The following is a 288,358-nucleotide window of genomic DNA, read 5'->3' as shown; positions in this document are numbered from 1 at the left end:
AATAGTTTCATTTCCATTTGTAATTATAATAATATAATTTATGAGTTGAAGAATAATTTCAATCTTTGACTTCAATGAAGAACAAAAATGTAAGTAGGTTTAAAAAATGGGAAAAACCGGGACACTTTTGCCAAAAATTCGGGACTGTCCAGGTAAATACGGTGACACATGGTCACCTTACTCAATATATGATGTTCTTTCTCTCATTTTAGGCGATATGTAATACAAATATCTCGGCTATATAGTATTGCACTTAAAAAACAGGAAATTTAATTGTTGGGCGTCGGCAGAAACGGGGCAACAACTTTAAATTTGGAAGTTTAAAAACAGGGGCGAGAGGGCATATAAAATTTTAATTATGTATCTAAGAAAACAGACCCTGGTTTAAAAAAAATTATGTATCTAAATTAAGCAAGTTGTTTGATATTTTATCTAATTAAAAGCATGTATTTCAGAAGGCAAGGGAGGAGTCAAAAGCTAAAGAGTTTTATTATGTTTCAATATTTTTCATGATACACAAAATGATAAATTCAGTCTCAAGACGAAAATTTATCTGTATGTTCATCATAAAATTCATTCTGCAATATCCTGCGAGATAACCGAATTTTAAACCAGAAATCCCTAAACGAAATTTCAATCAAGTGCGATTTCATCCCATATTGAGCGGAAATTACTCCGATTAAATCATTTAATCCCCCAATAGCTAGGAAAGTGAAATTATTTGAAATTAAATCGAGATTAGATATTGAGGATATGAATTCAAAAATTAAAAACGTAAATTATAGAAAAGATTCGTGTTATGCATTGCCCACGGCTGTAAAATTGAAATCTGACGTTTCATTTGCAGCCGATTGATGATATCCTGAACTGGACAAAGCTGTCGTTACGGCAGAAATCTCGATTGGAATATCGATTACGTGTGCTCCTGAAACAGCCATCGAAACAAACCAAGAGTTTGTTTACACGAGGATTAATTGGTCGGATATCTTGAACGCGGGATGTCCGTAAACATGAATAGTATTCTGTATTACGAAACGCAAATATAGAATCAGATCAAGGATGATTGCTGGAAAGGGGGGGGGGTATCAATGATATTCTGCATTTCAAGCAAATATATAAATTACTTTGCTTTGGACAGGATTGCGTGCATGATATGTAGTATAAGATTTGAAGAATTTGGGAATTGTTGCGCCATATTTTAGTCTGCCTACGCAATCGTTTATTCTTTCTTATATGCAATAGTGTACGGGGCTCTCAACAAATTCATAGCTTTGCATATCTGCATGCAAATTTAAGGAGAGTGAATCCTGCCATTCACGAATTCATATTTTCATGGTCTTAATTTCTTCGTCGGAGAAAGTGCTGGAATGCTACATTAGGCAGTTCGTATGCAGTCCTGTAATGAGATACCTTTGTTTGCTATTTTTTTGCACTTCCATGCCTATACACGTGATATTTATTTATTGTACTTTTAATCCTATTTTTATAATTACGCACTGTATACTGTCCTTTTCGTTATCACGCATTTACTATCACGTATCCTCGAGGGAAAAATATAATTGTCATTACTTTTGCCCAAACTCTGTTATACCCTCTTTTATATAAGCCCTGTTTTTACATTCCTATATATACTGGCCACACCGATGCTTTCTTTTGAACTGTTTACAGTGGCGTAGCTATATCGATGAATGAACTACATTTAAATATTGTTGTATAGACCAAATATTTTAATAGCAATTATTTATTCGAAAATAACATATTTTTATGACTTAGAACAATTAAGATTAATCGATGTCTCAATTAATAATCGAAAGCAGCTACGGAAAATCTTTATATATTCGCCATCATCACCAAAGTTTGTTGCGGATTTCTGAGCTTTACTTATTATTAGATGGAAATATATTTTCCCGATTGTTTCTAGATTTCTTCGTCGATATAAACTGAGATTAATCTTCTGAATCACTAATAATTATGATTAATGACGCATTACCATCCAATTATATCCTTTATCTTCCTGGATAACACTTTATTTACTTACCCAGTGATATACTTTCAATTTATCCTCTGTCTACATTTTAGAATTTTTGTGTAAAAATAGAGTAGAAAAATCTTCAAATCACACTTTTGTTCACGAAATTCAAATCACAAAGAGAGAGTGCGTGCCCTTGAGATACATTTTTAGGTTACTAAAAGCGTACTTTTACGTAGGCGCGTGAAAAAGACTATCCCTTTGTGCTGCACTGTTCGGGTCTATTTGACCCGAAACGAAGTTTGCCTTGTTCATCCGGTAACTGTTAGTTGAGAAACTTTTATGATTTCTCATGACTATCAGTTACTACCTCAGCTTTATGAGGCTGATGCGTTATTTTATTTTTTCTTCCCTAATTTTCGTTTTTCACCTTTTTTACGTTCGGTCAATATAACCCAAAGAAGAAAATTCTTTTCAAAAGCATCAAAAGTTATTTTTATATATCATTTTGAGGGTGAAAATATTTTCATTGACACTAGTGCGTCGCTGAAATTCCTGTTAACATCATTGAAGCACGGGGTTCCCAACCGGTGATCCACGGAAAACTAGCGGGTCAATATGACTTCAGTACAGCTTCAACGAGGTAACGAAAAAGTACTGGCCAGCCAGGGAAAATAGCTATAGATATCACTCTAGATCAGCGGTTCTCAACCGGTGCTCCACGGAGCCCTTAGGGCTCCTTGTGCACTCTCCAGGGGCTCCGCGGCCGCTCGAGGAAGTTAAAGAAAAACCAGTAAAATTTAAAAAATAATTATAAATATTTTTAAATACTAAAAATAAATCAGGAACTTTAATAAATAATTAAAAAATGGGCCTACGGGGCTCCGCCATAGAATTTTTTTACTAAAAAGGGCTCCGCGAGGCAAACAAGGTTGAGAACCGCTGCTCTAGATCATGTTCTATTATCATAGGGATTCCCTCATACATTTTCCTGTATTTTTGGCATTCCCTAGGTCACGAATTTTAGAAATTCCGCCTAAACGGAAATGTTGAAAACACTTCCAAGTTCCCTAATAAAATGTGAAAGGAAGCAATGGAGGCGTGAACACAAACTTTGTGTTCACTCTGATTTGCTGTAAAAACCTCTGGTTACCATTTCTACATAATTTCAGGGAAAACCGTCCTACTAGTGAACATTGCTTATTGCTATAATAGTGAATTCAATTGAGTATATTTAGTGCAGGTGACTTTTTGTGGTTGATTTTTCTTTCACTTATTCATTTGCGCATGGTTTTCGAACTTAAATATGGATGTCATATATTTATAAAAAAACATATAGCACCCCAATTAAAAATGCAATTAACAAAAATTATAATCAATATATACACATGATAAAATACTATACAATGTCCATAAAGAATACTTATGGTCGTCTTATACTAAGTATGGATAGATTCTCGATTTGGCCCAACATGTTTATCGTATTTCTACGGTAAAAATAATGGTATTTATATCAATTCACTAAGTATTTATTTCTCCATGCAAATCGGAGCCCTCACTGATGCGAAAATAAAATATAAAACGAAAATTTTTGAATTAATCACATAGCAAAGGACCTATGTGTGAACTTGAAAATCATACAAGGAGTGAGTCAGAAATAATGTTTCTGACACTGATTTGCACAGTAATGATAAAGGAATTAAGTTACAAGTAAGAATTACAATACTTGCTTGATTATATCTACTTCACGGGGAAAAAATGATGTTTAAAAATCAAAACAAAAAATACAATGACATAAAAGCTGCAGGTTTTTGCAAAATGTCTTTGCATGATCTCAATAGTGGATGTCTTGATAAAAATGCCATGAAATAGGGCAGCACATATAGATACTGCTTGAACTGCAAATCAAAATATTTGATGGTGAAGTTGAGTGAAGAACTTTCCCCAGAAGTAATATCCCTTGTAAAATTCGTACAATGGGCTATGAATTAGTTAGATCAAAAAGTTGCCTTCAAAGTTGCAAAATAGACCTAGGTTATTAAACGTAAACAATTTTCGTAATCCAAATATCCTTGAGCCGGGACCTTGCATAGAGCAAATTTATTTATTTAATTAAAATACAAAGCTACAGGTTAATCCAATTACAGCTTGGAGTAAAAATAAACATTTTTTTTTGCACAGTATAGAAAATACGACTGCATGATAGAGTACACAAAAGACAAATAAAAAGTAACAAAAATTACGTAAAATACAAAAAGTCTACACACACACACATATATATATATATATACAACGCAATCACAGCAAAAATCTTCTAATGTCGATAGCAGTACGTCTAATGCAATGTTTCCCAAAGTGAGCGATGGAATTGTCCAAGGAGGCGATAGAACTTACTGATTTAACATAGAATCCTATGGGTTTACTTGAGTTGGGGGGCGATGAGAGGAAAAAATTTCTGATGAAGGGGACGATGGAATAAAAAGTTTGGGAGACTATGGTCTAATGTAACTAATACCGGAAAAAGAACAGATCAAAACCGGGATCAAACTCAAACATTTAAACATAATATTAAAAAAGAAATCTGCCGAAAATCTAGGTTTTATATATATATAATTAACCTCCGATCGTTTTGAGCGGTATCTGTCCTACCAGGTAAAACGAAATGGTCCCCCTAAAGTGAAAAAAAAATGTTCGTTTAAATACAGCCTCGAATATTTTAATATAAATTTTCACTTCTCGAACTAAAAAAAAGTTGTTCTTACAGTCCTGAGATTTACTAAAAATAAATAACAAAATGATTTTCCTGTACGGTACATACCAGTACAGGCAAAAACCCATGAAATTTCAGCCATAAATCTCTCCCTGCATTTTTTTTTCAACGTAAGAATTTAGATAGATGTTACCACTATCTTACGCTCAACTTAGAATGTGTAAGTTGGATTGTTATTCTGTAACACTTTCTCGAAGGATCGCAGTTTGAATTGGTTATGCTCTATTTCGCTTTAATATTCTTGAACGGGGGGTGAATCCGGATGTCCAAGGGAGTGCTACTATTTCTGGTGAGAACACTCATCCACTTTCTGCTTTTAAGCGGCCTACCGATCCATCAAAATGATATATAACCGAGAAAAGGAGGGGAAAACAAACAATGAAAAAATAACGAGGGCTATACATTTTTTTGCTTCTCTCTTCCCACACACTAACATCAACTCTTCGGCAACCATTTGAAAGATGAGGTGTTATTTATGTGTACAGAATGTGATGGGAAGGGGCGAAGCTGTTGTCTTGAGAGTACGTTTTCATGAGAAGATGTTGAATGAGAATTCGTGAGGAAAGATTGGAAAAGTGTTTGTAAGAGAAAGAGTGTGTGAGTGTGTGTGAGAGTGTTGTGCGTTCTGAAACAGTGTAGGAAGTGCCCAAGTTGTGTAAGATTGCGATAAATCACCCAAATTGCTTGTTTTGAAGACTTAAGAGATGGAAAAATGTCTTTCATGTGTTAAACTAGATTATTTTCGGCAACTTTGAATGGATGACCTGGAAAGTCACAGAAGACACAAGATGTACATCTTTAACAGGAGATTGATCGGACGTATTTTCATATAACTTAGAAGAATCATCTTTCGATGACGATGAATTAAGGTTTTTCTATACATAGTCATGAGAGAAACAAACATCATAAACAATTGGTAATAGAGTGATTGCTGAGATGTTCAGTATTCTCTCATTATTTTCCCCTCATCAAATGGTTTTGTCCGGTAAAGGAAGTTCAGTTAATTTAACTGAAGATAAATTCAATTATGATGAATTCAACTAAATTCAACATTACACTATGAAATGTCACTATGTAGCAATATGGAATAAATAAGCTTCTATTTGTTTTTGTTTCCTCCATTTGCCTCACATAAGCGCACTGCGCAAAATATCCATCAAGTCTCATATCCATATGCAAAATCCAAATCTGTCAGTGGGGAAAAGAGGGTTGTTGGTTTTTGAATCACTTATCCTTTCAAGTCTTCATATGGACATTAAGGAATGGGAAATGGTCGGTAAAATATCAACCTTGGAGGAAGAGTATAATATTAAGAAGTAACATTAAAACATTTTCTAGATACTTGTACAATAGAGAAGAAACTAACCATAAAGACTGATCAAAACCTAAATGCACAAGCCACGAAAAAAGAAAGGTTAATGTTATGTTGGTAAAAATGATAACAAACCATTACCACTGATCGCATCACCATGGCTAAGGTATATTTAGTGATGGAATTTTAAATTAGAATAGCTCATCAGTAATACGATTTCACCAAACAATCATTCAGAAAGAACAGATGTGTTTTTCCGGCCTACAGTACAACAAAGTTCAACTGCCGCGGCACTAACAAAAAAATCTATTTGATGTTTTATAGTCCAGAAAAATTGCATACATCCTCTACTGTTGCCATCTGGGGCGTATTTGCTGAAATTTAGGGAGGTTGTAATGAGTCCACTCAGCGTATCATTATGCGTATCAAATCTACTATGCGTGTTCATGAGGGAAAATCATTTGGGTCTCTAACGTATTGGATAGTTCGTTTGACGGGATCAAGAAAAGACCAGGGTTCGATTTCCAGTGGAGACAAAAGTAATTTCCATTTTCAAGTTCATGTTGGTTCTAATATCTTAGAAAATTTTTCTGTTTAAATCAATCAAAAAGTTGCGTTTTGACCGCAGCGTCTGGCTTGTTCGGACGTACTTTCCACTGAGCTTCAGGGAAACCCAAGTGACCTCGATAGATGTAGATAATTAAAGTTCCTCTGTTCTAAACTGTCAACAACGTTAACTAGGAATATATAAATGTGAAAGTATTGTATATATATGTATGTTCGTTTTTTGCAAATCTACAATTTTAGACCGATCGTCGCCTAATTTTGCACATATACCGAAAAGGACCAGGATTGAACCGTAGGCTACTTTAAAATTTCGTCGGAGCAAGGAAAATGCCCGAAATAGCAGAAAACCGTCAGGCAACAATGGTTCCTGGGGCCCCAACAGTCACTTTCGGAATGTTTACTTCGGTTGTCGTGGTGCGTTTAAGGATGCTGCCAGTATTATAGTTCATTCCTTTATAATGGTTTGTGACTTTTTCAATCCTCCCAGCAATTGAAGAACACCCGGGTATTTTTGCTAGTGAATCATAAAATTGGAAAACTTTAGGAATCCTTTAATGAAGAGATGGGGAAAATTTTCGAAGACAAACCTTTTTTCCCTCCTACTTTCTGTTGAGACATCGCAAAAAAAGTCCCATCAACTTAGGACGTTCTTGTAAACTAAACGTCATAATTTTTAGTGAGGAAATGAGAATCGAAATTGTTCTGCGCTGGGGATGTTCAGATACTTTGTCATGAAGCTTCAGCAGTTTAATGACGTGTAAGAAAAAAAAACCAAAAATAAAAAAAAACAGCATGTGCAAGTACTTAAATTAGCACAGATGAAACACACTCCAGAGGTGAATGTCAAAACCGATTCAATTTTCTTTCCAATCCCTATTGCATCCCTTCCATAGTTTTGTAGCTTTCTGATGGACATTTACGGCTGTAGAGCATAAGCGGAGATAGACTTGAAAGTCTGGGGGGCGATGATGATGATGTCAATTAATATACACACATTTATATCAGATCAGTTGACTCCACCTTTGACCTTGGGGAGGCATGCCCCCCCCACCCCCGTATCTCCCCCCATGCTGTGGAGAGCTCAAAACAGATAAATTTTACTTATGCGAACTCTGTATATGTAGTATATCTTCCGAAGACAACTCATTTCGAAGGTTGGAAAACACATCTCTGGTATTTGTTTTAATTTGTTATACGCCTTTATCATTGATTTATCATTTATTTCGTAAATATAGCGTCGTTTCAATAGCATGCATGCAAATTCCTCACACTTGTTGATCACAACACGGAGAAGCTATTTATGCATCCTTATAAAACATTTTTAATCGCGTCTGTGAGCAAAGCCTAAGGTCTCCGTCCCACCGAAATCAGGAATACTGCACTAGCTTCTTTCCACTGACAGCCTTATCGGTTTATGTTGTGCGGACAGGGTTAATCTCTTCAAGCGGCACAAGTTGTTTCCCCTCAATATTCACTTTAAATCTGTTAGGAGAAGAGCCGAAGCTAATACCGAAAGTTTCAAGCTGATTGAAGAACAGAAGGGAACAGGAGGGTGTGGAGTTCCTAAAATATCTCATTATGTGGCTCACGGCTTACCGAGACTCTGTCATTAATAGTGGAAGGGACATAAATTTCGATTTGGTGTTTAACCTTTCGGTTTAAGAGGTGGAATACCAGCGCTGCACGCAAAGCGTACTTTGATTAGAAGCAATAATTATAAATTAAATTAATATGCCTTTCCACGACCGATTAATCACAGTGCCAAAGTCGTTTGGAGATTACAAGCGGCTGCAAATTACCACCATAGAGACAATGGACGTTCCTTCCAGTATTTGGGGAAGCTTATTTTCGTGTGCGATTAGCGATAAGCCAACGTTCGCGGAACGATTCAGAAAGAGTCCCTGGCCACATCGATGCTCTCCGAGTTTTTATTTATTTTTTTATTGTCACTGTATTATGTAATAAATCAGGGGTGGTCAACTTCTCTTTGTTTAAGGGCCAACATATTGGTAAAACGCAGTGCGGTTAGGTAGTGAATATAGGTTTTCCGCACCAGCGACAAAACTCCGGTATATAGCCGTACCCAGTATGATTGCTTGCTATGTCATCGCGGGCCGCAGACATTTTCACAAGATTCATCACTAATTAAGTAAACTCTTCATTTAATAAAATGCTAATTATAAATAATTACTCATGAAATATTAACTGAAGACTTCTGAGAGTGTCCTCCCATAGACAGTGAAATCGGCGCAGAAGAAAACTGTGTAAAATAGCTGCACCGTGGACTTTTACTTTTTATTAGATATAACTCTATATTTATTTACTGCGTTGTTAAGCATATTCATATTTCTCTTCTTTTAGAAAATTATGAATGTTAATGCTCCGTAATAAAACGAGAGTGGAGAATGTTGCTTCATAAAATGTTTAAAGTTTATCAAACAAAAAAAAAAACAATTTGACATTTTGTAATTTCTTATTCTGAGTTTTGTGCACACACATCTGCTTTTCTAGTTTGCCGTGTTTTCCTGCTAATAGTTTTATTGAATATTTTCACCAATAGAAAGCAGCACATTTAATTTTTATGGAAAAACTTAAAAAGAAAATTTTTGAGGAAAAACCTTGCTTGTCCTGATTCTCATCACTAACCTCCGATGACTGCGCAAGAAAATCTGCTACTGCTACTTCGATAACTCATACAGTAGTTTTTGATAAAATCTTCAATCATTACACTTCATTCATGGTTAGAAAAGTTGATGGCAGATAGCAGCAATACACATAACAAGCATTGCACAGAAACAAACTTAGGTTGGGTTCACAACATGGACACGCACATTCCAACATGTACCAATTCGTTAGAAGTTCAGCAGAGAAATGTGTGACGAGGTGCATGTCTGGTTTAGTAGTAGTATTTTTTTGACATCAATCACGTGACCCTGTGATTTCAGAAAGGTTTTTGTGTTGAAAATACAAATTGCTTTTATCAAATCTGATTTTTTTTGCTACAATTTCATCCATCGAAACTCCCTAATATCAGAAATATAACAGTTTTTCATCTTTTCAGGTCAGCTGTTGGTGTCACTCCTGTCCCAGACACATACAAGGTTTTTTTATAATTACATATCGGTCACGTTTTCGAGTATACATATACCATATCGAAGATCCCAACTCCGTCCCCAGAATGAATATCGATTTCAATTCGTTAATCACTTTGACAACTATAGGAAGTCTCACAAACAGCATCAGAATTGAATTTTGACTTTGCACGTAATATATAATTTAGAATTTAATTTCATCTATTAGTCGAGAAATTTTGGGTATGCATTTAAAAAAAAAAGACATTAGTTATTATAGCGTCTAAGGCCAGTGTAATTACGTTTATCAAGATAAACATATAGCGTTTGCCGGTTTGTATGCCAAAAATAATTTTCTCTTTTCGAGAAAAAGCTTGAACTATGATGATGGGGCTTCACCTACAACAGTGGTTCTTAAACGAAGGGTGGCCACACACCAAGCTTTCATGGGAGTGCGAGATGGAAAGAAAATAGTCTGTGGACTGATTATTCAGGAAAATTGAGATGATCAAAAATTTTAATTTTCAAATACTTTAGAAAATATCAGGCATACCGACATTTTGACGCCGGAATTTTTAGCTCTCGCTTGTAGAAATATCTCGTGTGAAATTCGTGTTGCAAAAATCTCTTTTTCAGTTAGAAGCGATGGTACTTGCTTTCCATTCCAAACGAGTAAAAATAACATTGATACCAAAAGTATTTCGTACCTCCTATTACCGTCATACTTGATAGAACAATTAATGAAGTCTAAGCAATTAAAGAAACATATATTTATTGTTGTTCTGGCTGGAATCACAATAACTTGAGGACAATGAATCTTTCCCATTAAAGTTACGAGAAATGTTAAAATTTATATCTTTAGTTTGCTAATGAGTTAATTTTTAAAGAAAAAGAGAAACAAAAAAGAACTATTAACGATGACAAAAAGGAAAATAAATAATATGTAAAAAAATTGGTAAAAAATAATCAATGAACGATTAATGTAATTAATTGCGAATAACTCAATTTTATAACAAATTCAAAATAGTACATTGATTGTCCAAGAGGAGTGCAGAAAGATAAATCATATTGCACTGAGGGTAGGGATGAAAAATAAAATATTAAGAACCTTTTTTTCTGAACTGACCTAAAACGACACGCAAAAAAATCACATATTTTATTATGTACATTCAGATTCCTAACTGGAGTAACACTTTAGAACAGCTATGATCCCACCTGGGATTTTTCTTTTATACAGTAATACTTCGAAGTCAAGAGATATGTGGGGACCGTCGACAAATGTGTAAGTCAAATTCGTGCAAGTCGGAGAACGTTTTTTCCCATACAAACATATGAATATTAGTTAATTGTGACCAAATGTTTGGAAGAACACCTATATTTTTCAAGGAAACATCTTTTCTGGATATTATGCCGAGGTTAACTCGGAAAGAAAAGTCATTTGTTTTCAACCGGGATCTGTCTTTTTGTTATTGCTATGCTGCTCTTCTATAGCTTCATAATCTAATCTTCGATATGACTGCTATCTAGTCCAGTTAATAAGGTTCTTTCCCCTCTTAAAGTTTGGGAAATTAAAGTCACGTGTAAAAGAAATACAATGCTTCAAAAACACCTTGATCCATAGAACTGAACTGTTGGAAGCAAGAAAGCAACTTCCAGCCATGAATTGAAAGAAGTTTCGGGTGCATTGTCATCAAACAACATCACATTAAAGAATTTATTTTGAAAACTGGCGATGGACTTCAAAACATGAAACTGCGATATTGTTTGTTAGAATGGCAGCTACGAAACAAGCCTTTAGATACCATTTCTTAAATTCTTTAAAAGATTTAATCTTCATCTAGTGTAGTATATGAAAAACCAGCGTAGCGTCATCACAAATCACGTTCTAATCGAATGAAACAATTCTTTACTTGATTATTATTTATCACTGTTATTATAATTTCGGAAATGTGGTTTTTTTTTTACAGAAAATCCCGAAACACGAGGCAAAGTAAGTCATGGCACTACTGCAGTTAGATTTGGTTTATGCCATACAATTTGTAAATTCACTTCTGGAATAGGCACCGATAAAAGTTGCTTCCACTGACCAGACGTCTTCTCTCTATACGTTTAGACTTTCATTACGGGTATATAATATTACGTTACATAATATTTTATCATGTATATATACTACTTCAAGTTTTTGTAATTGGTTTTTTTGTTAATTACGATTGCTGCAATTTTGAAGTATATGACACCCATTTTTGTTATGGACAACTTTCTCTCAGCGACTTCGTTGGGCATTTTGCCTGTTGTGGTGTTGTATTTGTATTTGTTATCCTAACGCACTGAAAGGAGGAACTCGTACACACCTCGGAAGAGAACATGCAGATCAGCACAATCACTCCAATCAAATGTCAGTTTCAAGCTGACGTGGTCAATGGAGAGATTATATGAGAACTTCGGAAATCACTGATCAGAATTTCATCATAGGTAGATACCGCTTTAAGTCAATTCTATCAAGAGCGAATTCTAGGTGAGAGAAATGAACGACGTTATATTTTAGCGGGCTTTAAAACTTTTAAAGCTTTCTTATAATACGGTGATATACACTGTGTATGTAAGGACCAAAACAATGTGAAATGTCAAAACTTGAACGAATCAACGTTTTAATGTTTGCCATAAAAAATAAAAATATATAGTATTTACGTAAGATTATGTTTGTAAAAAAAACCACGATGATTGATCTATGAAAGCTTGAAAAAATTAAAATATATTTTAAAGAACAGAAATGGAGGAAAATGTTTTTCGATTTTTTTAGCAGTAAATGTGGATGTAAAGAGAAAACATGAATTCATGAACAAAAAAAAAAAATTGTTTTATTGAAAAAATTCCCGTTTATATCTAAATAGTATATATAATATATATAATATATATATATATATATATATATATATTTTGAAATAATTTTTCTTTCCCCTTTCATTTTCTTCAACATGATACTGGGGATTTGTGCGATTCGATTACGTTCCGATTACGTATCGAACCTTTGGAACAAATAAATGAAAAACAAACAAGTAATAAGTTCGAAGGTATGTTTCCAAATTATAATTTCTACCAAAAATATTCCCGTTTGAATAACACAGTTTCATTATCCGACAGAGCTTATCCCAAAGATTCATAAACCTTTAAAATGTGCATTTCGGAAAAAAAGAGTGGAAATGTTCCCTTTTGAAAATAAGCTCCACAACTAATTTCTATAGATAGCAAAGAAGGTTTCCTAATTTTCCCATTTGTCTTTTGTATGTAAATTCGTATAGCCGGAATATCAATCTATTTCTCGAATTCAAATATTTGGATGACTGCCATTTCCCAGACCGTTTTATAAATTCGAAGTTTAATTGGTTCGAACATCATAATTATTTGTACCACAGAGAACAGTCAAACTCTTAATTCCATTTTAAGCCTTAAAATGCCTGCGTAGCTATAAAAAGATTAATGACCGGAATGTTGTTCCATGAGAAACAAATATTAGTGACTTATTTGCTTTTACGCAATCGAAATTTCCCAATTTCGTAACAAATCAGATTCGAATCGAGGAAACATTTCGATTAAATTAATGGACGAGTATTTATATCTAAAACTCCAATCAAATATTGTTTACGAATCCTATGGCGTACATGTTGCCGGAATACGGTAATTAATCGCTATCTATCTACAACTGGGTGGGAATGCGTTCACTGTAACTTCTCTGAAAACCCGAGAGCTAAGAACAAATGCGCCGTAACAAAATCTTGACATTTCCCCCACTGTGATCGAAGTTAGCTGCGAATTTCTGAGCTTAATTATTAGATGAAATCCATTTTCCAATAGTTTCCAAAACTCTTCATCAAGATAAATTCAGATCGATATTTTGCATCACGTCATCATTATGATTAATGATACATTACCTCCCGATCACATCCTCTACCGTTCATTTTAATATCTGCGACGAGACGTTTTGTACCACGACATCGGCATCAATATCAAAAGCATCCGAGCGTCCTGTAGCTGTGTTGCGAGGCCGTGACAGCTCTATCTTGCTAGAGAATATATCTTGAATGTAGATGTACTGGTATCCATACATTTAGAGAAAATATACAAAATGTGAACTTTATAGGACCTGTTATTTGACTAAAAGTGGTTGGAAAGAGCGTGTGATATTGAGAAACACTTTTTCATGACGCTTAGAATAGTAGTACTGAATTTCCAGATTTTCTGTAATACCTCGGTTATACAGAGTGCGTAGTTAACACCTCGAACATCAAATTACTGGCAAACCGTTGATTTTAGAGAGGCATGCTTCCGATTAAAACATTTCCCCCATAACATCTAGAACTGATATATGTCATTCATGTTGCGAAATGTTGCATAGTTATTAAAATAAAAAATGATGAAAAATTTATACGGTCTCCCTGTTCTCAAAAATCCAATTAGAAAGTTGTTGTGCTGTATATATTAACAAACACACATTTTAGGAAAATAAGTTACATAGAGTAACATCGGTAGACTAAACATTCGAACGTCATTTCTCACATATTTTTTTTCCAAGGACGTTGTACATTCGTACATCTAGCGTCGGGCCGGGGGGGGGGGTGTTTGATTTGCACGTGGTCCCTATGATTTGCCGGTGCCCGTATTACATACCCAAGTTTACTCCTGCATGATTTCGCACGGATACTTTGCTATCAATCACCACTGTCTATCTGCAAATATTGTTATGCAAATGTCTTTGTGTCAACTGGGGACCTACCTATGCCTAATACCAGGACCCTATTGTACAGCTTTTCTTGCATTTTCGTCATTTGCTTCTCACCGTATTTTTTCAAACAATGTCATACATGTGCCTCACATAGGTGTTTCAGTTGTTTTTGTTTCCACATATATATTTTTTGAATATGTTTTAGGCCGGTATTACACTATAAAAGTTTGGTAAAAGTCCTTTTATAAAACTTGAAAAATGCAGCCAATAAGGTCACCGGTTGCATTTTCTAGAATGTAGCCAATAACCTTATTGGTTAGATTGTTCAAGTTTTATAAAAGGGATTTTATCAAACTTTTATAGTGTAATACCGGCCTTAGTGCATTTCGCTTAAGCAATTGAACTTGAGTGCAAATATCAGTTTGAATTGAACATGTTACAGTAAGTGTGAAATTAAACAAAGAAAAACTAGAAAAGATAATAAATGCCTTAATAAATGATGAATTTTAACACAATCTCCAACAAATAAAATTCAATTAATACGCTCATAAATTTTCATGATGAAATTGAATCCCGTGGATATAGCTGTTCTAAAGTACTTGGTACTTTGTCTTGTACGTGGAAGAAAAGAAAGATCTTTCCTCCTTCTCAATCACGGATATTAGAGTTATCAATAAAACTTGGAGTAAAGTTATTAAACCCAGAATTGATACTCGTTTTTATGGGTCATACTTTCATTGATGAGGCAATATAAATTATTTATACAACAGTACCTGAAAGACAAATATCCCTGCCATTATTGGAGTCTCTTCGAATGGGTGAAATATTTTTTCTGCTTATCGTCGCCATGAAAATTTATCGCCGTTTTAGAGAGCTGTTTATTGCGAGAAGAATAATGGATCTTAATGGCTTTACAAGCCACCTGTATAAATTTATGAATCTATATATAAGTAAAATGCTCAACTATTTGTCAAAGAGATGAATGGAATATTTCAGTTCCATAAAACATCTATTTAGTGCGAAAAATTGAGTCTTTAACCCTCCAGAATCTAAAAATATAATTTTTGCAAAACTGAAGTTCTACCACAACAAGAACAGCCAACGTCTATCGCAGAATATCAATTAATTATTTCAGAAAATAGGAGTTGTGTGCTAGAAACTTTATTTCACAGAAAAATTAGAATTTTTTTTTTTATGTCATTTATTTTTCTCAGAGGGATTCAATAATCTAGATGGTCACAGTGAATAAACCTTGATAATGCTGATCGAACTAGACAGTATTTGTCCCATTTCCTTTAGGGGGTGGGGTCTCCTACCTATATTAGTATGGTGAAAAACTATGCTTTAGTAGACATATCATTAAAATGTCATTTTATCATTTATTGTATTGCAAGTGGGAATGTTATTATAACATTCCCACATGCTTTATTTTGCTTCTCATGTATTTGATTGTGCATAGTTCCACATATAACTTTTATAACCCAAGTCTTTATGAATGGATCCCGAATCTTTCTCGCCATTTTATGATCTGCACCGTTTCCTTTATTTTGAATTATTATATTTTCAACTACATTGATGACATGATATTTTATAATGTGCACGAGGTGTTAACAATCCCTTTTTTTTTTGAAAATAAATTGAGTGTTGGAGATACGTAAAACTGTGTACAGAGAAAAGGACAACATATACAATCGATAATATGTGTAACAAATATTCCCGTTTGAATAACCCCGGTTGCGTAATCTGACAGATCTTATCCCAAAGATTCATGAACCATTTAAATGTGCATTTCGGGAAAGTTGAATTGTACACTTTTGAAATGTAAATGTACATGTACACTTTTGTAAAATGCACACTTTAAAAATAAGCTCTTCAGTATACATTGTTTTCGTGTTTAAGTTCACGAACCTCCCTGGAATCTTTCAAAGGGTCCAGCTTCCTTGCTTAAGCAGAAACATTAAGCACCCCGTCCCTGAGGTCATACGCTGGAAGGACCTTTGCTTACGAACCAAACTTCAAGATTGATGCCAAACAGCATTCTTTTGCAAATGCAAAAACACATGCTTCTTTCTGCAGCATTTTACACTCTTTCTATCGTTAAAATCGTTAAAATTCTTCATGTCTTCATATATATATATATATATATATATATATAATGAAGAATTTTAACGATTTTAACGATAGAAAGAGTGTATATGCTATATAAGTCTATTTGCTTCCTCGAGTCGCATAGAAAAAATGCTGGGTATTGAATCGACATTGTTTTGAAAGTAATCTCAAATACAAATACAACGCCACAACAGGCAAACTGCCCAACGAGGTGGCTGACCTAAGAATACTCAGAAGAATACTGACCTAATATACTAAGAATATTTCAGCTGTACTGTTTCATACTTTTGGCAATACTAAGTTAGCCCTCTGGAAACGTATAATTCATTATTCATTTTGTTAATGTATGCGAAAAAATATTCCAGCCCCATGTTCATAACGGTGTTAGAATACTGGTAATTATGCAAAGAATACGATACATTGAAGGTGTCATAAATTCGTATTTAGTTTGAATTGAAGGAATTGGTATATTTAAAATTTTTTAGGTAAAGAAAGCGAAGTTAGTTAATTTTTTTTATTGGTTTAGGGCACTCACTCCATTCCAGCAGGAGTGATTGGCGGCAGATGGCGTCATTGCACATAACATAGAAACGAGCTGCAAATCAGATTCACAAAACGTACACGCTCATTCCAACATGACATGTGCAAATTCGTTCCACAGGGGAATGTAGGGAACGTAGATGAGATGTATGTGTGATTTAGTGGTAAGAGGAGTGACCGAACATAAACCTTTCTTCAGTGTCTTCTGTATCCGAAACGTCTGTAAAGCTTCAGCTGGTGATTCTAATCTAATGCGGAACAAATTCACCAATAGTACTTCATCCACATAAAAATAAGAAACTTATGTGAGTCTTAGCAACAGAAAAATTCAGAAATGAGCTGTTGATCGGACACCCTGCATTTTATAGGACTCAGATATGCCGGATGTACGATTAACAGCGCATCTCTGAATTTTGCATTTGCTGGAGTTAAGGGATTTAAGGTTTTTATTGTGCTATTGACATTGGTGCATAGAGCACTATTGGTGAATTTGTTTTACCTTTGCCACGAATATGTGTTTGCATATTCCTTTATTTGCTTTCATGTAGTGTCTTCTATCGACAAAAATTGGAACTAATTTTTAAACTAATGTACCAAAAAACAAAAATTACATTCGTGAATATAACATTTTTTTTCGAAAACAACATTTAAATATACTAGCTCCTTCAACTTTAATGAATTTTTAAATTATTTACGAGTATTTGGGGAACTCATACAATTCCACCCACTTCTATGGAGTTTTTCGTATCACTTCACGTCTTCCTGATTTTATTTAGACTGAAATCCTTTCTGCATGAATCGATTCAGGTGTTGTGTGGACACATGCTCAAGACCAGCTCATCGACATACCCAGTTCCTGCACTGAAAAAAAAAAATCTATTTCGAGGCATGTATTCTGCCATGTCCTCATTTACACGCTCCAGCCATTTTGTTACTCACCACTGTCATCTCGATGAAATCATCATGACGACGGAATTGCTGACATAGCCATGGTGGATGAACATCGTATCATAGATAGAGACATGTAAAAATAAATATTGACGACATCAGCGTATAACAGGGCCCACAGAACGAGTGTTGCCACACCATAAGCATATCCTCTATACCATGGGGGGGGGGGTGCGGATGCGCAACCTCCGGCCCCGTATAATAACAATATACACACAGCCCGATAAAAATACAGAATATCTTGATCCATACTGGGTCAGTTATCGTAAAAAAGTTGCCAATTACAGCCAAATAAAAAGTCAAAGTTGTTAATTCATAAACCATGAAATAATCTTAATTCTTGGTTTCAAAAATCCAAATATCTCACTGAAAATAAGGAGAAAAAAAACGGGACACATTTGATGAAAAAATTGGAACGGCCAAAAGTTACTGGAATGTCCGAAATGTCTGGAAGACACGGCACCCACATTTCCACCCTAATCTATGTGTGTACAAGAGTCCCTACTTTATATACCGCACAGAGACTACAGTCATATATCGTTATATGGCAATTTCCAACAAGCGAATGAATGAACGCCAGGGACTCTGCCTCCGGACTTAGCCCATTACCGAGATCTCTTCCAGCCCAGTTTCGTCGCAGAGTCTGGGACAAAGTCAGTGCACCTAACAGCCCGAGTGTATAGCTAGTGTTGTGTTTTTGATATTGCAGTCCTGCCATCTATACTTCAATTTGTGAGTGAAGTGTAATGATTTAATATTTGTAACGTTGTAGGAGTGTTACTCTGTGTCGAGAATTTTTAACGGGGAGATCGGCTCGCATTCGCGCCTTGAAGTTGGAAACCACAGAAAACCAACTTCAGCCGACCACCACTGTGGCGCCGGTGGGGTTCGAACGCAAATCCTCGCGATGCGAGTCCGTCACTATGACCACTCGACCATCACAGCGGCTTTCCAACAAGTACAGTTGGGTGCGAAAGAAGGTGCCATCTATCGGTGGTCACCCAGGTTCGAAAGTTAAATAACTTTTTCTGATGTTCCTTTGGTTGGATTCGAACCCACGGACTTTGACTGTAACCATCATAGTGGAAGACAAACATGTTACCACTGCGTCACTCAGGAATGTACAAGTTTCTTGCGCGGGACAACAGAATCATCACACATCTAGCCCGCGGATTAAAAATGTGCACACTTGCTCTCTCTCTCTCTCTCTCTCTCTATCTATATATATATATATATATATATATATATATGTTACTGCCAAAGCTCAAAGTGCTGCCAATTCGTGAAGGGATTGGCCACTTTGCGAATTGGCGAAGAGTTTTGGCCAAAGTCCGAATTGCAGAAATGATTCAGAATTTGGCCGGGGATCCCTGGGCAAAGCTCGATGTGGTGATGTAAGACTGCCCGGTAGGAGCCAACAGTGCCGTCTTTAGGCATGGGCCCACCCGGGCACGGCCCGGGGGCTTCAAGCGAAGAAGGGGCCTCACAAAAAATGGTTGTAGTTTTCAAGAATTTGCCTCGTAGGACCTCAGAAAAATCACTTGGCCCGGGCGCCCATGATGCTCTTAAGACGGCCCTGGGAGCCAAATCCATTTCTTTTTGATCGCCTACGTTTCGTACATGTCTATATATAGCAACTGTATTGGATTAGCTGCATGTGACGCGAGAGAAAAAAAAGTGAAATTTGAGAAAAAAACTATAAAAATAATTATACAAAAATATATAGTTTTTTCTGCCAAATTTGTATGAAAAAAATGATTACCTCATCGGGAGTGCGGTTTGATGGGCTGCCGTAACTAACGTGGACAATTATCACGAAAAATATACGCCAACTTGACGAATATCCCCAAATCATGCCTTTTGTTATCGGACTTTGGCCAGGGATCACCGGCCAACATCCTGAATTCGGTCATACCGGGGTCAAGATTTAATGAAATTGGTCAATTCGCGAAATGGCAGACCCCGTCTCGAATTGATCCATTTTGGACTTAGACATTACAATTCCATCGATATTAATAAAATGTTTTTGTGTTTTTCATGTTATTTAGTGTTTCGCAGCTTCTCAAAACAACATAAATTACAAGATGCTCAGCTGAGAAATCAATGATTCTAAAAACAAACATAATCATTTGGATTGTCTTTTCTACAGTACATCAAGGATTGAGTGTACACTTCTGGAAGAGAAAATAACTATACTCATGGAGAAGGAAAATATTTATGAAACAAACACCGAATCTTTTGTTGAAGAAGACTTTCAACATTTTTCAACAAGAGCCGACAGTGTCAGCGGCGCGATACGTTTACATCACTTCATAATTGACCTTATAACCTTGTATATAAGAAGACTTTCGACGAGAAACTTGCGGAGTTTAAACTAATCTTCTTCTTCTTCTTCTGCGTCAAAGTTTTGAAAGTGGCTACTTATGCCAAGAGAGATTTCAGATTTCTTTTTTTCCCCTCCTCCTACGTCCTGAAGGAGCATCAAAGGAGTCTTTCCTCTATTTTTACTTTATTTTTCTTGGTTTATAACGTTTTTTCCTTCGGAAAACATCTTAAGGAACATTCACCAAAACTTTGGAGTGTGCTTAATTCTTCGTGTATAAGCTTGGAGTAAAATGTCTATGAAGCCTATATTTCGAGGAAAAACAAAATCTTCCGGGAGAGAAAATATTTCCGGAAAAGCGAGTCACATTTAATATGGCCCAAACTTTTTGAATTCAGGCTTTATATGCAGCGCTTGGTACTGCCGCTGTGCGGTCGTGTGGGTATCGTGCTTGACTGTCGTCGTGAGGATCCAGGTTCGAACCTCGTTGACGGCACTGTGGTGGGCGGCTGAAGTTTATTTTCTACAGTTTTTCAGCTTCGCGGTGCGAATGTGAGTCTCCCACTTGAAAAAAAATTCTCTCCTCAGAGAGCAGGCAGGCCTACAACACGATACTGACAAAGCATTAAGATTCAAGCATTTCCATCTTTACTTCCGAAAATGGAAGCCAGATGGCAGCATGAGCACTTAACAGGCGCAACTTGACAACATAAATATGTTAGGGCCAAACGTACACTCAGAACACACATTCTTCGGCATGTGCCAATTCGTTAGAAATTGCATAGAGGAATGTGTGTACGAGGTGCATGTCGGTTAAGAGAGAGTAGCAGAGTAGTTTGATACAAGCTACTACTACTGAATCGTACGTGTGTGTACCTCAAAAACATTCCTATGCGTAACTTCTAACGTATTGGTACATCCCGGAATGTGTGTTTTGAGTGTACGTGTGGCCCTTAACATATTTATATTGTGATTTTGTTTCATGTTCTTGCGTGTGCTGCTGTCTTCCATATTTTTTAGAGTAAAGATGGTAAATGCTTTAATTTTCATGTTGTGTCAGTACCGTGAACAAATGGAAAGTAGGTCTGTAGTTGTAATGTTGTAGGTCTGCCTGCTCTCGACCGATAAAAATTATTTTAAATGGGAAACCGTTTCGCATTCCCGTCTAGAAGTTGAAGAGAAGCCGAAAACCCAAGTTCAGGCGACCACCACTGCTTCCACGGGGTTCGAACCTAGATCCCTCTCTCTCTCCCTGACGTTTGATACAAACTCTACAAACACCTGTTGTTGTAAAAATTATATTGTCAATTACGTGAAAGAATATAATTCCTGTGGGTTATACACTGTTTGTGATCTATTGATATGTTTTAGGTTGTTTAAACCTTTCTTTTTCATGTTGTGAATTTATCAGTTTTGCAAGTTAAAATCAAGTTTTATAACAACACATTCATGTGCTATATTCCAAATCTATTGGAATATGAATAGTAATGGGAAAAATGAGAGAGCATATTGCAGATGTACATTTGAATAATGATATTCAAATATAAAGTATCGGTCGTTTTGTATGGTTTAAAAAGTTAGGACACAAATGCACAAAGTCATCTCTTCAAAAAAGTTACAAAGTACCATTGCAGCGGCAACAGCGCCTATCTCTATAACTATAACTACTACTACTACTTAACCGTACATGCACATCGTAAACATTCTTTTGCTGAATTTCTAGCAAGTGGATACGTATAAAAAAGGAAAAAAATATGTTTGTTTATGTAGGTTGGCAACGTATATAAACAAACAAATTTAGCAATACATATTCTTTAAAACATTTTTGTGAATTTTATAAATTCAGAACAAATTTATTAATGCGTGTCCTGTGTTCATGTGCCTTTAACGTATTTGTATTTATGTTGTCAGAGACGCGATTACGGCGTTAGTCTGGTGCTGCCATCTGATTTCCATATTATCAAGTGCAAATGAAATTGTTCAAATATTCATGTTGTATAATTACTATGCTAAAAGTCTGCCTGCTTTCCGTAGAGTACCTTTTGCAGCAAACCTACCACTGCAGATCACATTCATTAATTCTATGATTACGTGACTAAGGCTTTGGGTAAGAGCAAAAATGTCGACGTTGTTTACCTTGATTTCCAGAAGGCATTCGATCGGGTCCAACATGGCAAACTCTTGAAGCGTTTACACGAGATTGGAATAGGGGGCAACTTGCTGAATTGGATAGAATCGTGGTTAAGAGATAGGTCGCAACGAGTTATGATGAACGGGGAATTCTCTGGTTGGACAGACGTCACAAGTGGAGTTCCTCAGGGAAGTATCCTTGGCCCCATACTTTTTTCACTTTTTATCGATAAACTCGATCAGGGTATCGATGGAATTACTAGCAAATTCGCAGATGATGTGAAGCTAATGGGGGTAATCGGGAATGAAAGCGATAGGGAGTTGCTCCAGACCAACTTAAACAAGATTGCAGCATGGGCAAATGAATGGAGCATGACGTTTAGCGTAGATAAGTGCATGGTCGCTCATTTTGGTTCGAACAACCCACGGTTCTCTTACGAGTTGAATGGTGTCACTATCCCGGATGCAACTAGAGTCACCGATTTGGGAATTCTCATTGACGAGCGACTTAAGTTTTCTGAACATTGTTCAGCGGTTGTCAAAAAATCGAATAGAATGCTTGGTCTCATTTTCAAAAAGGTCTCTTCGCGTTCTCCTAAAGTCATTCTTCCTCTTTTTCGAGGCTTAGTTCGTCCTGGACTGGAGTATGCTGTAAGGTTTTGGAGACCATACCTACAGAGGGACATAGACTTGGTTGAAGGGGTGCAGAGAAGAGCTACGCGTGTCCTTATTGGCACACAGGGCTTGAGTTATGAAGAAAGACTTCATTTTTTGAATATGTTTACATTGGATGAACGCAGGTGTCGAGGAGATATGATCGAAGTGTTCAAAATTTTCAATGGGATGGATAGGATGGACCATGAACTTTTAGTACACCGCCAATCGACTGCTTTTACAAGGGGACACCAGTATCGATTGGTGAGGGACAATGCAAGGTTATGGTGTCGCAGGGAATTTTTCTCCAATAGGGTTGTTAATAAATGGAATAGCTTACCCCCGGAGGTAGTAAATTGTAACACAATTGACACGTTTAAAAAGAAATACGATAAACATGTTGGGGTAAATCGAGAAGCTATCCATTCTTAGAATAAGACAACCATAAGTAATCTTTATGGGCATCGTATAATATTTTATCATGTGCATATATTGTTTGTAATTTGTGTTAATTGCATTTTTAATTGGGTTGCTGTATTTTTGAAACATATGACAACCATATTTTTATGGGCATCTTTTTATCAGCCACCTCGTTGGGCATTTTGCCTGTTGTGGTGTTGTATTTGTATTTGTATTTGTATTAATGACTCATTAGCCCATTATATGTATAAACTATTATTAAACTTCATCACTAAAGAAAGATTAAAAAAATCATTTTGTGATAACGTGAGTGAAATACGAAAGGAAAACTGGTGAAAAATTTTATTAAATTAAAAACACTAATAATATTAAGTAATTTGCATCAATTATTATTTTTTTTTTCATATTAGCCTAATATTTAATTTATAACTTTTATAGCAGTCAGTTTAAAATTTCGGTGCAACCATCAAATCTAGCGTCCCAAAAAAGTAGAATGGTAAATAATGTGCTGAAAAAATTGTACGACAGTGCTGCCAAATCGTTTTACAGCTATTGACTGGTGTACCAAGAAAACAATTGTGCAAATAACTTTGATAACGTGTATTAAAATTTTTTATATTCTTGTCTGGTCTGGTTTGCAAATGTTCCAGAAAATTATGTATGCTGATATATAAAATTCGAAAAAATAAATAAGGATTGAATGTTGTGTTTTAAGTTCTTGGAAGCAAGTGGCGTGAAAAAAGTTTACTAGTGAGGTCTACTTTTTTTCCCAGGCCATTTGTTTGCGTTTGTCTACTCAACGGAAACTAATACAGTTATTAATAACGAATATGACATGCATATCGATAACTTATGTCAGATATGTTGCTCGTTATGAGATAACTTCTTGAAAATATCACTTAATATCACCTTTCAATTCTCTTTTGCATTAGTAAAACATTGAAAATCAAGTACAATGAATACGCAAATAATTAATGCATAGTTCAAGGAAGAACATTTAAAATTAATATATATAGATAGAGAGTATATATATATATATTATTTTAATATACACAATCCAATATCCCATTAACGTATTAACGTTAAGCATTATGTGAAAATGAATTTGGAAACTCATATAAACTATATTTCCTAAAACAAAATATTCAAATAATGAATGATCGAAAACTGATGCTTAGTCAAATTATTGTTAACCACATTTTATATAAGAATTCAATTCTGGCAATTTTATATATATATACACTTATATAACTACCAAGCTTCATCAACGTTTTCTTAGTAGATTTGAGAAAACAATGGCCTTTAGACGCTCAGAATCGCTCGTGTGAAAGTGAATTCTAGTAAAAAGAAAATATAATGTCACATATTGAACAATTCAAAGCCATTTGGCAATTTATTTTTTCTATTATGTGGACATACACCCGTACACATTATGCTGATCGAACGAAACACTATAGATGAGGGTAATTCTGAGACATAAATAAGTCTTCCAGCAGTTAATCCCTGTTAAAGAGAGACGAAAGTTGGTGCCTGAAAAAGAAAAGAAACGAGGATGGGTTTCTAGCTCTGACTTGTTAAGTGGCTTTGTTTCGAAGTCGTGACAAATAGCAAGAGATACTTTAACGAGTACGAGAACAAATTCTCGGAGATTAGTTCTCTGATTGAGTTTAGTAATTTCTACTGGAGTATATGTTGGGTGCCTCCTGCGGGAAAATGTAAGACTTAACTTTCAGCGCTGATTAATAACTCACCGACCGACGTTCAAAACAAATTCGCCACCCATGGGAAATTCGAGTGCGACGTCAATGACACTGAAAACAGCAAAAATCAAACGTTTAAATTATTGAAACAGTGGAAAGTGAGTGAGAGAGAGAGAGAAAGTGAATGGTATAAAACTCCGTAACTCTTGCGGGGGGAAAGGTTTTGAACCATTAATTTCCAATGGCCGGGAACTGTACACACGAGGCTATCGTTCCACTCCGTTTAGTAGAAGAATCCCGGGGAAAAGGGTCTCCTGATTAGCAAACCATAAAACATAGAAGGGATTTTACTCGTCCTCAGTTAACAGACTGTGAAAATTGAGCTCATCTGATACGTCTTCTGGGTAAAATCTGGAAAAGGAGGCTAATTTAGGAATATATTGCGGTATGGAGTGTCACGTTGATGATCCACTCGGATTAACGATCAAGTGAGTGGTAATTAAACTTAATAAGATACGGAATATTTAAATGATGAAAACACCGTAGATGGTTGTTTGCTGGGGAAACCTGTCTCTGGAAAACTCGTGTTTGATTTAAACCTACGAGCACTGAATTTCCAGAGGACGTTTGCGAAACGACTGTTTTCAGCACTTACCCAGACTAGCCTTTAATTGAATGTTTCGATCTGTAATGTTTAGATATTTCGAACCATTAATTCAAAGATTACATTAAATGGAGAAATTATAACTAAGATAGACTTAAATGGAAATTTTAGATGAGACGAAGAGAAACATTTGAGAAACGTAAAATTCAAGCATCGTTATTTAATGAAACCGGGTGCTCCAGAAGCCCCATAATGTTTGAAAAATTATTAAGATATCCGAATGCATTCGAGAGCACTTTTCTATAAAGTGGTACTGGAGTGAACTTTAATAGCATTTTTTGAGAGGAAAGTGTCTCGAAATGATGAAAACAGTAACAAATTTTGGTCTACCTATGCCATTTTCTATGAAAAAGTTATTTTTATGTCAAATTTAAGGCAAAATTCACGTAATATTCGAAACACGATTGAAACCATATTTGTTAATGAAATGTTTTGTGATTTTCACAGTATATTCAGCTAGTGCAGGTTATACACCAAAATTTAAATGATTATGTGATATGCTCATAAATTACACTCACATATGCTAATGTATGTTTGAATTTTTTGAAATTTCATCCTACATTTCTTCTATAAAACACTGTAATTCACAAAATATATGTGATAAACCTTGGATATTAGTAAATAACTTCGGCAATATACGGCAAAATATCATATTACAATTTCTTAATGACACAATAAATACATTTTTGAAATCATGTCACAAACTCAAGTAAAATGTCGAAAATATCATTCTTCTAAAGCACGTTTAAAGTGCTTATTCACGGATTACTTGTATGTACCAACGAAACACTAAAGTAGACGTAACTTTGGGTTTGAGCATCATATAAACAAAACAAGGCCTGGTTTGGAATCACAAAAAATAAGGCTTTCATAAAAAGAATAAAAAAATCGATATTTCTTCCAAAATGACGTTTTCAACGTAGTCGGATACCTTAATTTCTGAACTGAATTCGAAGCCGTAATTTTCACAGATATGCGGGGTAGTATTTCGAGAATAAAAAAAGAACGTTTTCCAGAACAGTTGAATTTTCACGTTAGGGAATGTGGATTTTCAAAAGTCTCTTTCTCTCTCTAGTATGGGGGCAGTTGTACAATTTACAGCCCTACTTTATAAAGTGTCAAGTTCGGTTTTTCAATTGATATGGGTCAAGCGAATCTCAAATGTGAAATTTTTACTTATTTTCAAATTTACATATCGTTTTTTTAATGTGCAGGGTGAGATCAAATGTATGCGAAGCACACGTAGTAAGGCAACAAGGAAATTTTTCATCATCATTATATAGAATATAGTCATCATCATTATATAGTCATCATTATATAGAATAGTGATCATGTATTGCTTTAAATACAAAAAATGCCTTAATACCTAATCAAAGCTTTTTGAAACAAATTATGAACATATATGTTTTAAGTTCATACATGTTACTTTCAAGGAGCTATGTTTTCAGAAACCTTCATTTTACTAGTAAAAATCATTTCCGATGCTGTTTCAGATATGTCAATAGTACAATGTCACGTATAAAATGAAAAACCATGATATTTATTATTTAATATTATTAGAATATTGTATGTACATCACAGTATATGTCCATCATTATTAATTCTCTGTATTTATTTTCCATTTATTTCAAACGATGGAACAGAATCTGAAGATATATATATATATATATATATATAATATATATATATATATATTATAATATATATATATATATATATATATATATATATATAGACGGCTTTTTCTCCGCTCAATATATCAAAGAAACAGGTATTTTCTAGATTTTATGTCGTATTCGATGCATCAAATCCGAAGATGTCATGGATGTCGAAAATGGCTCATCTATGAATCCGGACACATTAATAATTCAATTACATATCAAACTGGACAACTTAAAGATTATTTGATTATTCATTCAGATGTGTTGCGCTACTTATGTATAGGCGGTGCAACGAAACACGGCCAACCACTTCAATGGATGTGCCACCTGATGGAAAATATTTCAGTTGTTTGAAAGATAATTTTTTGCATTTAATCAAAACAAAGGTGCATTTAGGGGAACTGACAAAAATTACATAAGGAAAAAAGTTGTTGGATAAACCCTGTATGATAAAAAAAACTGCAGGTGATTTGTAATTTTCACAAAATATTGTGCTTACTTTGTGCGCACTTCCTATATCTTCATGGTGAGAATAACACATACACATTCATGAAGATATAAATTTATTCAAAATTTGAATTTTAAAAAGAATTCAAAATTTAATAACACGTTTTTCACGCATAATATTCGAATTTTTCAACGAATTTCTGTGAAATTTACAGAAAAATTGGCACTACACGAGACAACCTGTGTAGAAATTCAGAATGTGACACTTTATTATTAAATAAGATAAGGACATTTTTAGCGACTGGTTTTTTATCCCGGATGCACGGAAAATATCGATTTTATTTTTTCATAGTTTGGCTGCCAACTTACATAAAAATTTCAGGTGAACGTGTCGTGAAAATTCAGAATGACATACGCGATATTGTGAGCTGAGACTACCTGGATGATAAGGGATTTTCATCGAATTGGTATTTCGTTTATTTTGTTATTTGATTATTAAAAAAAACCCACAGCTTTAATGTGAATGACCGAACACATGTGTCTGCTGCTATATGAGAGAAATGATTGATCTTCTCACGAAATGTATTCTATATACCAGTCATGGGATATCTCTTATCATCCAGGTAGTCTCAGCTCACGATTTCGCGTATATATCTCTGATATTTCGTGACACATTCACCTGGAATTTTTGTGTAAGTTGCATTATATATTTGTAAACTAAATTATGCAAAAATCAAATCGATATTTCCCACGCATGCCTGATAAAAAATAATTTAATAAAAATATTCACATCTCATTTAAATTATAAACTGCACATTCTGATTTTCTACACAGGTTGTCTCATGTGAAGTGCATAATTTTTCTGTAAATTTCATAGAAATTCGTTCAAAACTCTGCATCATGTAAGCGAAAAACACACGTGATGGAAATTTTAATTTTTATAGAAAACTCATATTCTCATTAGTGCACGTGCTATTCTCACGGAAATGCACACAAGTAAAGCACCAACATAGAATCTCAACATTACAATATTTTTTTAAAGTTCCAAACATATGCAGTTTGTTTATCATAAATATTTCATCTAAAACGTATTATCTTATTTTTTTTTTTTGTCGGTCCACTAAATGCACTCGTGGCTTAATTTTTACTGGGAATTGTGATTACACAAGTATAAAGTTCACATGACAGAAATTTCTGAATGATTTGCCCAGTATTTTCAAAGAAATTCAAGAAAAAATGTTCAAACTTCAAATAGGACACAGACTTATCCAAACATTGTTGAGGAAGAATAACCAATTACATAAATTTCCTATATAAAATTGACACAGTGACTAACTAAAGTTGGCGTGCAGTGAGTTCACGGCCTGAAATAACCTTAACAATGCTTTGAAACTAGGATAAGATAGAAATTGAAAGGAAAAAAAAAACGATTTAGGGCCCTTTCACACGGACGCGGATCCGGAAGAAGTTTTAACATTTGGTATATATGGAGCCTTTCAGACGATGCGAAATTCACCCGCAACTTCGAAGGGTTCATGTGGGTCCGGATGTCGTCCGCATGTGGCCAAACCTACTGAATAGCGGTAACCTACCTCCTCCTCCTATCCAGATTATGGCCCGTCGCTCTGTTTCAATGAAGAGATTTTACCAGGTGACGGAAAATCCGGGCCATGCTGGAAGCTGTGAATGTATGTGTTGTGAACCTAACGTCAAGTCTGCTTCTGTGTAATGCTGGTTTATGTGTGGTGCTGATAACCTGCGTCAATTTTTCTAACTGTGAGTGAAGTGTAATGATTGAATAACAAAACTATCTGTTAGTAGTGTTGAATCAATTTGGTTGTGGGTTTCCTCCTCACGTGTAGTATGAAATGAATAATAATATAGTATGATACCCTAATTTTTTATTCCCATGCTGCAAACCAATAAATTCCATGTGGCTTTAATACTGGTTATTATGCTTTTATTGCTTGCCTTAGAGAATTTTAGCAATAATGAATTAATTTATTTATACAATATCGATTGCTCGAGACCTACACAAGGGAATGCAGAGGTGAAGTTAGACAGAGACGATTGATGTTGCAAAGAAAATCGGATACTGTTGTACAGTCAATAATGTTTGGTGGGAGGTAGTAGTAATTCCTTTTTGGGAGTGATTATATAGTTTCATGTGACATTTCTCAAATTTGCCAGCCCATGGGCCGCTTTTGGACCATATTTTCTTCTCGTGGCCTCTCACTCTTATCCATCCTTCTTACCCTCATCTGATTCCTTTTCTACTTACTGAATTGAATTCAGGCAGAACTGATTTTTTTATTAATCCATTGACGAGAGTTGACAAGAAAATGTGTGCCATTCGACATTTTATTTTTTTTCTTTGCCAATAAATTAATTTCATATAGTTATAATTTCTTCAGTAGTAAAAGTATCTGAGAAAAAAAAAATTGCGATAGGAACCCTGCTGTCACCTATATAAATAAATTGGTAAATAAACTATTTGTAAAATATTTCACAAGTCTGTTTATTAAGAAGTTATTACAGTTCCATGTTTTCTGATGGACTTTCTTTCAAAACGAGCAGGTCTATCACCATCTATGTCGATTTACTACCTAGCGAGTTGTGCCGGAAGTGTCTGTGGCGAGACTGTTTAAAAAGGAGATAGGCTCGCATTCGCGCTTCGAAGTTGGGAACAACAGGAAACCAACGTCTGCCGACCGCCACTGTGGCGATGGTGGGGTTAGAACCCCGGACCTCACCACGCTGCTCCGTCACCATGACCACTCGACACCACACAGCGGCTTTCTGATAAACTGTCAAGGCTATGAAAGTAGCTTAGACCTTTTAATCGTAGACACCCTGTGACCGTATAAAAAAATGTTCATTTGGTAGAAAAAAATTCGAATTTCAGTAAAACTTTTTTCGTTTTTTTTATGTGTATCTAACAACACCATTTATTTTTCTTTCTGGTGTGAAAACAAATTTACAGTATTTCAATCATCAACATCAATCCCTGCGGTGAAGAAAATAAAAATCATCAAAAATTTGCTTTCAAATAACATTATCCAAGCTGTTGCATTTCACACACGAGAATTACCTGTCAAAATTTTCTTCAACAATCCCCTAAAAGTAACCTTTAGGAGCTTAAAAAAAATCGCTTATTACGTCTTATAAGATACCACTATATGCATTTCTAGACAAATACCGAAAAATAACTCAAATGAAATAAAACAGAAAAAAAATTAAAAAAACCCTACGAAATGCCCGGGGGCGAAAAATACTTACTGGCCAGAAAAAGTAATCAAGGACATCATTAAGACCAATGAAAAACAATGTCTTATACCCAGAAAGATCTGCCCAACATTCCCCCTCCCTCTCTCTCTTCGTCGTACAAAGTACCTTAACGAACAATTTTCTGTTCCATGGGGGGAAAAGAAAATAATAAAGACAAGAGAAAATATATATATATAAGAGACTATACAGAGTTCCCTTCCATACACATACATACATACATACATACAGTACCTTCATGCTTCCTTTAGGCCACTGGGCCTTCATCTTCACGACATCTGTCGCTTCCATTGGAAAGTTCTAACGACATTTCTCGCTGCTTTCTTATATACCTCCATGGTCTTCTCTTCTTCTTCTTCTTCATCTTTTGCTAATGATGACGTCATGAAGTTGAAGATAAGTACCTTGATGTCGTTAGATTAAAAGAGAGAGAGAGAACATCGTCTCTCTAGATTCTTCACCACCATCTCTTGTGTGTGCTTATCTCTATCTCTCTCTGTCCTTTCTTACTTCGAACGAAAACCTGGGAGAATTTTTTTTTCATTTATTTCATTCTTAGAGTTCAATTATTTTCTCGGTACTTCAGAAAATGAATTTTAACTCTCCTTTTGAGTTTCGTAGCGTAGTTATTGAAAAGAGATTTTCGATTTCGATTTAACTCCGAAGCTTTCGTTCACGCTATAACTCCATTTTTTTTTTATTCTTATTTTACTTTTCTGTTCCTTATTTCTCACACGCGCCTCAAAAGTTTTCAATTTAAGCTCGTAGTTTCATTCAAACACCTCCGGGGACTTTTCCATTCCTTAGTTTTCTCCTGTGTTTCCATTCATTGTACCTTTTTCTTAATCCGTTTGGAGAATTTATTTTTCGCACGACTTTCTACCTACGCGTAAAATGTTATATTTATTTAGTTTTTTTTTTTTTTTTTCTCTCCTCCCTCTCGCGAAATGTCATTTGGAATGATCGTTGAGTAAATGATTGCTAAAGGAATTTCAGGGGAAAAAATAATTATTTATACTTCGATTTCATTTGCATTGCTATTTTACTTCTAAATTATGTATTCATTAGTTTTTGTGTTCTTATCATGTCGTATATTTGATAGAGCGTGTTATTGATCAATATCTAGAAAACTTGAATAAAAGTTATATCGATTGCTATAATAAAGTTCACCTTGGTTCGTTTTACGCGGGGTGTTTCGCAAAGGTCGTCCAAAAGAATATTTCAATGATACATGAGTGAAAAAGTGTAAAATATGAACGTAAAAGGGTTAATCACGCCCGATGGGTCTCTAATTTTTTACTGCACAGAAAATGCCAGTTTTTTTTACAGAGCACCCATAATTAAAAGATCCTATTTTAAAAAGTAACCTACAGGTGAAACCATTCGTCAGAAAAGTGTGCAATTTTGTGGAGGACTTCATGAAGTGATGGGAATTTGTTCCAGAGGGAAAAAATTAGTTGGACATGTCACCACGAGAGGGCGTTTCACTTTGAATACCTATAGTAAACATGAAAATTTATGTGATGTTACGCAACAGCTGTTATAAAACCTAGAACCATTCGCGGAGATGTCTATGACAAGGAATAAGAGACACTTACAGAAAAAAAATCATATATATTTTTTAAATTTATAAATCCTGAAACTTTGATTCACTTAGTACCTTTTTTTGAAATTGAAAATATTATTTATCTTTCGAATTTATTTACATAAATTTTTACTTTTAAATTAGGGCACGGTTGCCCGGGTCGATAAGATACTCGCCTAAAGTACAAAAGGATGGTTAGAGATGTCGCGAGTTCGATACCCAGTTCGTCTTTGTCAGAAAACTTCCCTGACGCAGGGGTACATTAGAAACGGCGACATGACCACATGAAAAGATTGCTACCGCAGGGAGTCCCACATAATGGGATTAGCGCATCAACCTCGAGATGAGTATAAAAACAATCCTACCGTTCGGAATCGGCAATAAATTGTAGGTCCCTGTCTAATTAGCCCTCGTGTGCAGAAAATGACCGTAGTGCGACAAAAATGATCAAATGAACTTTTGAATTATTTATTAGCTTTTGTTACCTTACAATGCCATATATACTGTGCCAATAGATAGTGTATTGATTAATACCAGCAGAGCTTGAATATAAATTATTATTGATAATTATGATAAATATCATTTGGTTCTCTATACGGGGAGTTTCATAAAGTGTGCAAAAGCAATTTGATTTGTCAGGTTGATACTATAATAGCATATAAGTGAGAAAGTGATAAATTAGTCGTTATAATGGCATCTTCATTAAAAAATGTTCATGGGGGGTGTGTAGAAATTAAATTTGTCGTATGATCCACTGACCCGCAACCAAAAAGAATAATCAATTACAGAAATTTCGCTCCTCTATTCAATGCACAAAAATAAATTCCAAAATATCGAGAAAAAAAAAACCGTCGAAAAATTAGGATATTTCAGTACTGATGAATGGTTTTTTCACAAATTGTCAGACATCTTTTATAAATTAATTCACCGCAAAAAAAGAAAGAAGAAAAATGGTGATTAAAAGAATACCGTAGAAATGGAAATACTTCTCAGATACAAAACTACTATGTATCAAAATTAACTCAATTTAATAGTTGATAATTTTCTTAGGATAAGTAATTAACAACTTTTGGATATGGTGATGAATTCAGAATTAATTGTTAACATATAGGCTAGGGGTTTTCACACTTTTGCACCCGTGACGCTCCTTTCCTTTGATCAATGCTCACTAGCGTCTCCCAGAGCGGTTTAACAAACGATCTTTTCGAGAAACCTTTGCCCGGGCCGGCACTTCGCGGCTCACAGTTTGAGAATCTCTGGCATGGGCGAATACAGCCGCGTGGAAAGAAGGAAGCAGGTGAAAATTCATCCCCCCCACTCCCCGTTCACTATACACACCTTCGATGATTTGCACCCGTCGATTTCGGAGCATCTGCACCCGCTCATGAATTAGGGGCGAGGTACTTTCACATAGTCTAAATAGGTAGATACAGTCTGGGCTGTATTATTTAATGGACTGACCATATTTCCCCAAGCAAAATGCGGGAAATTTCTGGATCGAGAATCATTGTCACCGAAAATGATGCCAGAAGTAAGCAAAATCGTCAACTATTTCTTAAATCTACCAAAAAACTGCCAAGGGCGGGAATTGATGCATTTATTTATATAATAATTAAATAAATGTATATATAATGATTTTATATACAGGGTGGGCAAAAGTCCGTAGAAACTTTAGAAATTCATAGAAACCAGAAAAATAACAGGAATAAAAAACGGTTTGTAGAGTTATCATCGCTAGCTCACGGAAACTTTTTTGAAACAGGAAAAAACATCTGATAGGTGACGCTAGCACGAGCGACTTCAGTGGAAATATGCAAAGGAGACTGTTATAAGAACTGGCGCTCCTAATCCGCAAGCAGTTCAAGACACTCCATGGTCCCTCCCAACGTTGTAAACCGTATGTGGACCTGCTGCACTCTGCCGTCGCTGGATTTGTGATTCTCCTGCAATGTGTTATCCACGCCGCTGTGGTGGTCAAACCCCACCGTCGGCGCAGTGGTGTCAACCAACTTCTTCGGCTGAAGTTGGTTTTCTGCGGTTCCCAACATCGAGGTGCGAATGCGAGGCGATCTCCCCGTTAAAAAGTCTCGCTGTGCAGAGAGCAACAGGCTTATAACATAATAATTATTCATTCATTATACTTCACTTACTATGAGTTGAGAAAATAGTCATAGTTAAAAAAAAATGATTGCGGATATGGCACAGCATAACAAGCACACAGAAACAAAACGGAAGGTTCACTATACGTACACACACGTTCCAACATGCACCAACTCGTTAGACGGTCTGCAGAGGAATAAGGACGAGTTGCATGTCTGGTTTAGTAGTAGTGATGTCTTATCCTCTGTAGTGGTGGTCATGTGGAACACATACTGCTGTAATAAACGATTTAGAGGCATTCTGTTCCTTATTTGCGTATCTTTTCTTTGAATGGTGGTTGAAAAGTTCACGTGACCAAGTGATGCTAACCCTGCGCAAACCATTTTTTATTTCAGGTATTTTTCTGATTTTTATGAATTTGTAAAACTTTTACAGACTTTTTGCAGTTATTCCAGTGGTGCTCGTTGACAATACGGGTAAAAACGGTCCACTTTAGGGAGAAACTTGGAACGGCAAAAATTCCGGAGAAGACATCAATGAATGGGAATTGTTCCAGCGTTGACTGAATTTTAAACTACATGCTGTCATAAACCAAAAATATGTATACAGATATTAAAAACTTATTAAAGCTCGGAAGATTTTCGATATTACCCACATGCTGCGTTTGAATTCGAGATTTCGAATTCCCTCGATCAAATTGCAAAATCTTCATTGCAAATATGACGAACTCCTCAAAACTCTCGAGCACTCAATGAACATTTCTATCCCGTAATTTCAATATCCCGGGTCTTTTCTTATTAACGTCCATAACTTTGACAATGTTCCGTAGCAGCAGCAGCGTGGAGATTCAGAAGCAAGTTTCCGGGTAATTGCTGGAGCCACATTGTTATATGACCACATCCCCACGCCATCTCTCTCTCTCTCTCTTGCAAATCTACGATCCGAGAATAATAGGACATCCGATGTCGCCCACGGCTTATCATTGTGTCAGTTTGCTCACATCGTCCGGAGGTCACGTCATATTATTACTGGACATGCTCGAGCCCTGAAGCGTGTATGGAGTAGAGTAAGTAGTGCAGTGTTAGCGTAGTGAATTCCTTCGTCAGGACCGACATCATCAACATTTCTCTGTCTCGTAATTCTGATGAACGTTTTCACAGAACTCATCGCTAACTTTTAATGCAAACAGCTTTCGTTAGAAATTGTGAGTGGAGCGCATACGCCCTTGATGTAGATGCGTTATTATCCTGATTTCCGGGGAAGTTGTCATTATTTGAATGGAATCTATGATAAGGTGATTTTGAATCACAAGTCATTGAAATATTTGAGGATTTATCAGCCTGTTTCAATACAAATGTAAATTTTTCATGCAGATAACAAAAAAAAAAAAAATCATTTCTAAAAATAGTCACTGATATTTTCTTACATTCTTGGGTTTTTGAGGAACGAATGCAAGCCGGTTCCCCATTTGCAAAAATGTCTGTCTGCACAGAGTCATTAGACGCGATACTTACATAACAGGAAAATTCAAGCGTTTACCATCCTGACTTCAAAATATGGAAGGCCGATCGCAGCACCAGCAAGAACCAGAACAAGCACAACTCCGGTAACATGAATACGTGAGGGCAAAGGCCTTTAACCCACTGTGTGCGGGCCAAATGTTAGCTTTTTGCTGTGGCCCACCGAACACTTTTTTTTTAGAAAATATCTACTTTACATAGAAAGACGATTAAATTCCACAAGAAAAGAAAATGTTAGAGAGAGTTCTGGGCCACAGAAATACTGTTGTGTTTGGAATTTGCAGATACGGTGAAAGTTAACGAGCGGTTCGGTTAACGAGCAAATATTTTGAACAAATGTTGACTCGGTTAACGAGCGATGATTCGTATGATGAGCAACATTTTCGCGCTTTATTTATTTTTACGTTATCGAAACTGAGATGACAGTTTTTTGCTTTCGCCCACACACGTGCTATGGAATTGTGTATAATAATATTCTCCCGGAAAGTCTCCGGTAAGCATGCCTCATTGGAAAAATTAACACACGTGCGAGGTGAATACTTTTATGATACAAAACTAAATGTAGCATTGTAGACATGCGTATGTGCGCTTGAAGTTATTTTTCAAATTCTGATTGGAGAAAACTGTGGGCTGATTGCATTATTGAACGCGGGAATCCTTTTCCTTAGCCACCTCGTAGGACATTTTTGCATGTTTTAGCCTTGTATTTGTAACTTTGAGGGTCTAGCTCATCAAAACGAGCCACTACTTGTCGAAGAAATCGTGTGCTTGGGGGAAGACCATGGAATGGAGGTTCACGAGGATGACATTCAAGAACTAATGATGAAGTAATGGATCTTTTTTGCACACACCAGCAAAAGTTTATGGACGGTATCTCACCTGAGGAAAGGAGAAGCCCCTCACATAAAATGAAATTAGAAAGATGTGCAGAATGTGGGAATCTCTGTGAAAAACTCTGTAGGAAAAACCACCCAAATAAAGCTGTAGCGGTGTGCGAGCAATGAACCAGTTCAACGAACACTGTAATTTACCATTTCCCAAAAATCCAAAAAAATTAGGCAAAAGCAAGCTGGATTTGATGAGGTTATTTTTGAGCCACGCAAAAACAGTATAAGTTCGCGAACAAAAGTGAGTCTCTCTCTAAATCGTCCTAACGATCCTCCTCTCTCTCGTCGTTTAGAGTCAGTACATTTGTAAACATTAGAATTTTGCGTTACATATATTGTTGTGTTTACTTATCGATTGAATGCCGTTTTTTTTATTAGTCATTTTTATATGACTTGTGGAATGAATTATCCAAGTTTTCTTCATTCCCTATGGGGAAGTTTGATTCGAATAACGAGAAATTCGTATAACGAGCAAGTTGGTGGAACGAATTAAGCTCGTTAACCGAAGTTTCACTGCACTTTCCAGATTCAATAGTGATGTTGTGCACTTGAAAGATTAGGAGGGCCTTCTTAGCAAATTCGGAGAACACTGAGCGAAAACAGTTTTTGAGGCTTATGATTTCATAAACTACATATGTCGGATGGCATATTCAGCATCGAAAAGTATACATTATTACAGAATATATAAAATGTTACTAAATTAAAAAACGCACACACACACACTTTAATGAAAGAAATAGTTCTTGACGTATTGTGACAAAAAATAACTTAAAAGTTATTGAATAAAATGTATATACTTTAATTTAAGTGTTATTGAAAAAAATAATTTCATAATTGATAATACAAAAACAACGCCCCAACATGCAAAATACCCAACGAAGTGGCTGAGGAGAAAGATGCCCATAACAAATATGGATGTCGGATACAGATACAACTGTATCAAAAATACAGCAAACCGAATAAACGCAGTTAAATAACCAATAATTATGATATAATATAAATATACTGCCCTTAAAAAAATATAGTCATTGTTAGTATCGATAGATTTTTGATTTATCCCAATATGTTTATCGTTTTTTTTTTTAAACGTGTCAATCGTGTTAGAATTCACGAGCCTAGGAGGTAAGCTATTTAATTTATTAGTAGTAGCGATAATTTCAGAATTATATTGAGAATAATTTCAGAACCGTTAAAAGTAGTAATTCATGAAAAAATTATATGCTTTTGCTGAGAGAAATGGTTTCAAAGTTGATGAAAACGTAATTTCAGAACTATTGGGACACATTTCAGATTTAACAAAATAAATCATTCATTAAAGCGAATTAATTAATTAAGGAAGTTTCTTGAAAATCAATAAGAATTAAGCTTTAATGAAAGAAAGAAATTCAGTGTGATTGAAGATCGTGAATTGCGCGTTATGACTTGGCGGCCAGTGGGCTTCGTAAAAAGTTTAATTTGATCCGCAGTGTCTAGACGGTTTAAGACCCGTACCTTAATGCCACACAAATAGGGTGTACCATGAATTCCTAAATAGTTAAAAAATTCATACAAATTGAAGGAATTTGTATATTCGAATGCGGTTTGAGAAAAAGTTATTTTGCAAAGGTGTATTATCTTTTTTTCCCAGTTTTTGTACATTTTTGCTTTTGAAAAAAAAGTTCGAATTTCGCTCAATAGTTGTCAATGCACGATAGAAAATTACTGGCAATATACAAATCCAAGTCCTATAAAATGTAGGGTGTACGATTAACACAGCTCATCTCTGAATTTCCCTGTTACAGGCGTTCATATAAGGTTTTCATTTTAATGTTGACATTGACGGATACAACACTTATACCATAACAAATGTCACAACAGGCAAAATACCAAGAGATGGCTGAGAAAATTTTGCCTATAAAAAATGTGGATGTGAAATGTAACCGAAATACAGCAACGAAAAATAAGTGCAATTATCATGAGATAATAAATACACGCAAAAACGTAACTGATACAATGAAATGATTATGATAAAATACACCGCCCAGAAAAAATATTTTTACCTTATCTTATAAGGATATCTTCGCGATTCTCTCCATTATAAACATCGTTTTGGTTTAAACATGACAATCGTGGTAGAATTCACGGCAACCGGGGATAAAATATGAATTGGCCGCTGTGGTGGTCGAGTGGTTATAGTGCCGGACTCGTGATGCGAGGATCCGGGTTCGAACCCCACAATGGTGGTCGGCTGAAGTTGGTTTTCTGTGGTTCCCAACTTCAAGGCGCAAATGCGAGCCGATCTCCCCGTTAAAAAGTCTCGCCACAGAGAGCAACAGTCCTACAACGGTAAATCATTCACTCATAGTTAGTAAAAACTGGGGGCAGATGACAGCACTACACATAACAAGCATTACACCATTACACAGAAAGACACTTTACGTCAGGTTGCACTACACGTACACGCACATTCCCGCATGTACCGATTCGTTGGGGAGGGTTCCGCGGGGGGGGGGGGCTGCATGTGTGGTGTAGCAGTAGTAGGTAGGGGATCCATGATGTTCTTAAGTCAGCCACCTCGTTGGGCAATTTGCCTGTTGTGGCGTTGTATTTGTATAAAGCTATTATCACAACCTGGAGTTGTCCCTTACTAATCGGTACTGCTGTCCCTTGGTCAAAACACTCGATTGTATTAATAACTCATGGATCATACTATCCATCCCGTTGTAAATATTTTAATATATTTTATGTATTTTTTTTACCTCGGTGAGGCATCACGAATGATGTTTAAAGAAAGTTTCGGACACAAATGAAAAGGTTCAGGTTTGGAATTATATGGTTTGCTTTCGCCCTCTACCGATGAAAAATTAAACTTTGAACAAAACTGAACTTTGAAATTGAACAAATCTCCCACCCCGTGAGAACTTTTTCGCATTACCTTAGTCATCAATGTCTTCAATTTTTATGGATTTTTAAAGTATTTACGAATTTATTGGACACTTTTCTGCATGTATTGATTCGTTAGAAATTCCGCTTGGGAATTTATACGAGGTGCATAAACCGCCAAGAAGCAATAGTAATTTTTAACATTTTAAACCTATTCCGTCATCCATTTGAGCTGAATATTCTTCCCCATAATAAATAAAATCCCCACGAAAGTTTTTAATGTCCAATGTTGGACAGCCGGTTCCCATACTCTATGAGCTTATTAATTCTTTTAATAGTTCAATATTCCAAAGGAAAGTACACAAGTTTCGATCCGTTCTAACCGGTCGATACTTCACTAACACCTCCGTAAGTGATAACCCTTCGCCCAGGAAACAGTAATTTTTCTGGCTTATCACTTTTAATAAAATACTATCGAATTTCCAATCATCGTTTAGCTTAGGATCGATGGTGAAAGCAAAAATTCTCACTTGATACCGGAGCTGAAAAGTGGATTCTTTCTTGAAACTTTTCATGATACATCAGAGACGGGAATCGTCGATAAATGGGCAAAAGAGCAGCCGTGAATCAAAACTAAAAAGCCATATAACTTTCATATGATGACTGAGGTTTCCAGGCGATTCATCACCGCAAAAGTTCATTGATTCGTGTGAAATAAAATCTATTGATAATGACCATTTGTGCAAGATTTTAGTTCGTGATGGGTGATTGTATTGTTTGTGGAATTATTTGTTACAGCTTTTGAAAGAATTAAAATTACGTTATTGTGTTTAATGTATAGTGGTCATAACTTAACTCTCTCTCTCTCTCTCTCTCTCTCTGTGTGTGTGTGTGTGTGTGTGTGAGAGAGAGAGAGAGGGAGAGACATATACACACTCACACTAGGATCTCTCTTTAAATTTCTGTTTCTCTATATCATTTACAACGAAAATGAACAAAATAAGTCACAAATGAAACAAAATCATAACTTTGAATTTCTTCGTCAAGTGGTAGGTTATTCGAACCGTGGTCAATGGCGGGGTACAAATGTCCCACTTGTGGCAAACTATTTACCACACACACACAGACACGTTGGTATTTTGAAAAATTTTATTTTATGTAAAATATTGAAGTCGTATGGTATAGGGTGAATCATTCCTTACTTAAGCCAACATTTTACAGTTCATATTTGCTCTCTTTTCTTTGTTCATTTGTGTACACCGTTCACAGCAGTGTCGTGACTTGTTAATTAGGTGGGAAGTTATCCCCAACATTCAAAAGATTTTTAGAAATCATTGATGGACGACCGAGCCAGGGCTTTCTCCGGATATTTGTAGTGTATTTCTTATTGAGCCAAACGTCGTTACTGTATTTTGAATATAAGACCAAGATTGGTGGACAGAGACATCCACAGCAGGAATCTTGGAAAAACAATGACTTTGGCCTTGAAAGTAGTGGTTTTGAGCGAGTTAGCTGCGTAACGATGTGAGGAACAAACGATAAAACATGAGAGCAACGGGTCTTCTTCTACAGTAGGATAAGTTACAATTAGTTTTAGAACAATTTTTGTCCCAGTAGTAATTTTTGAAATCTTAGATGAACATAGATATGCTCCGCTACCAGCCAAAGGGTTAAAATAACTTTACCGATATACGGGTCGCTAGTCGTCGCTAAAATCAACGAATGTGAACGAAATTCGAGTTATAGGTATTTCAAAGTATGCGCTTGGTAATGAAAATACAAATACAAAACCATAGTTCTCGCAATTTAGGGTCACACCAGCTAAATTTTGAAAAATGCAAATGACAATACTCACTTTCATACGTTTCTAAGTGATCGGCACAGCGAAAAACCATAAGTGGTGTTGGGATAGTATCCGCGGCGCAGTTTTAATTAACCAAGTGTGCGTATCGATATGGCGGGTGGGTGCACATTTGTGGGCCAATTTAGGCATTAAAGTGGGACTGTTTGGAGTGGGAATTGTTTGGAGCCGTGTATGAAAATGTTTTGAGAGCAAAAGGGTTTTAGTTTTTCGTTAAAGGTTCCGTAGAAGAAAGTTCAAAGTTACAAGAAGTAATAATAACGTTGTGTGCAAGTATTGTGTGAGCCGGCTGATGTTAGTTTTTTTACTGTTTTCTAGCGTCGAGGTGCAAATGAGAACCCCGGTCTCCCGTTTAGAAAATAAAAATCTCTCGACAGAGAACAGACATTCAACATGATACTTACAAAGCATGAAAATTCAAGCATTTATCATCTTTACGTCACAATATGATATACAGATGGCTGCACCAGCAAGAACACTAAACAAACACAATTCTGACACCATAAATATATTAGGGGAAAAATTGAAGTTTTTACCTTTTTAGAGCTCTTATTACTTAACTTATTGTGCTAAAATACGCTGGTACAATTTGGTTTCCCTAGTAATTTTTAATTTAGACTAATCAGAAGAGCAACTACTACATTAGTTCGCTTTTCTTCACAACAGAGCTACTGCAAATCAATTTTACATACACATGAAATTTATAATCTTAGTGTTTTAACTCTTTATCAGTAGTTTATGAAACGACTGCAAGGTAATCTGGAACACAGGGTCCACTTTGAGGGACGTGTGGATGGCCCGGGGTAGGGAAAAACACATTAGAAGGCGTCTACTTTGGAAAAAATGTCTGGTTTTTCAACAAATACAATTTGTTCAAATTAGTGAAGCCCATGCAAAAATAAGGTCTAGCTCGAACAGTCCCTAATGTTTAAAGAACTTTAGTCGGCAATTGAACTTCCACAGAGTAACTTTCATTATTTGAACTGTTTGGTGACTTTCAAGCATATAGCGATGTTGTTAACAACGATATTCACTGAGATAAATTAATTCAATAATCGGAGGAAAGTTGGGAAAGAACAGCATAAACTAACGAACGCTGTGCTCCGATATTTGGATTCACATATCTCAGTAAATATTGCACTTGGAAACTTGGAACTTTTTTTTTTTGTTTGGTTCAGAAGAGACAGGACAACAACTTTCTAACCAAAAGTTAGAAGACGGGGGAATAGTATAAAAATTAGACTTTTTATTTTGTGATACACTATATCGGGTTGGCCAACAGCTGGCCAGCGACACGTGAAGTGATTTTGTGCGGCCCGCGACAAGGTAAAAGTACCATGGAAATATTAAATTTGTGATCATTATTTTTGAATTATCGATTCCAACAGCAGAGTTCTTTATTAACAGACTGCTTACAAACTTCTTATTTCTAGTGAGGAAATTAATTTAATAACTAACTAATAAATGCAACTAATAACGGAGCGGCTTATGCACCGAAGTTGCACGACTGATGCGGCCCGCGACGCTATTATGTTGGCCCGCGAAGAGAAAGAAGTTGGCCACCCCTGCACTATATTTTCACTCGCATAAAACTGATAAAAGTTGATTTCTGAACATTTCGATGATTTTTTTTAAATTGAAACCATACGTAGACAATGCCCAATTTATGAGATAAAGGCTGCATTAGGAATTACGGGACACCCTGTATAATGCCGTTTGACATGAAAACAATTTATTGACATTTCCATACATTCTTTTTACTTGTGAATTAAAATCATACTGTGATAATTTGAAAGAAATAGTACATTTATTTATCATCTGATATTAGTTCTAAATCTAATAATCATTCGATTATTAATTTCATTAACTATTCATACCGATCATCCCCAACAAATAAACTAAGGGTCTCCCGTTTTTTACACTAAGCGACATTGCAGAAAAAAAAACACTTCTAAAAATCTCTCTTTATATGTTACGAAATATTGAACTAAATTGAATCGAATGTATAAGGGGAATTATTTATGCATCGAAGATGCCTTAAGCCGATACATCAGAAAATGAAATGGCGATAATAGAAAGAAATTTCCTAAAAGACGGCATATATAAAAAAAGTTTTAGCTGTAAGGGGATAAAATCTATGAAACTCTATAAATACACTTGAAAAAAAATACGTGAAAGCTTTCTAGGTATGAGCATTTTCAAAATTTTGAACATAAAAGACGATAAAACAGGTCCGTGGAGAAGAAAATCGGATAAAGAGCGTCTCTTCTCGGAACGCGTAGTTTCGAAGAACGTAATACAGAACGACTCGAAGGATTTAGGAAAGAAGCATCATTGCTTCTCTTTTTTTTTCACTCTTTTTTACACAGGGCGCATAGCAAACAGTGGCGTATGACATTTTACTGGCGAACCGTTTATCCTAGGCACATACTTCCAGTGAGAAAAAGTATCCTGGGGGTCTATTACGCTCACGTCGTTATACAACGAGGTCGTTAGTGACGTCACGCCCTTAACGCAAATTCTCAACGAGCCTGATAACGCAAATCTCAGCGACCATTGTCAAAAACTTGATTTTTCTCAGCAACCCGGGGTATGTCGTTATCTATTTTACGAAAAACTCCCTGGTGCGAGAGTTGCGTTAGCTCCGAAAGGGATGGACCAATCGGATAATTTTTTCCGCTGCTGATAATCATCATCACTATCAACGAGTGTTATCAGCACGTGCGTTATTATTATTTTATTTACTCGTGCGCGTTGGTTGTCCCTAATTTTCTAAGCTACATTTTTTTTTAATTCATCCGGATTCTTTTTATTTTCATCAAATATTTGAGAAAAAGGTAGGCTATGAACGCACATGATACGGGCGCGGGGAAATTTTCTAAATTATTACTTTTAAAAAATGATTTTCTATTGAAGTTCAATGATATGAATTTGCAAAACGACTATCAAAAATATCATCATCATACATTACCATGTTTTTAACACATTTAATCTACCGTCTTGATATTAAGTCGAAATCAAGAACAAGTAACCTTTTATTTACATCATCAATTAGACAATTGGTTTCCTTATTTCACACATAAGAATGAAGTGCCACTAAATTTACACTGTTGTTGACATCTTTTTTATACTCCGATCAGAAAATGCACTCAAGGATTAGAAAAAATTTATTTGTTGATTAATAAAATTTACTTTGATTTTTTATATTGTACTTAGTGCGCAGAGTATAGTGTGTGTGTAATGGTGTTTACTGCATTACGCTTCTGTGTACTGCACAGAAAGTAGCAATACTTAATTGATATCACAAAATATCAATGTTATTAAACGAATTAAGAAGGGGAAAATCTGGAGACGTTTAAATATATATTAACGTCGATTTTGAACGAGATGTAAAAAAAATATTATAGTGAATTTCAAAATGTCTTGAAAACATCGCGGTAGAGAGATTTACCAGTTAAATAATATTCTTATATTGAGATGAGTTTAAGATTAGAATAAAGGCATTTACATGCAAGATTTAAAAAAAAAACCGTTTTGTAGAGTGATTTATGTTTGTACCGAGTATAATAATTTATAACGATTTACCACTATGAATAATTTTTTCCAATCAGTATGTGTACAGATAACATTTTAAACGATAATGCTGTCTCTGAATCATGTTTATAAATTAAGGAACGTAATTCAGAGAATTATTATTCATTATAATGAAAAACTTGATAAATTAATAATGAATGAGTAATTTCCAATTCTAACTAATTTGTCTCCGTTGCTCTCACCTTCATCGAAAAATGTACGCGCGAGCGGCCATGTTTATTTCCGTAACGCGAACATAACGAGTGGTCTCCGGTTCTCGTTAGTTAACGTTTTACGTAGCGATGTCGATAACGAAAATCGCTAGTAACGATGTGAGAAAAATCAACCTTTAGCGATGGTGACGTAAATCTATCCCACAATGCATCGCAAACCCCAAACACGTTTGAAACGCGGGCATAACGACATGAGCGTAATAGACCCCCTGTACTACTCATAAATGTCATTCGTGTTGCAAGTGGTTGCATATTTTTCGAAATAAAAAATTAACTTTTTATACCGTCCCCGTGTGCCCCGAAAACCCAATTAAAAAGTTGTTGCCCTATCGCTCCTGACACCAAAAATAAAAATATCCACGTTTCTAAGTGTGATATTTGCAGAAATATTTGAATTCGTAAATTGGGGGAAAAGTTGAGAAATAATGGCATACATAGCCATTATATAAGCAAAATAAAGAAGTGATAGCAGGACGACGCATGTGATATCTTCACCTTGTTTTGAAGTATATCGAATGTCCGCTGCGGTGGTCGAGTGGTGATAGTGACGGACTCGCGTCGCGAGGTCCCGGGTTCCAACCCCACCGTCGTTACAGTGGTGGTCGGTTGGACTTGGTTTTCTGTGGTTCCCAACTTCAAGGAGCGAATGCGAGCCGATCTTCCATTTAAAAAATCTCGCCACTGAGAGCAACAGACCTACAAACAGTACAAATGCAATTCAATCATAACACATGACTCACTTCACTTCTGAAATATAGACGGCAGCACTGAAAATCCAAACACAACACTACATACGCACTCAGACTGTTAGGTACACACACAGTTACACTTCTTCAGTGACGTAACAAGCTTCGGGCCACCGCTCTTTGTCAATGAAGAGATATAAATCGGTGGTCTCGAAGAAGACCTTCCAATATTCATGCTGAAAGTTATGCATGTTGTGAACCTAGCGTGAAGTTTGTTCCTGTGTAATGTTTTGTTACAGTGCTACAATCTATCATATATACTCCGTATTATAACTGAAATGTAAGGACAATATTTTTACCGTCGTAGTGTAAAGGTTATTTTTACCGTCCTGTAGCTCTCTGTGGCGAGACATTTTAACGGAGAGATCGACTCGCATTCGCGCCTCGAAAGGTTTGAAACCACAGAGAATCAACGCCAGCTAACTACCACTGTGCCTGACGGGATTCGAACCCGAGTCCAAGCGATGAGAGTCTCCGTCACTATAACCACCCCGGTGGCTGACAAAGCTCGGGCACCGATTAAAAAAAGCCATCAATATTAAAAAAATATCAAAAAATCAATATTATTATTATTATTATTATTAATATTTTGTATTTCTAACTTTAATATTACGATTTTCTTTGATATTGACGATTCAATTCGTTTCTTTACCTCTAAAATATATTTTTACGGAAGTTGAGAAAAGTGCTTTCGTAATAGTCAGTTTTACCTCAGGTGTGAAGAGAATAAACTTTCCGGGATGTACCAACTCCTGAGAAAGTAAAAATTGCTGTTTAGTAGTGGTAGTTAGACGTCAATTACAGATTTATAGTCATCACGCGATGAGAAAACCGTCTATAGAATTTCTGCAATAACTATGATGTTGTCTTGATTCCATCAATGATAGAATGATTTTTCTTATTCAAACAGTGCCATCGATAATATTGAAGATTTGGACTCACACTTATAGTTTTCAAACTATTCGATAGGGAGTATTATTAGAGCTTGAAGTTATAGTTTCCTGAAAATGAATGCCATTCCGAATGAAAAAAGATCTCGCATGATTTGATTATTTGTTATGTAAAACTTCAGCAATTCTGGAACTTCAGGTAAATAGAACATTATCTTGAGATGCTCTCTTTATCGCAATTTCAATATTTTAGACAGAATATAACACTCACATTCAAAAGAATTCTTCGGCATGTTTCGATTACAGGGGAAGCATTACATTGATCGCATCTGTTACGGCAATCAAAAGAAAAGAATCGTATCCAATCGAACATTTTGAATGGTTTCCTCTAATTGAAATACAGTGGCGTGAATTTTTCATCGCAGATAACAATATTCTAGTTCGCGAAATATCGTGAAAGAATGTGAACATTGTATCCTGATATCGACTTTTTCTCGCACAAAAGGCAGAATCTCGTTTGACTGTTCGGAAAGCGTATTCTTTCTATCACTTCAGTAGCAACTTTGCCTTGCTGGGTGAATGAAATTCGTGTTTAGAATACGTATTGCCACTTTTTTCCAGGTCATGATCTGTGAACAGGGAAACAAGCATAAATTATGCATTAGGTTGCTGTTTGTTTGAACATGTATACAAATAAAATAAATAAAGTAAAATATATAAAAGAGGTCTTCCCTCGCGTGTGTGGTACGATGCAATAGCGAACGAAACGGGGAAAAAAATTCGCATCTGTTTCAAACACGTTATTTTATTCAGGCTATCACACAAACACGCGCCATCAGTACAGTAGTTTTTTATATTAAGGATTCAAATGTGTAGGAAATCGCCATATATTTCTTAGAATTCGTATCTGGGCTTCAGAGGTGGAATGCTTGTTTTGTGGATTTATCAAGTGATACATTAATTTGGTGGTCGGTACATTGCGACTTCATGACTGATCCCTTTATTTTAGATCCTGTTTGATTAGGAATTCTTCTGATAGCAGTAAAAGTCTGTTATAAAGAATAGGACTTATAACGAGAATCTCGCTGTTACGAGTTATTCGCAGAGCTGATGTTGAAGGTATAGAATAGATAGATAGATAGAACCGCTCACAACACCGTACTAATGCAAAGCACCTTACTTCCGTTATCTCAAAAGAAGCAGAGTTGTGTCGGAAAAGTTAACAAAGATTTATAGTGGTGGCTCCCCTTTCCCCGTGCTCGCAAGTTTCGAATCGCACGCGTGCTTCTCCCCATGAAGACAGCCAACTCGATGCAACGTACGAGACATTTGACTGAAATGGACAGCTGAACCAATTGACTAGGGAGAAAACTTGCACGTGCGGCCAGGGGCACATAAGGGCCGAAGACCGCAGCCAGGGATTTCGAAAGAAGTGCGGAAAAGATTTGTGGGCAAGAAAGAAGAAGCTGGCTTGTTGAAGTGCGAGAGATTTGAGAATGGTATAAATACACAATGTATACAACAAATATATATATACAGCGCCTCGCGACTGTGACGGGAAACAAAGCCTCCGTCCACAGTGCTGGGCAGTTTTGTTTCCCTTTCCTTTCACAGTATATGCAATATATACACACAGTCAAAACACACAGAGCCTGCACTGCGACGGGAATAATCAAACAGAGCATCCGTTGACAGTGCTGAACATTCACATTTGAATTACATGCATGCATTATTTACATTACAAAAATTCCCCTTTTTTATACTATTGGGAATGCACATAAACATTACTATGAAGGTAATATTGGGTACAAATATCACCATGAGCTCATACAAATATTCAAGGTTACAAAACCACCATCATACTATGAAAGTGTATACAACTTGTATACAAAAACATTAATTAATTATACAGGGTGTATTACTTAAAGGTGCAGAATAAAATGGAACCAGAAAAAAATGTGTAATTTCTTAAATCTCCACTGCCTATTCAAAGATGTTTAAAACGAGGCATGTCAGTACCTCACCACATCGATAATAGGACCATAATTATAGTGACACGGGGTTCTAATGGATGGTAACAACCCATCTCAAACATCTTTCATCATAATTCCGTCGATCCCTATAGCCGTAGTGCACTTTGCTTTCGTTTAATAATTCTCAGTAAGGTAGGTGAATTTTTACATATTATTTAATGATGTTTTATATAATAATGTACTTTAATTTTGCGATCAACGATGAAAATCTAATTCTTGCTGCTCCGAAATGCATCACTAGATGACGCGCAAATATTTCGCGATACATTAGTTTCATAGTTCAAGTAGCACACAGTGTAAAAACTAAAATGACTGGTGTCTTCACGATGAACATGTTAAATTGGATCACATTTTTAACTGCCACCTCAAATATTAAAATATGATGTTCAACAGTGCCATCTATGTATCGTATCTAATAAGAATGACGTGTGTGCGTGTGCGCTTTCTCTCTCTCTCTCTCTAAAAATCATATGTATAGCAACGGAACAACTAGATTTAGATTAAATAATAGAGAAGAGAAGCATTGGGACACACTATGGCTGAATGACTTCTCAGCAGCTTATAAAATACAGAATCGGAACCAAGGAGGACAAATGCGGCTCGCTAACAGGTTCCATCCGTCAAGTGAAATGTGTTCGGGTCGAAAATTATCAATTATGCTCATCATAAATTTCACTATCAGTAAGAAATCAGTACTTATTTGACAGAATCATATTATAGACTTTTTCATGCTCAATTTGACACGCTTATTTTACATCTTTGTCATATTATGGGATTACTGCAAAAATATTTTTTGGACTGAATAGAGTAAATAATGTATACTAAATCTTATTTTTACTGAATTACATCATTTTTAGCTAATTTTGAAGCCCATTTTATATTCATAAACAAATATAATTTTCCATTATGAATACGCAATTAAGCAACTATGATTAAGAGTAGGGAGAAACCCAGAAACCAAAAATAAATATGCTGTTTTCGCTATGAAACACTGTTTTTTCAAAGTTCGGGTCAATTTGACCCAGTCCGCGGTTCCAGGTATGCATAAAGTGCCGCGGTTCTAGTGTTATATGAAAATGGCCGGCATTGTCCGGTGATGATGAAAATTCTGTGGTGTTTGGTCAGAACATGATATCTCCAAAAAATAGGTTTTTTGATCTAAAAGTAAGTATTGCTAATTATAAATAATTAAAAGTGAGATAAATGCACAAATACCTACGTACGTACGGCTAAACAACATGCCGATGTATGATATTTTCATTTGTATTTGTGTGTATGCTTTATTTCTGATTTCTTAATGAAAAATGGAAATGCTTATATCTCAAAAATTTTGGATTTATCATGTTCTGGCCAAACACCACAGAATTACTGGAATGCCCCGTAAAACTACAGGTCTTTTTTGCTAACGTATTTTATCATTCAATGTTCCAATCGCACATACTTTATGGTCTGCCACTCTGGAGTAGTGATTATTTTACCACTATTGCTTCCTTAAAATTCCCTTACAAAAAAATCTATTATAATTTTGATAGGAAATTACATCACTTTTAAAGGAAGTTTTTCCTCAGGTGTTTCAGTCTACACCTAAATATAGAAGAGTTGATCCACTTTGCCCAAGAATATTTAGAAGACACCAACGAATAAGGCAAATACACAAAAAATAAGGTGTCTTCTAAATACACCTAAATACCCTACCCTTCACGCATTTATATTTTTCAGATCCATATCTTATCTATTAGTATCCATATACTAGACATAATTTCATATACTCTCTTCCTCTTTACTTCATAAAAATATTCTCTAAAAACATTTTAGCTTCCTCATTCCTAAAATTACATAATTGCCTTTTTCAGATGATCGCAATTTTAGATTTTCAAAAACTTCTTAAACAATACTTATTTCAAATAGTCAATATTGAAAACTACTTTTGATTTCGTCCTCAAATTCACACACACTCCCTCCTTTGCTATTGATTAAATAACAGTTAATATCTCATTTAAAATTCCCTTGTTCTCAACTCCTGCTGTACTATTTCAAATCATATTATATAAACTCATGTTGATTTATAGATTTTTTTTTATTAAGTAATAAAGCACTCCCTGCCGGTTGCATCATTATATTGTATTTTATATATAACTTATGTATTATATGTGTGTATATTATGATTTTTCCCCCCCCTCCAAAATTACTAATACAAATACAAATACAAATACAACGCCACAACAGGCAAAATGCCCAACGAGGTGGCTGATAAAAAGATGCCCATAAAAATATGGATGTCATATGTTTGAAAAATACAGCAACCCAATTAAAAATGCAATTAACACAAATTACAAACAATATATACACATGATAAAATATTATACAATGCCCATAAAGAATACTTATGGTTGTCTTATTCTAAGAATGGATAGCTTCTCGATTTACCCCAACTTGTTTATCGTATTTCTTTTTAAACGTGTCAATTGTGTTACAATTTACTACCTCCGGGGGTAAGCTATTCCATTTATTAACAACCCTATTGGAGAAAAATTCCCTGCGACACCATAACCTTGCATTGTCCCTCACCAATCGATACTGGTGTCCCCTTGTAAAAGCAGTCGATTGGCGGTGTACTAAAAGTTCATGGTCCATCCTATCCATCCCATTGAAAATTTTGAACACTTCGATCATATCTCCTCGACACCTGCGTTCATCCAATGTAAACATATTCAAAAAATGAAGTCTTTCTTCATAACTCAAGCCCTGTGTGCCAATAAGGACACGCGTAGCTCTTCTCTGCACCCCTTCAACCAAGTCTATGTCCCTCTGTAGGTATGGTCTCCAAAACCTTACAGCATACTCCAGTCCAGGGCGAACTAAGCCTCGAAAAACCGGAAGAATGACTTTAGGAGAACGCGAAGAGACCTTTTTGAAAATGAGACCAAGCATTCTATTCGCTTTTTTGACAACCGCTGAACAATGTTCAGAAAACTTAAGTCGCTCGTCAATGAGAATTCCCAAATCGGTGACTCTAGTTGCATCCGGGATAGTGACACCATTCAACTCGTAAGAGAACCGTGGGTTGTTCGAACCAAAATGAGCGACCATGCACTTATCTACACTAAACGTCATGCTCCATTCATTTGCCCATGCTGCAATCTTGTTTAAGTTGGTCTGGAGCAACTCCCTATCGCTTTCATTTCCGATTACCCCCATTAGCTTCACATCATCTGCGAATTTGCTAGTAATTCCATCGATACCCTGATCGAGTTTGTCGATAAAAAGTGAAAAAAGTATGGGGCCAAGGACACTTCCCTGAGGAACTCCACTTGTGACGTCTGTCCAACCAGAGAATTCCCCGTTCACCATAACTCGTTGCGACCTATCTCTTAACCACGATTCTATCCAATTCAGCAAGTTGCCCCCCTATTCCAATCTCGTGTAAACGCTTCAAGAGTTTGCCATGTTGGACCCGATCGAATGCCTTCTGGAAATCAAGGTAAACAACGTCGACATTTTTGCTCTTACCCAAAGCCTTAGTCACGTAATCATAGAAGCAAAGGAGGTTAGTTACACATGACTTCCCCTTCCTGAACCCATGCTGATTATCCGACAATACATTATTCTCGTCTATCCACTTCACAAACTGCCTTTTGATGATAATTTCCAAAATTTTCGAGAGGGAGCTCGTCAAACTCACTGGACGATAATTAGACACCACTTCTCTACTACCCTTCTTAAATATCGGAACAACGTTAGCCAGTTTCCAATCTCTCGGGACGATACCCTCAGCAACACTACTCCTGTATATCTGTGCGACTGGCCCCAACAATTCATTAGCACCTTCCCTGAGAATCCTGGGATAGATATCATCTGGTCCTGGTGCTTTGCTTGCACATACATTTCTTAGAAGATTTAGGACCTCCACGTCTTCCACTTGAATATCGTTGAGCGTTTTATTACCCCATGCAACACCCGTATATCGAATATCATTATCTCCATTAAAAACCGACGCGAAAAAGTCATTGAAAGCACTACACATGCCTACATTGCTCTCTACTTTTGAGCCTCCTATCGAGAGGGGGCCAACTGTCCCCTTACATCCATTATTGACGTATCGAAAAAATGATTTTGGGTCAGAGCCAATGTTATCTGCCAACCTAGATTCAACTTGCTTTTTACTATCCCTTATCGCTTTCTTCAACAGTCTTCTTTTATCAGTAAACAATGATAGGTCACCTCGTCCACTTTTATACTCTCTGAATGCTCTTTTTTTTCAAGATAAAGGTTCCGCACGCTATCCGTGAACCATAGAGGGTGTGATGTACAAACACGCTTTTTTCGAACAAAGGGTATGACGTCGTGCAAAACAGAGGACAGCTTCGTACTAAATTCTTCCCATTGACTTACCACCCCTACTGATTCCAACCGGTCTTTGAAAACTTCCGCTAACCTTCTTCGCAAAACATCAAAGTTAGTTCTCCGAAAACAAGGAACCAGTCTTTTGTTATCAACCTTACCCGAGGAAAAGTTACAGTGAAATCTGACGATACGATGATCACTGGAAGAAAACTCTTCCCCCACCAAAACATGTTCAACTAGATCCTCAGAACTAGTAAGAACTAAATCCAAAATAGCAGTACCCCTAGTGGCTTCTGATACATGCTGATACAAAAAATTTTCGAGCACCAACTTAAGAAAGTCTCTTTCATACTGATTTCCAGATGAAAGGTTCTCCCAATCAATACCCGGGTAATTGAAATCCCCTAGTATGAGAACCCTCTTTCGCTTACACATGTAGGAAATTTCATCATGCATTTGGGCAATGTAGTTTTGATCCCTATTCGGTGGATTGTAACAAACCCCAACAATAAGCTTATGACGTCTTTTGCTCTCAAGTTCAACCCATATGGTTTCAATATCACTTCTCTGCACGTTACACTCTCTAGCCTTCAAACATGATTTCACGTATATCAACACTCCACCCCCTTTCCTATCAGATCTATTTCTCAAAAAAGTATCGTATCCGGAGATGTGTAAGAAAGATTCATCCCCATCGTTTGCCCAAGATTCTGTAATGGCTATAAGATCCAAGCCCTCCACAACTATCATAGTTTCTAAAAAATCTTTCTTATTACCCAAGCTCCTGGCATTTATTAACACACATTTTAATTTGCCCGGTGGTTTGTTGTCAATCGAGAAGCCATCCAAGTCAGAGGTGGGTAATTCCCCGTCAATACTGTTGTGATTATCATTAACTAACCCGCATTCCCGACTACGTGGTCTGGGAGTAAAAAACCTGACCTAAGACTATCGTAAACCTCCCAGACCCCTCTCTTATTTAGATGGATCCCATCCGAACGAAGCCACCTATCGGTAAATGCGGGAAGCTCCAAGAACGTGACCCCAAGTGAGGAGCAAATGTCCTTCAGGCCTATATTGAATTGGTGGATCCTACTCCTATATCCCCTACTACCCCTTGGCAGCACTGGAATCACTGCCACATCTGAACCCCCCTCCCTAGCGGATAATAGTAAATCCCGGTATTCTGACAGAGACTCACTAATATTCGCTCCTACCTGATTTGTTCCCACCCACAGAATCACCCGCAAGGGCAACTTTCGGCGATGAAAAACGTCTCGAACGTTGCCAATCTTCCCCCCAGGAAGACAACAGTGCTCGAAACCCCGAAAATCCCTACACACTCGGTTCCCAAGTTCCCTAACCATAGAATCGCCGATGATTAAACCCCTATCACTATCCCCCTCTACCTCATCCACGACAACCCATTCGCCCTCTAAAATGTCGTTGTTCGTGGAGATTGCTTCTTCATCAACAGGTGGCTCGACGACCAGAGGGTCCGTTATAACCGGGCCCTCTAGCACCCTAACTCTTTCCCGTAAAGCTTCGACCTCGAGTTCCAGCCTTTTTCTATCCAAGCACCCTTTACAATTGAAACTATCAGCTACTATACCCCTAGACCAGGGAAACCTCCCGTCGCAAGCTCTACACAACATTAGTCGAGGTCGAGGCATACTAACACTATTGCTAAAGCTAGATAATAATAATAATACTTAACAATAGGAAAATGAGAAACGTTAACTGGAAATTAAAATAATGTAAAATACATTAAAATACATGTAAAATACATGTAAAATACATTACTATGCAAAATATACGTAAGAGACTATACGAAAAAGTTACGTAAAGTAGAATGCTCAGCACTAAATCACGAAGAATAAAATAAATATGTATATAAAGAATACAACACCCTCTAAAAAAAGTATTAAGCTACGAAGTACAATTTATACTTATTAGAATTAGCTAACTATCTCAAAACACTAACACTACAACAATAGTCCCAAATGGAAGGAAAACAAAGTTATTGAGAGTACCCGGGAAAAAGTATACACTGTTTGCTAACACTAACGTCCAAAAACCTACGAACTTATATCAAAGAAGCGAGCGAACCTGGCGAAAAAACAACGAAAATGAAATGCGAACGAGAAAAATAAATATTAGTCGATCGAAAATACACAACGAAAATTTAAAAAAAAATGAGAGCAATATAATAAAAAAAACCACTTATCTCACAATCCAACGTGCGCTAAAAAAAAAAGAAAATCACCGCAGAATATGACCCAAAAATAAACAACACGCTAAGTAAAACTCACGAGAACGAAGAAAAACACAAAGAAAGACACAAAATGGCGCACTGGCGTGACGGATAATTCTTCGGTAATCCCCCGGCAACGGTTTCGGATAAAACTTCTTCTATTGGTCGGTGAGCGGAGCGCGATAATAGCACGTCCGTTCCCAACGACGGCGAAGACGAAGACTTAGAGTACTAAGCACTGTAATTTTATTTTATATTGCCAATTGTATAGTGTTTACAAATTAACTTCATTTTATTCATTCTGGGGAGGTGCGATATCCAGTATAACCCCGTTTTACGACTTTCACATTTATACGACGTCTGGCTTCGGTCGCAATCGGTTCCAATGTATATGTTATTGTGTGTAAAACTGATACACCGGTGGTTATGCATAATCATCAATCGTCCCGATATAAGGATATTTTGATTAAATTTCACTGAATTCATCACTTCTATCGGCGATTATACATAATAACCAAACAGTGTGATAAATATGGAACAACATTTTTATAACCTCTTTCTCTCCATTAAACCCATTAATTATTTTTTCCCGTACATTATACCCATTACGAGTTTCGGATTATACATAATCAGCGTTGAGTATAATGAATTCTCCTTGGAAAAAAATTAGTTTGTCTAATTTTACTGTCCGCTAACGGGAAGTGAAATACATTAAAGCCCTATTCCACGGAACCATGGATCTGAAAAGTGTCCGTCAACGGGAGGTTCTACTGTATAAATAGCACTGATACTTTTAGACTTGAAAAGCCTAAAATGTCCAGAAGTAATATTCCGGGTTTTTGACATATGGCATATACTTGTATTGTGAAAATGGATGCACTGCATATGTCATTGTGATTACCGTATATACTCGTATATAAGCCGATCCCCCCGCCCCACTTTAGGACCATCAAAACCGCAATAAGTTGAAAACCCGTGTATAGCCGACCTCAAAAAATTCGTGCATTTCAGAAAAAAAAAATCTTATATTTTAATGCAAATAGGTTACGGAAATTTAGAATAGAAATGACTCAAACGTTTTAATCCGTTTCTTCTAAGTCTCGAAGCTTATGGTAATCCATCAGATCATCATCGGGGTGCGGCATCTTCGTTTTTATCTTCGTCTGGGCTGTCATCGGCATTGTCACTTTCAAAGAGGATATCATCTTCTATTCCATCCATCGCATTGCTGATGCAACACTTTTTTGAAGGATCGGATGATAATTTCGATGGAAACAGAATTTCGCGCCTCATGTACCCATTGGCCAATGTCAGATTTCTTCAAGGCACCACTTTTTGTAGTGTATTATTCGAACTCATCCATTCGATTCACAAATTCCTCAGTCTTTGAGATGCTTGTTGATGCTCACATCTAAAGGCTGTACAATCAACGTTAGCCACCACCAATCAATTATGTTTTTGATTTCTTTGCCTCGTGTTTGACATTATCGGTTCTGTGGGGTTTGAACATATGTCATACCAATAATGCCGGTTCCTCGAACACTCTACAGAAATGACTACTGATTACGGGGGTGGATATTCTCTCATCAAGAACTGACCCAAGTATAAGCCGACATTCCCCCCCCCTCTTGGGGAACAAATTTTTCCACTAAAAAACTCGGTTTATACGGTACTCTCTCTCTCTTCATATGTGACCTACACACATACTATATATACATATGTACTATATATCACCTATTCATTTACCTCAAGTTAAATATTATTTATCCTCTTATATTTGTATACTTTCATTATATTTTTCATACAGCATTAATCGTATCTCTATTAACATGTGTTCAGTCTCTTACTCATCATATAGAGAAGAGTGGAGTTATTATCATTTATTCATATTACTATACAAATGCGGCCACATCGCTCTATTAAACTTAATGTTATTTACAACTTGGAAATTGAAGTGCCACCTATTGGTGGTCGCCTCAAGCTCATTACGGAAAATATCTTATCGATATTTTCTGCCCCGGTTGAAACCTGGGACGTGACGGTAAATTTCACGCTGGTAGACGAACATGTTACTACCATGCTACTCAGGTCAATTTATTCATACTAACTTGCCGCGTACCATTCCTCGGTCATGCATCGTCATACGGCAATGGAGATGGGTGGGAAATTAAGGCGCTATAGATCGGTGGTCGAACTTCTTTCTAATGACCTATACTCGGATTCGAACTCGTGGACCTTGTCTGCAATCCTAATAGTGAAAGACGAGCATCTTACCACTGCGCCACTCGGGTGCTATTCCGTCTGCTATTCAGGCTGCATCATATTATCATATAATCAGTTAGCATCAATTATCACCAATATATATTATTAATTAGTTTCTTATAAAAATTGCTAATAACCCCCTGGGTAAAAATGTACTCTCAGCTACATTGTATGAGATTACTCTCAAATTGCTATCATCCTATTCTCGCATACCAATGGCTTCAATGTATTACTGCAATTAATTGGCAGAGTGATGATCAGGGCTTATGAGCTGACTGTCTCATCTACGCCACCCCGATAGACGAGTGAAGGTAAAAGGAAGTATGCAATTTCAATTTCTGACAGGTATAAAAAAATGACAGCTCCATTATCAAATTAAATCTTATCCACCATATATACATTGAAGAAATATATCCACACTCGAAGGGCGAAATATTTTAATACATTTCGAGAATTTTCACTCACACACACACACAAAATGTCACTTCAGTTAATTCAACTACCATTTGTGAATCTTGTTTAATGCATATCTCGCTGCATTTTCATATCAAATCCTATCTCACTGCTGTCCATCGTGGATGATTTATGGTGTTTGCTATCACAGTAAATAATTATTTAAACGGATGATGTATTCATAACTAGAATGTCGAGTCATCTCTCACTGTGCCTCTCTCTTCCTGTGAACAACGGAGATTTCCAAGACAGGTACTTGATGGACGCGAAAGGCAAATTGGATTTCGTAATTCCTCCGGATCATTATTCAAAACCTTAATATATCTTGTCACAATCAACTCACAGGTTTATGCAACAAACTCTTACGCTTAAGATCATGTGCAGTTGACGTATCTACCTGTTATCACGGAACAAACAACGTTATGACCTCAACGTGAATCCTGTCCTTGTGGAAACGGAAGTATTTGATGTGAATTTCGAGACTCAGAGTATTTGACAAGACAAATCGGTATAATCAACTTCACCGAAGTTTATCAAAGATTTAAAAATACATATCGCGCTGTAGTTATGTGGATTCAGTGGCTCCTCAAATGTGTTCCGAAGAATCGAAGTATTAAAATATTACTTCTGGGTGTCAAATGAACCGAAATATTTACCTTATGAAACTGGATAAATAAATGACGTGAAAATGGTAATACTCTGTGTAAATCTTTAGTCAGATTCAGAGGAAAATGGAGAGATTAATTTAATCTAAAAGTTTAGAAGATTTATATAGAGGTGGAAAATTAAGTCCGTTTCACCTCAAATAACTGGTAAACAATCGACTACAGAAACATACTTTCAATTAAAAAAAGTATTTAAATTAACGTGCTAATTTCCCATGTTAGAGATGTGTCGCTTCATTTTACCAAGGTCCGTATATGTACCGAGAGGCACAATTTCATTTTTTAAATGGCATCTTCACTCTATAACTTCCAATTAGAAATTTATTGTCCTGTCTCTCCTGAACCCACACCCCCCCCCCCAAAAAAAATATGCATTTAAGTGCAATATTTGCTGAGATATTTGAATTCAAAAACCGCTGAAAATTAGGAAAATAATGGCAAACGAAGAATAAAATGAAGAATTTAATAAAAAGAAATAAACTTTTTCGACAGTTTTCTTCCCCAATTTAATTTCAGCGATTTTTGAATTTGGATATCTCAGAGTATCTTCCTAGACAATTAGAAACATGGGATATTTTTGTTGGCTTCGATAGGACAACAACTTGCAATTGGGTTTTCGAGGGCAGGGTGATCATTGAATACCAAGATAAAGAATTATATTGTGTCTCGGTACATATATCGACCCTCACTAAAAAAAAAAAATCCGGTGAAATTATTATAGATCACTCAAAATTTTAAATATTAATATTTTGAACGCCAACAGAGTCCAAGAATGAATTTCAAAATGACACAATCCCAGAGTGTTAGAGTGGCGTTATTCGAGCAATGAATGATCAAGTCAACACGTAACTGCAGTAGACCACTATAGCTGGTGTCGATCAAATACAGCACAGACAAAGGAAGACGAGGAAAAAACCGGAATAACTGGGTTTTTTCCTTCAAAAACAGAAGAAACTGGAGAAAAGAAAGTGGAAAGAAGTTTCCATGCTTCTATCACCAAGAAGAGCAAGAGGCGATGAGTAGCCGACTATTATAATTTTTAATAAATTTTTGCGGCTTTAATAACTGCTTACTGCCGCTATTTTTGTTTTGTTTTCATATGTTTCTGGTTAAGATTAATACAAATACAACGCCACAACAGGCAAATTGCCCAACGAGGTGGCTGACTTAAGAACATCATGGATCCCCGAGCCCCTACCTGCTACTGCTACACCACACATGCACCCCCCCCCCGCGGAACCCCCCAACGAATCGGTACATGCGGGAATGTGCGTGTAGTGCAACCTGACGTAAAGTTTGTTTCTGTGTAATGCTTGTTATGTGTAGTGCTGTCATCTGTCCCCAGTTTTACTAACTATGAGTGAAGTGTTATGGTTGAATGATTTACCGTTGTAGGACTGTTGCTCTCTGTGGCGAGACTTTTTAACGGGGAGATCGGCTCGCATTTGCGCCTTGAAGTTGGGAACCACAGAAAACCAACTTCAGCCGACCACCACTGTGGGGTTCGAACCCGGATCCTCGCATCACGAGTCCGGCACTATAACCACTCGACCACCACAGCGGCTGGACCGCGTGATTTTTCCATATTTTTTTGAAGATTCACCTTGGGACCATTTTATTTCCTTGTCAGTAAAGTAAATGGCATATCTAAGGTTATATATTTATTTAAATAATTTTCCTAAATAAACGGCTTAAAGTTTAAAGTTAAATTAAAGTTTTATTAAAGTTTTCACCCGATGTGTAACGCATACTGCTTTAAACTAGTTTAAATAAAATACAAGACTTTCAGAAATGATGGAATTTAAGAGTTTTTAGACGCTATGCACAGTGATAAAATGTTATTGACAGTACCGACGATCCTTTATTTGCTGGGATAGCAAGTAATGAAAGCATTAAACTAGTATTTAGCTCTTGAACGGCTCCCCATTGTTCTTAGATGAATGCTTTCTTAATCATCGCCCAATGATTTCAATTGATTACTTGAGATAGGATTTAAGAAAACAAAACAAAAAATATAAATGGCATACGAACATCTATTTCCGTTTGTTTTCTATCTCCATTCACTATTTCCGTATCCCCTATATCTATATACTCTGGCATCATTTTCGCTTGTACTGCATCTTCGACCCATTCGATTTGTTGAATGTATGCAATGTCTGAATTTCAGTGGCATCTGTCTTTCGCAATACAAGACTTTAAAAAAAGCAGGAGAGACATCTCTGACTATTTGTACTGGTAAAGGATTATAATATTAATATTATACAATTGTAAATTTGTTCTGATAATAGGTTAGATGGTTTTATTAAGAGAAGCTCATGTTTTCATGTATCATCATCTTTAGCTATTTTCGATCTACTGCTCTAATTACCTCTATTTTTTTTTTTTCAATTTTACTCTGTCTGATGCTTTCGCCTTACCACTGACTCCATCCACTTTCGCATCTCGTCAATCTATCTTGCGTGGGAATGCCTTACCGGATTTTCAACACCAAGTGATTTCCAATTCAGAATGCTTGAGGTTCATCTCTTGTTCTGTCTTCTTGCAATATGTCCAGCCCATTTCCATTTTAAACGGGGGCTTGAACATGCATTTCCACATATACTTAGCACTTTTTTCAGTCATTCAAAAAAAACCCCCCAATGTCTCTAGCTGCTCGAAAGAACGAATAAGAAGTAATTGTAACTGAATTCAAATTCTATTTCATCATGCGTGGTTTCTTCCAGAACATTCTGCGTAAACACCGAAGATTTTGTCTTCAGCTCCACCTAATGTTAAAATTCAAAAACTTAATTTTTGAAACGTAAAATTTCTTATTTCCGTTTACTTCAATTTGAGCTTAATGGGGAAAAATAAAAAAAAAATATGTAGACTAACGATATTCCGAATAATTTCTACGTCGCGGCAGGAAATTCATATTCATAGGAAAACCACATGAAACCAAACTCGAAACACGAGGAAATTAGAAATCATTCGGAACATAAAATACAAATATTTCAATACTATATTAATCTTAGTGGTCGACGTATATTTTTTCTTAACATCTTATCAGAAGAAATATACGTGCATGATATTTCAAGAGCTATAATTTGTTTTCTCTATGGCTTTTAATGAATGTGAATATTCTTCCGAGCTAATAAAGAACCATCGCAGCTCACATACATTAATCATGTTAATAGGAACAGTTTAGGATCCACGTCGATTACATCCTGAATTACAGCATGATACATTAATCTGGTTATCGGTCATCAAGTCATCGAAATATTAGATGATTTCTGACTTCCTCAACGACAATATTTGTACGGGAATAACATCATTTTTGTCCATCAATAAAATGAATGTTCAATGTTTATGACATTAAAAATAGAACATGGAGAAAAAAAATAAGTACTTTTTTGATGAAAATGGAAAAAACAGTTTTACGACCAAGAGTAAATTAGAGCTGCAGAGAGCAAAAAATAAATAAATAAAATTGGTGAAAGAAGAAGAGACGGTGTTTTCTCTCTCTCTGAAGCTCTCGGCGGTGAAATTTCTGCTTCACGTAGATCTGTAGTAAGCGGTCATTATATTATCGTTATTTATGAGATCCAAACCCTCTGCCGATGGGGCTGCAGCGTTCGCTAAAAGATCTCCACGAATTTTATGACGTCGTAAACGATCTGGAGATGGGCTTATTCAAGACGAATTCGACTTCTAAAACGAGGGCAAAACTCTTTCCGTACAGTACTTTAATAACGGAATTGATTGGAAGAGTTCAAGACCGAGCTCGATCTTTCTGATTCTGGGAGAAATACGGGTGCATTCTTCTTTTCTTTCTTTTTTCTGACATCAACGAGAATTGTTCTGCTATATGCGAATTCGTTCGCATGAACTGTAACGAAAAAGTTCTGTCATTAATGATATTGATTTCGAATAGTGGGTTGGACTCGTAGATGGATGCCTACAATTTATATGAGAATAAGGTAATCACCAGTAAATAAGCCACTGGAATGTAACCCATATAATAAGCCTCTAAAATGTAGTTTATCCCAGATTGTTTGCACAGCAGATATCACTGCGATTATTAACTCTAGAAACATAATTTTAATTACGAGAAAAATTTAAATGACGTGCAGCTACTTAAAATCTTAAAGTTTGGAAAAAATAATTGAAATGTAGATTTAAATTTTTAAGTTGAGAAATTTAACATTGAAGTGGATATCCCTCTCTGAAAAAGCATTTGCAAACAAAAAATCATATCCCTAAATGGGGTATTTACGAGATATTAGATATATAAAATCCATCATGTCTTGACAACTTATCACTGTGTTGACAAGTATTCTTTGACTGAAAAGTTGTCATTTTTAGGTACTGAACACATATAGAAGGAACTAAACCAAGTTTATTCTTTTATTCACAATTAATGAAGGTTACTTTTTTGACAATTATTTCGAAAATTTTAGAATTTTATCAACTTCGAGTTTTATTTACGTTTGACATTTGTGAATCCAACCCTTAATCAATGAGGATAAATGCTGAAAACTTCAAAATCAAATATCTCCGTTTATTGCATTCGGAGATATAAAAATGTTAGTGATTGATTTACCAGAGACGAATTTAAATGTCACTAACGAGGAAGTTTTAGCCAACAGGGTCTGCACAAAAATTCATATTTTTCTATTTTTCGAGTATACGAACGACCCTTTGGGAAATTTAAGACGTTTTGAGTAAACACGACATTTGAAAACTTTTTTTTTTTTGATTGAAAGTATGTTTCTCTCTCAAGTCAACGATTACAGAGATATTTGCCGTGCAAACAATTTAAGCCAGCCTGTACTATAAGATAGAATTAAAAAAATAAAACGAGAGGAAAAAAGTTATGTAATTTTGTGAGTACACAAAAGTAATATGATCGTTGAAGCTTCTAAATTGTTTTTTATCCCAACTTCTCTTTTTACATACTGCATTTATATGAATTTGTTCATCTAAGAGAGAAGTATCTTCTGTTCACGAATATTCAAGACTAATCTTATTTGGAGTTTGCGTACCCACCCGAACAAGACCATCCTTCGCTTTCTAGGTAGGGCCGTCACTAGCTTTTCTAGTGACAGCCGCTGTTGAAACAAATGCATGAAAAATAAGCAGCTGCAAAAAATAATTGATTGTAATCACAGTCAGAATCATTTCCTAACCAGCTTGAAGCAGCATAAAAAGCCGCTAAAAAAAACAAAACCTAGAGTGGCCATATAATCCGAATATTAAAGTTTTTTTGAAAATATCACGTTTTTCCACGTTTTCCAATGAACATTACTAGAATTTTCATTTTTTAAGATAATTTGCATAACTTATGAAATATATTATGATGTAATTGTATTATTATGTCTTTTCAGTGAAATACATTTTAATTCACCGCAATTCGAAGAAATCCTTTATTATCGCTCATTGACAATTTTTGTGCAATTGACTTCATAATTAGCCACTTTATCCACATCTGGTAATGTTTGGCTAGAATTGGTGACGTTCAGTGTTTTCCCGTCTTTTGGATCTCTTGTGCATTTTACAAAATAAAATATGGTCAGTCTAGCAAAACCACAACATTTATTTCCAGACAGCTTCTATTTTGCAACAGTCAGGATATTCACACAGAGGAAAAAATGTTTATTGTTCTTCTACAGAACTAACTACATTCATTAAAAATAAATAAATAAATAAATTGGATTTGTAAACATTTTTTTCTGCAATTTCCCTTGATATTAAAATCAAGTAACAATCATGTTAGTTAATGTTTATAACCTCATAGGAATTACACCCTTGGAATTTTCGTTCTTTAAATTACTTTTGGCTCCATGAGACATCCAATGAATCTCTCATTCATTATTTCAACGTATTTGGAGATTAGGGGCAAAAATAAATTTAAAACAAGACCAATAACATTAAAGAAAAATAAATTTAGCAATTGAGTATCAATGAACTTCATAGATTTAACTCGTAATACCTATCATGATTATATGCGACCATCATTATCGATGCATTAAGTAAATGTAAATATGCGAAATCACATCAACATACAACAAACATCATTATCCTAGAATATTTCGAAAGTTACTTTTAATAGCGTATCTCAATCCCAACTTGAGTCATTTGAACGGATTAAACTGAAATAACTAGAAAATATTTTGCAACGAGTTTCTTCATTTCAACATACTTATATGCTGTTTATGTGTAACTCGGGGACTTCTTATGTTATAAATTGGAGTGAAAATATAAAAAAAGAAAAGAATAATACTCTGGTTTATTTTAGATATTGAAGAATTTCAAGGAAAAACATTCTTTCAAACGAAATATTTTTGAAAGCATCTTAATTAGAAATAGAATAATCAAATAATATGTTTGTTTGAATAACAAAGTTAGTTTTTCCTGAGGTTCCATATTTATTATTTTTTATGTTTCTGTCAAAACCTAGGGATGTTGTATTTATTTATATTATTTTTAGTGTTATCATTGAATAACTAAATATTATAATTAAAACGAAAAGTTCAACATACCATCCGCATTTTCATGTGATGATTATGATACATTTTTTTTTTAAAGCATTCTTTTTCCAGTTTTTATAGATTCTATCCCTAAGCACTTTTCGAAGACAAGCTCTGTGCGATGTATTTCATTGAATATTCAACAGGATTAGTATTTTAAAATCATTTGCATTTTCTTGACTTATAAATTATTTTTTTTTAACTTTTTTGAAAAAATGTTGAAGAAACGTAAAAAAAAATATAGTAAATTCGAATAAAAGCCTTGAACTCCTGACCTTTCTCTTCTTCTTACTCGTATTTCCAATTGCATATCCGTATTTCTTTATTTATGGGATACATAAAGAAGAATATTCCATGAATTGAATCACGTTTCTGTCACAGTATTTCATTCCGGTTTACAAAATTTCCAGAGTTAATATGATTCCGAATTCTTTTGGGGGGTAACATTGCCTTTTTTTTTAAAAAAAAGCAAAAAAAAGGTGTACTTTAATCATAGTATGGCTTCTTTTTTTACATTAGTTCACTTTTATTTAGGATTATTTCCATGAGATGAGAGGAAAGTTTTAAATAAAATAAAAATATGTTCCTTTAAGTATTACTGTTAGTATTTATAAGTTTCGAATTCTATCCGTATGATAAGTTGATAGAAATAAAGTTAAATTTGAAATATTGAAGTTCTGATTTTGTATGGGTTTGTATGGTTGTGAGTTAAATGGATTTTTCAATCAAAAATAGGAAATGCAATCTTTCAAAAGTGAAATCCGTGCTTTAATGATTGTGTCTTGTGTAATATTTGCCGCAAAATCTTGAAATGCTTTATTTTATTTTATTTTTTCATCAAAAAAATCGGAATCAGTTTAATGTCCCAAATGTCAGTTTGGCAATCTTTTAAAATATTTCGAGCACAGTTCTTTTTACTTTTGAAGAACGAAGGAAGAGAGATGAGGTTTGATTTTTTAAGGAGTTTTAATTTATTTTTTAAGGATCTATGAACATAGAATAAAATGCACTGTTGAAAATGTCTGAATATTTGTCATCTAATGCATTCTAGACATAATTTTAGTTCGTGACACACGATTCAATTTTTAATTAATTATTAATTATTTTTATTACACACATTTTGCGCATGATTTATTTATATTCTGGTGTGATGTGGGTGTGTGATTCAGGGCTGGACAAATCTATTGCCCGACATACCATGGACATGTAAAAATCCCACTCGGGCATGTATTTTGTCCGACCAAATGGCCGATATGGGTGTGTAAAAAATCAAAAAATAGGGAGAACATATTTAGCGTACATAGGGAATTTTGAGAATTCAAACAAATGAAAAATGCCAAAAAAAAAAAAAATACTGTGAAAGTCCAGTATAGCGAGTATGGCTTATAACAAGGATATCGATACAACGAGTGGTATTTGTAGGTGATTGCCAAATATTCAATGTTACAAAAAACATTCGCTTACAACGAGTAGTCCGTTATAACGACAATATTTCTCGTGATTATGAGCTGCCGTTATAACGGACTTCTACCATATGCAGGGTGATTCAGAAACATGATAAAAACTTCAAGAGTTGGTTGTAAAAAAAAGTAATAATAATAATATTGCTATTTTTATTGCTATTGTAATAATTCGTTTTTATATTAAATTTTTTTTTGTGTGTACTACCACCTGTGGATGTGGGTGTTTTCTTCCAGAAACCTGATATGAAATCTACTTTTATGACAATATGTAATTGAGCCAGTATTAAACCGCATTTATTTTTCCGGGTTTTTGTAAAGTTTTTCCCATCTTTTTTCAACCACCCTGTATAGAGAGTGTTTCATTTTTTGAAGTACCCATAGACATACATCACGGAATAAAATCAAACATTGAAACTAACCGAAAATATATTTATTCTCAATTGATTTAATCTGAATATATTTTTCATTTTATGATGCGATTAAATTTAAAATATTTACTTTCATTTCTCACTCAAATTCTACAGTGATATAGTATTATATGCAGAACATTATCCGTGCGTTTTCGTTATTTGTTTATTTTACCTTTGATTATGTTTTCTATTACCTTACAGGTTTTCCATCATATGCAAACACTTTTTATCCATAGTCCAAGAAGCGTGGCTCTCCAAGTGCAGGGTTGACAAGGCTCATCCCTTCATTGGTCCAGGACGATTCTTATCATTTCTTTTTGTTTTAGTTTTCGCTATAAATCCACTGTAAAGGGGGCCCCGGCTTTTGATGGAGGGTACTAGACCAGACAGATATTCTAGACCAGACCTGCAACTAGTTGTTAAACAAGGACAATTATATTAATATATAACGTTATATATTCCAAAATACTATGGCTGGCAGAAGCAATAAATGAAAGATCGTCGGTCAAATGATTTTTGACTTATCACCCTCTTTAGGGCAAACACTTCTACACAGGTTGTTTCAGCGGGCAGTTCAAATCAGATGCCAAGTGAAAATTATGATCATTCGAGACTTAAAAAAACGCAATCATGTTCAACGTGCCCTTACGCTGCACTAGCTTCCCGGAAACAAAATGTGGTTTAATACCGGCTCAAGTATATTGTCATAAAAGTAGATTTTGTATCGGGTTTCTGAACATTTATTCGACATCCATGTTCTTATTAATTTTTCTTTTCCTTTCAGTCACGTCGTTGGGCAATTGGCCAGTTGTGGTATTTGTATTTGGTTGCATGGACCTCCAACTAGTATTACTACTCTTAACCATTCACATGCAGCTCTTAAACACTACTCGTGGAATGCTTGAAAATCATATTTCTAAAGAAATCACATATATGCCGGGATGGGTATTTGCAGTGTGTTTGCGACTTAGCGTATTTATGATATAATAGTAATGCTTTATGACGTCCTGCTGACCCTGCCATCTATTTTTCATATTTTGAAGTGAAAACGACCAATGCATGATTTTCTTTTTTTTTTGTGGTATGTAAGTATCGCGTTGAATTAATTGCTGCTCTCGTACCTACACTGAAAAATGATTGAAGAATTCCGATTCCGTTATTTGTAAGTAAACTACTTAGTATTAGAGATAGTGAATATCCATGTTTAGATGAGTCATATTATAAAAAAGGCAATTATTGATAAGGCTTTTTACCATTGTTTACACCACAGATGTGTCTCACCGATATAATTTCCGTCCAAGAGACATGTTTCCAACAACTGAAGTGTTGAGAAGAGCCATCACAATGTTAAAATCTCAATGTAAAACTATCGCTTTTTTTTTATACATATTACACAAAAGAAAGCAATAAATGCACTGATTTCTTTCTTTCTGGGGCTCTTTTCTTCAGATATTGTCAATTTTTTTAAAGAATTTTTTCTTCACATTTTTTTCCCCCCATACTGAAATAATACACCACGGTATTATGTACAAAACTCGGGGAATAACGACGAGATTCAAAAGAGGAAATAGATATCTTGATGCCTCATGATTCTGAATAAGAAATACTTCTTCTTCTTTCTTCCCTTGGGTATGTAAGAAGATACTCCAAATGGTAATTTCAATGGAGACGATTAATCAATTGGAAACTTGAAGGGAAAAAAAATATATATATGGCTCATTTCTTTAAGAAACTTCACTTTATATTTTTTTGTCTCTTAGTTCGGCTAGATTCACTTAATGGCATTATCCTTTGCTGAATAATACTTACGATCACATTCACGTTTTTATTTCTACTATGACTTTTTTTTTTCCTATACTGAATTTTTGAAAGAGAGATACTTTGGATTCTTTGAATTATACTAGAAAATCCAATTCTTTGCGTGAAAGGGAAGACAAAATAATAGAGAAAGAAAAGACACAGAAAGAGAACTGTTGGTGTGTAGAATATTTTAAAATGTTTATATGGATTTTTGTGGACGAGCTTTCACCTCTGTACATTCATCATAATAATCCTTTAAAGAAAGAGGAAAAAAAAAACAGGTAACTATTTTTTCATTCTATTTTTTCTGCTATTATCTCGGTTGTGATGTTCAGCGAGAGGAAAAAGAAGCACAGAAATAAGAATAAAAGAATATTTATCTAAAGTAAGGAAGATGAATGGTGAGAATCAGAAATGTGTAGAAAAAAAAATGTTTTTTATATTATATGAATAAGGAATTTTATCTTATTTTGTTTTTTGTCTCGTTGAATTTTTTCTCTCCGTCTATAAATATTACTTTCGTTTTCTTTCGAGTCCAAGAAAAATATTACGAGTGCATTTTCACACTTTCTAAGTTTCCATTTAAAATTATACAGCGAAGAAGAAAAATGGAGTAAAGTAATCAGAAAATACTTCGGAAAATGATGCCGGTAGCTGACGTTTCCTTTTTGTTTCATTTCCGAATGTAAAGACATTAATAATGGATTGTGACAGTATCTGGACCAATGGATGAGTGCATTGTCTCTGATACACTTTGAGAAAAATTTTTGTGACCATACTCACTGAGAGATATTTTCGACAAGCACTTTAATGTGGAATTTAGAAAATAAAAAGCCGAAAAGACATTTTAAAATATCAGAATAGTAGTGGATCTCTCATATTCGCGTCTCTGATATACCTGTGATTTTTGGTAAATGAATATAGGAAGAAAATTGCTACATTCTTATATTGTTATGAGGTGGAAAAAACTTTTCTCTGACTAATTACTTTAGTCTCTTTACTAATTTCATGATTTTATTGAATTAAACCGACGAACCTGTTCAAAGAGTCAATAACTCAGAAAATTACACTTTTCAGTCATTCACGACGAAAGAACGATGGGAAATTCCTCAACATATTGCAAAACAGCAACCACTCCCAAGTCTTCTTATACTCTCCCTGCTGTAATTAAATCTGAGTTGATTCCCATTCAGTTCCCATGCAAAGTGAACCATTGAAAAATGCAGATATCTTTAAACTTATAGAATTTTAAGTTGACTTTTTGAATTGGGCCGTCGAAATGATCGCATTGTGTAAGAAACAACAACTCAGGAATAATTAAAAACAATTGGAAGTAAATTGTCCATAAATGCTATAAATGAAACATAACTTTAAATAACCTATAACTCTGAAAAAACAAATGAAATTACCACTTTACCGTTTTATATAATACTGAAATCGTACATATTATAGCATGCAAGTTTTGCAATATACAAGCTTATATGCAATGTTTACAATATACAAGTTTGTATACAATGTTTACAATATACAAGCCTATATATATATATAGGCTATATAATTGCTATTCTAACAACACAATAAAGTCATATTAATTTTATAACTTGAGAGAAAAAATGGTGAAATATTAGTTTCTCCTCAATCTCTCTTGAGAGTTCCTTTATTCGAAGATAAGGATTAATACGAACTTTGATCTTTCAGAAAATTATAGATTTTAAAGAACAATAAATAAAAAAGGGTTCTTATTAAATAGATCCACGATCTTGAAATGTTTTGCATAAGAAGCAAGAATTTGTTATATATACAAGCATTGTTTATTAAAATCTATACACAGACGTATATGTAAGTGGTTGTGCAGGTTTAATATCCTAAAATGAATGATAGTTATAATAATAAAAATATTTGTTTCCAATTATTTTTGATGCATTATAATATTAAATTTAAAAAAGAATACTATCTGCTTTAATCATGAAGTCCTCTCTTTCATTGAAGTGCCTAATGGTATTACAGTATGAATATTATACAGGCGTTCTGCATTTATGACTGTTTATAATCCAACTGAATTACACGAAGATAATAGTTACTATGAAGACATTTGAAGAAGCAATGAAAATTTACTTTTCTGCATAAAATTTAGCACCATAAAATGTATGCACAGACATTTATACGTGTAATGCATTTCAGTGTGACACTTGTTTTGTGTTAAACAAATTAAGATTACAAATACATGTTCACAACAAATATAAAGCATAAAATCTATGGCATGTATACAATTTTTAAAATATCAAATCGATGATTCAGAAGGAATTCACTGCTGTTAGTAAATTTTAACATTCATAATAAATTATTTATTACTCCAATGCAATTTATCTACTTGATCCTTACTGGGGAAACCGCGAGACACCCAGGCTCTGTCGCAAGAAGCAACGTAAGCTCCTCTGCCCCCCCCCCGAAAGGGGAGGTCCAGGGCATCTTATTTATTGATACGTCCAACCATTATTTATTGATACATCAAATATTACATATAGTGAAAGGAAATTAAGAATTATGTAAGAAGAAAAATCAAATTAATCAAGTTAAAGTCAAGGTGCAACGGGCACAGATAATGAATAATCATGGAAAGTTGTATAAAATCATATCGCAAAGGCGCAATCAGAAATTTGATTAAATAAAATAAATAAATAAATTGAAATTAAATAAGTAAATAAATAAATTGAAATTAAATAAGTAAATAAATAAATTGAAGTTAAATAAGTAAATAAATAAATTGAAATTAAATAAGTAAATAAATAAATTGAAATTAAATAAGTAAATAAATAAATTGAAATTAAATAAGTAAATAAATAAATTGAAATTAAATAAGTAAATAAATAAATAAATTATCCTTAATGATTCTTACTGATAGATAAGTTAGTTATTGGACATTACAGCTGTCTGCAAATGCACGATGAAATGCACTGTTTAATCTTCGAGACAAGCATATGACTACTTATAGGGTCATCCACCAGACATCTAATATGATCTGTCCACGGATGAAGTCACGAAACAGTATTCTTTCTTAATTTTTTCTATTTGCCAAACAACTCCTCAAACTTTTCAGCAAACATATACTACTGATTAATTCAATAGTTTTTTCTTTACTCCTGTCAGATGAATATGCACAGTGAAACTAAACTGATTGATCAGAACTGTAAAAGTTGATAGAACTAGCCAAAACAAACATTTTCACTGTACAATGTGCGGACAGAAAGTAGCCAACGATCCGCGAGAGGACGCCTGCGTGGTGAAAATGTAGAATACGGTAAAGACGAATAATAAGATACAAGAAATATTTATCATCGAAAAATTTAAACAAATGCGGAAATGAGTGACCACCAGCTGCATGTGAAGCAGCCCCGACCGAAAACAGGACAGTTGCTGAAAACTGCTCTACAGTGTGCCCTGCTGCAGGAATCAGCGTACAAACGGTACACGTTGTGGGAAATCCGTTTCATTTTAGGCCTTGACCGGTTCGAGATGGTTGGATGTAACGTAACCTTTCTTTACGCAACACACGCCATACCATCATATCGTGGAGGTGGAGAGGTACCTTGGTCACGAGCTATTGCTCGCATGTTTCGTTCAAACTGATCGTCCACTGTATCAAGGATTGCCTCTATTTTGCTTCTCTTGATTATTTACCGTTCTCACGCTCCTTGCTCGACTTGTGCCATGACTTTGAAAGAACGAGCCCGTCTCCAAAAGTTGCCTGTGCAAGCGTTCAAAAGTACCACGACTGTGTACTGCCCTGTTTGGAAATCACTCCCGATAAAGGCTTGCCGTTTCTACGGCATTGTTGTTTGAAGCCCCCGTAAATAAAGTGCATATCAGCTTTTTCCGCATCCAAATATTTCTGCAGCTCTTTCGACAAATAACCGCTGAATGGCGGGTTCTGCGAAAGGAGACGTTGCATCCAATCCAGACAAAGCGCCCTCTCGCGGCTCATCGCTTGTTTTCTGACCGCCATTGCATCCTGAAAGTTGCTTGTTTTGGGGAGTTCTTTCACCCCTTACAATTCTGATCATCAATCCAACCAAAGAACTCTTATCAGGCTTCTCCAACAAAACCTATATAACTGGCATAATAAACATCTCACACATCCATCTAGAAACGATGACTCGATATCTTCCTTAGAAATAGACGTAGCCAACTCCCCGTCAATAACTCAGTAAGCGGCTGTTCGATATTGTAGAGACTGGATATCAAAGATTGTATTGTATTAATCTCCAAAACTCCCTCAGAATATTTTTGATGTTTTCACATTCTTAATCTGTTCGTCACTCGTTATTCACTTTCTGTAGTTTCGAGGCTCATACGCGTATATGTCTTTTATTATCTTGTATAACTTTATCTGCTACCATTATAGTCACATTCCAATTATATCTCTATAATTACCAACGTACTAGAAAGTGCGTAATGCTTCCCTTAGCTGTTTGAGTATTATTTGTTCCAAGTTTGTAACTAGATGGTTTATTCATCTAGTATTATGTGATATTGTGTATCGTAAAAACGAGCTATCATGTGTACACTTCTCCTAGCCACTATCTTTGTATTTTATATTTGCTGGTACGCAATTACATATTTTTATTATGTTTTTTATGTCACCCACTAGCTAGGCATTATTTAGTGTCTTGTATTGGAGTTCAGTCTGGTTCTCCAACTGTCGACCGAACATGTACCAAATTTTTCTGCAGCTCTTGTTTAAGCGTGTACATGTATTTATCGACACTTTGGTCCTATCACGTCATTTTGGCACTTTCTGCTCCCATCCTACTGTTTTCGTTTCGATTTGCTCCGGTGGTGACCTATAGGTTAGGAATTCCTCGGACTGGGTCGTCGTGTGTTTCGGTTAGTAAGTAAGTTCTGACTATCAGTTTCGTTATGCACTTTATACTATGATAAAAACCGAACAGAAACACTCAGGGGATCATTTCAGTTTCATCGAACTAATTGGGATATTTTATGATTATCTATTTCATCAAATAAGCAATTCATTCAACTTACACGGGTAGTTATTTCAAGGTAGTTAAAATAAATTATTTATGTCTTTTACTAATGATGAACGACAAAAATAATTCGTGTTCTCAAATAACGGCTGTTATATCATTAAAAATCTTCCAGGACCATATTTCATGGAAATTCAAGCCCACAATAATATTAACAAGACTAAAATAGTCATTCTCTTGTAAATAATATTGGTGTATTAAGTCAAAATGTAAAAAAAAAAGTGGTAGATTTTTATTTTTTCCTATTGCTACTAATTAAAATGGCCAGTGTAAGATATATAGGGTAATTTTCGGTTTGTCTGAATTTCGGTTGAATAAATATCATTGGTAATCTTCTTTAAGGTTAAGCACGTCAAGAAAATTGTAGGTACAGATGCAAAAATATGTAAGAAAAATCAGGCATCAGGCGAACAAAGTGCCACCAGAAGTAATATATAAACGGGTGTAGAAAAGAAAACTAAAATCGGTAAACCGAAGATAATTGTAGGTTTTCGAATAAAAAATATCTCAGATGTTAAATTCCAAAATATCTTCATGAATCTTTATAATTGAAATATTCCATAATATATTCTTAGGTTTGGTGGAAACGAAGGAGAAAAATAATAGGTGCTCATATAAACTAAAATTATAACTGCACAAGGGCGATAAATTTTAGGAGTCGCGCCAAAGTTCTACAATTAGAGAAGTGAGGATGTGCGTGCGTGCATGTATGGTTGTGTGTCGATACATAAATCTCCTGATGAGTGACTTTTAAAGCATTGCCATCCAACAGTTGTGTCAAATACTTTTCGAGTGAAAAAAAAAAATCGATATAATATACATAACGGCCTATATGCAAATTGCAGTAACCCATTCTGTTTGTTGTTATATCATTTCATCAATATTTGTCATGATATTTATTTTTTTTTCCTTTTGATGACAGCGATGATTTTTTTCTTGTGGTCAAAGCCGTTTAGATATACCTCAGTTTTTGTTCTTCTTCGACGCATTTCTCCTTCACGCTCGATATATTTCGTATTAATTTTCTTTTTTATAGTATAAATAGTTGTAATTTGTAAATAAAAACATTTAAATAATTAATATTATCAAATTTTACTGATAGATTACACCTTTTTTAAAAATTTTAATAACAACGTGATTATTACGTATTTCCTACATATCTTTAAGATCTGTCCAGGGAATTTGTTAGTGTGTTAGTAGACATCCATGCCCGAACCGGGTTTCGAACCCAGACCTGCACAGTCAGAAGCTAGCTCCGTAATCACTGGACTTACAATGTATCATAGACACCCCGCATTATTTCGACTTCCTTTCTCAATACGATCTTGAGATAAAATTGATTAAATAACTAACCAATATAACTGTAAATAAGACGTGAAAAAATGCGGAGAAGAGAAGTTTAATTCAAAATTTTCTACCATATTTCTCTGGAACAAAATGTCGAAATTAAAATTCCAGTCGTGAATTTCTTTTGAACCTACAGGCAAATAACTAATTCATCATGCAATCACATTTGCATAAAAAGAAATAAAATTAATGCGTGAAACGTTGAGAAAAAAATGAAATCATAGAAACAAAGACGTTTTTCGCGATGCATGAGAAACTGAATAAGATTTCTATTATCTAGAATCGATTTTATATCAGTAGATACCAGAATATGAACTTTGATTTACATTCTTTATTCTTAAGAATTAAGTCAATAGCGCTTGCGTCAGTTTATTTTTATTTCAATTTATTTAATCGAGAGAGAGAGAAATTCATTATTCTGTCTTCAAATTCAATAGCGGAACTGTTTTTCTACACACATTTTTGAAGCAGATATCAAAGAAGTTTAAAAAGCAGATATGGTCTGTTTCAAAATAAATCCTAAAATCACTCACTTTTATACTTAGTTCTTTTGTATAATTCTGGGATTTTTATATATATATATATACACAAGTGCGTAAGTAATAGCTTGTACGACAAATTATTGGTGAACCGTTGATTCTAGAAGCATACTTTCAAATAGATAAAGTAGCCCAATAACGTGTGGATCTCAGATATGGCCTTCATATTGGCAGTTATTAAATATATATATATATATATTGCACATAGTGAAAGAATGCATTTTCTGTTTTGGGAGGCATCAGGAGAGACAATGCAACCACTTTCTAATTGGGTTTTCTGAGACAGGGTGTTCGTATAAAAAGTTAAGTTTTATACTTTAACAACGATGTGACCCTTTGAAACATCAATGACGTATCTGAGTTCTACACGTTATCTGGATCTTTTCCCTAATTGGAAGTAGCATGCCTCTAGTATCAATGATTCTCCAGTAAATTGCGGTACAAACTGTTATCTATGCAACCTGTTATATAAATTCAATGGTTTTTAGAATGATATATTTTTCTCACAACTCCTTTTGATGTAATGGGAGTCACGATCTAGTTTGCGTTATATCTGATTCACTAAATAAAATTTGAAATAATTACTTCATAGTTATCAAATTAGCGATGACCGAAAACGAGGTTTCCCTTTTGTTAGCTGAGACGTCATTCAAAAATATTTATATCAGATTTAATTCCATATTAGTTTTGCCTAATATATTTAGTTAGTTCACCACAACAATTTCTCTCTTGAATGCGGTTCTATTCCCATGTATATTTCTACCTCCACAGCTCAACTTTCATTTTCTAATATTCAATTATGTAATAACTAATGAACTCATACGCGAAATATTTTTTATTCCTCATAGCCATCTATATACCTAGTACGTAATAACTAACAATCTCCCTATTGCGTTATTAAAATTACAATGCCTCAACACAATAACAATTGCTCATTATATTTATTTTAATTTATTTATTAGATTATTTAACATAAATATTTAATATAAATCCACTATAATACTCTTATTGTATTTCTAGAATTCTTCATAAATCTGATCCTATTCAACTGCCAAAAAAAGTGTCATTAACTTTGTCGAAATATCATTATACTAAGAATAACTGCTGGCATAATGCATACAGACCATCTTTTGCTGGAATGTTTTAATTACTTCAATTTCAGAAAATGAATTCAGATGAACAACTGAAGTAATTATTAAGGAAAAATGACCCGTAAAAAAATACAATCGTGGTACTTTAAAAAAATAATATGGTAACTTTATTTTCACTCTCGTGGATAAAATTAATGATCAAATTTTGCCTTTTATTCCTTGATAAAAAAAATTACTTCTTTTAACTCAGCTCTAAAAAAATAATAACAATATTAAGGAGGAAAAGGGGAAAAAAAAGACAATGGAATTCAGCGTAATGAATCAAACGTCTTTTTGTTTTTCTTAACCTCACGGAAACCCGAAAAGTTATTTCTCAGACCATTAAATACGCTGGTTTCATTTTATCTAAAAGTGGATATAAATTAGATCAAAGGATACCGTGTATGCTAATTCTCAATGGTTAAAAAAAATATATTATGTGTAATCGTTGTTTCTTGGAAAAAACCACTTGTTTTGAGATATAGAGACAATCATAGCAGCTCATGAAATATTTCTTGTTTTTTTTTTCTCCGTACAACATTTATTTAAAAGCTAAGTATCGTTTCTTTGTTGAAATATTTTTCTTTACAAATAGTTTTTCTAGGTTTTATATTGTTCTTTATTTTTTTCGAAATGTCTATGCTTGAAACCTGTGTTACAAAACCCGTTTTATGTTAAGCAGAGCTCAACCTTTCCTACTTTTCCTACTTTTTGGTAAGATGTCCTACTTTCTAAGTTTCGTCCTACCTTTCGTGCTTTTTTTTTAAAAAAAATCCAGTCAATAAACTTTATGTAATTGTTTTTAAATCACGAAGAAATCATATCGATGTATCGCCATAAGATGCATAGTAGGTTGCTATTTCAATGTATCCACCAAAGCAGAAATTGTGTCTTTTTTTTTTCATGCCATTTGGGATGGGCGGGGGGGGGGGTGTAAGAGGATCATTTGGTTTATTAACTTTTCTTTTAAGGGTTCAAAAAATCATTTTGTGTCAAAATGTTGTACGTAGTAGTTATTAAAAGTTTTTGTGTGAATGGGAAAAATAATTTCGCATTTACAACTTCGTGGTCCTAGACACGGTCATTGTACAGTAACTAACATTCATTAATGAAAATTATGGTGCAAATTTTGTGTATAGGTGATACAACAGTTTGCAGAACAAAAAATTTAGATACATAGACCTATTTTAAGTTTTGTGATTGTGATGTTATCAAATAGCATTTGATTGTCTGCTGTATTTTTGGGACATGCAGAAGCATGGGCAATGTTTGCAAAGCTCTGCATAGAGCTAGAAATGAAAGTGCTTGATTTGTCAAAAACGATGACGCTGAACAGTAAAATGTAAACAAATCCCTGTAAAAAAAGGAGAGAAGCTCAAAGTAAAACCATCCGGTTTTGATCTTGACTTATTTACGTCGGACCTTGTAATTTACACATTTTGAACTGTGCTTTTGGAGGTGGTCTCAAAGGAGCGTGATTCTTAAAAAGCTTACATGTCTACATAATTTCTGTGAAACAGGGAAAAGAGTTCAGAGACTGCACAATATTATCTGTCGTTGCTAATGTCTGCCATTTTGCTTTGGCTCGAGTCAATCTTATAGGATACTGAAATAGCGCTACGAAAAAAAATATTGCTTTAAAATTAAAAAAATAAGTTTTTTGAATGATTATTTCATTGTGCTATGAATATGTTTTCTGGAGTGGCATCCCCCGTTCTAATTTTTGTAATTATTTGAGTGTGGGCCCTTTGTTACGGGTAAAAACAGTTTTGCTTTTAATTTTTTCAGTTGGATTTCAGTTATTTTCAGTTATGATAATGAAAGATGTGTGCATGTCTGACTTATACGAGATTACTCTATGCGCATCTAATATCGGGTAAAAATTTTCATGAATATTCAAGAAGTGATGACATATTTGTTTAAGCTCTTTCCCAAACTTTGACAAATTTGTAATAGCACTGATACTTTTAGACATGAAAAGTCTAAAAATTCCCTTGAGACTCCCAGACCTAACGTTCCAGGACTTTGAAATGTCCTTGTACATGTATCTTACGGTAAATAGTACCCACACAAGCATCGTTGTTAAATTTAATAAGTACTAAATAAATTACCACTTTTACCGGTGATTATGCATAACACAAAAGTATCGCGCCGTTGGTAAACATGATAAATCGTACTATATGATACAATATACATGACAATTCATTCATGTACAAGCATTGTTATCACAATATCGGAGTCCGACTATATTCATCACGCGTACTAGAATAATTTGGAATTTATTTTTTAATATTTATCAAACTCACCAATTACGCTTGGGTGTTATGCATAATCACTGATAAAGGCGATGGAATTCGAGTTAAATTTCAAATTCAAACGACACTTGGTTATTATGCTTAATTACAGGTAAAAGTGATACATTTATCAAACTTACCAAGACGATTAATAAGTATGCATAATAACGGCTTATTATGTATAATACCGAATTTATCACATTCACGCCGTGACATATATAACTTATTTTCTTCATTGCGGTTTTCCAGAAAATTGGAATTTTATTTTACCATTGTAAATGCTTCATCATTACACATATTACATTATTTATACTCACTATAAACCTAGAGTATCATATTACTTATCATATTATTCAGAATTATGACCTCTTCACACCTGAGCCAAAAATTTACTTGTTTGTCCAAATGCCCTTTAAAAAGGATGATAATAATTAATTACTTAATTAATTAACCAATTCATTTGCGTCTATATCTTTACTAGGATCATTTGAATCAAGCACTCATATATTCACCACAAGTATTAACTCGAAAAAAGAATCATTCAAAACAATCAAAAATAAAAGTGGAGTTTGTTGGCATCCCTTCATTATCATCCATCACATAGCTTGAAAATAGTAAGAGTCAAATGATCACATGTGCACTAAAACGTAAAACAATTTAAAAGCTCTACCCAACAGTTAATAAATGTCATACGATAACAATGCAGATGAAAATCATAAATTTGTGTGATTTCTGCACAAGGTTTCACAAAACACGCATGTATACAGAGTGCACTGTAAGCCCAAATTACACCTTTATCTCATCGACCGTTGGTCGTAGAAGTATGCTTATAATTTAAAAATTCTCAAATTAATTTATTGTTCAGGAGTTACTCTCTACTAGTTTCGGGAGAGTAAATACCGCATATTCTAAAACAAAGAGAAACGAACTTTTTATACGGACACCCTGTCCTCAAAAACAAAATAAGAAAGTTAGTTGCAGGCCCCCATCTCTCCTGAGGCAAACAAAGAAATTCATGTTTTAATATTATTTAATTGCAATATTTGCTGAGATGTTCGAATTCAAAAAGCGGAGAAAAGTTGGGAAAAGAGCAGTGTAGGCGAGGGAAAGAAGCGTTGTCATTAGTTTATGCTGTCCTTTCCCATTTTTCTTCAATTTTTTATGTTCAAATTCTCAGCAAAAATTGCACTTCAGAACATCAAATGATAATGTGTTTGTCTCAGAAGAGACAGGGCAAAAACAGCAACAATGGAACGTCAGAGAACAGGGGTATGGTATATGAATTAGGATTTGATTTTTTTATACTTTTATTTTAGGACACACGGTATTTTTCACTCTCAAAACTGTTACAGAATAATTTCTGAACATACTATGAGCTCTTTTTTAAGCGGAAACATACCTCTACCACGAATGATTGATGAGATAAAAGTTTAACTAAGATTTACAGGACACCCTGTATGACAATAACGTAAAAAATGTTAGAACAATAAAAATCAATAAAGATAATATTCAATCGAACGAATAAAGATTAAAGTATTGCATAAAAATAAAATCAAATAAACAAATGATGAAAAGGAAATGGAAATACATATGATATGTAAGAGAACACTAAATAAGAAAGTAATAGGAATGGAACCAACTTATTTGTCATCAAAGATATATTATTTCAGAATAAGAAAGGATCGTTTCATCGCAGTGATAGGTGATTTATTGAATTATAACCCTGAATCATATGGACTATTCCAATTATAGTATAGTATCCAAACTACCATTATATTACCATTATTATTATGGAATCAAAGTTCATAAGAACCATGCACAAAAGGAGACCATTTTCATTGTTAAATGTGTAATTAACTGAGAAAATTCCTTTGTTAGATCTTATTTCGCATTCTAAAGTACACTCATGTCCATAAATTAAGGACAATGCCAGCTCCGGCAAATAAAGGTTCAGGAACAAAACAAACGTTACTTATTCATAAAGCCCATTTATTAAACAAAAGATAACGAACAAATACGATGGTGTATGCATGATACCATTCATAAAAACTACGATTTTTGCTCCCTGGAGCAAGTGTAAAAAATATCTCCTTTACAAAAACTTACTATTACATATTTGGTATGATGGTTAATACATTGTATGTCTCCCATGCGGTGAAATACAGTCCGTACAACGCCTAGGCATGCTGAGTATCAAATTATCGATCTGATCTTGGGGAAGATCACTCCACTCAGCAAGCAATGCTCTCCGAAGTTCCAGTACACGTGTAGGAGGTGGTTCACGGGCTGCAACTCGGTGGCCAAGCATGTCCCACACATGCTCTATCGGATTCAAGTCAGGTGAGAATGCTGGCTATTCCATACGGGTTATATCCTCAGATTCAAGGCATTCGTTTACGATGTTTGCTCGGTGAGGACGGGCGTTGTCATCCATAAACACAAATACTGCGCCCATGGCACTCCTAAACAAACGTACATGTTGTTCCAGAATGATGTCCCGATAAATTTGGGCTTTCATGGTTCCGGTTTGAACAAGCAGATCTGTTCTGGAACCCAGTATAATTCCACCCCAAACGAGCAATGCTGCGCCACCGTAACGGTGTCGTTCAATGATGTTGTCTTGGTGGTAACGGGTACCTGGCGTTCTCCATATGAAAGTCCGACGTGAATCAGACTGCAAGCTAAACCTGGACTCGTCGGAAAACATCACACAAGCTCATTGTGACGATGTCCACATTGCATGTTCTCTACTTCAGGCTAATCGCTGCCGACAGTGAGTTGCCGTGAGTGGAACACATCTGACAGGCCTGCGAGCATATAGACCAATATCTCCCAAACGTCTGTACACGGTTTGCCTTGAAACTGTGGTACCCGAGGCTGCAGATAGCTGACGAGACAGGTCGGATGCTGTGCTCCGTCTGCTTCTTTTGGCAGTTACTGCCAAATACCGGTCTTCATTCGGCGTTGTAACTCGGGGGCGACCTGTACTGTAACGTCTACTGACATTTCCGTTATCTTGGAATCGTTGCCAAAGCCTAGAGATGACACTTTGGGCAATTCCAGGTTCCTCGGATACTTCCATCTGAGTACGCCCACATTCCAGGCGGCCGATAATTCTACCACGTAAAAACTCATCCACATGCGTCCTCTGTGTCATAAATATTCGCTTATGGCATTGAGCGCCTTACAGAACTCTTGTGAACAATTTTACTTCTTTGCCACCATTCCTTATATACCCCCCTCTTACACTCTCGCCATTGTGACGTACTATCGGCATCATCTGGTGGCTTCCCGAAATTTGCATATCATTCTTGCAGATGTGTGTGATAATTCTACAGGTGAAATTCTTACTTTAGATTTCGATTTCCGTGTGATTCTGAATTATCCTTAATTTATGGACATGAGTGTATTTCCAGACTTGACTGACTTACTAATATAATACATTCGTATTCTATTTTTTGTTAATTTTATTTTTATGACTTTAAAAAGAAGGAAAAACATTTTTTATGTTTGTACTCTACATCCCAGTCAAATTTCATAAATAATTACAATCCAAATTACAGTTAAATTCGGTTCAAAAGATATCGAGAAGATTCTACGAAACTTTGTATTCTTTATCGAAGTGATGGTTCTGAAACCTTTTTTGGCGAAAAATATAGTCAGAGGCTATCAAATACTCCGCGTTAAATTTTCATTTCCTTATGGTTAGGGTGGTGTTTCTCGAAGTGTGCGTCGCGTCTTCTTGGGGTCGTCACTAGTATTTCTTAAGGGTGTCGCGAGGAACTATCGACGGTAATGTGCACCTGTTCGCTGCTTTAAAGAGGCCTCTTTCAAAGATCGTTTTGGGGGAGCCGAGGATTGGAAAAGTTTTTGAACCACTGAATTAGGGTGACCAGTTTGATACAGAAAAATACAGGAAATGGGTATAAAATTAATACGGAATATCATCGATTCTCGCCAAACGTGCTACAAAATATCAATCAAATTGCAAAATATTGCTGATAGATAACTCTTTCAAGAAATACAGAGTTGCAGGAAGTACACTAAAACGTATTTCGCACAAAAAAAAATTGAAATTTGGAAAATGTGTGAAAAACCTTTGACATGGATATTTATAGTCATAATTCATTATAACACAATTCACAAATGATGCGAATTTCTTTCATTCATATTGAAACGATTCGTTGAAAAAAAAAATTAAATTGGCCATTAACAGGCGAAACATTTCCTGAATGTAATCAGCTGTTATCTCAGAAATTTCTTAAGAAAACATCATTGAAACGGAAAAAAAAGTGACGATAAATTTGTCGTTATATACGAAGTGGTTGGTTTTCATCGAAGTTTTATGAAAGGTTGATTCACATTATTCTCAACGGGAATCACTCAGGACTGCGAATTATTGACGTTACAGACGAGGTCGTTATAACCGAGTTTGACTGTATAATGTAAGCTAATTCACAGAAATTAATTACATCATGTAAACCTAAATAGTGGTAGGAGATGCAATTAATTCTTTAAAAAAATCGCTAATTATACGGATAGCGATTATCTAACTTCAGAGAGTAGTTTCAGTTCCGAAATGAATTACCGATTATAAAAATCGTTTTAATGATTGTAAAATCCCGCACAGAAACTGCGTGATGTACATGGCAAATTATAATAATTCAAACAGTATGAATGTCTATACTTTCTTTGTAAATATTTTATTCGCCAGGTCATTCGAGCTCCTGTGACAACCTATCTCTTTTCCTGAATGTCTGGCCTTCATAATCGAAGATTGCATCCATCTGAAAATATTACGTGTTTATTGGAAGGAAATGAATGAAAAAAAAATATTATAGCTCTACTTTAGACGAGCAAAATGCTTCTTTTCTATGTTTGCGAGGTAACTCTGTACGAGTTACTGCTCTACCGAACAAGTAATGTCACACGTCCACATCGCTATACATCAATCATAACCAACTGAACAAAGAGGGAGATACCTCGTTCTATGCTCTTTCTTTCTTGTGTGTGTGTGTGTGGCATGCCCCTCTTTTATGTCCACTGATCATGAGATCCATTAATTTTACTGACCGCATTTTATTCACCGCAGCGAGATAACTGGTATCATATTTCATGCGGTTCTTAGATAACTATTGCCGGATACACAGTAGAAAAGAGAGACGCGTGACCATTTAAATTGTAGTACGGTATATTCATGGAAAAAATAAATAAATAATATGATTAAATAGGAAAGTGACTGTCACTTGTTATATATGAATGAAGTCATTTTCTGAAGATGCACTTAACGTTTATACAGATGGCTAAATCTGGAAACCATTTTTGGAGTATAAAGTAAATTTTATACAAATACAAACGCAAAACCACAACAGACAAATTGCACAACGATGTGTTTGAAAAGAAGATGCCCATGAAAAGTATGGATGTCAGGTATAACCAAAACACAGTAATCCAATGTAAAAGCATATATTACGAAAGAAAAAAAATATCTGTACATGGTGATTCATAACCTAACGAAAAGGGAGGTGGAAAACACAAAAACAAAACAAAATTACATAAGAAATGTATGTCCCGAAACCCCAACCTGATCAGCTGGAGGATAAACGAAGATGCAGAAAAGACAAGCCAATAATGGGGTGGAAAAGCTCCAACCCATTTATTTAGCGATACTTTACACGATTACAGTACGCGTAGACATTTAGAGAGAGACGTTAGTAGAAGTTTCACAATAAGGGCTCAAAGTTCTTACCATCTTCAGTTATGCACGCTTCGCATTGGTGACGCATTGATTGTCGAATCCTTTCAAAAATACCAGTCATTTCGTGGACAGCAGCTGCGATGGAGATTATCGTGACGAGGTAGGCCCGCCCTCAAGCGTGCATAACTGTGGATGGTAAGAACTTTGAGCACTTGTTGCTAAACTTAATGTGTACACGTACTGTGCTCCTGCAAAGTATCGCTAAGTAAAGAGTTTTTCCACCCATTATCGGCTTGTCATTCCTGCACATTCGTATATAACTTAACTTATCAGGTTGGCGTTTCCCGTCATACATCCCTACGTGATTCTGTTTTGTTTTTCTGTTTTTTACCTCTCCTAAAAGTTTGTACGTTTAGTTTTGAATCACCCTGTGTATATATAATAACATGTTCTGACTGACTGTTTCATCATCACCGAGTCGAAATCGCTGAAGCTATAAATATGAAATTTGATCAGTGGTTTGATTTTATGATTATGATGTAACTAAGAAGGGTTTTTTCAAAATTCTAATCCTAAGTGGGATTGGGTGATAAGGAATGTCAAAGATGATTTAGAGTAATTATATGGAGCCGAAACATCTGAAACTATAGGTATCAAATTTTATGGGTAGTTCTTTTCATGATGTGAAGACTCATTAAGAAGGTTTTTTGTTTCAAAAAATTCATCCCCTTAATCCATACACAACACTAGATACGCTCTCAGATTATTAGGTGCATATACATATACATACACTTCTGGCACAATTCCTTCGATAATAAATTGTCCATGGTTATAGACCGTGGATGTGATCACTTTAAACGAAAGTTTAAATATTTTGAGTACAAGTACAACCACAGCCAACATCCCATTTCAATCTTAGTTGTATTTCTTCAACTTTGTTTAAGAACACGCCATATGTGGATGTGGAACTTGTTCGAGTATAATTTGAATGGTGATATTTAGTGAATGCATATAGATGAGGTGTTTCAAAGTTAATGTAAGTAACAGAGCATCTTAACCGTTCTAGCATGAACCTAAAAAGTCAATTTTAGTTCTTGAATGGTTAATGTGAAACTTCAGGATCGAAGACAATGATTTAACACATATTTTCTCCCAGGAGTTATTGAGGAGTTGAGTGAGATGGCATGACAGAAAGAAGTCGAGATAACACCATCTATAAATCGCATGAGATAAGACATATGATGGATCCAGTAGTCTCTATTCCATTGGAGCAGAAATGCAGTTCCTTAGTACATTAATATTCCACTTGAAGTGGGTGACTTTCCGTGTTGAAACCACGAAACCCATGTACGCCGTGGGTTCATGGTACATCATCCAGCTAAATATTATAAGAAAAATATGTTACTACAGTCCGTTTCAGGTTAACTTTGCAGTGCAGAGAAAGGTAGAGAGTGTATTCCTTCGCCGCAAAATATAGTTCCCATATATGAGAGGCTTACGATGATCATTTATGCAGAATATTTCAAGTTTTTGAATGACTGAAAAAAAATACTGGAAAAATATTGTTCTGAATCGATTTTTATTCGTTTAAGAATTTTAAATTAGAAAACATATTTGGTTACCATTATACGTAAAAAAAAGATTTTTCTCAGTGATATTGGCTAGAATCAGCCATGTCTTATTGCGACCGCGCATCGACACATTAATTGAAAGGCTTTCGTTGTCATAGCAACGTGTGATGAGGTTCCCTCGTACCTTCTCCTTCACTGCAAAGTTAACCTGAAACGAGCTATACTTTCCTATAGACTGCCGATACCCACTATCCGGAGATCCCCCGACGTACTTCGTGTTCAAACTCGACAACGCATTCCATGAAATATGTCAATCCTGGTGTGATCGGAAAGCACCTGAAAATTCCCCTTGATACCATTTTCTATAGAAACTTCAAGATTAATAGCAAATTTCGCTGATTCAGGCAACGAAACGGTGGACTAATTATAGGAAGTACAATGACTAGATACCAAGCGAAGATAATTGGGATAAAAAAGAAAAATCACCTACCCCTCCCTTTTCGGACGCGTGCTTTATCATTAAGCTACAGAGGAGAGATATTTTCGAACCTTCGAACAATATGCTGCTCCTAAGGGCTGAACGGGACTGCGAAATAAGTTGGTGGTTCGATTCACCACACAGAGGAACGCGACTTTTCTTTCCGAATTTTCTTCCCTTGGTATCTAGTCAATCTACATCGTAGAACGTCATGTGTGTTGATTGCGTTGACATACTTATTTGAACGATAAATATAGTACGAAAATGCATATTTCATTACTATGATAACATTTCAAATATAGTGACCAGAGTACCCACCGAATAATTACTTTATTCAGTCAAAAAAAAATACTACTACTACTACCATAGGCGTACGCAGAATTTTCTCGAGTGGGGTTTCAGATTTTTTTCCCTTCTGGGGATGGGGGTTTAGAACCCCACCCTCCCACCCTCTTTGCGTGCGCAAATGACTACTACTACTAAACCAGACATGCACCTCGTCCATATTCCTCTGCGGAAATACTAACGAATTGGTACATGATGGAATATGTGTGTACGTATAGTGAGAGCCTTCCGTGTAGTTTGTTTCTGTGTAGACCTTGTTGTATATATATATAGTGCTGCCATCTCCAATCATTTTTTTTAAAACTACTAGTTTTTCTCAACTCATAGTCAGTGAAGTGGGATGAATCAATAATTATACCGCCGCAGAGAACAAAAAAAAAAAAAAAATACTGATGATTGTTGAACTCGTAGAGCATGAAGCCTTTGTAGATTCCATGAACTACAACGAGAAATATCCACTTATAATTCAAAACGCTATTCTGTGCAGTAACACAATTCGAAAAAACTAGATCATTCTGGGAAAACATCTTGCCCGAAGACAAAAAGAAACAATGAGGAAGAAAACTCGCCAAAAACAAAAAAACTGCAAAAAAACAAAAAACTGAAAATAACCCCCTCTAAGATATAGTTTTCGGTCAAAGTTAACCACCACTTCGATTTCCGATAACTGCGCTGGAAGCAAATTGCGTTGCTCGAAGAGACCTTCGGTATAATTATCACTTCAGAATCTCAAACGAGCCCATTAGGTTAATTAACGTTTGTTTTCATTAAATCCTCCTTTCTAAAGGTAAAGTAACTAACTATGTTTAGGAAAAAAGGAGCTTTAAAAAAAAAAGAAAATCACAGGAAACTCATTTATATTGAAAGAAAATTGGATTTTTAGAAGAATGTTCATTTTTATGCTACAGGTTACGAAGGAAGGGAAAAAAAAAATTATAGAATTTTTCGGCTTTTGAATCATGAGACTAGAGTTTTGTATAATTTATGACTTTCCGAGTTTTTCGACGGTTAGAAATAATCAGTTACGGATGTGTACTCATATATATAAGATGCAGAATATTCAAAAGTTCGTGGCCCGAGTCATTATGTATAATCTTCGTAACCTTATCTACGTAAAACTCTACGTTTTCGTAACCTTAAACTGATTATAATATTGTAATTTTGATAAAGTGCATTCTTTTTTGAACTTTTTTCATACTTAACACTAGAAACACAGGTCTAGGCACCATGATGGGAGCGGTCTTTGTTATCCCATAATTTCTTTCAGAAATTTTTATTTTTCCAAAACATTTTATAATACAGGGTGCCCATAAATTCGTAAGTAGTTTAAAAATTAATAAAAATTCAAGAATTGGCGTGTTTGAATGATATTTGCGTTATTCTGACAGACGGGTTGTTGTGTGTTCGTGGTTTTTTTTACACACACAGAACAAAAAAATTATTTCGGATCTTTGTCGGTAGAGGGTGTTGCATGAAAACAAATCACTAGAAATAAGTAAATTAGAGTCAAATGAAATGTACGGTGTATGATTAACAGCTTGTTTCTGAATTCTCCTGTTACATGAGCTTACCTAATGTTTTGATTGCTTCATTGCGATGTGTGCATTGGTGGATAGAGTTGTTTTACGTCAGGTATGAATCACCGGCTCAAGGTCTATAAAAGTTTCGGACACAGAAGAGATTCAAGGAAAGAGAGTGATATAGACGATTTTTTTTTTCTCAACCCAATTATATAAGGAAAAAAGATATTTTCGGGATATTATGCTGAGGTGAACTCAGCAACATAAGTCATCTGGTCTTCACCGAGACTCGAGCCCAGCCCTCTTGCAAGCCGAGTAAGCATGCTACACGGCTTGCATACTCTTATCTACACCCCTGGAGACACGACCCTGAGTTCCTTATTCCACGCACTGTGGCGTGAGGCGCTGAATTAAAGACTAGTACATTTCAACTTCAACAAATGGCCTGCAGGTGGAACGGTACAGACAGGGCTTGTTTTCTCTCCCAAATAACAGCCTCAAGAGAAAAAATATATGTTCGGTTGATATATTAGTATGAAGAAGACATTCGTTTTATCTCTATTTTTCTTTACTGTCCCACCTGGGCGCTATTTGTAGAAGTTCATCTCGACATAATATACATATATGTATCTGTTTACCATTTTTTATTTTACCAAAAGAAATCCCTCTTCGGGAGAATAACTATTTCGCAACCCTCCCCCCCCCCCAGATTTAAATTTTTCCGATTCACTCAACTTTTATAAATTTTCAAACTATTTTCGAATTTTTGGGCCACACAGTATATTTTCAGACTGCACAGAGTAATCACACAAAACTTAACAAAACTTGAGAGATTGATTATTTATTTCCATTATTATTTCACTGATTATCATTAATCTTTCTTTCTTTTTTTTTTAAAAGACCTGTTTTGATGTGCGTTAGAGTGCATGAAACTCGGAACTGGAAATTTTTTATTTTCTCTTCCAATAGGATTCCAATATTACGTCGGCCAGAGATTTTGAATAGAATTATTCTGTTCGCAAGTATGGAGCCCTTACAAAATCAAGGGCATAAAGCTCCTCGAAAAGCCACAGAGGTCGCTTACTAAACGAATACCAGGCACATGAGCGGTCTATCTTATTGTCAGAGACTTCCATTTCTGGGTTTACACTTGCTAGAATAGCGTAGAATCGCTGCAGATCTGAAGATGTGCTACAAACTAGTCCACCAAATTGTTTATCTACCATCGAGAGAGCCTTTCTTTTTGATCATAGACAGGCGAGTTAACCTACGTAGGCATCGCTTCCAAATAAGAATACCAATGGCTAGAAGGGATTGTTTTTTCCAAGGATATAGATGCCGTGTGGCAAGAATATGGAACAGTCTTCCATCAGAACTTGTATGTGCCTCCTACGCAAGATTTGCTTCCAATATTGGGGATTTCGACCTGACTCCGTATGCGAAGTGCTTCCCGTACTGACTATTATTATTATTTTTTTTATTCCAGTATAAGTGCATTTCATGCCTTCTGGGGTTATTGTAAATAAATAAAAATTAATCAGCGCAATCTTTTGGTACTGAGAGCGCACAAGCGCTTGCAAATAATCGGATCGTTTAAGTGTTCTGGAACTATGTCGCGGGTTACTTAAGTGATCTGTAAATGTGCCGCTTAGTTCATTTTTACGAAATTGGGTTTGAGGGGGCAAGTCACGTCACTTAATCTTCAGGGCCACATTATGGTCCCCGGGTCAGGGGTTTGCCATATAAATCGCTCAAAGGGTGGGTCGCAATGAATTTCTTAAACAGACATTTTGCATTCATAGCCTTCAAATAGCATTGGAATTAACAGAAACCGATTAGAATTACATAAAAAGGTATTTTCTTTCGAAAATTTACTTTTTTTATGTTTTTACATTAAAAAAAAAATTTTTTTCGTCTGGGGGCGGGGCACGATCCCCCCATGGCCCCCTCCCGCGTACGTTTCTGATCCCACCAATATGTGTTAGGAGGTAAGGGTCAGTGCTGACGAAATTTTGCTGATAAGTGGGGGGGAGGTCGAAAATTGCTAAAAATTTGCTTACGTCATACTTGAACGGCCCCTTACCACCCCATGAATTTCCATACAAATAATACAAAATAAGCCATAGTAATAGTGTGGCTGAAAATGGCGGAAAAACTGAGAATGTATATACACAGTGGTATGTGTAGTGAATATGGACATTGAAATTATCTTTCTAAGTGAACTTGTCAGCCTCTACAAAATACATACTCGCGAAATGTTAATCGGAATGGCTGGCATAAATATCTGTATACACATGTATGTCATGCACATAAATGTTTTAATTCAATGCAAGAATGTTAAAAAGTGAGCATAAACCCTAGGGGCACTAAATTGCTCCTGCTCGCAAGTTGTTAATGGTGCTCCCCTAGGGTAGAATCTAAAGTAGATTTTTTTTTCTTTTTTTGCTGGAGAAAATAAATACTCCTTCCGTGGAACCCGCATAGCGAATTATATATGTCCGGCCAGGGATTAGTATCTCTTATAATTATCTCACGCATAAAACATGAAAGTGCATGGATATAACATTATCAAAATATTTTGACACCTCCGCTATAACTGGTATATATGACATCAAAAGAAGGTAAGATAAATCATAGCACCTCCGAATAAGCACCAAATAACTCACGGAAGGTATTTAGAAAGTTACTTTAAAGTCCATATACACCACCCAATTCATCATCACTAACAAATAATGGAATTTATATATGGAAAAAAATAAAAAAATATAAGTTTTTCCCTATAATATTTTTTGAGTTAGCTAGAACAAGAAAAAGTTACGATAAATCCATTTCAAGTATTCTTTCTCCTTCATTTTTTTCCCTTTGGTTTTACGGAACGAGGAAAGCTTTTTCAGACAAATGTGGTGTTGACCTAATTCTTTCCTAACTTTTTCTTTCCTTCAGGTTTAAAGAAAGAAGTCCTACGAGATCTTGCCAAGAAATAATAATAAAATTCCAGAAGAAAAAAGAAAATAAGTAAACTTTCGAAACCCCCACACATTTCCTCTCCCAAGGAAGATATTTAATATAAAAAGCCACAAAAATATTTCTCAAACAATGCTTTTATTTCGAAAATGTTATGGACCAATATAGTTTTGACTTCACATGACAATAAAAGAAGAAGCTACAATATAAAAGAAGCAAAACAAAATAAAATATTTCCAAATATTAAAAAGCTTGATAAAGAAAGACTGAAAATTTTCTAACTATATAAAGACATACTAAAAAAAACATAGTTTGAGTGAAAGTGTTCTAGGATTTCTAGACAAGGAAAAGGATATATATATATATATATATATATATATATATATATATATATATATATATATATATATATATATATATATATATATATATATATATATAATAGGAAAAAAAGGAAAGAGGAGTGAAAAGGAAATTGGATAAAATCTACAGCATCCTTTTGTTTAGATACGTAAAAAAGATCCGAGAGGTGGAGGGAAATTCTTAGATTTATAACAAAAAAAATGCATAGAAAAAAACGGAGAAAAATAAACGAAAAAAATATACGCAAAAACAAATCTTTTATTTTAAAATTCTTTTCACTTTGTATTGTTCCGAAATAGAGGGGAAAAAATGAGAATCTTGTCGCTATATTTAGTTGGAAAATCTTGACTTCAATGTAAACGGATGCAAGATTCTCTGAAAACATTCACGAAATACATACACAAAACAATATTTGTTTCATTGTTATGTTCGAATTGGGAATTTTAGAAGTATATTTGTGTGTGATTATTATATCTTACCACAGGGGTTGTTAAATTATGGGGCTCATCTCCCGTGATCGAAGCGAGAATGCCCGCATTTACATGCATGGTCAGTGATAAGGATAACTTTTTCCAAGCACTAACTTTATAGAAATTGAACATGAGAGTCCAATTCTCCATAGTAGACCTATGGAGAAATTTTACATGCAAAGTTACCTCTGGTTAAAACAGTTTACCCTTCATTTAAACTGACAATAAAACCTCACACTATTGCTTAATTTAATCACGTAGAACCCAATTTGGTAACATAGATGTATTTTGTCATAATGTTTTTTCACCCCTCTGTGTAGTCGTGATTTTTTCCAATCTATATGTACCATATATAAGACATCATCGACAATTTATTATGAGAAAAAAATAGTAACTAAATTACTTTTGGGTATGGAGTGATTTCACCCAAACCGAGCATAAATAATGGCTATTACGATTTTTCTTACATAAAACTGCCACATTTCGAAATAAGTAGCCTTTCTAGCTTGTGCCACATCTTATATAATGATATAACGGTAGTCAATTTCAACCAATGCATCTGCTAACTTCGATTGTGGAGAGCGTCTCGATGACGTTTCTGATTCTTGTATTGAGTTCGTTGGTGTTGGTTATATATATATATTACACGTGCCGTATATACTTTGTCTTTGGCATACCCCTACAAGAAGGAATTAGTGACGGGGAGTAAAATGTTACACCAATGTGTCCTGAACAAATGTTCATTTACAATTTATGGGACAACTTAAATTTTTAATTAAAATTTTTAAAATTAAAAAAAAAATTTTAATTGTTGAAAAACTCATGAAAATTGAAGGAATCGGGATATTTGTGTGTCCATTTAAAATTTACAGGACACCTTAAATTTTTAATTTGTTTTAAATTAAAAAAAAATTGAATTGTTGAAAAAACTTATAAAAATTGTGAAGGAATCGGAATATTTGAGTCGCCTTTACAAGGTTTTCCTCACACCGGGGTTTTTTTTTTTGATGCAGAAAAATGGTTCAAATTTTTATTGATAGAGGTCACTGTGTGAAAGCAAAGTTTTGGCGATTGGGTCTGAATTTTTCTTCAGTCTCTCCTGTGTCTGAAACATTCGTCAAGCTTCAACCGGCGATTCGTGGCTGAAGTGAAACTTCACCAATGGTGATTAATCCACCAATATCAACATCACTTTACCTAAACGCCAGCAACATTAAAAGTCTGAAATGAGCCGTTAGTCGTACACCTTGCATTTTATAGGACTTTGATTTGTGTATTTGCAATTCTTCGCTTTCGTGCCATGCCCTCTATTGCGAATATTCAAACTATTTTTTTTTCTATATCAATCAAAAAAAAACTTAAATCTTCTCTCTCTCTCTCTCTCTCTGGAAATTTTTTTTTTCACAAACCTAAATCAAATTTTGCAATTCCTTCATTTTTTTTTATGACTCTAAGCGATTTACAAATTTACTGAACATCTTGTGCATCATTTTAGTGATTGAAATCGTTTACTTGATATGGATACAGCGCAAGAATTTTCATTAAATTAAGAAAATATATTTGTATCCAAAGTTTTCACGTTATCCATTCCTTACGTCTTGCAGTCCTTACGTCCTTGTTACGTCTTCCTTACGTCTTGAAACCTGGAACAATTTTCCTCTTATTTATTTCAAATAACAATACAATGCGATATTCAATTGCATTAAGCAATTGAGTATCATTGTACGTGTAAATTTCAGAAACTTTCATTCCGTATAATGCGATTAAAATATCTTACATAGAAGCATTAAAATTCCGGAGAAAATACTGTTTTTGGATTATATAATGCATTTTTTGTAGTCTGAAGTTACTAAGTCATGTTTCTTCTAACTAAAACAGATATCGTAATACTGAATATAGAACTCTTTAATTAATTGAAATTTATATATTCAAATTCTTAACATCGTAATTTCATTATGCATATATAAGAAGTATTTCGTATTTGGAACAATCGATAGTTCAGTTAAATCGTCGGAAATTAGAAACTAAAAGATTTTTCTTCCGATAAATTTTCATCAGTTAATGAAAATTAATAATTAATTCCGTTCCCCGTTGTATATTTTGTTAACATTATTCATTGAAAATAGTATGCAATTCATTTTAATTATAATTTTAAAATCCGGACTTCGAACACAATTTTTCATCAGTTAAATGGTTAGATATTTATAAGAGGCGAAATAAATATTTTTATGTAACTTTCATGTTAGATTGCATTGAAATCAAATTTTAATGGATGTGTAATGCACATGTTTCTGAGGGCACATTCAACACACGGTGGAACTGCCTGTAATGGACACTTTCCTGATGCCCGGTCCCGTATAGCGTTAATGCATCTCACTCCCCGTTAACGGAAACTCTCAATAGAGGACAGTAAAACCAGAGAAGAGTTACATATTTTGTTTCCCCAAACTCTAATTTATTGATTTTTGGTCACAAACCGAATATTGATCATATCCAACTAAGATTGCGTTTAATCCCAAGTTCTTATTTGTAAATATAGTAAACCGCCAATTGATTACTTAATTAACTGAATAACTGTGATCTAGGATGGGGTGAATTCGAATGGCTTTATGTTGGGGTTGACAAAATATGTGTAGTGCGCATAGGCTATCATGTTCGGGCAAGAACAATTAAATGATTTTTAATGATGAGAAGAAAAATATTATATAAATTTTTCCATAAATATAAATATATATATAGATATATAGATAAACTGTCAAGAAACGTGGATCTTTTCATAGGTTTCAATGATTGAAATTCATCGAGCCTTTGCATGAACTGAGAATAACGGATATTCTTGAAAGGATCTACTTGCGTGTCGCGTAAGGTGAACGGCACCACTACTTTACCGCACACGACTCTGGTCATATATCGCCATATGGTAATTTCCAACCAGTGGAGTTGGGTGGGAAATGAAGGTTCCATCCATCTGTTGTTGCTACAGGATCGGTAGGTAAAGAACTTGCTTCTGAACAACACCAGGACCTGTAGTGAGCTACTACTACTTAACCGTTCATGCACCTCTTACACATTCTTCTGCGGAATTTCTAACGAATCGGCAAATGCCAATATTTGTGGTCTCAGTGTATGTTTTGGCCCCTAAAGTATTTATGTTGTCCAGTTGCGCTTGTTTAGAGTTGTCCATGCTGCTATCCGTCTCCCATTTTCTGAAGTAAATATGGAAATGTTTGTATTTTCATGTTATTTCAGTATCGTGTTATAGGTCTGCCTGCTCTCTGCGGAGAGACTTTTTCAAATGGGAGACCGGCTTGCATTCGCACCTCCAAGCTCGAAAAACGCAGAAAACCAATTTCAGCCAACCACCACTGTACCGTCGACGGGGTTCGAACCTGTATCCTCAAGACGAGAGTCCAGCACGATGCCCACACAACCGCACCGAGGCACCGCTCATGAACTGCAAGGCCAGGGCGCGTATTTCGGTTTTGTACTAAATTTGTAATGCTGAAAATGTATGGGGTTGACTACCTTCAGAGTCGGTCCTGAGACGGTAACAGAGGTTTACAGGTCGGTAACAGAGACTACAGCCCTGTTAGCATTTTCGTAGTAGAAGCCTAGAAACGCAGTACTATAGACGAATTAATCAGAAGTCATTGGCCTAAAACAGCATTAATTGGCCTTCGTGTGCAAATAAAAAAAGTAATGATATGGTTCTTCAGTTGCGTGTCCTTAATATCGTGTTTACCGTGATGAGAAACTCGGAAGTTCTCAGAAATAACCACTTCTGAAGTTAAATGTAGCCCACTGGAAGCATTGCGTTTAATACAAGCAACTACAAGGCTGCATTTGTATGTGCTTCGGATGTCTAAAAAGGTTACTACGAAGTGTTCTCTGATGGGACATTCATTAAGGGGTCTGCGTGGTTATACAGCGATATATGTGTGTGTTGTTTTGAAAATGTTCAGAGGTCGTGTCTGTGCTCTCTTCGCAGAACATTTTGATGGCGCTCTGTGTGCAGCTAGCTCTCGCCTTTATGACTAGAGCCACGGGTTTTATCGATTCCCCGGCAACGGCAGTGGTGGTGGTAGGGCGCGCAATGGTTTAATTAGCATTCCTTCAGCTAATGGGCAACGTGATGTTTAGCAAAATTTCTCCGTGTGTTGTTCGATATCGTATTAGTCTCGCAGAGATTGCCATTCTAGCAAAGAGAACGATACAAATGAATGAGGAGGTGGGTATGTAATGATTATGTAAATTGGTCTGTTCAGCTATTGAAAACACAGCCGTCGGATATCGGTCTGCTTGTCATTCAATTTTGTGCTTTTAATAAACGAATGATAATCGCTACATTTGTTGCTATGATTGCGGATGCCCGAGATCCACACAATCGGAACTATTCCTCCCCATTTCAGCGATACGTGCTACGCAGACAAATCGAGGCCTGCTAATTTTATTTCTCTCGCACTCTTTGTTCTGTTCATACGATATATTTCATTAGCTTGCATTTTCGTTTATCTCATTGAAATGCGAAAAACTGAATTGGAATCTTTGGGGAAATTCTGGCCGTTTTACAGCTAAAATAAACATTATTTTCGAAATTTTATTCCATAAATATTCTTCGCATAAAGCTAAATTTTTACGAGGAAAATAATTATATTTAAAAACGCTCGATGATTTTCAACTGAGTTTGCATATTTAAGCATAAAATTTAGGAATTTTTATAATTTTTTTAAATGGAATATGAGGTTGATTGGACGTTTATTGTTGAAAAAAAATCAATGGTTCTCAATCTGGGGTCATATGCCCCCCCCCCCCTTGTGGCATTGCGATATATTAAAGGGGCCCACAGACAGCTCTGTGAAGAAATAAAAATTCAAAGTGAAATATATGGTGACATGTGACTGCTTTCAGAGACTCCAACAAGCCTGCCCATAGAGCCAAAGCCACCATAACACTTAGGCCAATGTGGGCATGCCGTGGCGCCTCACATTCGTAGGGACCCTTCATGTTGAGATCGGGTGCTATAATTTTCGAGTGTAAGTACATTAATATACAGGTTAAGGCAGAGAAACTTGCTAAACTGAAAGGACAATTCAGGTTTATACGATAACAATCCAAAATCACATACGAATATAAGTCTGCAAATGCCACCCGCAGCCGTTACACACACACACACACACACACACAGGGAATTGTTACGTCACACTTTAAAAGCAATCCCGAACTCACCATAAAGTCCCAATTCTTACAGCATAAATGCGTCAGGGGCCACACATAACTCAGAACACATACCGATTCGTTAGAAATTCCGTATGGACTGCATGCATGCTACTACTTATCCGAAATCTATACACTTTGTACACAATCTTCGACGGAATTTTTAACGAATCGGCACGTGTCAGAATGTGTGTTCCAAGTGTATTTTCTGAATTTCACCCCTCATGCTTGCTAAGTTCGGGATTGTTGTGAGTGAGATACAATGACTTCCTGTAGCGGCTTTGAATGGCATTTGAGCACATGTTCTTATGTGATTTTGGATTTTCATCGTATGGCTGAAATGTCCTTTCAGTTTCTCAATGTTTTTTCTGAACTCTGCATAAGCTGTTAGTTGTATAGCAAAGTGTGTGTGTGGGGGGGGGGGGTGTTCTCAGAACATCACTTTGCCCGAGGATCCATGATGTTAATACAGTAATGCATGAAAACCCCCACGATAAGGAAGCTCACTGAACACTAGCCCAGCTTAGGTGTGTATCCAAGGCGATAGGTGATGCGTTGGGAGAATCAATTTATTGTTTAGATCCTTTGGATTGTCCCGTTTTTACACAAACCTAGTTTTTACACAAACCTAGTTTTGATAGTACAGTGCGGCTGTAAACTAAGCATAATTCGGAGGTATGATTGCCAACTTCTGGATCCAGGCCCAGGATTCCAGAGTTTCATCTGATTTATGAAATATTGTTGATTATGAATTTAGTTCTGATTTAATTCAATATGTAGGTAGGGTCTCGCTCTTAAATGAGCATGAGAGGGATAAAAAATGGGCTACGAGAAGAAAATATGGTTTGGGGGCCACATGCAGAAAAAGTTTGAGGGAGCACTGCCCTAATCCCTTCGTTTTGAAAGTCGTTCGTCATTTTGAGTCAGCTTTACTTTGAACTATATCAAATGATAGATTGAGAGTAAATAAGATAATGTTGCTTATTATGTTGTGATTTATATGGTCAAAAATTTGGATGTTCTCAATATTTAATGTTTATTTGACAGTAGTTCTCAGCACATATACCCGACCAGATCATAATTCCCACTCTGACACACACCTACGATGTAATTTAAGCGGTTGACGGAACCATGCTGGAGGAACCTTTCGGCATCCAAGCCAGGAACGCCGCCACGAGAGGGACAGGTCAACACATGGCACTAGGGCACCCATCCTAACTCCATCAACAGCAGCCAACGCTGTTGCCAACCTAAAGCAGCCGCCAGGCCAGAAAGGCTGCCCACGGGGAGCAATGTCGTTTTCTCAATCCAATATCTACTACTACTACTACTGAACCATAGATACACCTCGTCCGAATTCCTCTGCGGTATTTCTAACGAATCGGCACATATTGGAATGTGCGTGTACGTGTTGTGAACCTGACATGAAGTTCGTTTCTGTGTAATGCCTGTAATGTGATGCCACCATCTGTTTTTTCCATCAACTTCCCGTGTATTTTTCTAACTATGGTTGAAGTGTAAACGTTGAATAATATTACCTTTGTGGGCCTGTTGCTCTCTTTGTCAGTCCAATGACTACCGCCGTTAATCAGTGGGAAAAAAAATCCAAAGTGGGTTCAAACGCCACCCCATGCAGCCAAGCAAAAACCATAATTGCACTTTTGTTCCTGTTTATACAGGAAATAATTTAAGGCTCCCGCAAGCATCGTTTGGAAACAGGATTAGTCCTGGTATAATCTCCAATGGATCTAAGAGACACCCAATCCCTTTCACGGTATCGGGAACGATGGGAGAATTCAGTGACCTGAAATGAAAAGTGCATACAAATACAGTAGAGTCCCAAAAATCCGAGCCTCGAAAGTTCGAGTTTCCGGATAACCCGAGGCAGTGACACACAATTTTTGAATTTCGTTCTTGAGACACTATTTCCCTCTTGTTTCCTCCAACAAGAAATCCCCGCTTTGATACAATGGGATACTATGAAGTACGCACGTGAAATAACTTCAGTTTGAAGGTACTAATGGGTAACTGGCGCAATAAAATATCAGACTTCCTTGAATGGAAGTAGATCATTTAAACTTTCAAGGGGGTCACTGTGAAAGAAAAGCAAGTTTGACCGTTTTCTTCGTAATGGTGGATAATGGCGTTGTCTCTTAGTTGCTTGCGTAAAATCATTGGGAGGTTAGTTGAATGAAAGCTATCAGTGTCTCAGCGTCGTTCACTATCAATCCCGACCCCAACTCTTCTCAATCATTACTTCTCTATCTTCACGCCCTATTCGCATTCAGTATTTTTTGAAACACATACTATGACATCTATGTCTTATTGAAGAAAAAATGCAGTAAGTAATACAGCTAGTACTGCTTTTAATTGTCTTTTTTCTAAAGTAAAACCAACATCTAAAGCATTTTTTTTAATTGCATTTCGAATTGTTTTTCATTAATCCGAGATCGCCTCGGTCCCATTCACCTCGATATTATATGAAGCATAAAATTTACACCGGTGTGCATCATGAAAGTAATTAAGAAAAGTATCTGACATCACACCATATACCACTGAATTTTATGATGCTCAACGATTTAAAACAACTCAAAATCCAGTTTTACTTGAAGAACTGTAGCAAATAGTTTCGTTTTTATTTGATAGATGGCAGCAAATGTGAAACCTTCGTCATATTAATTTGTTTTTGCCTGTCCGGAAATTATCTCTCGTATTTCAACCAGTTCGCGAAATCCCTCACTTTATTTCACCCGTCGTCAAGTAGAAAAAGGTTGAAAGTTTGATGAACACAAATCTCTAGAGAGATAGTTCCAAGTGGGGAAGCACGGCCTATTCCATCTGCCAGCCAGACATACGCAAATTTAATAGAAAATGTGTACGAGGTGCATATGCGGTTAAGTAGCCAGATATAAAGGACGGCTAAACAACCACCACTCACTGGTGTACTTACTCATCGTGTGTGTTGTGCACATCGATTCTTTTTTACTGGGACAACTTTCGCGATCCTTCGAGAACCCATTCACAGGCCGCGTTTGGAGCACGGGCGGGAGATTTTTCACTCCTGGTTTCCAGAATCATCTGAAAATTTGAGTGAAATGTGTTTATGATACTTGATAATTAGGCATACGCAACGTGCTTTCTATACAATGGAAACGACGAATCTTCAAATACCCCTGAGAGTATCTTTAATTAGTTCGATGTGGATATTGACACTGTATTAATTTCCAATATATTAGCGCTTCTCTTAGGCTCGCGTTTGATCATGGTGAAGAAATTATTCGTACTCCTCTATCAGCGAAATTCTCAAAATGGAGGGGAGCCATAAATTTACGTGGAAGTATTTATTGCAAAGCAAAATATTGATAAATGCAGATATATAATGGATGAAATAGGATTATTAAACAAGGCGTCCAATAAATTCGCAAATAGTTCAGAAATTCATAAAAATAGAACGCGGTTTTGTGAAACTTTATTTTCGCGACAGGGGATTTTTATCTTTTGGTAGAAAAAAATAAGTTTAGTTCAAATTTTTGTCGAAAGGGGGGGGGGCAGGGCAGGAAAACCATTCCGGAAGCAGTTATTCAACCTGAGTTTTCTTCAATCTTACAATTGAAAAATTACTTTATATCCACCTGTTTCAACATCACAATGAAGACTGTATGTAAGCTAAAGTAACCGAAAAACTATCGCCCAGTAATGGTATGATGCTCGTCATCGACGATGGAGGTTACGGTCAGGGTCCACGGGTTCATTCCGGGGGAAAGAACATCGAAAAACAAATTATTTACCTACCTACCCTAGAGCGATCATCGATAGATGGCGATCCATCTAACTCCATCGGTTGGAAGTTGCCGTATGGCAATACGACCGAAGTTGGTGTGTGGTAAAGTGACAGAAAATCTAAGAAATGAGCCTTTAAAATCGTACAACGTGCATTTTATAAGACTTATTTTCGCATTTCCAATGGTTTTCTTTCGTGCACACTCTATGTAGACAAAAATGAGTACTAAATATTTTTTCTGCACCAAAAAATATCGCTGTTTTGTGTGAGAATGACTTTTTCGCCAACCGTAGTCAAATGTGCTAGTTCCTTCAATTTTATAATTTTTTAAACTGTTTACCGTATTCCCGGCATGAGGGGAAAAAGTGAGTTAGACTAGAATGCCGGGAATGCCCATATTTTCGACGCATGCCAGGATATTTGAGTTCCCGACTCTGTGGTGGTCGAGTGGTCATAGTGATGGATTCGCGCCGCGAGGTCCCGTTACCACAGTGGTGGTTGACTGAAGTTGGTTTTCTGTGGTTCCCAACTCTGAAAATCTACACGCACATTCCCGCATGTACTAATTCGTTAGAGGTTCCGCAGAGGAATATGGACGAGATACATGTGTGGTTTAGTAGTAGTAGCACTGAAAAATCAAACACAAAACTGCATACGCACTCTTGACTGTCAGGTACACACACACAGTTACACTTCCGGCACAGCTCACTAGGTAGTAAATCGCCCACATAGATGGTAATAGACCTTAGTTGTGATTGATTTAAAAGAAAAAAGAAAGTTGCCGACTATCTCCGGAAAATTATAAATACTTTCTGAAATGTCTCTCACTAGACATTTATAAAAGTCAGACTGGAGGAGCATTCGGAATTACACAATAGCATAAATACGCTTTATTCCAACATTAGTACAATAGCTACGGAGAAACACAACCGACCGCCATGGCCGCTAGAACTCGAATCCCCGGCAATCGAACGGCACGCGCTTATTGAAGCTCGCGCTCTGCGCTGTTGCCAAGTCATAAATATAAATATAACACATATATAACACCTTCCCTTCTAAAAGAAACTCTGCACTACAATGCACGAGTTCAGTTACGCAACTCACTACACACCTAGTCTTTCAGGTGGTCGCCTGCGACGTTGTGATCGCCTCAGATGAGGAGGTGATGAATCAACAGCTTGAGGATTCTTTGCCTTCGTTGGTTCATTTCTGATGGACTCGGTATTCTCCGTCTGATCGGGCCCCTCTGATTTATTGGGCTGCTGGGATACCTCGGAACCAGCTGAACGCGAAGGTGACACCGAACGCCGTTGACGCAATTGGTCCCGATGCCGAACCACGTGACCCGAAGGAGTACTCACTTCCGACATGACCCTACCCCTTGAAGTGGAGACCGTTCCTGGGATCCACCTTGGGCCACTTGCGTAGTTTCTGCACCATACCTTATCCTCAGGTGCAAACTTGGGTTTGAGATCGGGATCCGTCGCCAGATGTTGACCCGGTTTCAACAGGTCCAACCTGCTTCTCATGACTCTGTTGAACATCGCCGTTCCAGGAGCTTGACCAGTTGAGGAGACAGGTGTCCTTCGATAGTGAAACAGAAATCTGTCAAGCCTTTCCTGGAAGGAGCCGCCCTTAATTTTCCTCAACGCATTCTTCATGGAGCGCATCGCTCTTTCAGCCAACCCATTTGACTGCGGGTGATACGGCGCAGCTCGGACATGGATGACTCCATTCCTGCGAAGGAAATCCGAGAACTCCTGACTAGTGAACGATGTTGCGTTATCACTGACGATTGTCCTGGGCAGTCCGAATCTCGCAAAGAGGGATCGTAATGCAGCGACCGTAGCAGCTGACGATGTCGAAGACACCGGAATTGCTTCCAACCACTTAGTGGCAGCATCCACTACTAACAAAACGATGTGGTTATCAAACGGGCCTGCATGGTCGATATGAATTCTGCTCAAAGGCTCCGTTGTGGAAGGCCATGGTGCCAAGTTTGATGAAGCAACGGAAGCTTCGACTTGACAATCGATGCACGAACGTACCAAGTCCTCAATGTCCTTATCAATATTCGGCCACCACACAGACTGTCTAGCCAAGGCTTTGAGAGCACCCATACCTTGGTGACCCCCATGAAGCTCCGACAGCACGTACTTCCTGTACTTTGGTGGCACATATATTCTATTCGCACGAATAATAATACCGTTTTCTACTGACAAGTCAGTTCGGCAGAGCCAGAAAGGACGAATTTCAGCCGTTACACGCCTGGGCCAGCCTTGTGCTATGTATCTCTTCACTTTCAACAGAACAGGATCAACATCTAATTCCTTCTGGAAATGAAATCTGGTCACCGCGCCATCATCCATAGATTCCAGCAATAATATTACATCAGCAGGCGTTGGAGAATCAGCCACAGTTGTCGGCACAGGTAGCCTACTGAAAGCATCAGCATTAGCATGAGAAGATCCTTTCCGATACACAATGTTGTACGAGTACCCTGATAGTACAAGCGCCCATCGCTGAATGCGAGAAGCAGCCATTGGAGCCACTGGTTTAGTCTCAGAAAACAGGCTCACTAGGGGCTGATGATCGGTAACCAAAGTGAATGTTCTTCCCAGAAGATATTTCCGATACCGTGTAACCCCGAAGACCAACGACAAGGCTTCTCTTTCGATCTGGCTGTAGTTCCTTTCCGCTTTCGTCAGGGATCTAGACGCAAAAGCAATAGGACGATCGCCCACAGCTGAGGGATGAGACAACACAGCTCCTACTCCGTACGGACTAGCGTCACACTCGAGACGCACTTCCTTACTTTCATCGAAGTGGACCAGCAACGAAGACGTAGACAATCTTCTCTTTGCTTCTTGGAAGGACTTCCTCTCCTGCTCAGTCCATTTCCAACATGAGTTCTTATTCAACAACTTATACAATGGTGCTAGCATAGAGGACATATTTGGAAGGAATTTTGCATAATAAGTCAGCAAACCTATGAAAGACCTCAGTTCATCCGCATTCTTTGGCTCAGGAGCTTTCTCAATGGCTTCCAACTTCGTTTGCACTGGATGTAGGCCTTCTGCATCGATTCTATGCCCCAGATATTCTACTGACGTCTGCATGAACGAGCACTTCGAGGGATGTAGCTTGATACCAGCTTCCTGCAAAGTACACAACACTTTGCTCAGATTCCTTAAATGATCCGAAACAGAGCTGCCTGTTATCAGCAAGTCGTCTAGGTAGCACAACGCATTTTCATGCCCTTGCAAGAGCTTGTCCATTTCTCTCTGAAAAATTGATGGAGCTGACGCTACCCCAAAAGGCAGTCTCGTGTACCTGAACAACCCTTTATGAGTGTTAATTACCAATAAGTCCCTGGAAGCTTCATCCAGTTCCAATTGACAGTACGCATCCGATAAGTCGATCTTTGAAAAAGTCACTCCCCCTGAAAGACGAGCGAACAAATCCTCGACTTTGGGTAACGGATACCTCTCGAGATCTGTAGCAACGTTGACGGTGAGCTTAAAGTCACCACACAGTCGGATCCTACCGTTCGCCTTTAGGACTGGTACTACAGGTGTCGCCCATTCCGATGACGACACTCGTTCCAAAACGCCTAAATCCAAAAGTCTACTTATTTCTTCTTCTACCTTCTTCTTATAAGCGTAAGGCACGGGACGAGCCTTGAAGAATTTCGGTGAAGCACAGTCTTTTCTTTTCAGACGAACCTTCACATTTTTCAGCTTCCCGAGGCCCCCCGAAAACAGTTCTTGATGTTCATCCAAGACGGCCTGCAAGTACCGTGACGAAGATTTCACGTCAACCTGGATCGCGTTTGTAGAGATAGCCGGATCAATAGTGCACAATACCCCTAGTTCGCGGATCCAGTTTCGTCCCATCAAGATCACGGAACACTGATCCACCACCAGGATCGGAAGCATTTCACATTTGGATTCGTACTTCACAGAAACATCCATTGTGCCCACTATCTTCAGACTATGCCTTGTAAAAGATCTGAGCTTGATACGAGTCTCTTTCAAAGGTGGAAATCGACATCGGTGCTTCTTGAACATGGAATAAGGCATCACCGAAAATGGTGCTCCCGTGTCCACCTGCATTACCATAGGTAGCCCTTCAATCACGACTTGCACGGTACAAGGTGGTGGGAAATCAGACATCGAGTTCAACGTCAACACATCGAACGCCGGAGACGAGTTATCCAGCTGGTCGACTTGATTCACTCTGTTCGCACAACGTCCTTGGCCTTTGACTCCAACACTCCATCTGTTCTTCACTGACTTGCATACTCTGGCTAAGTGTCCCGTCTTCCCGCATGAATGGCACGTACTCTTGGCAAACTTGCAAGTTGAGGACTTGTGTCCACTTGCACCACAAGCATAGCAGGAAAACATAACCTTGGCTTGTGACGGGTGATGACCTCTGGAACTTTTCCGTTGCTGCTTCGCTTGCGTCTGCTTTACAAACAGCACTTCCGCTGGAGACGCGTTGTCACCACGCAGGTTACAGGCGTTTTTCGAGGCCGCTTCCATCGACATCGCGATCTCTGACGCCCGATCGAAAGACAGATCTCTTTCCGCCAACAGCCTTCTCTGAATAGCGTCATCATTTATCCCACATACGAGCCGATCTCGTAGCATTTCCGCTAAAGTACGCCCATAACTGCAAAACCTGGCGAGAGTTCGAAGTTCGGCTATGAAGGTTGGCACAGACTCTCCCGGCTTCCTACAGCGACAGTTAAATTTGAACCGCTCTACGATCTCCGACGGAGCCGGTTCGAAATGATTCCTGAGAACGTCTATCAATTCTGCTAGCGTTCGTTCCGTGGGTAAGGCTGGGGACACCAGACTTCTTATCAAGCCATACGTCGGCGCACCCACCAGCGATAGGAATATCGCACGTCTGCGGACATCATCCGTAACTTCATTCGCAACAAAATATTGATACAATCGCTCGGCATACTCCGAAAACGGTTCTTTCGCGCGGTCGAATTCGCCGATTATACCGAAACCTGCCATCCGGAACGTATGAGGAAATCGCTTGAAGAAAACTAGGCCTACCTCGCTAGCGCTTGCTTCTATCTTGTTCCCGTCCTGCCGAGACGTTGATTTTCAACTCCTGCAGAATGACGATAGATCCCGTACTCGTCGCCACTGAAATGTCTCTCACTAGACATTTATAAAAGTCAGACTGGAGGAGCATTCGGAATTACACAATAGCATAAATACGCTTTATTCCAACATTAGTACAATAGCTACGGAGAAACACAACCGACCGCCATGGCCGCTAGAACTCGAATCCCCGGCAATCGAACGGCACGCGCTTATTGAAGCTCGCGCTCTGCGCTGTTGCCAAGTCATAAATATAAATATAACACATATATAACACTTTCATTAAATAAAAATCCAAGGAATTGGCTAAACACATACTGTGTGATCTTTATTAAACCTTCTCTTCCTGACATGCTGGGAATAAACCAGAGCCAAGACATTCAAAAAGGTGTTGTGGCTCGAGTTTTACGGCATGCCGGCTAATGCGGAGGAATACGGAACGAATTTATGGGACACCCTGTGCAGAACAAGAACGGTAATCTCAAACTCAAAGCCGCGTTATCGTAAAAGGGTGAAAATTATGATTCAAGATATTATTTCCGAATAAAATGTTTTATTTTGAGAAGTGAAATATATATTCCATACACGTTATTGGAATCTCTTAAACAATCTAAATAAAAGACTCTGATATTAAGACAACTTGGATTTCTTTATTTGAATGCACTTGGAAAATGTGCGTAGTTCTGCGACTGAAAATTGATTCGGATCAATCATTGATTGCACTCGAAATTGTTGAAGAAACTCGCATCTGAAAGCTATTAAACCTGATGCTAGGAGTCTGGAGACTGATACGAATCTCCAGAGGAGAAGGGGACGAAGAAGTCTCCTCACATCCGAAATGGGACGTTCTTTTATGGCTCGATCGTAAAGTGCAATCCGCGTTCTGGAATTGTTACAACTTTTGTAGGAGGTTCCGCGGAGGAGTCGTTTTACCTCAAACAACCGCCCGCCAGGGTCTTAGCCGGCGGCATTTACACGGCTTCCAGCTGGACGGTATGTTGAAGTGGTAATGAGGTGTGTAATGGCAGCTCTAAGCAAACTGTCCACCCACCGTCGGTCGACCTCGTAGTCTCAATTACACGGTGTCTGCCGTAGCCGAGAGAGACCATTCGTGTAAACGAATTTACAATAAACGTATTTACGATGCATTTCTCGTTGCACATCCTCTCCTAATCTTTGTGGACTTCAGGCTGCTACTTTCCATAAATAGCGGCAGTTCGCGTAGGAATTTAAGTCTAGTGTCTACTCGATTGCAACTCGTGCTCTGCGTGTAAGTGGCGATATTTTCGGTTTATGCTCATGAGTGCACCGCTGGTAATAATACACACGGGGAATTTCGTCTCAAGGACCTATTTGCTCACTAAGAATCGCATATCGAAAGACGCTGAAATAAATTAATTGGAAATACAATCAAATTCATTTCAATAACGACTAATCTTTTTGGTAAAATAGAAATTGTCAAATGCAATAAATCCTCTCGTATTAGAAATTTATTAGGTTAATACTAATTAAGCAGTAATTAATGTTATAATACAATTGTAAATAATAATTTTATATACAATAAACCAAAATCCACAATTTTAGTCATGTAATTTGTTGACATACCTTTTCTCTTCAAACCTATAATAACAGATTTTCTTCATTTATCTACCTTATCTTCATAACTACCATTACTCGATTGCAATTCGTGCGCCGCGGTCCCCTTTTCAGAGGACTCCCCAGGCTTGTGGGGCGGTTGCACAAGGAGTTTCTCACTTCAAGGAAAAGGAAGGAAAGGTATATTTCTTCAAAATTTTAGTTGCTTTAAGAAAATATTTACCGAAATTTTACTTTATTTAATCGTCTTCGAGAGTGCTGCTTGTCCCCTATGCCTTCCTTGCGTACGCCTCTGTCTGCATGTAAGTAGTGATATTCTCGATTTACGCTTTTGAGTGTTCCGCTAGTGATAATACGTACGGGAAATTAATTCTCAAGGATCCGTTTACTCACTGAAAATTGGATATCGAAGGTCACTGAAACAAATTACTTAGAGAAATAATCCAATTAATTTTCATATTGACTAATCTTTTTGGTAATATAGAAATTTCCAAACGCAATAAATTCTCTCATATCAGAAATTTTTTTTAGATTTCTTTATATTAAAAAAGTAATAATGAACTCCATAATACATTTGTGCACTAATGAACTGAAATTCCAAATTTAAGTAATGCCACTTGTAGAAATATCTTTCCACTTCAAATCTATAATCTTTGGATTCTCTTAATTTAATAATTACCAAGTCGGTTTCAAAATGCAGAACTTTAATGCATTTTCAATGTAAGATAATTCGAGAGATAAAGAAAAGAGAAAAACTAATTTTTAGTGCAATCATTTCGCCATAAAAGTATCCATTAAAAAGCTTTTAAATTGAACAAAAATATCCGTGAGCAAATAAAAGTGACTGGCGTAATCATATTAGCATTCAGCTTATATTTTTTTTAATGTATAAAATGGTGATCAGTAGCTAGTGTGGTGATCGGATTTTGTCAGGATCAGTGAGTCTTATATTTATGCATAATACTCTTAAGTGTTATAATGCAATTGTTCTACAAAAACAACTTCCTTTGATGAGAGATAATGAAATGAATTGTTTTTTTTCAATAACTGTTGATAAAAAATTGTTATTTGCATATATTATCAGTTGCTTGAAAGAGTTGTTTTCATTTTAATTATTCTTCAATAAATTCGGTTTCTGGCTATCATTTTACATCACTCTATTGTTTAGAAAAATTCAGTTCAACAGGTCTGGATTGGAATATTCAGACTAATAATTTGTAGCATTCTGCTGGAAAAAATTCAAGGATCGTAAGTATATGAATGCAGAGTAAATAACCAATAATAAATAAATAGAAATTTAGATGAAACTAACACTTCAGGAAATTTTTCAATTATTTATACTTTCCTGCTAGACCCCATGTGGAAGATCTCTGGGCAAATTACTATTATTTGCCGTCTTATCCCTTGAACATGTGAAGGAGTCAGAAGTTTTCACAGTTCATGTAGTTTTCACTTAAATATCACTTGGGCTCGGATTTTATGCCTCTAAAGATGAAACGTCGTTGTTGATCGGTAAATTCAGGTTTTTTAACCTATCAGCAACGACGTTTCATCTTTAGGCCATAAAAATCCGAAAAATAAATACGACGATGGCATTTTCGTCCCGAGTAGGACACATGATCTAACTCACACAAAAAAGCTGCCTTCTTCCAAATTAATTATCTGACCAAATTATATTTACAGGCAGTGTCATATCGTCACATTCGTGCTATAGCACGAATAACTAAAAAACTTGAAAAAAACTAAAAAATCAGCTGGTGCATACCTTATTTTGCTCTATCGAAGGTTTCTCTGAAACGCGAATGTGAATGTGTATCCCTATTGAAACAAATGATACGAATCAGTTTAGGAAAATAACTTTCAATAAAGTAATATGGGTAGGGTGAACATTCAAGCGCCATTTTCCACGTTCTTTTTTTATTTCAAGAGCATTACACATTCCTGCTTCTAGCATGAGGGGGACGATGTTTGATTAGTTGGGTGTCAGTGAACTGATTTTTTTCAGCCTGAAATCAAAACAACCATGTAGGAAATTTGAAATTTGTTTGATACAGAACCCCATTTATCCCTGGATAATTGCTAGTAAACAGCAAATAATTGAGTGTCGGAATATACGTACACCAACCGCAACAATTAAAAAGTTGTTAATTATCATTCAAAATGAAGTACGACATGGACCCTTGATGTTACTTCTACATATTCATTTGAATTGATTTTTATGTATGAAAAACTGGTGAACTGTGAAAATTCTTCTTCGTTTTTTGTAATACTTCTCGACACAGTCACAATTTTAGTAATTCCAGTCAATACGAATTGATGGAACTAATATAAAATCGATACCAAGAAACCAATAAAAGTGACCCATAAACAATATATATCATAAGAAATTGCAGTAAACTTTTCTTCATATGACATGGGAAATAACTTTTCAGAGTCATTTAAAAGACTCCCTTCTACGGAACAGAAAATTCTCCAGCAATAATTTCGTAAAACACACGGGCAAATTATAATATTATTCACATCATTATAATTTATACATTACTTTTTTTCTTTGATGAATATTTGATACGGCATTATCATTAATTAATTCTTCAAGCATTGATGTAATGATTGGGTTGGGTGATAACTTTTCCTTCAATTATACATGTATAAAAACTATCATTTTTTATGCAGAGAAATTTCAAATTTGTCATTTCCATCAATCAATAATCAATCAAGAAAGGGAAAATTACAAATTTATAACTGACGAATGCAAATTATATTTTTTCACAAAAGTATTCTCAACTAATAAATCAAATGCCAATTTCTTGCAATCGGTATTTTAACTAGAAATTTAGAGAAAAAAGTTCATTTTATTTGGAAAAAAAACTTTTTTTTTAATTTTCTATACTGAGAGATTAAAACTAAAAACATATAAGTGGGACATCATCTCGTCTTATAGACCAGGTCTTTTAATACACGTTCATTTCAATTTCATTCGCAATCAAATTCAATCAGTTACGAATTGTTGACATTACAAGATTCCAAAGTGTCATTCCAACTCAATCATACATATTGATATATTATACTGTTCATATATACCAGCTGTGACTAAATGGCTTAATGGAAAGTGATTTCCGAAAGAAAACGTCTCAATGATCCGAATATGAAAATATGATCCGAAAATTTTCCAACATCCTTTAATTAACAATCATTTTGATAATGTTTAAAATTCAATTTGTCACTTTAAAACAAAAATAGACATAAACTCAGATTTCTCTTTCAATAAAAAGAGGAAAAAAAAAATGAAGAGAGAGAGAGACCGGATCATGCTCCTGATCACCCCTCCGCATACAGTGGAAGATCCAGAAAGCGCGCTCTGGTCGATTCTGCGCTTAACATGGTCTGGATATTCGTCCATCCACCGCTAGGAGGACTGCGGCTCTTCAAATGATACCATCATTGGATCACTCTCTAGTCCTTTTTTTTTCTTTCCTATTCCTCAAATAAATACATATATATATATAAAAGATAAAATAAATTCCTGTTAAAATTTTTTTTAAACAGACAAAAAAAAATTGAAAAAAAAAATCCAACTAATGGAATTTTTATCGTGTACTGACATTATGGAATCAGACTTTATTCGTGTCTGTGCGCGTGACGGATATTACCGAAAGAAATAACACTATTATTAGTGATCTCAAGTTTATCTCTTTTTTTTTTATTCTTTACCTTTTATTTTAATTTTATTTATGTTCGTCGCTTGTTGTTATCGGAACTGATCTGATTGCACGTAATTGGTTTTTTTTTTCCTGAAACATTCCGGTTTTCCTGGATGTGCCGGTTTTTCCTATCTGGGACAGGACACCCAATCAAAAAAGCATTCTAGATGATGCGAAGGGCCTCCGTTGGACTTCTGTCCAACAACTGGATAGCATCAACTTTTACGTACTGGATGTACTTTACGAATCTAACTTCTGGAACAGGTAGGTTCTGTGGATTATTTCCGTACGATTTAACAAGTAAATTATTTATGTTTATAGCATTGTTATTATTTTTTTAATGCAAGTTTAGAGATGGTGTTTGGATTGTTTTTTCTGCTGTAAGTGTTAATTTATCGATTCATTTCTACGACAATGGTAACGACTTATAGAAATGGAAAATTACATAGTCGTTTGACCTTTGCACCGAAACGATTTAGAAGGCATTACTGGATAATGTCAAAACGATATTTTTGCAACGAAGATTTGTGTAGCTATAATTAATGAGTAAAGAGGACTTGCATTTATTGCGTGTAGCCATAATAATATTGTTCAAGCTAATTTTGTCTTGGGGAAAGTTTATGAATTTAGGTCATCGGTTTAAGTAAAATTAAATCAAATGTGTGAATTAGTTTTGTTACGAAGAATTTCTATTTAGGATCATAGCACAATTTTCTAGTTCATTTTAGCTTGAGGAAAATTTATAGATTCAGTTAATAAAACAAAATGCGTTGACATCAGAATTTAAAATTATTAATTGTATTTCACAGCTGTGTGTAACGAAATCACGGCCAAGTGTATCAGGTTCTCCATTAAAGAGAGATACATCACTGATCGGAAGTATAATAAAAATGTCTTTTCAAATCAGAGGTTCTTTTGGGATTCAGTCGGACCCACATGTAACGAAATCGGAAAAAAACAGTTAAAATATTCGTTGTACGCGGACTTTGTTACATCCATACTGGCTTAATAAGCACAGATAAACAATATGAAATTCACGCGAAATAATTACGCATAATGACTGTTGAATTTCTGGAACTTTTAAAATTGAATCAATAAATAATTCAATCAAAATTAATTTGCTCAGTAATTGGACGATGAAACTGATGATTGAAAGTTCGAAAATATTATCGTGATGTAATATTTATCCAGTTACGTGAATAAGGATGCAATTTTCAATTCTGATATATCACATCATCTAATTTATGAAATTTGAATTAAAGACAATGAATTTTAGAAAAAAACTCAAAAACCCGCAACCAAATGGAGAATTAATCGATATGTTATTACTGAGTGAATTTTAGACGATATATACCGTCACATCTTATTTTACAGCAATAACAGTATTTATAAAAATATGACTTCTAATTAGCATTTTAATTTTAAAAAAATCATCATATTTTCTTAGTATAATCTAAACTATTATACTCTAATTATACAGTGTGATTATTCAAAACTCAACGTATAAACTTTTAGGGGAGGTGGAAAACACAAAAATAAAACAGAATCACATGGGGATGTATGATCGGAAACCCAAAATTGATCATCTGGAGGATAAACGAAGATGCAGAAATGACAAGTCAATAATGAGAGAGAAAAAAATAGCGATATTTCACACGAGGACAGTACGTGTACACGTTATGTTTCGCAGCAAGTGCTCAAAGTTCTTACCATCCACAGTTATGCATACACACAAAAAAGTTGTCATTATGTTCTTTTCGTGTTTTCTACCTCCCCTAAAAGTTTGTCCATTGAATTTTGAATCACCCTGTATTTATATTATATAGAAGGTGCACAGGAAACGGAATATGACATTTTACTGGCGAACCGTGGGTTATATGTTGAATTAGAAAAATTTTCCAAATAGCGTGTAGTACTCAGATATGTCATTCATGTTTCAAAGGGTTGTATGGAAAAAAACAGATTATTTATTATAATGATTTATTATAAAAAAAAAAACTAAATTTCTATACAGTCCCCTTGGGCCAAAAAACCGAATTAGAAAGTTCTTTCCCTGTCTCTTTCGATGCCAACAAAGAATCACGCGTTTCTAAGTGCAATGTTCACTGAGATATTCGAATTCGAAAAACGGAGTAAAGCTGGAGAAAAAATGTATTAAATGCGGAAAAAACCCGTTTTTTACCCATTTCCCCCCCCCCCAACTTTACTCTTTTTCAAATTGGCATATCTCAGCCAATATTGCACTTGGAAACATAGAACGTGTTTTGTTGGCATCAGGAGAAACAGGGCAATAGCATTCTATCTGGGTTTTAGGGCACACGGAGAATATGTAATGATGCCACAAATTGTTATTTTTTTACTTTACCAACTATGCAACCCCTTACAACATGATTGACATTTCAGTAATAACTACAGGTTAGTTGGAAACTTTTTCTAATTGGAAGATTCTTTTAGGATGAACGGTTTTCCAGTAAAATGTACCGCCCGTATGCTATGCACCCCACCATATATATATATATATATATATATGTTTTCGTAAAGCGTGATGTAAGGAAAACATGATATTACACAGTCGAATCCCGTGTTAACGAATACCGTTATAGCGAAAATCTCGTTTTAACGAACATTTTTCTAATCCCCCAAATAAGTTTACATAGGAGCAATGCCAGGTAACCTGGAATGCTTTTATAACAAAATTTCATTTTAACGAAGTGATTCCTCCGGTTTCTTGGCGTTCGACATAACGGGATTCGACTGCACCAGCAGATATCACACATTATTTTATTAATGCGGAGTGATATGGTGTCAATTTATCTTTCAAATATAGGTGTAGTAATTTTCAAGCCAATACTGTTTAAGCTTTAAAAACTGTCATGGCGAATTGCGAAAAATGAAAATTAAAAAAAAAAAATACATGAAGAATATCCACCTTTGTTTCTTCCCTCTGATAACGGCCTACCCCTTAAGCATAAATTCTTAATATAAATTTGCGATTGGTAATCGTTTAAACTCAAATCATCATAACAAACCATCAACATATGTGGATGAAATCCAATCTCTATCGTATGATACGACTTTTATTTGTGGATGTTTGCAATTATAATGACATCAATAACATTCTCGAGAATCGATCTACTCCAATGAAAAATTTCGTCTGATACATCCTCATAGATTATAAATATCTGACTCAAGTGCCTTATATGAAGTGTCTCCGAAAAGTGCATCGGAACGGGTAAGCATAATTAGATTTAACTCAGAACGCCGAATGGAGGAATGCCTTTTTTTATACATATATAGGACTGGATACGATACGTGACGTTTAAAATTACGATATCGCCGCTAGCAGTGATCGATTTGCTGGGAATTTATTTATCAGTGTAAGTATATATAAGAAAGAGAGAGAGAGAGACGGGGATAGTTTCCGATAATGATGCATGACGGTCATGTTTGGATAACGCGGAGATATAACCTCGAGCGCATGACGCATTTTGTGAACTGATGTCTGAATGTTATCCGCTGCTTCATTTAACTAGTGGCTTCAAGTACATTCCGTAGGATCGATACTATCACCGCGGAATCATTACTCGGCATTTTCGTTTTCTCTGCTGATACCATCTAAACGTAATTTTTAAAGTAAAAATGTGTAAAGTGTTTGTGTTTATATATCGCAGAAAAAGCCGATTATTATATGTTCTCTGAAAATAGAATTCAATGAAACCTCTCGATAAAACGGTACTCTGCTGGCAAATAAAAGATATCGCTGTAGAGGAATTATCTTTATATCAACAAGCAGCAGTTAATATTAGAGTATACACATTTCTGAACGAGACTTCAAAAAATACCGTAGAAATATAGAGTAATTTATCGGTATATCGAGTATCACTGCATCGAGGTTTCTCTGTCAACTTGCTTGTTTTATTCAGCAATCTAGCAAGTTCTATTCAGCAATCTATCAAGTTCTATTCAGCAATCTAACAAGTTCTATTCAGCAATCTAACAAGTTATATTCATCAATTTAAAATGTTCTATTCATCAATTTAAAATGTTCTATTCATCAATTTAAAATGTTCTATTCATCAATTTAAAATGTTCTATTCAGCAATCTAGCAAGTTCTATTCAGCAATCTAGCAAGTTCTATTCGGCAATCTAGCAAGTTCTATTCAGCAATCTAGCAAGTTCTATTCATCAACTTAAAATGTTCTATTCAGCAATCTAGCAAATTCTATTGAGAAAATTAGCAAGTTCTATTGAGAAAATTAGCAAGTTCTATTGAGAAAATTAGCAAGTTCTATTGAGAAAATTAGCAAGTTCTATTGAGAAAATTAGCAAGTTCTATTGAGAAAATTAGCAAGTTCTATTGAGAAAATTAGCAAGTTCTATTGAGAAAATTAGCAAGTTCTATTGAGAAAATTAGCAAGTTCTATTGAGAAAATTAGCAAGTTCTATTGAGAAAATTAGCAAGTTCTATTCAGCAATCTAGCATGTTCTATTCAGCAATCTAGCATGTTCTATTCATCAACTTAAAATGTTCTATTCGGCAATCTAGCAAGTTCTATTCATCAACTTAAAATGTTCTATTCATCAACTTAAAAAGTTCTATTCATCAACTTAAAATGTTCTATTCATCAACTTAAAAAGTTCTATTCATCAACTTAAAAAGTTCTATTCATCAACTTAAAAAGTTCTATTCATCAACTTAAAAAGTTCTATTCATCAACTTAAAAAGTTCTATTCATCAACTTAAAAAGTTCTATTCATCAACTTAAAAAGTTCTATTCATCAACTTAAAAACGTTTATTCGTCAAATTAGCAAGTTCTATTCGTCAAATTAGCAAGTTCTATTCATCAAATTAGCAAGTTCTATCGTAAATTAGCAAGTTCTATCGTAAATTAGCAAGTTCTATTCAGCAATCTGACAACTTTTATTCAGCAATCCAGCAACGTTTCTTTAGCAATCCAGCGACGTTTCTTCAGCTATCCAGCAATTTTTCTTCAGCTATCCAGCAACTTTTCTTCAGTAATCCAGCAACAATGTTCAGCTATCTAGCAAGTTTTATTCAGCAAATTACCATATTGTCGCCGTTAGAGCGAAATGCCATACGTCAAAAAATTATTTTATTTTTTAAAAGCTTTTTCACACGTGTTTTCCAGTTCTGTGAAAATGTCATATTCGCCTTTCTATTGGTCGGTAACATATTTTTTTTTTCTTTTTCTCAAACCGAGCACAACTCAGGTCTATCGCCAGAGGCAATTTACTACCTAGTGAGTTGTGCCGGAAGTTAAGTGTGTGTACCTAACAGTTTGAGTGCGTGTCTAGTGTTGTGTATGATTTTTCAGTGCTGCCATCTATATCTCAGAAGTGAAGTGAGTGATGTGTAGTGACTGAATATTTGTACTGTTTGTAGGACTGTTGCTCTCTGTGGCGAGACTTTTTAACGGGGAGATCGGCTCGCATTTGCGCCTCGAAGTTGGGAACCACATAAAACCAACTTCAGCCGACCACTGTCGGTAACATATGCATTTTTTTCAGAACGAGGAAAAATACGAGCCGCTTTTAGTAGCGTAAAAATTAAAAAAAAATTTAAAAAATTGAGAATTTCGGCATATGGCGTTCTGCATGAATGGCAAAGAATTTGGAATTTAATTAGCAAAATAATGTTATAAAAGTATTGCATTTTTTTTCCTATATTTTTTTGGGATTTCCCCATAACTTTTTATAGGGTTCCAACGGGTGGTTGAAACTCCAGTATCCACTGATTTTTATATTTTAGGTTTTCAGGTTTCCCATATTCTTTAAATCTTGAATGGTGGAACGAGGTTACTCGCTGAGTGTAGGATCAGCTGGTAGCCTCTTTATCATAACTATGCCGATTTGAAAGTATTAGTGCGCTAAGCAAATTACTTTAACAAGGTATAATACAAAATACTTTAAATTTTCTGGCGTAATTTTTTAGCTAGAAAAATGCAATGGATCCAGAAAAATCAAGTTAGACTGCGAGGGAGGGCCATGCGACCTACCAGGTATAATATTACATTAGGTTATACAAAGTGCGAAAATATTTTATGATGATCAAGGTGAATAATATTGAAAATATTGTGAAAATGAAAAAGAGGTATCAATTAAAAAATAAATAAACTTAAAATATAAGGGTTTCACTTATGATATTGCAATAATTATTTTCTTCTAATTTTCAAAAATTGTGATTAATATACAGGGTGGGCGAAAAGTCTTCGACATATTTTAAAATCATTAACAAATCAACCAGTTGAAATTAGAAAAGATGCGGTTTCTACTGAAATACTTGTCAAAGCCTAGAGTTTATTTTATTTTTTTCCTGATAAATCAAGAAAAGTTCAAATTTCAGTCGCAGGTGACGCTGTCGAACAAACAACTAGACCTAATTCAGTTTGCGTCACAGGAAAGCTGTCATATGAGGCTTAATTCTGATATCCAACAGGTCTACTGCGTCAAACATATTCTGAAAGAGGAACGAATTAGATGGGTTGAATTGGGTTTGGGATCCTGATCACTGGAGAAATACTTGCATAAAACGATAGATGTTTCTAGAACGGATTCCTATTTTCCCGGAACTGTGAAAAGATTTTTATGCGTGATATTTTTTCGCGGAAACCAATTTTTGTGAATCATAGCTTATAATGTTTTTTTTGAATCTGAAATTTTACCAGAGTGCTCACACATTTTTGTTCTTTACACAACATCGAAATCTAGTTCCACAGTGTATCTTGTAAGTGCTAATGCGGTCTTTATACTGTATCATCAACCGTTTGTCGTAAAGGTTTCAATTTAAAAAACGATCACAATGTGTTTAAAAATTTACCCTGTACAAGTTTTCAGATTGAAAATACAGTGTGACACAAAATATAAAAAAAATCTATATTTTTTGCGGCCGCTATGTCATTTAACTTCCAATTAGAAAGATGTTGCCCTGTTCTTTCTGAGTCCAACTAAAGACACCCTGTGTTTTCAACTGCAATATTGTGACTGAAATATCCGAATTTAAAAATGGAAGTTGGGAAAGAAAAATATAATGAGAGAGAGAGAGAGAGAGAGAGAGAGAGAGAGCACCTGTGTCCCAGTTAGTTTTCGATGTTATTTCCCAAATTTTCTTGAATCAGAATATCTCAGTGAATATTGCAGCGACATGAATTTTTTGAACATGAATATTAAACATGATTATTTTTGTTGTGCTCAGAAAAAACAGAGCAACAACTTTGTAATTGGAAATTAGAGGGCAAGGGAAGCATAAAAATTTATTTATTTTTATTTTGTGTCACACTCTATTTGAATACTGGTACAGTGTATTTTTGAACGCCTTTTGGCCATTTTTAAATCGGAATCATACCTGTACGACGGATGGTTGATGAGACAAGGCCACATTTGTACTTATTGAACACCATGTACATGAAAAAAATTTTCAAAGTAACAAAATGACTTGTATAAAAACGTAAATGTAATTTCTTCATCACTAATGAGATACACGTGCATAGTCAGATAAAATAATGAATACAAAATTGACATTCAATAAAGTATAAAAACCAGTTCGTGTTATTGGATTCTTTTGATCCGAAATATGCATTATATTTTGTCATTGTCTCTTACGGAACATATTTACATGTGCGAGATTCTGGATGTATTGCAATAACGAAATGATGTGCCACTAATTAATTTTATATTGAAAAAAATCTGCAGAAGCGAGTGGAAAATGAACGAAATGAAATCCAAAGAAAAAATAGACGAAAAACCATCATATCACTTGGAAACCTTTCTCGGGATTTCCATCAATATTTCTCACAAGCACCTGCCAATAGTAACGACAATAATATGGAAATATTTTTCATAAGCATTGAGAGGAACATAGTGTTAGGCTACATATAACGACATATATTTGAATATGAATGTGTTGCCATATTTGGGGAAAAAAGTACGATCATAATTTTAGATTTGATTTAAAGTGAATAAAATGTGATATTCCGCTTTTTATTAATTTTGGCCATCAAATTTTTTTTATGTATAAAATGCCCCATTTTTCGCCTATTTTCCACAAGTCTTAGCTGGATTTTCAAAATCAAGAATTGAGAATTTTCATGGCTTATGAATTATATTGTGATTAATATGGCTTTAATTATCATAATTAATTATGCTCATCTAAATAGTTATCTCACATATTAGTCAGACATGAACGTATTTTGGGCGAATAATATTGGGCGCGGTAGCTAGGTCGATAAGATACTCGTCTGAAGTACCAAAGGTTGCTTAGAGTTGTCGCGAGTTCGATATCCGGGGTTCGTCCTTATCAGATACATTCCTGACTTAGGCGTACAATAGAAACGCCTGTGGCATGACCACAGAAAAAAAAATACCGCAGTGACCCCACATCGAGGGGTTAGCGCACTAACCCCTCGGTGAGTATAAAGAGGCTGCCGTCCGGAATCGGCAATAAACTGTAGTTCCCGGTCTAATTATATCTCGTGTGCAGAAAATCACCGTGGTGCGACAGAAATGAGCGAATAATACTTGACTTCCGTGCCATGGCAATTGACTTCCATGACTTCCGTGCCTATTGACGTAGAAATTGTATACTCTGAAATCGAACACAACTCCAGTCCATCGCCATGGGTGATTTATTACCGATTAAATTGTGCCGAAAGTGAATGTGTGTGCCTATCAATCGCTAGTGTTCGGTTTGAATTTTATTTTCAGTGCTAACATATATATTTAAAATTGTGAGTGATATGTAATGATTGAATATCTGCACCGTTGTTGGCCCGTTGCTCACTATGACTATCAACTTCTGTCGGCCACCACCACTGTAGTGCCGGTATCTTTCGAACTCTTGTCCTCCCGATACGAGTCCGTCACTATGACCACTCGGCCACCACAGCGAGAGAAATTGTATAAAATATTATGATTCATTCTGTATTTAGCGATAATTTAAAAGCAACATTCGTGAATATATCTAAACTAAAAAAATTTAATTGTGGAAAATACGGGAGAGGTTACGATATATTTACGCAGTTATCATTATATCGATTAGTGCATTAATACAGAGTGGCCCTGAAATCTGGACCTGTTTTGAATTAAAAAATGAGGGGAAAAGATTATCAAATAAAGAGACAAATATCTTAAAGCATTTTGAAGAGAAGGTTTAAAATTTTTTTATCAAATTCCATTCCTATTACTCCCATCCTTATTTCTATTGTTTGTGATACGAATGTTACAAAGAACACGACAAGAAATGATATATAAGCTTGACATCCTAGGAGTCACTGAAAGTGCACACATGTGAGTGTGTGTGTGCGGAAATTTTATAGAAAGTGAAAAAAAACGACTTGGAAACATTCTTTTTCGAACGCTCTGTCTTCTTGAACAGGTTTTTTTCTTTCAAAACAGTTCCCGATTTCTGCATCACCGTGTATTTCCTGCATGAATGAATCCAATTTTTTTTTAATTTATCAATTTTAAATTAATGATTTTTTTTTTGGAGAAGATTATAAAATTACTTTGAATAAGATTTCGCAGTGCGATAATGGTAAAAATTATATACCATAAAGTTATCTCTATCGACATACAACAAGCGTTATGAATAGTGTACATTAGTCTCCATATAACGATTCTGTACGACTATGGTACGAAATTTTCACTGAATTTCTTTTTAATTTTATATTTCACACGGAAAAAATGTCCACACGGAAAAAACTTATTTTTTTTTAATTATGCTTTCTTGAATATGATTTGACTGTATAATATGGACACAAAGGTATTTGCTTGATTAATCAAGTAAAAATGGTCATACTTGTGTGAGGATATGTAGATGAAACAAATATCTCAGCGAAGAGAGTACTTAAAAGCATGGGGGGGGGGGGGGTTTGGGGTGGGGGGGAGGGGTTAGGGAGTAGAGCTTAGAAAAGGCGGGTTAACAATGTTCTAATTGGATTTTCAGAACAGAGTGACCAAGTATATAATTTTTTAATTTAAATAAATTTACAACACCTTGAATTATGAATGACATGTCTGATTTCTACACGTTATTTGGATATATATATGCAGTCAAACCTCGTTAGTGGGTCACCCGGGTAACGCTTCACTCCACTTACCGGGTCTCTTTCTGGTTAGCCCAATTATTCTCTATGGGGTTCTAATAGTACTAAAGTCTTGATAATGCGCCACCACACTCACTTTTAAGAAGTCACTTTTTGTTAAAACACTCTTTGAAAAATTACTATTCACATTGGAAATTCTACGTAGGTATCAAAAAATAAAATTCATGAAAATAACTTTTCCTGTATGTCCATGGCCAATGTTCATACATGATCAAAATTAAAAAAAAGAATAATAAAGATGGACGGACAAGATATAAGGAAGAGCGGGTCGTGTCTCCAGTGGTGGAGATGGTAGCGTGCTTGTCCGGTGTACCAAAAGTACCTCGGTTTGAGTCCCGGTGGAGACAAGATAGCTTTTCTTTCCGAGTTCACCCCGGCATAATATCAAGAAAATATCTGTTTTCTCAAAAAAAAATTAAATTTTATTTATTTGAAAAAATTACATGTATGATATAAACACTGAAATGAATGACATTTTTGTTTTAAAAATTGAGATTGGAATCTCATACGTTCAGGGGAAGAAACAAATACTTTCATACAAGCAAAATATATTTTTTTCCTATAAATAAAACTAATGTTCCCAACTGGGAACATTGGCCGTTAAAAATCTTAACAAATCTTGGCTGGGCGATTGTCTCGCATGTGCGACCCTGTGTTCACCCTGCTGCCAGCTCTAAGTTTTAAAAAAGTCCGTTCACCTTTAACAAAGCAGAGTTATAGGGAGGAATATGAAAAATCGACCTTTTTAAGAAAACTTGTATTGGGACTGGAAAGCACAAAAGAAAAAGTGTCTTCCAATTTCTATCCTCTTTGGAGAAAGAATCGCCTCTTCAACTTCCAATTCCACACAAACAAAACTCGCCAGTGCTCTTTTCGGTGAAAAATAAACAATTATTTTTCCGAACTCATAAAGGATTATTTTACTTTCATTTATGATGCTTAAAAGAATTGAACCGCAACACAAGACGACAATACTTTGGTTTCCATAAAAATGCGGGAAAATTTGCGAATTTTCAAAAATCTAAAATAGTAGTATTATGCGTTATTCAAATGAGTAATAAAGTAGCAAACAAACATTTAATTAATTAAGAAAAACTCAGAGTAACCAATTTTTATGACTGAGCTCTTTTGAATGAATAAAATTTGCCTTCTTCTGTATTGAATGCATCAATAAGGATAAAGGAATTAGCGTGGCCATCACTTACTCCGTTTATTGAGTCACTCCGCTTACGAGCTCATACTTATGGTCTCCCAAGAGTGACTTATTAACGAGGTTTGAGTGTTTATACCTTTTTTTTTTCAATTGAAAGTATACTTCTAGAATCAACGGTTCACGACGCATTCCAAGATAAAAGAGACACTCCTATGCACCCAATATATGCATACGTGCATTCAACCAGTTTGTGCGGGCTATCTGGGATTTTAAGTTTTAGGAATATCATATATATTCCGATAAATATGTAGTTTTTGTTACAAAATTTCGTAGAATAAGTACTCATTCCCCAGATTTACGAACGTTCAACATAAGGACCTTTCGGGTTACGACTGATATATTTGTTGCTGCTGGTGAACCTTAAATTTCCTTTTGTCATATTTTTCTAAAAATGCTTATGCCAGATTCTCTGGTCACGTTCCTGCCCACGTCGTAGAGTTATGAAAAAATTAAAGAGATAATATATTTTATTTTGTACTATACATGAAATGCACATCACACATTGTGCAAATCGTGTACAGTTATACGTAAATTTTAGACCATTCTATCGTCAAAATATTTTCAGAACGACTTAGAAAAATTTACAAGCATTATGAGTAATATCGTTGCTGTAAATGAGGTTCGTAACACTTGCGTCTGAAGACGATGAAGTGACTGAATAGTGCAAAAAACGTAATTTTTTCTGCATTTTTTTTCTTAACTTTGACTAAACTTTCCGTTTAGAAATGTACTGTCCTGTCTCTTATACCATATTAGCCGATTGATTCAAACTCGGCGTAAATTCGACTTACGAAATATATCTGGTACGGATGTTATTCGTAAGTTCAAGAGTGACAATATATTAACTCTACTTTACTTTACCGCCAGCTGATGGTTCTGCTCAATCAGCAAAGAAAAATCAAGAGAATTTAATGAAAAAATAAAAGTAATGAGCTCATAAAAAATCACAATTTTAAATTGAAAATTTTTTTAGCAATAATTAAACACAATATTCATCAAATGAAAAAAACACCGAAGATAAATATAAATATCCCATTCTTAATGGAACATAATCGTTGGCGGATAATTTGGTGTGTGGTTTCTGTAAAATCAAACGATAGTACAGAAAGAAATGCAGAAAATAATGAAGAAAAAATTTCCATATCTAATCTGTTGCTATCAATATTGACAAAACGCTGCTAGGCGAGAAATAAATCGCCTCTCATGCATAGGCATAGCGTTTAAACACTATTCTCATTAAACGTCCGTATGATGTACTAATATACGTATATTAATATCATAACTCAATAAAATGAAAATTATTCGAATTCTAAGTAAACGCACGAATTATTATAATCATTAATCGTAGCTACAAAAGCTTTTGTGCGTTAATGTAAATGAGATCATTCAATAGATACGATTATATCGATGGATATAATCTCGAATAAATATGACAACGTTACTACCGCACTAGTACGGTTAAATATAATTAAAGATTCATGAGAGAGTCGGCGCACGCGGAACAGTTTCCCCAGTATGGCAACCGTATATCGGATGTACATTTTCGTGTGTGTGTCTTTTAGCTCTTTGAATTCGTTACTCTAATTTTTAATGAGAAATCTAGGTCCCAATGACGATCTCGGAACTCGTGTGGACAGCACGTCCGTTATTTTGTCAGATGTAGGGGGAGGGTTGAACGATGAATGTTACAGATATCGCGTGAGATGACGCACACACACACACACACAATATCTGAGAGGAAACTTATGATACTGTAAAGTACGTGGACTTTTGACACACGCAAATCCGATCTCATTAGAAATTCACATCGGAAAGGGGCATGTTCTGTAATAACAACTTCTTCGTTTCACGAAACGCAAATTTCGCACACCTGAGCTCGCACAGAAGCCGCACCCAAAATTTCTGGTTCTACGCTAAGTTTATGATTGCTTTATCGCGACGCCAAATCTATTGCCACATAACCAAATATATTTTCTGTTAGAAAAAGGGAGACTTTTATTGGAGTATTAAAAGTGGATTACTAGCTTTGATTTACAGAGGTTTGATTGATTTGGCTGTAAAATTAAGGTATATCCCACTAAGTTAAAAACATCATTTTGGAAGAAAATATTGATTTTGTTTTTACTTTTTGTGAAAGCCCTATTTCGTTGTGATTTCCAAACAGTCCTTGTTTTGTTTACATGATGCTTAGAACTGAAGTTGCATCCATTTTTAGTGTTGCGTTTCTTACGTACAAGTAAACAGTGAATAAAAACTTTAAATGCGTTTTAAGAAGAATGCTATTTTTGGCATTTTACCTGAGTTTTAAACACGATTCCTAAACATTTATCCATTGCATCATTACGAAATTTCAATATGATATCCTACTATTGCGAACCAAAATGTAAGGTCTGCCATATGTATTTGTCAAATTACAATGCTTTATTCATGATATGTCGAATGAAATTTAAAAATTTTCGCACGCATATATATCCGTCCATATAATCTGCATCATTACAAGTTGAATTTACTGTGAAAATAATATAATAACATTCCATTTATAGAATTTTTTTCAATCTTGATTAAATTATTACATGGATTTTGCTTAAAATTTGTCATAAAAATGGCTTTTTCATGAAAAAATAGCATAGGTTGTCCAAAATATATTATTACTTTAATCATTTTGGGGCATTTTCTATCAAAAAATGCATTAAAGTTCGCTCCAGTACAATTTTAAACAAAAGTGACAAGAAAGGTTACTCGGGTACCTTAGGAATCGTAACAAGTTGAGAAAAGTTATAAAATTTCAACAACCTGAGATAAACCAGTTTGGGTGTAATAGCGTCTAAAGTGGCTTAGAGGTCAAAATGACCACTTCTGTCGTTCTGGTGTTAATTCGTTAACAGTTTTTAGCATAATAGATCCCGTTACGCAAGCACAGCGTGTTTTACAGGAGCTAATTACAAGGTGCTTTACAAGTACCTAATACTTTTATATGCTAGTTGGTTCATTTCCCAACATTGGCTTTCATTTCTGTTCCAATCTGTTTGGCAATATTATAAATTATGAGATAAGTGCACAATAGCAATTTCATCCATTTTGGGGTCACTTCAACAGACGGAAACTTAGAGTGTAACAGCAACAAAGTCCCAAAAAATTGTGTTTCAACATTTGTTTATTATTTTTATCAACAATAAACATATTTGTTTTGATATAATCATTAGTATATAAATGATGAATTGACCTGATTATTCACGATATAAATCCAGCAAACGAGGATAAAGCATGAGCATTAGAGAATTACTTTAGTGTTTCTCTAGTGATTCGGAAATTCCAAGATGTCTTGTATTTGATTATCTAAAAGTTCTCCAAAGAGAATGATTACATTGAGCAGTCCCATGTCAATGCATTAAACTAATGGAATACCATCAAAACAGAAGGCTGTCTCTAACTAGAAGAAACGTCAGATTTATCTAGTGGGAAATTCAAATTAAACAGGATTTCACTAGTCCAAATTAATTGTTTTTTTCTTCATTCAAATTGTGATGCAGGGATTCTGAATAGTTTTAAAGCTCTCAAGTCTGAAGATTTAATTAAAACAGTTTTAATTAGTCGTGTTACAAAGACACGGATTCACCGCGAGTTGACTGACTTCCACTCGGAATGACATCCGCGCAACTGCGTGGTATTCATATATAAGGCTTAACTACGTTCCTCAACAACTCCACGTGAATTTGTCTTGCGTTTCGGGGCTTGAAAAATTTAAATATGCGGTTATGTATTGAATTTCCCGAGAAGATTCCACTCCAGTGAGTACAAACGCACACTGAATAAATGCATATGTAGATTGCGTGTCACATATTCTGTTTAAACGATTTCCATATAAATAGAACAAGTGCGATAATTAACTTATACAATTTATGAGAACCATAATGAGAAAAGGAATTGAAATTCTTCGTAAACCTTTAGTTCTAATTTTTATTTAAATACCGACTTAACATATCACACATCTTTAACACTCCTATAGTGGATCTGGATCTGAGAGATTCACGCTCGCATTTTGTTATGATCGTTCCGTGAGTTGAAGGGTGGTGTGGACCCCTCTCTCCTATCTTCCTACTGAGAAGTGTGCCACCTGACACCGCATCACACACCACCACCACGTGGTCCGTAGCGTACCGTTAAAAGGCTGGAGGGTGTATATGTACACTCTGACACAAATTAAGTAAATATTCCCAATTATTTAGATTCTATTAAAATTTGATCGTAGGTAGTCATAAGGATGTTGTTGACATCAAGTGAAATTACGTGAGAGTCATTCTAGTGTTCTACTATAATTTTGTAAGTCAGTTGTCATTGTACAAATAGGATTATTTGATTTTCGAAGTAGTTTTTCATGTTTTTATTCAATAATTTTCTTTCATGTTTACGTTGATGTTGCTTAAATAAAAATTTTATGTAAATACATCTGCATTATTTTATCACTTTTTTCCTAAATGATATGATATGCATTTGATGTTATTATCGATTTTCCATCATGGATCTCACAGATTCAACGCCACGTTGGCAACCTTGCACCCATGGCAAGACGATGAAAATCCTGCATAGCAGTCAGGGGTGATCATGTCTCTTACCAAAGACTGGATTTTCCTTGCTAGTCACTTGTCACATGGACGTTTCAGTCTTCTGTCCAATTGTGCTCGCCGCTAATTTTTCAATAAAGATCCTTCTTATCCTTTGGAGTTTTTTTTTGGGAGGTTTTGCTTACTTTTTCCGGTGTTCGTACGTCTTGGGGATCTCATGGTGTTATTTATGTCGATTTGGAACACTTTTGTACGATATTACGTTAGAAAAAACCGTCTCGTCCTTAATTTTCGCACGCCAGTGTATGACAATATTTCACTCAGAATCGTGGGAAGTTTATAGTTGGAATCAGCAGAGACACGGCAGAAAATTTCTAACTGGGTTTTTGGGCACAGGGTGTCCTTATAAAAAGTTAATTTGCTTCTAATTTTAATAACTACACGACCCCTTGTAACATGAATGGCGTAGCCAAAATTCTTGACTTTAATATCTGTCAACGTTTTCTTGCTATATCATTTTAAAAGGAATCAGTCGATTATATGGCAATGTGTACTTAGGTATCGTGACTAAGTAGGAGTTCTAAAAAGACATGTTGTTTAGTCTTTTCTCTTTAGTGATTCGTAAACATATTTCTTTGTTTTGACAAATAAGTACCGGTATAAATTAAGAATCAATAAAGCGTATTTTTCTATGGATATATGTGGGAGTATTTTTTCTGTACAACCAGTGTGAGTTTCATCGTAAATATTTCATATAGGACCCCAACGTATAGGTTAATTTGGCCCAAAATAAAAATAAATTTCACGAACACATAATGGAACAGTGGATTTGTTATGTCATAATCACAGTTTTAAAGGATGAGATTACACTATAAATGCTTTAGAAAAGTTATCTTATAAAACTTGAAAAATGCAGCCAATGAGCGTATCGGTTACGTTCGATCGAATGTAACCCCGATACGCTTATTGTTTGTGTCTTTAAATTTTTCTAAAAGATCTTTCATCAAACTTTTATAGTGCAATACCGGCCTTTGACAAAGTTTCAAACTATTTAAAAATCACTTTAAATCTCAGTATTTTTTCACTACTATTTTCTAGCACAAGGGCGAATAAGAAGTTTCATAAAAGTGTGAATGTGTTTACAGTAGTTTGAGTGATCTGAATTTAGATAAACGTAAAAACAGATAACATTTTAATTAGTATTCTAATGACATGGAAAAAAATACAATCATGCAAATGAAATGAAAAATCACTGCGGGGTGAAACGACGTGGCTAGAATACATCGAGGTTTTATTCTCCCTTTTCAATTTCGAGTAAACCATCTCTTACTAAAGTGTATGAATATCGAAAGGAATATTATCGGTACTTAAGAGTCAACTTTTCTTTAGAATTCAAAAGCATTTTCGTTTCCCTTAGAGGAAATCAAAGCAATGAAATAACTCTCGAAATAGAAATAGCATCAATAATCACACATTTAGCGCGAGACACCATCAGACGAATTGAACGAAGAGTGAAACCTCATATGCCTCGTGGGAAATTGAAACAGAACATCCTATACAATATAGGATGAGCAAGCACTTCGGATGACTAAATCTACTGCAACACAGAAAATGCCGTTCCTTTGATCGCCATCAGTTTCATTAGCTGTTTCCCGAAGCACATTTGGAGTGTTTGAAGTGCCATCTTCACACGAATCTACTTTGAAAATGTGTTTTTCCTCCCCTTTGATACTCATTCACGCGCATGGTGATGGCTCTTCACAATATGGTGATGAGCCGTTGATAGCCGAACAAAAGACATCGTGCTGTAGTGAATTGGACTACTGTCGACCTATTTCGTGCATGCTACAAAGGTGTCTGTTTGCAATGAATTAGAAGGCTTCAACAGAGTCGATAATATTATCAAGCAAATCAATATTCACCCTCAATTGAATTATCTCCAAAGTTGTCTTCAAAGTAAGGGTTTCACAGAATTGTGTTTCAAAATACAGTAAATTAGAAAAGTAAATTCAATTGGAGTAAACAATATCTTTTATGGACACAGATGAGACAAAAAAGTTTATCCGTAGAAGAGGGGGTGACCGTAATCCATAATTTCGTTTTCAAATGGGAAATTATTATTTCACAGCAAAAGAAGGGTGTCCGTTAAGAGGGGAGATTTACAGATTTATCTAAGCATCCATAGGGGGAATGGGAGTTCAACATTTGCTGACTTCGAACGCCAAAGCGGGGGGTGAATGATGATTAAGTAAGAAATAGGTTATATGGTAGTATGAAATTCGAAAATTATTCATGTTTTCCGAAAACATTATGAATGTGAATTTATCCATCTAAAATTTGCAATCAGGTAGGCAATCAGATAGCCCTAGAGCATCACTTTGCCTGAGGCCCCTAGAACTATTATAATAAGGGTTGTTCATGACACACTTGAGCGGCACCAGCTGACGTCAGGACCCTCGCAGAAGGGTTTCATAGCGATTGGCTTACCTGGTATTTCAAAACCGCTTTATTTGAAAAGTAATAGAGCAGTGGCGTCACTCACCGGATTCGAGTTCACTCCCATTAAGCGAAGGCGGTAAGACCCTGGGGCCCACGATGCTGTTTTGCAGAGTTTAAGAGCAAGATCGGGTTTAGACAGGTGCAATGGAGGTTACATGTCAGGGGGTGGCAACCATGGAGAGACGGGGAATTTTAGGGGGGGGGGGCTGGTTATTTTCCAATTTTTTTGCTTTATTTGGGGGGGGGGCTCACGCTGATGGATTGAAGGGCATGGGAAGGTGTAAATCTTCAGAGAAGTTTCAGAGAGTAAAAATCAGAGAAGTTTTAAGTTACTAGCTTTCAAAAACATTTTAAATTAGCATGCATTGAGTAAAATAATATAGGTGTCCCTCGCTTTAAGCGATTAATTGGCTCCGCTAAATAGTCACGTGGGACGAAATCGCGTAAAGTGAATTGAATTTAACATGGGAAAAAGTATGAAGAAATGGCGGGAGTGGTTTTCTTCAGAAGGATTAAAACAATTGCAGCCTCATCAAAGGAACATTTTTAATGAATTAGTTATTGAAACTTTTATGATTAAATCCCGAGGATTTAGACAATGTGAATTGAATTAAATAATTGAATTGATAATTTTTCTCTCTTTACTACTTCTGATTCATTCTAGTGCGTGTTTTCTTTCCTGAAGAGCCTGGTATGATAGGCTGATAACTCTTTAAATGAAACAAGAGATTTGGCTGAAAAAGAGCAGCATTTATTCGTCTCCTTATAGTTACTTTAGCCGCAAAGCCAGGGACTTCGGCATATTTCTCGCAAATATGAAAATTCTTGTTTCACTGGAAACGATTATTTCGATTAAATATCTCCTGGCATTGTTAGTGTGTTACTAAACGTTGATCATCAGGTGAGTTGTATCTGAGAATTTCCTCTCGTATTTGTCTTAGCTACATCATCAAATTTCGTCGTCTACGAATCTAACTGTGTTATATCTTCAATTTGCAAACTCACATTTTAAGGATAAAGTTAAAGCCGCGTTTCGCAGGTCAGAATTCCTGGAATCAACTTCTAAAAATCGCGTTGTAGTGAAATCACGTAAAGCGAGGGATACCTGTATGCAAAGGTATACAGGTATATATATTTCTCCTTCAATATTTATTTATTGTGTTATGGAGGGGGGTGGGGAGGGCCTATATCACTGAGTAAGTTTCTGAGGGTCAGCGGAGTCTACCAGATAGAGATCAGTACCAGTCTAGGAAGCTTTGGCCCAGTTTATTTGATTTTTCTGAGCAAAGGGGAAGAGTTGTCAGTGTTTTGCTCACTTTTCCTGACGGGGTGCGGGGATCGAAACTAGCTGAAATTCTGCTGACTTAATACGTTATTTGAATGGCCTGAAACAGTGGTAATTATGAAAAATCCATTATTCCACCCATGTGGAAATATCACTGAGATACTATGCATGGCGCAAATTTTCCCTGATACTCAGTTATAATGCAACACGTGATCATCGGTTAAGTCAGTGGTTCTTAACCAGGGGATCCTTGGGAAAATTCCAGGTGTCCATAAGCTTGATTGAGAAAACATTTACCTCATTGTTTTTTTTTCATTATTTATATGCTGAATATTATTCAGTAATGGAGCGTCGGGGCCTTCTTCAACTTATACACAAAGGATCCTTGACTTTCATCTCATTGACATGTGAAAGTGAATCCCTGGCTTCCGATCAATTGGCGAAAAGGGGACGAAGGGAAATTTAAGTTCTCATTGGAATCATCAGATAGGTTCTTCATTAAAAAATTAATAAAATAAAATTAATAAATAACAATAAATAAATAAAACCACACAATGGATAAAAAACGTATTCGGGTACATTAAAACTTGAGTTTATTAATTTCTTCGACACAAACTACATATTTTTGAATGTATCTATACTAACGAAACATTAATGAGAAACTTTAATTGGACGAATATTTAAAAGCAAATCAGCAATATAGGTTGAAATTATAGGTTACAACTATAAGTAAGTTATAATTTATATGCGCATACCTTTTATGCAAATGATATTATTTTAAAAAGCATTTCCTTCTGTGTGCTACAAAAAAAAAAGCCAACTCTTTTTAATCCTCTCTTTCATCGAACTTTAATAATAATTACTTCCGTTATAAATACAAATTTTTATAAAAAAATATTAGATGGCACAAATATGAAAAAATTCAAACATCAATTAGTAAACCCTGTTTAGGAATTTCATCCTAAAACAGATTTTTCAAAATCAATAAAATCACCGCAGAAAGAGATAAAAAGAGATAAAGGCTGAGAGAGAGAGAGAAAAGCTCGTGGAAAAGCAAATTGAGTGTTTCAGGGGAATATGCAAATTCTTTCCTCGTTAACATTCACAGAAAGAAATGGAGGTCTTAAGGATCAATAGAAATGAGCGAGAAAAAGAAAAAGCATACACACAGAAAGAGGACTCTTCTTCTTCTAACTTCGAGTGTATGTATATATCTTACCTCACCACGAAAACTGAACACGTAGAGTTAATTTGAATAGAAATTTTTCGCATACCCGAACGAATTAAAACGGAACACCGACCCGAACGTCCTCATCGTTGAAAACAAAAGAATGTACGTGTTTGAAATTTTCTGTTAAAAGCCTTCTGACGTTATCAGGTAATGAAAAAGAATGGGAGTATCTTAGTTATACCCACGGCTATGTTTAAATCACGCGTAAAACTAAAGCTGAGGAACCTTAAATAATACATAAACAAAATAATATTTCTCACAATAAAGCCTTAAATACGTGCCTTTTGTGTTTTCTAGAAGCCAATGAGTTGGAGTTTAAATTTTTTCTTCAATTGCATCTGGTGTTAGTGAATATTTTATCTGTCCTGGTCATGATATTGTTCGTTTTCATATGTGTTATTAATTCCTATAATATTGTGAAATCCTTCTTGATCAGAATTTTTATGCATTGTTATTAACATATTTATATTGACATCAAATATTTAGGTGTTTTTTTTTCAATTTTACTGCCTTCCCGGGATCACATTGATTTATTAATTTCGTGATGTTTCAGTTAGCTCTAGGCTCTTCTGCATCTTTTAGAATATTCAATATTTCGTTTTGATTGGTTTCTACATCAATAACTAGTGAGATATGAAACTTTCGTAATCCCCCAGTGAATTTGAATAGGTATATTAGATTTATTACAATTTGATGTTGTAGATAATAACGTATTGTTGTTCTAATATATTTATTGTAGATTAGAAGCAGATGATATTCAGGGATGTTATACTCGGAGTGGAATTAAAATATTGAAGAAAAAAAAAAGAATGCGGATCACTATTGAACAGCATAATTATTCTAAAAAGTTTCAGGAAATCTACAATAAAGCAATTCGCTTTATTGGAAATTGCCTGCTTAGTGGCTATTAGTTGTCGAAACTATTGCCGGTTGAAGAAAAAAAAAATCTTGAATATATTATTTCCAACCGTGATTGTTGAAACTTTTGTTTGCTTATTCTTCAAAATATTTGTGAATTATGTTTGAAGTCCCTCTCTCCCATCGTTACAATTCATTGCGTTTATCTCTGCTCTTTATTTTTCTCTTTCCATTTTCCTCTCTGCTATGTATCTCTAATCTTCCTCTTTGTTCCCTTTCATAATCTCTCTCTCCGAATCTTCGTTATTCTCTCTTTATCTCTCTCTTAACCCTTCATCACCACATTCTGAGAAGTAGAATAAGAAAAAAAATAATGATAAATTGAAACAAAAATATAAACATTGGGGTAATAATAAATAGTTATCATGTGATTTATTTGTAGGTGGTTTTAGTTCCAATTAACGGCGAAAAAATTAAAAAATATATACTTCTTTTTTTAAGCAGTTAGTTAATGCATAACAAATTATCTAAGCTGGTACTTCGATATACAGTCTGTAAATAAAGAGTTCATCTCTCTCATCATCTCTATCTCTTTATCTCTCGCTCTATTTCCTTCTTTTCCACTGTACCCTTCTCTCCTCTATTTTTATCTATTTCACTATCTCTCTATTACTTCCCTCTACTCTGTTTCAAACTACTATATATATTTTCGTTTCATTCATTTTTTTATTCCATTTTCTCACATTCTCTATCCCCCTGTAATATTTATTTATATACCTTGTTAGCCTTATTCAGCTATCTATATATTCATTACTATCCTCCCCCCCCTCTCTCCAAATCTCTGACGTTAATTAACTAAACAGCAACATCTCTGGTCACAAAAATATAAAATTACTCATTTATGTGTATAATCCACAAGACTTAAGCAATGGTCGTAGTTTAGCCATTTTTTCTGACATTTGCTGCAGTAACATACAACACGTATATGTTACGGTAAATGTGATAAATCTGTTATTATTCATACCTACCGATCAGTCTAGTAAGTTTGATAAATTTATTACTTTTACCGGTGAATACGCATAACACCCAAGCGCTGTTGGTAAATTTGATAAATGCTAAAATAATTATCGCGTTTACCGGTGATTAAGCATAATAACAAATTTTCGTAGTAAATTTGATAGATATAGTGAAAATTTGATACAATAATATACTTTAAATTTATCGTCTTCATCTCTGATTATGCACAATGCCCAAGTGTAATGGGTGAATTTGATAAATATGATAAATATGAAAAAATTCCGGATTAGTCTAGTATGTGTGATGAATATATATAAATTTGGGGTGACACAATATCTGTATGAACCATCATGTATAGCATATCTCACAGTACGATTTATCATGTTTATCACAGGAGAAATTTGACAAAATTTACTAATGACGCGTGGGTATTATGCATAATCTCCGGCAAAAGTGATAAATTTAGGGAAGTTTATCGAATTTTTTTCCAAAATGTTTGAAGATCATGCATAATTACCGGTTAACACAGTGCGTCCGTATTTCCGATTCTGAAAACTCACGTCGTCTCCGATTGGTCGAAAACCAGAATTTCAAGCTGAAAAAATTTGAAATTCGTGTTTTTAACCGATTGGAGACGACGCGGGTTTCCAGAAACGCAAATACGGAGGCACTATGTTCTCACCCTAATAATCAATTAGATTTACCGTTAACATATATACGACATACATATGTACAGCGTACAACGAACCCAAATCAATAAAAATAATTTTTCACGTTATAATAATTTAGTATAACGCGTGGCATTTCTATAAATATACTGAGCAACTAATAATAGGAATAACCCACATTAGTTTTTAGATAGTGGCCGAAAGAAATGAAATAAGACATCACGAAACCCCTCTATTATGTATTAATCAACCACTTAAAGGTCGTTTCTGATGTCATAAACAATGCAATATTATATTAGTCTCACATTCCAGTTCCAAGTCTCTTTAACGTGGCTGATATCATATGAAAGTGAATTACCTAGAATGCGTATATAGACATCCAAGGTGGTCTTGACGATATATCAGGGGATGTAACGCACTCTCCAGTCAACAAGTGCTTATCTGTGATGTTAATCGGTGAAACGCTGCGATGCGAATGTGCCACTTTGTGCATTTGTGATGTGTTTGTAGACGGATTCCATTCCACTCTCTTTCGTGTAGGAAATGCTTTTGGGTTGATATCGATCAGCTACTCGGCCTCTCTCTCTGTCGTTTTTTTCATACTCTCCTGACAATTCGAATTGATGGATGGGATCTTGTACCATTAGAACTACCTCCTATTTTATTTCTGTATATTTCTTCTCCTTCCATTATTGGTGACTGATTACATCCCATCCTCAGTGCTTTTTTATTACCGATGCCTTACGCCCTATTCCAACTTAGCATGCTTGCTTGTGGACTGTGAGTAGCATCTGTGTTCCCAGAACTCCTTCCTCGTTGATTTTTGTCTCAGTACTTAATTTACCATCCATGTACATTCTAAGACTTTATTCGAAGGTCGATAAAGTCTCTGTGGATTTAATTTGCTCTACGAATATATATATGCATATAGATGTTGTTCTTCCTCGAATAGATTAAATTCCAAAACATCCATCTATTGTTTTGTAATTTCCGTAACCCAAATGCGTTTTTAATCGTTTTCACGTAATTATAATATGCATATTCCGCACCGCACCATAAAGATTACTAAATGTGCGAATGGTTAAATTGTCCTTTATTCGATCTTCCCACGAGTAGAAATGAGTAAACAGATAACTATTTCGAAAATATCTTATTATCCTGTAAAAATCTACGTGCATATACTTCCACCGTATTCAGGAATGATCTTCTGCAAACACCATTCAAAAAGGCATATTTAAATTGCTTTAACTATTCTATTAATAATTTTCATCAAACTTTTGTATCACATTAGTACCTCTGTGTTAGGTTTGTCGGATTCCATTTTGGCCATACTAGGAGAAAAAAAAAAGGGTTTTCTCAACGAACTTAAAAATACAAATAGTAGCTTATGAGAACATGTTAAAAACTCAAATTTTAAGATCTTAAATCGACGGTTTGAAACGAGATAAGCTCTTTCCACCATTTCTCGGTGGTATTACACACGCGAAATCTATCTGAAAACATGCACTAAATTTTTTATTATACAATTTTGTTCATCGAAGCCGTATTTGAGACTCTTCTGGGCTACAAACTGGACACCGTGCACTATACTTCTATAGCTATCATTTGCCTTCCTCATCTTATGAATCTAACATTCTCTTCTAGACAGCATTACTACCACAGTTAGCCAAAATGTGATTCAATCACCATTCAATAATTTCCAGTTTCTTGCATTCATAATAACATTTAAAATTATTCAAAAAACTAATTTAAAATAAATTGCAGGGAACCGAATATTCCAATCATATGACTCCATACTTGAATTCATAATTCTGAGAAACGCATGATTTAGAATCAGTAATTCCCCATAACTGTTATAATGCAATCCATTGAATTCATTTTTAAAGTTATTCGGAAGTAAAGAGAAAATGTTTTAATTAATGGAAGTCAAAACGGTAAACAAGGAATAAAAGGCTTTTAAGTTTTTAATTTCGTGATGAAGTGAGGGTTTTGTGAAAATGATTGTTCGTAAATGTGCTCGGCAGTTGTTTTGTAGCTAATAGCCCTCTTTTAACGTTAATGACTTTCTAATCACTTTACTTTCTTTGAAACGGTTCGTACACTTTTAGCAAGGAGAGAATCAGAGAAATTTGAAAATTTTGCAACAGCCATTAGCAACCGGGGCTTCCGCTCCAGCAAGCACTATAATGCTGTTCTTTCAGTTTCAAAGAAAGTTCAGAGTTTTGTTAAAAACCAAATCTCCTGATTTTACTCGGCAAAATTTCAATCTATAAATATTCATTTTCCACTGATTTCACTTTTTTTCTCCTCCTTTTCAAAACATGGATGGTGTTTTGAAATTATCATTATCATCTAATGGTTTCTTGTCAAAATAGATGTTCTCGCCTGGTTAGAGGATAAATGTGGAAAATCAGAGGAGGCATTTTGCGTACGTTGCACCTAGTTCCACTCAATGTTAAGGAATCTCCTACCTTTTAACATGGTGGAAAATATATGGAAATATTATTAGAATTACTATTTATCCATTGTCAATTTCTACCAGATTTATTTGATTATGTGTGCTACCTTATGACAGTAAAAATAATTACATAACTCCAATACTTATTTTTAAAACAAAATTTCTATTTAATTTCATTTACAACCAGCTTGCACGAATGATAAAATAACATATCAATGAAACTATATAAAAAATAATTCAAAATAAAGGAAACTATTCAGTTCATAAAATGACGAAAATAATTTGAGATCCATTCATAAACACTTCAGTCACATTTTTTTTTTATTTTCAACTAATTTAAACTTAAAATTTAATTTTGAATAAGATTGAGACGATAAAATCTCAATATTTTTGAGCATCATATGAACTGAATTGTTTCCTTTATTTTGAATAATTTTTTATTCAATGATATATATATATACATAGATGTATAGATTTATTTGCACAACAACACAGATGAATACACAACTCCAGAGATTAATACCTGGCATTCATGTTATAAATTCACTATTGACAAAATAATTAGTTAATTAGGAGAAGACAAGAAAAATCGAATCCACGGAAGCGAGGACGAAATTACATTTTTGATGAAAAAAAAGAAACTTTATCAAAATTATTATGTGAGGGGTCATTGAGCTGGCAGTGAGAAAAAGGGGCAGTTATATGTCCTGACGAATAACATTGATTTCATGCAATTTTATCACGTGCGCAAGTTGTTTATAATGTTTTTTTTTTTTGAAAATTTGTGAAATACTTAAGTATTAAGGTTATGTAAAGTTTTGTTCTGGCGTAGGATAGCATACAGAATTAAAAACGATATTTTTCAAATATATGACATCCATATTTGTAATGGGCATCTTTTTCTCAGCCACCTCGTATGGCATTTTTCCTGTTGTGGCGTTGTATTTGTATTTCTATATATATATGTGCAGTGAAAATCTGAAATGAATCAATGGAAAATAATATTTTAAATAATATTTCTGCATAAGAAAGTTTTTTTTTTACCATGTTAAATGCTAGGAGACCAGTTTTTTTTTGTTAATTGGAAGAATAAAGCTATGGCTTAAAATAGCGAAACTTCCAAAAACGCAAAATCATTCTCCATGCAGAGAAAAATATGTCGTGCTTATGGCGTTTCCATGAGCGAGAAACTTCTTTTGGATTCGTGCGTGGACCTATTACTGACTTTTGAATATATGTTATATGAAGTAAGTTATTATTTGACCCTCTTCTTACTGTGCCTTAAGTAATGAATTTTCTTTTTCAGAACTCGAGAAAGTAAAATAGAAAATTATAGTAATAAGGTTTAAGAACTACGTGCGAAATCAATGAGAGAACTGTTGTTGTAAAATACTGGATGTTACCAAAAGACGAAATTTGTAAAACCAGCACGAAAAAGTCCCGTTTGTAGAACGTTCAGCGTCATTGCATTCAAATACAGTTGACGGTATATAAATTTTGCTTGCATTGAACGGGTTAGAAAAGGAGGGGACTCTAAAATCAATATTGATTCACCAGTGATGTCAGTAAATGGTTTCCAGTAAATCATTTGAGTTATTTATGAGTCGGAGGAAGCCATTACTGTAGCTGTATATTTTACAAAATAATACAAAAAAAACCATTTCGATACAAAACCGAAGGACAAAAATCTCTTGTTTGTTCTCCGAAACTAACTACCATAAATTCTTTTTTCCATTAATCGAACTTTGAATTGCATACAATGGCGATACTTACTTTCCAATGGGAAATAATTTACAAAGTCATACTCAGGGTAAAAAGAAAGAATGCAGAAGGGAAAACAAAATTAATCTTACGAAATCATTTTCAAATATATTTTGTATTTTTCCGGCATGCCGTTTAACTCGGGTATCACCAGCCTTTTGAATGTTTGAGTGTGGTTCGTTCCCAGAATGTCGAGAAAGTGAGGTTTAATAAGAATCACAATATGTATTTAGTGAATTCAATGGATTTTTCGAAGATTTTAAAGAATTTTCCAGAATCTGATTTCTCAGCATGCTGTGTCTCTGCCATTTCCCGGAATGACGGCTAATGTGGGGCAACACGGTCACCATGAGGAAAATAGGCGTATGGAATTTCATCAGATCACGGTCAAAAGAGGATTCCCACAAAAATGATATAAATGAAGACTCAAATCATAAACCAAAAAAAAAAAAAAGATACAAATGTTAATTAAACAACAAAGACATAAATAGCAAACGGAGAAGGTACTAATACTGTATACATGCCGAAGATCATAGGTGCTTCGCCAGGCTTGATGCGTTCACGATAGTACATAGTCAATGTACCACAGTCAAATACAAACAACTCCAACATGTCCATCCATTTGCGTCATATTTCTTGTTATGGAGAATGTAGATGTTCAGCTCCACATATCTAATCAGTCTTCTTAATCGCTCATAGTTTATTGGTTTGACAAGTTTCCTCTTCAAAATATCAGACGATCTTCAGATAGTCTACCAACGGTCGGAAATGGTAAAATATTGTTCTGGGACAGTGGACAACCAAGCGCTGTCCATGTATCCAACAAACACACTTATCATGACTTGTAGTACAGATATACTTGTGGTATACTTGCATTATATGTTCAACATTATCTGTGTCTTCTATCATGATAGACCACACAAATAATATTGAAAATGAATATATGAACGCAGTGAAACAAAAAAAATTATACAAAAATAAATACATAAGCAAAAAAAGACAAAATTATGTTGCTCTACATAGAAAGACATACGCATGAACAAGAGAATAAAACAGACACACACATGAACAAAGGAAGAGTTTGAGGTACTTGAATGGAGTCTTAGACTCACATACGCACACACATAAAGAAAGGAAGACAAAGATTCACACATAAACAAAAGACTGAATAAATAATACACAAAATATATCAAAAGTATAATTTGAGATATTTGAATAGAAGACATAAAAAATACATAAACATACGTATATTATGAAAGGAGGACGCAAAAACACAAGTAGTTAACACCACAAAAAGCCGCATATAAGATACATCGTATAGGTTCCATAAACGCATAAGAAATACGAACCTTAGCATTAATAAGCTATGAATATTCCTTCAGTTTCTCTTTTACATCCCACCTTGGAGAAATACCGTCTTCACTTTTTTTTTTAATCTTCTTCCGTGCCTTATATATATTCCATATATTACGACTCACACGGGATAGATACGGCCTTCCGCGGAATCATATCTAAATTTACCATCTGAAAACTTATCGCAGAAAAACCACGAGGGGATGAAACACAAAAGGAACAGAAAAGTGGATAAAAATGCAATAATGTTACAGGGTAGTGTCGACGTCCCTCGCTCATTTCATCTTCTCCTCAGCACCGAAAATTCAGGGGGAATTATCAATGCTTGAAACACTGACTTCATAAACTATTCAGATTTTAATCTCGCAACTCCATCTTCTCACCGTGATTCGCGCTTCTCCTTCGCTTCCCATTTTATTTTTTCCTCGCTACTTGCTCGTGGTTATTACACGCTTCATTCTTTTTATCCTTATATTCTTTTACTCGTGAAACATTGTTCGAGTCGAAAATGGCCGCATTTCTCTTAAAACTACGAGTACTATATCCCATTCACTTTTACTTTTTTTTTTGGAAATAAAAACTTTTTTTTTCCTTTTCTATCGTGGATTTTTTTCTTTTACATCATGGTCTGGGAAATCCTTTTGGGTATGTGTGTGTGTGACTTACCTAAATAGAAAAACTACTAGAAAGTTGTTGCATTCGTCTTGTTGCGTGCGAGTTTAAATAAGAGATTGAGAAGAAATATTGCCCTTTTTTTCTTCAGTTCTTTTTTTTTTCTTTGTACATTTCTAATGATTCATATAAACGTGGGTTTTTAATGTACCGCAATTAAGGTCATAAACCTGTCATTTGAGTAAAATGATATGATTGGTTTTTCATGGTTTTCTTTTCGGTTTATAGTGTATGTGTTTAATTATCGTGCTTATGCGCAAATACCGCATTTGTTGGCGTATTAACTCTGCAGCGCTCACGTTTTTTTGAAAGAGTCATTTTCGAGGATTATGGTGCTTGCAATGATACGTTAACTTGGTCAGTTTTGGTTTCGAAATTATAGTATGGCATTCATGCATTTTCATTGTGAATATATACATTTCAACTGTTCGGGATTGTTCTGAACATTAGTTACACTTTGTCACTGGTATTGTTTGTGATCGTTGCTAATTGATTTATTCGAACATTGTAAATTGCCTATAAATTGCTAAAAAAATCGTTTCTTCTAGCTCATCGATCATGTATGTAGCCCAAGAATTTTTGTGAAATCCATACAATTTTCGTTAATTTTTGGAAAGTACGCAAAATATATTCCTCCATATGTAACATGGCTTTTATTGATCTTTGAATGACACAATTTACACATGAAATAATATGATTGATAACGTATTACATTGCTACCGCTCTTATACAAAACAATTCATTGCGTTGTAGTAGTTGGGTAAGGTGGCAATAATGTAGTACTTCGGTAATAGAAGGTAAGAGACTTAAAACGCCAAATATAAATCACTTACTTCAATTTTAAGAACTAGTGCAAATAGCCATCAAACGTCATCAGAGGACCTTAGTTTGACGGGGGAACACGAACATTGAATACAAATGCAAAGGCCTCAATAGGCAAATTGCCAATATAGCTAGTTGTATCAGATTCTTGAAGAGGTGCGATGTTATTGTGGAATACTTATGAAAACAATTTGTTTTGATCATTGCAAAGCAATTGATAGACGCGATCTTACATTATATTTATCTATGTTTAAAGATGATTATCAATACTTACAAGCATATGAACAGAAAATCGTGCAGCATAAATAAAAATGAATTATTTAGTATACTAATACACAAGCCATTTACCTCAATAATTCACTTCATTCAGTTGAAAATTTACTTGGGATTTACTTTTTAATTTATATCCGTAATTCAATTAAGATTTATTTATAATATTGAGTGTACAGAGATTCATGATAAACTATTACGATTACATTCTCGACGTACTAAATATTGCATTATTTGTTCCCCCGGATCAACCTTGTTTTTAAATCTTACGGAAAAAATATTTTCTAAGAATTTTTCGTTATATTTCAGTTGCTTAGTAAGTAACTTGTCTCCCGTATTTCACCCATGATTACAGGGATTTTCAAACAGCCTATACATTTCAAGATTTTTGTATTGAAAGAAGAAAGATATATACAGAAAAATAGGGACAAGTAAGATGTACGACAAAGAAAAATTGAGCAGTTCCAATATCCCAGGATTATCTAGGACGCGGCGAAAAAGTAAGAGTTGTCAGTTCGAAATACAGCAGTTGAGCTCCGAAAACTTCAAGTGTGTACACATATATGCACTGGACTTGGAAAGAATAAGAAACGAGAAAAAAATATATGTGCAGGATGTTGTCATTATGACAGCAGGGGAAAAGGCTTAACGTAGAATTTGGCAGTTTTTATGCTTTTTTTTTGGTAGACTTATTTTCTGAATGAAAAAAATAAAAAAAATTCCTGCAGAAATGTAGTTTTCAGAATACCTTTTTTTTAAGGGACAAAAAAATACATAAATACGGTGTAGCTTGAGGTAAAAAAAAAATTGGCACAATTTGCTCAAAACATTTCAGAGTTTAGTACAGAAATAAAAATATCAGGACAGGATTACTAGAAAGAGCCCATCAACATTTCCCAGTACAAATAACGAAATTGATTAACATAAAACACAGATAACCCATCAACAAAATAACCGGTGGATTTCAGTGGGACATCGTCAGGAAACTATTTTGGTAATAACGCTTTTCTAGATTTAACTGCTTCTTCCATTTTTTTTTTTCGATGATAAAACGAAAAGTTTGGTAGTTTCAGTTAATAATATCGTCTCTTCAGAAGAAAAAAAAGTCTTACTTTAAAGGTATGTTTTTTATAACGTCTAGACATTAAGTACAGAGATAACTTATGAATAAAAAGATTGAAAACTTAAAAGTTATTAGAAGTTTATTTTTTATCTAACAACTGTGAGAAAATATTGTTCTCCGTATATTTCCGAAACAATATATAAATATATATTTTTCAAGTTTACAATCATATAAGTACCAAATTCAATTTGTGTTGAATTTTAATTCAAACGATAAAAAAATAACTCATTAAATGTTAAAAGAAACTAGACTCTGAATAAGAAAATAAAAGGTTCATAAATTTGAATCAGATTCACATTTATCAAAAAATATGTTTATAAATATCGTTCAATAACTTTTTGATTTCTCTACAGATATTAAAATAATAATATTATTATTATTTTGATTTCGTGATATTTATTCAATTTATTTTTTAATCGGATACTGCAATGTCACGAGGCGTAAAATGTCATACATCTAACGATAAATGTGTGAAATCCGGTTATTTTGCATAATCGCCGGTTAATATGAAATGACACCGACTATTTCGGTTTGATGACTTTCGCTACATTTAGTACTTTTACCGGAGATTATACATAATACTAAAGCGTCATTGGTAAACATGATAAATCGTATTTATACTAATAAATTCATCACATTTGTTGGTTATGCTGTACTTGTGAGCCATAGTCGGAATCGTATTTGCAATGTGTTGCCTTGACGTGGCGACAAAATCAGGGGGGGGGGGGATATTAAGCATCAAGAAAACAAAAATTGTGATATTTCCCTGGCAACACTTAAAGATACTTATGAAGAGTGTGACGTCGACTGTGTGGAACGAAAAGGTCAATAATTAATTTAAAAAAAATATTTATTTGATAGCATGATTACAACACAGACTGTGGTGTATAAAATAAACTACAATAATATAAGTACGAAATAATAATAATAATTAATGATTACTTATTATTTTTTCTGTATATAACAGGCTGTTTTGTAATCATGTTGTCATAAACGTGTTTCCTACTTATTTTACTGACCATTTTTTCTTATTCGACGTCACACCCTTCATAAGTATTTTCCCGATTTTCACCAACTAAACGTGATTGGCGATACCATGTTATATGAAATTTTTTGTTCTCTTCTTGACGCTTAATATCACCCCTCTGTCGCCACTTCAGGGCAACACCCTGTATAATGATCTCTGATTTTACGAATTATTCCGAATATCTCCGAAATAATTCCTAGAATTAACTCCTACTTGACGAATGATATGGTCGACCTCGGTATAACGAGCTCCAATTTCAACAAATTTTCTCATCGTACCCCGATATACGGTAATATATATAAATATATAATCACCGGTAAAGTGATATTTTTTAGCATTTATCAAATTTAGCAACAGCACGATACTTGGGTATTATGTATCATCGCTCATAGAGGTTGCTACATTTATCACACTAACCGAGACGTTTGACGATTCCGTATAATCATCGATTTATCGAATTTACAGTAACAAATATAAATTAAAATTTGTACATTAAATAGAATTTTCCTACATATAACTCACGGTGGTGTCTTATCCACAGATACAATTTTCGCTATTTGCTGCAAAAATTTCATCGTATACTTCACAGTAGCACACAATCCACATGTGAAAATTTCATTGATTGTCGATTAAATGTTAATTAAGAAAATTAAAGTCAATTAAAACTTTAGTATTAAAATGAATTGAATTGTAAATCTTGGAAAGGGCTCCAAAAATTTTTCATGAGACATTTTTTTACAATTAAATTTTCACAACATTTATTTTTTGTTCAAACCTCCCACAAAGAAATATCGGCAGGTGAAAAGCAGCGGTGCATCCATTACTGTTGGGCAATATGCCTGTTGTGGTTTTTAATTTCGTATTTTTGCACAATCTGCGATAACAAATCCCGATGTTTTCTTAACCCCCGTATTATAAGAAGGAAATCACGATATTATGTGACATTTGCCTTCATTTAAACACGAAAATTCATATTTGATGAAAGATTTTCCACACAGAACGACGACGGTAGAACGCTGGAATACGGTATATTCAAAAACGCTGGAATATACCGTAACGATGCATTTTTAAACGTTTTCTCTTTGAAAAATATAAGTAACTTATTTTGTATTCCCATCCATAAGAGTTAGCACATGATCAGTTTTCTATTTTTTTTATATATAGAAACAACACTCATATACGACACATTGACCTAAGGGAATCGAAAACTACTTGATGCGTTGCTCATACTTTATATTTTACGATGTTGAACGTACTAAAATTTCTAGTTCCCGGCTTTTCTTATTTTTCTCCCTTTTTATATATAAAATCCGCTTTAGGATTTTCCCTCGATGTTCCACGAGGATGTTTACTCTCGACGGACCCGTTTCCAGGAGAAAAATCGACAAAAAAGAGGAAAAAAAAAGTGGAATAAAAAACAGCGCAATAAGCATCCGGAGTGATGGAAACCGAATTCCATTCTAACTTTGCATAGGAGATTTTCTTGGCGTTAGAAGTCCCAACACGCTATATATGTGCATGTGTATGTGTTGTGTATATATATACCTACTGGCCCCTTTAGGCGGACATACAAATTGTCTTCTTTTTATGCTGTTGTGGAATTCAAACATACTCCCGTTTTTCAAGAGATAGACCGCAAGAGCATATTGAAACCAAGGAAAAATATCCTGTCCACGCATGTTAAAGGCAACCAAAGCCGAGTAAACATCCGAAGCCTGTTACTATTTTTTTTTTCCTTTCTATCCTCGTACCGAATGCCGAATGTACTTCTGTACACGGAATTTTTCATTTTACAAGAGAACACTCTCTCTCTCTCTCTCTCTCTAGCTTTCCATGTCTATCCTCCTTGCAGAACGATTTGCTCCATTTCCCAAGGGCGTTTACAAAAGAGATTCCAGACCCTACTTCACAAACTGAATGTAGATGACATCGGTTTCCCTGAGCATAAAGATGAAAACCCCGGTGTTTTATGTTTTCGTTATTTTCTTTTTCTTAGAAACGATATGTCTTCAATTTTTTTTTTGTTGAGAATATTGCTACGTCATGCTCTGGAATCATTCCAACCTTTGTATGAATATTATTTCTTGCAAATAGCATTCTCATTTGTTCTTCCATTTTTCCACTTTCCTTAATCCTCGGGGAAGACTCAGATCCGGCAAAAACAATTCGTACCATTATGTTTGAATTCTTGAAACTATTGGTCAAATGCGTGTAAGTCATGTGATAAATCATGAAAATTACAGTTTTTAGATTCACTGAATGCGTTGCGGGGGTTTTTTTTTTAATATTTTATAGTTGTATATTTAGCCCTGAATATGATACATAGCAAGAAAACTCGCCCATGATAAAAATGTTTAGAGTTCAATATTGATGTGTTGACTTGAAACGAAGTGAGAGCGATATTTTCAAAAGTGTGTCGTGGTTTACATTCCCTTGTCAACGTAGATTTTTACAAAAAACTATATGTTTTTTCACTTCGGTGTGATACGTCATCTGTGAATTCTGTAGTTCACTTCCCATTTAAAAAATTGCCTCCGCAGAGAGCGGGCAGACCTACAACACGATACTGAAATAACATGAAATTCAAACATTCAATACCTTTACTTCAAAAACATGGATGATAGATGGCAGCACAGCAGCGAGAATACGAATCAAACACAATTCTGAAAACATTAATCCGTTAGGGCCATACATACAACTCAGGACACATTCCGGTATGTCCACCAATTCGTTGGATATTGCGTAGAGGAATGTGTACGAGGTACGTGTACGGTTAAGTAGTAGTAATGCTAGCAATATTTATATCGTTAAAAAACGTGGTTCATTACCTGTTCAACTATAATGCTGAAAGCGCACCGGTTAGTCACAAAGCAAAACAGAACAGCTTCATAAATAAGTCCGTCATAAACTGAATGGAGATGAATTCGGTTTCTCTGAGCATAAATATGAAAGATCCAGTGTTTTATGTTTTCGTTTTTATTTTATTTCTTAGCAACGAGATGTTTTATTTTCTTGCTTTTTTCGAAGTATGCTACATAATATTGCAACAACATATCCTGGAATCATTCCAATCTGTATATGAATATTCTTTTTTGTAAATAGTATTCATTTGTTCTTCCATTTTTCCACTTTCCTTAATCCTCGGGGAAGACACAGATCCTGCAAAAACAATTCGTACCATTATGTTTGAATTCTTGAAACGATTGGTCAAATGCGTGTGTCATGTAATAAATAAATCATGAAAATTGCAGTTTTTAGATTCACTGAATGCGGTGAGATTTTTTTTTTCAGTATTTTATAGTTGTATATTTGGCCCTGAATACGATACATAGTAGGACACTCGCCAGTGATAAAGTAGTTTTGAGTTTATTATTGGTTTACATTGACTTTTCACTGTGACTAGTGAAATTTTGAAAAAAATTGTCGTGGTTTACATTATCTTGTTAACGTAGGTTTTGATAAAAAACTACAGATTATATTTTCACTTCGGTGTGATACGAAATCTATGAATTCTTCAGTAATCTTTCACATTGAAAAAAAAAGCTCTTCGCAGACATTAGGCATATCCACAATACGATGCTGAAATAACATAAAGATTCAAGAATTTACTTCAAAATATTGAAGTCAGATGCCATCACCAGCAGGAGCATGAAACAAGCGCAATCCTGACAACGTAAACACGTTAGGGTCACATATAAACTCAGAAATTCCGTAGACGAAGATGTACGATGTGCGTGCACAGTTAGGTATTACTAGTTTAGATCGTTGAAACATGAGTCGTTACCCGTTGAACTATAAGGCTGAAAGCGCACCTGTTAACAGCTTTGAATATATAGTCAGTTTCACTGACGTTGGCCCTCCAACATCTTTGGCGAATAATAAAAAAAACGTTTTTGCCGAACCTCGCAGGACCCTAGGCTATATGTGGTATTTGGAATTATAGATTGCTTTTCATATTCACGATAGAGTAACGATATGTATTTGATATACTACATAAAGTAGTTGGGTATTTATTTATTTGTACGATATTGTACGGACGAGGCCTATATAAGAGAATGCGGAGGTGAAATTTGACATCGGTTTTTATTGGATATGAAATCGGAAATCGTACTACAGTTAGTTGTGAGGTTTGTTGTATTATTTGCAAGGTTTTTCATAAGGGTAATTCCTCGAGGAAAGAAAAAAATATAAATAAAACTGCACACAGTCTGTAGATGCAAAGATAGATTTCAATTTTTGGGGATGGTTGAGTTTGATGAAAAAACTTTGAAAGTTTCGTTGAGAGAAGTTTCTATGTAAAAAAATTCATGGAAGATTGGAGAATTTTGAAAAGTGACAAGGTCTAATTGAGAGATAAGTCTACCCGTATGAGAGGTAAGTGATCGAATATTAGGTTGAATTATTAAATTCCACGTAATTATTAATTACGGAATAACCCGATCATCAAATGATTACCCCATGTTATTATGTATTATAATTAATTAATTAATTATTAAATTTTGAAAGTTAAAATTTTAAATACGAATGAGTGAACGAAATTTCAATTTAGTTCAATTTAGCTGTCTTTTTTTCGATCAGAACTGGCTAAGTGATCGTAAGAATCAATGAGAGCCACTAATTTTACATATGAAGATAAGAATGCACAGACCATGGCTATGGCACGTCTCTGAACTGAGCAGTTAGCACTCACATCGTGACACATAAATCACAGTTTCTGTCGTGTAAAAATTGCAGGATGGTTAAGACGAAGAGAATATAAGATAAAACAAGTTGCGTTTATATAAATAAATCATACAGGGTGGATACTATTTGACAGCCTAATAATTACACACGTGATTCCTAGTGAAAAACTAATATGGGAAAGTTTCTTTTTTCAGTTTTTTTATTTTTTTATTTTACCAAAATAATTAGGGAGGTTATATATAACACATTAAAAATCCATGGCGTCACTTTCGAATCCAGCCAAATTCACCGACAGTGCACCAAACGTATAATTTGGAGTTTTTAAGCTGATAGCAATGCTATAACCCTGAGAGCGATCAAAAAAGCTTAAGTTGTGCAAACTGGGGGTTCTTTTTTGCCCTTTCCCTCAAAAAATTTGACTTAAGAGGTGTCACGGCCCTTGAAGTCGAATTTTCAGAAATTACTTCAAAAAAAAATTATTCGAATACAAATAAAATAATGAAAATTTCATGTCAATCGGTAAATTCGTTCTTTCCATATAAAAGAAAGAAGTAATTACTTATAGTGTAAATGTATACAAGAAAAAACACTTTAAACGTGGTTTTCTCAGATTGCAGTTTCATCAATGTTCATGTGTAAGACTTTTGAGAAAAACTGCTACACCGAAAATTCTGCAATTTTATAAAAATGTTTATTCGACATGTGTAAGTAAAATGAACCTCGGATTTAGCAATTGAATAAGGGGAAGTATTTAAGAAAAAATGCTGAATTTTTGAAATTTATATATCTTTTCAAACTTTAAAAATTCATAAAATTCTAACGAATCGCGTGATATTCAAGTCCGAGGTTCGTTTTACTAACACATGTCGAATAAACATTTGTGCAAAATTTCAAATTTTTTGGTGTAGCAGTTTTTTTTTAAACGTTACGCTGAACTTAAAAACTCAATCTGAGAAAACCACGTTCAAAATGTTTTTTCTTTTATACATTTGCACTATAATTCATCATTTCTTTTATATTGAAAGAAAAAATTAACTGATTGACACGAAATTTTTAGTATTTTATTCTAATAATTAAAAAAATTATGAAATAAGTAATTTCTGAAAATTCGACTTCAAGTGTCATGACACCCCTTAACAGTGAAGGAAAAAACCTTACCACAATTTGGCAAAAGAATTGTTTACTTTGGGAAAACAATTTGTTTAGTAGATATCGTTAACACTTTACAAATCTGGTGAAAAATTTGTCATTATATTGGGGTGAAGGTAACACATAATAACAATGCCGCTGTGGTGGTCGAGTGGTTATAGTGACGGACTCACGATGCGAGGATCTGGGTTTGAACCTCACAGTGGTGGTCGGCTGAAGTTGGTTTTCTGTGGTTCCCAACTTCAAGGCGCAAATGCGAGCCGATCTCCCCGTTAAAAAGTCTCGCCACAGAGAGCAAAAGTCCTACAACGATAAATCATTCAATCATAACACTTCACTCATAGTTAGAAAAACTGGTGGCAGATGGCAGCACTACACATAACAAGCATTACAGAGAAACAAAAAAACCTTCACGTCAGGTTTCACTACACGTACACACACATTCCCGCATGTACCGATTCGTTGGGGGTTCCGCGGGGGGGGGCGGGGTGCATGTGTGGTGTAGCAGTAGTAGGTAGGGCTCGGGGATCCATGATGTTCTTAAGTCAGCCACCTCGTTGGGCAATTTGCCTGTTGTGGCGTTGTATTTCTATTTAAGGCTAACATCATTCTACACGAAGAGAAAAAATCGCTAGTCGTGAAAGAAAATAAATGAACTTACCTTCTGGCGGGGATTGAATGTTCATTTGAATCAGGGGGAACCCGCTGCAATGGAATATTTTTCTTTGTTGGGTATTTGGCCCTTAACGGACCGTTAGAAACTAACACGTCACAAAATTTCAAAACCTTATAGCTCTCTTAATATTCGTCCGATCGTAAAAAATTTCAAACACTTTTCCATTATAATTTTTTTGACATGAAATCATGTGTTTCATTATTGAGGGGTCGATAGTACCCACCCTGTATAATACATTGATATAAAAATCAAAAAGTCGAAATTATTTTGCGCACAGAATGCGCAAAGCAACTTGCATTCCGTTGTAATAGATCAAAGAAATTCATGGTGCATTCAGAATGAATAAGCATGGTTATATAGATATATATCCCCAACATATATTTAAAAGAATGATAGTTATTTATAAATTACTGTTTTTCTGACACTGTAAGTATTTATATAGAAATCTCTCACTTCATACCTGTCTCCATTGTCCTCTGAAATCGTCTCGATTGTCACAGGCATTCCGATAAAAGAGACATGTTTTTATCCTCTCGAAGAATTTATCGCAGTAGTGGTGTGAAGCCATTGTCCTTTTTTTTTAGGGGAAAAGAAATATTATTGTTATAGCTACCTCGAGACAACCATTACATCTATCACGAGTAGGTGCAAAATATCATTCCTTGGCAATATCCGCGATCGTTAGAATACATTTTATTTTTTTTTTTCTGTGGGTTTCGAAAACATTTCGATTCCATATAAACCCCAAGCAATAAAACACCCATTACTTTGAGAGAAATTCATGGCGAAAGAAATCGTATCCTTGTGTTTTTTTCTCTTACCATAACCATAAAACGAAAGATGATCCTGAGAAATAAGCCTATCTCTGAGTAGAGTAACAGACATAGGGAGAAACATACGCCTCTTCAAGAAGAAAAAAAGTACGACATGGTCACTTTGGCCATAAACAGGTGAGAATGACCCATAGGATGACACTTCTAGCTTATATATGAAGAAAATGTAAAATTTCCCCTGGCAGCATTCATTTTAGGTATCGATATTCGATATAAAGGCTTGAGTAAATATTAGTACGATGATAAAGTACGCGAATCTTTTCATTCTGGATGAATATCGATTAAAAATATATATTTGAATGAAAATAGCCTTTCTGATATACATTAGAATATGTCGATGTTTGAAATCCGGTGACTATCATGTAATGGAACTCTACTTATATAAACGCAAGTAGTATAGTTGTATATTTCGTATTTGACCCAGTGCCGTCTTAAGGCATGGGCCCACCCGGGCACTGCCCGGGGGCCTCATGCGAAGAGGGGCCTCACAAAAATGAGATCTGGTTGAAATTTACGTGAATTTGTTTGGTAGGGCCTCAGAAAAATCAATTGGCCCGGGGGCCCATGATACTCTTAAGACGGCCCTGATTTGACCCATCCTACAGCTCTACATAGGGCCGTCAGACAAACTGCTAGGGGTGATCGTGCACGTCAAGACAAATTAATTTGCAGTAGAATCTTGGGTAGAATCACTATTCGACGCAATTTTGTCGGAAACGACGTTGCCAACGGCAAGCAAGCAAAACAGAACAGGGCGGACCGAGCGCGACCATGCTCTGTCGCTTACGCGATATAAGCTCATAGCCTCGGAGGTGTGTGGTCGTGCCAGAGAAAAAAAAAATATAATAATGGGATTCCCTATAATGGGGATCGAAATGTTCCCTAGTCATGTTTATGCAATTATATACATTTACGAAAAAAAAACATGTGCGTGTTCAGACACATAACGAAGAGAATCAGATTACACAATCAGTTTAGAATCCATATTTTTGGGTACCTGCAGCTTTTGTTCCATGGAGCCGTAGGATTCCATGACAACTTTTTTGGCGTTCCGCATGATCAAATGGCATGAGACCCTTGAAAATCAGGAAACCCGACGAGCTTTCAAAGGGAAAAAAAAAACTTTCTTGTTATTGCTACTCGAAAAACTGTTGTTTGTTTTGAATTTTAACTAGATAGTGTCATGGAAAAAAAAATCATCAGACTGAAAGAACAGCCTACATCAGGAAAAGAAGCATTGTCTGTTAGTTTTTTCACAGCTTCCTTCCAATTTTTGAATTAAATTATCTGTGCGAATATTACACTTATAAATGTTGACTTTTTGGCCTCTGGAGAGACATTTCAATGATGTTTAACATGTGATAATATTACAGAGATTGGTATAGATGTATACACAAAAGTGAGAAGTGCAAATCCGGACCCAAAAATATGATATATAATAATATATGATAAATAAATATATAAATATGATAAATCATACTATATGATACACTGTGCATGATATCTATCTAAACCTATATCTAACTATCTAAACTGTTAAAATTAAAAAAAAAATTAACTTTTTATTTGGTTACCGTGTCCCAAAATCCCAGTTAAAAAGTTGTTGCGCCCTGTCAATAAGACAACCATAAGTATTCTTTATGGGCATTGTATAATATTTTATCACGTGTATATATTGATTATAATTTTTGTTAATTGCATTTTTAATTGGGTTGCTTTATTTTTGAAATATATGACATCCATATTTTTATGGGAATCTTTTTCTCAGCCACCTCGTTGGGCACTTTGCCTGTTGTGGCGTTGTATTTGTATTTGTATAATTCATACGTGTATTGTATCATTATATTTGGGTACGATCGTAAAATTTGTTATCATTATATTTGGATCCGAATATATTCATCACACATAATAGACTCATTTGGAAATTTTTTGCATATTTATCGAATTTACCAATAACACTTGAATGTTATGCATAACCCCAGCTACAGATGCTGCTGCTTTCTTCCATGACTCGAGGTCCTTAAGGTCCCACTCTAGGGACCCCGATTTATTATTTATTTCTAGTTGCTGGATTTGCACTTCTCACTTTTATGTATACATCGATACCAATCTCTGTAATATTATTACATGTTAAACATCATTGAAATGTCTCCCCAGAGGCCAAAAAATCAACATTTGTAAGTGTAATATTCGCACAGATAATTTAATTCAAAAATTGGAAGGAAGTTGTGAAAAAACTAACAGGCAGTGCTTCTTTTCCTGATGTAGGCTGTTCTTTCAGTCTGATGATTTTTTTTCTAAGACACTATCTAGTTAAAATTCAAAACAAACAACAGTTTTTTGAGTAGTAATAACAAGAAAGTTTTCTTTTTCCTTTGAAAGCTCGTCGGCTTCCCTGATTTTCAAGGGTCTCATGCCATTTGATCATGCGGGACGCCAAAAAAGTTGTCATGGAACCCCAGGGCTCCGTGGAACAAAAGCTGCAGGTACCCAAAAATATGTGGATATCATGCGTAATCACAGGTCAATATGATAAATTATGGGAAATATACCATCAAATTTACCAACCACGCTTGGGACAGGAGCGATTCGAGAGACTTACCTGAGAGTTTTTTTTTTTTTTTTTTAAGGCGAGTTTGCAATACAAAGTGGGAGGCTGCTTTACAATTTTTTCTTTTGGTGTGGGGTTTTCTCCGTTTGTTGAAAAAGGGGTGTAATTACCCTGACTATCTCCCCCCCCCCACCCCACCGAAGGCATTCCGCGAATCACTGAATCGAGAGATAAAGACTCGATAAAAAATTAAACTTTATAAACGTTTTACTGAATATTTATCAAAACCATTCAATATATCCGTATTACGTATTTTATTTACGCTGAAAAAATTATAAAAATCCAGCCAAAATATATTTTCCATCATGGATAATATATCTGCTTCGCATTTTCCAATTTTTTATTACTCCATAACTAAAAAAACAAATTCACCAAAAAATATCCGTTTTTTCTTATCTATTCTATTTTCAAGCCCACTTTCCACATGCTATTTCTTTTACTTACAACATATTTTAATTTTACCCATTTTTCACCTAACCTGAATCATAACCATTAATGATAACTCACTTTTCTTGATCAATGATGACTTCGTAAATTTTCAATCCATGCTATATTATATCCTGAATAGCGTACGGTATAACCAATGTGCATCTGTAAGTATTCCAAAGAAAATTCTAACGGGAATTTCCTCGCTATAAATATTGATATATGCTTCGAAGTAAAGGAGGAAAGATTTATTTTTCGGTAAAAACATTCATCATGATAAAGTTATGCATTTTTTCTTCAGAGAAATATATATATAAAATTTATACTCTATAGTAGAATTGTTATTTTTTATTTAAGTGCAACCAAACTCTTTCCATAACCAGGAACTTATTCAATAAATATTAAAGTAAAACAATAAATGATTTTCTTCCCAAAAGAATAGAATTTCAAGATTAATGTAAGCATAAACGCCTGAAGTTGTTCATTCATCATCCATGATGAAACACAGGAAAGTTTTTTGTATGAAATTATACAATTTATGGCGTTAGTTTTTATACCAGTAATTGTATTTTCTTTGTTAATAAATTTTGGATCAGTTTTCACTATTTAGAGATACGTTTATTTCATTCCAAATCATATTTTCTACTTATATCGATAAAAATATGTGTAAATAATCGATGTTTTTGCTGCTGGTTTCAAGTAAAAGGGGAAAAAACCAATCAGTTCTCCAATGAAGCTGTGAATATTTTCATAATAAGTGAGATATGGATATATACAAAGATATGAACGCATTGATTCGTGTTATATATCCAATGTGCCGCTTCATCTTATTCTGAACGTAGTGAAAAATTTTCCCAGTGGCATCGTTAAAATGAAGAACATACCTGATCTCATGAATAATCAGTTGTGGGATTTCCAATGGAGAAAAGAATGAGTGGTTTAGATTATGCATTGAATGCGAAATTCAGTGTGAACTTGGATTTTATTATTCACGACATAGCGCTTGGTCGTGAGTTGTACAAGTGTTCCGTATATGACTGGAATATTTACTGAAAATCCGAAATGAATTAAAGTGGAACTGAAAGTGGTTTTCGGTATACCGGAACAGCCAATGTCGTACTATAATACGCAGTTTTATTCAAACAATGGTTTACGGTAAGCATAGTATTAATAAAGGGAGTATCTTTGGTGTTCATAGCACAAATAATAATTCTTGGCTTTTGTCCAAAGCTGTTGTTCACTTGTAAGAATTTCTTTTTTATGTCGTTCTATTCTCCGAGTTGGATCTATATTTTGTGTTGGTCTTGAGGTAAGGAATAAAGAATTTAAAAAAAAATAAGTAAACTGTATAGGAAAAGTATATACAGTTTTGAACTGAGTAAGCTATTTTTGTCCATTGGGATTAGGTTCTGAACTGCTTCCAATTTTATTTGAGCGCTGCCCGAGTACACGAGAGATCGAGCGTATGTTTTATTTTACATTTATTTACCACGTTATTAACTTGTCATCACTTATAACAGGAATCTTCAAGGTATGGGAGTGTATGTTCAAGGTGTGTTTTGCCGTGGCCTGCTGACCGTTGTTAGAAAATGACTAAAAACATTGAAGATAGATGATTAAAAAAAAAAAATTGATTACACCCGCAGGCCAGTGAGAGTCAGCCCACGATATCCAAACAGCTTTCCAGCATCAAAAAGGCGGAAATTCTAGAAAATACCTTTTCGTCAAGAAAAAGTCGGAATTTTTGAAAAGAATAATTTCAAACCTAACGAAAAGGAAACAATCTTCAAGTTAATGAAATTCATAAATAATATAATTCGCGTATAATAAAAATCATAATGCGTATAATAAGATTCGTAATAATAATAATAATAATTCGGAAAAACTATTTTCAAATTATTGAAAGAAATATTTTCGGAATTTTTCAAAGAAATAATTTTGAAATTTTTATTAATGAATTTAAGAGGAGAAAAATATATTTGTTCATGCATGTCTATTGTCCTCTATCTAAGTTATTATTTACAAAAATATTTCTAAGCTATTCATAGGCAAAAGAAGGTATACAATTACATAACTATATAACAAAGTAATTTTATATTTTATTCTAATATTTAATAAGAAACCCTCAATGCAAACAAACCTCTTCAAAGGTTTATAAAATGAACAGGGAAGTATTTAATTTTGCAGAGATCGATTAGCTAGAAAATATAGTTATATATCCTGATTAAGAGTTTTGTTTTTCGGGAAAATAAATTATAATTATAAAAAAAGAAAGAGAAATATTTGAAATATCATTGTTTTGAATATACGCTTCGGAAACGATTTTTGGAATATACGCTTCGGAAACGATTTTTGGAATATACGCTTCGGAAGCGATTTTTGGAATATACGCTTGGAAAATCATGCTCAAAGTGATTGATACACTAATTGCACAAATACCTTCTCAAACGTAAATGCTGAAAATACTTGCTTGCAAATAAATGCTGAAAATTCTTTTATGGGTGTTTGTGAAATTGTCTGTTGGGATTACCTTTTTATAAAATAAAGTCATCTCATGAAAACTCAACCAAATTATTCTAAAACTATAATAAACCAAGTTCATGGCGAATTAATTGATAAATCCATATTTACCAAGTGGAGTTATGTTAAAGTATTGTGGAAAGTTTTTTACCGAACCTGTGTGTTTTCAATCACTTTTTTTCTTTGAAATCATCATTGTCGAGTACTCTCTTGTGAAAAATATTGTTAGACTAGCTATAATACAAGACGCTGCCGTTTTCTTCAATTACTGGAAGAAGTGACAAACCTTTCTAAAGGCATATGCATGTCCGCAACGCATTATTTGGGATCCACGGTATCCAAAGTAAACACTCCGGAAGTCATTGTTGAGGCTCAGAAAACATTGTTGTCCGACGGTTTTGCCCATTTCGGGCACTTTCCCTGCACTGACGAACTTTTAAAGAACTTTTAAAGTAGCCTATCGTTCAATCCAAGCCGTGTTTTTTATATAAGCAAATTTTGGCGGCGATCGATTTAAAATTGTAGATTTGCATAGAGAAGATACACAAACACAGAAAACCAATTTTGTATATACAGATATGCTAAATAATGTTACATATAAACACTTAGAAAAATTATAGCTGGGAAATAACTATTGAAAAGCATTGTTGACAATAAACTCTCACTCGAAAGTAAACTCTGAAAAACTTTGTTCAGATGATATTATTGCCAAAAGTCATTGTTGAAATGTTTTCTTCTATTTCATCTTCACATTGTTGAAATATATATTTTTGAAATTCCATCGTTGAAACAAGCTTTTTTTCGATCTTTATTTTCAAAATAAATCAACAGGAAGTCTGTTTCGAAGCTCATCTGTGAAAATACATTGTTGAAACTTACTGTTTAAAAATTCATTCTTAAAAAATACTATCGGAAAGAAATCATTGTCGGTTCTATATAGCTATGTATCGGTAGAGAAATACACATATCGGTTTTGGAAGCGAGTATCTACGTAACTCCCGTTGAGAACGCATTGTATGTAAATGGTCATTAAAAAATAATTTTGCAATTTCAATTGTTGAAAATCATTCTCGTTTCGCAATGGTTTGTTTAAAAATCTCTTGCCACGACTAATTGCAACAGAATTTTCGCTCAGTTGGAAGCAATTTTGAAAATCGATTGCAACCAGATATTTCTTTGAAAATGGATCGTAGTTAGAAAGTTTTAGCCTCAATTTGCTATTGCCGCGAACTTTGTGTTTATCAATTTAGAATTATTCAGAGAAATCAATGTGCATGACTGGAGCCGAGATAAAAGAGAATTTCGATCAAATCTATTTAGGTTTCAAATATTCAAGAGAGTTTTTGACGGTGAAAAGTTGGGAGAAACATCATATATATAAATGATGCGGGTAAAAAGTGTTTACCATTAGTTTGTGCCGTTTTTTCTTCCTAATTTTTCTCCAATAATTCAAATATGTCATAAATATTGCTCTTAGAAACATGGTATTTTTTGTTTGCCTCAAGAGAGACATGGCAACAGCTTTCTGGTCGGGTTTTCGAGGATGGGTGTGCGTATAAAAATTTATACGGACATAATATTTATTCATTTTAATGAATGTACAACCCCTTGCAATATGAATGACTTATCTGAGGTCCACATGTTATTTGGATGATTTTTCCAATTGGTGGTAGGTATTCTTCTTGGATAAACGGTTCACCACCATTTTGCGGAACTTACTGTAAACGTGTCTGCCCACGTTCAATCTTTTTGCATGTTGAATTTTTTGCGCAAACATGCACATCTTTCCTTCAGCCTCTACACGGTACAAGCACGGTTGTACAAGCTCTAGTTTTTAATTGAAGGGAAATTTACGGGAAATGATGACAAAAAATTCGGCACGTACCAGTGCGAGTCATTCACAAAGTGAGAAAGACTGAGTGAATGAGCAAGTGAGTGAACACTTGAGTATATGAGTGACTGAAGAACAAATCAGTTAACAAGTGAGTGACCAACCGAGTGACAATGTGAGCAAATGAGTGACCACGCGAGTGAATGAGAAAATGAGCAAGAGAAGGAGCAAACGAGCTAGTGAATGGGCGAGAAAGATTGAGTGGCCAAGGGAGCCCATGGGTGATTTATTGAGCAAGTCAGTGATTAATTTACAAAATAAGTGAGTGTGTCAGTCGGGATGAGTGAATGTGTGAGAAACGAAATGACAGAGTGGGCGACTTGGTGAGTGACAATGGGCAATCTCGTGAAAACCGTTACATACACGTTATATATTTTTTTCTGTATTAAATATTTTTAATTAAAAGATTTAATTCAGTTCCACAATTTATAATTGAACAACCTTTAAGTACATCTTTCAACACGGCAACATAAAGCGGAGTGTTGAAATCCTGGTTTATTGTCTGGTAAAATGTGGTGAAGATTCATATCTATGTACAATTATTTATTTTGAAATATCAAAATAAATTTGCAAATATCCTCTGTCGAAGAAAAGAAAACGACGAGTTCTCTTTGCCGTTATTCTAATTTTTTGCATCGGAGTTGTATTATTCAACACATTTTTATCATTAGCAAGGGTCTTTGACATTTCGGTAAATTTATCTTATCCTATATAAAAGGCTCACGACCCTTGAAGTCGAATTTTCAAAAATGACTTTAAAATGTATTTAATTCGATTGCAAAGAAAATACTAAAAATTTCGTGTCAATCGGAAAATTCCACTTCAAACGTCATGATACCCGTTAATGAATTGGATAGTTCGAATAGTGTTTGCTGTCCCCTAGAGCTTCGTTGTATCCAAGTTCGACTGTATTATCATTTTTTATTCGTCTACCACGTAAGTCACAAATCCGACCGAAACATTCTAGTTTTCTCAATGACCGTCTGTTCTCAGAAAATTCAAATAATGATAGGAGCTTTACAATTAAGCCTGTATTCAGGACACTACTACTGCATCAAACACCAACTCTGGCCATATCGCTGTATTGCAATTTACTGCCATTAGTGAGATGGGTTGGAAGTGAATGCGTTGTCTATCGGTGGTCGCCTCGAGTTCTTTAGGGAAAATATCTTATCTATATCCTCCTTTGGATTCGAACCCGGGACCCTGACAACAACCTTCACGGTGGCAGACGAGCATCTTACCACCATGCCACTCGGGCACGTATTCAGGGCACTAGCACCATGCATATCCATCAAGTTCAGTTTAAAAAAAGAAAAGTTTATGAATTTACTTAGTAATAATAGGTTATATCAGCGAAAGGCATCAGACAACAAAAACATTGTAAGAAAAATCCCCTAATTTATTTTGGAGTTTAAAAAAAGAGGAAAGAAAGGAGATAATAATAATTCCTTTTAAACAAGGAATGAAGAAGAGGAATAAAGATTGGGTAAAAACAGAGAAATAAGGTAAAAGACATTTGATATAAAAAGGAGAAGTATAAAATATATGTGCGTATGTCGGAGTTTCTACTGAGACCGACAAAACGGAAAGAGCTACTAAAGGCTGTGGTCATCAATCTCACTTCGGTTAAAACATTTAAACGTGAAATATTGAAGTTCGGTTATTTTCTTTTACATGCTCGCTGTTCTACGAAATGGAATGGGTTTCCATTTCTTCTTCTTTTTTTTTACTATCTCTTTTCATCTGTTTTTTTTTCTATATTTTATTTCTTCCCATTTTATCAGTTCTCGGTGCTGAATACGACTCAATTTGAACTGAAAGTTCCAATCATTATGAGGAAAAAGCTCTTTAAGCCCTCCCTCTTTTCAAAGCAGACACATTTCTCTCTAAGCTCACAATCACCGATTCCTAGCGGCTCGGATCTTTATAAATATCCGTGAAATAAAAGAAAGAAAAACGCATAATAAGTCACAGCTGACGTTGAAATTTTCTTTATTTGTAGCTTTCTTTTATTTTTTATTTTTTTGTGTTGGGAAATCTTATTTTCTATGTCCGTGTGTGATATTATATATAACGAAGCTTACTTATTCTATAGATTTATTTGTTCATACCAAAGCAGCGAATACTTTTAGTCTTTCTAGCTTGGAAATCTTGGAAAATTGAGATTACGGATACATTCGAGAAAAACTCTTACAAACAGAGAATTGCAATCGACATGAAAGGAAAACGTTAGATTGATCAAAAGCACCAGAACTCTCATTCTATATAGATTGCGTATGCACTTAAATTCCAGGATATAAAATAGGTATTTTGTATTTCTCAATGTCATCATTTCGATTTCATATGATGGATAATATTTGGATTTACGGTACAATTTACGCAGTTATTCATCAATTTCTTTGCTCTGAATTTTAAATAATATGTAGCTTGTATAGTTGTTTCCTCATTTCAGAATTTTATATTTCGTACTTATATATTGCATTCTTAAAAAATGCATTCTCGTGTTGTTGTCGAATGTTTTACGGTGTTTTCCATTGCCGGGGTATGTTAAAACTGATAAATATTCAAATCCATGCTCTCAAGTTCTAAACATCAGTTGAATATTTACTTTGTGAATGGATGAAGTTATGGATTGGGATTCATGTGAAGCTGTTCTCGTCAATAGCGTGAGTTGATGTTAGCTTTATGAATGAAATATATGTGATGTATTTCAGAGAATTTTGGTGCGCTTACTACCGCAGTATAGTACATTTTTCGTGAAGGTGTTTGCCACAAAAAGAACTTAGATGGAAAGAATCAATTGAAAAAGTAACCAACCAAAGAATTTATTTTGAAAAAAACTTCGATTTATTATCTAACGGTATATTTTATAACAAACATCAGTAGTTTCATTGTAACAGAAAAAGAGTTACACATGTAGTGAGTCGGCTGTCAAGAGTGTCATATTTATTAAGCAGAAAATGGAAAAGGACCCCCAACGAAATGGACCCAGTAACCCAGGTCGGTAAGATACTCACCTAGAGTACCAAAGGATGTATAGAGGTGGCACGAGTTTGATACCCAGTTCGCCCTTGTCAGAAACTTTCCTAACACAGGGGTACAACACAAACGGCAACATGACCACAAGAAAAAATTGCTACCGAGGGGTTGGCACACCAACCTCTCGGTGAGTATAAATAAGGCTGCTGTTCGAAATCGGCAATAAGTTGTAGGTCCCAGTCTAATTGGTCCTCGTGCGCAGAAAATGACTGTGGTGCGACACAAATGATCAAATGAGCAGATGCGAACCGAGGCTATTGGTGTGCACCTCCGAAGATGGATCGCCAGGAATAATATGACTCCTATTTCCACAACTGTCATTACCGCAAAATGTGGCCTTTACTTGGGCTGGGATCGGATTCTGGATGAATGATCTGCTATTGTGTTATGGATGGCCGGTGATGAAGTGTAATTTTCTGTGAATGGCGAAGAAAGCACGGGCCCAGGGTCCGCTAGCTTTCAAGACTTACGTCCCCACGGGTTGAATTATTGAATAGTGTTTTTATAAAAATTTTGTTGAACACTGTGACGAGGTAACATAAATAAATGACATAACACATTTTAGAATTCATTTTCAAAGCATTTATCATGACAATGTCGGCAATCGGCTAAATCGACTAATTCGTATAGTGGCTACAAGTTTACCGCGCACCAACTTCGGTCATATCGCCGTACAACAATTCACTACCGTTCTAGTTAGGTCAGAAATGAATGCGCCATCAATTGGCAGATAGATGACACTCTTCCTTTCGATATAAATGTAATAGTTCTGTCCTCATCTTGGAGATAAAAGGCTATCCACGAAAGCATATTCAGACACCAGCTATTCGGCGGTCACCTCTTGTTTGGTAGAGAAAGAATTTATCTCGTATTTTTGTCACCGGGAACGTAAACGATGACCCAATAGTAGCCTTGATGGTGGTTGATGATCTTACCACTGCATCACTCGCGCCCCGTCTTGCATTGGCTAGACGTCAGACCTCTTTGTAAAGTTTGCAACCAGTTACTTGCTTCACCAACAGCCAAGATTTCGGACATCGCTCTTATCTTCGTGCATTCTTATAAATTAACAATATTATGTGACAATTCTTTAAAAACTCTCCCTAGGCGAAACAATAAAATAAATTTTCGATACCCGAAATTGTTGGGAATGCTTCCTATGCTGATGCCTAAATTCATTTTACCCCAAATAGAACAGGGTACGAGCAAATTCTTTGACGCACCATTAATTACAGTGTACTATAGAAATTTCCTTTTAGATGTTTATTGAACGGTGTGTTCAGTTAGTTAGTTAGGATATCGGGTGTAACATTTTTAGTGCAAGAGAGCCACTTATAAACCACTCTCAAGGGAAGAGCACCACGAGAGAAAAATCATTCGGGCAAAGAACGTTGACGCCACAAGTTTGAGATTCATTGACTTAAATAATAGATGAACACCATTTTCGACTTGCTAGATATAGTTTGCTCAGGATCATACTTATTACGGTTGGTAATAGTTAATTCGTTCCTTATGCGCGATATCTATCATATAATTCTAATTCGTATGCGTATGAAATTTAACTCCACGTTCTATGTCAAACTTAGATGTAATGAAACATTTTCTCAATTGGTATAAGGACAGATAAAATTATGACTTGAAGGAAAAAAAATCGAGCACTCCAAAATACATCGGAATTCCAAAGAAAACGGAAAAAATATCATGAAAAATCAAGAGAAAAAAAAAAAAAAATACAACGAACCCACGACTAAATCTAATCTAAATTCCGAAGATGCGTTCCCGAACTTGATTGGTATAATCTATTATACACACACAGTCCTCCTTTTTATTATCAATCACCAGTCAATCAGTTAGTCTTTCCCCCGTTATTTTTTCTTCAGCAAATCGTTGATAAAAGCTAATTACTTTGATATATTATCCACAAGAAGGATAAGAATCACGCTTGAGAGAGAAGGTGGACACCTTGAAAAATGAGCCTATCCTTACAGCTGCCAACAAAAAGCCATAACTACGAACAACACTTTTTATGAATATCCATAAACTCGAGAAAAAAAAGTATATATATATATATACATATATATATATATATATATATATAAGAAAAAAAACAGAACTGTGCAAGCAATGAACGTCTGACACAAAAAGAAAAATAATAATAATAATACCTTAAAAAAAATCTACACAAGAGAAAGGATATATATATAGGAAAAAATATACTATATAAAAAAAATATCTAAAGTAAAAGAATGTTGACCCACTTTCTTACGGAGCTTTTGCTCGTTAATCAAGGTGTTCGTGAGGCAACACTACGTACGCTTCGATAACAAATGGTTGAAAGGAAATCAATTGCCGAATACAGAACTGCGAAAGTGCGGTCCTATGGCAATAAGAAAAGAAAGCCTAATGGCTTCTATTTATTTTTATACTTTTTTGTTTTTTCTTGTGTATTATTATTATTTTCATTTTTGTTTTTCCCCTCCCGTACTTTATCTATTCTTACTCTTCTAACAGGAAATAAAGCATCTTCTTGTAAGGCACATATACGGCACATACGAACGAACAACTTTGTGCTTTTGCTCCTTATTGTTCTCATTTTGTCTCCTGTAAACAACGAGTGATGTTGTTGCTGCTGCTGTGCAAGTTGTTAGTCTCCCTTTTCTTATTTCTCTGTGAATGTCTTTGCTTCCTATTCATGAGAAAACACACAAGAAGATTCTTTCTCTCTGTCTCTCTCTCTCCTGCGCGCTATCAATTTTGGGTGCCGTTCTGTACTGCTTTTCTTGTGTTTTTAAATGGAACTCCATACCTTATTTTAGTTCAAGAACTTTTCTTTTCCTATCCTTTCGCTGTTCGGTTTTTGGGTTTTTATGCATGGTAGCGGTGGGTATTTTTGTTTTGGGAACGTGGATTTTTTTTTTCAGTACAAATTCCCAAGTACAAACGTTTGACGATATCGGTTTTTGGGTTTTCCATATAAGTGGAAGTAATTTTATGTTCCTAGAACAAGTCGAGATGATTCGGAAGGCTTTTTTGGTGTCCTATTTTGAATGTACAGTAGAGGCAGTGCACGGAGGTCGCTATCGTATAGTGCTGGGGGAAAAAGTTTTTTATAGTGATTTAGAATTTGAATGTATTAAGGCACAAAATATTGCGCAAGGAAAAAAAAATGTTGTACTAACTGGAATGTTTGAAAACGCATTTTAGAAATCGACATATTTTTAGGAATTTAAAATTCTCATTTTTTAATTGATTTTCATTAGAAAATTAAAGTTGATGTTATGTATTTTTTTGTTTTCTCCTGTAGATAATGTATTATTCTTCTTCTAATTTATATACGGCAATAAGAAAAGAAAGCCTAAAGATGTATATTTATTTTTATACTTTTTCCTTGTATTATAATCATTTTTGTTTTTCTCTCCCTCCTGTACTTTATCTATTCTTACTCTTCTAACAGGAAATAAAGCATCTTTTTGTGAGATACATACACGCACATACGAACGAATAACTTTGTGCTTTTGCTCCTTATTGTTCTCATTTTGTTACCTGTACACAGAGATTTTTCTGCTGTTATGCAAGAAGTTGTTGTTATTTCTTTTCTTATTCTCCGTGAATGTCTGCTTCCTATTCATGAGAACACAACAAGATTCCCTCTCTTGCGCGCTATCAATTTTGGGTGTCGTTCTGCACTGTTTTTCTATGTTATTTGAATGGAGCTCCACACTTTATTTGAGTTCAAGATTACTTCCTTTTTTTATCTTGTTTTGGTTGTTTTGGTTTTTAAACATGGTAACGACAAATTGTTTGTTCTCGAAATAGAGGTATTTTTCACGCGATCTATGATATCTGTTTTTAGGTGTTCCATATAAGTGAAAGTAATTCTGTTACTGGAAGACGCGAGATGATTCGAAAGACATGCTTGGTGTCTTATTATACATAAAGAAGCACCGCATGGAGATCACTATCGTGCCGTGCTGGAAGAAAGTTTTTTTGTTGGTGTTTTGGAATAATTCATTTAGGCTCAAATATGTATAAGAAAAAATAACGTACATAACATGCAAGGAAAAAATAACGTACTATATCAAAATTCATTTAAGATGCAGACATAAATTTAGGAACTTGAAATTTTCTAATTTTAACTGGTTTTTCATTAAAAACTGGTAACTGCATTTACACACACACACACACACACACACGTTTTTAATGTGGTATAGTTGATGAATCCGGTGATTATGCTGGATCACCCACTATTTTGGTATAAGTTTGATAAACTCGTCCATATATTATAATTTTTCACATTTACCGTTGTGTGCATATCGTATTGGTACATATGATGATCAATTTCGTCAGATTTACCGGAATTGTGCTTAAATTTTAGTGTAGAATGGTGTACAGGGTGGGCAAAAAGTGCGCGTGGAAACTTTAAAAATTCATAAAAACAGGAAAAATAACCGAAATGAAAAACGGTTTGCAGGGTTAGCATCGCTAGGTCATGGGAATTATTTTGACAGGAAAACAAAATAGTTCAAAAACATCCGATAGGTGGCACTGTCGTGCACAAGTAGAAGAAAAGATACGCAAATAACGAACAGAATGCCTCCAAATCGTTTATTATAGCAGTATGCCTTGCACATGACCAAACCACCGCAGGAGATAACACATTACAGGCGAGTCACAAATCCAGCAACGGCATATTACAGCAGGTCCACATACACGGTTTACAACGGTGAACTGTTTGTGGATCAAGAGCGCAAGTTGTTATAACCGTCTCATTTGCATATTTCCTCAGAAATCGCTTGTACCAGCATCACCTATCGGCTGTTTTTTAGTTATTTTTTCCTGTCAGAAAATTTCCCGGGATCTTAGCGATGCTAACCCTGCAAAACGTTTTTTATTTCGGTTACTTTTCCGGTTTTTATTCATTTTTGAAGTTTCTACGGACTTTTTGCCCACTTTGTATTTGTTCGGTGATGTTGGTTTTGTTGGCACATGTTGATACATGTGATGAAAGGCCAAAAAAAATCACACAAAACTATCAATATTTATTGTTTTATTTTTTGAAATATATTTTCATTATATTTAAAATTCATGTCAAAATACAGCGGCGTGCTTATCAAGCCTCCATAGAACAAATAAACTGATCAAATGGAGCGAAGAGAAGTGACATAATTGTTTTTTCCCATATTTAATGAAGTTAATTAAGCATAGCTACCGATTTATCATAATTACCGTTCCTATATGAAGTGTAATATCTTTTTTAAAGAAATGTATGTATTACCAACTTTTATAAAAATGTTTAATGATTGGTCAGTGAATCCTGGATAGTTGAAATGTAATTGAATTAGTTTATGTTGAAGTTTACCTGATTATATTCATGCCGAGATTTTTGGATATTGTGTTTTTAAAACCATAAACAACATAGGCCATCAGTGTAAGCACGATATGCATATTTACGCTGAGAATACACGAACAAATTACATAGTAATTTGCGCTTGCGGAAATACTTGAAAAGAAAGTTTAGCTAAGAATGTAAATTTTAAGAATTTTTAATTAACATCTTTAAGAATTTGTCAATCAGATATTGTAACTGGCATTTTTAATCCTTTCAGAACCGAACATACATTTTTTTTCTGAAATTTTCAAGATGTTTTCGCATTTTTGGTATTCAAAAATTGCATTAAAATCCTGAATGCCAAAAAAAATGGTTTTTTTCTTTCAATTCGTTTTTGAAATATTCACCTTTTCTAAGTGAAGAAATAACCCACGTCGCTCAAATTTTTTCAGCCAACATGACGCACGATATATTAATAATCGCATACAATTTTCTCAGATTTTGATAGCTAAATTTATGTACTAAATCACAATTTACCCCCAGGTGCTTTCTACTGGAAGCCACATTAAAACCCTGAAAGTTCAAGTTCAAATGCTGCCCACTGATGAAAGCCGTCGAAATTCATATTCACCATATGTCTAACTCCAAACTTATAAAACCCTTTAAATCAGAGCTCAACTTTCTGAGGTAAAACACATTTCCATACTGAGAAAAAGTAAATCCCCGTGTTTGTGCCTGAAAGAACTCAAAGGGTTAATTGATAATGAAATTGATAGCCAATCGATAAAAGAAATGTTTCAATTTTAACAACTCGTTTATGAAGCTATTGATTTTTCCTATTCGAACCACATTATGTACTTTTAATTTTTAGTGGACGTCTTCATTTGTTTAAAATACTGATTTTGGACGATAAATATCAAAAAACAACTTTGCTTAATTTCTCTCTTTAGATAAATTAAAGTATATTTGGGAAATTCGGCAGTGTATCAAAAAATAATGGAAATAAGCTAATAATGATAATGATGTCGTACACAGCGTGTGTTTACTCATTAAAATATTTTCTTTTTACGTTCAACGGAGACGATTTTCATGGCCATTTTTTTAAATTACCCAGTTATTGGAAATCTTTGCGGATATATTAATTATCACATCTTTTATCAATTGATGTAGCATGAGAACATGCTTTCATAACATGAAAATGCTCTTTAGCAACAGATAACATCTACGTGATTTTTTTTCTACGTATCAACCTGTATATTGGTGCACAAGCTGATTATAATTAAAGTTCCCGTACTATGAGTAGTGTTTCTGAAAAACCGATTATCCGAATGCTGCGAAATTTTTATTATATATTAATGAGATCATGGGAAGAGACATTAATGAAATAAAAATGAAACAGTTCAACTTTCGACCACCAGGTGAAAAAGTGGAGCTTTTTTATTGAATTTTCTCTTTTCCCCATGAACCATATGCGGTATACAGTGCCGTAACTGGGCAGAGGCAACAGGTGCACCCGCACACTTGGAAGGGGACCCCGGTAGAGGGCCTAAATGGAAATTCTCGGACAGGGCATAGTAAGTGCTAGTTACGGCACTGACGGTATGTACCAATTTCTATGGAATATATCCTCTAGAACGGGCGCTACATAGGTCGGAGTCGTGCCAATATACTTACTGGTGCTACATTGCTCTGTGAGCAGTGTCAGAAGCTATCCATACTTAGATGAAACAACTATAACTGCTGTATTTTTATGTACTTAAGATATATATCCGACATCCATATTTTTTATGGGCATCTTTTTTCAACCAACTCGTTGGACATATTTTTTGTTGTGGCCTTTGTATTTGTATTTGATGCCAACGTAGATTGGTCCGTCTGTCCATGATCTCGGAGAAAGGTTCTCCCGATGGTAAATAAACTATTTGATTGACTAGTTTGTAGCACATCTTCAGATCTGCAGCTATTCTACGATATTCCAGAGTGCAAACCGAGAAATTCAAGTCGTTGGTAATGAGACTAGCCACTCATGCCAGCTATTCGTTTAATAAAAGACCTCTGTGTCTTTTCGAGGAGTCGTATGTTCTTAATTTTGTAAGGGCTCTATACTTGTGAAAAGAACTCCGGAGTCAGGCGAACGTACACATGGAAAGCATATGACAACGTATGCGCAACACATTCGCGATATGCCGTACATAATACAATGGAACCTTAACGGACACTTTCCTGATCCCCGGTCCCGTGGAATAGGGCTTTCATGTATTTTTCTCCCCGTAAATGAACACTCTTGATATCGGACAGTAAAATCAGGCAAAATCTAATTATTTTTTTACAAACTCTAATTTATTAATTTTCGGTAATAAACCGAGAATTTATAATATTCAACTAAGATTATGTTTAATCCCAAGCTTGTATTTACCAATACAAGCGTAAATGAACTATATTGGATTAATTAAACATAACTACTGTCCAGGATGGTAAATTCGAATGACAATGTTAAATTTGATTTTGTTTGTTCTTAAACATGTGAAAAAAGCCAACATTACAAGACTGACAATGTGTTATGAATGATTTTATCTTGTTCTCTCACACTTATTTAAATTTAATTTCCATTGGTAAACATATTGTGTATTATAAAACATATTGGTAAACTAGAGCGCGTATTATGCACGGTTCAAAAAAGCATAAGTGAATTTATGGGGAGAAGAAAATTGTTATACAGTTTTACCATATTTATCAGACTTTCAAACTTCATTTGGAAATTATGCATACTCGCCGATAAAAGTGATAAATATAATGAAATTTACTCAAACCTTCTTTATCGAGAATATTGGTGATTATTGATAATCACCGGTGTATCCCTTTCAAACAGTAACATATACATTTTAACGTCAAAATTTATCGGAACCGATTGTGACCGAAGCATAACGTCGTATAAATATGAAAGTCGTATAAACGAGGTTTCGTTGTATATCGTATCTCCCCATTAGCGGATACTTCCTTTTAGCGGACAAAGTTTTTGGTCCCGTGGATGTCCCGTATCGAGAGGTTCTACTGTATGATCAGTAAATCGTCGTGCCGCAGTGGTGATCGGCTGAAGTTGGTTTTGTGCGGTTCCCAACTTCGAGGTGCAAATACGAGCCGATCTCCCCGTTAAAAGTCTCGCCGCAGACAGCAACAGGCCTACACACACACACAACGGTATAATTATTCATTCATTCCACTTCACGCGCTGTGAGTTGAGGAAAAACCTCAGCGTTTAAAAAAATTAATTGCAGATGGCGCACTAGCATAACAAGCATTACACGGAAACAAACTTCACGGCAGGTTCACTATACATACACATTCCAACGTGTACCAATTCGGTAGCGGTTCCTCAGAGGAATATGAACGAGGAGCATGTGTGTTTGTCCTTAGAAGTAGTAATACTTAAATCCACTCATGTATCTAATTGCTGCAACGTTCCGATTGCTAACTGATGGTATTCAGTATCGACGCGTCTGCCCAAATGCATTCATCCGCTTTGTGATATTGGAATATGGACTCTTTACTGAAAACTCCACTGGAAAAGTAGCTGACATGCAGATACGAACCCTTTGTGCCGATAGAATGAAGGTCAGAGACCCCCCTTTTTCAAATGAAATGAAGTGAATGGACCCGCTTTACAAAATAATATCGAGTGTATGGCAATGGATAAAACAATGCAGCTCAGTGACCTCCTAAAACTTATCCAAGGGGAAAAACTACCGTAACAGACGGTTTTAATCATTTGATAAATCATAATATCAATATCACCGACCGATGAATTTTTTTTTATTTAACCAGTACAAATATATTCTCTCATTATAACAAGGTTTGATTTGTTTCTCTCCACTACCATGAAAAAAAGAAATCCTGCACGCGCGTACCAGCGCTTAGTTATCAATCTATTATTATTAAAAGGATACTTTATACGTCGAGTGTGGCGTGACCTCAAAGAAAAAATCAATTCAGGTATGGAAAAAACGTCGAGTAGGAAATTACCTCTCTCTTTTTATGCCCATTTTTTTCTCATGTATGTTCAATGAGTGGATCTTCTCTGCTGCGTAACCTACCAGGGAAATACACGTGACTGATGGAGGACTTCACGATTCCTGTAAAAAGGTGATAAATCACCTTTTAGGGGGTGAGGAACAGGTCCATTAAAGTGAAAAATTTTCACGCCTCAGTCCATTGTTCATCTAGTGAGTGTATCATTAAGCGGGCGTTAACGCCGGAAGCTCGGGCAACATACGTTAAGTCCGACGCCTTTTCTTCGGGTAATTCGGCTACCGATAGCATGGCAAATAATAATAATAAAATATATATATATATATATAAATTTACCTTAACAAAGATAAAACTTCAACTACTCGTTAGGGATCACTTTAAAGCTTCAAAATCTCATAGAAGAACTAAGGGGCTTGTTGTTCGAAGATATAGTGTTATCATTTATTTTTATAGCCATGTTATTAGCGTTTAACGGCATATGGTCACGGAATCAGTAATTATTGTTGTAATTAAGGTCTGGCATATATAACTCCATCGTTCAGCGTCACAACAACAAGGTACAAAAACTTTGGTTATAACGCAGTCGGGAACAGACCCTGGGAACATTTGCACGTGTGTGTTTCTTTCTGAAAATTTCAGTGTTTAAAAATATGTATACAGTATGTATGTCAGAATAACTAATTTGTGTCGATCAAGAAATATTTTATTTTTGCAGCGCGTCTTAAAACAGAATGAGTGCAATCAATTTTGGTGCTCAATATCTTTGGAATGTAACGAAAGTACATTCCTACCAGTAAGAATTCAAATTTAATCTTCTAAGATGGGTTTTAATCCCATGGTCTATGAAAATGTGAATTTTCAATACTCTGTAGAGTGATAAGCGAGGACATCAATACCTTTTTTTAATGTATCTGCCTTATCCACTGACCTCGGATGCATAGGAAGGTCTCGTGATCATTTGAAATCCGGCTGAATGATTTTCAAGAGAAAGTGTGTAAACTGGTAGGCCGGTAGGAATTTCAACCAGGTAAAGGCACCTGAACAACGCTTGTCAGGGATGTCCATGGTGCGTTTAAGATGACCCTAAAGTTGATGCGTAGTGTCACGGAGTTGAGGTTCCAATAGGCAGTTTATAAGTACTGTGTAATTATTTTTGATATTTTACAGAGAGAAGGCAAATATTTACAGATAAAATTCTACTTTTACCCGTTTATTGGTTATAAACAAAAGTAAGCCTACTCGGGTGCATAGAGGTACTCCACGATAATGGGATAAAGTGCTGTTTGACAAATGCCTCACTTTTCGAAGTGGGAATTCTGCAATGGACGAGGGCCATTGATATTCCGAAAAGGGTTTTGCCCGAGGCCCCATCCGGAGGTGGGTTTATAATTTCGTCACTGTGGGCTACATAAATGTGGTCGCCCTTCACCCATTCTAGTCTAGTTTTATTGACTTCCTCTAATTACCCGCCCTCATTCCTCTCAAAATTGCCTTCCCTAGACTAGCTCGCTTAGTCACCTCCCACCCAGTAAACATGCCTCTGTGTGTATGTCACTCTTTTGGTCATCCACATGCATTAACATCCTCCATGTCACTCTTTTGGTCGTCCACATGCATTCACATCCTCCATGTCACTCTTTTGGTCGCCCACGTGCATTCACATCCTCCATGTCACTCTTTTGCTTGTCCACATACGTTCACATCCACGACGTCACTCTTTAGGTCGTTCACATGTTTTCACATCCTCAAAGTCACTCTTTCCGTGTCTCGCTTATTGGATCATTCTTTTGATTACTCACACAATTGCACACTGTTTTTATCACACACATGCTTGCGCGTTTTTAAATATTTATCATAAAAGAAAAAAAAATTGTGTCCCTACTGCCATCTCATAGCCCCAGGGTTAAATAAAAGAGCACTCAGGAGAGAAAGCAATTAGAACAAATACAGAACAACTTTTCGCGTGTCAGTAGCAAGAATGTTTTCTTCTTTGAAAGCTCTCCGGGTTCCAGGATTTTTAAGGGTTCCGTGGCATTTGACCATGCAGAACCCCAATAAAGAGATGCCATGGAACCCCAGGGTTCCACGGAACGTTAGTTGGAAACCCGTGCAATAGTCAGCTTCCCCCTGACACCACGCGCTTTAGAATAAAAAAAAATAAACAAAAAAGTGGTACAATAGTCCCGTTTAAAAAAGACTCGTTTATTATATGTCCTGTCCGACCAAACGGGATTTATGGTCACTCTACTCAAAAACAAATTCCTCATTAAATTTGTCTGTTTTTTGTTATTTTGCTACGTTAAATTATTGTTTACAATACAAAAAACAACAATAATTTGAAAAATAACTTCTTTGATTTGCTTATTGTATGCCTCGGTACGAAGCATCGGAATTCAATAGAATTATCAACACCAGCTCGTGTATTTCGTCTGAAACGGAGTACATTTCAATATCGATTTTGAAATCCTGGCGTATGGCCTTTATATAAAAGAATTTCATGAAAGGTAACGTTTAATGTTCAATAACGGGTATATATGCCTCATGAAATTCATATTTATTCTGTGAGTTCACCCAGACATTATATTCATATGATAAATCATAAAACCTTTTCTTATAGAATACATATTTTGGCTTTTGACCAAGAAATAATGAATTATACTTCCATATACTTCTTCATATCGAAGCTCATTAATCATATCAAATGGTCTTAATTGTTTTCAAAAGTCATATATTCGTCTAAAGCTGGACGAAATTCAAAATATATGTATTCATAATTTATTATGAAATTCCATTTATAGTCAGAAAATCACTGTACTCAATGGCCTCGAGAAAACCTCAAACATGTATGGAGTTTCATAGGAATGGAAATAGTTCTGTAAGGTTCTGTAAGCTTAGATGCTAGATAGTTTCCATGATTCGTGACATTCCAAACCCTATAGATCGAAATTACGGTTTGTGGCATTCTTTTCTTCACAAGAAATCAATCAACTACAATTAAGGAAACGTTAAATGAATGAGAAATTATGTTGAGAATTCGCTTAACGAGATAGAAACATCTGGAGCTGTTCGGATATCGTGTTCAAAATGAGATGACTAGGAAAACTTTTAAGGTGACCGATCAGTCCTAGGAGCTTTTATGTAGATAGTGATCGATGCGGAAGACTTAAATGTAAAGTGTCCTAGGAGTCGTCCTTAAAATATTATGAAAAAAAATATATGCATTCATCTCATCCAGAATAAAAAAATAGCGGCCGAGTGAAATTATTAAAGCCAAAAAAGTATTAAAAATGACAACTGTTGGCTACTCATCTCCTCTCGCGCTTCTTGGCGATTTCTGTAAACATTTTTCTTTTACTCTTTCTATACACTCTAGCTCTTCTCTTTTGCTTTTTTTTTCTCTCTCCCTTTTTTCAGTGTTATAGTTGATCATGGGTTGTTTGAATAACGTCACTCCAGAAATGAGGGATTCGTAAATTTAGTCTTGGCATCTATTGGCGTTACAAATATTAATACAAAATTGACTTCTTTTTTTCTCTTGTTTTGAGTGATCCACAAAAATTCGCCGGGTTATCTTATTTAAATAAATAGAATTAGTGGTCTTTTTTTTCAAAAGTTTTTGAAGACGTCACCTTCGGAACCTTTCCTTGTTAGATGTTGCAGACCTTCCAATGAGAGCATCAATATTGAGAGTCGGATACTATCATTGAAAACGAACGGCTTAGAACGAACCTCCGGAGAAAATAAAATAATATTTGGTTGTGTCTAATTTTCTGTGCTTATACAGTTAATTTATACTACAAAATCAAGCCTTCAAACGAGACAAAGCAAATTGACTTCGATTAAGTATTTTTATATATTTATCTTGTTGTTTTTTTCTTTTCTTTTAGTTCCTACGGTCTAATAGTACTCGTATAAGTGACACCCTGGATTAGTTTGAATTAAATACTCATAGTTAAAAACGTATTATACTTAAATCAGTGATGTTTAAATAGGCAGGTTGCTTGTTAAAATTCATACTTGAGACCGCACGTAGGATCTAGCAGACAGATTTTCATTTTAGTGTTACATATTAAAAGGCAAGGAATGAATTGGCTTTTTTTGTTTCTGTTCAAAAAGCACCGACTCACACTTATCTGGGCTCGTAGCCCCTCCCCTCTCGGCCAGTTTATTCATAAAAAAAATTGGATTGTGGGAAATTTAGACAGAGATAGCATCTATCTGAAACCTGGCCTTGCTGGCGTTCGAATCAGGGATTTATCGCATTTCGCCCTGTAAGATTATTAGTGCTGAGCAGAACTGCAATTTTGCGTTTACTTATATCCCGTATGGCCTCAGGGCTGGGTCGGGGATTTGTCATGACTTATCTAGATCCTTCTTTCTTTCTGCTCTGCTAAATTTGAAACTGGCAGATCGTGTCATTGTCGCTGAAATATAACTGCTTCATCACTTTCGACAATTTTTCCCATCTGCATTATTTTTGGTATTCAGAATCACCTATCAGCTCCATGTTTCGTCTTTATAATGAACATAATTCCTTCCAAGCCCACTCTTCGAGCAATATCCTGAAAGTTACGTGAAGGTATGCATTCGATTTCTAGACAGTAGACGTTTCCCCTATCAAAAAAAATATTTTGCAGAGAGATTACGCATGATGTTCACCCGCGCTATGAAGACAAGAACATTAAATTTGTGAAGGAATGAAGATCACGTGAATAGGTTGAGAGGACCAGTCCACTTGTAAATTCATGGGGGAGGGGGTTATATTGGATCTTACGTCTTAGCATACCTCTGATTTTATGTTCGATACTTTCTTTTATAACGAATATTTGGTAAAGGTTTGTCATGGTGGGGTACAACTGCGGATACTTGGGCAAAAAGTATGTGAAGTGTTATGCTCTATGTTTGCAGATATTGGGATGTTCTAATCTTTTCAGACATACATCCCGATTCTGCTTCAATACATTCAAACTGCAAAACAAAAGTTTCATAGACTGTTTCACATTATTTTCATGATTTTACTGTGAATGAATATAAAAATATGACACTAAAAAGTTTATTTATGAGAAACTTGGCCTTTTTTGCGGAAAAACTGATTTAGAGCAACGTAAAAATTGAGAAAAAATGATGGAAACAGTAAGTAAGTAATTGTATTTGATAAATTGTCTACAAACTGTTAAGAAGTAAAAAAAAAATCGTATTCATAAAATACATTTGGTTTAAGGAGGAACACTTGTGCTTGGTGTGATTACTAAAACTACTCTACGATCTACAGACCGAAAGAGAACAGCCAAGTGTCACACATTCTCTATAATTCCTTGGCAAGTCAACATCTCCGCATGGTATTACGTATTCATCTTATTCACGACATAGAGAGGGAGAGAGAAATAGATAATTCCGTCTAAATTCACCAGAATTTCCCACTGATCCTGGCTCTCGTCCAGGTTGCAGAACTAGCCATTGTAATGGACAATCTTCACGGTTGATGTGATACAGACGGAGCTCTGGGTGATGTCCAGAGAAAGAGATAGATACCTCTATCTCGATTAAACCAGAAGAAGATGACACAGCAGCAGCACTACCCAACCAGAACTTCATTAAAGCCGCATATACTACAAGAGAAAAAGTCCATTGGAAAAAAATAATAACAATAAATAGAAGAAAACAAAACAATTTAGAAGCAATTTCCGTTCGAGATTATCTTGCGTATGTTTAGTCTGCTGACCATTACGAAGACAAACGCGATTAGCTGAAAGAGGAAACAGGTCCGCGTCCACATTTCAATTATTGGATGATGTTCGAAAAGGCGTACTAATGAAATTCGAGGGGGGTAAGTACATTGTATAGCTTAACGCACGGAGAAACACTATGAAAATTCTGATTGTTTAATATAATGGTCCCAACGGTAGTTTCCATCAGCTGCGTAACTCATTTTTTTTTTACATTGCTTCTCGAAACTCATTAATTTGATGCCCGGTTGGCAAAAATGGACATGAAGGAAATTGTTATGTTCATAATATCCATTCGGATATCGTAATTGAAAACAAATTCATTTTTACTGCATCCGTCCGATAAAAACGTTTGTCAAATGGTTCTTGAAAAATTAAATTAATCGATTTTCATAATTATCATTCACGTATAAATGCTAAAAAATTACTATAGTGGCTCGTATAAATGTATATTTCATGTAGAAACAGTTTTCGGAATATTATTTATGCCTGGAGATGACGATGATTAAGGAAGAAAATTCATCTCTGCCTCCAAGGGGACTCGATCCCCCGGTCTCCCGTATACCGAACGAATTCTCTACCCCTAAGCTATGGAAACAGATAGAATACTTCTTCTTTGACCTCTTTCTCTTAATGTATGCCGCCATCTGGTGACCCTGATGTCGTTTACAAACTATTAGTTGATTGCTGCTGCAGTCCTCTGCATGGAGCCACAAAGCATATACACGCTCCAAGGAAGAAATATTATATTCGTTTCCATAGTTTAGGAGTAGGACGCTCGTTCGGTGCCCTTGGAGACAGAGATGAATTTCCTTCCTAAATCATCGTCTCCAGTTATATCTTGTACATATTTTGTGGCTGTTATAAGTCAGTCTAAAGAAAGACCTTATATCCAGGCTTTTTTTCTTCTCAATCGTTGGTAGAAGACAAAATCTTCCGATTGCAAAAATGTTTTCAAATAGGGTAAATAGTTCATCATACGTATTATAGTTATCGTGCTATGGTACTGTAATGTATTAAAAGAGCAGAGAAAATGGAAAATGCAAAGAAAATGAGAAAAGTTTGTCCTTATACCTTTGGGCCTTTGAACCTCCCCTAACGGACACTCCCTGTTAATAAACACCTCCCATTAACAGACACTTTTCTGATCCCCAGTCTCCTGGAATAGGGCTGTATTGTATTTCACTCCCTGTTACGAATACTCCCGATAGCGGGCAGTAAAATCAGTCATACTGTAATTTTTTCTTCCAAAATGTAATTTATAAATGTTTGGTCAAACAACGAGAATTACTCATATTCGGCTAAGATTATGTTTATTCCCAAGCATGAAAGAGCAGCAAAAACTAACGGACAATGATCCTTTCCATCATTTATGCTATCCTTTCCGAAATTTGTTTCGATTTTTGAATTCGAATATTGCACTTAGAAACTTGGATTTTTTTTGGCCTTAAGAGAGACAGAACAACAACTTTCTGATTGGAAGTTAGAAGACAAGGTAGCGTAAAATTTCTTTTTTTTTTTGTTACAAACTGTAATTTTAGCTCTTAAAACTACTATATGGTGATTTGTGAACGCCTTTTGAACATTTTTTAAATTGAAACTACACTCCTTACGAAAAACGGTTGGTGAGATGAAGGCCGCATTAGCACTTGCAGGGCACCCTGTAAGTTAAAGTGGCATAATACGAATATTTACTTTATTTGAAAGCATTTTTGCAAGTGAAAGTTCTTATCTACGATCAGCGGTCGGGAAGAAAAAGTATCGGATAACGATTTCTCTTCCATACACTGCATGAACTCATTCATGAAACTGATTACCAAAATTTCATTTCAGAAGTGAAGTAATTTAATATTAAAAAGCAAAGGTTTCAAGCAATAACAATTTTCAGAAGATGACGAAATAAATGTCAGAAATTGATTCCAAATAGTCTATTGATAATATTTTCGTTGAGTATGTATAGAAGCATCATCATTATATTGGAATTATTTAGAAAAAAATAACGAGGAGAAAACAGAATTATATATATATATAAACCAGATATTTCTTTAAAAAATACCTTTTAGTATAAACAAGGATGCGCAAGTTTCTAAAGGAAAAAATCGTAAGTTTTAAGAGAAAGAAGATTATTCCATAAGATTTTTTCCGGATTATAAAAAACTCTGTCGTACAATCAAAGAAGAAAGTTTCACTAAATTATAATCACGTGTTTTTTTTTGAAAGATTATGAGAACCAGATTTACGAAATTTAGTAAGAAACGCTGCTTCTTAATTATGTTTGTATTTGCGCGAAATCATTTGAAAACATACAGTGTTGAAATTATTTTTCTTATCTCGCATAATGCGATCACATTGGGATTCGGGGGTTTCTGATAAGAATAACCAAAAAAAAAAATAAAATATATATATATATATATATATATATATATATAGCGATTTTCTTTCCATGTTGTGATATTGGTCCGTTCGTTCATAGCAAATGTGATAATAATACAAGAAGGACAACATTATCTGTGATTATAAAAGCTCCATCACTTCATAAACCAAGAAATCGCTGTACAGTCGTTCATCTATATGTAACAAGGAGTGGGACTATGTCTTTATTGCATTCGCGCTCGTGGAGAGATTACACATTTTTCCCAAGCTGCCATTGATTTCTTGTAAAAGTTGAAAATTTAATTTCGCAGATATTTCTTCTTGCACATGTACAGGGTGTACTGTAAATGCTATAATGCTGCCTTTATCACATCGATCACTTGTCGTAGACGTATAATTTTAATAAAAAATGCGCTCAAAAGTCGTTCAAAATTTACCCTGTACCAGTTTTCAGAGTGAAAATACAGTGTATAAGAAAATAAAAAAATCTAAATTTTTGTACCGGCCTGTTGTTTTCTAACTTCTAATTTTATTTCTAACTTCCTAAGTGCGATATTCACTGAGATATTCAAAAGTTGAGAAAAGACGGAATAAATGAGGGGAACGGAGTGTTTTCCATTCGATTTTGCTGGTTTTTCATAATTTTTTCTCTGATTTTGAATTTAAATATCTTACCGAATATTGCAATCAGAAACACGGAATGTCTAGTGAATTCTATTTCTATACGATTGGTCGCTTCTTTTGAAAACTATTTATGTCTCACTTCTATTGAAGATTTTTCTCGTTTATGTGGATAAAAACGAATAAGAAAAGCTACATAATTTACAAGAATTTTCACATCTGATGTGCACTATATTCCACAATACCTATAAACATTCATCAACATTGAGATTATATTCCGTTTTTTTTTCCTCAAAATGCTTATAGATCACTTATATCCAATCAATAATAGTGAATCAATTGCACTTTGTTATTTTATTTTCACTTTGTTTTTGGTAAAATCGTAACATTTAACTTCGTTTTTTTTGTATTTATTACTAACTTAAACAGTGAAATTGACATCCGAAATATTTTTTGAATACGCAAAGAGAATATTATAATTTTGCATTGGATGAAAAGAATGTGAATTTTTGATGCCATAGAGATTGAAATGTCACAAGCATTGAATTTGAGAATAACGGTGTCTCTTCAAGTATACGTCACTAAATTCTTACTACGGCGAGTTTCTTGTAGTTAATTTAGGTACTGATGGCATGACTTTTATAAATATCTTTGTACGATGAAATAAAATCGGAGGCGCGCGCGTAACAAAACACGGGTTAGTCTTTGTTTTAAAAAGACCCTTTTGTCAAAAATTAAAAAAAAAAAAAATAAAATAAAATAAATAAATTATATATATATATATATATATATATATATACCTGAACAAGGATTTATTACAAAAAATTTGTCCAAGAGACCGCATACAGTCAAATCCAGTAATAATGAACTCCAAGAGACCGGAGAAATCACTTCGTTATAATGTGATTTCCTTATAAAATAATCACAGGTTTTTCCCTTGTTCTTATGAAAACTTATCTTGGGGATTAGAAAAGTGTTCGTTTAAATGAGATTTTTTTTTCACTGTAACAATATTCGTTAAAACGGGATTAGACTGTATATGCTGTTTTAAGAAGTTTCGGTAAAGAAAAATAATCCATGCTGATTTTTTTTTCTTATTGCGGTCATTTTGATAGCAATATGGACGATGATAGCATATCTGCTATCCTCGTTCTGGGTAGCTCGAAATTTCCGTCGTTCTAGTGTTAAATACGAACGGATCATAATCTGAATTCAAATAATATAAATATTTATTTCATATGCACTCACTATACCTTAAATTTATTTTTACTTCTTTATAGTCTTAGGGTAAGTCCACAATCATATACAAAGCTTTAGCAACGGGTCGCAGAATAACGCGTTGCACGATATTCTATGTGAGCGTGGACGTGTTTCGAGACTTTTACCCATGAAAAGTCGCAGGACACCCAATTTGCTCTGCGATTGTCACAGAACATTGTCGCGGAACACGTGTTCTGCGACTTGAACGTACCTCATCCTCTTTCTTTGAATTTCTCCGTCATGTCCCATAGAGTATTTTTTACTCTTTTTTACAAGAAAGATGATCACGTAAAGACCCAAATACCTCCCTTTATTTAATGTTTCGCAATCTCTTTCCTACTTTCCCGCAATCTTTTTATCTTTATCGAAAATAATATGGAATGCAACCTTATGTATCTGTATCGGTACAAATCGCTTACTTACTTATTTTTGTACGTTACAAGAACTTACGTCGGAGAATCCATCCCATCAGCGATGGATGTCCTTAAGTATTCCGAAGCGATTTATTTCTATTTCTGTCTTGGAAATGGGGAAAAAACAGTAAAAAAAGTATTCCATGAGTCTTCTTTGCAATCTGTACGGTATTCGTAGTCCTTAAAACGAGTTTTTCCATTTGCTTCCTTGAATTGGAATCCCGAGTTCCGTTTTCCGTATAATAAATAAAGACAAATGTTTTAGATGTTGTAGTTCAAAGAAATATTTCTAAGAAAAACTGAATTATTATTTCTTTCAAAAGCAGATTCATATAGAATATTCGTTTTAATATGGTGGCCGGACAATCTAGTTTGACCGGGAGTGTCCCAGTTTGGATAATCTGCGCAGCCGATTTTTGGGTTTTCTCCAAAGAACATGAAATCATGCAATTGAAGTTGTACATTTTTATAATAACTATTCGATATGTGGTAGAAGTTGACGAAATCTTAAGAGAATGAATGATATTTGGTGAAATTTGTCTAAGTATCCTGGTATCTCCTCATAGAAGTTTGGCGAGTCTGTGTCACGATTATGGCTTGGGAATTAATGTATGCGCACACAGGGTGATTCAGAATCATACCTAACAACAAACTAAAATTGTCCAATGTTATAAAAAAAAGATGATCAGAAACGCCATCTCCCAGCGAGCTGGAACACAGATAAGTCAGAAATGGCCAAGATGATAATATCGAGAACGGATCACACCTAATGTAATACGTTTGGTCATTTGATCATTTTTTTCGCACTACAGTCATTTTCTGCACACGAGGGCTAATTAGACCAGGACATACAATTTATTGCCGATTCCGAACGGCAGGCTTGTTTTTCATACTCGTTGATGGGTTGGTGCGCTAACCTCTCGATGGGGGACTCCCTATGGTAGCAATTTTTTCTGTGGTCATGTGACCGTTTCTGTTGTACCCCTGTGTCAGGAAAGTTTTCTGACAAGGTGCACCGCTTATCGAACTCGCGACTCCTCTGCACATCCTTTGGCACTTTAGGCGAGTATCTTATCCCCCTGGGCTACCGCGCCCTAATACGTTTGGTACAAAAATGAATCAAGAGCCCCTGATTACAGAAATCAGTGCTCAATAAATCCAGTGAGATAGAAACTGTGTGACGGCTTCACCGCGCTAGTGAAAGTCACCACCTTTAAGTCCCCAATGGCATTTATGAATACACGTTTCTGAGTGAATGTAGTGCGTTAACGTGTTCTGTATCATCTGCTGGAAAAGGAATCACGTGGATAAGAGGCCAAACAAAAATATATGTTATCATGGAAAGAATTAAACGGCTGAAATGGAAATGGACTGGGCAGTCAACATATTGAAAGAAAAGAGGGTAGCAGATGGACCACAAAAGTATTCCAGTTTGGTACCCCCTTGATGTTAAACTTCCGAGAAGGCGTCCGCAAACAACATCGATTGACGAGATCCGGAAGGTGGTTGGAATCAACTAGATGGCAAAAGCTTCAGAGAGAGTAAAATGGAAAAAAATTTTGAAGAAGATCTATAACCAGCAGTCGTTCTCAAATCTCTGCCACTTCAACATGCCAACGTCTTCTTCTTCTTTCTTGCCCACAAGTCTTTTCCACATTTCTTTCGAAATCCTAGGCTGCGGTCTCCGTCCCTTATGTTCCACTGGGCGCACGTGCACTTTTTCTCCCTAATCATTGGGTTCAGCTACTCATTTTAGTCACCACCACCAAACCAGAACATGGTTCCCACTCTGTCAAAAAGAGGGATATAAGATATACATTTGAATCAAATGGTTTTTGCGTTACATCGAGTTGATGGCTGTCTTCGTGGGGAGAATGACGCAAGTGATTCGATACTTGCAAGCACGCTGCAACGGGAGCCACCACTATAAATCTCTGCTAACTTTTCCGACACTACTCTGCCTCTTTTTAAGGTAACGGAAGTAAGGTGCTTTGCATCAGTCCTGGGTTGTGAGCGATTATATCTTCCTGTCTATAACCAGCAGTAAATTGAAAATGGTTGTTGATGCTGATGGATATGGTGGTGATCATTCACCAAAGTTTGTAAGCGTAATTTTGAGATATTCTTTATGCGTAGCATTATCAACTTTCTTAATGACAAGTAGGAATCATCTATCGAAATACTGGCGACTGAAAACGTATCCACGAAATCTTCTTCAGTTGTAAGTAGCAGTTACGCGTGTTTGGGCATTGTTATGGATTCACACCGCCAAGACCCATTTTCGAACCCCTATGACAGCATAGTGATGCTGATTTATTAATTACGTGGTTTTTGAAGTGTAAGGCATGAATGCGAATCAATTTTACATTTAAACACAATCTCTCCACGGAGAACAATCAGGGAATACAACACAAAAACTTCATGCATATATATACACCAGAGGATCTACAGTTTTTTTCCGAATTTGTAACGCAGATAGTTGCATCTGTCAAGAAATTTACCAATATTTCTGAGAAAAAATCACTTTACCTGTAGGTGCATAGCCCATGTATGGCACATTGCGACATGCCCCAATTCATCAGAAGCTCCGGAGAGGGATGTTTACGACATGCATATGCGTTTTAGTTGTGGTTCTGGTGGTGTAATCTGCTCTCTCCGCAGAGAGTAGACAGACGTACAACATGGTACTTACATAACATGAAAATTCAAGCATTTACCATTTTCACTTCCAAATATGAAAGATGGATGGCTGCATCAGAGAGAGAGCAAGAGCACGAAACAAGCCCAAGTTGAGTCTGACAACATAAATTCGTTAGGGTCCACTCATACACGCAGAACACACATTCCGGTACCTACCGAATCGTTAAAATCCCGCAGAAGAATGTCAACGAGGTGCATGCAGGGTCAAGTAATAGCATTGATGGTTATAGAGAGAACTAATGAATGGTCATGTGGGCGTTGTGCTGAACTCTCATAACGAGTATATCCAGGTTTAAACCTCGTTGGTGACAGAGTGGTGGTCGACTGAAGTTAGTTTTCTGTAGTTTTCGAAATTGGAGGAGGGGGTGAATGCGAGTTGGCTTCCTATATATGTAAGTCTCTCCGCAGAGAGCAGGCAGACCCTCAACACGATACTTAAACTTCAAGAAACTTCGAGCATTTGTGATGTTTACTACAAAATATGGAAGACAGGTTGCAAAACCATTATATCACGGAAGAAGCATAATTCTGACAGCATAGATACTTCAGGGTAACGGATACACACACAGCCTATCCCGTCATGTAGCAATTAATTGTAAACTTCCCAGAGGAATGTTCACGAGGTGCATGCACGGTTAAGGGAGCAGCTGTTGTTAAATGGGTGTAGCCTCGGGATAGTGTTGGATTATGAAAATCAAAAAGGAAACTCATTTAAGAACATAAATGGTGCCGCTTCCGAACCTATATTTATATTACTAGCGTCCATAGCCATTTTTTAAGAAGTCGATCTAATCAAATAAAAAATACCGACCGAACATACGTCAATATTTCCATTTTTTTAAGTAATTAAAGCACATCTCGAGACCCATAAATAGTGAAATCATTTTTGAAATATAAAAAACACACATTATCATCGGAATGTCTTTAAAATGCTCTTCTAAAACTAATTCTCCCATTATCCCATGAATCGTTTTTTACCGGAATAAAACCCGTAATGGACTGTCATTAACTTGTTGTAACATATCGTTATTATGTACACGTACCGTCGTTGGATACACGGGGGCAGAAAATAACCCCAAAATGTGACCTCTCTTATAATATCTTCTAAAGTAGCCATAATCAAATGCAAAATTTTCCAGCATCCACTCTTTTAATTTCTTTATTCTCCGCTCCCTTCTCGCATAATTACATTCTTATTCAAAATCTAATCCGGCTTTGTGTATTGTCTTTCCTTGAGGAAAACCTTAGGACAAAAAAAAAAATACTTTGTATGAAAGCCTTAAATTTTTGAAAGAACTTCAAAAGAAAACGACAGCTGATTTGCATACATTATCAATGCAAATTAAGTCTGTTCACACGTTGACGGCTACTTGTCCATGGTTATTTTATTTATATTTTCGCTTTCTTTATTCTACTTTTTTGTTGTTTCCATCTTCTTGGTACATCCTGGTCATGGTATGGATTCTTTTCTTTGGGGGGGGGGGGGGGTAATGCTTGTTCATGGAGGAATGGGAAGAGGTGGTGTGTATCTATCTTCGCCCCCCCCCCTAATTAACGTGAATGAAATCCGTTCGGTCACATTCAGTTGATATTTTGTTCTTAAGGAGAGATGAGATTCTTTACTTTTCCTTTCTTTTTTGCTATCTATTTATGTAAACTACTATCACTCCGCTACCTATCTTTTGTTCGGATTAAATTTCTGTTTTTTGGATGTTCTTTGTTTTGGTGCTAATTTCGAAACAATGTTGTTTTTTTTTTGCTCCCGAGTTTTGTTTTTCCGTAGGATATTTAATTTATGTTTCTTGTTGTATTTTTTACTTATTTTATTTAGAAGAATGTTTCTATTTTATCAAGGTTTTTATTGATCTATCTCACGAGGAAAATAAAATGGGGGTTTTTTTTCGGTTTCAAGAGAGTGATCTAGAGAAGTATCGAGTTTTTATGTTGCACAATCGAAGTGTCTTGTATAGAAGAGTAATCTTTCAAATCGAGGTGATTGATTGAGTTCATTAATTTTTTTTAACACTTCGGGTAATTAGGACTCACCTATGCAGGGTGTGGTGTAATTGCTATTGCGGTCTTTATTTCATCACCTATTTATCGTAGAGGTATGGGTTCAAATTAAAAATAATGCTCAAATGCTGCTAAAATTGATATCTTTAAAAATTACCAGAAACCAGTTTTGAGAGTGAAAATACAGTTTGTCACACAGAATAAAAAAAAATCTAAATTTTTTATTTGGTCCTCTTGTACTCTAACATCCAATTAGAAAGTTTTTGCCATGTATCTCCTGAGCAGGGGCGCGGTGGCCCAGATCGATGAGATTGTCGCTTAAAGTATCAAATGATGTTTGCAGTTGTCGCGAGTTCGGTACCTGGTTCGTCCTTGTCAAACATTTTCTTGACACAGAGGTACCACAGAAAAAGATTGTCAATTTAGGGAGACCTACACCGAAGGGGTTAGCGCAGCAACCTATGGATGAGTATAATAAAAAAAAAAGACTGTCATTCGGAATCGGCACTAAATTGTAGGTCCCGGTTTAATTAGCCCTTGTGTGCAGAAAATGACCGTGGTGAGACAAAAATGATCAAATGATCCCCTAAGCCCAATAGACAAAAATTTCGTGTTTCCATTTTGATTCAAAAATCGGAGAGAAATTATGAAAAAAAAGCATGAACTAACGGACAACGCTCTCTTCCCTCACTTATGCTGTCTTTCCCCAACATTTATTCAGCGAATATTGCAGTTAGAGACATTGGGTCTCTTTTGTCAGCCTCAGAAGAGACAGGAGAACAACTTTCGAAGTGAAAGTTGGAGGACAGAGGGGACCGTATAAACAAATATATATATATATATATTTATTTATTTTATTTATTTTTTTATTTTGTGACACACTGTAATATCACTCTTAAAACTGGTCCCGGATGACCGGGTGAATTCTTGAACGCCTTTCGAGCATTTTTCAAATGGAAACTTTTTACCTCTGCGATAGACGGTTGGTGAATTAATGTCCAGATTATCACTTACAGGACACCCTGTATAGTTTGGAAAATAATCCGAATTTGAATTTGACTTCGTAGGGATTCGTGTCTAAGCAAATTATCGGTTGCCCTCACTTTCGTAAATTTCTGTTCTTAAATGTTGTAGATCACGGCTCTCAAGCTATATGCTATATCTTTCTAAGGATGTGATCTTATCTTTACCTTTCTTTTATTGCTGTCAATGAAAGTAAAATAATATCACTCTGCTGCCCATCTTTTGTGGGATTAAAATATCTTTTCGATTCTCTTTGTTTTGTTGCTAATTTCAATTTTTTTCCCCTCTTTCACAATTTTGTTCCTCCATAGGATATTTGATTTATATGTTACTTGCTCTGTTTCCGTATATTTATTTATTTAAAGGGATGTTTTTCCTATTTTATGAATGTTTTAAAAAATCTACCTTACGAGGTAAATATGATAACGGGGATTTAATTTTTTATTTTAGAAAAGACTCTAGGAGAATCAAGTTTTTTATTTTATTTTTTATTCTTCGATTATTGTACCTTGTATTGAAGAGCAATCTTTTCAATCGAGGTAATTAATGTGAAGGTCATTAAATTTTCTTTAGTAGTAGAGAAATCTTTTCACAAAAAAGTAGGCGTTCTGATGATACATTTATATGAATGGCTTGTAATTCATTTTATTCACTGCATTACATTTCTATTCAAAAACTTCTTATGATTGTGTTATTCAACTTGAAATACAATCTCAGTGTTTGGGACATATGGGTTGACGAATCGGCAGTGTTACCTGAAGAAGCAAGAAACCCGATGTTTACCAGAGTGTTTTTTTCCCCCTAAGAGATAATAAACGAAATCCGGAGTGTAATGATCGTTGAATGTCTTGAAATGAAGTTTTCTTAGCAGACAGCGTAAGCATTGACGAGACGGGGTGAATGTGCAGCTGATATATCCACGAAATTTAGTCGAAAGCTGCAAACAGAGGAAAAACGAGTATAAAGCTGCCTTTCTTGTAACTATTTACTGTATTGATAGGATAACAGCTTTACGTGTAGCTGCACTGTAGATATAATATAAATGCCGTGAAGTGAACGAACAGGCAAGTAAGACCACCTGAGTTTTAGGAAATTGCCATATGCTAACATGACACGGAATGGTTTTTTTTTAAAGTGCCCCTGACAAAAAGAAACTACATTAGTTTTGCATAAAACAACATTTTATTATGATAAGTGCATGTAGCACTTTTAGGTTAACGAGAATTATACTTACAGTTTCGAGCCCAATCCGAGTTTGTATTCGACCTCTTCTGGATACATGTCCAAGCAAATATTCCATCGTCTTTCTTGTCAAAACAGCCGATTCGCATACTTGACGGCAACTTGAATGCTCTAAATCAGATACTAGCAAACTGGGCTCTCGAACTATAGAAATTTATTTAGGAATATGTGTGACTGTTTGAAGTAAAATGGAAAGTTAAAATAAAGCTAACATAATTAGTAAATCGAAATCACAATGTATTTAAGAATACCGCATTGAACATTGGACATTGAAGGACCTGACACATCCCGCTTCCCATCTCAAGGAGATATCGAAGCGTTCCCGAATGATGGGTGCATCCGGAATTTTATTAATGAGTATATGTATATATATCTATATAAATTTTTATAACAGAAGAACAAGTCCAATTACAGGAGAATAAATCAACGGAATAATTATGATGAATCGTGATCTGAGAATCGAAATCTAAATTGATATTATAACGTCCTTGGCACGTTTGGAATAGATAATCAAAGTTCCGTTGGTGGCGGTCCGTCCGCGTTCGTTGGATGTCATAAGTTATAGTCGTGTAGTCCGTACAACGACAAATCGATGTCATGTTTGCGTCACATGAAGTCCTGGTCCAAGTGTCCCAGTCAGCCAATGTTCGGACACCCAGGTGTTTTAGCTCATTCTAGGCGCACATTCCTGATCCATAAGTATCGTACATCTTAATTCTCCTGGACAATTGGAGAACTTCATCATTCCCGAAGCCACATCGGCTGGCTAGCTGCATTATGGGTGGCATTGATTCACCACGTTTACATGTTAAGTGTGTATTGTTTCTCCAATAAAGTTCGCCATTCAATGGCATATCAGTTTCGTGAATTTCCAGTACCCCTACGTTGTCGTAAATTGCAATACCACAAGTCTAGGATTCTTTATTCCTTAAATTAATTTATCAATTTATAAAGTATTGACAGCATAAAGCTTGTAACAGCACACTTATGGATAAGATTATTCCGATGAATATTTAATACATTATTTTTTTATGAATAAAGTTACTCAAAAATCGTATAAAACTTTGAATATGTATGGGAGTACAGTTGTGTATCGCTCGTAAGGAACACACCATTTTATAACGACCATTCCATTACACTAACCATTAGGATAAATCCCATACATTTCATATAACGGTGAAATGCGCCAATCCACGTATCTCATTGGGGTTAGTAGCACCTATATAAGACAACAGGTAGTTAGATTCTGATGCAGCAATATAGCAAGTTATCACGATTTAAGTGATTTTAATGTAGTTTAGTGTTTTCTGCTCGCGAGATGAGTAACGACATTTTCAAGGTAGGGATGAAATTCTTGTTTTCGCGCACGTGAATATAAAAAGATTCTTGAAAAACATCGAATCCCAGATTTTGAATTGCATCAAACTTCTACAGATCTATCTCAATGTTAGGGCATCAGCAATCATCAGCGTGAAACTGTAGAACGGTTCCTCCTTGATATAGGCTTTCGTGGACGAAGATCCACTCGAGTATATCTGGTGTGCGAGTTTTTCTTTCTTTTCCGTGTATGATTGAATTTCGATATAAATAGGGTGGGACGAATAGTGATTAGGCCGAATAACCAAATACCGAATATTCGGCGCCCAAATATCACAATTTTACTAAAACTCATCACAATTATAAATTAAATTAGCGTTTCTGACAAAGAATAAATTTATTGCTAATTTCAAATGATTGAAATTGAATTTCAATTATGAAATTTATTATTTAAAGGAAATAGTTAAAAAATGACAATTAGGAGACTTTCATTGCCATGACAATCACATTTAACGATGGTATATTCTATTTTAATATTACTTACGAAGTTATTTTTTTTATCAACCGTTTTTACCAAGTTTATATCTAATTAAGAAAATGCCAATCATCATTTACTTTCAACTAGTGATGCATCATGAAGTTTACGACTTAATTTATTGTTTTTTCTTCTTTAGACGTTCTTTGTCGCTTTTAGAATAATTCAGTACTTATCTTGTCTAAGTACATTCTTCAGTTAGTGAACTTCATGCTCACTTTCACTTTATTGTAGTAAGATTCAATTTTCAGTTTCATGTTTTTCTTATCCTGGAAATTCGTCCTGACACAAACTTTTTTTACAGGGGATATACACCATGCAGTAAAATATAATCATTAATTTTTCAATTTATGGGAAAAATTGTAAGTACTTACATTTTCTCCCATAATTAAATCCGTCCCACCTCTAATAACGACCATCCGATACAGCGTCCGTTTCAGACAAACGATTGGGGTCGTGAGCGTGAACTAAACAACTGGGAAGAGGAAAAAATTCGATCTGATTTTTCACAAGAAGATTGTGACAAAAATGCCTTCAGAATGCACTCAAAGTTTTTAAATTCCTCGAATAGAATTTTCCGAATAGACAACGGTATATTATAACAACATTATGAATAGAATAGAAATTCGTAATTTCATTATGTATCGTCGAGTATAATTTTTCAATCCACGGAAAAATGCGTACGAGGCATACGTACATTTAAGTAGTAGTAGTAGACATTTTTCTGAGAACAATAATTTTCTAAAAATAATGCATACGTGAAAATCGCTCATGGGAACGTGACATTTTTCTCAAATCACAAAACATATACAAAACTTTCCAAAAAAATAAGAGCTCGTATTTTTTTGACTGTTCAAGACTAATGAGAGTTATTTTAACATGTCCTATTATTCATTTCATAAAGAAATGATAAACATTTTTTTTTTTTTTTTTTTTTAACCGAGCACAACTCAGGTCTATCGCCATAGGCAATTTTGACGGTGGGGCTCGAACCCTCACCACAGCGGCATGATAAACATTATAACACACGCTTATTAGAAACAAAATTGATTTAAAACTACAAATTAAATGTAAAAAGATGCATAGGGCTACATATATAATTGTGGCTCTCGAGTAGTTTTGGAACTGCAGTTAAGTTTTTGGAATTTCCGTTTCGAAAGATTTCGATCCATGTCCAATAACTTGAAGGAGATTATGATCCATTGGCCTTAGAGATCAGTAGTTATCAAACTTTTAACAGTCATGGTTTCCAATGTGGTTAACCTGCACCAATTCAAGGCAATAACAATTGTATAGTCCGGGTACCTATTCCTCCTAACCAGTTGGTAAATGCACAAAAATCACATCAGGTCTGCTTAAAGCCTTTGACAAATTTGTGTGACTTCTCCGACATAACCGACTTCTCTGTGTTTGAGTGTCAACATAACGGTGAGCTTCAGTGTCGCGGGAAGCACTAGGGACACCACTGCGACGTAAAAATCGCACCCGGAAAACTCGCAGATTAGTATATCCTTAAGTAATATTGTGAAACACGGGCAATTTATTCGTTTAACTTTTATCCAGGACTTTGTATATTCTTTCTTCATACACTTTCCACTTACGTGGTTGCTTTCTGAGCTAGATTCAATGCATAAAAACGTGCACAGTTTCTTTTGCAAATTATTGGATTCGATATATACATAGTTTGAATTTTGCTGAAAATACCAGATGCATGATACATGTATTATTTTTGAGCGAGCAGGGGCGTTAGAAGTGTTTTATACCTGTGGGTGCTAATCTTTGGCATTATGTCGGAAATTTGGATTTCTCTGAATCGATTCAGGAGAGGGTATGGCCATAAACTATCGTGCTCATGCACCCACAACACAGCTATCTCCTTCAACCAGAATATTGATGAATCTCGCTATGAAGATGTGCCAGTCTGGCGAAATGAGGAATGTCACCAACCTGTCATGTTGAATTTCAGTCCTGTCCAAAAATGCAGCCTTGAACAGAAAAGCAAATATGCATTTAGATACAACAGGCAGCATGTCCATGAGAGATGGAAAAAAATTGTCTATAACAAAAAAATTCATGAGCAATTTGTGTGATAAACATATGAATGCTTGGCAATCAGAAAGTCTGCGGTTGGAACCAATAGTTCAAATAATGATCACAAATGAATTTAATATACTATTTTTTTTAGTTGTTGGGGCCGCAAAAAACCACTTCATAGGATGCAAGCTGTTGGACACCCTTGTTCTAGAACATTAATATCCATCTAAAATGTCACTGAATGTGAGTCATTTTGATTGTAGTTTTGATGCTTATATGAGTATGAAACAAAACTCTGAATCTATGATCTTCAAAAATTATATTTCTCCTCCGATGATTGCCTCAAATAAATTGTGATTCTATAGTCTTGATTTCTCATTTACTCTGTACAGTTCGATATAGTTATCAATAACCTGCGAAAAATATGTATGCAATTAAATATACAAGTTTCTCTTACTCGAAGTAAAGCATCATCAGTGGTGTGTTTTAGAAATGCCGTATTGATATACTCGCACCTGTAAAAATGCGAAGGGACACCAGAAAGTTCCATGGAAGTGTCTAATTAGCATATCCCAACTAATTTAGATTTTCTCACATCATTGTGGATTTACCTAATTTTTGATGTTTTTAATTCCCATGTTAAGTTAATTTTTTTTTCCGTTATACTGAAACTCATTACCATCCTTGATTCCTGATAGTATAGTTTCTCCTGGAATTTCTGAGTCGAGTTTCCCCAGTGATTTGGACAACTAATCGCCCTTCACTACAGATTTATTTCGAGCTCACCATCACGCCTTGATGAGTGCAGTTCTAATTGAGTTGGGCACACTTTACACACGCAGCATATTTCGGTGAGCCAATCAATCTCTCGACCTAATTATTGCTGACGCTTGCTTCCAAACAACTTCATGATGCGACTCCTTGTACTGATAGTTAACTAGTGACATTAGCGTTCCACTAGGACATGAAAAATATAACATACAAATCGGAATGTAACCTTCACTTCAACGTTTAGTTTCGGTTGTTACCAGAAAACTAAATATGGTACTGATTTCTGTTATGGCAATTAATGTGTATCGCTTGATTAATGGCCAGGTAATTGTAATGGATTTGTGCTTGTTCATACAAATATGCATCCAAATTCCCCCACACACACAATTCTACTCTGTGGTATTATATCTTTTTTCGATACTGATTTCATTCACACAAATTATTCAATCGCAACATGTACATTATACGGTCAAAAATCACCGAGGTTTGGTGAAGATTAATGAGTTCAGTATGACGTCTATTAAATCTGTGTCATACAGTTTTAAAGAAGATCTTCTTGAGCATCAAACACGTTTTCTGCCGTGATAGGTCAAATAAAAGATCCGCATGCGTTTCAAGGCTCGTCTACATCGCGTGCTATGTGTGATCTTTAAGTGGTTTACTGAAATTCCCCATACATGGGTTTGGATGTCACGAAATATTTCATTGCTGGCCAAGTAACGCGCACAAACGTTTAGCTTAGAAAGACCACAAGGAGGCTTGCGCTGTCTCTTGGATTTTCTATAGTGAAGAATGTGGCTCTGCTAACGATGCCGGGTTGTGCTTTTAAGGAACAAAGTAAGAAGGAGAAAGAACCCACTCAAACGAAGACCACACTTAAACTATTCAATGTTTTAAGGTAAAAAAATAAGGAAAAATCTCATCGCAAGTTTACGGAAGCCTGTTCAAAATTTTTCCGAAGGTTCAATGCTTCGGTAACTATAAATGGAGATCCAATATCCTATGTTATATATGGCTGGCGCTTTTGGAATCAATATAAATGTACGTTCGGTGGTGTTTGCATCATAGTGTACTCTTCAATGTTTCCCAAATATACAAGAATAATTTAACTAATGATCCAAAATATTTAGATCTGATAATAGAATTCATCAAAGTACATGCTACGAAAAAAAAACAAACTTCGAACGTGATTAAAGAGCAATTTTCCACTATCCTATAAATTATTAGTTAATATCATGTTTTAGTTCATAAGAAAAAAAATATGCATGTGTTTAGTAATTAACAACTCAAAAAGATGAATGAAATGAATACCCTTATTTAAACGAAAACGTATTACTCTTTTAAAACGGAAATCATCCATAATGATCAAAGAGTAGAAGAAATTACTGCTGCATTTAATTTTTTTTTTGTTATTATTAATCAACGCATCGTGTAATTAACGCTCTCACAGCATACAAAAATCTTGTTTTCGAATTACGTCGTTAATAAGTTCTTTGATACATTAGTGGAGATTCCAATAATCAGGGGCTATCTATTCCAGGTAAAGGCAATTAAAAGAAAATAAGATTTCTGGTTACAAAATCATTAATGCCGCTCTATTCGGTGAACAAACTTGATTAATTTGGAATTTTTTTTTTTTTGTCAATAACAACGAGTAATTATTTTACATTGATGCTAAATTTTCACTGTAAAAATAACCCGCTCGTTTTTGAAGATATGAAATATTCTAAGCTGCTGAAAAAATTTTGCTGACGGATGGGGGGGGGGGGTCAGTGTTTTGCTGACTTTTGCTGACGGGGGGGGGGAAATGGCTGAAAATCAGCTTACGTAACAGCGAGCGCATCTCAACGGAAACAACACGTGCTGTTGAACATTCTCGCCCACGTAAAAGTTAAATCATGGCGGACGTTGCAGCGGTAAAGACACCACCGTACAATTTCGCCGATCCTACGCTGTGGTTCCTGATGTGCGAATCAACTTTCGAACTGGGGATTCCGAAACCGGTGACGGACAGTCGCACAAAATCCAACTACATAGTGGCCCATCTACCACCGGAAGCAGCTTCCATCATCCGCGATGTCATTACGAATCCAACGTCAACAGATCCCTACAGACACGTGAAATCGGAGTTAATCAAGCGCAGTGGTGAATCGTCACAGCAAGAGATACGGAAACTTCTCACTGGGGAGCAACTCGGTGATCGTCGTCCAAGTGAACATTTGCGCGTCATGCGGCGTCACGCGGAATCACACAGCGTTCCGGACGAGCTCATGCCGGAACTGTTTCTTCAGCATTTGCCACATCTGTGCATCCTGGCTGCGGTCACACCACTAACGTTGGACAAAGCGGCCGAAATCGCCGATCGCGTCATGGACGTAGCACCACAAGCGGTAAGTGACTGTTCTAACTCTTCCGCGAACTCCATCGAGGAACGTTTGTTGTCGGAAATCGAAAAGCTCCATCTGCGAATCGACGAAATTTCCCGAGGGAGAAATCGTAGCCCGTACCGAAATCGCTACCCGCGACAGCGTAGCAGATCGAAAAATCGCGACAAGCGTTGGTATCATCGACGATTCGGCACCGATGCCAAGAAATGTGTCTGTCCCTGCAAATATTCGGGAAACGAACTCAGCAAAGAGTAGAGGTGACTTGCTCTTTGCCATCTACGTCACGTCGCCTGTTTGTGAAAGACATGAAAACGAATCTATCTTTCCTCGTTGATACGGGCAGTGATGTTTCGATCTTGTCGGCAAGCCTTTCTCAGCGCAAACAACGGCCTGTTCAAGCTCGCAGCCGCGAATTCATCATCCAGACGAAATTTTTCCTGGCCATTTTACATCGCCAATGTGTCAACTCCTATACTGGGTGCGGACTTAGTTCATTATTTCGACTTAGTCCCGGACCTTCGCAACAAGTTCCTACGTCTATTTCCTTATGAAATTGAAACGTCCCGGTCGCGTCTCAAACGCAACGTGCATTCATTCGGTGAAAATAATAAATCACCGGTGATTACCGGTGACTCAGTGTATCACAAGCTGATTTCTGAATTCCCGGAGATCACTAAACTTCCTAATCCAAATGCACCAGTAAAGCACAACACCATCCATCATATATCCACAAAAGGACCGCCTGTGGTGGCGAAACGTCGTAGGTTAGCTCGAGACAGATTAAAAATAGCGAAATCGGAATTTCACAACATGCTGCAACTGGGGCATTTGAGACCTTCGAGGAGTAATTACGCCTCACCACTTCATATGGTACCAAAAAAGGGTACCTTGGAATTTCGACCGGTCGGAGATTTCCGTGCTTTGAATGCACAAACATTAAAAGACAAATACCCCGTTCCTTGCATTGCTGATTTCACTGCTGAACTGCATGGTACTAAAATGTTCAGCCATGTGGATCTCATAAAAGCCTACCATCAGATCCCAATAAATCCTGATGACATCCACAAAACAGCAATATGCACACCTTTCGGATTGTTTGAGAGCACCAGGATGCAATTCGGATTGTGCAACGCTTCTGCAACCTTCCAGCGATTTATCGATGAAGTGACCAGAGGACTTCCTGGAGTTTACGCATTCGTCGACGACATCCTGATTGCATCAAAAGATCCTGATGAACACATCCATCATCTCAGGACTCTCTTCTACAAACTTCAAGAATATGGACTCTGCGTCAACGTCTCCAAGTGTAACTTCGGTAAAGAAACCATCGACTTCCTTGGATTCCGGCTATCTACAAGCGGCATCGAACCTCTGACAGATCGAGTTCAGTGTATCTTGGATTATCCACAGCCAACGACCTTGACACAACTTCGAAGGCTTCTCGGTATGTACAATTTTTATCGACGTTTCATTCCGAAAGCTGCCGATTTGTTACATCTGTTAATAAAATTTCTCGAAGGTCATAAAAATAAAAAATCATCTCGTTCTGCTCGTGCCAACGACCAACTCGCGTGGACCGATGAAGCAACAAAGTCGTTCACTTTGGCCAAAGATGCCATGGCAAATGCCACACTACTGAGACATCCACTTCCTGGAGCTAAATTAAGTGTTTGGGTAGATGCTTCAGATATCGCAGTGGGTGGTGCTCTCATGCAATTAGCCGACAAATGGGAACCCATCACATTTTTCTCTATGAAATTGTCCAAAAGTCAAAACAAATGGTCCGCATACGACCGAGAACTGTTTGCAATTTATTCATCTATAAAAAATTCAAACACATGCTCGAAAGAAGAGAATTCATTATCTACACAAATCAGAGGCCCCTGATTTACGCCTTCAAGCAGAATCCAAACAAATGTTCGCCGCGACAGCTTCGTCATTTGGACTTGATATCCCAGTATTCAACCAATATCCGTCACGTTCAAGGCTCTCAAAATTATGTCGCAGATGCACTGTCAAGAATCGAAATCGACGTAATAACTAGTTCTAAGGACATTAATTTCAAAGAATTTGGGGAATTTCAATCAAGCGACCCGGAACTGAAAGAAATTTTGAAGGGTAACAACACATCTCTACAGCTGGAACTGAAGCCATGTCATCTAACAGATGGTGAATTATGGTGTGACATTTCAACTGGCTCACCCAGACCTTTCGTTCCAGACTCGTATCGGAAGCTGATTTTTGACCACCTTCACAATCTACCACATCCCGGAATCGCTGTAACAAAAAACCTTATTTGCTCACGATATGTGTGGCCAAACATGAACAAAAACATCACAGCTTGGGTACGCTGTTGCCAATCATGCCAGCGATCGAAAATCCAGAAGCACACAAAAGCACCTCTGAGCACCTTCGCACTTCCCGACGCTCGTTTTTCACATGTGCACATTGACATTATAGGCCCTTATCCACCATCAAACGGGAACATCTACTGTCTTACCATGATAGATTTACAAGATGGCCCGAAGTAACACCGATACCGGACATACGTGCCGAAACCATCTGCAAAGCATTCTTTGATTCATGGATCAGTCGTTTTGGTTGTCCCTCAACAGTGTCCCCAGATCGAGGAACTCAATTTTAATCTCATCTCTTCCAGCAGATCGCAGCACTACTAGGAACAGATCGCATACAAACCACTGCATATCATCCAATTGCCAATGGCCTGGTCGAGCGATTTCATCGCACCCTGAAAAGTGTCATCATTGCTCACGACAATACCAAATGGTCAGAATCGCTTCCGATAGTCCTCCTGGGTCTATGATCCGCTTTCAAGGAGGATCTTCAAGCTACCTGTGTCGAACTGGTGTATGGAACCACTATTAGATTGCCATCTGACCTACTTTCGGATGAGGTGTCCAAATCTACACCAGACGCTACCTATGCACCAATGCTGTCTTCGCCCATGAGGAGTTTATCACCCGTTTCTCCATCTCATAAGAAAACTTTCAAGATTCATCCTTCCTTAAAATCTTGTTCTCATGTGTTCTTACGCGTAGACAAAGTTCGACCTGCATTAAGCGCACCCTACACTGGACCATATCCTGTAGTGCAAAGGACCGAAGTTTTTGTAATCAAAGTAAATGGTAAATCTATCTCAGTGTCAATCGACAGAGTCAAACCTGCATTCACCATGGATGACAGAGAACCACCTGCAGTCACCGAACTACCAAATGAGATCAGTTCTAAATAGGACTCCAAAAGTCCAGTGTCAACGACAGAAAAAACAGTAACAACTCGTTATGGACGAAGAGTTCATTTTCCAGAACGATCTGTTTCGTATTTTTGATTGCACATGTTTTTACACCCATTTATATTCTTGTGTTATGCCTTTACATTTTCGCATATGTGTTTATATTATTTTCGCATTTCTCGCATAAGTGTTAATTTACATTTTTTTTTTTCAAATCATTGCAAATATGTTAACATCGTATACATTCGTATTTCTCATTCGTCTTTGCAAAATATTGAATTCTCAGCTGTCACAAATATTTATACACACATGCACATTGCTTATTATTTGTTATAATTTTGTAATATCAATATGTGAATGTCAATCTTGTATTTCCTACATTAGCGTTCGCTCGCTCACTGGGGAGATAGTCTGTGGCGTCGCCGCCGACACGTGTGGGAAAAAAAAACCACTTCCTCAGAGCGATGTACTGATGTACGCGCTCAAAGCGCCATCGTGTGATTTTTCTACTTATTGCGCAGTTCGTTTCTCGTCCTGTATATAGTACGTCGTGTAAAATAAAGTCCGTCCCAGGTGTAAGATATAAATGCATGTCTCTGTCTTGTAACTACACGCAACCGATGCCTCTCATAATTCCCGATACCCCCATCTGAAAGAAAACAAAGTTAAAGAGCACATTTCATGGACAGGAATTAAAATTCTAGCAATATTGAATTCTAACACAATTGGCACGTTTAAAAACAAATATGATATAAATATACGGGGATAAAATAGAGAAGCTCTCCAGATTTCGATGAGACAACCATAATCTTTTATGGACAGTATATATAAGTCGGTCATTTTGGTTCGAACAACCCACGATTCTCTTACGAGTTGAATGGTGCCACTATCCCGGATGCAACTAGGGTCACCGATTTGGGAATTCTCATTGACGAGCGACTCAAGTTTTCTGAACATTGTTCAGCGGTGGTCAAAAAATCGAATAGAATGCTTGGTCTCATTTTCAAAAAGGTCTCTTCGCGTTCTCCTAAAGTCATTCTTCCGCTTTTTCGAGGCTTAGTTCGTCCTGGACTGGAGTATGCTGTAAGGTTTTGGAGACCATACCTACAGAGGGACATAGACTTGTTTGAAGGGGTGCAGAGAAGAGCTACGAGTGTCCTTATTGGCACACGGTGCTTGAGTTATGAAGAGAGACTTCATTTTTTGAATATGTTTACATTGGATGAACGCAGGTGTCGAGGAGATATGATCGAAGTGTTCAAAATTTTCAATGGGATGAATAGGATGGACCACGAACTTTTAGTACACCGCCAATAGACTGCTTTTACAAGGGGGCACCAGTATCAATTGGTGAGGGACCATGCGAGGCTATGGTGTCGCAGGGAATTTTTCTCTAATAGGATTGTTAATAAATGGAATAGCTTACCCCCGGAGGTAGTAAATTGTAACACAATTGACACGTTTAAAAAGAAATACGATAAACATGTTGGGGTAAATCGAGAAGCTATCCATTCTTAGAATAAGACAACCATAAGTATTCTTTATGGGCATCGTATAATATTTTATCACGTGTATATATTGATTAAAATTTTTGTTAATGACATTTGTAATTGGGTTGCGATATTTTTGAAATATATGACATCCACATTTTTATGGGCATCTTTTCTCAGCCACCTCGTTGGGCATTTCGCCTGTTGTGGCGTTGTATTTGTATATTTATACTTTATCACAATTATTGGTTTTTCAATGCTCTTATTGGATTGCTGTATGTAGCGACCCTTTTTCCAACTATGTTTATTATCATTCTTTTATTATTATTATTTATGTCACTGTGGCAACATATCTATTTCCATGTAGTCAAAGCCGACTATCATTATTATTTGTTTACATTAGGCTTATCCGCATGCCTGCCAGACGCTCTTGCTGTTTTGAGTTTGTAAATTTTTTATTTATTTTTTATATTTAAATACAACTTGTATAACGTGATCCTCACGTATTCCCAAGGGATCATCATGATCCGTCTAGGGAATTTGTTAGTGTCCATGCCCGAACCCCGGTGAGAAGCTAGTTCCCTAACCACTCGACTGCCAGGCGGCTTATATAAATTATATAAATTGTGTGTGTGTGTGTGTGTGTGTGTGTGTGTGTAAATAAAACATGTATAAATAATTAAAAATCGCTGCATTCAACTTGTGAGCTCTCCTACCAAACGACGTTGCGCCTCCAACGATCCATCCTAGCGCCTCCTCCATCCATCTTTTTATGGGCATTTTGTCTGTTATGACCTTTGTATTTGTATATCTATTGCTTTTATCCACTGAAAGCTCTATCCGCTCGCCCTTCTCTGCGAAAAATGACTGTCTATATGGCCAAAAGAAGATTTTTTGAATATACTCTGTGTTCGTATAATAAAAAACATCTATTTATCTATTCATTTTATAAAAGTGGGTTATTTTAAATGACTAGCAGACGTCTCTGTTGCTTGTATCCAATGAAATAGAAAGATCTATCCGCTTACCCTCTATGAGAAAAATGGCTGCCAAAATGGACGAAATTCGATTTTCTGCTCAAACAGCGACTTTAAAACTAAAATATTTTCAGAAAAGCAAGGCGACACAACGAAATTCACTGAACAGAAAGTTTCACCAAATACCATGATTGCAACAGGAAAAATTAAAAAACTATGGATTTTCAAGCCTTTTCTGTTCAACATAATGGCGGGCGTTTGACAAAGTCAGAAATTCCAAAGATATGATATGATTCTTCCACTTTCTATTCTGTTCTTTTAATATTTTTATTCTGAATACACAGAAAATATTGTTTACATATATACCTATCACTCCTATATTGCTCCAATATCGCTGTTGTACAAAATATAAAAAGTGCAAAACCATTTTTTTCGGTATTTTCAATGGTTCTACAGAATTCCGATTCATGTAGCTGTACAAATACGCAAATTAGATCGTTGAAAATTTGGGTATTTTCATTCATTGGCATCCCCTGTACGTATGCCGAAATAAAAACAAAAAAAACCGAGTAGGTCGTGCAAATCTCTTGGGTTTAGTTGCTGCGGAATAAGCCCTATAGATTGAAATAATATTTGGACAGGTATCCTAGCTGTATCTAATATAAGACCTAGAAGGATCTAATATTTGATGAACAGTAGCCATAAAAAATAGGCAATAACTCATTTCAATTACAAAACAATTGTTGAAATTACATTCAACATTACAATGTGTTGAAACACATTCTCTTTAGATAAAATTCCATGAAAAACTTGGAAATATATGAATAAACGTATTTAAAAAAAAATGTATACGTATTATTAGACGGCTTTTTTGGGTCTTGAAAAATATCCAAATAGAATAAGGTTATTTTTTGAGTAATATTATAGTATCATGCTAGCAATACACACACCACATAATTTTAATAAGAGTTTATGCGTCCAATTCATTTTACTCAGCTTCAAATAACATGGAATTTTGTCCTTTGAAAAAATGGGTAAGAAAAGCATCACAATTTTCTTGCTTTGACCAGAATGGATAGTATAGAGAAGAATATGATGAAAATGAAAGGAAAAGAATTATTTGTATGGGTCCAGGGTTTGAGCATGGACATACTCACACAAAAGATCAACTGTCCGGAGAACGTGCTCCTTTGATAAATGGGAACATTTCATCCTCCTCTTCGTTTTTCTTTTCACAAAAGGATTTATTTGTATGAGCGCACATGCGGCAGCAGCTCTCGAAAAAGAAATGCTGCTGTGGGCTCATCGTTTACACGATGCAAGAGTTTTCCGAGTATCAACCTGGCTTCTGTGTATACGGATACTCTTCCTTTACAACGACACAGCAGTACAAAGAAAATCGGTATGGAAAGGTATGAGCTTTCTATTGATTTGCAACGCAGAATGCTTCTCGCCCCGTAAGTGCACCCTTTATCTCATCAGCCGTCCGTCGTAGAGGTATATTTTCAGAGATCAAAAATGCTCAAAAGGTGTTCAAAAGTCACTCTGTACCAGTTCTGAGAGTGAAAATACAGTGTGCAACAAAATGAAAAAACAACTAAATTTTTGTACTGTCCCCCCTTGTCCTCTAACTTTCAAATCTCTTGCAGCCCAGCATCACAGCATAGTTTAGAACAGAGTGCCTAGAACAGAGCCTAACATTCTGAGTGCATATCTAGTTGTCTCATCTTTCATATGTAGTTCGTATTTAGTGCTGCTGCCATCTGTATTTCAAATTTGCAAGTAAAGTGAAATGATTAAATATTATTTGTACCGTTGTAGGTCCGCTGCTCTCTGTGCAATACAATGATAAATGAAAAAATATATATATTGCATATATATTTATAGAAAACAGATATTTTCTAGATGTTATATCCAGGTGAACTCGAAAAGAAAAGTAATCTGGTCTCCACCAGAACTCAAACCCAGGCCCTCGCTCATACCGGGCAAGCAGGCTGCTACCTACACCACTGGAGATGGCATTGATAGCCTTTCAACTTCAGCAAATGACCCCTAAGTAGGACAGTAGAGGGAGTGATAGAAGGCTTTATTTTGCTCAGCCCAAGATATCAAACAAGCAGACATTTTCCGAGGCCCTCATATTTTCCATATGCTGAGGTGAAGTCGGAAACAAGTCATAAAGCAAAGTCGCATTGTTGCCACACGCTACATTGCGGGAAATAAGGAAGGCAGGTTCGTGTGACCAGTGTTGTAGTTGGTAGCTTGCTTGCCCGGTTTGGGAGGGGGGCTCGGTTCGATTCTCGGTGGAGACCTCCAGACTAACCGTGGCCTCCAATCTACCCCCCAGGGGATATAATTTGGTTCGTCACAAGAGACATGAGGCACGGTGGACACCAGTGAGTTTTTTTTCTGAATTCGACTGTCACTACTTATTGGGTGAATAATTGTCAAAATAAAATGTTGGCTTTAAGCCTATATATATATTTATTTATTTATTTATTAGGCTTAATATATATATATATATATATATATATATATATGTATGTATGTATGTATGTATGTATTTATATTTATTTACTTTTATACTGCATACCGGCGTAAAGTCTTTTATGCAGCACAACATAATTTAATTTATTTTGTCATTTCCCAATCCTGACGTTTTACAAATAGTCTTTCTCAGGCGATGTGAAGAAGAAAGGCAAGTTCGCGCATGCACGTGTAAAACACGCGTGTTTTTCTTTGAGTAGAGAAAACAAAAATCGGACCCAACGTCATGTCTAAAGTACAAATGCAGTATATGCGCCAAAAATCGAGGACAGAATTAAAATATTCAATGTTTCAAAAAATGTTGGTAGATACAGTACAATCACATTCCTTTTCTCTGCATGAAATAACTAAAACAAGTTGCAATTGTCCATTTTCAAAAAAAACATATATATATATATATGTATACAACGAGCATGAGATATTTATGTGTGTAAATATTGACTGGAAGAGTAAATGAAAAAGAACATTCTATACATGAATAGAAATACTTCTACTCAGATACTCAGGCAATATCACATAGTAATACAATAAAGGATATAAATACTATATGCATTCCGTAAATGGCAACAAGGAAAGGAATTAGGCAGCTAACTTCTACTGCAATGAAATCATATAACACATAAGAATAGAAGAATGATTATAATGCACCAGTGGCAAAGTAGATAAAGTGTGAGGTAATCGGATGACAAATACACAGAAGGATAGTGATACCAATGCGCAATTTCTTATTTATCTATGTTTTTGTTCTTTTTTCCCTTATTCATTTTTTTCCTACATTAATAACGGGCATAGTAATAGAATGCACAATTTTCGTTGTAAGAAGATCAGTAGAGTGCGAAGTCAGTATGCAATATCCTTTTCCGCCTACGGTATATGGTTCTATGCAATGGGTCGTAATACACTATCTCATTGAGATGGCTATATTCCGAGTTCTGTAGTTTGTCATAGTGGCTTCAGATAGATCCTTGATGAATTCCACTATAAGCAATATACACAGATCTTTCTTGATGTCATCTCCACGTATAAATTTAGGTGACTTCGCAAGAGACCTTAGAATTTTGTCTTGCTGAGATTGTATGAAAAAAACATGAAATTGCATAACATGAAATTACATAACATGAAATTGCATAACATGAAATTGCATAACATGAAATTGCATAACATGAAATTGCATAACATGAAATTGCATAACATGAAATTGCATAACATGAAAGATTGCATAAAAATACATGAACAATAATTTATGCCACATATTGCTCGTTTTCATGCTGCACATCCCTTTAAAACCAACAACAATTTAATTTTACGAATTGAAACAGGTACTTTTGCTTTTATTCAAGAGGTGACAGCATAGAACCTAACTGGCCTTTCGAGCCTGGACTTTCAACACAACATTGCCCTCCAAAAGTTTGTTTAAAAAAACAATATCCTGAAATTTCGGTTTTTCAACTAATCAGCAATGCCATTTAATTTTTTGGAGCATAAAAAATACTAGCCCTTCAAGGACACTGGTGTGATGCTGTAAATAGATTAATCATCTGAATCTGTGTCGGTGATGGTATCTCGTGGGAGATATTGGCTAAAATTGGTGAATAGAGGAATTTTTCAGCGTTTGTTATAAATTTTGAGAGTTTTATCAATTAAAAATAATTATTAATTTTTTAATTTTGTGCAATGCTTTTCTAAAGCGGAATACCGAACTTGGCTGCGTATTTTTACCCATAGATAGAAGCACATTAATTCTGAATTTGTAGGGAGAAACTCACTGAAAAGGGAAATTTTTGTGAAATGTTTTGGTTGGATGAGATTAGTTAGTAAAACGAAGAACTTTTGTTCATACAAAATAAGTAATGGTTTAAAACAATTTAGACTGCATCAACACGTCTGATTATCATATTATTTTGTTAAAACTAATTTTATTTCAGACAGGAATGAAAATTTTTTAGGATGTATTTTTCGTTTTATATAGGGCATATTTACAGTTTTTTTAAGAGCATAAATGCATTTTTTATAGAATATATTTAAGAAATTTTTAGAGCATAAAAATACTAGTTCTCGCTGTAAGAAATAATTGAGAATTAATAGACAATTGGCAACATTTTCGGCAAGAATTCTCAATGTTCCGTATTTAGTAGATAGCAGGTTCTTTTATATTCCTCGGTTAATTATGGTCATCCTAATCATAATGATATAAAAAATTCCTCCGAATAGTGTTTACTTGCATCTGGTTATATAATCCAAATTCGAAAGGTCTTGAAAACATCAATCTTGGTTATAATGACGCCCAGTTACAACGAAAACATGATGTTCCTACCGAGTTTTTGACTGCACATTCCGTTATAGCATATATGTCAAATACATGTCGTAAAAATGGAAAAAAACATATATTTTTCATGAATATTTTACGCATTGGTGATCTAAACTTTCATTCATGTACAAACCGTACTAAAATATTCTAAAACAAAGAATTTTCTCAATTTAAAACTTTAAATATTTTAAAAGTACAATTTTTGTGGTAAAATTGTCTGATTATAAACCGGAAAAATAAAAGGAATCCGTGAAAAGAATTCTTTTTTAAATTGCTTTATATAGTTAATGCTGATTCCAGATTTCCATTTACCCACAAATCCGACTTTTGAAAAAGATAACTACACTCGAGCAATGTGTGCATCTAATTAACATTCTTTTCAAATGAGAAAGATGAGCCGCATGGGCGAGCTAACTATTCCAAAATGAGAAGAAAAAAGAATGTTTTAAATGTTATAATCGCTTTTTTTCTCTTTTTTTAGAAAAAGTGAAGATTAGTAAATAAAAATATAAAGGGTTCTTTTTTTCTGAATATGTTTCACTGTGTGGAAACGTATGGAAGACAAAAAAATAGCGTTAACGATGGTGAAAAGTAGAATCACAAAAAATATTACGAGTTTGTGTTTTTGAAAATCAAAGAAAAATTTTCTTTCCCTTTAGAATTTTTAATTTTTTCTTCCGCGTACTAACATTATTATTTTTGCGTAAAAAGTGCAAATAAATCACTGAAGTTGAAAGAAATTAGGATAAGAAGCCTAAAAAGAAATAGTAACAACAATAATCGTAATTATTATTACTTCGTTGCGTATCGCTGAAACTAGTGACTGGATGTGGGTTGGAAAATATAACTTTTATCACCTTCCTTTACTTTTTTAATTGCATTTTTTTAATTACCACGTTTACACATAGGGTGCTCGAGAAAATATCCCAAAAGAATTAAAAATCGGGGTGATGATTAGAAAATCAAAGTAAAATATGTAAAAAAAAAATTCAACAGAATGGGAAAATGAGACTGATCTATAGCGCCAAGTAGGTATAATAATTTCAAGAAAATAGAAAAAAGGAAAATTTTATATTTCATCGAAAAATGTTTTTTTTTTTAATTTCTGTTTATTTATATTATACCGAAATAATATTTGCTAAGTGATTTAACTAATTATTGAATTGTCAAAAAGTTATTGGTGATTGGAATTCATGAATTTCAAAACTTTGCACCAGATGGAATTAATCTCTAATTTGATAAGATCGGGTATGGGACAAAAATTTATAAATTTATAAATACCGATACGTCGGCAAATATTCCTCCTAATACCACGAGATGATATTCTTTAGGTGTAAGGGAGTTTCAAACTGCACTGACAGGCACTTGATTGGGTTGCGTAATGATTCAAATTTCTATTATCCCCCCCCCCCCATTCACTTTTGTATGGTGGTCAAAAGTGATTGGATCTTTATGTTTTTCTTCAATAATGGACCGTAGAATTTTCATACTTTGAACACTCAGAGTGAAACACCACGCTGAAACTGCACGCATATATTCCCCATGAATACGAATAAGATTTGAAGTCTGAACGCTTTAAAAATTCCGCATATTCCCATGCTCTTCAACCTGGTCACAATCTGTGGCAATTTCCCCTGCCCAAACTTCACCAAATTATTGGAGCAACTACATGATCAGGAAGCTGCATCACCGAAGGGTGTGAAGGGTGCTTTTGATATTTATATGAGAAAAGACATTGTTCAGCCGTGTTAGTAACGAAAATCCAAGAGGGGAACCAAATGAGAGTTAATGCAGCATTTTATAACACAAATATACAACGATGCACATATATAATTTTCTCAAAGAAGCAGCGGATGTCCAATTACCCAGAAGAAAAGGTAAATAAAACGGAACTTCAGTTTATTCATCGGAGTGCCGTACATGTGACTGTAATAGCGCATACATATTATAACAGGCGTATAAGAGGGTAAATAGGATGATCACTTTGTAAAGAATTAGTTTGTTGTTGATCGACAGAGACGGATTTCATCGGCGTATTCTCGTAAGAGCCCCTTTGGATTGCTCTGTATTCTTTATAACTTCAAAGCAGTGATGTGTGAATACGTTTGTTGAGTTTACTCAAAACTACAGTCAAACCTCGTTAATAAGTCACTCTGGGAGACCATAAATATCACCTCGTAAGTTGAGTGACTCGTTTGACAGAGTAAGCCGTGGCCGCGCTGATTCTTGTCTCTCTAGTGATGCAATTATGCAAAAAACTAAATTTTAGAATTCGAACGAATTCAGTTATGAAGATTGATTTCTCTAGTTTTTCTTAATTAATTTATGTTTATTTGCTACATAATTACGCATTTGAACTACACAAAATATTGGTGAATTTTCTGACTTTCGGAAACTCGCAAATTTTTCCGTATGTTTATGGAAACCAAAGTACTGTCGTCTTGTATGGCAGTTGAATTATTTTGGAATATCAAAAATAAAAACATTCTTCATGGATTCGAAAAAAAATATTCATGGAAAAAACACTGGTGAGTTTTGTTTGTGTGGAATTGGAAGTTGAAGAAGCGATCCCTTTCTCTAAAGAAGATAGAAATTAGAAGTATCTGTCCGTTGTGCTTTCTATTCCCGATACAAATTTTTCTTGCATAGATCGATTTTTCACATTCCCCCACTATAACGTTGTTTTGTCTTTAAAGGTGAACGAACTGTTTTTGAACTTTGGAGAACATTTTGACAGTAGGGATGAACACAGGGTTACAGATGATCGACAATCATCCACCTAAGATTTGTTTAAAACGTCAAAAAGCCAGCAAAAATATGCGGCTTATAGTATATATCTCACGTTCAACTATATTCATATTTGGCACACACAGAAAACTGCTGAAATTCTGCGGCAAACATAGAAACAGTGTCTCGCATAAAATATATACGACATAACACCCTACACGCTATTGTTAATTTTCATGTTACAGCCATTGTTCGATACGTCGGTTTTAATACAACCAATTTTACTTCAAGAATTATAACATACTTTTGTATTTATGTCATGGGTTACAGCAGGGTCCCACCTCTGTTTCTTGCGTAATTAATCGTTGATTATAGATACCGAAACACAATAAGTCCGACTCATACAGTGGTCTAAATTGCGAAGTTAGAGAAATAAAAGTTAGAGAAATTAGTTATTGGAAAAAAAATTCAAAAATTGAGTATTCGGATCGGGGAACAAAATCGTATCAGTATGTAGAGAAATGTCTGTTCTATCTTGGCGTTGTTTATTTTGTGATGTTTGTGTACATCGGGAAGCATATGTCAATATTCTTTGTTTATTAGTCGGTTGGGTTTGAGTGAAACCACAAAATTCTTTTTTTCATTCGTATATAGGTCTGTTTTCTTTTCGATACTTTGTTTTTTCAGCTCATTGTAGAATAAATGTGCTTAGAAAATGGCTCTTAAATTTTGCTTATTTTTGAGTAGTTTCGAGCAGAAAAAGTGATTTATAAAACAATTCCATCTATGTCCCACCTTGAAACTTCTTCCGGGTGTTTCGTATGGCGTGTTTTATGATCCATTGCGCACCTAGCCACCCCTTTTCTTGCAAGGAATTTTTAATATAGCCTTACGTATGACTCACATAGCGCTACTGGTGGATTGGGCTTTATTTTTAGAAAGTCAATAGATCTGTTGATCAAATACATTGATGAAAATGTTTCACAAAAATTCACACAATTTTGTGTCACACAAAATTCAAACATTTTCTTGAACATTAAATTTCGTCTGAATATAAAACATTTCATCAGTCACCTGTTAGAAAATTTAAAATTACGTAACAAGATCCTATCGTGTTTCCGCGAAAGGAATTCGTCGTGATTACAAGGAAAAACGATAAACTATGAAAAATACTACAACAAAGATCAGAGCAGAACTCGGAGAACTTTCCAACCCATTGGTTTAAAGAGCATGAACCGTAATCAGTAAGGGTTTTTCAGAAAAGCCCAGCACGAGCAAGATTTGATATGCCATACAAACTAATCCCAGATGGTCAACGTGCATGAAGTTTTACCATCACTTAGATAAATTTTAAAAACAAATATTCGTAGCTGACGTTATTTTCTTTATAAGATTTGTAGAAAAAATTACATAATCGGTGATTTCTCTACTTTTTATAATAAATTCCACTCCAACGCGAAATATGTGATGGGTAATACAAATCAGAAATACAATTTTTGTTATATTTTTCGATTTTACATGTTTTTTGAAGTGTTGTATTAAGGAAAGTAATTATTTTTTTTAATGAGAAACTTGTTTTATGCATGCAAACGTTGAATTAAGTGACTCCGAAAAGAAATATTTTCAGTGTAGAACATGTTAAGTATACTTTGCAATTAATTATTGTTTATTTAAATTTTTTCGTTCTGAATATCAGGGATATACATTATTGTTTTGAGTATAATCAATTAAAAAATAACAAATATCAGTAATAACTGAAAAAAAGTAAACTAGAAATAGTAATTTTTTTACTTTGAAAAGGCAGAGAATTTCAAGAAAGTAGAAAATGCGGTATCTTTTTGAAATGATTTTAAAATCACCGAATGCTATTATTTTTAATGTGGATCAAAAAGAGTTTTTAAGAGAGAGAAAATATTTTTCCAGCTAACTTCGGTCAATATGGATCGCTATGAGGTTTGGTTAGGAAGTTTTCCTCCTATTATTTATTTTGCTTTGAACCTTCTTTTAAAATGGTGGCTTTATCTATTCGATAGTTATGCGTTTTTTAGTGTGTGTGTGTGTGTGAGAGAGAGAATAGAGAGATTTTGAGACTGTCAGTCTTTAGTGTGGTACAAATGGAATTTTAATGGTTTTTATATGTGCACATATTTTGTTTTTTTAATGCATGAAATATACAGCACTATATCGCATAATAGACATTAATAAAAGCTCGTGTTTCCATGTCAGTCAGATATTTTTCATAGCGTTGAAATTTCTTTTAAAGTAGATTTTAAGATTCCATGTGAGCTTTCCGACTTGATGGATCATTTCCCATTTTTTCCTTGATGGATTTATTCCCGGTAATGCGAATGTAAAAGCGATAAAAGTTTAGCGGGATCCATTAAATTATAGAATCATTGCATTTCTATGCTTAAGCAAGTGCTAGCAGAAAAAAAATCAAAGGTTGATAGAGTGATCGACGCATCGTCGTATTTGCAGCACCTCTCTCTCTCTCTTCCGAACATAAATACATACATTTTGTTTTATATGTATACAGGGTGCATAACAAACGGGGTATGACATTTTACTGGAGAACCGTTGTTCCTAGAGATATTCTTCCAATTGAAAAAAGTTTTTGAATAGCGTGTAGTATTCAAACAAGTCAATTATGTTTCAAGAGGTTGCATAGTTTTAAAGTAAAAAAAAAAAAAAACTTCTATATAAAACCCGTGTGCCCAAAAATCGAGCAAGAAAGTTGTTGTCCTGTTTCTCTTGATGCCAACACAGCAGAAAAAAAAAATCTAAGTTACTCAGTGCAATATTCACAGAGATATTTGGATTTTCAAAATGGAAGATATTTGGGAGAGGAAAAAAAGCAGCATTAAAAATGCGGGTAAAACGGTTTATTTCTTATTTAGAGCTGCTTCCTCCAACTTTCCTCAGTCTTTCGAGTTCGAATATCTGTGGGGTTTTTTTAAACAGCTTTCTAATTGGGTTTTTGAGGATTTCCATATAAAAGTTGTCTATAAGATGTCCATATAAGTTTTTTTTCGTTACTTTATTTTTTATTTAATAATTATACAGACTCTTGAAAGATGAATGACATATCCGAGCACTACACGTTATTTGGAAACTTTTTCTAATTTGAAGTATACCTCTATGCAGGCGCAGATCTATGGTGGGAGGTAATCGGGGTGGTCACCCCCACCAAGCGGAATTCGAATATGATAATATTGCATTCAATAAATCCGTTGAAAATTAGTTGTGTATCAATGTTTTTGATTAAGTGACAAATTGAAGAAAACTTGGACTAAAAAACGGGGAATTGTTTCCTCAAAAAAGTCGGGACACAGTGAGGGACGTATGGTCAACCCACTCTTAATGTGTTAAAAAAAACATCTCTCCCAACAGTGACCTCTAGATCCGCCCCCTGCCTCTAGGTTCAACGGACCGCCAGTAAAATGTCATTCCGCATGTTAGCTATTCACCCTTTATATATAGTTACTGCTTTCTTGTTTTTCACAGACAAATTATTTGTTAGAAACGATTTTTAAAAACAAACCCAAAAAATCGGAATGCGAATTCTATCATTTGAGGTCATCTGTATATAACGTTCGTGAGTAAAAAAAGTGGAAAGAAGACTTCTGAAAACATTATTGTTACCATGAGAGATATTCGCTTGATTTCTATTACCAAACTATTACTCTCATGATTCTGGTGCGAGTAATTGTAAAACTGAATATTTTATTACCTGTCAAGATTAATAATTAATAGCGATTCACTAGACCGTCAGTTTAAATGAGATCTATTAATCACTCGGAAATAGCAGGAGATGCCAAATTTTTAATACCATCTAAATTAATCGATACCTCTTAACCCTCCATGTTTCCGTCCATACACTATTTGAATATATATGGCAAATGCATGGTAAAAAAAACTAACATACACCATCTCTTATTTTTTTTGTATTTTAAAAAGTACATATATTTTAGTGTCATTTCAATACAAAATACAGCTATATAAAGCTGTACAAACGCAATACATTTTTATCTAGAATGGGTTGATTCGTTGTTGGTGTCATTTTTGATAGGTGTAGTATTTTAGGAGTTGAGATTTATAAAATCGCACAAAAGTCAGATTAAAAAAACAAAATTCAAGGTAAAAGCTATTCACATAACATTTTGCTTTGCTAAGCAAGATGTTATCTGTTTTTAAATGGCATTAAAACAAAGTAAACTGTAAAATTTATCCTTAAATAATGATTTTAGCTATTTAAATATTCACTTTTATTAATTAAATTGCTGTGCTGGCATGCTGTTTTAGTACAAAATATGCTAATAGCAGCCATTCACATCTACATTCAATAAAAAAAGCATTATGTTCTTATTGGGGGGGGGGGGTACCAAAGTTGATTTAAGCAGTCAAGTTTTCCAGCTGAATGTTACATTTACGTGTTTCGTTGAACTAATATCAAAATTTGCATATCATATAATAGTTAATGCCCCATTTAGAACCTATTTATATATATTATTATAATTTTCATTTTGTTTTTTTATGCAGGTAGTATCCGGGAATATCAAGCGGTTGCTGGTGGCCGTGTGTCCATGCCATGCAACATCACAGCACCAAGTGCGGAAGATGTAGTGACTCTCGTGATGTGGTACAAAGGTGACATCAAAGTGCCCATCTACACCCTGGACGCTCGGAAAGGTCCCATAGAAAAGTCGAGACATTTCCCCAGTGCAAAACTCGGACGAAGGGTCCATTTTGATTTGTTCGTGAAAACTCCGGGTCTCACCATAGACCCGGTGAGGCCAGAGGACGACGGGACGTATAAGTGTAGGGTTGAATATAAGAGATATAGGACGCTTAGCTATACGTATCGCCTTCGAGTTATCGGTGAGCGAGACCTTCCTTCTTATTAGTGTTGAAGATGATGATTTCGTGGCTCGTGTTATATGAGTATGTGTGTGTGTGCATGTGTTTGGGTGTGATCAACGTGCAGCCAAACATTTTCAGTAAATCGTTCACGGTCAAGATGAATTTTAAGGCTAACAGATGCATTCATTCCACTACTCTGTTTTTTTTTTAATTTAAAAAAAAAATGAATTTAAAATCAATGGATATATTGATAAATTTTGAACTGCATCACGGTTTGGTGAATAATTTAATAAAAATCAACGATGGAAAGATTTCGGACTTTTTTGCAGCCGTCTCTCCGCAGTGAGCCCAACAACACAATACTAACCTAACATGGAAATTCAAGCAATTTCCATCTTTATTTCAGAAAATGGAAGACACCTGACAGCACGTACTCGAAACAAGCGCAACTCGACAACATAGATAAGTTAGGGCCACTCATACACTCAGAACACTCATTCCGGCATGTGCAGATTCGTTAGAAATAAAAAAAAAATTTGTAGGAGGTGCATGTACGGTTAAGTAGTAGTAGTAGTAGCCGAAGTACGAAAGCTTGGATAACCAAGCGGAGATTTAGATGTAGTTCGGAAAGTAAATTTGCATTCCTCTGTGGGGAATCGAACCAATAATCTCTCACTGTCACGGCGAGTGTTCTAACCATTGAACTACAGAGGACAGACATTTTCCTTCCTTAGAGCATATAAGCAGTAGTAGTCGTTGATGAGTGAATAAACGCAACATTTTATTTGTACACGCGCGACTTTGAAAATACGAATTAAGGCCGAACACACACTACGCTGACATGACGTAACAGGTCTATAGGTTCCAGTGCCACTGAGGTGCTGTAACCTAAAAATTTTTTGAGTGATTATTTTTTATTGTAATATGACTATGATGTCTTGGGGGGTACCCTTCCCCCCCATGGCAAAGCTGAACATTTATCTACACTGAGGAACTTTAAGCCGATGTTGGCATGTCTGTATGTGTGTATGTATCATGTTGAAGGTCTGTCTGCTCTCTGTAGAAAGATAACAGAACTGCTTCATCAAGAAAAGGAACATAAATGGAGGTTAACAACACTCGTATTCCAGCACCAAGAAGTGCGTGAATTACAATTCGTCGAGGTCAGAACCTAAACAAGCTGTCAGAAATCTTTCCATCATACTGCATTACAGTTGGCTAACTAGTGATGGCTGTGAAAGCCTGATCTTTTAATAACCTCACAGATCAATTCTTTTTGATAATTTTTCAGTAGTCATTATTACATTCAGATGGATGACTATCAGATCTATCCAGTGCCCTCGTTCATAAAAATATAATATTATGGGCCTAAACTTAGTTTATTATTATTACCAATAATAAAATTTCAAATTTAACAGCCGTATGCATAAATTTTAGTCACAGATTGAAACAATAAATGCCTTAAAAATTATATTATTAAGAGTTGAGTTTATTCTAGGGATTCTCACAGCGTATTCATGGAAAACAATGTCTGGCAAAAACTAGGAACCGGTCATTAATCCATCGTCTCCCATGTTTCTGAAATTGACATGATGTTATGAATGCTATTCACTCTTTGTGTAATTTTTCCAGTGCCTCCGAGAGAAGTGATCATAATGGACGAGCACGGGCAGAGAATTGACGAGACTATTGGACCTGTCGACGAAGGTTCAAACGTTACTTTAATTTGTGAGGCCGAAGGAGGTAATAATGACCATTTGGAAAGCTTTTAGTTTATCCCTTCATTTACTGGCATTACTTTAAAGTAACAAGTCAGATAATAAGTTATTTACTTTCAAACTAATTGTTTGAGAAAGAATATTTCTTTTGTCTTTAATTAGAACTTGGATGTCCTACCAAATAATTTACTTAATTATCTATTATTGTTATCATCATATATTTATAGGTTTATTTATACTTATTATAATTTTCTTCCTCATTCTACTTTTTCATAATATGGTAGATAAAATGTTACATTTTAGAGTTTTTTTTTCCTCACTATTCTCAATGTATAATGAACACCTGGTTGATAAGGGGTCACTCAAGTATAACGTCAGCATCGATAAGGAGGGAGGTGTGGATGATGCTTACGTTATCAACCGCACTTTATAAAAACATGAAATATTCTTAATGTCATCTTACTCGGTGCGCCAAAAACGAGTAAATCTTTTCGCTAAGTTTGTAAGCACCTGAACTATCATTCTACCTACTGATAAGTCTCCCCCTACAGAGCCATTTTAGTGATCTTTAACTGTTCCGCGAGTCCAAATGATCTGGAAATGTTTTCGGGCCACTTAAGTGCTCTGGAGCTCTTCACGTTTCACTCAAGTGATCCGTAATTATTCCGCGGATCATTTAAGTAATCTCAGAATGAGCCGCGGATCATTTAAGTGTTCTGGAACTGTGCCCCGAGTCATTTAAGTGATCTGTGAATGTGGCACGGGCCTACGTGACCGATCTGAAAAGTACGATCCACAATTATGCTACGGGTCACTTAATCGATCTGTAAATGAGCCGTTTAGGGCCACTTTGTTCATTTTTACAAAATTAGGTTTGGTGGGCCATTACATCAGATAACAATCAGGGCCACATTCGGTCCGCCGGCTAAGGATTTATCATATATGGCTTAAAGGGTGGATCGCAATGAATATCTCAAAACGAAATTTTGAGTTCTTAGCCTTCGATTAGCATTCAAATTAACAATAATTCATTACAATAACATATAAAAAGGTGCTTTCTTCCAAATTTTTAATTTTTTTTTAAATATTTTTTTAATATATTTTATTAAAAAATAAATTTTTGATTGTCTGCAGGGGGCAGAAGCTTTCTCCTTTAAAGACGTCCTTATGGACGTCTCTATTCTCTGATCCCACCAATATGCGTTAGGACTTCTTAGAAGGTGGGAAAACAGAGCTGACGAAATTTTTCTGACAAGGGAGGAGGAGGAGGTCAAAAATGGTTAAAAATTTGCTGAGGTTATACTTGAATGGCCCCTAATATAAAACCCGTACAAATTTCAATTCGTTTTATCTAACTCAGTTATATTAAAAACACAGATAGAAATACATGAATGAATAGATTATATTCTATTATATTATATATTATATGGTATTATATTCTATATATAAATAGAAAAATAGAAATAAATTAAAAACAAATAATATCCGAATTGTTTCTGTTGGGGTGAACTTGGATGGTCAGAAAAACTGAGGATTAAAATTGAAATTAATAGAGTCGGTCTCAGCGTAATTGGTGACCACATACAGGGAGCATAGCCAAAAGCACGTTGATCTCAGAGGCATACTTCAAATAAGAAGAAAGTATCTAAATAACCCGTCGAACTCAGACACGTTATTCATGCTGCGGAGGGTTGTATAGTTATTAAAATATAAAAATTAACTTTTTATACGGATGCGCTTGTGCTCCAAAACCCAATCAGAAAGTTCTTGGCCAGAAAACAATTATACACGTTCCTGCGTAAATATTCACAGATGTTTGTATTCGAAAAAACATGAAAAAGTTGAGAAAAAGCAATATAATATAAATGATGGGTAAAAGAGTTTTCCGTTAGATTTGTTGGTGTTTTATCACAACGTTTTTGAATGAAAATATCGCAGTAAATATTTCACTTAGAAACATGGATTTTTTTTTTGTTTTACTTAGAAGTGACAGGGCAACAACTTTATAACCGGGTTTTTGAGAACAGGGTGTCCGTATAAAAAGTTAGTTTTTTTTTGTTTTCTTCAATTACTGTACATCCCCTAGTAGCATTAATGACGTATCTGAGTTATACAGTTATTTGAACACGTTTTCTAATTGCAAGTACGCATCTAGAATCAACGGTTCACCATTAAAATGCGGCACATGTATGCACCCTGTATATCTATTAATGGATGTACCTTCCGCGACATTTCCCACGATAACAATATTGAGCTCCATTGAGCTAAAAACAAGTTTGAGACTTCCTTGTGAATGCATCTATATTTCATTCGAAGCGGGACTAGTCACAATGCAGCCTGATGTAAGTTCAATTGAGATCATAAAAGGCGTATTAGAGAAATCTGAGAAATCATTAGCTTCTTTCTTGATTCATGGAGAATAAATGGACTATAGATGCAAATTAGTCTACAAGTTTTATTTTAGGTTTTGCACGGTCTCATAAATGTAGTGCCACGATGAATGCGTGCTGTAATTCATGCTAAATTGACTCAAAAATACTAGAGTAATTCACTTTTGTTTATCTAGTTATTGTATGAAGAAACATTATTTATTAAGTAAAATAGATACCCGGACAGCAATTTTAACAAAAAAAATTAATTTAGACATTCCTTTCATTCATGTTTATATTTTTCCCTCATAAAAAAACACCAATCAACCGGCGCTATTAATTAAATAACGAATCATATTGGCAATTCATAACATATATATTGTGGGATATAATAGAAATGAATGAAACGTATCCATTCTAAAAAGAAATTTAAAAATATACTACTATTTAGTTCTAATGAATAGGATGGAATAAAAGATTGAAACATTTCTCATAATTGATTTCGACGTTTAAAAGCTGGTTATGCGTTTAAATAAGCGAAAATTTGATAGAGAATAATAAATTTTATTGAAATACAAAATTAATAAATGTTTGTTTTAATTTTTTTTTTCTTTAACTTTCAAATGCATTCAACTCCCATTCAAAACAAAATAAAATGGATATAAATTTTCAAGATAAATCCAATTTATTTCATAGAAATAGAAAAAATGTGATGATTTTTGTTTCGATTGAATCACATTTTCATGTCGTTTTTTGTTTTTTATTTAGCATTTTATTCGCTTATTTATATTAATTAGTTAATTATTCTGGATTTTAATCAGTGTTATCAGAACGATTTATTTCATTCGATGATAGCATGATATTGCATGTATTTTCATTTCAATATGAAATATTTCTCTTTTTGCTTCAAATAATCTATGTTGATAGCAGTCAGATTTAAAAATTATTTTTTGAAAATAAATATGCAATGGAAATTTTCAGTTTCCAAAAATTCAAATAATGCAATAATGTTTAGTAGATATGGCATATTATAAATATGTATGATTTTTTTTTTTTGTCCAAAACCAGGTTCGCCGTCTCCATCTGTGACGTGGTGGCGAGATTCCGTTCTCTTAGACGACACTTATTACATTACTACGCAGGGATACGTTCGCAATGACATTGTATTGCCAAGGCTACGGCGAGCGGATCTTTTGGCTTTATTTTCTTGTCACGCTTCGAACAATAACTTAACGGTGCCAGTATCCAATTCCGTCACTCTAGATCTCAACCGTAAGTTGATATTATTGCATGAATCGCATATCAATAGCATTAGATAAAGAAAAAAACTATTATATATTATAGTATCATTTTCTCAGAATATTTACCATTTTTTCCTGCGCAGATTTCATTTCGCCAATTAAACGTTCAAGAAACCTCTAAATTTTTTTTTTTACGGGGATTATATACCACTGCATATTATGTGTGCGGTTGTTTTTCTCTTGAGAGGAATTGAAGTAAATGTTTTTTGTAAAAAAAAAGGTTTACACATAATTACCAAGCATTTTGGTAAGTTTGATAAATTTCCCTAAATCTATCACTTTTACTGGCGATTATGTATAAGTACCCAAGCGCCAAAACACGATGGCAAATTTAACAAGTAATAAAAAAATATCACTTCTACTGTTGATTATGCACAGTACCCAAGCGTCTCATCATTTTTAAGCATGATAGATCGTACCATAAATTCACTGTTATATTATCGCCAGAGCCCGAAATTGACCTATTGGCGAAGTGGTCATCCAGTTCGCGAATTGATCTCTTTTTTTTTCTTTTTTTTTTTTTGCTAATTGACCAGGCCAATGTTGTATTTCAGGTTTTGGCCTGCCAGTTCGTAAGGTGGCCAGAAATCCCTGGCCAAAATCCGATAACGAAAAACACGATTCGAGTTCATTGTCAAGTTGGCGTATTTTTTCGTGAAAATTATGTCCACATTAACTCGGGCAACCCACCAAACCACAGTCAAAATGTAGTAATCGTTGTTTCTTCAAAATTTGACAGAAAAAAAACTATGTTATTATATTTTTATATAGATTTTTTCTCTGAAATTTCTCTTTTTTTTCTCTCCCAACATGGACTTAATCCAAAACAGTTACTATATATAGACATGTATAACATATTGGCTCACAAATGGATTTGTGCCTACCAGACTACCAGACTGTCTTACATAAACACATCGAACATTGGCCAGGGATCTCCGGCTACTTCGCGAATTGGCCGACCAAAGCCCAATTCATTTTTGAAAATCGGACTTTGGCCGCACTTCAGTATTGGCAACATATATACTATACATGGCAGTTCATGCATGTATTGTATCATTATATAGGAGTGCGCGCGTAAATTTTTTATCATTATATCGGGGATCGATCGTAAAATTTGTTATCATTATACCGGGGTTCGAATTTATTCATCGCACATACTAGACTATTTGGAATTTTTCTTTTCGTATTTATCGAATGCACCAATTACATTAGAAAATTATTGCATAATATGATAAAGACGATAAATTTCAAGAATTTCCCAACTTTACCAATGACACTTGGTAATTATGAATAATTGCCAGTAAAGGTAATATATATTTTTAGTGATTATAAAATTTACCAGTGGCGCTTGGGTATTATGCATATTTGACGGTAAATGAGGTAAATTCATTACACTTTGCTAGAGCATTGGTAAGTATGCATAATATCACATTTACCGCAATTTATGCGAGTAAGAATAAAACGACTAAACTCTTTTCTAGAAAAAAACGTTACCAGAACCAACAGCCTTTCCGATTTTTCGTGATTTAATTATTTGTAAATGGAATTTAAATATGCGGATTACACATAACACGTCGATATATTTTTCCCCAAAGTAGAGAAATTCGCATTTACTGATAACACTCAGGAAATTATGCTGTTTCAAAAAAATTTCATTATTTCACATCTTGAACTCACATGGGGCTATTTTATATAATAATTATAAATTTTCTCGACTTATTTTAGTACATTGGCATCGAATACCAATCGTAGATAAGAATCATAAATTTCCTTGAGGAAAATGTTCCATGTAAGTGATGTCGATCAGTCAATTGCTTCATCGTATCAAATTACATGATATTGATAGTGCGGGAATTTATGAAGTACAATTTTAAATTTTTTTTTAATTACTCCAATTTAAGATATGATAAAAATCTGAAACCTGTGTTTTTATAAAAATCAAATTCTCGCAGTTTGTCAAAAGTGTATAATATTTAAATAGAAATATAATGTCCGAGAAACAAGGTATTTATAAAAAAATATATATATGGAGGATGATATCGCATAGTCGGGAAATATGGAATAGGGAGTTCAAAATGAAGAAAACTGACTAAAGTTGATTAAAAACAAGATGTAATGAGTCTGAGACAATGAAAAATGAAAATTTGATCGTTTTTTGTTTTGTTTTTTTAAATTTGTGATTTCTGTGGTGCATGGTCAATTTACAAAAGTTACAAATGCAATCTTCTTTCTCTGCTCCAGAAAAGACAAGGTGACCCGACAAACAACAGGACACGCATTATTCCCGGATCTCATCTGCTTTGTCTCTCAAAACTTTTCTTCTTGAAGAGATATTGTAGCCCAACTCAGACGATACAAATATGATTCTACACTGTATAACCCGACACACCATCTGAAAAAAGAAATCCGTCTTAACCGGGGGAAGCCATTAGCTAAAAAAATGAATACAGCACAATAAAATAATGCAGCACTTGTGACGTACATTTGCTTACTTTCATTTTTAGCCACTCTTTCAATAATTGATAAATGCTTTTCGAAATTTTGGTCAAGTAAGTTTCTAAGAAGGGAAAAACAAATCTTCTTATATGGCAGCCGTGATGATGGTAACAACCGAGCGAATTGCACTGCAGAACATCATGAAGCCATTCTGAAGTAATTTATCATTGTTTCACTTGGTGACCATTACTTGATGGCAGAGAAAACCCCGTATGTCCCATAATTTCCATAATTTTGCGTATTTCCCTATTCCATAATCTGCTCACTACCTGTAATGAGACGAATAATATATAATAGTTTAAAATAATTTATAACGCAAGCGTCTAAAATGCGAATACTACGACTACGTCCATTCGATAGAAACTGACATGCCGGTGTATGAAGATGAACGAAACCAATATAAATCAATAAAATTACTTGGACGCATACAGAATCATTTTTTCCCTCGCAAAGCTTCAATTAAGTATATTTGTAATATTTGTGCAAGCAACGAAAACGCTTGTCCCCGAACGAGGGTCCATTTTCCACATATCACATCAAACGAAATAAGTCGATTGGTGACCATTGGACTGACCTGAGATGAGGGACAAGAAAAACTCAGCGAACTGTCAGAGTGAAAAAAGAAATAAAAACCGAAAGTTCTCTGACAAGGTCCTAAACAAACCCATAGCAAAAAGTATATACTAAGTTTTATGCGATCGTAAAAAAAGAAAAACAGTCCGACGAAGCATTTTCCATTGCGTGTGTGATCTTGAACCTTTTTTTCTTAAGTTATATCTCATAAACTACAGACATTTCAAAACGAACCTCCCCCACGATGCCTTATACTAGATAGCCTGTACCAAATGTCCCATGTTGAAAAATTTTATTCCTTGTAAAAATGTAAGGGGACAGGACTCGCGCTATAAACAGAGGTGGAAAGAGGAAATTCGTTCTAGACTATTTGGAAGTCCCATATATTTTTTATACACTTCAATGCATCTCACATACAAGTAATACGAGCCGACGACGCTTGATTTTCGAGCTATCTCCTACAAATTTCCACACACCCCCTTTCTATATTGAGTTCAAATTTTTATAGTTGATCTATATTTAGTGAGTCAGGTCTGCTATTATCGGTAGAAATAATTACTTTTGTTTCAATATACAGTTGAACACGTTAGTAGGTCATCCGGATAAGGCATCACTCCATTTATCGGTTAATTTTTTTTTTTACATTCCCGATTGTGTTTAATGACATTTCTATGATATAAAACATTAATAATGCGTCTCCACACTCCGTTTAAGGGATAAGTTTTATGAAAATTTCATAAATTCCCATGGAAATCAAAAACTTTCCATCTAATGCGCAAGATGAACTCGGTACTGAACTATCGGTGGTTTCCCTGCCATTCAATAAAGCATGGGCTCCACATAAGGGAGCCTGATTGACTTTGAGCCCATTGGTAAGGTATGAAGGAAAGTGTTTTCTGCGCTTGACGCAGGAAATCTTATTATAAATAAGGGCTGTTTCATGACGGAGTCGGTACAAGGCGACGACATTGCTCAAATAGAACAGAGTGCGCCTGCTTTGTCAGCTTGTTAATTACGATAGTTTGCAGTTGGTGTTCGCTACCGATTTTCTGAATTCTGTCCGAAATTATCTCTTCGATTACTGTCATTTGTAACTGTATATATATTGACTTGCTTCGTTCAACCATTTTACCATTTAAAGTAAGAAATTTTCCATTTGCTTATGGGGTAACCTCCACTAAAATTATTTTTCTCGCACCCATTTCAGTTGAACCCGTACGTAACTACGTTAGCTAACTCTTATGGAGTTGATTGAAAGCCAACTCGAGACAAATAATTTCAATTATCTTTGAACTTTTTAATACATTTTTATTATATTTTTGTTTTCATACGAATTAGGCGTAGCTTTTATAGAAGCCTTGGCCTTCGTTATTACCAACTACAACATAAAAACTTGGGAAGCAAATATAAAATAATAATTCTAATATCAAATGTGTCATTAGCAAATACATTTTACAAATATCAAAATCAATTATTACTTACAAACTGTTTCTTGAATTTAATGCATTTCTTAGCTTATAGATCATAAAAATACCACACATGCATGTCTGTGACACTAAAATAACACCATGAACGAGAGACCGATCACTTGACTTACAGCAAAATTAACAACTAAAATGTGAAAGAAAGACACATCAATTCAGCACGTTTCGTGCGTTGTTGTCGTCTACTAAAAAAATGTTTCAGCAGTACACAATACTCACGCGATATCTCCGAGACCACGCCCAATCCACTGAGCCAAGGCGGCAAGCACGATTTCGAAGGGAAGAAACTACCTTTACTCTACAGTTCTCGGTTGGAGACCCGTCTATAAAAAAAATAGATTGTATGACCGTCTTAAGAGTATCAAAGTAACCCATGGCAAAATTATTACGTGCCCCTACCTAGCACCAAGTACCTGCCTACCCGTATATGCAGTGAATCTCAAAAATCATCAAATCTCATTATCACTAGGGCTACCTATGCACTTTAGCAGTAACTAGCCATTCCTTGCGCCCTGTCAACATTTTGCATTTAGGCCCCTTCTGGGCCCTCTTCGAATTGGGTCATGTACGGGTGCACCTGTGTAGTTACGGCACTGTACTTTATACGTCCGCACTCCGTTAACGGGGGCCCCACTATTTGACTTTAATAGCCAGTCACCAATAACTCATAATTAACCGATAATTTGGATACATTCATGTATGGCTATTAAGAAATTGAATATATTTTTAGTTTTGGTCTCATCCGTACGGCACACTTGAATAGTTGTTATAATTGTAATTTTAATTATTACTGGTCTAATAAATTAAAATTTCATTTCTTTCAATAAATTATGATGGTCTTGAACTATTATTTTGTTACTGTTGTTGTAACGGTTTTCTAGCATAAAAACAATGAAAAATATCTACTGCAGCCGAATCGACTTTATCTTAGGATTTCGTGTGCGAAATTTTTTGATCGTGGATGAAGGAAAAGTTTAGATAAATATTATGAATTGATAAAATCACATTGAATCGATAAATTTCGTAGGTTGAACTCATTTTATTAACGATCGGTTTGTTTTACGTGCATGAATTCATCAATAGGGAGAGGAAGAATTGCGATATCATGGGCATCCCCGTTTCCCGTCATATTTTTGCTTTCCCAAGAGTGACCCCTTAACGAGGTTTAACTGCATTATCCATCATGATGGATTGCTATTTTTCGCATGGAGTTATAAGCTTTAGATCGAAAATGGAATATTAATGGTGTTTTCTGTTGTTTCGCATTTATCAGTGAAGCCACTCGACGTCCGAATCATCACATCCAACCGCCCCCTGTCAGCAGGCAAGAAAGTGATGCTCGAATGCGAATCGACCGGCTCCAGACCCGGTGCATTGATGACGTGGTGGAAGGGAGATGAAAAGATACAGACCGGGCACGAAGTGATATCCGACAATGGCAACCTCACGCTCACCACGTTGGCTTTCATTCCGAACGATGAAGACAACGGCAAGAAGATCATTTGCACAACCGAGAACCCGTCCTTACCCAATAGTCTCATGGAAGACTCCCGTGTTATTACTGTGCATTGTGAGTGTGATTCATTTCTCATTCATTCTCATTCATGTAGTTTCAATCTTAAAAGCACTGTAAATTCTACAAAACACATAACACGCTTTAGAATCGCATGCATGCCATTGAATTTTCATAAGCTGTACGAATATAGTTATTCAAAATACAGTCGGCACTCGAAATAATAACCCCCTTCGCCTCGATGAAAACGGACGTTATATTGGGAGGGTCATTATATACAAAGTAAAACATATATGGTAGTAGTTCTACGAAAATATTTGTGAGTTATCCTACTGGTCGTAGTAATGGAACGGGCGCTATAGCATGGGGTATAACGTTTAATTGTGGTATTCGTTATAACGAATGTCTACTGTATAAGAATATGATAGCTGCTCCTATATTTTCATTTATACTATATTTATAATTATAGTTATAATCAGCTCATACATAGTTTAAAAATATGAACCCATATATAAAAATAAAAAAAATAATAATAATATCGCACCACCTAGATAATTTCTTTTTCACACATCAACCATCATTAAATTTCGCATCAGAGTTTAGGAGCAATATTTTTCGTGAATCATTTATAAGCTAAGGCCGTTCCAGTATTGCGCCAGCAATTTTTTTAGCTATTTTCGACATCCCCCTACCCGTTAGCAAAATTTTGTCAGTTCTGCCTCCTACTTCCTAACGCATGTTGTCGGGATCAGAGACGTACGCAGGTGGGTGGGGGGGGGGCATAGGTGTGTTTCGTCCGTCCCCTAACAGACGATCAAAAATATATATTTTTTGATGGAAAAAATTATTTAAAAGTAAATAAATTTCGGAAGAAAATACCTTCACATGTTACTATAATCAATTTATGTTAACTTCAACGCTATTTTAAGGTTAAGAACTCACATTTTCTTTTTAAGAAGTTTATTGCGACCCACCCTTCTCTAAGAAATATATATATTAAAACCATCGCCCACGGAACCAATGTGGCTCTCGGGGTTATTTGATGAGGCCCGCCACCTGATACCTAATTTTGAAAAATGAACTAAGCGGCATATTTTTAAAGATCGGTTAATTGACCCGTGACACAATTCCAGGGCATTTAGCGGCCCGTGGCACATTTTCAGGTCACTCGAACGAACCACGATATGTGCATCTATATATCTATATATATATATATATGCACACACAGATAGATGAAACAATTCATGTTGGATTTCAATTATGTCCGTCAGATTCGGATTTTTATGTCACTGATATCATTAAATTACAGTGAAATTATTATTTTCCACTCAAATAAACATCTACTTAAACTTATCCTGACTTCTTAAGTACTTTTTTTCACTTAAAATGTTCCCTCTTCACTTTTGCTGTGTCACGTTGTAAAATTTAAGTCGGTGTCATGGTATCTGAAATTTACTTTAGCACTCACTTTATCGTTTTGTCTTCAAGAACTTCTTTATCCATGTCATTTCTGGTAGCAAAAATTTACTTTCACCACCAAGTTTCATCTCAATAGAGACCAGTAATTATTTCTTAGAGAATATTTTAAGACACATTCTATAAACCATGCTATACGTGCACTGGGTTTTCAGACACCAATGTATTCCCATTATAACAGAAAGAGAAACAATTCTGCCCAAAATGACGCGTGTGTCTCAACAGCACGATGCAGATAACGTTCGAGATAACTCGAAAATTACGACAATGGATACGTGCGAACAAGTGTGTTGGTTGACATGACGATTCCCCTTTGAAAGGAATGTAATCTGATATATACTAGCACACGCTGAGACCTTACTGAAATAGTTCATGAAAACGAATTTTTCTCTTCCAATTCCTCTATATTTGATACAATAAAATGCTCTCTACAGATGTTCCCGAGTTACGATTGGCACTGGGCGCAAGTATACAACATACGGCCATCAAAGAAGGAAGTGACGTATATTTCGACTGTAATATCCGGGCCAACCCTTGGGTCACGGATGTTAGCTGGCGATTCGAGGACAGGGTCTTATACAGTAATACATCGGCTGGCATCATCGTCAGCAACCAGTCCCTAGTGTTGCAACGAGTGCAAAAAGAACACAGAGGAAAGTACCAATGTGTAGCTTCTAATTCGGAAGGCGAAGGTAGAAGTGAAGAAGTACAACTAGAAGTACAATGTAAGTAAAATTTTATGTAAAATGTGTATAAGTCTTCACTTATAGATATCGGGTTGGGCAGTCAACATTATCTAAGACTTATTACTTTACATTTATTCCAGTTGCACCAGTATGCAAGTCACCACCAGGTTCAGTTTTCGGAGTTGCGAAGTACGAGACAATCAATATAACATGCGAACTGGAAGCTGATCCACAGGACATTCGGTTCCACTGGTCACTCAACAACACGGTAGAGAGCTTGGACGTGCGAGATTTCAGTTACGACGCTTTAGTGAGCACGGTATCGTACACCCCACGTACCATGCTGGGATACGGCGTACTTTTGTGCCGGGGATCCAACAACATCGGAAGACAGAAAGAACCATGCGTATACCGTGTCGTACCAGTCGGTAAGTAAAATTAGTTGAAAACTAAATCGTACTATCCGATATTTTTTTCCCTCCTGTTCTTCTTAATCTTCCGTTAGTTTTGAAATCATGAAATTATTTAGCTCAGTGATCACCAAAATTTTGTTTGAGACGAAACATGTAGTTTTCAGGCGGGGTAAAATATAATTGTAACCATATATTATGAGAAATAACATTTTTTGGTAATGAAAAAAAACCATTTTAATATACAGTAGATTGATATACAAATTGCATTGAAAGTTTCAGAGTTTCAGGCTAAGACACCAAAGACATATATTGGCATTGGTAAGTACTACAATTATCTTTCCTTATTAAGATCTTTTTTGTTTCAGAAAATGTTTTTCCAACGAAATTATTTTTGATGGTACATATTCATGAATACTCAGAAGCGTAGTAAATATTTGTCATATATTTTCTGTATGCTATTAATTACCATGGAATTTACGTTCATAAGAATGTAGCTTAATTATTATTTATGGAAGAGACTCCCAAATCTTCAGTAGGCGTCTTCCTCAAGAAAATCTCATCTTAGGCTTATGTCGTTTTTACTTTCCAGCTTTTGGGAATTGGGATATTCGTCTTGTATAAGAACTCATATAAGATGCATTAGAAGAAAAAATCTTTATTCATGGATACTTCCATTCAACAGTATACTTTGTATAAATATTTACAGAATACTAATATTCGGCCATCTTCAACCCAAATATTAGCTTTAAACCGCAGTTTCTCGAATAACTTTCTGGAATATCGATAAAGATAGAAAATTTTCCAGACTTTAAATAACATCAGTATAAACCGATACTAGCAATCAATGAAATATTAAAAGGCCGTACTTATACACGATGCTAGATTCATTAAAAATTCATGTTTATCAATTTCATTTACGACACTTTCTGAAATTCATTGCTGGGAATAAATACTGAAACATTATTCAATACCCCACGAATATTTTCTTATATGAATAATCTATTTCATCTCACTAAAAAAGTCAATGGGAGAACCATAGCTAAGGGAAAGCAGTTTCAGAAAATATCAAATATTGAATAGTTACACAGACCTCTCCCAGAAATATTTATACTGTTTGGAAATTGCGTAGGAACTACCAATTACGCCTTTTCGCGCAGCTCAGGCGCACGAAAGTATCACGGAAAGTTCCATCGTGAATTTTTTATCACGCATATGATAGAAAGTGAGTTGGCACAAACTGGAATTTTCAGTTTAGTTAACGAAGACTATATTTTGCAGATTTCTCAGAAGGATCGATGCAGTTTACAGTGAATATCCGGTACAAATTGTTTCTAAGTTGTTATTTAAGCGAGCATGATCATTAAAGGAAAGCTGGATGCACCACATAGTGTGGCAAAAGTACTACTTGAAAAGGCAACAGAATGATATTTTGAATATCATCATTATATTGAGAAACAGAAACACATTTACAAATTTTTCTGCAGATATATTATATTCCGAGAACTTAATGAATTACTTTGGCACGAAATGGACCCACTTTCGGCTTCGGATCTATCATATTCAGACACGAAAAAAAGAATATTGCATCCTCCAGTTTGTGAAAAGCCCAGGTGCCAGATATTATGTAAATTGTTATTAATGGATGTTGAATACAGAACAATGGGTCTCTTACTGGGTTCGAATTCTGTTTTATTCAGACAAACATTAATTACAAGGCGTAAGCTCTCGTCTCAGAAGGAACGAACCAACGGAAAAGGCAAATAAATGGAGAAATCACGGAATTCAGAACGTGTTTCGACGCACAATGGGTGCCGTCTTAAGTGAATAAATATAACCACTATGACGCTAACCGAGGATCTCACTTGATTGGTTACCAAATCTATACTCTAGGTTGGTCAGCGGAAACAATACCTCTGTCAAAGTCAAACGTTGTGGTGCTGTATTTGATTGACTATTCGAATTTGAGAATAAATTAGCTGGACTTCGCCAGCAACCAATCAGAACTTTGCTTCAGCCATGCGTGCGGGGACCTAGCTTCATTCTAACTACTACGTTTTAGTTTTAACAGCCGTATGTTTTTCCGCTGAGCAACTGGGATATAATATAACCAACCCAAGTGGGATCCTCGGTCAGCGTGTTAGTGGTTACACTAATCTTCTGAACATGACACCCATAGTGTGCGAAAACACGTCAAGAAATTCGTGGGTTTTCTTTTTATTTGTCTTGAAAAGAAAATATAGTTTGCTCTTTCTCAGGTTATGTCAGGTGAAGGATTATTCACTCATAGGTAGCTCTATTTGTTAAAATACCTGGGTCACACACCCACATTCCCTCTCATCAAATTCCCAACACGGAAATGCTTTTAAATTTGGGCCACGTATCACGCTTGGATATTTAGATGGCTGGTTAATTTTGTACCTAACATACCTGTGATGCGATCTATGGAGACATGGTAGAGGACATCTCGCAAACGCTTCTGAGCAGCCCTGCGGATTGAATATCTAACCTAAGCAGAAAGTTTATTGCATGCAATAGTTAAAAAAGTTCTTCTGATACTGCGGGATAGGTTTTCATTTAACGTGAAACAATTTTTGTTTTATAGCTTCATTATATGGCCAATGATCTACAGGGCGATGCAGAACTGATAGTTCAAATTTGGTGAAAGAGTAGGGTATAGAAAAATATAACATGGTTCCGAAAAGGGAAGTATTGTCGTAAACGTACGCATGACGTAGCAGAGGGAGCTATGTAGCGACAACTTTCGTGTTTAAATCCTCAGATTTATCTCCAATCGATTACTTTCTATGTGTGTGTGGAGGAAGAAAGGGGTGATGAATAACCTTGCTTACCAGACTTCTGTTGACAGTAACATAGATCATAAAGCACGATTATCAGTTGCCACCGGAATGTTCATCAGTCAATGCATTGACACTCCAAGATTCTAGAAAATCATCGCAACCGTTCTGCATCCATTTGTTCGCCTTATGACCCTATTTCTTCATGACGTTTAAGCCATAAACCAGGCATCTTCAACCCGTTGCTTGCGAGCATCACGGTGCTCCCTGAAGTACCCAGACTTCTCGATGCTTGTGTTTGATTTCGTGCTCGCGAGCACTTTATATATCAACATTCCAATTAAATATTTTTGAGGAATTGTGCATTCAAGGATTGAAATCATCGCCATTTCACGCATTCGTATGTTGAACTTAGCGTAGGGGCGCTCTTCCTTTGATTGTGAGTACAAGCAGTGCTCGCGACAGGAGAAAAGAAAACGTCCCATAAACAAATGCGGGATCCTCGAACGAAAGGGGCTAATGTCAACCTTCGCCCTCCGATTATGCCAAAAATACAATTTTTTTACTACACGGGGAATGGTGATACCCTTCCCCGTGTAGTAAAAAAATTGTACCCTTCCCCATCGGCCTACGATTACGACCAAGTTTCCACGTGAAGTAGCGCTCTTTTCTTATTCTCTACCTCCACATAGAATTTGAAAGTAAATTCTGAATCACCTGTCCATGAGTTGAAAATAATAACATTATCCATACTCATTTATATCTTAACTTCACTTACTTTCTTAATCCTTGTCATTTTAATAAACATTCAAACAAACAAAAGGCATCCATAACAATGTTTTGTTAAAAAATATGTAATATTAACTTTCTGTGTACTGCGTCAGTCAATTCCTGAACTAAATTAAATTATTAAAACTATGCATGGGTGCATTTATCCGATCTAAAGATGTACCTAGTAGATAGCTGTTGTAAAAATTTGTCTTTCAGATGTATTCTAATAAAAATAATGTTAATAAATAATATATATATATATATATATATATATATATATAGTTATCGATATTGTACTATTAATATACATCTGACTCCATAAACAAGTTCAGTAATTGTCCTGTAAGTGCTATCACGGCCCATCCGTCGTACAGGTATGATTCCAATTAAAAAAAAAAAACCCATCAAATCCGTTCAAAAATTACCCTGTACCAGTTTGGAGAGTGAATATGCAGTGTGTAACAAAATAAAAAAAATCGGAATTTTTGCCTAGCTCCTCTAGCTCTAACATCCGATTAAAAAGTCGTTGCCCTATCTCGCCTGATACCATCAAAAAAATCATGTTGTCAAGCGCAATATTCGCTAACATATTTGAATTCAAAAATCTGAGAAAAGTTATGAAATAACAGGAAAAACTAACGGTCAACGACCCTTTCCGTCATTTATGCTGCCCTTTCCCAATTTTTCTAAAATGTGTTAATTAAAATACCTCAGCGAATACTACACTTAGAAACATGTATTTTTTCCGTTGCTCTTAGATGAGACAGGGCAACAACATTCTCATTGCAAGTGAGGGCACAGGGAAATGTTTAAAAATTAAGATTTTAATTTTAATTTTTTGAAACACTATTTTCGCTCTCAAAACTGGTACAGGATAATTTCTGAATGTCTGTTAAGCATTTTTTTCAAATCGTTATCATACCTCTACGACGGACAATTGATGGGATAAAGACTCTTACAGGACACGCTGTATATACAACAATTTATATGAAAACAAAATCTTCTATAACCCAAGGCATATATTCATTTTAAACGTAAATTCAATACCGACCGTCGAATGTGCGAAATCATCAGAAATGAGAAAAAAATATTTTCCAAATCAATAACTTATTTTATTTTTTGAATCTATCTGAAAAAAAAAATCGATTTTGAGGTTACGTTAAATGAGATTTAATGTGTTCACTTCTTCTCCAAAGAAGAGAATAAAATCAAATCATTTCAATGCTTGCCGATGCGTTAAATGGTTTTAAACTTCTTGCTGATTTGATTTTCGATTAACAAATCCTTACTTCATAGGTATACATTGGAAGTGGTGAACCGCAGCCTAATGTTGTTTCTTTTTCCTTTTCTTCTCCCTTTTTCTACGAAAAAAAAGCAGGAAAAACTGAAAAACCAATAACACATACGTTTTTCTTTCCTATTCTTTTACAAGCCTCGAGACTTTCCACTTTTTTGTGTACTTAAAACTCATGATTTCATGAATTTTCAATCAATTTTCTACGAAGCTTAGCTCAAATAATGTGTGTGACTAGTCGATTATACAACTCAATCAAATATATAGATTAGATTCGATACTGTTTTCCTAAGGCCGGATTAAACAATAATGGCCGGTCGTTATGGAATTTGATTCCTTCACAAACACATCTGGTGTCCAGGGTCGATATTCGCACACATACACACATAACACACCATCCTGAGAACAGTTAAAATGACATCGCTCGCAGCCATAGTGTTTAGTATGAATAGTGCATGAATTAGTTTTGGCGTATGAAGACGAGCAATTGATGGCAAGCAAAGCCGCAATATGGCACGATTCTATGTCCACTTCGATATGTCGACTGTATTTGCGAAGCTCTCACTTATGCGCTGTCCTAGTTTGCATTGATAAGGTTATCGTCATAACAATGGACCTTCGATCGAACACCGAAATCACATATACTATGGCATTTGGTTAGGCTTCTTCGGACATACGTAATATTGTAAATATTGTTATTTCAGCACCTTGGCTGGCAAGGAATACAAAACCTATTTTGGACGAATAAGAATGGCTATGTTCAGCAAACGACGTGGTTAGGAGAAGTTACATTGCAATAAAAGCCTCTTCCATGTCTCAATGAATCACCGTAAATAAAAATTCGAATACCTTGATTCATAATTCCGCAGGGAAATCCAAAATCGGAATTTTTTAGCTATTTCTTTTCCTGAATGAAAGACTCTCTCGTGATAACACATCGGAAACAGCACCTTCTACAGCGAGAGATTGCAATTTCTTCTTGTCTTGAAGCTTGCTTTTCAGTATCTGTTCATATTTTATAGCACATAAAGAACTGGAATAGTTGGAAGCAATGGCTTGAAAATTGCCTTTCTGCTTCAAATGATAAATGATGGACAATTTCCGTGTACGAGGTGTATAATGCGGTACAGAATTATGTCGACTTATGTAGAAGAGCTCAGCTCTCTTTTAACGTAATGCTACGAATGATAATCGATTCCTTTCTTTTCTGCTTGTTGTACGGTTGTGTAACATAGTAGGTATGGCTCTCTGCGCACTATCGTATATCGTATCGAAATTACCGATGAGTGAATGTAAAACTGAAGTATTTTGGTTTTCTGTAATGATTGGAGTTCTTCCATGCTGTAATAAGACTGATTTCAACATGTACGCATATGGAGTTAGAAAACTATAAAAACGCTTTCACATGTTCTACCTGTTCGCTTTAAGTATGGGGATAATTAATATAGACGGGCGAGAGTCCAAGACGGCGACGACTAAAAAAAAATTCACTTTTGAGCTATGCACACCATGAGAACGGCCGAAAACGCCTCTGGATACCTTTCCCCCCCCCCCCCGACACCTCAACTCCAATCTCTGCTTATACGCTTCTTACTGCAATTTAATGTGTGCGACTTCCATTGAGTTTCACACAAACCGAATCTTTAAAACGTTGATACCTCAAAGCACGGAATTTTGAGTTGTTGCCATCTTGAACCAGCCCATCGATATTTTCCCCGCTTCTCCTTTGTTTCTTTCTCCACCACGCTCAAACCGGTTACCATCGCTGCGTCACAAGTCTCCCAACCCACCAGGATAGGGTCGTCCTCAGTGTGACGTTAGTCTCGGTCTAGTGAGCATTGTTTTTTCTCGCAATTTCGTGACAGCCGCACAAATGGATGAAAATTTCAGTAAACCACTCAAGAATAACGTATAACACACGTATGTCGATGCGACTTGACGAACCACGACTGTTCTGGCGCTTACTTGTCTCATAAGCTCAACGGGTCACATGAGCAGTATTCCTATGCTCAAGAACTGTGCTGGAAAAACTCTGATGTTCAGTCACTGGTTTATTCTCCTCAGAAATCTGGTGGCCTTTCAACATGATAGGTATACTTTCAAATGCAAGTATACATCACATAAGAATGCAGGAATTTGCCATCTTAATTTTTGACAATTTTTCTCGCATCACGATCATTTTCTACACACGCTGGCTAATTAGACCGGGACCTGCGATTTATTGCCGATTCCGAACGACAGCCTTTTTCTTATGCTCATCGACAGGTTGGTGCACTAACCAACTCAAAATGCAACTCACATTGCGGTATGGATCGATTCATTATAAATTTCGTAGAGTAATGTGTACGGAGTGCATGTACTGTTAAATAGTGGTAGTAGTCACTGGTTTGAATTTATTCTTTGGTTTCCATTCTTCGTTGTTGTTTTTTTTCTTTTGTTCTCTTGAGTAGCACATAGTCTAAACTGGAGTGAGTGTCTTTATCGCCGGCTGACACTTCATCGTTGCCTTCGAGAAAAATTCCTTCGTCTGCAACATTTTTTGGCAACCAAAATTTCCTTTCAACGCATTTCGTCTTTATAGGGATGAGTAATTGGTTCTGGGATAATCTTTTCAGACATACAGTACTTTCAAATTGACGTGGAAACGTTCATTGGTTGTCAAACACCGATTCGTTTTCCTTAACAGAAACTAATTTGTGACAAAATTGACGCGTGCTTTCCAACAACACTTTGATGATAACGACTTTAAACTGACTTACTCAAAGAATTACGCACAGGAATTGAGGGTACGGATCTATTCTATGGGGTGTGCTCGACCACCACACGCGTATGCTGTCAAGTTAGACTGTTATTATATATGCTATTAACGCGAGAAAAACATGGCTCTTTACAATGTAGTTATACAACTGCGAACAATTACAACGTAATATTAAGTGTTTACGGAATGTTTCTGCAAGCTCGTTGGATCAGCACCTATAAGAGGTAAAATAATCTCTAGGATACCTCCAGAGAGAGATGAAGGTCCATGTCTAGGAGGTGCTGGTTGGATCCATGATCCTGTGTTTTCCTGAAATTCAAAGCATTCAAAAGAAAAAAGCTAATATATATAATAGCTAACATAAAATTTACAGGTTTCAGCAAAATGCCTCTTGAAATATTCTATCAAGTGGCTGCTTCGATAAAAATATCATGGAATAAGGTACAAACAGACAAAGATTGAATTAGCTGTAACTATAAATACTTTTGTGGTGAAATCGAATGGAGAACTTTCCTGAAACTGTAGTATTCTTTGTGAATATTGAGAGTTGGTGAGACCGATTAGTGTGTCATTTGTTGGTTTTGTGCACTTTCAGGGCATATGTCATATAAACATAAATATCCACACGTTAACCCTGCTGCACTGTTTGCTTCTCTTTGGCCCGAAACGAAGTTTGCCTCGTTGTTAGATAATTGTTCGTTAAAGAACCTTTATGATTTTTTTTTCACTTTATCAGTTACTACTACATCTTTATAAGGCTGATGTATTTGTTGGATTTTTTTTCCTCTCTTAATTTTTGTTTTCTATCTTTGTTACGTTCACGTCAATATGACCCGAAGGAAAAAAATATTTTCAAAGGCCCTAAAAGTTATTTTCATACATTAATTTTAGGGTGGAATTATTTTATTGAGACTTGGGGTTATTTTATTGAGACTTCATTTTTACATCACTGAAGCACGGGGCTTCCCTAACCATTCAACGATAAATAGTAAAGAACAGCGGAGGAAAATTGTTCTAGATAGTTCTCTAGACCATGGTCTGCTTGATAAGGCTTAACTCCAACATTCTGTTTTACATTTGCACTCCTAAGGTCACAAATTTCATTTGAGAGTTTCCGCCAAAACTAATATATCGAAATACGCTTTCAAGTCTTCTAATAAATGAATGTATATGAGAGGAATCAGAGAGGAAGGGTTTACGGAAAATTCACCGCCAACAATTCACCGCCGGAAAATTCACCGACAACAATTCACCGCCATGCAATTCACCGCTAGGAAAATTCACCGACTAACAATTCACCGCCATGCTATTCACCACTAGGAAAATTCACCGACCAACAATTCACCGCCATGCAATTCACCGCTAGGAAAATTCACCGCTAGGAAAATTCACCGACCAACAATTCACCGCCATGCAATTCACCACTAGGAAAATTCACCGACCAACAATTCACCGATATGCAATTCACCGACGACAGTTCGATGCGAGTCAGTTAGCGAGGGAATGAGCGATTGAGTTACTGAGTGAGTGAGTGACCCAGTGAGTGACTGAATGACCGAGTGAGTAAGTGATTCAGTGAGCGAGTGGGTTACTGATTCAATGAGCGAGTAAGTCAGTCCGTGAGTGAGTGAGCGATCTAGTGAGTGAGTGATCTATTGAGTGAGTAAGTGCCATATCCTAAAGATATGGCGGAAAGTTTAAATAATGACTTTATGAGAAAAAATTCAGATGATACGGATTCGGGTTGCTGGATTTTATTCGTTGGTAAAATGAATATTTGCAGTGGCCCTCACGGGGGATGCCCGATTGGCTTCCGAGTCAGGGGTCTCGTTTCATTTTGGGGGCACTGGATGAATCTCATTCTTTTCTGTCATTTAACATTGTAGAATTTTCAACAGCGGAAGCCCGAGATAAATCCAGTGTCTGGGTGCCCCACTAAATATCTGCGTATTGGGTCCCCGTTACTAGATGTGGGCCCTGGATTTATTCGTTTTAAAATTGATAAAAATTAAAAATTTTCGTGGCCACTCACAGGGGGTATGTCCGACAAGCCTTCAGGTCGGGGCCCCATGGAAAAGTTGACAGGTTTCATTTCGGGTGTCCCTGGATGAATCTCATTGATTTTTGTTGTTTAACATTGTAAAATTTGCAAGACATCGGTAGCCCGAGATAAATAGTCAGTACCCCCACTACAATTCAACGAATTGGAGTTTGGGGACCCCCCATGGGGAAGTTTTCTGGGGTTACTTGATGAATCACATTTGTTTTTTGTTGCTTTATTATTATAAAATTCGCTTCTTCTGTAAGCTGGTGCTTTCACGTGTCCCTTTCCATAGCACGCTGATGAAGTGAAACGAAATAAACAAGATATGTTATGAAGAGAAAAGGGGGGGTGGGGGGGTTGGCCGCCAAAGGTGGTAGGGGAGCAGAGCCCCCTAGTACTGTATATAAAATACCATGTCCTGACTGATTCATCATCGCCGAGCCAAAACCGCTGAAGCTGTAAATATCAAATTTTGTGAATAGTTTTTTTCACGACGTAAAGACTCACTACTCACTAAGAAATGGTTTTTCCATATTCGACAACCTAAGGGCGTCATAAGAGGGGAGGGGGCGGTCAACGTTGAAATCATGCCGAGCCGAAACAGCTGAAGCTATAAATATGACATTAGATCAATATTGTAATATAGACTCATTGAGAAGGGATTTTTCCAAATTCAACCCCCTAAGTGGGGTTTCAAAAGTTATATGGAGCAATCAGCACTGAGCCGAAGTCGCTTAAGCCATAAATATGAAATTTAGTTAGTATTATATTTTATAATGTACATACACACTAAGACAGGATTTCTGAAAGTTCATCACCCATCGGGGTTATGAGGTGAGAGTAATTTTGAGATTGCAAAAACACACAAGAGCGAAGCCGCGGATAACAACTGGTAATAAAATATAATGCTTACTAAATTTTATATTTATGGCTTCAGGGATTTCGGCTCAGTGATGATTACTCCATATAACCTTTCAACCCCCCCCCCTTTATTAGGGGGGTTGAATTTTGACATTTGACTTACAGTCTTAGACTTAAAACGAACATTCGATTATGTTGATTTAAATATTCTAACAAATAAAAACACTTCTCAGCAGGCAAATGAGGTAATGTACTATATTGGTTTAAAACATATTACTACAATAGGAAACAAGCTGCCATAATAAATGGTAAAATCAGCACATTTGAAATATAATGAAAAGAGTCCCACAAGGATCGGCCCTTGGGTCATAATTATTTCTAGTTTATATTAATGATTTATGTAAAATTAAGTAGAACGGTAAAATAATTTCATTCGCAGATGACACAAGCCTATATGTTGAAGACGGGGGTGGATTTAGAGCTCGCTATTGGTAGGGGTGATTTTACAAATCTTTAAAAATCTAGTCTAGGCATCGGTGACCACATGTCCTGCATTTTGTCTCGTATTTTCCGTGACAGTTCGGTTTTTCTGTTTTTTCTTCTCCATCCAGACCTTTTGAAAAATGTCACGGTTTTACTCGTTTATAGTCGAAGTTTTCTTGAATTTTTTGTTTAATTTTTTGTTGCAATATTACCATATAGAAGTTCCGAAAATTTCATAAAATATCGCATTTCGTTTGAGGGGAAATCTAAGGAGAGCACCTACATCCAGCAGTGGATTGAAATTGGTTGTTGATGATGCCACACCTATTAAAACCAGTATTTTAAATACAGTTAAACTCGGTTATAACGACATCGAAGATTTCGCGGGATTTCGGCGTTATAACCGAGTCTGGCTGTATTGCTTTCACTTTTAGAATATTGTTCTAGAGCTCTTTTAGTTATTTTCTAACATTTACCGGTGATTATGTATGATCCCCACCTCATATTAGTTCACTACGACGCAGTTCGTTTTGTAGAGGCCATATAATTATGTCCTACTACTGATGCTGGAAAACAAATTAATGAAATAAAGTGAATATAAAGATAAGTTTAATTTTCTCAATCAGCAAAACGGGTAAAAGAAAGCCATAGCCTCATATTGTTTAAAATTATATGCGTGAGTTCAAAAATCGTATGAAATTATCTCGTTTTAAACATCCAATTCTTGGACATAAGGTGGACATAAGTGGACTCTTGGGTGACAAATAAAATTTTCAAAAACTGAAACTCACGGAACCACAGCTTCAAAAAACGATATAAAAAATGACATTCTTTTTGGGCAATGTTAGAGGAGTATTTTAGAAAGATAATTTTCACACAGTTTTCATTACATACATATTTAATTGGTAATTTTCAATCAAAACCTACAATATTTAATTAGTAATATCTGACAAAATTTTCATTCAAAACATACAGTATTTATTTAACAATATTCGACATGATTTCCTTCCTTACATATTTATAATTAAAGGGTTCCAATCTACTAATCTAGAAAAGCAGATAACACGCAAATGTAAGAAAAAACGGGAGAAAAATATTCATTTCTCACAAATATTGATATCATAATTAAAATGATACATTATGAGCTATACCTCTCAAACAGTCTTTAATGTCACATCCTTGATGATACTTATCAACTAAATTCTTTAATCTCTGCGCAGAGTCCCGGTATTTCTTTCTCCTAATCAATGTGATGGTTTTTGTCCACTTACAATTTTCTCCATCCGAACTTCATTCAAACTCTGTTCTCTTTTTATGGCACCGATGAACTTCCATATATCTGGGTGGTGAGCAGATAATTGCTGTTGGAACGCTCGATGCCATCCTTCTATAGAATTGTTGGTAAATCGTTACGCGTTCCTTGAAAGCAGTTCCGAATGTCGATGTCAAAGCGCGACGACCACCAGGACGAAGAGGACGCCCGATCCAAGTGTCTTCAAATCAACACTTCATCATAAATACGTTTTCGGAACAATCGGATTTTTTAATCATTTGTGACACTACTGGGTTAAAAACTAACTAACTAACCAATTCACTCACTCCCTCACTCACTTACTGACCATTCACTCGCTCCCTCACTTACCAATTCACTCACTCCATCACTCACTAACCAATTTACTCGCTGGCTCAATCACTGACTCGATCAACCACTTACTCACTCGGTCACTCAGTCACTACTGGGTCACTCACTCACCCGCTCAATCACATACTCACTCGGTCACTCAGTCACTACTGGATTGCTCACTCACCCGCTCAATCACTTACTCACTCGGTCACTCAATCACTTACTTACTCGTCACTCAGTCACTCACTGGGTCACTCGGTCACTCAATCACTTACTTACTCGGTCACTCAGTCACTCACTCACTGGGTCACTCACTCACTCGGTAACTCAATCACTGACTTACTCGGTCACTCAGTCACTCACTGGGTCACTCAATCACTTACTTACTCGGTCACTCAATCACTTACTTACTCGGTCACTCAATCACTTACTTACTCGGTCACTCAGTCACTCACTCGGTCACTCAGTCACTCACTCACTCGGTCACTCAAACACTGACTCGGTCACTGGATCAATCACTCGGTCACTGGATCAATCACTCGGTCACTCAATCACTTACTCTCTCGGTCGCTCAATCACTGACTCACTCGGTCACTCAGTCACTCACTCGGTCACTCAATCACTTACTTACTCGGTCACTCAGTCACTCACTCGGTCACTCAGTCACTCACTGGGTCACTCACTCACTCGGTCACTGGATCAATCACTCGGTCACTCAATCACTTACTCTCTCGGTCGCTCAATCACTGACTCACTCGGTCACTCAGTCACTCACTCAGTAACTCAATCGCTCACTCCCTCGCATTGAACTGTTGTCGGTGAATTGCTAGTCGGTGAATTTTCCTAGCGGTGAATTTTCCTAGCGGTGAATTGCATGGCGGTGAATTGTTGGTCGGTGAATTTTCCTAGCGGTGAATAGCATGGCGGTGAATTGTTGGTCGGTGAATTTTCCTAGCGGTGAATTGTTGGTCGGTGAATTTTCCGGCGGTGAATTGTTGTCGGTGAATTGCTGGCGGTGAATTTTCCGGACACGGAGAGGAAGAGTGGTGGGAAAAACCTTTTCGGTTTACTCGAATTTTCTGTTAAAACGTTTCGTAAATCTCCTTCTTCTACATTACTTCAGGGAATTATGTAAAATCATTCAGTTAGTGAACATTGTTTATTGCTATAATAATGATTTTTGAATCCAATTCAATTGAATACTTGTGCAGGTGACTTATTATTTTTTTCACTAATGCATTTGAGCATAGTTTTTGAAATAACATGTTATTTTTGCAACCAAACTACTAACCAGTTATTTATTCCTCTCTATGCTATAAAATAATGATATTTATTCACGTTCTCTAAATAGCTATTTCTCCGTGCAAAGCGATAGAAAAAATCGATCGATTCGAGAAGTTTTTTTTTGAAATAATCAAGACAGTGGAGACCTTTTGTCTGAACATACAGAAATCATACAAGCAGTGAGTCGAAAATTATGAGTTTAATAATGATTTGTACAATATGGTGAGGGAATTAACTTTTCAAGTTAGGACTTCAATACTTGCTTCAGTATATCTACTTTGCGGAGAAGCAAACGATGAAACTACGGCATAAAAGTTATAGGTCCCAGCAAAATGTCTTTCGAAATCTTATGCATAATCTCTCAAGTGGCTACTTCGATAAAAATGTCCTGGAATAAGGTACAACAGACAAAGATTGAATCAGCTGCAACTCTAAATATTTTTGTTATAAAATCTAATGGAGAGAACTTTCCTGAAACTGCAGTATCCTTTGTAAATATTGAGAGTTGATGAGACCGATTAGTTACACATAGGTGCTGGTGACAGAAATTCCTCCCCAGCGCGACCCAACCCACACGGGTAAAATGCTTATATCCCGCCCGGGAGGGACAGAGTCTGGGTCGTGTCTGGTTTGTCGGTGTCAGAAATTGCTAAATAGGCCTAAGCGCATACACCATTACCATATCATTTCCTAATGCACCACTCAGTGCATACGTGTATTATATGCAATCCATTCTGAAACCATCTAGTGCACCCTTAACACGACAGTTGATCGCTTTCTATATATATTTTGTATTTATTTATATATATAAATATAGGTGCAACACTATATATATGTATACACACATGAGATTGAATATATATATGACTTCCATATTGTCCCTCATTTTCCCTCTCCTCCAACAAAATAAGACAAATGAGACTTGGCAGAAATGTTCGTAAAAAATACATATACATTTTCTTAATCACTGTTTGACGTAGCAGCAGTCTATTTTTCCCACATTGCTTCAATGAAAAACAGTATTGCATCTCAATAAATTTCATCATAACTCCTTGTACCACATAACAAGTATTTTTGGTAGTTTTTCTTTTCCCCTCTCTCAGTAATTTTTTGCTCGACGTAATTATTATTATTTCGTTTTTGTTACGCACTGGAATCACGGGCTTCAGGGCAAAGCATACAAGTGTAACTCATATCAGGAATAGTTGTTGTTTCTTGTCTCACTCGTGATTAATTGTCAGTGTCACTTCGCCTTCGGAGAAAATATGTCGCGGCTCACAAGTTCTGAGCGAAGCATAGGCCTAATATCTGAAAAACAAGAACAGCGATCTCTGAAGTAAAAAAAAAAACGGAGTATATCATTATAGAGTAAAACATGAATATAGCATTGTTTTCGAGAAAATGTCGATCCCGTATCGTGATTGCGCTAGTTAACTGTTTTGGCCAAAAACTCATTTTCTTACCACGTCATTTCTGTCATTTGGCATTGGCTCGAGTCAATCTAATAGGACACTGAAATTGTGCTATGAAACAAAATTTTAATTTTTAATTTTTTTAGGAGTAAAAAAAATTCCCATAGGGGCTTTTCCCCCATAAGGCGCTGTGTTAGGGGGTACGTACCCCGTCCTACTCTTTTAAATTTTTTTAGTCCAGCATATCGATATATCATTATACCTGAGAGGTTGTGACGATATATCACGATGTAAACTTTTTAATATCGCCCAGTCCTATATCGACGTTCTATTCAGGGGCCGCTTGTTAGTTTATCTGAATGTCATAATGTCATAGTGTCGGATATTGTTTTTATATGTCCTTGATATACAATTCTCAATGAACCTTGACGATTTTCTGAAGTCCCCCCTCCTTCATAACTCCTAACGTTAAATTTTAAAATCAATTTACAAATTCGCTAAACTAAGTAAACGATGTAGCAAAGGCATAAATGTTAATTTTTTTCTCTTTTTGGTTTATCAGCTGGTTGGATCTAATTTTGCTATCTCTATTCTGCTATCTATGTCTCGCTTGAAACACCAATGTTCCGCTATTGAAACACATTGCTAAAAATACTTAAGGAAAATAACTTTGAAAGAGTAATACGGATAGATTATACATCTAAACGTCTTATCCCAAATTCTTAAATTTACACATTCATGTATCAGATATGGGGGGGGGAGAGATATTTCTACCGTATAAGCATTTATTTTCCGAATTTTTTTTTTCTTTTTTACTTGAAAACAGGTTTAGCGAGTAACAGAATTTAACGAGCATTTCTGCTAAAAGTGAGCTCCTTGTTATGAGCGAATCCAACTGTATTATACAGTGTATTTATAAAGTATCATGGTCCTCAGTACACTGACCTGTCTATCCTTCATTTATCAATCTTATGATAACGTTCAACCAAAGCTCGTCGAACTTCTGTCACCAGATTGTCCCGCCGCACGGATCTCTCTCGTTCTTCGCCGGATTGGAAGATGGGTAAAAACTCATAAGAACGAGAATTTGAGAACTAAGAAACATAAACTAGAATGCCTGCTAAACTACAGGCAGCCTTCCAAACGAACGTTTTCTCACTTCGAATTCTATCCGAGTCCATAGAACTTCGCTGTTCTATTCCAACAACCGCATGCCACACGTACCCCTTGCATGCGCTCATCAGCCTTTCCAAATATCTGTACTTCCTAACAATAAATTTTTGAGTCAATGATTTTCAAAGTAGGCGTCGCGGCTCCTAAGGGCGTCACGGTAAGCTTCCGATATTGATGTATGCATGTTAGCTATTTTGAACTGATGACAATCCGTTAGACCCCACTTTTATGTATGTTAAAGAGAGGGAGAGGGAAGAATGCTGATAACGGGTTTGTTGCTGATGGTCAATTTAGTCCCAACCGGACTGCTAACAATGTTTCTGACCAGCGTTCGTGAATATTTCGTAACAGTAAAAAATTGTTGCTAGCTTGTCTGGTGCTGTTTCAGGAATGTTGCGTACAACTAACAGTGATGTTTATTGTTTCTGATCACCAGTGTGTTTCCCCGAGCACAGCAGAAGGGGGGGGGGTATCTCTAGAGCATCTGTTACAGATATTTCTACGTAAAGCCTCTTTATGGATTGCAACAAAGGTGGCATCAGAGACGTACGATGGTGGAGCCCCCACCAAATTTAAAAAAAATTAAAATTTTGAAAGAAAATATCTCTATGTCATTTCTGTTAATTTGAATGTTATGTGCATATTTTCGAACTTTTTGTAAACACATTTTTTTTTAATTTTTCCTGCCATAAATGCCTATTTTGACATTGTTTTAAGCTTGTTCGAGAACTTCGGAGGTCCTATTCTGTAGAGCCTGAATATTTTGAACATGGGGAACTTCAGAAGACTTGATATTTTTAAAATCTGTAACTCTTGGCACAGAATCAATTATCAAAGAAATGCCCACCCCTCCCTGCCTGTCCATTTAAACGCGAATAGTGCAAGTGCCTGCAAGATAGATTTTCAGGCTCAAGTTCTCTTGGCATTAACTTGGGTTTGGTCAGATGATGTTAAATATGAATGTTTATTTTCAGACGAACGCATCCGCGTATGAGAGAAGCTGAGACTGACGTCAAATATGACGTGGAAATTTGGTCATTTTCTCCAAATGACGTTAGTCAAGAAAAATCGCGTTCAGTTATTTAATGACCACGAACAATAAAGGTCATGAACTAACGTCATATTTGATGACCTTGATGAAATATCAGGTCATTTCATGACTTCCATAACCGATCAAGCTCATGAAATGACGTTATACTAAATAAATATCGTAATCAATTTTGCGTCATGAAAATCACGAATTTTTTTTTAACTGAAACGTTTTGTTCCCCAGACGAAAATATAATACATTAGCCAAAATGTTTGTTAACGAACCTTCGGAGAGTTTTTCAAAATCGGAGGGGGGGGGGGTATAAAAAGATGAAGAATTTCATAGATGAAATATTCTTGACCCTGGATCGTAAATGTCAATATATGGGGTAAGAAAAACTTTAAACTAAATATATAATCATCCGAGGGTCCCCTTTCATCTGTTGAGGATAAGGGATGACATCTCGTGCATAAAATCAGAGTTCTGGAGACCGAGTAAAATAACTTTATGAGTGGGTGACTTTTGAAGTAATTCGAACATGATATTTATACAGTTTTATACAGTAAGATCTGACCTTTGTAAAACTGACCTTATAAACAAATTGACATTTAAAGAGCATTACATTGTACCGGTTTCTTACTGTACGATGCTGATGTATTTAAAACAAGTAGTTTTTTGTAGTGAAATCTATAGTACATGGAATCATCGTCACAGTGGTGGTCGGCCGAAGTTGATTTTCTGTGACTCCCAACTTCAAAGCGCAAATGCGAGCCGATATCCGCACTAGAGAGATAGAGAAACAGGCCTACAACTGTATATTTAGTCAAGAATCACACTTCGCACATAGTTGAAAAAAAATGATGGCAGATGGCAGCACTACACATTACAAGCATTACACAGAAACAATCTTCACTTTGGTCCACAACACGTACACTCACCCTCATTCCGGCATGTACTAGTTCGTTAGAAATTCCGTAGAGGAAGGCGTACGAGGTGAATGTTAAGTAGTAGTAATAGTTAGGGATACGTAAATTTCGCAATTTTTTTTTTTTTTTTAAATCAGAAAATTGTAAATTCTAACTCAATTGGCACATTTAAAAAGAAGTACGATAAACATATTGAGTTCGCGATTTAGGCTATCCTAAGTATGGTTAGCTTAAATCGAGAGGCTATCCATACTTAGGTAAGATCATCATAATTTTTTATGGGCAGTATATTTATATTTTATCATAATTTTGGGTTTTTATTGCTCTTATTGGGTTGCTGTATTTTTATATAGTTTAGATATACAGTGTGGTAACTATCGAACACCTAATAATTTCACACACGCGATTCCTTGTGGAAAACTAATATGGAAAAGTGTTTTTAGTTTTTTGATCTGGCCCATAATTAACGAGTTATAACGCTTTAAAAATTGATGACGTCACTTCAAAACCGTGTCAAATTCACCAATCGTACACCAAACGTAAAACTTGGCGTTTGTGGAAATGCTAAAAATACATTAACCCCCCACACAGGAATGTAGAAAACGAAAGAGGTAAAAAAACAAGTTTTTCCTCACACTTTTCCGGAAAGAGAAAATACATTTTTGTATAAGCCAGTTAGAATATGTTCTTTAAATCTCACAACGCCAGCTTTACAGAGGTTATAGGTTAAGCGTTAGTAATTTTGTTTTGTTCTCCAGAAAATACAGATTCTATTTTATTCTTGGTTATAATTTCTAATTTGATGGCATTCAGAATACGATATTCTTGTATGCTGAATTAACCTTAACAGAATTTGAAAGATTTAAAGTTATTCTTCAAACCTATTTGTTCGAATAATACACTGGCTCTAATAACTACCATAAAACTAAAAGTTTGTGAGTAGGTTAAAGTTGCCAAATTTTAGGCCAAAAAAACCATTTTCATGTTCCTTTTGGAATTAGAAGTTCTAATGGTTTTATAGGGTATATTAAGGCTGCTGATTTCAAAACTGGCTCTGGTTTTGTCGAATCGGCTCTAGTTTTTGAGATAATGCATAATACCAATACTTCAATATAGGTTGCAGCCACTAATTTTAGCGTGAACATTTTTCTTTCAAGTTTTATTTACTTTCCAATTTTAATCAGCACATCATTGCCAGACATCAGTGATCCTTACGTGTTGATAATACGTTTATTAATGATTTACATTTCCCACAGTCTCAATGTGGTTTGCATGCTGCTTGTGGCAGGAGCGGCTCCAGAGATCGTTGTTGGGGAAGGGGTGATTTCACAAAATAATAATAAGAAGAAAATGAAATGAGTTATGCGCTGTGAATAAGGTGGCCATGCATAACTTCATTTTGTCCCGTATTTTCCAGAATAGTCCCGATTTTTTCTGCTGTTTCTCCGTCCCGAATTTTTTGAAAAAAATGTGCTTGTTTTTCCTATTTTTTAGTCGTTTTGTTGAATTTGTTATTTAATCAAAAACGTTTATACAGTTAATTTTTTCACCTGAATGATTGAAAAAAAAATCAATATCATCATATAAAAGTTCTGAAAATTTCATGAATTATCGCGTTTTGTGATCACCCCGCCCCCATAAATCCGCAGCTGATTTATGGTATTACCATATAAATTCAACTTTCACTTTATCCCAAAAACTAGAGCAGATCTGATAAAACCAATGTCAGATTCGGCATCAGTGCCCCTAAAGCACCCTAAAATCACTGATTCTTTTGAGAGTGAAATCAGTATTGAGTAGTGTAATCAATAGGGAAAAATCCGATACCAAAAATTATTTTGAGTAGGTCAGCTCATAACATAATAAGTTTGATAAAAAGTTCCCGATTGAATCGTTGTTATTATTTTACTGTTTCCACCAGTCATGCATTCGTCAATCTATAATTTTTACATATTTCATTGAGCCTTTTACCCGTAACAGTTTCGATGAAAGCAAAAAAAAAAAAAAATACAAAGAAATATTGCCGTCCTATTGATAAACATGTAGTCTAATTATAACGATAACGTAAAGTAAAGATCACGCAATAAACAAGTACGCACTGCATGAACCTTCCTTCCAAAAAATTGACTTGATATTGAAAGTACACAATGTGCCCCATTTCAGCAAAGAAGTGTTGATTTGGCTAAAGAAAATTTCAAACAGATCTCATCTGGCAAACCCTTTACAAATCCGGTGATAAATTTGCCAACATAGGGGACGTAATAAGATCATTATAATACGTAAGTTATACGTAATAGCAAGTTTATAATATCACACTACATGGAGAGAAAAAATATCAATTGCGAAAGAAGAAGAGGCAGAAATTGGCTTCCAATAGGATTGGATATTTCAGTTATTTTTCTCGAAGTGAATACCCGCTGCTGACGGAGAAATGTACTTTCGTTCGGAGTTTGGCACACATTGACCTTTAGAAAAATGACACGTCACAAAATTTCAAAACCTTATAACTCACTTATAACTCTTTCGATTCAAAAACGGAAAACGCTTTTCTGGAATAATTTTCCACAAGGCAACACGTGTATGTAGTTATTGAGCGGTCGATAGTTACCACCCTGTATATATTCAACGTCCATAATTTTTATGGGCATATTTTTTCACCCACCTCGTTGTCTATTTGGTATGTTGTGGTATTTGTTTTTGTATTTAATTAAAACAATCAAATGTAAACTTTTAATGACTAAATTAAAAAAAATGTCGGGTTTATGTATAATTGTTTCAAAGGTTTACAATTATTTTTTTTCTTTTTCAATAGTAAACAACCAAACAACCGAAACAAACGAGTTGGGTCATAATGACCTGGACGTTATAATTGTACAGCAGGATTAAATTAATAAACATTGATTGAATCAATATTGAATTGTAAATAAGCGCAAGATGACGAAATACTTGGGAATTAATGAGAAGTTATTGGGAAAATAGGAGAAACTCGAAATAAGATATTTTTTCTATCTACTGGCATTTCTTCGAGAGCAAGGGGGAAAAATAAGGTTATCATAACTTTAATAAAGATATTACGTTATTACACATATTTATACACCATATCGAAAATTCATTAGTTGCCTAATTAGTGGGACGCTATTCCGTATCGACTTGTATTTTGGTGAAGGGATGATAAATATGTATATACTTATTTTTTTTGAATTAAAGATGTAGGTCGTCCAGAAAATCAGAAATGCCTGCTTACTAATGATGACATTATTTTTTTAATCAAATCTGAGGAATATGTTTCAAAAATACTTTTTTAAATGGATATTGTAATATTTGATGTCCCAGTGTCATCGTGTGGTAATAAACGGAAGGCTCAGAAGCCAATCACTCTCAATAAACATTAAAATTGAGATAAAAGGATGAAGGATATATATATTATTTTTATCTCGCGGTGAGTATGAATGGCGTTATCTGCCATTGCAATATAAATATAGTGAGTTGAAAGCTTTGGCAAATGAAAGTTTTAGCATTGAAGAGGTACTTGTGCAATAAAAAAAATATTTACAGAAAAATAACTTACACTGATTGACTTTTTTGAGAACTCCAAATGTTCATCAATTGAGAAATAGGGTTTTCTTTACGAATTCCTTCTCTTCTAAAGGTTTCTCGAATTGACATTATCAGATGATACAGATGTTCTTTGCTGAATGCAAACTAAAAGATTCTTTTACTCTCGGTTTTTCCCAAATAATTAAAAAAATTTAAAAACCAACTTTCTATTGATCGCGGCATGTATTTATTGATTTTTTTATGGTTAGGCGTGTTATTCATCTCTTTCACAACCTTTTCATTAAATAATTGTAAAATATGCATGTGAACATTAAAAAAACTTATAAGACTCATAAAAATCACCTCTACATTCTGAAACTGTTTCCCACCCAAAAGCACTATAAACATAGATGGATTGGGCTATTCCACTTGAATTTCGACTTCGTGAGATGAACCCAACCGTGACATATCACTAAATAATAGCAGTGAGTTGGGATTTCATTTAATAAAAGTATTATTATACAGAAAATGTATACATTCACGTCCATTTCAAGTAATTAGAAAACAACAGAAATTTGCGGGAGCAGTTCATGAAATGTCCAAGCTGGAACGCTCAAAGTAAGAGATATGGTTGTAATTTGTATTTTCATCTTTATTGCTACTTCATGCAATTTTTTTGCCGCCGATATGCTCAGGGAAAAACCTCTTAGAAGATGAATGAAAGTACATATATATATATATATATATATATATATATATATATATATATATATTTTACGATCCAGCTTGAGCATTCCATCAATTTCTCTCGTAAATTTCAAGGGGGTGTTGTAATTTTTTTGTGTTAATGAAAATGGCCTGCATATGGACAAATGCATATGCGAACATGTGTAGAAAATAAAAAAAAAGTTTATAATGCGGCACATTTGTTACATTATAATAACACACTACACTATTTTTAAAACATTTTATACATAATTTGCTACATTATATGACATAAAATTCCATCTGGGTTCACACTAGTTTTCTGATTCTGATTCTCAGGGTGCAGAACTCATTAACGTAAAATGGGGTTAATATTTCCCCTCGGGATTCTATCTTACGTTTTCTATCTTCTAATTTGTCTTCTGCGGAAGAATGTTCTAACTCAGGGATGCCAAACTCGCGGCCCTGAAGAAACTGTTGGCGAACCCCAGCGGCTAAACAAGATGCAAAAAAAAAAAGTTTTTTAATTAAAATTTTTTCTTAAATATTTTTTTAAATAAAAAGTACGGGGAATTTATGCCAAAAGTTTATGAAACAGAACGAATTGGCAGTGAGAACCACTACGTATATGAAATCAGCTACATATTCACAAAAAATTCCAAGTTTTTTAACGATGGTTCCTTGTTAAGGAATGGGTGATACATACTGTAGAAAATGTCTGTCCTAAATGTATGCAAGCATTGCATGATGTTTTTTGTATGGAGACGTATTGTGGTCGAAAGAATTTACGTGACCAGTTCGAATTAATATCCTTAACTGTACAGTGTTTTTATCCTTAACTGTACAGTGTTCAAGACGGGGCTCAAATGACTGTTTCTGTAGGCTTGAAATATGAACATCATTGAAGAATTTGTGGAAATGTTTTCTATTCACGAAACTACAACAAAGGGAAATATTACTGACGTCGGGGCAAAATGTATCATATTATGCACTTGAGAAAAATATGAATTTCCTTTGAACATATCAATTAAAAATATTAATTTCTTGTCTTAAGATACTTGCATTTCATGATATTTTTGTATCGAGGCTTATATATTGGGGTTGAAAAAAATGACAGCAACAGCCGATGATTTATGTGACAAATTGGAAGTTATAACCAAAACATAATTTTTTTTTTTTTAAATAGTGCTCGAAAAAAATTTGTGTCAATGGACGGGGTGTAAATGACTGTTTCTACGGGCTAATACGAACATAACTGAAAACAATTTTCCGTAATGATCTAACCCACAACAAGAAATTTTGGAAACCACAAGTGAAGAACTTTCTATCTTACTATATAAAAAATTAGGAATTTAGGAAAAATATCGACTTCCTGTGAACGAACTCTTGGTAGTGAGAAAAGACGATACGTCAGCAATGGCTTGCAAAAATATAAATTTTGCTTCAAGGCTCCAAGCAAGATTGAAATAAATGTATTCAGACAATCTTAAACTAATACTACTACTAAACCAGACATGCACCTCGTCCACATTCCGCTGCGGAACTTCTAACGAATTGATACATATTGGAATGTGTGCGCGTGTACGTGTTGTGAAGCTAACTTTAAGTTCGTTTCTGTGCAATGCTTGTTATGTGAGGATCTTAAAATGCAATCTTTCTATTGCGTCACTTATATATCAGCAGGTCCTTTACCGCAAATAGTTAGAAATAAGCAGCGTTCTCAAGCCTGTAACGAACACTTTCATCTTCACCTCATCCAGGGGCCTGAAGCAACGCTTATTCCCGAAATTTCTTGAAAACTCGGAGAATAAATTTTATGTGCAGCCTGATAACATAGAAATTCGTCTGTTGTCTTGCCCTTAAATCCTGAAGAAAAACAATGTTTTTACTTTTAAACAAGGGAAAAACAACTGTTCCTAGAAATGGAAGCTTAAAAATTTCATTTCTTCGTGGTAAGACATGGGTGCGATAACTAGCACTCTTAATTGGCATCATAGGGCATTTGAATGAATTAAATTACAAACTTCAAATTAAAGTTAAGCTATTAACTTATATGCATGATGCATTGGCAAATTTTAGGTGACAAATGGATTCACTTAAAAAGAAGATAATATTCTCAAATATTTTTCTCTATGTGTCAACAGTTTGATCAATAGAAATTCATGTTGGTAGACTTAATTTTATGGTTTATTTATATAATCCTTCTTTCTCACTTCCCTTCGATTGCAATGGAAGAGTTTCAAAATGTTTTGTAATAGATTTCAATTACTAATTAACAAACTTTATGACAACAACATTGTTTAACATATTAATATAATATATTAATATATAATATATTAATATATTAATATAACGTATTAATATAATATATTGATATATAATATATTAATATATAATATATAATTAATATATCTTAACATATTTTAATTACCATTTAGCAAATTTTTATTACAATTTATTAATTAATAATTATTGAATTTTTCTTCGGTGGTCCACTTGAAAAATGAAGCAAATGGTTCCACGGTCCAATTGGACGGGTGATTTTGACAACCCTTTTCTAAAACCGAACAAATATCAGCAACCCTTTTTGCTGCATTCTTGGCTTTAAGCAGATTCCTCCTGTGATGGTGCAAATTACTTGCTCTTTCAGTATCAAAATGGAGCGTTTTGGTACACTTACATGCGGTACGCATAATTATAAGGATCTCTCACTCAGCTTTCCCGTGACTAATTATATCTAAATCGATCTAATCGATATGATCTAAATCGATGTAAATACGTTGGGAACTAGCCTTGTTGTGTTAGGAACAATACCGCTGATCACATTCAGGCCTTTTCGTTCACTTTGAATACAATCTTGAATATCTGTCGATCCGGTTTTCCGTGTCGTTCCATTCTTCTTGCGACTTCTTCTCTATAAACTTCCACAAAAAACTTTTGGCTGGAGAAACGGGAATCTACAATTTGTGTTATTGGTTTGTCAATAGAAATTTCTTCTTTTGCTGAAAGTGTGCTTATTGCCCTCAGTTCCTGCCATGCACTATTGCCTATACTGGCATGATGATAGGTTTCTCAAACTGCTCATGCCCTATATTTCTTGTCAGTTCATTATGTGGTAGAAGGTTTTCTACCGCAAGTAGGACCGATTCATCGTCTGCATTATTCGTTGTCTTTTCATGATTCATACTGAACCGGAGACTTGTTGCAACATCTTTCATCATAGCCCAATCACTGCGCGAGAGTCAACAGGGAAGGTTGAAAATCCCGACCATGATTAACCTTCAAGCTAAAACCATAGTATATTGTTTGGACCGAGCAAATAATGGTAGTGAAACCGTATCATCGAACAATTAATTTGAAATACATAATATAGAATATAAAATGAATTATTACGAATTTTTGAATCTTATTGAGATATCTATTGCGCGTGACTATTCCGTCACACCATCACAACTTTACACAAAATACTTTGACCATCAGTTTGAGGTTGTTTATCATCACTCAAACTCTCAAACACTTCCGTGGTTGGATATTGGTACTCAGACCTGCCAGTTTGAATTAACTTTGCTCTTTGATAATTCTACTCGCAATTTTTATTTATGAAATTGATATAAATTGTACAGTAGTTTCTTCGTTTTCTGGACGATCTACTAAAGACACGAGAATATAATTTTGTATAAATTGGATATCATGTAAATGTTTAACAAAATGTTTAAAGCAAATCTAAATATACAGAAATGAATTGAAGAGAAAATAAATAGGCAAATATAAGAAAGGGAAACAAAACTTATGTATTTCAGGTCCCCCAGAAACAATGAGAAACTGCGAAGTCATGAACCAAACAACAGATTCTCTTATTGTACACTGTGAAGCAGGATACGATGGCGGACTTGCTCAGTCATTCCACTTGGAGGTCTACAGCGCCGAAGGAGACACACTGCACGCCAACCTAACTCTTCACGACGGGCCCAAATTTACTGTTCAGGAATTGTTGACGGGGACATCATTCATCTTGGTACTGTACGCAACCAACGCCAAGGGACGAAGCAATTCCGTCGCTCTGATGGCTAACACACTATTGCCGGCGGAGAGACGAACAGGCAAGGCAAAAGAAAAACCACCATAATATTTTATGCAAACGGAAGATATAATTTTCGTTTTAAGGAATAGTGAAAGTTGAATTCTAAATCTAGTTTCCAAGTTAAACACTCGGGTATGGAAAGATAATCTAAATTCACGCGACTCTAAATTAGCGAGGAAATAGTGATATACCGACTGAATATATAGTGAAAATATTCTTGAAACATAACGAAAATTCTGCGGTTATTTTCGTTAACTCTAGTGATGCGCGTATAAGTTCGAGAGAGAAAGACTTTCCAATGGAAACAAAAGCTCTGAAAGGGACGATTAATTATTGCTATTGGTTAGAATAGTCTTGGGGGATTCCTTTTCTAAGCAAGAAAGCAATGGAGGTTATTAGTACACGCTACGATAGTAGCAGTATCATAAACAGTCGGTAATTTGTTTAAAAAGGGACAAAGCTAATTAAGCTTCTAGAGACATGTTCATTTAAAAACAAAATCTCAGTTTTGTGTTCTAGGAACTAAGACTCGAAAACGAAATCGAAATAATTCAACGCATAGGCTTCTTGGATCGGGATGTTTTCGTTCTCTTCCAACACTGCAAGCTTCGCCCTCTTACTAGTAACCGTGGAAATAATTATAACAGAGGGTGATTGTAAATTCATGGAAAAGATTTGAAGATGTGACAAAACACCTACACCAGCTTTATAGGCGTCAAGATTATTATTAAGCACATTTTTTACCATAGAATGTGCAGTCGAATCGCGATACCAAAGGCGGAACAGGGTGTTTCTAGACAGTGCTCAACAGCACTTCCCCGAAAACAAATATCATATTTTCCAGATGGAATTGCTGCGATATGTATTATCAACCATTCGAGAGTGAATATGCACTTTCGGATATGATTGGAGTTTGCTTTTTATTGGTGTAAGGATCATCCAGATTATACTGCACCAAACAATGATCAAGTGGTATATTGACTAATGGTAGAATTAGCGTTACCCAAGTTTCATCAACGGGATGACAACGTGCCACATTATAATACCCTGCACCCTCGAATAGTTTATTGCACTTATTACAACAAATGCGTCAGAAAAATGTGATATATGCTTTTGGTAAAGTGTTGTTGTGCACTCTCCAGAAACAAGCTCTACTGCGATTCGACCGCATATTCTATGACCACAAATCCTTATTCAGGAGTGCTATATCACCTCTCAAAGTTTATCCCATGAATTTCGAATCACCCTATACAGTATCAATCAAGTAACAAAATAATAATAATGAACTTGAAAAAAAAATCCATAAACCACAAAAAAAATGTTGTTTTAAAATTCCGATTTAATTTTCTAATCACTATTTTTCTTTAGTATATAATCAAAGCCCGTACAAAAATGCATGAAGTGCATGATGTATATTTTTTTTTGTGCTCATTTAATGCTTTGCCAAGTGCTCTTGATCATTATTTCAATCACATTTATTCATACTAGAAAATTCCAAACTCTTCGCTAAATTACATTTCTATCTTGGTGCAGGGTAGTTTTAATTAAACTGACCCTCTGTACTTGAACACGTTCTGGTTGACGCATTTCGTGAAAACTTGCTAAAAACGTTGTATGGACCATGGGGGAAAAATAAAATTGCAATTAAAAATATTTTTTTTTTAAATTTTTAACTCAAGGTTTAAAAGTGGCGATTAAAAGAAACACAAATTGGAAGCATAAAACTTTATTTAAGGGGGTTGGTGCACGCAAATTTTCAACAAAAACACATTTTCCAATTTTTCAATTTTTAAATACTATGGAACTTTCTGCGTCTAAGTGTGTTAAAGTTTTTGTATTTTTACATTAACTGCTGGCAGGCATTACACATACTAATGTTTTTCACTAAACATACTTTAACACGAGCTTTTAGGATTTTATTTTCGAATTTTTGCAACTTTTTCAAAAATCATCAAAATTTGCCCATATTTTGTGCCATAAAAATTTTTAAAATACTTTCAATAAAAAATCCTCGTGTTAAAGTGTGTAACACTACAGTGTTGAGAGACATGCAACGTTTCATGACATTTTAATGAGCGGTATTTGAAAAAATGTTATTTATCTAACAATAAACATAGTTTTGAGAAAAATGCATTTTAATGAAAAACATTAGCATGTGTAATGCCTGCCAGCAGTTAATGTAAAAATACTTTTAAAATATTTTTATTACAGGTAGAACAAAAACTTAAACACAGTTAGAAGCAGAAAATTTCATAGTATTAAAAAATTGGAAAATGTGTTTTGTGGAAAATTTGCGTGCACCAACCACCTTAATCACACCATTTGTTCAATATGCATTTCATTCACGTCAACCATATTTATGCGCATAATAACATGTTCAACAGTAGGGCAGAGGGTTTCTTCAGCAATTGCACCAACAACATGGTATTTTATATTTGTTTCAATTCCGGAAGAGGGGGCATGTCTACTCGATCGATATTGAACTTACAGAAATCCCCGCAACCAGAAGTCACAGGGATTCACGTCCGGAGAACGAGACTACCGCGAATTTGGAAAACTTGAAAATCACCTGAACATCTCCAAAGTGAGCGCAAAGCAATTCCTTTCCTTGTCGGTCACCATTTAAGCACTCGAGGAGATTATTCCTGAGGTCTCCCAGTTTGTGGACATAATGAATCTGACTAAATTGAATATAATTATTGCATGTCATATGTTGCTGGAATTCCTCAAGAAACTCTTCGTGCTACTATTGGATATGACATAACGCACGTCAATCATATATTCAAATACGGTTGAAGCGAATAGAACGTGCATTGAATAGATGTCGGGATTAATTGAAGTTCCATGTTTCCAATTTTGTGGTTGTTGTTCACCACAAATGCCACTTTTCCACCTTCAGGTCGAAATTTTGATAATTATTTTCTATTGCAGTTTTCGTATATATCGTATGCACCAAGTTTGAACGAAATGCATCAGCCAGAACGGTTCTATATAGGTCTGAGTGGGGGTCTGTTTTATTATAACCACACTAAAAAAGCAAAATCTCGCTTGCCTTCTGCAATTCAAACAGGATCTATCTCACCTCCATGTTTATTCGCAAAAATGATATTTCTAGTTTGAAAGTTAAATATAAAAACTGTGTATCACACGATATGTAGTTATAATGTGGAAGAAATACTCATAATGAATTCAAACAAAATCTTAATTATTGACTGGAAATCTCCAAGCATGGTTTTCTTTTTCGTAACAATTCAGGACCAGTTTTTGTTTTCCTTGGAATGGACACTCAATGGTATCATATAGTTTCACAACTGGGCGATGGATGAGAAAAACAAATTTGAACCAAAAATATAAGCGTTGAAAAAGTGAGAAATTAATAGATTTCACCATTGGGGTCTTCTTTTTGTCAAAAATAGAATTATTCTCTTGGAATCCACAAAATATCTTATTCAAAGTTATGGTACACAGGGTGTAATGTAAGTGCTAATGCGGCCTTCATCTCACCAACCGACGTAGCGGTTGAAAATACTCACAAGGCGTTCAAAAATCACCCCGTACCTGCTCTAAGTGTAAAAACACAGTGTGTAAGAAAAAAAACTCTAAACTTTTATGCGGTCTTCTTGACCTCTAACTTCCAATTAGAAGGTTGTTGCCCTGACTCTTCCGAGGCCAAAAGAAAAAGAAAATCCATCTTTCTAAGTGCAGTATTCACTAAGATACATGTGAGTTTCAAAATCAGAGAAAGGTTTTGAAAGAACAGCGGAAACTAACGGACAATGGATCTTTTTCCTCATTTATTCTGTCCTTTCCCAACTATCTCCGATTTTGAATTCAAATATCTCAGCCAATATTGCAATTTAAAAACTCGGAAATTTTTTTATTGGTCTTAGGAGAGACATGGAAACAACTGTCTAATTGTGAGTTAGAAGACGGGGTACCGTATAAACATTTAGGTTTTTTTTTATTTTGTGAGACACTGTATTTTCACTCTCGAAAATGGTACAGGGTAATTTTTGAACGCCTTTTGATAATTTTTTTAACTGAAACTATATATATCTACGACGGACGGTTGATGAGATAACTGCCGAATTAGCACTTACTGGACATCCTGTATAGCAAATATATTATCCTAAATGTTTCATGCACATGTGCTACGGAGATCAACTGAGGCATTCGCTTAACTGGACGACGGGCAGTGTTTCACTTCACCTGAACCTTTTCAATCAAATCCCAGGGTCAATTGCACCTGGTAAATCTATCGATGTGAGTTAAGAAAACAGTAAGATTACAACAGCTGTCACTCCTTATTTGTAGTACTGTTGAACCATACCCGGGGTAAATAATACCGACAGCTAGACCTTCCATCTGTAATAATTTCAGGAATGATAATCATAGTAAAACAGATAATTGGAAAACAAATCTGAGCGTCGGACGGAAAATCACGCAGAAATGAATCTCATTTATTACTAAGAAATATTCGGATCTGAGCACATTTTCATTTACTTATTTTTCCTCTATGCAGTAGTTATTCTTATTTAGCCATGAGATTACTTTCTTTAGTTTAGCGGTGTCTGTGAGAAGCATGTAATATCAAATGATTTACCATGATTTGAGAATGTGTGGTTGTGTGATTTATACAGTGATTTCTATCGTTACTGTTACTGCAGTGTCTGAATGTATGTAGTCGTGTGCAATTATGTGTATAGTGTCTCTCTATTTTTTGATTTCCCTATTTTCCCAAAATGATAACCGAAAATTACTTTATTATTATTATTATTACTACTTCTTTCTTTTTCCTTGTTTTCCTTCCCCCTGATTACATTTTTCTGTATACATTTTCTTTTTCTTACTTTTTTTTGTCTTGATAGTGATGTTACTTTTTTGCTTCTTTGGCAATGCAGAAATCACTGAGCTAAATAATCTTGCCTCTTTTTTCGCTTTTTTTCTTGCATGCTAGTGAGTTTTTTCCGTATCTGATTAGCTGTATGCTTGTTCTTGCTTTGGGCTTCTTTTGCATGAATGTTCGTTGGATGTTAGTTTCTCTGCACGCGTTGATTGTGATATGGAGAATAATAATAACGAGAAAATGCTGTAATTACGAATATTAAATAAGTATTTCGCTTTCATTCATTCGCAAGTCAGTAAATAGTCCTCGAAAATCAAAAGATACGAGAGCCTACGTATAATAGTATATGGTATAGAAGATGATTATAAATGAATACAATTTTCTGGTAAATAGATTCCAAATTAAATCACGGTGATATTGGTCCAGAGCAAAATATAGAGACTAATTTATGTAAATTCCATAAGCACATAATGTGATTAAATTTCGGAAGTACAAAATCAATGGAGTATAGTTCTATTATTTCCAACATAACATGAGCAGCTGTAGGATGTCCTCGAATTTGCGCGAAGAAGCAAGAAACGCTCTAAAATTATGATCTTTCATAAAGTTTATTTTCTGATAAAATCGCGGAGCTTTGAATGACTGCGACAAAAATTCTATTCCGTTAAAACATTAATCACGTCAGACTCGTATACTTTTCTCTCATCTATTAATTATAAGTTATTCCATTAAATTTAGTGAACATTTAAAACTAATATAATCTTTTCTTCTATCTTTAATGACCATTTGCAGCGGAAGAAGAAGTCATGTCCGTTAGTCCAATGATTGGAATTCTCATCGGAACTGTAGCTGCTCTGGTGATTTTGTCCATCGTTATAGTCATAATCGTTAAGGTTCAAACGAGAGGAGACAAGAAAAGTGAGTATTGGCTTGTAGATAAATGTGTTATTTAAATATCATTATCATAACAAATTGTATATTGTTGCTTTCATATGTAACTCATTTCCTATTATTTTTCCAAACTAAACTTCATTTTCACCGTCGTGAGACAGGTAGTTTTACCCTACTGTTGTGATAGGTCAGGGTTTTCTGAATTGACACGGTAGGGTAAGGTTGTGCTTGTCATTGCCGTTATGCAGTGTTAATGGCAGAAGGCCTCAGATTGGTTTTTTCTGCATAAACCCACGGCGGTCATTAAGGGGGAGGCACCTCCCCTCGAATCTCTCTCCATCGGCACTCGAAATACGGCACTCGACGGCACTATTTCCGTTTCTCCCTGCCATGTGCTGAGCAGTATTGGTGGCGTTTGATCTTCAGGAAAAACTGCCGTATGGCCAGAGGGCTAGGTCGTAGTGAGTCTAATTATCTCTTCCGAACTGAAGTCAGGTTTCGGAACTAATTTTATCGCTTTACTATCCTTTCAATACAACCAAAAGAGTGGGCACCTATTTTTAACTATGCATTCGAATCCGAAAAACGGAGAATGAATCAATGAAGCAGTCCACACTGTGTGAGTGAAAACGTTGTTTTTCTTTTCTTTTTTTTTAAGAATTTGAATTGTCATTGAGCGGGTGGCATAGTCAGGAGATTTGTCGCGACTAACTTCAGATTATAAAAAGAGATGAATCAGTTGCTTAAAAAACCCCATATATAAACCTTATTTCAAAGAAACACTCAGTTATTTGGTATTCAATGGAATAAGAATGTTGCAGCATTGAGTAATTTTAAAAAATTATTACGGCAAAGAACATTATAAAATCTATTCCGGCAGGAGGTTGTACTAACGGCTACGAAATCATCATTTGAATTTTTAACACAAACAGGAAACGCGTTCAAAAGCAATTTTCACTAGATACCATAATATAATTTACAAGTAATTGTCTGTCATTTGAGCTATTATAGCTAACCGCAACATGTGTTTAATCTGAAGAACAAGATAGGAAGACGTTAACTAGCTCACTAACTAACCGTGTGGTGGCTCAGTCCATATCTTATGGGACTTCTTATGGAAACATATTTTCATTATGTTTGAAATGCAAAATGAAATATTACGTATGTGCATCTCATACACATTCCACAATTTCCAAACATTTCAGAGATAGTTATACATACAAGCATAGTAAGATAGGACGAGGCGCTGAGAAATAATCATAAGAAATCAAGCTTCAGCGTGAATACGTTTGCCAGATCTTTCAAAATTGCCAATCTCGTGTACAAAACTGAAAATACCGGGTGGTGACAAACAAACTGACGCTACTCGGACACCCATTCTGATGGAGGTATTTTAATGAATTTGGTATATATGGGGTATATCGACGATGGAGGGAAAAGAAAGATTCAATGGGAAAAAGTCAATTTTGTTTGACGAACATGTTAAAAAATGACGCATTTTATCGGAGTTCCCATGTGGACCAAATAACGAATACACTAAATTTCAAATAAATACTCCCAATATAACGGGCGCTACATAGTTCGAAGTAGTGTCAGTATAATTAAGCCGAGTAGCGTCAGTCCATGTATCTTATATACCATGGGTGGCCAACAGCTGGCTCGTGAGGTGATTTTGTGCAACCCACGATTAGGTAGAATTACTGTATATTAAACTGATTTTCTTATTATTTAAGCCACCATTTTCTTCAATAGGTCTGATTAACGGACTATTTACATTCATTATTTCTAGTAACGATAGTAATTAGCTATGTTCTCATCACACTGCCTTTTCGTACACACGTATTGCTCTTACAATTTGGTATGGTCAGTTTTACCCGATTTCTTTCCACCACCTCGTTGGGGAAGTCGTTTCTTGTGACCTCTGTATCTGTAGGTGTTCTGCTCAGAAGTGGCGAAACTTTATCGAAGGGGATGCCAACTCACAATGATAACCAGAAATTACAGTCGATTAGGCTACTCTAGACCCCAATAATTCCAAAGAGAAAAAAATACGTCATATGGGATGGTCTTCTGATGGATGATCGTGTTTTTATTGTGTCATTGAACAAGCGATTTTCACACCAGACAATATCATTTTTTGTGTCAGAAATCAGTCATTTCTAAATTTCGACACAGCAAGTTGGTGGCATTCCACGTTGAAGCAGACTAACACTTTCTCAAACTAAAATACCGATATTTTCTGTTCCAAGAAGGTAACTTCAGTAATTATAATACATGTATCGCAAATATGATTTCGTGTAATCTCATAGACATACGTGTGCACCAGGTAATGGTGAGTGTACGCACCCCCCTTTCACATCCATAGCTAATCTACCCTGGTCTATGAGGAGCTAGTCCATTTTATTTTGATACCTTCACAGGTGTACCCATTCGGATAGTCAATTCTATCCACATGACTGGATTTTGGCAAACTCTTATCTCAATAATAAAACCCCTCTCGATGTGTACTGGTAAATTCGAATCAATTCTTTGAGTGTCTATTCCACCCGTGTGGCCTCACGGGTTGCCAAATCAAAAATAAGGTAACGATAATTGCAGAAAAAATGTTTTATCCGTTGTATTAAAATTAGATGAAAGTTAATGGACTAATTTGCAAAAGAAAGAAAATTTTTTGATACATTGTATTTACTAGCTGGGAACCAGGAAAAACCGTGTATATGTATCAGTTTATGAAGAAGTTGAGCCCAGGGTCGAATTTTAATGCTTAAATTGTCCCTTTTTATCATATTACTTTTCTGGGTCATTTTAATACTACGGCTTATCCACCGGAATTTTGAACCAGGGCGATGCCCGCGAAGCTACAGCTGACCATTATGTAGGCCCTTGGTTTCTGAGATATGTTGGCCACCTCTGCTATGTACCAAGTGTCATCAACATACCTCCATCGGAGTGGGCGCTACATATGTCTGAGTAGTGTCAGTTTATTTATAACCACTCTGTATATTAATACATAAATAATGGGGGGGGGGGTATATACTGGATTTGTTTAAACGAGATCTATTTTTATCGGTTTTCTATCTGCATCTTTTACTTCCTGAGTTATAATCTGAAATGATTCCATTATGATTCTGAGCTGGAAGTCAGGTAAATAACAAAAGTACGCGAGTATACAGAAATCTCTCCAATATAAATTCTATAAACATATTAGATATATGACCACTTGAAGAATTATCAACACACCTAGTTTTCAGAAGTGCGGTCAATTCAATCGAATAGTCGACGTACGAGAATTCAAAAATAATTAGCCACGAGAATCAAATAAGAACTGGATAATGTTAAGATCACTTGTCGAATCCGAACAACGGAGAATGGAAATCAAAACGCTGAAGTGGAAGTAAGTCCTAAGAAACTTCTGCAGATCGATTACACGAGGTGACGTCGATTCCAAAGCCCACTCTCAAACAACTATCAGGAAAATTCGACCTCCTTTATTCTTTTTCTACCGCTGCCATTATTTTCTATTTATTCTTGTTTGGTTCTCCTTCCTGTTTATCAGCAGCTTTCTAATAGTGATTCCAGGTCTTCTTTTTACTCGCTGTTTGTTTTTTGTTTTTTGTCTCTTGGTACCCCAAGAGAAATTAAGTTAGGACCTTATTCGGGAAACATTGGACGACCGATAGCTCCCTAATACGTAAATTGCGAAAAAGAGGGAGGAAAAGCATTTACTGCACAGCAACAAGATACCGAGTAACTGAAGGAAATGAAAGGATGAGAGTTCGGTTATGGTCTCATCTTCACATTCCCTCGGGTAGGGCGAGTTGTTTTAGCGGGGCGTAAAATAGAAGGCGCATAAAAAAAGGGGGGGGTCTATATAGTGATTGCCTACAGGTTCGTATGTACCGGGGGATTATTTGAAGAAAGTATTCGAAAAAATGCGTTAAAAATAAGTGTCGAGAGAATTAGAAATTGGCCAGGTATTGACATTGGACCAAGGAGAGAAAGTAGAGTTTTCAATGCATTATAACTTTTTCAGTTACATTTTGACCTATCCATGAATTTTCTTAAATGATATTTGAATGTTCGATTAAATATTTTTGTATGCTTTAGGTAATGCCATAGAAACCTCTATACAGGGTTATTTCATTGGCCTGATTTTACATTTGAACAGTTGATCATATATATATATATATACACAACATTACAAAGGGTCATTTTCTTTCGATATATCAATTTCTTTCAAAATATTTTTTAAAAAATTGAATTTTTAGTTGCTTTATGGAGACTGGGTCCACGAGTCCCCCCCCCCTCCTGCGTGAGCCTCTGCCCAGGACCCCATCATTTACGTGATTGTGAACGACATTAACACACTAATGTGCAGTATAAATATAAATACTGCATACACGCACAGATTGAGAAAAATAGTGGGTGAATCCAATAAACCTACTGATTTCCCAAAGCAGTCTATAGTGTGAGAAAATGTAAACGTGGAAATATTCAATTGGGCTGTTAGAAATATATATACTGTAATTAGAATGGAGAGCAATTAAGGTTCGTAGATCCATCAGAATGTACATTATTTACGTAAACCGGAATTTTCCGTGAATCCATGAAGTCTAGAAACAATTGTTTTACTCCCGAGGGGGCTGTTGCAGGCTTAACATGACATTAATATTGTACATATAAAGTATAACGTTCAGAGTAATTTCGTATATGTAAATGAAACCTTGATTCATTATGTCATTTCAAAAACACTGCAGATGATACCAGTGTGATTGGACGAATCCTAAGCAAGATGATAAACATTGAATATATAAAGTTTTATTGCGGGAAAAAAGTGTTCATCATTCAGTTAATATCTGAAAGATTTCCTCAGCTAACATGCCGCATAAAAATACATCATATCAATATAAGAATATTACCTTTCATTTGTTATACAACGTAATATTGCTTTTCATGAGATAATACTAATACGAAGCTTTTTCAACAGCTGACTGATGCGAACATGAATTCAGGAAAGAAGGAAAATTCAACTGTCCTTGCGGGCAGTTGCCCATTTTCGTATCAGCCAGCTGTTCATAAACCTTCCGGAGTGAGTGACATCATCTTTGGATAAGTCGCCATCTGGTGGCCGTGCCAGCAATTGTGAGATCTGGCCTGAATTAGGTCCGACCGTCCATGCGCAGTCCCATGCAGCATACACGAGCTGTAGGGAAATATTGAGGTACTCGTTGTCTTTGCAATGGTCTAGCTCGTTCACGCTTCAATTAAGAGGACGTGTGTTCTATTCCCGGAAGGGCAGTTGCAATTTCCATCTTTTCCTGAATTCATCTTCGCTTCAGACAACTGTTGTAAAACCTTTATATGGATAACGGACAATGACATCATCATTGGATAATAGTTATCGTGATCGCATTTGTTTATCAACCTACTTCATAAACGATGATGTAATTAGAGTGTTGGCTGTACAAAGACATTCCTCATTCGAACATTCGTCCGAAAAATTTGGAAATCACCCAATGTATTTCATGTTCCTTCTCTATTTCAATTTATTTTCTGGCACATTCTAGAGATACAGCTGCGAGATCCGATCTAGTTGTCTTTCACGCAAAGTTTCAGGTACATGATTATCTTTCCAGTTTCTGGACATGTTCCATTTTTCTACAGTTTCACTATCACGCTAAGCGTTAGTTTTTCCTTAGTTTAAGAAACAAATACGTAAATGTACTCTAGCAGTCAATGTGTACTTCCTCAGTCTGAGAAAAAATTTACATATTTGCTTTTAATATTGCAGCTCATGAAAATGCTGCTTGTTTAGTCTCCTTGTTGGGCAAATTGTCTGTTGTGGTCTATGTGCTTGTATTTGTATATGTAAAATGTAACACTCGATATTGATTGATTTATATGTGATTTTCTCTGAATCTAGAGTTTGTTATCTATTACACCATACCTGCTTTTATAAAATAATCATTGTTAAACAAAGCTCTAATGGCGTATTTTGCGTATTTTCTTCAAAGAAAACTCACACTTTGGATTACATTTATTTGTGCACATATGTGTAGTATATATAGAGATGAAAAATAATGTATCAAGTTTCGCACTTTGTAATCCACGTACATTTTTACATGTAAATGCACATTTGAAATTCCTTACGTTGAAAAAAATTATATTTTGTTATTAACATTGATAAAATACATATCATTCGTAACAAAATTAAACTGTAATCAAAACACACTAGTAATTAGAAACTAAAATGTTCATACAATTTGAACGAATACATAAAAAAATTCAATAATTTGATAATGTTTGATAGTTTGGTACAACTCAGAAAACTACAAGCACGAAACTGACTTTTGTGCAAAAATATAAAAATGATTATTTTATAAAAGTTAACTAGTTTTAATTATGATAACTCACTGCTACTTCATTGATATGGAAGTTAAAATATTGCATATATATAACTAAAAATTTGTAAGATTTGTTCGAAAAAAACATGAAAATGTTTCTTTTTGAAAATGTGAATTTTTTGAAATGTTATTTCTATGAAAAAAAAAATTTTTGCTGCGAAAAATAAATTGATAAATCGGTTTTTATTCGCCGATAGTATAGACAAACATGGACATTTAATTTTTTTTAAATATTCATATTGACATTTATTTACTTGATTAGTTTTATTAATTCGTTTTAAATATATTTTGTTCATTAACTCATTAGATATTCTGTGTTGTTGTTTTCCAGGTATTAATACAAATCACGATAAATTGGCAAAATTACGATTTATTTTTGCTTAATTATTTTATTTATAATATTTACGTTTGTTTCTTTACTCAATTTAGATCCCGAAGAATTAAAGGAAGAAAAGTAAGCTAATCCAGTACTTTTAGAACGTTTTTTTTTATTGATTAATATATATTGCTTTCCCATCTAATTTGAAATTTTAATACCTTATGAAAAGAACTTTATTTTTACGCATCACGTTGTTTGATAATGATAGCAATCCAAGATGTTGCTCCTTCCTAGTTGTTATGATAATTCTGGTTTGCCGACGTTAAAATAATATACACTTCATATAAATAAATTTAATACTGATTAAGAGGGTTAATACACGCATATTTTCCAAAAAAAAAAACATTTTACAATTTTTCAATTTTTAATTTTGTGAAATTTTCTGTGTCTAGCTGTGTTAAAGTTTTTGTTCTACCTGTACTAAAATAATTTTAAAATATTTCAATATAAACTGCTGGCAAGCATTACACATGGCAATGTTTTTCACTAAAATGCGTTTCTCCCAAAACTAAGTTTTTTGTATTAGATGAGGAGGATTTCTTCGAACACCATTCATTGAAATGCCTTGAAACTGTGTGTGCCTCAACACACCATATCGTTACATACTTTAACACGAACTTTCAGAATTTTAATTGTTGGTTATTTTTCAATCGAATTTTAATTCCGACAACATGCAACTATTTTTCAAAAATCACCAAAATTTACCCATACTTCGTGCCATAAAATTTTTAAGAATAATTGTAATGAAAAATCCTCGTGTTAAAATATGTAACAGCATAGTGTTGAGAGACACAAATTTTCCAGATATTTGAATGAGTTGTACACGAAAAAAATGTCCCTTATTCAACAAAAACTTTGTTTTGAGAAAAAAACATTCTAATGAAAAACGTTAACAAGTTTAATGCCTGCCAGCAGTTTATATTGAAATGTTTAAAAATTTTTATTACAGGTAGAACAAAAACGCAGAAAATTTTATTGTATTAAAAAATTCAAAAGTTGAAAAATACGTGTTTGGAAAAAATTTGCGTGCACCATGCCCCTTTGAATTATATTATAACAACTAATGTTTAAATATCCGTATAGGTGTGAACCCCTACAAGGTTACAAGGAAGAACCAGTCGATTCTACCATAGAGAGTCCGGATATTATTCCATCAGATACGCAAGGTTATTGTTCGTATTCATTTCTTTCTCTCTCTCGATCAATACATTGTATTACCGATTTGAAAATTCCAATACTGATTATTGTCCCGACGATGTAGCCTAAAACCATATTCCGTGTTGCCATTTATGAAAACATATGATAAGAACAGAAACATGGAGTTGCATGCATCCCACTCCCGCCCCAACGTTCGGAAATAAATTTGGAATTCAAAATAGGTTTTTTTGAGAAAAAGCTTCACTTTTTACAATAAAATAATAATAAAATTGTGTATAGACATACACACAAATCATTATGTGTTGATTGGATGTGTTTTTTTTATTTATATATCCACTTTCATGGAATAAGAAGGACCACATTTTGTCAAGCAAAATATTCTACACTACCAGAACGTAACACGCTCCAACACTTTAAAGAAATTAAACACTCATTCGTGTCTTTAGAGAATATGAAAATGAAATTCGTTACGACTATAAATTAATATATTTTGTCTGAATAAATTTTTTCGTCATTAACATACTTTTTGTCGTCTTTCGTCTGCAAGTTGCTGAAGATTAAAATGATTCAAATTCCAATTTTAATTAAATTTCGATCAATGATATAGATTCATCGGCATTCCCATTAGGTGTAAACCTAAATAACCGATTCATAAATGTCAATTCTAAACTCTACGGTGAAATATCAATTTATAAATCCCAATAAAATATCAATTTGTAAATCCCAATAAAATATCAATTTGTAAATCCCAATAAAATATCAATTCTTAAATCCCAATAAAATACCAATTCTTAAATCCCAATAAAATATCATTCTTAAATCCCAATAAAATATCAATTCTTAAATCCCAATAAAATATCATTTCTTAAATCCCAATAAAATATCAATTCTTAAATCCCAATCAAATATCAACACTTTAGACCTAATGAAATATCAACTCCACCAAGAAATAGCAACTCTCAACATCACTCGAATGTTAATAAACATTCATCTAAGAAATGTTTGTAATCTATGATCCCCAGATGAAAATAAATTTCAGAAAGCCCCGTGAAAGTAATCGATACACGATAACAACAAGAAAAATGTTTCAAACCCAGCTGGAAATGAAAACAAATTCCGCGGAATTTTCGCGAACGACAAGAAGCACCAGACGGGTGGCGCAGTGAATGGATCTCGAATTCTATAAACGTTTTCCCGCCTTGGAAGAAGATGGAAATTGTGTAGAAATGCAGATAAATAATGCAGGAGAAAGATGTTCATTAAATTCTTTGAATTTCAATCAAAAAGAAAGAAAGAAAGAAAAGACAGATAATTGCGAAAAGAGCTTATCATTGGTATTTTACTAGAAATACGGAGCGATCCAGAAGTTTGGATCTTTTTTTGAAATATAAAATACTTCGAAAAGCTGTTGAAGATACCAATGGCAAGATTTTAAAGAGTAGGTGTGTAATATACATATTTTTTTTTTTGCTTACCACAAAATTTTCTCATGCGAATCTTAAGTGGCGTTAAAGATGCCAAGCCTATATAGCATTTCTCGCATGCTATTTGTAACATGGTGTCACACATAATTAGGAGTAAAAAAAATAATCCTACTCTTTTTCAAATGTATTAGGACGTTTGTCCCTATCTTTAATATTTTTATAATGTTCTTTTCAAAACAGGTCCAAACCTGTGGATCACCGTGCGTAATCGAAATCGAAGACATATTTTTTCAATGAATTTGACTTCAAAATTGAAGTTTAACTCTTTCCGCGGTGTGCTAGAAATCACTAAACAGCTTATAGAATGTCATATGTTTTTTAATGAAGTAGGATTTCTTCCAATTTTCAGCACATGTAAACTAAGGTGTGCTGTGGAAAATTTCAAATCAACGTTAAAAAATATATGGGCTTTTCAATGATAAAATACGAGGCTTTTAATGAGGCGCGATAGCTCACCAATACCGCTTAAATGATTAAAACATGCGTTCTGCTAACATAAATACGAGCATTTGACTAATTTAGTGATAGATAATTCTTTGTTGGATTTTTCTATCGAGTATGTCCTCTACGTTCTAACTCGGCCTTATCTCATCTAAGTTTCGTTGTAGAGTAATGGCTCCAATTAAAAAAAACATTGCCCAAAAACCCACCCTCTACCAGTTTTGAGCGTGAAAATGCACTGTGTCACAAAATAAGAAAGAGGAATATAAAATTTTACATAGACACACTGTCTCAAAAAGTTGTCTTGAGCCGGAAAAAAAATCACGTTTCTAAAGGGAATATTCGAAGAGGTATTTAATTCAAGAAAAGTGAAAGAACAGCGTAAATGAGACAAAGAAGGATTGTCCGTTGGTTTCCAACATTTTCTCCGATTTTTGACTTCCTATATCTCCGTAAATATTGCCCGTAAATGCGTGGAATTTTGTTGCTGGGCTCAGATCAGACAGGGCAACAACATTCTCTAAATGGGTTTTTCAGGACAGTGCATCCATGTAAAAACTTAGATTTTATTTTTTTTTCAATTTGCGACAATTTGTATTTCCCCCTATCAAAACTGGTACAAAGCGATTTTGGAACATATTTTGAACAATTTTTTGAAACTGGAACAATTCCCCTACGACGGATGCCCTGTATATATTTATGCAGATGCCGTTTTGCACTTCTAACAGACTATAAAGAATAGCTATGAGAAGATAGGTTCAAAAATTAGAATTGTTTGGGAAAATATAAGAATGTTCAAAGAATGTATTTCCTACAAAAATTACATACCAATGTTATCATGAATATGAAATACTCAAAGAAAAAATACTTTATTTTTTCATATTTTTCTGATTTATTCATGAGTATCTACCGTCATTCGGAAGGTACTTCTGTAGTCAACGCGTCGTTGTAATACTCACCATTGCAGTGATTGGTTTGTGCTATTTACAGTATACGCCGCTGACACAAAGAATATTCACTTGGAGTGTTCTAGAAGAGTCAACGAAGAAATGTATCAGCTGTTGAAACAGAAGCAAGGAAATTACGAAAGCCTCATACCAGTAACGGACCAAAGCCATTCTGAGGTGAGCGCCGTCGTTGCATTACACACACATTTCACCCATCTGACACTCCCAACCACCTTCGCTTCGCCCATTGTTGGCTCTCGTCGAGTATTTCGTAAAGAAACGTAATCTCGTATGGAACATAATCATCTGTGGGACTCTGGGACACGGAGCGATCCCGTGTGGTTAACCTTATCAACTCATTTACTGCGGTGGAACGAAATAAGCGGAATCCCTGCATTACCATCCCTTATAACATTGGATATTTTGCAGCTACGCTCATATTCGCTCTCACCGCTAAGTAAAATAAGATATTTTTACTTCGAGGATAACCAGTCACGTTTATGTTGATTCTGTTATGTGTGTGTTCTGTGTATTATGTAGCTTCAAGTGGATGAGTTACTATTACTGTATCAACGTGTGTGTGTGTGTGTGGTTTTATTTTTCTTTTGGTGGGGATGACAGTTCATAAAATTTGTTTCTGAGTAGTTCCTCGTAAGAAATTATAATAATGGATTACTGTTTCATCCTTGTGGGATTCTACAGATTAAATTAAGTTTTAGGTGGCACAAGACTAACAAAATGATGTACATCTTGTTTATTCGTCAATATGATTAGCGTGGATTGAAATTTTTATCTCAGAGGAAAAATAAAAACAATAATTATACGTATAGTGAATGACTTGTGTGTGTTTGATTAATGCATTTAAATAATGCAAATTGAATATTATTTCAAAACTGATACAGTTATGTGCCAAAATCCCTAAATTCACCTAGAAAAAATTTTAAATTTATCAGAAGTTACTGTGTCCTGCAGGTTCTCACTACTACAACCATACATACACACCGTCCATGTTCCTCTACAGAACAAGAAACAAATGGTAAAAAACTCTTCTCCCCAGGGCCGTCATTTCAACTTTTTCGAAGGTGGGGAGGGCAAACCTTTGCCAGGAGAAGGGGGCAAAGCACATGTACTAAATGTATGTATATATATATTCTATTTTTAGTGTATTTTCGAAAGCTAGGGGGGGGAGGGGCAATGGTCCTTGCCCCTCCTCCCCCTAAATGACGGGCCTGCTCCTCTGAGGAATTTTCTACAAATTGGCATATGATGATTTTTTGTTACGAGATTATTCCAAGAATAAGCCAATAGCAATATACGAATGTGTCATTGAAGTAAAAAATATAACATAAGATAATCGAAATAAGAATTAGTGGCAAATCATCATCATTCAGTTACTTTGAGAAAGTAGTCACTGCTCACTGTATCACCGATATCTTTATGAATTTTCATGACATTCAGCTAAAATTACATACGTTTCACTATATATCTGGCAATGAATGTATGAAAAAAATAAATTTATATTTCTTGCGCACGAACAATTAGTAATCATTTACTAAGAAAGTACTCACATCTCATTTTATCAACTTTCGTAAAAATTGGTAGAAAACTCCGCATGTAAACATGCGATGGAAATTAGAATATTTATAGAAAACATTTATTTTTTCCTGAATATACGTGCTATAATGACGAAAATGCCCAGAGGTATTGCACAAATTTAGTGCAAAATTTTACTAAATTTTCAAGTCATTTGCTGCTTCCTTTGATACAGGGTTTATCTAAATCATTTTTTCGAATTTTTTATCAGTCCACTTAATGCACTCATAACTAAATTTCCACTTGGAATAGTGAGTAGTAACATAGAGAATGTATGACCGACATTTCAGAGCAATTCGTTCAGTATTTTTCTAGAAATTTGAGAAAATATCTAAACTTATAAGTGAACACAGACGTTAGTGTATTTTGTGTCCTTCGTTTAAAATATTCTCTCCTTCATTACAATCTCTATTAAAAATTTTAAGCTATATTAGAATTTATTCCAATTTATATAGGCCATAGAAGACATATCCTTCGCAGACATTAGTATGGCAGGTTATCAGAAGCGATGTATACCCATACGTATGGAGCCACCACTCGAATATGCAGATTACCAAAGAAGAGGAAGAACGCAAGTTATACCCATGCCAGTCAGCGATGCCCTCGACAAACACGTGCTGAGTGCCACAGAACTGCCTTTAATCAACAGCATGCAGCAAAATACAATGGTAAGTTTATAGAGTTCTATATTCAGGTTGTCCCAAATTCCTTGTACAGCGGATATCTCTGCAACTGTTGATTTTAGGAAAATAATTTCAAGTAAAGAAAGTTTACAAATGACATGCAGTTAAAAATCTCAAATATAATTTGTTCGAGAGGTCATACACAGGAAATGTGCTGTATGTGTATTCATTCTAGACTTCATTCGAGGATTCATATAGGCTTTCGGGCTCAAAATGCTCTCAGCCAATGTCAGTGTGTGTCCCCGTTCCCAAAGGAGAGCCCTAGACATTGGCTTCAATCAGTTTCATTTTTGAATTCTTCGATTGATTTCATTTTGAATCTTCCAATTTGCATATACAGCTTCGAATTTTGAATTGCATTTCTTCTCTCATTATCAATTCTGTTTTTAATTTTTCATTTAAACAATTAATTTTTAATATATATATATATGTGTTACTGCCATAGCCCGAAATTTGCCAATTCGTTACTGCGACGGGCACATCAAAAATTGGGGAATTTCTTTAAATATTCACTCAGCCAATGTCCAAATTTCGGACTTTCGCCAGCTAGTTCGCTAAGCAGACAGTGATCCCTGACATAAATCCTCTAACAAAAGATATAATTCGGGATCATCGTCAAGTTGGCGTATTTTTTCGTGATAATTATGTCCATGTTAGTCATGGCAACCCATCAAACCGCAGTCACGATACAATGATCATATGTATCTTTTCTCTGAAATTTAGCAAAAAAAAAAAACTATATGTTCACATAATTATTTTTACAGTTTGTTGCCTCAAATTTCACTTTTATTTTTCTCGTCACATGGATTAGCTCCATGTGACGAGAGATTTTTAGACATCCAATCACTATGTCTGAGCAACGTATCAGTGGTTTCGGCAAATTCTCATTTACTCAATAGTTGCCTTCTTTAAGACAAAATAATTTATCACATATAAGGATATATAATTTTATATATTCACTCGCAATCACAGAATTTTTTCACAATTTTTAATTAAATTTAAGTTTCGCAATTTGTGAACCACACCCTCTATCATAGGTGACTAAAGCTGGAAACTTCGGTACAGTAGCCGTCGCTTATAAGAATCACGTTTGGTTCAGTGATTCTGATTCTTATAAGGGGGCGATTCTCATAACACGATTTTTTTTTTATGTTGCTGCTTATTTGTTACCACTGGACTAGGCTACGCAAGGAGTGTGGGTCACCACTCCTTAAGCGAAGATTATGGTCTTTTTGAAGTGAAAAAAAAACCCTTAAAATAATTTCTTTTTGAACATAAAATTTAAATTATTAAAATTTTAATCAGTTTATACATCCATAGCATATCGCCATCCTTAGACACCTTTCGTTGTGAATGTAGACTGACGAAAATGTTACACAATAACTGTATTATAACTGTATTAGCGCATAACTCATCAATGATTCCCAAAGTGAGCAATAATGGTTTGGGGCGGGGGATGAGGTAGGAGCTATGGGTGCCTGTTTTTTTTCTACCATAAGCCTCTTTCTAAGTTCTGTCATTCATTGAAGATCACTTTACTACAAAGCTGTAATCCCCACTGTCATACAGGACGATTATACAAACTACGAATGATTACAAAGATAAAGGTAATAATAATTGGTCCTCAAAAGTAATATTGTGAATAACAAAAATTATTTGCAAGGTCCCACTACTGAGATAAACGGTGTCAGATATGGAGCAAAAAGAAATGTTTTTCTCATAAGCGGAAATGTAATTCCTATAACCGATGGCTTCTCAGCGATAAAATGGCGATTGGTTTTCGTTTTTCCAATTTGATCCTTACAAGTTGATGATTCTTATAACCAGTGATTCTTCCAAGAAGAGGCTACTGTATCTCTGTTAACGTTGTATTTAAAATATGCAGTGTGCTTGTTTGCATTTCATTTCCCAGAACCACATTTATGTTCCACTATTTGGAACTTTTAGCACACAGGGTCTACATAAAAGCAAAGTTTTCTATTTCTTCATGAATACCCCTTTTAAAATTTCACGCATTTTGATTAGAACTACACGTCATTATTGTAATTAAAAGTGTTTCTCTCTGTTAATCAATGGTTGCAGAGATATCCGATGTGCAAAAAAATTTGAAACAGAATGTATTTTGTTATTCTTTTCAATCTAAAGGATGTCACGTGCTTGACTTCATGTGTTTACTTGCAGATCAAAGTTAGAATAAATTATGGGAAGTGGTTGATATATATACGGATTTGACCATTGTAATAAACATACTAAAAACAAAAAAAATGCTTTGAAAATACAAAAAAACTTCTTTTAATACATAAAAGAAATGGCCGATCCTAAATGCAGTTTCTATCTGAAATGTAAATGAGAAAGGATAAATAATTCAAAATAAAGGAAGAAAATTTACATAGCAAAGCAGAAAAAGGAAACTGAATAACACAGTCTGAGTGCTTCTTTGAAGAGCTTTCTTCTTTTATCTGAACCGAGAGCAAGTTGAATCCAAACAAAATGGTATTTTAGAACTATTATGTTATCAGTTCATTCTTCTCTGGAGTTTCATTGATCAAAAATAATAGAAAATATATGTATATACATATTCCAGTTTCAAAATCAAATTCATTCTTGTAAAGAAATTCAATGCTTTTAGTCTAAACGTTTTAAAGCTATATTGGATTTATCAAAAAAATGAAACCTCCTACTAGAGAAAAAATAGAGTAAAGAAAGGATCAGGATATTATGGTTTCGAATAAGAATTCGCGAATGTTTTCCTTTTAGATATAACATGCAGATTCTCGGCTAAAAAAAAGGACAAAAATACCCAAGATCGCACATGAATAACTTGGCATTGTGCCTCGAAAATCGATTATGGTTATAAGATTTGGATTTGAGAGAAATTCTGATTTTCGGAGCTATGCTGCATGGATCCGTCTCACTGGAATGTTTGTAAAAAAGCTTACGCAAAACTTATTATTGAACAGAACCATGAGGTATCTTTCAAAATCAGAGATACGCTTTAATATTTTGAATAATTGAAACTTGAATGATATGCACCGGACCTTGACAAACTTGTAAAGTCATGGTGAATATAAACCAGTATATTGTACTAACAAATTATATTTGGTATTCGTTTGCATTTATTTCGCTATTTTCCTAAGAATAAAAAAAAAGAAGCATTAATTTTAATCGATAAAGTACCCGAACAAAATGCGGGAATTATGTTTGTTTTAGCATCCAAGAAACTACAAAAAACACGAGTTATTTAAAAAAAATCATCGAGCACTTGTGCAATTTGCAAATCGGTTAAAAATATTAGCATGGAAAATTTCTTTCTGTATAAATATTCCATATTTATGAATATAAATTGCGAGAAAAAACTATGAATATTTCATATTAATGCCTTGCGAGAAACACTTTTACGCGGTCTTCTGCTGCCATCTATTGAATTAAAACCAAACTATCCCTTATAATGCTCAAAATAAAATCTTTGTTGGTTTAAACCTATGTGCGCATGAAAATAGAACAAACATAGTAGGGAACTACAGATTTTCTTCGATTTATGCTACTTATCTGTGTAAATTTCATGTGCCAAAAGGACCGGTTACTATACTAAAAATCACTTTTTGCGGGAAACATAAAATCACAGTAACATGATTTCGGTGCATAAAGCTTTTACAGAATACTATCACAGAAATAAAAATATATAGAAATATTTCATAATATAAGTTTTCATGCTGCGCATACTAGTTTAAAACTAGCGATCATTTTATCTAACGAATTTGAAGGATAGTTTTGCTATAATTTGATAGATGGCTGGAGAAGCCTAGTGCACAAAACTTTTGTATCACAGTGTAAGTAATATTTATTCACATTTCTCTTCTGTACACAAATTACCCGTACGGGAAAGCTAATATAATTCCAACTCATTCATCAAGGCAACATAATTTATCCTCCTGACATAAATGTTTAGTTATAATTTTTAACAAACGCGCGCGCGTCTTTCTTTCACACATCTCCGCGTTGAAGTTATCAAGAGAGCCAATTGACCAAAGATTCCAGCCTATGAGCCTAGTTGCAGTGTATGAAGGATCGTGAAAATAGATCAAAATACATTGATTATACATTTGCTTAGTTTAAAAAGGGAACATTTCCACTTTTGTTAAATTTGCAGTAGATATAAAATACACTGCATTAAAAAGTAGAAAATGGCCCAATAGGTAGCATATAAGGATGGTAGAAGAATGTTTAAACACACTTAAATGCTTCTTGATCAACACTTGAGAGTTTTAACTGCATTTGAATTTTGGAAATGTTTTCCATTTTGAAAGAAAATTAGTGGAAATGTTATCTTTCGATTGAAATTTTAGCTGGTCAAGTCTGAAAAAGTGGAAGTGTCTACGCCACTTGTTGATTATCGGAGGCTTTAATGAGCCCAGGATGGTACCCTTACTGCCCTCTCGTCTTTGACATGAGAAGCACGACCATTCGAACGTCCTATAACGGACACTCCCGTTAGTGGGCACCTCAACTGACAGCCGCAATTTTGAATTACATCGACGGAACTCAATACACCTTATTATACATTAACGGATACATTAACTTCTTCAGCAGAAACAAATTTCGGTCCCATGGGTGTCCGCTATCGAGAGATGAAAAATACCGAAGTGAATGGAAAAGGTGGATATGGTTCCCTTCTGATGGAAACGACTAGCTTTGCATTGTAATTTCTACCAAAAAATATTCCTGTTTGCATGATCTGGCAGAGCTTATCCCAAAGTTTCATAAACCGTTAAAAAGTGCATTTTGGAAAGAAAGGGGAAATTTTTCTCTTTTTGAAAATAAGCTCCTCATATAGTCTTAGGCACATTAAATGGTTACAGTCTGATCCAGTTTAGGATACTCACTATATTTTCCATTTACAATACATCGGTTTAGATATTTTGGCGCTTATATGATTTGCAAATATTAAGGGTTCGATTACTATGTAAAGTAACCACAAAAGGATAGCTATGGATTTAACTCAATTAGATATCTAACTTTATTTACATTAACATTATTTTATAAACATTATTTCATAATAACTTAATATATGTTTAAATATCACATATGGAAATAAACTATTAGGTCATACGTAATTACTGATTTTAATCACTAATTACGCATGGCCTAATAGTTAATTTTTATTCAATGTTAACATGGAAGTTGCAATAAAAGGAGTTCCACAGTAAACAACAGAGGAAAAAAAAACACACAAAAGAATTTGCAATGAGAATGAGATGAATGTGAGCAATCAGCAGTCCCTGCAAGTAATAAAACACAGCAAAAAATAGAGGAAAAGAAATAGAGGTAGAAAGATAAATAGCTGAAGAGAAGAAAACACTTTGCTAAGGGGAAAACACGAAATAGGAAGAAAAAATTGTTAAAGATAGAAGAAAAAGTAAAACAAGGATGAAGAAATACTACACCAGGTCCAGATGCAATTAGACAGAGAGCTTGTTCCGAGGAATTATTCGCAGTCCATGAGAAAAGCGAATTGTGTGCCAACTAATGTCCTGCTACTGTATGTGCTGTCCAAGACCCCCAAAAAAAAATAACAAGAAAGAATTCACCTGGTTTCATTTTATTGGTATTTTCCTTAACAATTTTTTTCTCATTTTCTGTTAGCTGCTGTATTTTTTGTTTTTTGTTTCCCCCCTCTGAACACGACCAGCGAATACTGAACAGAAATCACATCAGAAGAATCTGAACACATACAATGCTTTCATACATATATATTTATTTTTTATCCTTTATTCTGGTTTATACCCCTTTTTTCAAGATGGTTTGGTACTAATACGAAAAAAAGGAAAAAAAAAATGTGCTTTTATTTTTTCTCTCTTCTGTGAGATTTGTAGTATATTTTTTATACTCTTAGTTTCTCTAAAAGTTACATTTGAAAACTTATTGTTTTCTATTTGTAAAAGTAATTGAATTTCATGAAAATATTTTTTTTTAGTAAATATATAGTTCGCTGACTCTGAGGGAAAAACAATATTTATATTTTTTTGAACGGGTAATAAATGGATTTTATCTGAAAAAACTGAACTAAATATATTAATCACTAAGGAAAATACCCGGCTCTGCCCGGTTTTTCTTCATATGATAGAAGAATTGAAGAAGTGACTAACCATTGTAAGGAGTGAACGTGTCTGAAACACGTTGTTTGGGAACGACGGTAAATAAATTAAACATTCCAAAAAAAAAAATTTCAAAGGCCCAAAATTATTTGTTGCCCGACACTTTTTCGCCAACTTCGGGCATTTTCCCAGCTCTGGCGTACTTTTAAAAGTAGTCTATCGTTCAAATCGGGACAGTTACATATACAGTAAAACCTCGATAAGTCGTCACTCAAGTTATGCAGAAATTATGACGGTTTAAGCGGAGTGACGACTTAAACGGAGCGCCGTCAGTTTCAGTATTTATAAATTTAAAATAATGCACCATTTATTAAAATATGAATTAAAACTACAATATTAGAAAAATTTTATAGATAATAAAATATATAAAACGAATTTTTGAACTTTTTTAGATTTACACTAATCAGAGCAAATGTTAGAATAATTAGCTTTTCTCCACAACACAGTTTAATGCACATTAGTTTTATATATGCATGACACATTTAATTTCAGTGAGTTTTTATTAGTAATTCATCGTACAAATATCAAGTAGTATCGAGCACGGTCAAATTTTGACTTGAGGGGTCCCTGGGCAGGCCAAAACAGATATTAGAGAGCCTTCTAAACTGAAAAAAAAAAGAAATTTCTGGTATATCAACAAATATATTTTGTTTAAACTGAAGCCCTAAATTTATGGGGACCCATGCAAGAATTATGTCTAGCTCGAATAGTCTCCCTAACGCTTCATGAACTTCTGTCTTTTTAGTCGAAAAATGAACTTCCTCGGTGTCACTATCTTTGTTTGAGCTGTTCCGTTTCGGTATATAAGGCTTTCATGGTCACTTTCGAACATATAATAGTGTCTTATCAAGCTTTTTCTTCAAAGGAAACCATATGAATCATTCATTCCTCTCCCCCAAACTTTTTCATAGTGACGAGTATCCGAGAGTTTAATAACATTGTTTGTTATCTATAAAAGCCAGAGGGGAGACCGAACTGAAATGACGACTTAACCGGAGTGATGATTTACTGAGGTTTTACTGTATATGCAGAATTTGGTGACTAGCGTTTTAAAATTGTAGGTTTCTATAAGGAACATATACCGACACACAGATCACGCAGACACACTTAATTTTATATATAGGCTAGCTAGAACACACGGCGCTGCCCGGGTTTTCTCCGTTTGAATTGAAGACGTCACAAACCATCGTAAAAGAATAAACATGCCTGACACATTGTTTTGGGAACCCCCGGCAAACAAAGTAAGCATTCCAAAAGTCATTGTTGAGACTCACAAAGTATTGTTGTCTGACACTTTTCCGCCTATTTCGGGAATTTGCCCAGCTCTGACGAACTTTAAAAGTTAGCCTATCGTTGAAATCGTGTATATATATATATGCAAAATTTTGTGAGGAGCGGCCTAAACTATAGATTTGCATAGAACGGGGGTTTCCAACGTAAAGTTTCTCGCTGAAACCTTGATGAGATAATGAGGCTGTTCTACGGAACTAAACAAATATTTATATATTTCTGCAAAAAGAAAAAATTCATAGCATCAGATGGCTAGTGCAAAATAAAAGAGGGCTTAGTCACCACCTCTTAATGAGAGGAGTACGCAGGATCGACCTTTGGAAAGAGTACAAAAAGCTTGGGGAGCACAAAAATTGTCTTCCTTGGAAATATTGAGTTGCTATCTTTTAAAAAGCATTACAATTAACAGAAATGGGTTAAAACACCATATATAAAATGCATTTTTATCGATGTAATTTTTTTTACCGAAACATTGGGCTTTTTTTCAATGTTGGTCGGATTGGAGGGGGAGAGCACGGGCTCCTATCAAGGAACCCCCTATTCAATTTCCCCACATGGCCTCCCCTACAATGAAGGGGGAGGGCTGGTAGGTCTCCAGCTTAATGACAGATATAATACTCATCCTTTTATTCCACATTATAAATTCATAATGGAAGAGTCTGAATTGGGGGGGGGGGCCACGAACGATCTCAGCCTAAGAACCCTACTGCAGGATGTGGAGGAGCCATGGGTATCCGTGCCGTTACCGATTAAATTCATGGTCAGTTCTCACTAGGTTTGAGTCCTGTGATTCTGTAGGAAAGTATATTCACGAATCAAGAGATTTGGTTGTAGCCATAATCAGAATGAAAGCTCTCGTACAAGAACTCTGACATATGCTTTAACTAATATAATCATGATGCTAATCATTGAATCTTACTCTCTTTCATATCGAGCACTACTCCGGTCTATCACCATGGGCAATAGACCGATCAAGTTGTGCCGAAAGTGTGAGTGTATCTAACAGTCTAATTGCGTATCTAGTGTTGTGTATGATGTCTCAGTGGTGAGTCACACTCATACTTTCGGCACAACTCAATCGGTAGTAAATTGCCTATGGCGATAGACCGGAGTTGTGCTCGGTTTGAATGAATGAATGTTTCAGTGGTAACACGTATATCTCAAATTAGTCAAAGCAGAGTGAAGTCCAGTGATTGAATATTTGTAGGCCTGTTGCTCTCAGTGTATGTAATGATCCTCTTACTTATAAGTGTAAACCGAAGTAGTCCTACCCCAGTTAACACGTAACTTTCAACAAAATCACCAAATTCTTAATAATTTTGGTTTAGAATTTTATTGATGTTATTTTACTGCACACAAATATCAATTGTTAAAATTTCAAGGCAGACTTAACATATTAATCAATATTATTGTTTGAAATATATAATAGTTTCATTCTATATCGTTTTTTTATACAATACAATAATTGAAAAACGATCACCAATTCGAATCATATAATATATAACAGTTGATTTTTACTTGATGGTGACAGGAGAGTTCCCAGTTTAATGTTTCTCAATATAATACATACTATACTGTGTGAATACTTTCTAGAAGGCATGATTTGGCTGACGAAATTTTAATTTTACCCGTTTGTTGATTACGGAAAAAAGTCACAAAGGATGGCATCATCTTTTATGGTGAATAAAATCACAAAATATGGACTTTTATAGTGTTGGAATCAATGTCGTTCGAAAAACTAATTTTAAGAGTAATTTCACTCCTCCTTAAAAATTTGGAGGAATAATTTTGTGAAAAGAGGGTTTTTCGTATTGAAAAACAGAGAAATATGTGTGTTAAAAAAAATTACCAAAAGTTTGAAAAAAGAAATTTCTATCCTCAACAAAATTTGGAGAATTGAAATTGAATTGGGATACGTGAAAAACGCATCTAGATACGTATTTGCGAACGTTGATGAAGATGCTTCCGTGTATACAGAGCATTTTGCTGGGCAGAAAAAAAATTCCTCACATTGTACAACGTAGCATCATGTTTTTATTCGACACAGATATCGAAATTCTGTACGTGAAAAGAAGTACGCTTAAGAGCAGCGGTTCTCAACCGGTGTTCCGCGGAGCCGCTCGAGGGGAAAGAAAAATCAGTAAATCTGAAGAAAAAAAATTATAAATATTTTAAATAATATAAATAAATCAGTAACTTTGATGAATAAATAAAAAATAGGCCTAAGGGGGCTCCGTCATAGAAATAATAGACCAGAAAGGGCTCCGCGAGTCAAAAAAGTTTAAGAACTGCTGCTTAAGAGAATGTACGCGCTATCTGGAAAATAAAAAGGATCCTTGGTACCGCAATATACAATACAACTTATTGTTATTAGTAGTAGCTTAGCAGTTTTTTTAAGCAGGTTGAGGTTTTTAGTATTTTTTTTAATATTTGATACATAGATGACAGCAGGAGTTGCAATCTATAACTATATTATTTAGTATTTACGTCCTCAAAATGCGAGAGGAAGCGTTGAAGTAGGGTTACCAAATCTTTTTTAAACTGGGAGGATGCATGCACCGACATCTTTGGCCATGTTCCTTGCGAATGTTTACGACAGATAGCCACACTACACCAACAATAAACAACAATTGTTTTCCTACCAAAACGGAACCACTCCTGAGGTGCTTTTGAAAGTAAGGTGTATATCAATTATCAAGCATTGAGTTTGTTTCACTCATGAGCGCGGTAACCCAGATCGATGAAATTTTGACCTAATGTATTAAAGGGTGTTTAGAGGTGTCGGGAGTTCGATACTGCGTTCGTCAGTGTCAGAAACGTTTCTGACGAGGGTGTGCGTGTACACCGCGTTGTGCGTCAAAAAATCATCAAATGACTCTATAGCCAGTTTAGTTCTTCCCCTACACCGTAAATATGCATCTGTGTCCAAGTCACTCTTTCGGTCATTCACATGCTTTCACACGCTTTAGGACACTGTTTTCGTCTGTCGCTCAGCTCGTTATTCTTTTGGTCACTCACGTGCTTGTACACTCTCAGGTTATCCATTCAAGTGGTTTTGACTTTTTTAAAAACGACACTATCTCCTTAAAATTCAAAATAAATGGGATGTTGACAGCAATCAAAAGAAAATACGTTTTTTTTAAAGAAATATTTATCCTTAGAATATCAAAAATTCACTGGCAATTTTGATTATATCGATGCAAATTACTCATTTTATCAAAATCTATTGTTATTTGTATGCAGGGTCAGGTAAACCGCAAAAATCTTGGCACCAGAACAGGTTTTAGGGACAAAAAATTTACCCGAAGAAAAAGGTCCAAGATAATGCTTGTTTTGACGTTTTAAGGTCCCTATTGAATATACTAACATGCTGCTATAAATTCCAAACATTTTATCTGCTCTCAGCCTGCAATGTAATGACTACACAAAGAAAAACATTAGGCACGTCATACCAATTTTTTAGTCTCCATGGTGACTATTCCTGGGATTTGTTCAGCCCTGTATACCTGGGTACGCCTGATACCGGCATGCCTGAGTGACGCAATTGTAAGATTCTCGTCTTCCGCTATGAAAGTTACCGTCAAGGTCCACGGGTTCGAATTCCGGCAGAGAACATCAGAAACAAGTTCTTTATTTTGCGGCCACCACCATCAAACCAGAACATGGGTCCAACTCTGTCCCACAGAGGGATATAAGCGGTTAACGAAGCCACGCTGGAGAAGTTCTTCACTTACCTAGACTGGGGCGACCACCAATAGTTGTTCCTACTCAAATCCACCGGTTGGAAATTGTCATATAGTGATATATGACCGGAGTTGAGTGTGCCGTAAAATAACCTTGTTGGTATACAAAGTAAAAATTTGTGGAACTCCTAACTGATGTGTTGGCTTTTCTGCACATAGATTGTAAATGCCGTGAAAACCGTGCTACAGGAACTCTGAGAGTTTACGACGTTCGGTCATAATGCGTAGTGACGATCACACTACTAGTCAAAAAATTTTGCTATAGTTTTTAATTTTTTATTATTTTTTTTTGGATTTAATGCATTTCATTTCAAATACATATATCTCACTTGTTATTTTTTCGCCTTAAATATCCCGCCTGAAGTATCAATACCCTGAAATGCGTCTTTAATTCGCGAGTAATTCTTAAAGATCGTGAATATTTAGTATGGAACCAATATTTTTCCTATCACTCGACATATGTAGTACCCGCCAGCACTGTATTTTCTGATGCAGGAAGTTAAATGAGTGAATTGTGTAACTCACACTTCAATCAATTCCATAAACTATATGAAAGTGATTGAGGAGTTGATTTTTGTCATAAAAATGATATATATTTAAAATTTTTCTTCTCTTTTTTTGCTCACAGGAAAGCATACGAGACCGGATTGTTGCAACCACACCGTTATGAACAACAATGTACTTTTTGTGCACATTCCCGGTGAAACCACGCAAATGCTCAAATACCCACCCAGACTCTGTGAGAACTATCTATATATCTTTGTATATACATATACTGATTGTACATATTTGAAGAGGAAAATCATTATTATGAAAGGACTATCTCGTGCGCCGTGCTCTTGAATGCGAGACAATATGGGGGACGGGATATACTCTTCTTTGTTTTTCTGTTCTTCTTTTTTGGAGATCACTTTTTAGCAGCTGCTGATGACGAATGAATGAATGAAAGACTATATCCGTGTTGACAAAAAAAAAATTGAAATACAGTTTTTATCACCCCTGTGTATTCTCGTGCAATCTTATTGATGTTTGTGTGATTTTTCTTCAACGTATTACGGTGATGGAAAAAAGTTTAAGGACAACCGAAAAACACAATATCTTGAAAAATTGTGCTTGTAAGTACATAAAAATTACATAGTAATAACTACAAGCGGGTCTAAACTAAAATAATTATTATAAACACGACGCTTTTTTAGAAAAAAATATATTTAAATTATATATTGTAAACGTCAAATCTTTGACAATGGAAAATTGTACAGATATTTGCTTTTCATCAGGAGAGACACCAAGCTTCTTTGTAAGCTTTATCTTCCGAGATTAGATTGATAGATATGAGTCATTATAAGACATTAATAACTAGTTGTGTAATCATCTTCCAAGCTTGTGAGATCAAACATAATGTTCGTTTTCGGACTGCGCAACATTTCTATACGTTTCGTGAATCAAAATGTCGCGATCGCAAATCAAATGATGCACTTCTCAATCACCACTCGAAGGGTTCCACTGAATTGCCTTCCAACCAATATAATTTATACAAAGGTTTTTAAAAGCTGGCTGATGCGAAGATATATTTTGGAAATAGAGAAAACTCAAGTTGAGTTTTCTGTCTTTCCAAAATATATCCAAAATAGAGAAAACTCAATGAGTTTTCTCTATTTCCAAAATATATCTTCGCATCAGCCAGCTGTTAAAAACCTTTGTATAAATGATATTGATTGGAAGGCAATTCAGTGGAACTCCTCGAGTTTTCTCTCTTTCCAAAATATATCTGTTAAAAACATTTGAATGGATAACGGAGAGTGACATCATCCTCGCAACACCATTTAGACTTTAAAACATATACAGGAGCATTACCTCGACGAAACAAGTGTATAAAAGTTATGAGATAATATAAAATCTTCCAAAACTGTCTG

At 35.3% G+C, this 288,358-nt stretch overlaps 1 protein-coding gene across 4 annotated transcripts; it reads left to right on the top strand.

The window, feature by feature from the left end:
* Positions 1 to 112,965: 112,965 nt before the first annotated feature.
* Positions 112,966 to 287,449, top strand: LOC149077208 (nephrin-like). 4 transcript variants are annotated; one of them, XM_089244955.1, is made up of 14 exons: positions 112,966 to 113,187; positions 215,308 to 215,642; positions 217,257 to 217,367; positions 220,780 to 220,983; positions 226,839 to 227,135; positions 228,989 to 229,279; positions 229,381 to 229,668; positions 256,151 to 256,450; positions 262,070 to 262,195; positions 269,002 to 269,026; positions 270,035 to 270,117; positions 273,025 to 273,158; positions 275,030 to 275,242; positions 287,074 to 287,449. In XM_089244955.1, exons 1-14 carry the CDS (start codon positions 113,087 to 113,089, stop codon positions 287,113 to 287,115), a joined length of 2,550 nt encoding a protein of 849 aa, XP_089101081.1. In that variant the 5' UTR covers positions 112,966 to 113,086; the 3' UTR covers positions 287,116 to 287,449. The 4 variants fall into 4 exon arrangements, with proteins under 4 accessions (XP_089101081.1, XP_089101079.1, XP_089101083.1 ...); XM_089244953.1 differs by having other exon boundaries at positions 270,035 to 270,123; XM_089244957.1 differs by lacking the exon at positions 256,151 to 256,450.
* The last annotated feature ends 909 nt before the right edge of the window (positions 287,450 to 288,358 follow it).

Source organism: Pholcus phalangioides, unplaced genomic scaffold, assembly GCF_987345545.1.
Source record: "Pholcus phalangioides strain wild (caught in Gottingen) unplaced genomic scaffold, Ppha-v1.0 ptg000015l_1, whole genome shotgun sequence".
Classification (NCBI taxonomy): Eukaryota; Metazoa; Arthropoda; class Arachnida; order Araneae; family Pholcidae; genus Pholcus; species Pholcus phalangioides.
This window is presented reverse-complemented; position numbering and strand designations above follow the sequence as displayed.

Bases quoted from the DNA above. Each gene is read 5' to 3' on its own strand.
- LOC149077208 (XM_089244953.1), top strand. From the start codon at position 113,087: ATGATGCGAAGGGCCTCCGTTGGACTTCTGTCCAACAACTGGATAGCA. The intron at 220,984-226,838 runs GTAAGTTGATAT...CGCATTTATCAG, and splicing joins CGTCACTCTAGATCTCAACC to TGAAGCCACTCGACGTCCGA. The intron at 275,243-287,073 runs GTAAGTTTATAG...TTTTGCTCACAG, and splicing joins GCATGCAGCAAAATACAATG to GAAAGCATACGAGACCGGAT.